The sequence below is a fragment of the Salminus brasiliensis genome, chromosome 17, assembly GCF_030463535.1.
Source record: "Salminus brasiliensis chromosome 17, fSalBra1.hap2, whole genome shotgun sequence".
Taxonomy (NCBI): domain Eukaryota; kingdom Metazoa; phylum Chordata; class Actinopteri; order Characiformes; family Bryconidae; genus Salminus; species Salminus brasiliensis.
This window is the reverse complement of record NC_132894.1, coordinates 13,547,326-13,767,750: the sequence shown is the minus strand read 5'-3', so window position 1 is coordinate 13,767,750 and position 220,425 is coordinate 13,547,326. Positions and strand designations below refer to the sequence as shown.

At 40.3% G+C, this 220,425-nt stretch overlaps 2 protein-coding genes across 3 annotated transcripts; one reads left to right on the top strand and one right to left on the bottom strand.

Moving 5' to 3' along the window:
- Positions 1-35,279: 35,279 nt before the first annotated feature.
- Positions 35,280-45,798, bottom strand: lims1 (LIM and senescent cell antigen-like domains 1). Of its 2 annotated transcripts, none has more exons than XM_072661188.1 (10): positions 45,626-45,798; positions 42,358-42,517; positions 41,408-41,474; positions 40,901-41,021; positions 40,572-40,721; positions 40,061-40,211; positions 39,597-39,689; positions 39,354-39,402; positions 38,179-38,254; positions 35,280-37,132 (listed from the first exon to the last, which is right to left on the bottom strand). In XM_072661188.1, the coding sequence occupies exons 1-10, from the start codon at positions 45,652-45,654 to the stop codon at positions 37,018-37,020; spliced, it is 1,011 nt and encodes a 336-aa protein (XP_072517289.1). In that variant the 5' UTR covers positions 45,655-45,798; the 3' UTR covers positions 35,280-37,017. The 2 variants fall into 2 exon arrangements, with proteins under 2 accessions (XP_072517289.1, XP_072517290.1); XM_072661189.1 differs by lacking the exon at positions 35,280-37,132 and adding an exon at positions 37,145-37,866.
- A 6,641-nt stretch (positions 45,799-52,439) lies between these two features.
- Positions 52,440-186,215, top strand: thsd7bb (thrombospondin, type I, domain containing 7Bb). The gene is made up of 28 exons (XM_072661187.1): positions 52,440-52,728; positions 85,806-85,962; positions 123,902-124,748; positions 132,972-133,220; positions 134,805-134,965; positions 138,261-138,416; positions 140,673-140,873; positions 147,808-147,999; positions 150,884-151,118; positions 154,323-154,438; positions 154,523-154,655; positions 155,931-156,034; positions 157,723-157,914; positions 160,143-160,442; positions 161,709-161,887; positions 164,643-164,797; positions 168,580-168,730; positions 168,851-168,989; positions 169,682-169,797; positions 170,113-170,227; positions 171,693-171,838; positions 175,583-175,757; positions 178,285-178,458; positions 178,815-178,910; positions 179,881-179,963; positions 180,344-180,536; positions 183,283-183,370; positions 185,434-186,215. Exons 2-28 carry the CDS (start codon positions 85,833-85,835, stop codon positions 185,513-185,515), a joined length of 4,908 nt encoding a protein of 1,635 aa, XP_072517288.1. The 5' UTR covers positions 52,440-52,728; positions 85,806-85,832; the 3' UTR covers positions 185,516-186,215.
- Positions 186,216-220,425: the final 34,210 nt, after the last annotated feature.

Here is a 220,425-nt window from a genome sequence, read left to right as displayed (position 1 = left end):
AAATGAATCTAAGCCGAATATGCAACCAGAATCTAAGAGCCGCGCAAGCCATGTTTCAGAAGCGCAGAGCAAAAGCTTATTCTTGTATTCCCTCTAAGCTCAGATAAAAAGGAAACGAGGGGAGTAAATGGAGTCCGAAGATTGAATTATTGACTGGTCCAAGATTCAATTAAGTCCAAATAGCCAAACGGCTCCGGAGAAGACTTGAACTCCAAATCCTGCATATGAAATATCCGCGCAGACACATGGAAGTGGGTTTGGGGGTGGAGTTTTAGTCCACGGCTTGATATAAGCCCACTTTTGAGGCCTGGATGCAAACAGAAAGAGAGAGAGAGAGAGAAAATGTGATGAAAGAGAAGAAAAAGCCAGAGATTTATCATCTCGGTGCAGTCAGCCAGCCTTATACGCAAGGCTTGGAAATGGAGAACCTAAACGAGACTAACACACAGGCTGCTGTATATACAAATACATTCCGTTACTCATCTTTTTCACATTTACTACATGAGCACAGCCAAGAGTAGGCTGGAAGATGACCAAATCTCATATCAATAAGCAAGTTAGATTTCTCATATTACCTCAAATGCACATGCAAACTCATTACCTTTGCTTATGCAAAAATCAATTGCAACCAACCTGGGATTCCGTGGGGGGAGGACTGGATATGTAGGGTGGGCAACATGAGACGTGAACAGTGGCTTTATGCAGCCGTATGTAATTACAAGGACTTCACAAAGACTTTAGCTGTTTGTGTTTATACCTGATGGTTGGAGTCCAGTTTAGTATGTTGTTTGTGTGATAAGGGTCCAATTTACTCATTTTTATGACTTATGACTTACTGGCAACCTCACACTCTCACATGCAGAAATGAAGAACGACGAGCACGCTAAAGTTGGCAGAAATTCTTTTTCAAGTATCAAGTTCTTAGTAATCAATTACGAGAGTTTATATGAAACATTAAATTATGAATATTATGATTTCTGATTCATCTTGGCCTCACATTTTGCACCAGTCCGGCAACCTCGGGAAAAAGGGGGGAGGGGGGTCCTTATTTATGTAGTATAATAAAAGTCTTCTCTTTGAATATCCCAACTTACAAAGCCAGTGTCAGAGCCATGTTATGGTGGCCCCGAAGGAGAGAGAGTTAGGGGCCTTGTTCAAGGTCCTAAGAGTGGCAGTTTAGCGGACCTGGGTATTGAACCCACCCACAACCCTGTGATTGAGAGATTGTTCAGCAATAAAACTTTTGAAATATTCTTGAGAGTTTTGCTCTGTCTCTCTAACTGCTGTACCTTCCTCTTCCTTCCCCACTGTTTTTTTCCGTTGGGATGTTGACGGTATTGGAGTACAACTGCAGATAAATTAGTATAGATAAACAAAAATAATAACAGGAAACTTTTTTGGTCCCCAGCACGGGTGATGGTGATAATGGTAGTGTGGTCTCTACTAGTTCTGCACTAAAGCTACGCTGTTAATATTGCTAACAAATAATGGACACTTTTGTAGCCACCAACTTGCATTTGTTAAATCCTCTCAAACTGCATTGTGGTGGTAAAGGGGACAAAAATCCCAATCTACAGGAAATTCTTCTCGGAATTGTGGCCAAAACACACCAGACACCCGCACAGATTTTTGCCACTGCTGGTAGACCAGTATGACCATATGCTTTGACACACCTGCAAATTCAGTTACTTCCTGTGGGCTTTGGCACACCCAAATGCAATCACTCATTTTTGCCAATCATTAACATCTTTGTGATTCATTTTCCACACATCAAATGAGACATTCTTCACTGCACTGTACCACCTCTTCTGAATCTATGAATCCCGTCACACACCCTGCAGGTATTTATAACCTGATCATCCTCATATAATAGCCCAATTATCCTTGTGCAATCTGCAGGAGCCAGAAGTTAGTACCACTTTAATTACACATGTTGTTTTTTGTTTTTTGTTTTTTGCTCATATATCAATTATAGTACATATATGTACATATATTTTGTAATATATGCCAGTAGATCTTGGTATGGGAGGTGGCTGTAATGACTTATTGCCAAACAGTTGCATAATATTGTAGCAAAAAAAGGTACAGGTAAGATTTGCTTTGTTTACTAATAGATTAATTGGTTTTAAATTAACTGATCACTGATCTTTACAACTAGATATTGTGACAAACACTACAAAACACACCAGATGTTTTATTTTTTTTCTTCAGTGAAACAGAAATAGAAACCATTCTCATCCCTACATGCAGCTTCCTTCTCAGTGGACGTGCTGGTGTTCTAGCACCTTTAGAATAAACCATACAGATTGACTCACTGCTTTCGAAAGCCAGCTGACACCTTTACAGCTACACAGGTTTGATGATGTTTCCAGTCCCCGAGCACCCCTAGAGTGCTACAAGCCAATTTCAGCCCACATTGCAGTACATTAATAGATTATTAGCGAACAAAACCAATTACTGCGAAATACAGTTACACTCTACTTTAATAGGTCATACAGTGGACAGTCAACCCCCCGGAAGGGACAATAAATCAACAGCGGTGACAAAGTCCTTTTTACCTCAGCACTTCTTTAATACTTTGATTAAATCCATTGCGCTCTTCACTTAACGGAAAACAAAACAATTATGCGCATGTCGATCAGTCCCTGGGAAGGCCAAGAAAGCTAATTAACCTCAGCTGCCATTTGCTTTGGGAAGAGATTTAAATGAAGCCTGACCGGAGTGCCACAGACCTCGTAGTATGTGGTGTCACCGTGAAAAAATGGGATAATTAGTCACGGGTTTGGACACCTGTGGCACCTGAGTAACTGCTCTGCGTTGGGAGCAGAGGTTTGTTTTACAGTATTTTACGCCATTTTCTGAAATGGTCATGTAGCAATGAATTAGGACCGATTTGGGTTTGTGAGTTGACACAAATATCATAAACAGATCTAGAAAATACAAGAAAAATGGAAAAATGGTGTATATGTTGGATATAAAGTAATAAAAAGTTATTTTTCTTATATATATTTTCTTCATATTTTTATTAGTTATTAGGTGGAACACATTTTGCGGAACAAAATGCTAAAATGATATTGCCTTTGTATATTAGATATAAGATGTGTACTGTGAGCATCTACTTGCAAAATGTTGTGAAATATTTCTGTTATGTTAACCCTGTGGACCGCCAGCAGACTGAAAGTGTTGTTACAAGCTTACATTGCCAAAGAATAGCCCGACTAGTTTGTCCTGAAGTCTGTACAGTTACTGAGTAATACACCTTGGTGTGTAATAAGCCTTGGGGCCCTATTTTAGCTATATTTCGGCGAGCTGTTAACCGCGCACTGCACAGCTTGATTTAGGGCATGTCAGTGTGTCTTTGCTATAGTAACGACAGGAAAAGTACGCCTTGTACTCTTAGGGTATCTCTTAATTATTCATGGGTGTGTCTCGGGCATAACATGCAACAAACCTATCAAACCTATTTCAATCGCAACACGCTTTGCGCAGGGTGTAAGTTAGGGCCCTTGGAGTGTTAAGGGGTAATGAATCTGAAAGAAAATCGGAATTTTTTGTATCTAAAACTCACTGATAGTAACTCTTAAAACCAGTGATTCTCGGACCAAGGACTCCCGGGCTGCCCACATTTTTGCTCTTGTGTTTAAATTGTGCTCTGTCCAGGCACCGAAGTGGTGGAACAAACATTCCCCAGGGTGTCTGAACAGCTTGCTGTCTTGAAACGCCGACTGAAGACCCACCTCTTCCAAGAGTACTTAAGCGAAGTGTAGTGCTGAGTAATGTGGTCTCCATACTTGACCATTGTATTTAGTAGTATCTAAGCTTAGAGGTATTTTTTGGATCCTAGCCAATACAAACTAGCTAAGAGTATTCTTCTGAGTAAACAGTGAAGGTCTTTTTTCCAGAAGGTCTGGATAAGAGCATCTGTTAAATGCCGGAAATGTAAACTGAACTGTTTTGAGGTCCCTGAGGACCAGTTTGAGAACAATTGCTTTCATTCTACAAACAAGTTACATATTAGTTTCATAGTAGATGTTAGATCATTTGTAGTTGTTACTGAATCATGGGGTTTTTGAAAGGCCAAAAGCATTATTACAAACTTCTATTACCATAGTATAGCCAAACCAGTTTGTTAAGGAGAGTTAAGGAGTTAATGCCATGATATGTAATAAAACAAAACCCTGGTAATGAAGTATATATTTAGATATTTCCTGTTTCAATGTAAGTACTGTTAAACTGATAAAGTGCTGCAGAGTGGAATCCAAAGTTGTGAAAGTCAGGCCTGACAGGCCAGAGTGGGAATGTAAAATATGTTTTTTTTTTTTTTTTACTACAGGCCTTGACAACTTTATCTGCTTCACATCTAATAAAGCTCCTGCTACAGTGCCCCCAGTGGCACTTATTGATTTAATTACATCAGAGTACCTGCACTTGACAGAAGGCCATATGTTTGTCCAGCTTGTTTGCCCATTTTGAATGTCCATATCAGTGATATTTTGCTGTGGGCACTGTGCCCATCTGGCAAAACATTAGCTAACACTGACATACATACACACACACACACACACACACACACACGCACACATACACACACACACACACTCATATACTCAAAACTATGCCTGTTTGTATTCTAATCTTTGTAGTTTTTACAGTGTTTTTTTTTACTGTACTACTGAGTTACATTAAACCCCAGACATTCACCTCAGAAACCAATGTTTTACTTCAAGATTAAGAAGAACTTTTTGGCAACGTTCTTCCAGAGCCTCAGTTAATTTAACACAGAGTGACTACAGTCACTCTGGGGAGTCACTATGGGGAACTAAAAAGGCAGGGAACACCTGAGGACATGACTCCATATTGTACATTTTCTTGTATTTAATTTAGGTATTTAGGCAGCGTTCACACAGATCTGATGTTTGCACCCAATCTGATGCTTTTAGGCTGTTTGCACTATGTTTTTGATGTGACCTATATCTGACAGTCGTCTGAACAGTTCTTGCTCCTAAACTGATGCACATGAGCATCACCAGCATCACAGGAGCTATCAAGGAGTTCCAGTGGCTGACAGCTGGGTATATCCCGATGTAAAAAGGGTTCGCTATTCGGCCACAGTCACTTTCTGATTGACTTTTATTTGCGTCTTTGGTTTCTTTAAACTTCACTTTTAAGCTTTTTATTTTCCATTTTCTTTGCAGCTTTGTGTAATTTGTATTATATACATTTAATTCATAATGTAATTCGTAATGTAATGTAATTTGTGCCTTGTGATTTTAGGACTGACATGTAAATAACTTCTGCCTTGATTTGGCTGTCCAATACTGTGCCTTCCAGCTTAAAACACTCCTTATAACTTAAGTGTGAGTGGGCAGGACTAAACCACTGTGGTTTTATATATATATATACATTTACATTTATGGCATTTAGCAGACGCTCTTCCAGAGCGACTTACAAAAGTGCCCAAGAAAACCTTAGCTAGTTAGAATAGACTAATAGTTCAAAGATACCTCTAAGCTTTAGACATTACTAAACACAAGTCAGTAAGGTGACCATAGTACTCTATTCATCCAAGTATTCTCTGAAGAGGTGGGTCTTCTGTCTGCATTTGAAGACAGCGAGCGACTCTGCTGTTCGGACACCCAGGGGAAGTTCGTTTCACCACTTTGGTGCCAGGACAGAAAAAAGCCTGGACGCTTGTCTTCCGCGGATTTTGAGGGATGGCGGGTCGTGCCGAGCCGTACTTGAAGCTCGAAGGGCTCTTGGTGCAGATCGGCTTTGACCATTGCCATCAAGTATGGAAGGGCTGGTCCGTTCTTGGCTTTGTAGGCCAGCATCAGGGTTTTGGATCTGATGCGGGCAGCAGCTACAGGAAGCCAGTGAAGAGAATGCAGCAGTGGAGTGACATGTGATTCCTCTCACCAGTTTACATGTGATTCCTCTCACCAATTGTCTGCATTAATTTTGAATATTTCTTAAATTTCAATTTCATAAATTAAATTGTTAAGATTTGATGCCAAAAGCTCTGTGAAAGCTGCAACAGGATAGAAACCAGACATCAGTAATGTTGAATGCCTCTACTGCTCAGAGAGTTATTACTCAAAGCGGTTCTGGAGACACTGCCTGATGCCCGCAATACTGTTTTGCGATTGTTATATATATATATAAACTTCTTAAAATGCTTTCAGGGTATTGTAAGGCAAAGTAGTTCTTAAAGAAGATTGATTTATCAGCATTTTATTTGAATCAACATTACATGTAAAACCCAGGACACATGTGTAGGTGCAGTGGTTGTTTTTGGATTGTACATAAATTGGCTATTTTTGCACTGTAGACAATGCCACCCCTGGTGCCTATCAGTACTACTGGGATGAAATTTGAGTCAGTAGGTTTCTCCAGAATGAAATTCCTAAAACACACAACCACTCTAAATGACTTTGAATTTGTTAGATTTAAACTTTAAATAAACCGGATCTTTTTTTTTTTTTTTGGAATCAAAATTTATTTTTGGGTGGAATCAAAACAAATAATTCTCACATTACAAGAATGGAGATGCTTGGTCTCCACAAATTCATAAATACACGCACACACAAACACACTCACTCTACCACTGTCTTCCATTCTTTCCACCATTTCTTCTGAAGTTGGATCCACCTGTGAGCTCAGCGGGGGCTCCACACTGTGAGAGTGTGTGCAGATGACAGTATCAGAAACACAGCCACGTTTCTGTAATGAGCGCACTGCTCTGTTTTGCATGTTTCGAGGTTACTGGGAGTTCTCTCTGTGCATGATCGCTTCTCCATTTCGCCTGAGGCACATTCGCTGCTTCGTCTTCCATAGCTCAGAGGTGCTCATCGCTTTTGCATTACCTGGGCTTCTACGCGCTTCAATTTTGCAAACCTGGCAGGACATGAGGAGAAGCTGGAGCCCACCCACAGCACAGAGGGGCCACAATCATTCCAGCTTTCACTCACACACACTCGTGCAGGCTCCGTCCAGCTATACAGCTTTCACTCGTTTCCAGCGTCTGTTTACAGCTCGGAGAGGCATTGATTACCCAAGCGGGATAATTGCTCAAATTTAGTGCAAAATTGGCTCTCTCCCGCGCCGCTGCATTTCGAAGGCCCAGACGATTTAATTCCTCTGCTCACCATGCTTCTGCTGCGGCTGGATGTAGAGAGAGAGAGAGAGAAACGTCTTTCCTCGTCGGCCTCTACTGCGGATGTTCCTCTGAGAGAAGTGGTTAGACTGTTAGCACATCGCGTAGGCCATGGTGCTCTTTAAAAGTTGGAGGACACCTTGCTTTATGCTAAATTGTGAATATTATTGCTTTCCCTTTTCATATATAGTAATGTTTCAAAAGTATGACACCCCATAAAAACATAAAAAAGACAATTGTTTTAATGAGGTGTCTCAGAGACTCAGTTAAGAATTCTGAATATATTCTGAGGGTTCTGCTGGGTGGGAAGTTCTCTAGGGTGGGAAGGTTGTGGAGCTTGGGGTCTGCTGTAAAGCTCTCTAGGGTGGGAAGGTTGTGGAGCTGGGCTTCTGCTGCAAAGTTCTCTAGGGTGGGAAGGTTGTGGAGCTGGGGTTCTGCTGCAAAGCTCTCTAGGGTGGGAAGGTTGTGGAGCTGGGCTTCTGCTGCAAAGTTCTCTAGGGTGAGAAGGTTGTGGAGCTGGGGTTCTGCTGCAAAGTTCTCTAGGGTGAGAAGGTTGTGGAGCTGGGCTTCTGCTGCAAAGTTCTCTAGGGTGGGAAGGTTGTGGAGCTGGGGGTCTGCTGCAAAGCTCTATGGGGTGGGAAGGTTGTGGAGCTGGGGGTCTGCTGTAAAGCTCTCTAGGGTGGGAAAGTTGTGGAACTGGAGTTCTGCTGTAAAGCTCTATGGGGTGGGAAGATTGTGGAGCTGGGGTTTAGCCTCTAGGGTGGGAAGATTGTGGAGCAGGGGTTTAGCTCTCTGGGGTAGGAAGGTTGTGGAGCTGGGGGTCTGCTGTAAAGCTCTTTAGGGTAGGGAGATTGTGGAGCAGGGGTTTAGCTCTCTAGGGTAGGAAGTTTGTGAAACTGGGGTTCTCATGAAACTGGTGGGGAGCTGTTGGTTGATAATGTACGCCAGCCTTTCACAGGGACTGGTGTATAGGCCCTTAGAGGCTGGTGGCCTTTGCAATCAGCTACATGCCAGTATTCTAGGTGCAATAACTCAGGATCAGATTAACCTACAGACATCATACACATATCAAAGAGAGCAGCAAGAACACGTCTATCAACTGACCTTTCACCAGCTTTGGGGGATAACAGATTTGGGGAACAGATTAGTCCCATGAGCAGAAGACACAGATTTCTGAGCACTGTATGAAGTGGCACCTTCCTCTGCTGTGCAATGATCTTCAAGTTCATCTTTGATCATATCTTGGTAACATTCTAACATATACACAAATAGGAGCTAAGTGGTCAAAAGACTGAACACATCCCAACACTATTCACAACTACTACTCAAAGTCACAGTAGAAATGAAAAAACACAAAATTTACCATGTCTTTAATGAGCTCCTCACAGGACTCTCTCAGGAAATGAATGAAGCAGAGGATCACAGCATCTTGCCAACATTCTGCTGCTATGAAAAACAAAACAAAAAATGTTAACTAGATTTGCATTTTCTAAAGAAAATACATAGAAAAGAGCTGAAGAACAAGATATGTTACAGATGGTTGCTTGGTTGTATCTAGCCATTACTGTTGGTTGTTAAGTGGTTGGAGTTATTGAGGAAGAGACGAGCGGGCCGTGAATGTGTTAACTTATAGGTGAGGGGTGTCTAAACTTTTGACTTGTGTGTACGGACAATTTTGGGAAGAATACATTTGAGGAGTAATAGAGAGAGGGGGACTGTCTGTGTATGTGTGTGTGTAGCAGGTGTGTCTGAAAACGTGTGGGTCCAAAAATAAGTGCAAGTAGTGAGTGAGAGTGCTGTGAGTGATTCTCAATCCTTGCACAGTACCTGAAAGTCAGTCATGTTGAAAAATGTGGGTGTGAAAAAGGTTTCTTAGTCAAGTGGAGCATCAAATGCAAGCATATAATCATCCAGCTCCTGCTAAAACAATGCACACATAGTATACTAATGCAATAGAATCATATGTAGAAAATAGTGCATTTAGCATTTACTCGCTGTAAAGAACTCTACATTCATTGGTAGATGAAATGGTAGATTAAGAAGCTAATTGTTTGCTAAATGTAATTAGAATCCAGCAGCAAGTTAGTGTGATGTTAAGTTAACCATCATGAGATCAAAGAACTATCTGACATCTTGATTAGTCCATTAGTAAAGCTACCTACGCAAAATAACTGGCACTAGCTAAAACAGCAAAGGCTTTCAATGACACAATGGAACCTGAGCTCAGATAAATGCAAGCCCAAAAACCCTCCTTGCTCATGTTTTATTGGCCAGGTAACAAAACCAACCCTGTTTTGCATCTTTAATGCATCCAATATAAATCGCTAACCCCATTTAAAAGGAAGTTATGTGCTATAGTTAAGCTAACCGGTTGGCTCAGTTACTTAACTAGATTAACGGCAATATTTTAAAAGTAACGTAAATGAATAAAAAGCTAGCTACCTATAACATTAATTCATAGCTAGTAACCGCTAGCCAAGTCAGCAGTCACCACTAACGCTAGCGACTGCTAACTTGTCACCAAGAGTGCAGCATTTAAAAAATTAATAATTGCCATTACAGTAATTTTATTTCTCTGACTTGCTACAAAAAGTGACCTCATTATGCAGGTATAGCAACATTTTACTGGCAGTTTCGCTTCGCATCAACTGATAAGATGACAAAAACACTGTACTTTTTACTTTGGGCTGGTCCATTCTTGGCTTTGTAGGCTTTGCAGGCCAGCGTCAGGGTTTTGAATCTGATGTGGGCAGCAGCTACGGGAAGCCCGTGAAGAGAACGCAGCAGAGGAGGGACGTGGCTGAATTTAGAAACATTAAAGACAACCCGCGCCACTGCGTTCTGGATCAATTGCAGGGGCCTGATGGAGTGCATTGAAAGACCAGCCAGAAGGGAGTCTGAGTTACGTTGTCTGTTTAGAGAAGTGTTAAGTAATTTTGGGCCTCATGAAAAGATATTACAAAAATACAAAAATACTAAAATACTAATATCCAAAATACTCTGCAGTCACAGGCCCTTAGAACCATTCTAGAGACAGTTAAGGGCCTTGTTTGAGGGCCCAACAATGGCAGCTTAGCAAACCCAGGTGTCAAACTTACAACCCTGTCAGCAATAACCCAGTGCTTTACCCATCGAGCCACCACGGCCCTCGTAGCAGATAAGAAGATGGATGGGTCGATATTCCATCTGCATCTTCTTCTTTTCTTTGAGCGAAAGCTGAGGGAAGTTTCCCTCAGTAAAATTCCCACTCTCTGATAGTACTACCCACAAAGCACAGTCACACAGTCAGAGCAGAGGGGTGCACTATAAAAGGGTTTATAATTAGGAGAGGCCCTTCCAAGGTTTTTTGCGTCATCCGATATTGCTTTTAAAAGAGTAAATGGGGAGCCAGGAACACACGTCCATTAGGGCATGGATGACTGAAGGAGCAGTATGAAGCTAGATAAGATTATGGGTGTTCAAACCCACATACATTTACACAAACACACACACACACACAAAAGTGCACATTTATCCATCCACATGCACACACAGGCTTGAATCAATACTGCAATTACTATAAAAAGAACTCATCCTCCACAATAACAAAGTAGAGTACAGGGTGTTTCAGTTCAACGTGGCCCATTATAACCAATTTCTCCACCTGTGGTCTTCATACCTGTCCATCCTTTGTAACAAAGGTCAACCTGCCCTCAGGAGACATGAATGTCTTGTCCTCTAAGGCTGGAATTAAGTCTATTACCCAAGTATATTTTTACCTAAACTCTTGAAACAGATGGTGTTCTTTAGGGTGATGCCATAGAAGAACCTCCTTGGGTTCCCCAAAGAAAGTTTCAAAGGAGAGTTCTTCATCAAAACATGTTCCTTTCCATTCCTCTACCCCAGGTCTCTGCTGACTCAGGTTGCAAATTTGACGACATGGCGGACAATTTTGGCTTCATATCTAATGAGAACAACAAAAGAGAATGGAACCATGGCATCTATGTTTTCTACAGTGTCTATAGTAGAGATTAGCTACTACAAATATGAGCCCCCCCCCCCCCCCCCCCCCATTCCTTTTCATGATTTTCAATGTTTGGTGATCTCTCCACCTTTGAAACACCTCACCAAAGTCAACTCTGCTGGTCACCCTTGCGACATCTAAGACCTCTATATCCTTTAGACCTCCTCTTTGATTGTTTCTCAGCCATCTCTCCATCTTGACAGTGCGTGGAGTTCACCACATAACACAGCCCAAATAGGTACTGTGTCCGTCCTATTCACTATCCCCTACACGTGAAAATCCAGGTCACTATATAAAGCGCTATGAAAGGGAACAGAATACCGATGGCTTAAATAAATATGTATATTAGAGTGCTATCGCATAAACAATATAACTGTCAATCTTCCTCAAAGAAGCTGCGTACCAATATTTAAACCAAACCACACAATGGATTACTGTTATCTCATGTCTGTTTGGTGTGTATCGTTTGTAGACTGTATATTAGGGTGCATTGTGGGATTGTAACAGCGCACTGAAAAATTGCAAAACCCCAAAGTAGTAAATAGGGCATATTTTCAGATACAGTCAACAAATCTCTCAAGGATCCAAAAGTCCACAAACATCTCATCAGTCTTCTGAACAGTGAGCTTCAGGTTATCGTGACTATAACAGGACACTGGTGATTTGTGATTTCCTTGCTGAAACACATCTGCTTGAACATCTGTTAATTAGCAGGTTCAGAAGGTGTGATTCAGCAGGAAAATCACTCATTTGTGCTGGACACCAACCTTACGGGGGGTTAAACGCAATGCCTTAGATGCTAGCATTGGTACAGAGAGATAATAGAAGAGGCCAGAAGACACCCATGTGCAACTCCAGCACTAAGCTTCAGTGGATCCCATCATATGTGCTCATCCTCACATCTCGCATACTTTATCCGGTTTGTGAGAAAGGAGCTATTCCACCTACTCAGAGTGTCGGCACAGATTGATGAGAAGACTATTCCCTCCACAAAGCAGTCCTTTCCCTCAAGCAACTCAAATAGCTGCAGAATGAGCCAAGGTGAGATTTCAGTGCCTTTCTCCAGTTTCCAACTTCCGACTAGAGTACCACATGTCCACAGAGGTCTGTTTCTAATGTGAGGTAAAGGTAAGGTTTGTTAGGTGATCATTAAAATGACATACATTTACCATCTACATTGCTACTCAGTCTACTCATTGACCACTGTGTGAGGTCCACCCACCTTATATGTCCACAGTTTAGGTAGAATTACAGACTACAGCCCATCTCTTTTAACATACATCATTTGTCAGTCGCCCTATAGACCATATATCATTAGTTGACTGAACAGCTGACCAGGATTCCTTCCGACCATATATCGTGAAGACAATGTGGATACTTCTCGATATAGTAGCAATACTGACCTAATAGTGGTAGGGCACTGTGTGTACTACAGAGACTGTTCTGCAGAGAGGAGTTCTGTGGTAGAAAATGACCACTCTTGTAGGGCTAGAGGATGGCCAACACCAATTGTGCATCCACAGATGGTCTACAGACTGTACTGACGAATGGCAAATGTTTCTAATAAAGCATCTGGTGAGTGTAAACATTTTTGACAAATCCTTTATGGCATATGAAATAAGCCTACCTGAACTTACCTGCCAATGCATATATGATAAGCATTTTCCTGTGATTCTGGCCAGACATTCTTCATTTTGGTCACAGAATGCATTGGCTTGGTGGCCTGGATGAAGAAAGCACATTTTAATACCTGCTTATACACTAGTCGAAGTTTCCCACTAATACTGTGTAATTACACATTAATAATCCATTCAATAACAACGTAACTACTGGTGATGAATTCCCTGTTCCAGATAGATTACAGTAGCACAGCTTGTGTAATTATCTGTACTTACACAAGTGTATCTGTGTAACAGCTGTAACTTAAAAAAGCATAAAACATAATAATTTTTTTGTTATTACACATGTATAACTGCATATGATCAGGGAATACACTGTTGTAGCTATTTAACATGCTTCCGTCTGAACTGAAGTTAAGAGACATGTATTTGCCCATGTTATATTACAGTAATCCATTTGTAACAGTGAAGGCATAACCAGTAGTTACACTGTTGTTGCCTGATTATTGATGTGTAATTATACAGTTATTACAGACACGTAAGCTAAAGTGGGATCAGAATGAACTGACTAGGGAGGCAGCATTACTGGCCGATAACTAGGTTAAAAATAGCAGCCCATCTGCCTCTGTGGACTGGAGGTAAGAGAAGAGAAAGATGTTGGGAAGACAAGGCCAAACTTAAGACTTTGATAGTGTTAAGACAGTTTGATCGGACATGCTCGCGGAATGAAAATGCAGTCTGAAACTCGTTCATTCTGTTCCCTTGATCTGAGGAGAACTGTCTGCAGTCAGATACTTCTCCGAGTTGCGGTGCACTTGTTATTTGGCAAGGAGCGTTTCAACTCCTGTAGGATGCTGACGCAGGAGAATGATGTTGCCTGCTATGTGTGTGTGGATGAGAGAAGAGAGAAACAGACAGACAGTCAGACAGACAGAGTCTGCTTTTCTGTGAGAACTATTGCTGCATGCGCATGCTGGTGAAATGCAATCTCACTCGTCTACCCATCCACAAAAACAGGATGTTCCTAAAAGTACATAAGAGAAATGGATTCGGGGAGAGAAAAAAAAAAAAAAAAAAAAAAACAGGCCGAATATGATAGCACATAATTACAAGAGCGCCCAGTGCCCCTAAAATGCATGCCAAATCAGATTCTTAATGTGTTGCTAGGACAGCAGACTCTATGAATTGCTAACTCTATCTCTAGGGCCTGAATTTTACATAATGGCTTGGTGGGAATTCAAGTTATTTTAAAAGCCTGGTTACGCTTTTGGAGAAATGAAATGAATGTGCAATTAAAGAGCTATTACAGAAAGGAAGCGCTATTAGAGTGTGCTTTGAACGTTAAACAGCACAGAGGAAATTTCAACATGTCTTGTTTGGCCTGTCTTGCGCTCCTGAAATGAAAGCACCATGTTTGTTCATACCATGAGCTTGTCCTGTAGTTACATTTTGCACAATTAGCCCTTAGGAATCCAGAGTTATTACTGTCAATTTACATTAGACATTTATTTATATTGAGTTACATACAGTACTGTGTAAAAGACCACCCTTTATTTCTGTAATTAAAAATAGAATGAAAAACTGCACTTATCTTGGCAATACTTGAATAAAATGAAAGTTGGTAGATGGAAGTGATGTACCTGAAACGCTCCTGTGCCATCTATCAACAGCAAAACCACATAAGTGAAAACAGGTCAATTCCAAACCTACAAAACTGTTAACTCATTATATTTACGGCTCTAAACTGTACACACACCCAGACCACTAGTGAAGGCCTTTCAAGACTAAACGCTAGCCAACCAAGTGAGAAAGGGTCTAGCGGAGGTATTCATGTAACAGTCCGGTGAAAGGGCACAAAGAGAGCTTCTAAGGCCGTAGGGAAACCCAGTAAGGCAAGCGGGCGCTAGCTGGGTGATAGGCTAAAAATGATACCTATTAGATCCTACTACAGTGCCAAGTATTCATCAAAAGGACCCAGAGAGGACAGCAACAGTATGCAGAAAGACTCAGGAATTGTTACAGGTCTCAAAGCAATGCTAGGCTACGCTAGCCTACAAAATAGTCCTTCAAATAATCACTTAAAGAATCTTTAGGGCAAGGTTTCTCATATTTTTATAGTATCTGGTGCTTTAATGATTGCAGGAATGTGGAATGTGTCTATAGCTTGGTCCGCTTACTTGCCACTGTTGGGTCTTTGAGCAAGGTCATAAACCCTCCAGAGGTTCAGTAGAATGAAAATGAACATACTTAAACTTAATTAAAAGTTCTTTCTTCTCTCTCTAATGTTTTGGCCAAACTGTATTTCTGTTTCCCGTGATTTAAAAGGATTTGCAGCTTCCTTTGAAAACCACTTTGAGAACCATGGCTTTAGGGAACCAAACATGCTTCATCAAGAGCATCTTTACTTTTAACAGTACAGTGGCTTTAAAGTGACAGTTTATAGTTCTTACATTTATGTGCACAGTTCTCAGTGTTTTAGAACATCTGAACTGGAGACCAGGTGTTTACATGTTCTCACTGCTCCTTAAAAATCATACTGTACAAACCCATACTGGTCTTTATGAATATTATTGCTACTGTTCAAAAACGGAAACTATTGATGCCTTGGAAATCACTTTTGACAACTGCTCTTGGGGTTGGTGGGGTGCGGGCAGCGGGACTCCGCAGTACCTTTAGGATTGAATAAAAGTATTTTCAATGTTCACTTTGCAACCAAAGTTAGAAGCAGAGGGACATCTTTTTTATACGTCTTTTTCTAGACATCATTTTCTAAACGTCCTTACAATAACCTGAAAGGCTAATTTTCTTATAAACTAAATATCAACATTGTTAAGACATCATGCAAAGCCGTGTAGCATGAAGAATAACGACTTAGTTTTTCAAACTAGTTTTTCTTAACCTTTTGATTAACAGTCTGACACAAGTTATCAGTCAGTATTATTATCTTTAAGAAAATCATAGTTAATAGTCAATAATAAAATAATAGCTTCATAATAAACAAATTTGCACTTGGTGATTGAGATGTGTTTTCAGGAGCTTCAAAATCCGCACTTACACTTCTGTTTGCCACACACAAGGCAGTAACTAAAAAAAACATGCCTTACAGAGAAGGTCGAAGCTGAAAAATCAATTCGCTCATGATTGTGAATTGATTCACCTGACAGAACTGAAAGAATCATCCACAAAGAGGGATTAGCAAGGAGGGTCTGCAAATTGTGTCACTGGATGCAAGTAAAAGTGTAAGAAAGTAATGTGCTAAAATGTGACTTGTACGTAACAAAAGATAAAAAAAAACACAAAACAAACAAAAGATCGAGCTGTTAGCCATGCAGTCTGCCTTTACATTTAGTAAAAGAATGTGGGTGAGTGGTTCCACACTGGTTCTGACTTACTCTGTCAGTAAGTTTGTGAAATTTCTTCCCTCCTATTTATTCCACCATCAGAGTGGCATTATTGAAAAGTGGAACCACAGCCTCAAAGTGTCGGACCGCGTAAACCTACTTAGTGATTCAATAACTGCAAAGTTCCGGACCTGTGGTTAGAGCTGCAAAGGGGGACCAACTCCATATTAATGCCTATAGATTTAGAACAGGATGTCATAAAAGCTCCTGTAGGTGTATTGTGTAGGTGTCCCACTACTTTTGTCCATGTAGTGTATCTGTGATCATTGTAGCCAAACTACTCAGTCTCATTTAACCATAGGTTCTAAGGTCTCGATTTGAAGGTCCTTGTTGTGGATAGCCTTTCTCCGGAGGAGGACTTTGTTTAAAAGGAGACTCGTGACCACTGTCTTTCAGTTGTAACAATGAAACATTTTATTCCAATCAAAAGTACAGTGTGGAGAGAGTCTCTTCTCTTTCAATACCTTATACTTTATACCCTACTATACGTCATATGTTGTTGGACTGTTCCCATATGCAGGATGTCTGCATTTATAAGGAATATTCATTAGCCCCCACCATTACTTACGTGGCCTACGTGCTGAAGACACAGCTGGATCTCAGTTACGTACACCCAAAAGTATGTCCAATCTACACATCTTATGGTCATTCAGTTCATGTACAGTTTCTCACATTAGGTCTGGGAACAGATCCCACTCCAAGTCTATCCCATGGGCCTCACCATATTATTCCTCAACTCCATACCATTCCTTCAGGCCTATGAACAGTTGCATAGCCAATAAATATACTACATATTAAAGGGGCTTCTTTACTGGGTGGCAGCCTCTTAGTCCATGACAATGCTTCTTGTAGATCATAGCAAACTGGCTTTATCTCCCAAAAACTTCACTCTTAAGGACAAATGTGCTTAAAAGACGTCTTTGAGTGTTGCCATAGAATAATCACTTCTGGTTTATGGGACAAACCATGTTTGAAATAGAGATGTATGAGCTCGAAGAACCTTTTAAAGGTCTTAAGAACCTTTACTAGGTGTAAATGTGCACCAATATCCACCAGGCTCTTTTACAAACATGGAACCAAATCTTTGTGGAACCGAAAGCGGTTCTTCTATGGCATTTCTCAAATGGATTTCAATGGTCTTGGAATCTGAAGTTGTTCAGAAATGGCTCCAAGAGACATTGCTGACTTGTGTAAATCTATAATCATCCTTCAGATCTGCTCTGAGCTCCCTGAACCGTCTCATTGTACAGCAGTATCAGTCAATCCTGTGTGTGCTGTCAAATGAAGCTTTTGAATTTTTTATGTGAGCACAGAGAAGCTACCAGCTGTAGTTAATCATGATCACTAACAGGAATTTAGGAGGCATTAACTTTGGCCATTTAAAAGTCTTTTAAGAACTGTTCACCCAATCTTGTGTATTGTTCTTTAAAAGAACCCAATATTGCCATGATATTCATGCCCATGATGAGCGTATGTAAACCTCCGACCACAACTGTACATGCTAAATATCCTACCCAAATCACCTATAACATCGGCTACAAGAATTGACTGTTTTCTTACTGCCTAATATATCTGAGACCTTGATATGTGCCATTGTTATGAGATAATCAATGTTCTTTGCTTCGCCTGAGAGTGGTCATAATGTTTGGGCTTATTGGTATGTATGTAAACATGCTGGTTTTTAAACATTAACACTGAATTTAAAACAGGCTGTTTGTTGCAGTCCTTATAAGGGCTGCACTGACTGAGGGAGCGAAGAGTACGTTTTCCATAATACGCACCCTTTGACCTTACTCATTGTTTTGTTTCACACCTAATGGAATGGGGTACAGAACCTTGCTTCTCAGTGATGAATGCAGTGCACTGTATGCGGGGGTGGTAAAAAAATACACTTGGGCTTGCATGCATTCATTTTCCCAGCATCTATTCACAGGTCAGAATTGATTAACACTCTAGTTAAATGACTCTAGACCCATAACAAAGTGCATTAGGCCTTCTCACCTAGTCTCTAGACTTACTCTTCAGTCATGTAACACATTTGAATCCACAGTTTCAAATGAGGTTCATGTTCCAGTAGAGTGTAATTAAAACCAAACCTGCAGGGTAAGAGTAGAAAAAATAGAAGAAATGAAAAACGGTGAGAAACGTGATACTTTTCAATTTTAGCATAATGCCTAGCCTTTTAAATAAGCAAATAGATGTTTGTTGAGCATTTTGGCTCATTAAGGCTGGAGAATGCATAATTAGTCCACACATTAAAAAGCACGCTGGTTCTTTCAAAAGTAAACGAGAAAGTGCTTCGTTTTAAGACAAAGCAATTATGAAGAAATGAATATGATCGTAGGACGCCCTGCTGTGTGTGAGGAAACAATTTCAGAAAGAAAAGGAAAACAGCATGACTGGTAAAAAAAAAAAAAAAAATATATATATATATATATATATATATATATATATATATATATATATATATATATATATATAATGTTTAGAAAGTGAATAACAAATGTAGCATAGTGATCCCTGTTGTAGCATGGTGATCCCTTTTTTAAATGTTTATATTAAAAAAGCACTTTTTACTCCCCTCAAGGTCCTACATTTATTTTCCCTGGAAAAAGGTGCATATTTGTATTTGTTGCCTTTCACATAGAAAAAATGAAAAAGCTTGGACAGGATATATGAAGGCAAATCGTAAATAACAACTGCTATGAAATAAAAAACAACTGCAATGCAATATGGTTATGTTCTCTAATTACAGGCACTAAAGACATACCTTGCAGAAGGAGTAACTTAGTGACTCTTGCATGCTTAATGACTTCAGACAAAGTATAGAGGATTCTGTTTTTATGACTTTTTCTCTTTAATAATGTTGAAGCATAGAATGTATTTCATTACATTTGTGATTTTTAAACCATACTGAAAACTTATTAACAACATTAAGTATTAACTATAAGCAATTTCTTATGTTTAAATGTTGTGTTTTGTTGTGGTACTTGTACATATTGCACAGAAAAGCTGCAATTGTGGGTTGTTTTATCTCAGCATGGATCACATCATTGAGCCATAAGTGCCCTTTACCCTGTCACCGGTTCACAGATTGTCCTTTCTTGGACCACATTTGGAATGTACTGATATCTGCATACTGGGAACACTCCACCAGACCTGTCTGATGTTTTGAAGATGCTCTGACCCAGCCATCTAGCCGTCACATCCTGCACATCCTGACCGTTCACGTGTTGCCTAATATATCCACTATATCCAATATATCCATGCCTTACTTCACTTTTTCTCTGGGTTCGGCTGTGTTCTTAACTTTGATGCACCGGCTCATTTTAAGCCGGTGCATTGACTCAAACGTGGTCGAGAACTGATGAGGTTTAGTGGACTGGTTTGTGGTTAGATTCAGTGAGCGAGTCTCAGCTGAGTAAGTCAGGCCATCTGTCTGTGTGCTGAAGCTGAAGTACAGTTGGGCCATGCAACAAGACTATGATCCAAAGCACAAGGGCAAGTCTACCTCACAATGGTTAAAAAGTAAGAAATGTAAACTTTGACTTAGTCAATGTCTTGCCATAAACCCTTGCAATGTTGTGGGAAACTCACATTGTACTCTCTAAGGCATACAAATGTCACAGAGCTAAAGCAGTTTTGCATTGAATGGCACTAATTAACAACTATAGCGTTTAGTTGCAGATAAACAGGTGTCAATAAGGGAGATTTATTAAAAAGAAAAGTGTCGATCACTTTTTCATACAATGAGATTGGGTGTTGAATATCTGTTCATAATAAATACATAAGTGTACATTTACATTTATGGCATTTACCTGATGCTCTGAGTCTACCCTATGGTGTGGTAGCTACACCCATGTAATGTCTATTACCTATACCATTGTTAATTTTTATTTTTTGTATACCCGTCTTATACCAGTAAGCCAATAAATACATCCACATGTGGATCTCATATCAGTGCTTTAAAGCTCACATTCTGCACTTATAATGTATAAACATTACCTTTATGGGCAAAAGAAGACCCATTTCGATGAATACTTGAGTACATAAATTTGATACAGGGATTGTACCATCCTGACAAATATGAACAGTAACTTGTCAGTGTCTGAAAATGTGCACTAAAAAGCAAACACACACCAACACACACATCCATTTCTACTGTATCATGTCAACACGGAATGATACATTTATTAAATAAGCTAAATAAGCCACAGGATGGAAAAAAAACATCAGTGTGAGACACTGCTTATTAGTGTCTAGTTTAAATATACCATTCCTTCACACCTGGGCTTGGTGGGAATTGCACTGAATTGAGAGAGAGCCAGGAGAGAACACACTCTAATTTGGTATTCTCGCTAGATTTGTCTGGAATAATCGGGTGATTACACCCGGGGCGTTGGAAGTAAAATCAATGGCCTGCCTTTCACTGTTGTCTCCCACTCTCTCATCAAGAAGGACAGAACGTGTTAAGGTGGACCACCAGGCCAATAATGCATTACATCAAAGGTTAACTGACCAGCAAGGTTACTGCAAATCAGGTATGTCACTGTTGTCAACAAACATCACAAGCCCTTGTTGCTGAAATATTGGAGCAACACTCACAGCACTACTGACAATGTACTGGACTGTGAATACCAAAAACAGCTCAATAATTATGTAATATGCAGCATGTAAACCTAAATATACTGTCATGTGAAAAAATAGGACATCCCATGAAAACATATCGCTGCTGCTGTCCAATGAAAAACATGTATCTCCACTTTTGTTCATTTTCCTTTTTTCTGTTGTTTGAAGCCTGTAGCTGCTTTGTACACTGTGTAAATAATTCTGGATGAATAGGCCTATAGAAAAGTAGAAATGACTCAATAATAAATGAACTTAGTCTTAGTTTACATTCAAAGTTAAGAACATTTTTGCCTTTTCCTGTAAAGTCTTCATTGTGGAGATATGTGTTTTTCATTGGAAGGTGACTATATGGACATTTGTTCTTTATTTTAACTATGCTGAGAGATGGTGGTAATGTAATTAAACATATACAATAATCTTTTGCTAATCATTTGTACAATGCAATTTAGTTAGGACGCCCCTCATTTATTAGTACCTAGAATATGTAAAATTAGAATCAGGTGCAGCACATCAACTGCAGGTGATTAGAACGTTTTTAATGTGGATTCTGGAGGAGTCTTTTTCAACACCAAGCCTTTAGTTTAGTTGGCCCTAGATTGTTGAAGTGGGTGGTATCACCATGGTGCGATCCAAAGAGCTCTCTGAGACCTTCAGAAAGGAGGTTGCAGATGCACATGAGTCTGTTTCACTGTCTGAAAATATAGTATTTACAAGTGTAACTGCCAAAATGGCCAGGTGAGGCCTCCATTGCAAGTTCTGCCCAAAACCAGACCACAAGATGCGTAAGGAAGTCTCCAACAAGCCTAAAAGGTCTTCACAGAACTTGTAGGTAGCTCTTGCCATAGATGATGTTAAACTGTATAGATTTACCCTCAGAAAAAGAAAACTGCACAAGTATGATTTTCATCAGGTGGTGTGCAAATTGAGGTGTGACCCTTATTGCCAAAAAAAACCCAAAAAACATGAGGGCAAGGCTAAAGTAAAGACCAGGACTTCTGGAACAATGTGCTTCAAAAAAGATAGATGGTTGTGAGACTTGTTTTTTTTAGATATCCTAACTTTTTCACATGACTGTAGCATTAAATCCCTTTCTTCCTGAAAAGTATCTTATCCTATATGATGATCAGTACAATATACATATTTTTAAGTTACATTTTACATATACATTTTTAATCATAATATGAGCCCTTTCACACAGTATCAGTCAACTGTCTGGATCTTGTCCAAACAGTTCCAGGTATGTGTATCTGTTGTTTTTTTAATAATCACACAAGACATTAAAGGCCAGGAATCCAAGACAGCATAATTGGCCTAATTACAGAGTCGTGAAACAGTGTCATTACCAGTAGTTTTCATGAGGCATACTAAAATGTTTGATATCACTTTAATATAGCATGTTGGCGCTCCTGTATATCGCTCCATTTTTTTGACAACATGTGAACCTGGGGTTATCCTTTCCTGTAGTTATCCTATCCTATGAACAGTGGACCAGTAGAAATGCTCCAAAATGACTTGCAATAAAATCTTTTTACATTGACTTCCAATTCACTTAATTCTCCAGCAAAGTTGCCATTTTGGAAATATGAGACTTTTGCATGACAGCACTAATATGACACACACTACCATTTTTGCCTGGAAGCAGGCAAAATTGTCATACCGAGGTCCAACAAGGCAGCACTCCACTCCACTCCAGGGTTCCACCTGTGTTTTAGACCAGGGAGGACTCTTGGCCCCTTAGACGGGGCCAAGAATTGCTCACAGCTGGCACAACATGAGTACCTCCAGCTGCACATACTCACCCAGTGACCCATGGCAGCCATATAAATGTTGTTCATTGTCTGGATGGGTGAGTCTTTGGAAGTTCCACACAGAATTGCTGCTAATGTGCTGTACTCTTTCACTCTCAGCAGACACTTGACAGAACCGTCCCTGTATGAGACTCACTACGGACAGAGAGGTTCTGAGATCCTCCCATTGACACTTATGCCCCCCTCTCACTCTCGCCTGGGCCATGAAATTCCATCTATTTTCCTTCCTATTCACTGCCAACCCCATTCAACCCATTGGTCCTCAATAAACCCCTGGCTGTGCGATTTCTGCACTGGCCTTTGAAAACCCTTGAACCCTAGGTGTAATGTTCAGTTGTTATTATTTATGCAGAAACTATTGTGCATTATTTGGGAACCATTAAATTTAGCATATCCCCAATAATAGTCCCAAAGGGTTATATTTTGGGCCTTATGAAACTGATGCTAATAATAATGATCTCATACAATTTCCCTTGAAATAGAGGTATGTGAATATATGTGAATGTTTAATTTAGTTAAAAACTTTTACATCAAGTGATGGTTCTTAAGGCATCTTGACTTACTCACACTTTCTATCAGAAATATGATTCTTTTTTGACATCAGCATCGCTCAAAGAACTATTTGTAGCATTTTTATTGTAAAGATTAAAGATTGTAGGGACAGCAGGTATCGTAATTGCAATAGTATGATGGCACTAAAATTATGTTATTATATTATATTATATTATATTATATTATATTATATTATATTATATTATATTATATATTTTTTTCTTTCAATATCATTTTCTCCTATTCTACTTCCAAAAGGTGTCTTTAATTCAAATGCTTCAAAGCTGTTCTTGGTAAAAAAAAAAAAAAAAAAAAGCAATTAAGAATCATCAGTTCCTGATAGTCCAATATGCTACCTAATATAGATTACAGAATTGCAAACTTAATGAAAAATGGCGTAAATGTCATGACATGACTGACAGACTTCCTGGGTTGGCAGCAGTGCTGGATAGTTGGGATTCAGTGCAAAGTTATTAGTACGTACTCTGTAGGCTCTCTATAATCCATGGATAATGTCAGTGTCTATGGAGATACTGAAAAAGGTGCATGATGGCCCATTGCCAAGCCTTAATAACTTCACTTTAAATAGTGAGGCGGGGGAAGCTTTCATCAGGGGATGCCGGCGATGACATTTAAACTGACATCTGAGCAAATGAAGAGAGCAGAAGGTTAAGCTCTGCTAAAGCTATCACAGTGTCACCAAAAACCTGAACAAAGTAACCTCACACTTCCTCTCTTCTAGTGCCTGCTTTGCCTCATATAGACTTATCCTACATTAGAGCTAGCCAATAAGAACCAATAAAAACAAGAGAGGCTACAGTATACATTCCATCACTGGCAAAGTGGAGAAAATGTACAGGCTTAGATGGCAATTTTTCCAGTTTTCCAAACTGCACATACGTAGATTTTGATCACATTTGTGAGGAAGCATACTTTGGAACTATACTATACTATGTTTCTTAACAAGTTTGGAAATGATTGAGATGGCCGAAATAGTGCTGCAAGCTCTTTTTTTCCCCCTATTGGGCTAATTATGCTAGCTGATGTGGCCAGATGTTAACTGTTCTAGCTTATTCTGGCTAGGGGCAGAACCACTGAACATGTATTTCTCAATGAACTAATATACTGGCCCACATTTCGGTAACGTTATACAATTTCAGTTTGTTGGTAATAGGTAACTATGCAGGGACTAAGCAGGCACTGATGAACAATGCTGCATTAACACCTAAATCCCTACTATTAACTAGCAAGGTGTACAGGTTATTACTAAGTAAGTAATAGTGAACCAATGACTATGGTAGTTCCCTCTCAGCTAAACAAGAACTACTGAGTCTAACTACTTACTAATTTTAATAACTCCTTCACAATACTGTGTTCTTCTTTAGGCGTTAATTGTGGTAATGGTAAAGTTAGTTGAATGGCAGGTGCACATCTATGAAGCTATGAATCTATAATAGACAATTCAAGTAATACCAAGTACAAAAATGTGTAGTATTTTAGCACATTTAGCTGATATTGAGGATTGCTGGTGTGGTGTAAGCCTCAATAGTTCTTGTTCAGTTATTTAGATATTTAATTAGAGTTTTGAAAGTGCACTGGTTCCCAGAATTTCTTTAGGTTTTTAGGCTGTGGCTAATATATATATATATATATATATATATATATATATATATATATATATATATATATATATATATATATATACAAGCTCAACATTTTATTTGCCATGTACATACAACTAGCAGTAAAATGCTTTGATCACTGTCTGCAAATGCAAAGTGGATATGCAACATAATGTTGTGCAACTGAGCAGGAGATAGTAATTATTGTAATAATTATAATAATAATAAGCAGAAGCATAAGGATGGCAATAGAGGATTTTAATCAGTGCAGACATTTCAATTCTAGTTGAAACACAACGCTGAAACCTGGGAAATGAAACGTCAGGTTTCCCTAAGAACTGTTACATCTAACTAAATGTATCAATGGCCAGGCACAGCTATCATGGCTGATCAAAAATGAGCGATGCAGAATCAAATGAATAGGCTATTTTAATTGGCCAAAAAAAAAATCAGTGGGTAAAGATACATTTTTTTTGGCATAAGAAAATTCAGTAGGTATGGATAGATTTTTTAATTGGCCAAAAATATTCAGTAGGTATGAACACATTTTTTAATTGGCAAAAGAAAATTCAGTAGATAAGGATACATCTTTAATTGGCCAAAACATTCAGTGGGTAATAATACATATTTTGATTCGCAAAGAAAAATTCAGTAGGTATGGATGCATTTTTAATTGGCCAAAAATTCTATTTCAGTATGTGTGGATACATTTTTGAATGTATACATTTATTTACCAATTTCTTTAATTAGCAAAAAACCTAAGGCAACAATAGGTAAGAATACAGTTGCAGTGCTTTGCTGGCAAATACCTGATATAAATGGAGAGGAAGTCTTTTGACACATCAGTGAACTGAGGTCAGAATTTCATTTTAATCTGGAATAAAACATGTCCTTATGACACGCTGCCTGGCAGTCATTTCCGCTTTGGGACATACAAAGAGAAAGAGCAGTGGCTGCAAATAGTTTCTGCACAAACAAGTCCTTGCTTTACTCCCTCGCACGCTCTCTCACTCTGTTTTTCATATATAATTACAGGGATTATGAGAGCAGGTAATAACAGGCCTATTTCCTCTGTAGGTCAGCACTGCAGTGAAAGACTCTGCTTCAACAGTTATGCTCATGAGCGATAAGGGTCAGCATGGCGGATAAATTGACAGTGACGGTGGCCACGCTACTAGAATAAAGCAGATGGCAGCTTTTTTTATTACCTGCTACAGCTTTAGTCTCTAGCATGTTTACGGTTTTCAGAAAAAGAAAGTCATTTATTCACTTTAGCTTTTGATTTGTCTGTCTTTCCGTTCTAAATGATTAATTTTTACATTTTTCTCACTCAGTGATTGTATAGTCATGCTGTATAAGGTATTAATTTCTTGCTTTCCTTTTAAAATGTTTTTTTGTTAAAGAATGCTTGTAACAGACGTTAGTGTAAATTGTAATTTAGTGGAAATTCTGATGAGACACATTCTGTTTGGGTGATGGATTAAGATTAAGCACACTTTACTGCCATTGTACAGCAAAAATCCATAATTCAGCCTATGCATTTAACCTGTGGCACTGAACACACACGTGAGAATAGGGCACTGAGAACATACAACTGTAGCAGTGGGCAGTCATTTGGGATCAATTGGGGGTTAGGTGCCTCGCTCAAGAGCACCTCGGCCATGGATGCCAGTCCTGAGGCTCCCAGCTGCCCCCAACGTTACCATGTGACTTAATTCTCTTTATTCTACCATCTTAGAAAGCCAGGGTCAGAGCGCAGGGTCAGCCATGCTGCAGCGCCCCTGGAGAGCCAGGTATCAAAACCCACAACCCTGTGATCAATAACCCAGTGCTCTAACCACTGAGCCACAACTGCCCAGTACTGCCCACAAAAGTGATGGGTCAAATGCTGTCTCTCTGTGGGAGCTAAGCTCTTCCTGGTTTGGACATTTAATAAAAGACAGAGTTTGTGTCTGATGCTTCTTTATTTTTTTTTTTTAATCATTTTTTTTATTATTACACATAATAAATCATTATTTTATTGCACATATATTTTATTGTGTTGTGCTGAATGGTGTGCACAGCTATTCACTAGACCCAACACTGTTTGGGTGCTGCATCTGGAATACAGAGCCATGCTCGTTGTGCAGGCTGTGCTTTCTGAAGGCCCTGGTATACTTCTTGCCTTCGTGGACAAAATGATGTAATGGCAGAGAAAACGAACACTGTAGACATTGTGCAGAGGCTTTATTTGTCATGCCACACACATAGCAGCTGAACAAACCTGCCATGCGAACACACCTCTTGACAAAGCATGTGATTGGTCAGGGTTGAAGAGGGCGTACTTTACAGAATGTGAGCTTGTAAGTTTCTGAAGGTGTGTTTGAAATTATACCTAGGCCTTAAAGCAGCATTATGCAAGAATCGGCATTTCTTGCCCCTAAGCTCCCCCTTCAGTCAGAAAGTGGAATTAACACTTTGGGCCAGCTTTAAAAGACACACTTTACACATGCATTTCAGGACAAGCATTTCTCAAGTTATATTACAGGATTTTACATAAATATGACTTTTGGTTTATGCAGCATTATGCAGTTTTCTCAAGCATTGTCTGGCCCTCTTTTCACCGAAGTTACATAGTGAGCCATATCTAGATTAGCCATGATAGGGACGCTGTTCTCCTTATTACAGGTCAGTGAAGCATCAACTGACATCAACTGGTGATGATTTTCAAGCTGCTATTTTAAGGTAAAATGCTACACACTGTTGCTTTAATGCAACGTCATTGACGCGTCTGAGACATACTGATGAGATGCTTGTTTAGTTAGTGTAAAGGATCTAACTGGTTCTAGCCTGTCTTGTCCAGAATGCAGCGGCATGAGTTGTCTTCAACGCTTCTAAGTTCAGCCTGTGCTGCGTTCTCATCACTGGCTTCCTGTAGCTGCCGGCCTACGAAGCCAAGAATGTACCAGCCCCCCAGTACTTGTTGCCAATGGTCAAAAGCCGGTCAGTACCAAGAGCCCTCGAACTTCAGGTATGGCTCGACGTAACCCGCCATCCCTTAAGATCCACAGAAGACAAGTATCCAGGCTTTCTTCTAACCTGGCACCAAAGTGGTGGAACGAACTTCCCCTGGGTGTCTGAACAGCAGAGTCGCTCACTGTCTTTAAACGCAGACTGAAGACCCACCTCTTCCAAGAGTACTTGGAGCACAAAGTGTAGTGTCGAGTACTGTGGTCTTTAGGAGGTGTTTAGTAGTGTCTTAGAGGTATAAGTAGAAGCTTAGAGGCATCTTTTGGATCCTAGCCTATACAAACTAGCAGAGGGTATTTTCTGAATAAATAGTGAAGCATTTTTGTAAGTTGATCTGGAGAAGAGCGTCTGCTAAATGCTTTCAATGTAAATGTAAATGTAGCCAGGATAGGATGTCTCCTCCACAAACAGTGGCTTCTATGTCAAGTCAAGTCAAGTCAGATTTATTTGTATAGCACTTTTTACAACTGTTGTCATCACAAAGCAGCTTTACATAATTAGTAATTAATAAAAGACAGAGACAAAAAGAAGAAATAACGTAAGACATGAAGGATCAAAGACCCCCAGTGAGCAAGCCAATGGCGACAGTGGCAAAGAAAAACTTCCTCAGAGCTGGAGGAAGAAACCATGGCCCAAGACTCACAAGGGGGACCAGACCCATCCTCCTCTGGTCAGAGCTATTAAAACATTATTGATAATGTTCTATGGTCAAAAACAGTACAGTAACAAAAGTGTTGTAATGAGAGGTTGGATCATGGTCATGTAATAATGTAATAATAAGTGTTTTTGGTAAACATGACCAAACTATCTTCATGAGACACAATGTAGACATATTTTACATGGAAAAGCAGCCATCAGCTTAAAGATTAAAGATTAAAGTCAGAGGAAATGTCATGCATGCATATGTCCATCTTTACACCACGATAAATTCATTTTAATAGGAAAGCAGATTACCTGCAGTAATCAATAGAAAAGTCGTGATTACACTGAACACCTGGGCTGCTGTCATTTCCCCTCACAGGCTGATAACATTCATCAAAAAAAAAAATGAACTGAGCTGTGTTTGGACAGCCAGAAACCTGATAAGCACAGTAGCACCTGCGCGCACTCCATACGTGCCAGTGGTGCCTCTGCGCTTGCTGCTTTCCTTTATCCACCCACAGGCTTTTCAGTGTGTGACACATATCGACGTTCCCCATGCATACCGTCGCCGTGATAGATTTTCAGTCGCTCACTATTAGTCCCCACTGTCCCGAACCCCACCGTCTCTCCAAACCTCCTTCCCTTACACACACACGATTGATCCAACATGTTCAGAGTAGCGAATGTCTAACACAGTCAATCAATTTGTCTTTACCTTTGAATAACAAAGTCAGGCAAGGGTGGCTATTCTTACATAGCATGAATTATTTAGCACGCCTGCCGAAGTCCCAGATAAGCATGAACTTGCACTCATCCCTTTCTATTATTACAACACATCATTAAAAAAGAGCCACAGCCTGAGGCGGGACAGCCTACTGGACACATTGTGACCCTCCTGTCCCAATAACAATGGGCCTGGGGCTTAGCATGCAGCTAGACTGTTAACAATGAGTGACTTCCAAGCGTGATGAGAACTGATGATCTGAGTTTTATTCTGTAAGTGCTCTAACAGACTATCTGAATGGGGTATTAAAGGGCCAGAAGCACTGAGAAATGTGATATAGTGGACAAAAATTCTTTTCAAAACATGCCATTCACTCACATGCCAAACCATACGATGCATATCATCGCTGTCCAATGAAAAACATGTATCTCCAAAATGGTTACGTCCTTAACTTTGAATGGAAGTTAATTTAAAAAATAAGAATTTAGTCCAAGTCATTTAGAGCATTTCTATTGTTCTATTCATCCAGAGATGAATAGGTCAGGGTTGAAGAGGGCGTACTTTACAGAATGCGAGCTTGTACGTTTCTGAAGGTGTGTTTGAATTTATACAACCCTCACAGGCTTTGTATCACTAAAATTAGACCTAGGCACTAAAGCAGCATTATGCAAGAATTTGCATTTCTTGCCCCTAAGCTCCCACTTCAGTCAGAAAGTGGAATTCGCACTTTGAGCCAGCCTTAAAAGACACGCTTTACACATGCATTTCTGGACAAGCATTTCTGAAGTAATATTACAGGATTTTACAAAATTATTTTCAAAACATGCCATTCACTCATCAAACCATATGATGCATATCATCGCTGTCCAATGCAAAACATGTATCTCCAAAATGGTTACGAAACATCCTTAACTTTGAATGGAAGTTAATGTAAAAAATAAGAGTTTAGTCCAAGTCATTTAGAGCATTTCTATTGATCAGTTCATCCAGACAAATGACATGGAGAAAACTAAAAACAGACAGAAATTGAGATGCATGGTTTTCATTGGACAGCAGCGATACGCAGCAACAGAGCTGTACATTTTCAAATTCACTGTTTTGGGGACATAACTAAAACCAGCACATTTACACTAGGGATGCATTGAATCTGAATGTTTTTGTCCAATTAAACTTTTTTAACAAATGACTGTCCGATTCAGATTTTCTAAGAATTATAAATGCCAGCCTGCACTGCTATTTTAAGGCACAATTGCTACACAATGTTGATTTAATGCAACATCATTGATGCGTCTGAGATGTATTGCTGAGATGCTTGCACAACTGGTGTTAAGGACCTAACTGAGGCATATATAGCAGTGTTAAGCGGCATCCAGTCATGTTGTAAACAATTGCTGAGGCTACTATGTGTTTCTAAATGCACCAATAATTCAACCAAACACATCTACCACAGTTTACACTCCAACATGTTTAAAAATGTTCAACTTCAGCTGAAAAGCTCCGCTCATGTGTCATTTTTAAGACAGAGACCATTATAATAAGAGTCAAACTGAACTAGAATGAACACAGGGCTGAATGGTGGGACAGATTTACTATTGTGAATAAAAGCTATGCTAACCAAACAGTGAAGGGTCACACAAATACACTTCCAGACATGCCCTCCTGTTGGCTGTGCCGAAGCCCAATAAAGATTTTTTGAGGAACGCTGAAGACAAGCGCTCTGTTAAACGGTGCAGGTGGCTGACACAGTGACTGAAGAAAGGTCTATAGGAAGCCATTTTGGTTGCAGCGATGCACAAGTGTAAATGGCACTGGTACAGAATCAGATACATGAGAAATGCTGTAAAAGGGTGGGCAAACCGCTTATACTGAGGGTGAATGTACGCCTTAAATGTGTCCCAATGCAAATCAGAGATCATTCAGATAAACATACAAAATACAAAATGATAAAATACAAAAGTATTGAGACACCTGCTCATTCCTTCGTTTCCCTCGAATTCAAGGGTAACTGTGGAGTTACTGTCTCAACTGTCCAGGGAAGGCTTTCTACCATCATTCCAGAGAACACAGTTCCACTGCTCCACAGCTCAATGCTGGGGGGCTTTATACCCCTCTAGCCCACACCTGACATTAGGCATGGTGCCAATAGGTTTATGTTTATGTGCTCCAGAATCTTGTATCTTCTATTGGTAATACTTCTCTACAGACGAGCTGTGTGTATGCATCTGCACACCTGTGTCAGCAATGGATGTAACTGAAAGTAGCTGAATGCATTTATTAGAAGGGGTGTCCACAAACATTTGGACGTATCGTGTATGAGCCTCAGCATCACATTTCATATGTTAGGTGCAATGACATTCTGTTTAGATGAAAATTAATTGCTTTTAAAATGCCTGAGGGCCTGAATACTACATTTTACAGTAAAATCAGTAAATCTGAAACACATAACGTGCAACTGATGAATTTTGGCGTAAAGCGTGGTCCTCAGGTCACACTTGTGTCTCCACGGTTTTCTTGGCGAAAAAAAAGCTTGTAAGTATTGACGAAATCCATGTCTGTAAACTGCAACCGGATGAAACAATCGCCAATAAACCATGCCAGCATTAGATACACTTTGTTGACAAAAGTTTTGGGACACCTGCTCATTGTTTCTCAGTAACTGTCTTAACTGTCCAGGTAGGGCGTTCTACTAGATTCAGTAGCACTGCTGTGAGGATTTAATTGCATTCAACAATAAGAGCTTTAGTGAGGTCAGGCTGTTGGATGATCACCACCCCACCTTGTGCCCTAAAAAGCTTGTAAGTATTGACGAAATCCATGTCTGTAAAACGCAACCGGATGAAACAATCGCCAATAAACCATGCCAGCATTAGATACACTTTGTTGACAAAAGTATTGGGACATCTGCTCATTCATTGTTTCTCAGTAACTGTCTTAACTGTCCAGGTAGGGCCTTCTACTAGATTCAGTAGCACTGCTGTGAGGATTTAATTGCATTCAACAATAAGAGCTTTAGTGAGGTCAGGCTGTTGGATGATCACCACCCCACCTCGTCCCCTAAAAAGCTTGTAAGTATTGACGAAATCCATGTCTGTAAAACGCAACTGGATGAAACAATTGCCAGCAAATATCGGTGGTTGCTGTATACATAAACATTCCTTATATGCCTCATATGATCATTACATGCCTGTGTTTAAACTACAATTTGCATTAAATGTGATTACGGAAAATCGCTAGCCTGGCGCGATCAACACTGCAAATTTCCACAGGCATGCCAGCTGAAATTAGCCCTACACTACAGCAGCTAATTGTGCGATGAAAAGCAAATTACAAGGTTGCTGTGCCTTAAATATTGCTATGCAATGACATACACAACTGGCAGATCTTCCTGATTTAATGAATGCATCTGGTTGTCAGAGAAAGAAAATGAAGAAGCTCCTGAAACAGCTGCAATATCCCACGCTTTATTTTACATTCTGTTTAAGCCATGCTATCCCATTAGCTGCTGCACTTTGCACTCCATAGGCGGTGAAGCAAAGGCTCGAGCTGAAATGAGCTCTCTCCCGCTGTTCCAGAGCAGGAGGAACAGGTGGGGGGAAATCTCCCACACTACTGTGACTGTCACCATCCTTGTCTCTACATGCGGTAGCCGTTTCTCCAGGTTTTAGGACACCCCCACATTACGGACTGTGTTTTTAAAGGCAAGTTTCATTTCACACTCTTAAAAATAAAGGTGCTACAAAGGGTTCTTTCGAGGGATACCATAGAAGTACCACTTTTGGTTAATTCATTCATCTTATTATCCGCTTCTTCCTGGTCAGCGGTCACCGTGAGGGTCTGGAGCCTATCCAGAATCATTGCAGGCAAGGCAGGACCATCCCCCTTGGCTTCCAAACGTCCCCAAAGGCTTTAATGGATCACTTTATGTAACCTTTACTAATTTGAAGGTTCTTCACGCTCACAAAATTGTTTGGGGAACCAAAAGTGGTACCCATTAGGGCCCCGTTCACACCTGCGGCCTGGGTGATTTGATCCTGTCCACATTCAGGATGGTCAGAGATGCGTCCCTAACAAAGCACCGCCCACAAATCAACCGCATCACTGACCCAGCTGCAAAATATGCTACAACCACAAGACCAGACAACACACCCCCCCTTCACTGTAGCTTAAACCAACACCTTAAGAAATAGGACATGCCAGTGCCAGTGAAAAATGCTGCATTAAGCGTGTGAGAGGTGATTTACATTTACACATCATTTTCTAATAACATTTACAATTTTTTTGAGGATATTAAGCAATTGCCTAGTATCCTGACATCATACTATTTACTAAGAAGATTACCATGAAACACTGATAACACTCCTAAAAACCAACACCAGTGTAATATAAGAGTAAAAGGTAAGGGGCCCCAGGTTGTCCAGCGAACCAAGGCACTGTCACTATAATCACCGGTTCGAATCCTGGTCATGCTGCTAGTCGTCGACAGCCGAGGCCCCGAGAAGGCACAACTGGCCTTGCTCTCGCCAGGGTGGGTAGATGGCGCTCTCTCCTCACATCGCTTCGCTGCGGTGCTGGCCGTCATTGGCCTCTGCAGGCTGGTGAGTTGGAGCCGGGGACAGGCGGGCGTGTGCTAGTCCGCCCTCACTGGTGTCAAGGGCAGCATGTTTTTACAAATGGAATAATGGTTAATATAATTTGGTTTTTAATGTAAAAATTATTTCTACAAAGTGGGGGGGGTACAAAAAAGTCCCAGTCATGAACTTTAACTCCCTTGGAGTTCAGTTAAATCCATCATTAAGACATGGCAGGAATATGGCATGTGTATAAATCTGTCTAGAGCAGGCCGTCTGTGTGTGTGTGTCCATGCAAGAAGGAAAGGAAGGCCACCTAGAGAAAAAAGGGTTCTTCTGGCTGCATGGTTTGTTAGTAGCCAGGAATACTGATCAACCGGAGACTAGACCTTTCTGACAGGTGTCTTTATACTACAATCACTTGAGACACGTTGATCGGTGATCTCCGTTTCACTGATTGTGAGACTATTAGCACCCACTGTCTGGACCTCTGTTGAATTAGATCATTCACTTTAAAGGGGGTAAATATTTATGCCCTCACTTATTTTACATTATATATTTTTATTGAATTGGCATCCAAGAGAAGGTGACATTTAATGAAAACATCAAAGAAGGTAAAATGTGTTTTATAGCTTTTATCCCTTTGTAGCTTTTTTTTTTTTTTTTAGAACTGTATAATGCCTGAACTACGAAAAGGAACTTATTGGTTAAACAGTGTTAATTGCTGCTTGTTTTTCCCCAGCACTGGAAGTGTTATCCAGAGAGCCATAGGCAGGCATCAGCTTCTCTATAAATAAACCCACAAGAGTGATTAAAAATCCAGAGTTGCAAGTGCTGATTCCCTTTCACCAGCATGACACGCCCAGACCTTCTGAATGTCTCGCCGCTCTGTGACTCACCCCCCCCCCAAATCTCCCCTTCATTTCATATTCCTCTGAGGAGGATGCTCTTAAGGTGAATGGGGAATTAATGTGGCTCTTAACAGAGCAGAAATTAGGCCCTGTGAATACAAATTACTGCCATTGTAACAAGTGAAAGACGGACAAAAGCTGCATCCAGGCATTTTTTATTTTCTTCTTAGCCCACTTCCTTCTCCGTTCACTTATAAGAGCGTGGAACATGCAGCATTGTCAAGTGTTCGGCCCTTGAAGCTGATGCCTGGAAGAACGAGACAAAAGGCTCATCCTCAATTCATTCGAGTCTCTTTCTTTTTTTCAGGCCTCTCAAAAGTGTAATAGTGCCACTTTTTGAATTCTTCAGGATCAAATCATTGATAGTGGTCCTTTAAACATTCAAGGAATCATCCCCAAAAGAGGCCAGGAAGCTGAGGCTGAGGCAAAAGTACAAAATAGATATAAGAAAAAAATAATAATACTAAAGGCAAGAGGAAAGAGTAAAGAAAGAAAAAGCAGGGGAGAGGACAAGATGTGCCCAGTGCCCGAAGTTCCACTTCATCTGTAAATGAAAGTAACACAACATTGTGATTTTAGTACAAGGCACTACCGCCATCAAGTGGTGAGCTTTGGAACTTATGTCAACACTACACACCTGAAAGTTATAGTGAGACGGTGCTCATTTTATTTGCATATTGTTTCAAAGCACTGGACAGCATAATCAGTGTTGTAGTTGAATCAGACACAGCAAAACACTTAATGTTTAAATGCTGCCATCATGCAAACCAAAACTACAGAGTTTTTGATCCCATCTGAAAACACTGAAAAACTTTGCAACAAAGATATTGGCATTGCTTGGTACGATTTAAAGCATTGTGTGAGAAAGCATGAGGGCCTCATTTATAAAACACACTTAAATATCTTTCTATGGTTGCTATAAAGCCATTTGTGTACATTTCATTTTTAAAACAGCATAATAAGCATAACATGGAAAATAATGTACTATAAAGCCTGTAGCACACTGGTACTGCCACCATGTGTCAGGTCAGAAACACATGGTCATCAAATTCATATTTTATAATTCACTACCTGAAGTCGATTTTAAGGTAAAGTGTTATGTTTTATAAGTAAGGTCCCAGATCCTTGGTCAATTTTGGCCCAATATGTAAAAAAGGTTGTGATCTCAGACACTCCTCCAAACTCCTCACATACGTCAAAATCATCTTATTTTCAGTCTGGCAAAACAAGAACCATCGTAAGTACACAGATCAACAGAACTAAAACCAATCAAAGCCAACGACAAAAAACAGTGACATATTATAAACTGGCACATTTAAACTCCATAATCCCATCTGCTGCAAGTCATGTTCACACGAATATCCAAACCACAGTGATGTGTGTCTGCATTTAAAACACTTTGAGTGGCAAAGTTAATACTAGTCTATTATCATACTATAACAGCAGTGTTACATTTGGCAGTAAAAAACAGGCTTTTAAAAAAAGCATAGCAAATGCATATATATATATATATATATTTTCTCCTTTTACACACAGTAAGCCTTAAGCAAGCTTAAAGATTAAAAAGGATCAGTAATGTTTAGAATACAGTCAAAAGAGGTGATTAGAGTCATGCAGTAAGGCTTCAATTATTCTCAGGAATTTCTGAAGAGCATAAATTCTTACTACTACAGTTCAATAAAATACTTTAATATTGAATAAGGCAAGATTTAAGTAATACAGGGTTAGTTTATAAGATGGTGGATCATAGCAGGAGTTTGAATTAGAAGCTGATGTGATGTTTCCACGTCTTTTTTTGTCTTTACAGCACCATGACCAATTGCTCACAATAATCTGCACATCAAATATACTGTTTAAGAATACAATAAAATAGTATGTTAAAGCAAACACCTTTAGATATACAATAACATGTATGCTGATAGAAGGGCACTTCAAACTATCATGGCGCTCTAGGAAGGAAATTGCATATAACAATACAAGACACCTACTGAGTACTGAGAGCCCTATAAATGTAGGTTTTTTATTTTTCATATAGTGAATATATGAACTGAATAAAGTGAAGAGGCACAAGAATGCACTGATTAAGGCCCTTGTACGAAACTGCAAACGGTCGGCCAATAAGTGGAACCCATCTCACCACCCAACCCTTATTTCAGTCACATAAAGCTGTTCCACATCTGACAGAGGAGACTAGTCAATTTAAGACAACATTAAATATTAACCAAAAAGCAGTGAGTCACAGAGAAGTAATGCATAAGGGAATTAAGGCTCGAGTGTGTATGGCCTCCATCATAGAAATGTATGGACTCTAAATGTATTCGCTTAAGCACCATGAATTTCACTGTGGGCCTCCGGTCACTCCATGGCTGTGGACATTTACTTGCGGCCCAAGGTCTCAGCTAGCTTCTTCAGTCTCTTCTTCAGCTCCAGGGGAAATTTCTCATAGCACTTCTTGCACACAGGCTTCATGTCAAACTCCACAAACTTGTTTCTGCAAAAAACATGTTTGTTTAGTAACATGTACAGTCATTCCATTTTCATGTAATATAAATGTGTCTAATTCAGGGCTACCTCCTCTATTACAAAGGAAAGGTGTGGCTGTGGCATTTTTTTCTACTCTCCTGTAGACCAAAGGTGAGACACCGATAGAACAGCATCAAATCAGATCACAACTTCCCAGCTTTAACCACACATGATAGGTGGCCCTTTATAATTTGTTGGTCAATATTGCCTCCTTTCTGCTTCTAACATAACAGCCTATTCTGGATAAGACTGGACATTCCAGTTAATCCCTTAAATGGTCTTATATTATACAATTACGCATAAACCTCATAACATGAACAGAGCAAGAACAGAGAACACAACAATAAACTGGAAATGGCTGACAAATTTTGCTTAAAAAAGGAAAAATGCACATCACTTTTAAAAACATAAAAAAAAAACAGAATGACACTAAACATAAGCCATCTAATCAAACACCAACAGCACAGATGAAAGTGAAGAGTGAAAAGAACTGATGAGGAGACTGACCCAAACAAAAAGTGAAGAAGGATGAACATGAAGAAAGAAAGGAGACAGAAGTGTTACAGACAGACAGCAGCCGCCTTCTTCTTCCGCTCGCGAGAGTCACGTTCGCGTTTAGCGAGCCGGCGTTTCAGCTCCTCAGGCAGCCGATCATAGCAGTGCTTACAAACCGGCTTCAGGTCAACCTCCACAAATTTGTCCCTAAGAAGCCACGGTTGCAGCCCAGCGAGGAAGGTAAAGGAGGAAGACAGAATGAGGTGAGAGTACAGAGAACAGTTGGGTGAACAGAGAAAGACAAGACATTGGCAGCACATAAATATGTCAAGAGTATAGAACTGAAAGACACACCCGGAGGGAAACAGCATGAAAGTAAATCCTACAGGGATAGCCATACTTTAACACAGAGCATGAGAGGAAGCAACAGAAGAAACGGGAGGAGAAAAGAAAGGGATACTGCATGTGTGTGTGTCGGTGTGTGTGTGTGTGTGTGTGTGCACGCGCACACAGACTCACTTCAGGGTGAGCTTGGTGTTGCAGGTGGAACAGGAGAAGCAGTTGACGCACCAGGCCTTGTTCAGAGCGGACACAACTACAACAAATGTCAGAACTGTTAGCAACCATCAAAAACCTAGCAACATACGTAGAATTCAGTCAAAAGCCCCATTTGGATTAGGTTAACATATCAGGATGAAGTCTCACACTCAGTTTGGTCACATGATCAACTCTTCACAACACTGAATTAACTTTTTTGTTCCTCCTCCAGTTAATGCTGCTGGTTAAAGTAATACCACCCAGACCTAGTTAATTAGTTGAGTAATGTGTATAATATTTAGCAGAGGAAATATGATGGATATTCTCGATCCGAGACCAAATGTAGTAGGTGGCAGCGGCCAAAACCCCCAACATGAGGCAATATCTGCCAGGAAATTCACAGAGATCTGTATCTGGAGGCGGAGACTAAAATCATCAGACCACTACTGAGTGCAGTGGAATTTGTTGTCCAAATTACTGGTCACTCATTGCTTGGGGACATTTCTGAACTCAAGATAATCTTTGGGCCATTTTTACTGATGCCAGGCAAATGCCTTGATCAAACCTTCTATGGCTACTTGCTACAAAGCATGTACAAAATCAAACGGACCACCAACATTTCATCATGGGCATAACTATTCAATTTGGGGAACTTTGACATCATAGCAGTCAGTTTCTCTTCCATCTTTAGAAGGATAAAAACCTAGTAGTCTACAGATAAACTCTGCCCAACATTGTTGGAGCACTGGCTTTCCTGCCAGAAATTTTCAGCCCTCATTGTAAGCGAATTACTTGGTCAATTTGTCCATCATGTCACTACTAACATGAATGCAGGGTAAGGTCACACCAATGGACTTTCATTAATCAGTCATGACCATAAAGAGGCTGACTCAACAATAACAGATTCAGGTGCCACCTCCAAAAATAAGTCAGGATGATCTAAAATGACATTCAGTTACATACATTGCAGACTTCTGACACAGTATTTAACACAGGATTACACACATTAAGTAGTAGTTAAATGCCGGATTACAAATAACAAGGTTGTAACATTGAAGACTGTTTAACAAGCGTGACCACTAAACCAAGACGTCCATGGCAAAATGAATAATACCGTAGAGACTGTGAGAAATGTAGAAAAAGAAGCCAATAATTACCATCGCCTTCAATGACACGGTTGCAGTGGTAGCAGACATCACCAAAAAGCTACAAAGTAGATGGGCAGAAGTTCAGTTCACTTGGATACAGTGTTTAACCATCATTATTTCAATCAAAAGACAGAAGATATACTATATATTCAAAATTCATGCCTACATCAGAAAATTATTTCATCATTCCATCACAAACAGGCAGCTCTATCTACAACCAATTTACACTACATAGTAAAGACAGGGTCTTACCTGGTTGTAGTGAGTCTCGCAGTATGCCAAACCTTTCCTCTCATAATGGCGATGACCCAGGAATGGTTTCTCACACTTAGCACACACAAAGTGCTGCAAACACACACAAACAGGGGCAATTTAAGCTCTCTCAACATACGGTTGCATTAACCAGGATATATGCAAGAATCAATCCATTTATTATAGGCATGTGAAGAGACCTCCTTACACTTAAACTCAAAACTATTAGGGCACAAACAAGCTGAAAGCAACAGAAAAGGAAGATCCTAAATGCTCCCAGAGGATTTTTTTAGGATATCTAGTGCAGCACAGAGGACATAAAATTGTATGGTGTGTATAAGGGGAATAGTATCAATATCAACATGTGCTAAACATAGGGCAAATATAAATGATGAGCTTCATAAGTGTTAAAGACAAAAATACATTTTGCTAAATGTGCTCTTTCCACCCACACCCATACTTACTTCCACATGCCACTGCTTGCCCATGGCATTGACCACACGGCCTTCGATAGGCCTTCTGCATGCTCCACAAATGGGCACGCCCATTTTATCATGGCATGGAAGACAGTAAAGCTCTCCTTTCAGCTCTCGAGCATCAGCAGTCAACTCCTTACTGTAAGATAATGACAACTCGCTTCAAACACTTTTGTACACATACCGTTTATACTTATACTATTAAGACATCATGACGATTTAACATCATTCAAATCTCTTGGGAAATGATGCATTCCAAAATCTCCAATTTCACCATTTGATTTGAATCGTTTTTTTTTTTGCAATGATTCAAAATCACCAATATATATCAAAATATATAACATTCAACTGCAATATTTAAAAATATATGCAGCTAAATCCCCACATTCAGACAGGATGGTGATGCACGAAGCATTTATTTTTATAACCACATGCACACACGCGCGCACACACACCTTAGTTGAAGGCAGATTTTTTTTTGTGCTCAGGGCCCACTCACCCACAGTTGCTGCAGTTGAAGTGGTCCGGATGGTAGGGATCATTTTTAAAGATGAGAGGCTGCTCCTCAATAATGGCATGGCACTTCTGACAGATGTACTTCCCTAGACCACGAGCCTTTTCCCGATTATGACATGGACGGCACAGATGACTGGGAAAAAACAAAAAAACAGTACATCCTTAAACTCTGCAACCTAAAGAACTAAAGAAATAAAACTGAATTCAGTTCTTCACTATAAGACATGAAACACCACATGCAGGCAGAAAGCATATGATACAAAGTCTGATTTCAAAGGAAACTATAGTAAACAGAACCGCCTAGGCACTTACCGGCCAGCATTTTTGACAAATCCAACGTCCGCAAGCACTGCCTGACAAATGTCGCAGCAGAAACAGTCAGGGTGCCAACTGTTGTTCATGGCTTTTATCACACGACCAATGATGAACTCTCCTGTAGGCATGAAAAAGATTTACAGTGAGCCATTTATTCTGTCAATACTAATTTAATGTACAAGTGCGTGTTCAGCCATCCAGAAGGAAGTCTGTAGATGAAAATACGCATCACCATTCTGATGGATATTTTAGAAAGCAGGCCATCTTTCATATGACTCAGCAAAGCCAAATGTCAGTATAAACTAAAATTAAGTTCAAATAGAAAATAAGCACAAACTCAGTAAACAGTACCAGTAATGAGGTCGTCATTGAATTATTACTATACAGACTCATTTGAGAATGCACTCAAACAGTTAATAGTTTATGAAGCAAACGTCTGAATGGTGTTTATGCAATATTTGACAGCCCTAGCAAGTGGGAGTGCTTGATAATATATTATCTTACCACACTGGTGACAGCAGGGGGCAAACAACATTTGGAAATCATGCTCGCAGTACTTCCTCCCTTCAAACTACAGTGAAACAGAGAAACGAATTTTAAAAAGATGAGAAAACAGTGGTCCGATACTGGGATCTTAAGAGGAAAGTCGAAAAGAGTAATGTTTTAACTTTAAGATTTTAGGCTACAGCAGAGCTTTTCAGACTAAATCAGAAAAATATGACATTACCATCGTCATGGCAGTCACAATGCACTTCTCTGAGTAGGAAGCATCATAGACTGGTTCTTGTATTTTAAATAACTGGTGCTGCACAGTAGGCGCCGGCAATGCACCACAAAGTGGTCTGCAAAACCACATTGGCCCAAACAAAGAAGCAGCGGTGCACCTGGTTTTGTTTTTTATTTATAATAAGGCGAGAAATTGGTAATAAAGTTGTCAAATATTTGTATACATTTATTTAATACAAACAATAACTGTTTATTCTGTTATGTTGTGAGGTGTGTATACCCTCCTGTGGTAGCCTTAGTTAAGCTGGTTAGCTTGGATACTAGTACCTAACATCTAGGCTGACTAAATTAACATCTGGGCTCATTCACATCAATATATACCTGCATTTCATGACAGACAGTCTATAGCCAACCAGTGTAAATTAACTGGATAACTTCCACTAAAACAAGTAGTTATTTTTTACTGTAAGCGTCATCTTTCTAAACTTCATTGGTGACACCTGATTTGAATTCTGAAAAATCGCTAAACTATCTAAATGCTAAATTTGTCATATTGCCTCATTTCAGACCATTTCTAGCTCTTTACATGGTCCATGTAGCACAATACCTACACAAGATTGTCCAGAATGGTTTTCCAATCCCACTCAAGATAAGAGGATGTGATTCAGAATGTGAAGTAAAGTAGGTGGTCTACCACCAGGTCATTTGGACTGGAAGACATACTCTACCTCATAGAAGAGCCCTTCTGGAAATTGCTGGAAGCACTGGGCGCACACAAAGCACTGCTCATGGTACAACTCGCCATTGCTGTTGACGATCTTCTCTGCCGGGGCAAAGCCGCTTTTGCAACGTTCGCATGCGGCGTTTGCCAGGGCATTGGCCATGTTGCTGTTGGGGGAAAACCATAACAAAATGTTAATATAACGCCTCACTGGATCAACATGCGATGAGACTCAAACAAATCACAAATGACGCGAAGTAACTTTGAATCAGATCTCCATGGTTAGATCTCCAAACTGCAATATGCAGGTCTTGTGAACCCTCCATTACATAGTAGTTATACAGCACAGTACCAGTGCGCCGGGCCCAGGGTGCCAATAATTGAGATGCCATTCTCCCTATTATGTAGATCAGTGCACAATCAAAAAAGCTTTTTCAGGCATTTTAAGCTGAAATTGCTGCATAACGCTTTGAACTACCAATTTTACAAAGTGATGCTAACAAGCTATAATTTCCATTTATAAACCATGCTCATAAATTTACATTTTGCCTATGTCTAGGAAAACACAGACTAATTTTTTAACTGATTCATGGCCAGAGACAGCTCTTAAATGTATATTACAACAGCTGAGAAAATAGCATCATAGCTTTTAGTTACTTTCATAAGCAGTTTGACTGCATGACAGTTTGAGTGCATGGACAGTTGCATTATAATTAGCAAGGTAGAGCTGGTTCCATTACGAAGCTTGCTGAAATGCATTTCAAAACATAGGAAAATGTTCAGCATTCCCCTGAGGGACTAAGCTAAAGTAAATACATCACTGCGCAATGGGTGGAAAAAGGAAAGATGCTTTTGCACATTACAGCACCGTTCAGCTGAAAGAAAAAACACCATCCATGTATAAAAAAACAAAAAAACAAACAAAAAACCCAACTGGAACTACAGTGGTTTTCTGCAAACAGTGAAGACGTAGAAAACCTCTGGATAATGCTGTACCTTTACATCCAACTCTAACCAATCATTAGCGTAATTGTAACACAGGGTTTTCATGATTACTCAAGTTGGAAACTTAACCCAAAAATATTAAATGATTCACCTTTAACAAAAAAGACAACAGGTACTACAATCATTAAGAGATGTCTGCCGTCAATACATCTTCAGGAAGGATCTACAGTGCATTCACAACCTACTCACACCTCCAGTCAGCCTGGCCTGTAACAGGTCAACGCCTGCATGGATATAGACGTTAAGTGACTCAGTGATTCCCTCTACAGATATTTCTACTGTATGACTTCAGAGGAAGTACACTAAGCAGCGGACAGGCTAGCATTACAACTTCGGCCCTGTTCCCATGGCAGCAAAGCAGCAAGATGAGTCCAGGGATAAGGTCCCTTGTAGTAACCCTTTCCCTAATATGGTAATCTGCTAACTGGGACTGGCTCCTCAAATCCCAAAGCCAGACTAAGCATACAACACATGACTTGTTCATACTGTTTCAAACAAAAACATGGACTAAGGTATGTGAGGGACATCTCTAAGTCAGATGTTTAAGGCAGGAGCCAGCCTATAGTTTCAAATCTGGCCTTGTGCTAGTATTTTTGGCACACTGAAGAGATCAGCTGCAGTCATGGGATACGGTTTGTTGAAGGGTTGAAACATCTGTGTGACTGTGAATGTCTATATTGAACCTCAAGACTCCAAAAGTAAAAGTTGAATTATTAAAGGAAACCCAATACACTTTATGGCTGATTGTGTCTAAAGGAGAACATATCAGAATTGTGATAAAGACATTTAAGGGATTTGAAAGATCGTTCTTCTGGGACGCAAACAGAGTCATTTCGAGTGGTCTGATATGATTCATTCCAGAGAAGACCGCCAAAGTTACCAAGTTGCTAAGTTTAGCTTAGTGGTTTTGGTGGCAGTCATCAAGACTATCAATTTTAACAGACTTTTTTATAGGAGTGGGTGATATAAAGAAGAAAAATTGAATGAATGAATATGATTGCGGACAAAATGCATCAGTAGATGCATCAGATTCTGACTATTTAAAAATACATCACCAATTACACTCTCTGTAATGAAACGTGCAGTGAATCAGTGTGCTTTAAGCACTGAGGACATTCTCGATGTGCTCCAAAAAGTATGTGGTGTCTCATGATAACAACATTTATCACAATACAATAAAATACCATCATATTGCCCACTCCTACTTCTTTACAGTGGTGGTGATGGGAAGCAGGGGTTGTGATTTGCACGGCACAAATAAAGGCATTTTATTTACCATCCAAAAAACCCACTAACCTGATGATCATACACGTGTTTTATAGGTAATGTTGATAGTTTTGAAATGACTTCTAACCATTAACTGCTAGATTTTTTTAATTTCTCATCAGCACTGCCCTTAACGATTCTCAAATGGTTCAAGAACAGTTGGTGGACTTTCCCTTCACTGTATGAGAACCGTTGCTTGACTAGCTAGATAGTTAAACAAGCTAAATACAGGTTTAATAAATAAATAAATGTTTTCACTGCCAGTCCTGACTAGTAAAAGTTGCACATTGAGGTCAAAGACCCTGGAACAGCGGAAAATATCTAGAAAATCAACAGAAAATCTAGCTATAAGCAGTGATTCAGTACAGCAGCTAATTAGCTAGCTAGCTGAACTGCCTCGGAAATAGACGTTATGCTAGCTAGCGACCTACGCTGTGCTACTTTTCTACATTAGATAGCTAGATAAAATGATTAATGTTTTCCAGAAAAAGCCTATTTAAACACATATCCCTTTAAAAAAAAACCTTAGCTATATCTATATTTCTCAGAAAGTACGTCAATCTACTTAGCTAGCTAGCTAACCTACTAGCTAAATTAAACAAGAGGTAACCACAGCTGGCCAAGTTAAGCCTCCTTCAGAAGAAAGTTAGCTAGCTAGCTAGTGCTAGCCAAGTTAGGGTAACACTACTGCTGCTAACAGCTGGAATTGGGGACCGGCTAGTTGGAAAGTTGCCTGGAAAAAAATGTAGCCTAAAGGCAAACTAGATGGCAACCCACTGCTGCTCGTTTAATAGAGAAAGTAACACGTTTAAAGTTGTGAATTCAGTCAGAACTCCCACGTCTGTATTAAAGTTACTCAGCCCGCATCAGCTAGCGCTAGAACTCGACATTAGCTACGGTCGGTAGCGCAAACGTTGAGGTTTTGTCGCTAGCTAGCTAGATAGCATCGGTGGCTAATAACGTCTCCCTAGCAAGAAATTGTTGAAGTCCGGGCTCAGCCTTACCTGCCCGTCATTTCTGCCACACCCAGCATCCCCTACAAGCCCGCTAATCCAGAAAGTGTATGGAGAGTGGACCGCGTTAAGCTGCTTTAACGTTAAATAGCTCGTTAAAGAAGAGGAGAGCTGCGCTAGCTCCACTTTCCTCCCCTCTCGGACTCGTAGTGAAGACGCCCTTCCTGCGGCGAGGGGAGTGTCGACAAATTCCGCCGAGATCTTCAACACGGACTTTTATGGTAAGGACTCGGATGCTCGTTAAACCAAACACTATCCAGCAAAAGCGCGTTTGCCTTGCTCAAGTTAGTCAGAGTAGATTTTCTGTTTCCTCTAGTTGGTTTTATGGGCTGTTTTGTTTTGTTTTGGGTTTTTTTTTTTGTCCCATTTTTCTCATATTTGAACAAGACCTCGAAACAAGAAGTAGCTAAAGCGACCACATATTTCTGTCAGGCTTCAGCTGTAAACACTGGGTGGCGGTATTGAATGTGGAATGCAGTATTTAAAGACATGGCTCACCAAAAATAAACTGTGGACAGTTGTCCCCTTATCTAAAGTCTGGTGTCTGGAATTTGCTGCTTTACTCTCTACTCTACAGCTCTCAACTGAAGGGCTGGTTTCACACTGGGGGTTGCCATTTGTGTCCCACTAGACAAGACAAGATCAGACAACCATATTCGCCCTTTGCGTTGGACAGATGAAATTTGGCCTCCGCCTTTAACCCCCACACACATAAACACTAGTGATCAAACACACACAGTGAGCACACATGCAGCACTGGCTCCGGGGGAGCAGAGAGGATGAAGGGCCTTGCTCTTGTGGCAGCTTGCCGAGCCCGGGTATCGAACCCACAACCCTGTCACCGATAGCCCTAACCGCTGAGCCGCCACTGCCCGATAAAGAAATGGCCGTAAAGTCATAAAGTAGCCTTGGATGCATTTATAAAGTGCTTTACTAGTACCTTCACTACATCCTAGGTGCACATTTCAGATAAATATTATAAAAGATCAATAAAACTGATCTTAGAAAATGTTATTTAACCTTCTGAGCCCACAATGGTTACACACTGAAATATCTATTCATCTTATTATCTGCTTCATCCTGGTCAGGGTCGCAGTGGGTCCGGAGCACACCCGGAATCATTGGTGGCAGGGCAGGAATACCCCCTGGAAAGGGTGCTAGTCTATTGTAGGGTACCAGACACAAGCATTTATTCATACACATTAAAAATTATAACCAATGTAATTTCAATATATATATATATATATATATATATATATATATATATATGGAATTTTACACTAGTCATCCATCATAGGTTATAAAAACTTTACATTTTATGTATGTGCCAACACATTCATTTAGCCCTGTTACCATCAAACAGTAAAGTCTAAAATCTTTGGAATATTCCACAAATCACATCATATTTTCAATCACATTGTGATATTGATGAACAATGTCACTTTGAAAGTACAACTTTATTGGCCAAATTATACATTTTAAGGAATTCATTAGAATATCTTGATGTCCTATTTCCAAATTCTCTCAATCATATCCATTTATGACATTTTCAGAAAGTACTTTGCTCTAAATGATGTAGTCTCAGATATTAGATGACTCAAGAGTGTTCAGCAAATTATCCTTCTGCATAATTCTAGGTTTTAGCACACATTTAAATGTTAATTTTGTGTTGTATGTTAATAAAAGTATATACCTAACATTTTTACATTAGATATACACTGACCCGCCACTCTCTGTCCATTTTATCAACTCCACTTACCATATAGGAGCAGTTTGTAGTTTCATCTGTCTGAACGGTACAAATGGAGCAGACACAGCAGTGCTGCTGGATTTCTTAAACACTTAAACACAGTGTCGCTGCTGGACTGAGAATAGTCCACCAACCAGAAATATCCAGACAGCAGCATCCTGTGGGCAGCATCCTGTGACCACTGATGAAGGACTAGAGGATGACCAACACAAGCTGTGCAGCAACAGATGAGCTTCTGTCTCTGACTTTACATCTACAAGGTGGACCAACTAGGTAGGAGCGTCTAACACAGTGGACAGTGAGTGGACAGACACAGTGTTTAAACACTCCATCAGCTCTGCTGTGTCTGATCCACTAATACCAACGCAACACACACTACTAACACACCACCACCATGTCAGTGTCACTGCAGTGCTGAGAATGACCCACCACCCAAATAATAGCTGCTCTGTGGTGGTCCTGTGGGGTCTTCAACAGTGAAGAACAGGGAGAAAGGAGGCTAAGAAAATATGCAGAGAAACAGATGGACTAAAATCTGTAATTATAGAACTACAAAGGGCTCCTATATGGTAAGTGGAGCTGATATAATGGACAGTGAGTGTAGAAACAAGGGGGTGGTTTTAATGAAGCCACCAGTGGGTGTATATACAGTGTTCATTCCTCGATCAAAGTGAAGTATGCATGTCAAAACACATTACTAATAAGTATTGAACAAACAGTAAACATTTTACAATGTACTTTTTTCCTCTTAGATTTTGTAGACGATTGCACAGCATCAGAGAGGATAAGGCTGGGCTAGATTGCCTTGAGAAGACTCCATTACTGAGGTCTGGAGAGTTGTGAGAGAAAAATAAGCTGCTTAAATATACACAAAATATGTTGGTAATTAAGCCAAAAATAGTTGAATTATGCTGATTATTAAGAGGATGACAGGGTATCGCTGCAGGTAGTCTATGTGTTGCACAGCTTCAGGGCCTGGCGTTGTGGGTTTGAACCTCACTCCGGTGTACTCTGGTTTCATCCCACCTCCTAAAAAACACCTGGTGGGTGTATCGACCATGTAGTCCTCAGCAGTTAACTGGTGCCCTCTCCAGGGGGTAGTCCTGTCTTGCGCTCAGTGATTCCAGGTAGGCTCTGGACCCATCATGACCCTGAACCATGAGTTAAGAAGATGAACGAACGAATGACCTCCAGTTTCTTTTCTTTTGGTGTCCCTGTATGTACTGTCGGGATGGTTGTTGCTTTTTGCGAATTTCGAGAGTCTCTTTCACGCCAGCCACGGTGCGCTGATCTCCATAGCCTCTGACGTTATTCTCATGAGCAGCCTGTTTTCCACCTTGATCCATGCAAAGTTGTGGATCACGTCCTCATGTGAGTGACAGAAATGTCTGGCCCCCTAATTAATATTCATGGCCACATAAAATAGGCAAATTACTGTCTGCCCTGGGGGTGCTAAAGTGAAATGAAAAGATAATGTCAAATAAAAAGGAGCCACACACCGCCATCGTTCACTTCAAGGTCATCGCTGCTTTGTGAGGGTTGAGCCCATATTATGTATTGTTGAAACCAAGATGATAATTCATCATCAAAGACTTTTAGACTGAAGATAAATGAACACCACCCACCCTACCCGGCACTTTTACATGCGCGCAAACGCTCACGCGCAGCCTGCGGCGTCCACAGGTGCAGATAGAGCGCCTGGTCGTAACTCTTCATAAAAGGGGAAAATGACCACCGGCCAAACGGCCATTATTTCCCAATTTATCATTAAGTTCAATCAGCGGTAGTGTTGTTCAAATTTAACTTTTTAATTTCCAAAAAAAAGGTATTAAAAGACCATGACTTCTCCAATACCGGCCCAGTAATGCATTATGATTGTCATAGACATCTATGAAAGGCACATGGTTTTTAAATCTCTAGGAGTTAGATGGAAAAAATGGATTTTTTTATATCTACTGCAGGACATGTGTCCACTGATTGAGTCATTTATTATTTTTGTAGTGACAGTAATGTCCCATGAGGGGCAAAAAAACCCTGCACCTCATCTCTTTTTCCTGTGAACGTTCCTCTTGCCTGCATTACTTCTGTGTGCTAATAGCATTGCTAATGCTGTGTGTATGACGAATACAGATCCATATCAATACAGGCTAGAGCCACTGAGTACCTGAGCGCCAGTAAAACACAATTAAAGCTTCAGCCCACGAGCTGCTCAATAGCAAGTGAGAAAGGAGCCCACTAGGGTCTTCCTGCAGGCCTTAATAATGCAGCTCTATATGTCTCTGAAGAGTGTTAATGTGGGCCGTGCTGCTTGATAATGGCCATTGAAGAACGCGCGGTAGTCTGGGGGGCCTTAAAGATGGACATTATGGCTCATAAGAGGCATTCTCCTCTGGAGATGGGTAGTTAGATTTTGTAATATAGGTTAAAATGAAAAGCATGAAAGGAAGTTCATTGACAAATGCGCACACACACTAACTTGCGTGTGCACACACACCAGGCCGACCATTAAGAACACAAAGGTGGCCTGTCAAGTGCCAAATGATCATTGTAAAGAAATAGGAGAGAATGAGGGGAAGATAATAAATGACAGTAATCTGTATATTACAAAATAAATGCATAATATATTAATATGACAACATATGTTTAATGTGCTGTATCATGTGCAATAAGATTAGTTTGCATTGTTCTGTGAGAAATATTGTTAGTGTGCTTTTCTGTCATCGATATAGACACACTTGATTAAATGGTACCACAAAACAGAAAGATACGTTTCAGTGAAATAACCTGTATATTGTATACTGTATATTGGAATAGAAGATGCTGATAGATTATTTTTTGTTTGTTTATTATTATTATAGAAAGGAACTTGCAAAATGCAACAGCAAAAAGGTCAAAAGCTTTTCTCAAGCCTAGGAAATGCACTGATCATGAATCTCTATAGCAAATTCGCACGATCCTTTTTTAGCCTAAAGCTCACACTGTGTGGGATAAACACATGAAACACACCAGCACACCTTCTATTAGTTGCATCACAAATAACATGACATGCTCTTTAATACTTACACACACTAATGTTATTTTATCATCACAATTGCAACACAAATATGCCAAAATAAGAAAAGAAAAAATTGTCTGCCAATTGTGTGGTTAAAGCAAAATATTTTGATATTAGGACATGTTAAACTATTGTTAAATAACATTAAGGACATTTGTGTTATAGATTTTTGTGCAGCAGCTTTTATGGGTCTTAAACTTCTCAGATGTCTTGTTACAGTCATGACCACTGTGAAAGATTCAGTAACGCGACAGGATTCTCTACAACGTGACATTTCACACTAAACCTGTCTGATAAATTCATCTCAACTTTATATCGCAACAGTTAGAAAATAGAAAATGTGCAAAGTTGGAATTCCTCTTCAACTTACAACAGAGTTAGAAACTCTGTTAATTGTCAGGCTGGGCTCCATCCAGGGGCACTAATAAAGGTCTGATAATCATGTACCCTGCTTTGTCTTTGCTTCATTAGAAAGCACATAACGAAGAAAATGAGAAATGTGTTAAGTCACATTTGGTGAATTAGTGCACCCAGAATCCTCACTCAGTTTCCCACTTCTAATTAAGGCTGTTTAAGTGCTTAACTTGTGTTGCATAAGGAACGGGTTTCTGACGCCATTCGAACTCGGCACAATGCACAGAATTCCACTCATGAAGATCTTGTGGTGGTTAAGCTGATAAGTTCAATCAAGTGTAGTCAATGAAGAAGACTGCTACACTCTGCAGAACTGTGGTCTAACACACCTGTTCAAAGCCTTAAATCAGTGAAACCGACCTGGTTTATAGCAACAAAAAAAAACATTCCATCAATTTATTATTCCCATTTGGAAAGTAGTGTGAGCTCCTTTTCAACACTGAAGTTGCATTAATGTGGGTGGCGTGGTGGTGTCCTCTTAGCAAGGTGTGCAGATAGCTAGCTGAAGAGACTGTAGCCGGGTTAGCTTTTAGCCTAGTCAGCGGAGGCAGTTTGTTTTCAAGGCAGCATGCCTTGGGGAGATAAGATGGTAAAAGCACAAGGGCTAGTGTTAGCTTTTAGCCTAGCCTCGAGCATGCATATTTGGAGTGTTTTTTGGAACACTGGCACAGGAAATTTGCAAGGCTCTAGCTAGCTAGCACAGCAGCCTGTCTTCGTTGGACTAGCAGAGTCTGTTGGCGATGTTCTGGTGTCTGGGGGCATGAGAACACCACCGCCACCGTATTGTTGTGTTAGAACATTTGACCCCTTTCGCATCTTAAGTTGTGGAAAGGCCGTCCCTACAGGCGTTTGTGCATGTAAAGGGGGTGCAAATAAAATGACCCATGTCACAGTTTTGGGGTTTTGGAATTAACCTGTTTTACAGCCTTTTTTTGCATATGCTAGATTTTCTTTTTCCATTTTGGATTTTCCCAGTTTTCTGCTTTAGGGCTCCTTAAAAGTAATATATCAGCATGTGTGACAAGCAGTTGTTCCCATAGACTATAATTTGGGATGTGTATTTCTGTTCTTCCTGCTGCTCGACTCCTGTTCTAAATGTATTTCAGGTAAACATGTTTTCAATTATTTTCTAATAATGTGGGGAAATTATTGTCTGTGGTGAACGATCGCATGCTACAGTTAGGTGGAGACAGAGATTAGGTTGAAAATGCTTAAGCATCTTTCTAAGCCCTTAAACCTCATTGACACCCAGTTACTACTGATTAACTTCACAGAGGAAAAAAACGGAAGCTATGAGAGTGAGGCATGGAAGTCGACAGGTCCTCGGATGTTAAGAACTTAATCTAATAAGGAGACAGTAATGGGTAGAGATTTCATGAAAAGGCCGATTTTAACACTATTTAAAGATTTACAAAGCCTCAGGTTAAAGCCAAAGCCCTTGAGTTCCCACTGTGCACTGACTGAATGGAGCTAAATTACTTGAAATGGTGCTGGAGTGGGGAAGCTGGGCAGGACACACAGAGAGAGAGAGAGAGAGGGTGAGAGAGAGAGGGAGAGAGGAGGGGTCTGAAGGAGGGAGGAAGGAAGAGAGAGAGAGAGAAAGCGTGTAGTGGTGAAGCTGCCTCTGCACTCTGTCCGCTCACTCGCTGACACACACACACTTACACACACACCCGCACACACCCACACAGCCTCTCGCTTCAATTACCTGCCCACTGTGCCCAGATCCTCATCTGCCTTATCCATCTCTCTCTCTCTTTCTCTTACTCTCTTTCTATGTCTCTCCACCATTCTTCCCACCCTTCTACTCACTCTCCCTCACTCAGTCACACTATCTCAAAGCAGCGGAACACACCAGAAGAAGCTACAGGACAGGTAAGAACAAGATGTGTGTGTTTTAGTGTGTGTGTAAAATGTCATTTTAGGAGACAGTTTGCTGTGCTGTTCTCAGACCATTTGTGTGCATCTCTGTGTGTGTGTGTGTGTGTGTATGTTTGTTTATCTGCCTTTATACAGTACCTCTGCCTCTTGTGTGTGCTTGTGTGTGCTTGTATGGTCAAGTTGCTGAGTGGAGTTTGTAAGTAGAACAATAGTTGAGAAGTGTTATTGCATTCTTGGTTCCTAAAGGTTTCTAAATGGTTCTGATAAAATCTAGTAAAATCAATAGATAGCCAATAATTTATACTTATCTAGAGCCCATTTAGGCTTGTTTTATCCAAGAGAAGACTAGGTCTATACATAGAATGGTTTAAAACAAGCGTTAAAACACTTAGACAATAAGTACTAAAATAAGTAGTAAAATAAAGGTTCCTGCATGGTTCTTGGCTTGGTCTTCATTGGCTTGGCACTTTTGTCAACATTACAACCTCAGAATGTTTATTTCAACTGTATTCATATAGCGCTTTTCTTAACACAGCTTTATAGAGATGTCTATGCCGCTATGCCGTCTATGCCGCGTGTCTGTGCCGCTTTTGAGCAAGCCAGAGTTAACAGTGGCAAGGGAAAACTTGAAGAGGAATCAAGATTCAAAGGGAAACACATCCTCCTCTGGTTGACTCTAGAAAGTCGAGTTTACAGTAAAAAAATCTGAGGTAGAATACTGATCAGACAAAGTGAAACAATGGACAACTATGACTAATGTGAAAGCAAGCCGTGCGTTATGAGAACGGGATGCCCAGTATTGCTGTAGAGGGAAAGGGGATGAAACAGGTGTCTATGAAAGCTAAACAGTCACATGCATAATTTTACAGCATCGTTCTACTGTGAACAGATCGACTCAGGCATCCCCACAGGACAGAATGGAAGCGGGCAACTGGGAAGTGGATAGTCGGGTCGGGCAGCACTGAGTCAGGCAGCAGGATCAGGTCACCTCAAAGCATTGTGGAGAGACAGAAAGAGAAACAGAAAGGGAGGGAGACAGCGGAGAGGTTAAGAGGGCTATGCCGATAACAGGCATATGCGCACAGCAGAAGAAGACAGGAGAAAAATGTCTTGACAAGAAAAGGGTCTTAAAGCAACATTATGTAGCAATTTTACAGCTTCAAAGTCATCGTAATGCTCCACTGACTTGTAAAAGAAAGAACAGTGTCTCTATCATTGACTTCAGGCTCGGGACACGATGATTGTTCTTGTCTTTGTCTGAAATCTTGTGATATAACTCTACTGCCTCACTCCACCTTCTTCTTTTACTTCAGATGCAGGTTCTGCATCCATCTCTGAGCTTGTCCAGAAATGCATGTGTAACACATGTCCTCTAGGGGTGGTATAAAGCATGAATTACAGTTCCTGACTGTAGGGGGAGTCCAGAAGCAAGAAATGCCAATTCTCACATAATGTTGCTATTACAACTTCAGAATCGTTTTGATGGTACACTGACTTGTAATAGGGAGAATGGCATCTCTGTCATTGCCACTGCGGGCCAGGAACACTGTTACTGCACTGTGTAGCCTAAGTCATATAAAAAAAAAAAAAATAATAAATAAAAATAAAATAAAATAACAAAACTCACATAGTATTTTTCAGCCTTGTTAGTCAGCATGGTTCTTTGACTTCAGCTGTTGGTTCAGTTCCTCTCAGCTTGTCAACGAAGGCACGTGTACGTTGAGACAGGGGCTATTTACAACAGTGGAGTAGCTGCGTTTTTACACTAGTGTTTTTTTCTTGGCCCTGTGGAGTGCTATCTTTGTGAGTTCAGTATGTTTGGTCAAGTGTGAAATCAGTGGTCTGGGGTCTGGTGTGGTCAGCTGCAGGTGTGGAAGCTCCTCTCCCAGCACAGCGTGTGGGCTTGTGTGATTGGTTCATTTTGTCACGTGACTGTTTCAGCTTATGGCCTGTTGTTCATTACTGCTTGAGTGTTTGCATCCAAGGAAATTCATGAAAAGCAATAAACGGATAAACCTAGGTCCTACCATTTTGTAAACATGTGAAAGCAAACAATAACAATGCGCCCCTCCCCCAAATGAGCCTAGAATTGGCCCTGTGTCGGACTTGTGTTCGGGACAAGTGTGAAAACGCCCTAAAAGTGAATTTCACTTCACAACTGTAGGGGGAGGTGTACAAACTGTACAAACTGGTGGGGCTATTTCTTGGACATTCCTTGGTTTGTAATAACACTTTCACCCCACCGGTGGGCCATAGACTGTTAAATCTAGGATTGGGTTAAATCTAGAAGATATTTATATATGTACTGTTCTTTAAAAATTAAAGTGGTTCTTCTGTGACCTTGCTCCAAAGACATGCAGGCACCTTTATTTTTAAGAGCACGCACTCACCTAACACACATCAATATACCTATACCACTGAGCTCTTGGGGCTGGACAGCATAACTCACCACTCAGTATTCCGGGCGGGCTAGTTCAGATGTTTGCAGTTCCGGTATGAGTTTAGGAAAGTCCCCCAAATCAGAGGCATATGGCTTGTGTCTGTTTCCTCTAGAGTCTTAATTGAATTTTCCACCAAGGTTAACTGAGGCGTAGATTTACCTGTGGTTTCAGCAGATGGGCAATTAACGCTTCCACAGCTTTTCTTTCCTCTCCTTCCCCAATCTTACTTTCAGTGTTTCAGTTCGTCCCGTCTTCCTGTCTAGCTCAGTGATTTTTTTTGTCTCTCTCCTGCGCCTCTTTAGCTCCTTTCTTTCTCTGCCTGCAGTATTGTTGGCTCTTTGTCATTGCTCGTATTGTTGAGAAGTGCTTATGCTCATGTGGTATATACTGATAAAGTCGTGGCAAGGGGAATCATCTAAAATCTAGTTTAGTATTGCTAATTTGTGGATGGTTATAAGAATATTCCAAGATTATAGACTGAAATATATAGAATACTGTTTTATTAGATTAGATTAGATTCAACTTTATTGTCATTACATATGTACAAGTACAAGGCAAAGGAATGTAGTTTAGCACCTAACTAGAAGTGCAATAAGCAACAAGTGCAGAATGTACAATAAATACAATATATACAGAATACAGGTCTTATTATGTGTCTTATTTTACTAATAGAATAGGCTGGTTTCTACCCACCTCCCAAAAACACATGGAGTGTGTCAGTGAATGGGTGTGACTGGTGCCCTGTCCAGGGGGTATTACTGCCTGGTGGTCAATGACTCTGGGTTGGCTCTGGATCCTCTGTGATGAGAATGAATGAATGAGGGAATGAACGTGTAAAATTAGCAGAATGATCTGCCAATGGAAGTTTCAGTAGATGTAAATGTGTTAAAATATGTAGATTTGTGCCAAACAAGTACTGAATATGCTTACAACCATCTCGCAATGAGAAACACTAGTTATTTAGACTAGTTTCAGCGGATTTCACTTGCTGAGGTTTCCGTTTTTGCAATGTGTTTGATTAATTTAAGGAAATTGTGTCTAATTCATTTCTGGAATGGTGGTAAATGTACTTCATAGATGCATGGCCCATTGAAACACAGCTGGTGTATTTTGTAGGCTTTTTGCAGAAGTTTGCTACAAGCTTATTCTTTCACAAGGCTTGGATGTTGAATGCACTGATATCGGATTTGTGTGCATTTATTTAATGGTTGAATGAATGAGTGAGTCTGTGGCTTTGACAGGATTAGAGGACAAAAGAGTGTTTAAAGTATTTATGGGCTTGGTCATAATTAATGCGGCCTTGTCCCGTGTCCTGGCCTTGTAGCTCCACCCGCCAGGGTACAGTTAGAGACTATAGCCCATCTGTTGATGCTCGGTATGTGTAAGGCCTTCTCTAGCCTTTCTTTGGTGGTCAGAAACCAAAACCATGTTTGACTGGATGTGGATGTTTTTGTTTTTTTTCAGTATGCACAGAAATACCCCAGCAGCACCTGCTGTGCCTGATACACTCATACCAGCACACCACACACAGTACCACTCGACTACTATGCCAGCGCTGAGAAATAGCCAGTCAACAGTGATGAATGGGGTAGAGTATCATTGACAAATTGTGGATGACAACAGATGTGCTATGGCCTGTCGCAGCCTGTGTGTAACACGGATGTGTGTAAAGAAATCCAGCAAGACTGCTAGGCGTGAGACACTTGCACCAATGCCATACCCATTACCTGCCACACTACGATGGTCAATCACCCCCAAAACTGTATCATAACAGTCGTGCACTCACAAACTGAACATACACCCAGCCCACTAACAACAGCCTGAAGATATGTTCAGTGCTAGGCTAGACTAACCTAAGCTGTGGGTCATCTTAGTGACCAGCCACAGCTTTTTCCCTCAAGCCCACCATAAAAGCAAAATTTGCATTTCATTTTATCTTAAAATAATAATACATTTAAAGCAGAAGTAACATTGGCCAAAAGTCATTTCTCCTTTCCATAGATACATGCTGAAATCTTTGGCAAGAAGATTCAGTATCAAATGCAAATTGAGCTGGAGATGGACTACATGGACAAAGTATTGGGACTCACCTCTTAATCATTTAATTGAGGTGTTTCATTCAGTCCATATTAACATAAGTGTATAAAATCAAGCACCTAGCCATGTAGTCTGCCTTTACACACATTAGTGAAAGAATGGATGGTTCTAAATTCCAGCGTGGTACTGTAATAGGATGCCACCATTGCAGCGTCAGTTGGTAAAATTTCTTCTCTCCTAGATATTTCACTGTAGCTCTGACTGGTATTGTTGAAAAGAGTTTCAGAAGTGAAACTCAGTTTTAATGCCTGTAGGTGTAATGTGTTGGTGTCCCAATACGTTTGCCCATGTAGTGTAATTACACTGGGTGAAAAATAATTATGCATAAAACATACAGCCATTCAGGGGGAGTTTATTACCCAGATTATATATATATATATATATATATATATATATATATATATATATATATATATATATATATATATATATACGATTTGCCTGCTGTCCATGTATGTTCATCACCTTTAAAATGTACTGATATTCACAAAGCAGTCCTGAGTGATGGGACTGATCTCAGAGCTGATTCCTTTGACTGGAATAATGTTGGTGGAATAAAAATGATTGTATGTTAGCAATCCTACTCCTAAGGTGGTTTGTGAATATAGACCTACATTTCCGGCATTTTGCAGCCACTCCCTTCCACTGAGGCCACACTTTCATGAGGGAAGCGATTAGTGAAGAGTTAGTCTGCAGTTTATGCAGCTGTGCTCTCGATGTGCTTTCAGGCGCCGGTGCATTGACTCTGACAGGCTGGAGTTTTGTATAATGGAATATTTAGTCTTTTAATCTGTATATAAAATAACAGTTATTGGTGTGGATATGCCAAACAGCACAGCTGGCACACTGCCCTAGAGTTGCTGCAGTGTGATCCCTGTCTAATGGCAAGCACAGATCATACATATACACCCATCAGCCACAACATTAAAACTACTGTCAGTTGAAGTGGATTATATAGACACATTAACTATATAGACACATACCAGGCAGCAAGTGAGCAGTCAGTCTTTGAGGTTGGTGTGTTGGAAACAGGAAATATGGACAAGCATAAAGATCTGAGCTACTTTGATAAGATCCATTGTGAGGACTAGACGACTGGGTCAAACCCTGCACTTTTGGCAGGTACTGACCACCGCGTATAAGGATACCTCACAAGACCTGCGGTTTTCAGTACCTACCAAAAGTGCTCCAAGGACAGACAACCAGTAAACCAGTGGCAGGGTCATGGGCGTCCAAGGCTCATTGATCCAATCCATGAAGGTCCTCCCTTTACAAGTTGCAGGATTCGAAGTTGAAGGATCTGCTCTTTTAGGTGTACACTAATGAGCCAAAATATTATGACCACTTGCCTAATAAACTGTTGGTCCTACACATGTCGCAAAACAACTCAGAGAGGCGCAGAAACTTTGATGTTACAAGATCTTAGAAGGCGCCCATGGCACCAAGATGTTATCAGCAGATCCAAGTCCGTTAAGGTATGAGGTGCAGCCGCAGCTGATAGAATTGTAATTGGATTGAAATTTAAGGAATTCGGAGGTCATAATGATCCGCAAACCATTCTCAGCGATGTGTACTGTGTGGCAGGCTATACTATCCTACTGAAAGAAGCCACTGCCATCCCAGAAAACCATTGCTTTGAAGGTATCTACATCATCCACACAATAATGTTTAGGAAGGTGGCACATGTCAAATTGATGTTCACATGAAAGCCTGGACCTAGAGATTCACATACATCAGCTTATCTTCTTCCCACAGTGCATCCTGGTGACACTGCTTGCCCAGGTAAACGGTGCACATGTCGAATGACAGATGACATTCTTTCAAGGCCCAGTTCAGCTCTTGTGCCCATTGTAAGCTCTTTTTGTGGTGAATAGGGAATAGCATGGGCACTCTGACCGGTCTCTGGCTGCGGCACTTTATACACACCCAACAATCTGTCTGTTTGCTTCCTGTCTTACACATCTCAAACCTTGACATGAACCATGGTTACTAGATAACCAAATTTATTTGCTTAATCTAAATAGTCATATTGTGGAGTGTCAACTTTCTCACTGGAAATGGTATTACACAGTTTTGGACACAGCCATAGTCTCAGTGGACCACAAGTACCATGATATTGTCAGCTCAGAAGCTGAGCCCAGGCCTTAAATTTAGAGGAGTAAGCTTGGGACCAGACAGTCACTGGTTTAATCCCCTGGACTGGTAGGAAGTGGGCCCGGGGGAGTTAAGAAACAGTGCTTTTTCATCCCTCAACATTTACAGTGGAGGAGCCCTTGAACAAAGCACCCCCAGTTGCTCCCTGGGTGCTGCGGTGACTGCTGACTGTTTCAGGTGTGTGTTCTCATGACTTTATTTACTAATGTGAGTGTGTGTTCCCTGCCATGGATGGGTCAAATCTCTTCTGTTTTACTGCTGTGCTTTCCTTCCTTCATCTGCACATCATTGCATGTTTGTTTTGATGGAAACTTTCCAAGCTACATTTAAAATAGGTTAAATATTCGTAAGAATCTTCAATGTTTCTACAATAAAAGTGCTACTTATAAATATTGCTGCCAGTTTTGAGAAATACCACTGCAAAATATCTTGAGAATATCAAATCATGAACTCATGAACAGCATCGTAAATAGAATCATGGGCTGTTGGTACACCTCTAACATACACAAGTCCAGACATCTGCATTCTCAAGAAAAGAAAGAACCTGTACGTACTGTAAGTGTGCACATGCACATGTTTCTCTCTATACCAGCCTAAAGAATAATGAGGATCATTATGATTCGTTTCATAATTGTGGCTCCACTTCATCGCTTTAATTAAAATCTTATAAAAATGAAGGCAATTGAGCCTTAAAAGTCATTTGAATTGATTTCCAGCTATTTGAACAAACGAGGGGCAATCTTCCGAGTTACTGAGTGGAATTCATAACAAAATCTCAGCTCCGAAAAATCGCTCTCATCTTCTTATGAGCACTCACAGTCTAAACAAGACTTAGGCCGCATCACAGGGACTGTTGGAAGCAACAGAACTACACAAGGTGTTTATCTGAAATCGCGATGTCATGGCATACATGGCCCCCTGTGGTTTTTTGCCTTTTTCTAAGTTTTAACAAGGGAAAGGGCATCAGCTGAGCAGTGTTTCAACTCCTTAGTTGCTTAGTCTTCTCGATGTCTTCTTCTCCTGTTGGGTAAAAACACTTGGGTCAAATAAACAGTTTTGATAGCCTGTAGAGTGAGAGAGTGAGCAAGAGGAAGGGTGTGTGTGTGCATTTCTTTGTATTAGAAATCACTCTAGTGAGGCCTAGCTCTCATTGCTATTCATATGCGCCTGTCTGGAGCATATCTTTTAATCTGCTAATTAGCCTCATTACGAAGCACTGCCTGCAGGGATCAAGTGTAAACCAAAACACACACACACACGCACACCCTTCCACATTGCCACGCACTCAAACAAAGTGCCAGTGCTACTTTTAATTATGCAAGATGTGCATCTGCATTTCGTAATACCGGTTCTCCGAATGGACCAAGAGTTCAAATGGCCATTGTGGTCTGCACACCTCCTAATAAATGCTGTAGCACATAGACGCTCCATCTACAAACTGAATAGAAATGATGCCCCTCACATTTATCAGATGCAGAGATAGTAAAAGCGTCCAAACACAACACTGAATATGCATTTATTAGAAACCAAGCTATCTTGTAAGTCCACATTGTTGCTGTACGGTCAGACAGCACTCCAGCTGTTGTTATGTCCAGTTTGTTTCGCTGTGCGAAGTATTCAGGCCACTCTTGGCAGCACAATGACCAGGCCATTACCATTTCGGTATCACTGCTATGTCGAAAATAGCCCACACTGAAATAATATCTGGTCATCTGCACAAAAGGTATTCACAAACTGACCAGTGATGAATGTATGTATGTGAATGTGCTAGAGGGCAGCTGACAGATGCATGGCAACAGATGGCCAGCAATCTGTAATTGTACACGTTTGTCATGAACGTCCAAGTTTAGTGGAGCTTATAAATGGCCTGTTAAATTGTAAAAAGGAGGTTTGCGAACGTAATGAACCTTCAGAAACAACACAGATACCTGTTTCGAATCCCGGTCATGCTGCTAGCCATCGGCAGCTGGAGACCAGGAAAAAAAAGCACAATTGGCCTTGTTCTATCCAGGGTGGGTGGATGGCATGTGTGGATTGGGTAATTGGCGATAAACATTATTTGGTATACTACATCTATACACCCGTTACCACTACCACTCATATACAGATATCAGGCGGTGCAGGAACGGAAAAGCCTTGTTTTCAGTAAAAATGAAAGCCCTTTTATGTTATATAATACCACAAGGCAACGTATTGTTCATTTATTAATCTTAGATTTATTATACCACTATTACAGTATAACTACTGTAAATGATTAGAACCCTAACCCTAAAGCTACGGGGAAGCTATATGTGAATTATGTAGCTATAAGAGTGAGGAACTGAGGTGTGTCCCTGACAGTTCGAGGAGTAAATCTAAACCCCACCATGTTCTGTCAGACAACCAAAGCCGACCCAAGGGCATTAGATTGATCCTTCAGATTTCGCATTTGATCATTTTATTTGACCATATTTTGTCACCCATAGCTTGGAAGATCAGACTGGCACAGATCAGAGGCTCACCATGGCCCTCCGCCCCCACTGTGTACATAAAGACTGTTTGCTGAGATAAAAGGTGTGTGTGATTTACAGTGCTGAACAAGCGAACGTCTTTGACCCCCTGTCATAATGGGGACGCCGCTTTATGGGCTCGTTTTCCTCAAAGATCCAGCAGAGCAAGGGGCTCTCTCTATCTTTTTTAGTTCCTTCTCTCCCCCTTGTCCTGTTTCTCTCTCTTCTATAACTTAGATAGCTCTTATAAATGAAGTTATTGCCAGTAATAGCAAAAGCGTAGCGGGATTCCATAAGAATTATTGATCATTCATAGCTTATTGAAAGACGCAGATAAACCCTGTCAAAAGCGTAGATTCTAAGCTTTCAGGAGATGCTACTTTTTGTTTGTGAGGAGAACACATGTTTTGTTTATGATATGGATCAGTGTTATGTGTTATGTGTAATTAAGTAATTACATTTGAAAAAATGTTTCAGTTGGAGTTGCAGTTGTCACTTTTTGACATAATGTGAATCTGGCAGTTGTTCTTTACATTGTATCCAAATTTCGTAATAAATGGACCAATAAAAATGCTCCAAAATAACTTGGAATCCCCATTCTTTGAGTTGGAGACAATAGATAATTTTCTGTGTGAACATTATTAATCTGGGACTCCTAACTGTTAAGGAGGCATATTAAAAGCTTGGGAAAATTCTGCCAAAAAGTTTGCTAATTTGCTTTGAACTTCTGTACTGTATTCACTTTATTTTATTTTTTGCTTTTGTATATAGTATTTTGTGATGTTCTGGCCATTAAGGGTGGGTGCCATAGGGTGGGGGGTCATGGGTGATATGCACCCATCCTTTTTCTTGAGTGATCTTGTTGATTGTTTTATCTAAACTGAAAATAAACACAAATTGATCACAAAATGACTTCAAATAAAATCTTTTTTATATTGTCTTCCACTGAACGTTAAGATGGTTTTGAACTCCAGTCTGTGAGCATACAGCGACACCTGTCTTGTAGGAAAAGAGTTCAGTGTGCACAGTGACCAATAGATCAATAATGGCACCTTCATACACTCAGAGCAGACTGCGACAGGTAGTGTAACGCCTGGTCACCTCCGCATAGTTTGGCACTCATATGAACTGCGGATTAACTGCCAAAGCTTAATCATAGTAGTGTGGAATACAATTTATCTGCCACAGTAGTCTTTAACACGTTTATTTAAACAAACATTTGTATCTTGTATACCAACTGAAACTGAAACTGCCTTGCATCATGGAAAGGTACTGGGCCATCATGTGTACTGTGCCTGACCTCTTGGCTACAAAAATCGCAGTGTTGTATTTCGCTGCACGTTCCAAAAGAAAATACGTCATCAGTCTATCAGTTTTTTGTTTTTTTACCATGTCTGACTCAAACTTAGTCAAAGCTACGGTGAGATGTGTAAATCTAACGAGCCTCTTGGGGGAAGCAGAGTAAAGGCTTAACACCACTAACCAGATCCGTCTGAGTCGCAAGTTTTGTGATCCGTTACATCCCTAGTGACAGTGGAAGACGTGTTACCCGAAGCTAAAAGCTGTTTTTCCCCCAAAGGCTGCATAATGCATTAATGGACTTGGTTTCAAAGTCACATTCCACAGCGCCAGTGTGGGAACTTTTTGTATTTAAGCAAAATAAGCGAGCAAAGCTATGAACATGAACAAGATGGTTTGTTGACTTTTTTTTAAACAAACAATAGTTTTATTTATTCATAATATTTCATTCCTGTGTCTGAATATTCTTAATGTACAAAAGTTGTATTGTAAAAATAAATGCTCTTTAAAAGGGTGTCATTGCATTATTATGCATAATAGTATCATTATAATTACATAAAATGATCTTAAAATGGTAATAACATTGTTTATTGCCATTTTTTCTGGTACAGTTTATTGTCTAAAAAATAGTTATCATGACAGAACATCATAATAGAACATCGAAAAAAGCAAACATTCATAATTTAAAAAAAAACTAAGATATTTTGTCTATACAGTTATACTGAATTTAGTCATCATTTGACTATCTGTGACCCTGCCTCTCCATTTCCCTTTCCTTTCCTGTCTGAGATACTGAGATACATGCTCAAATTGTTTCTGTCACCTGATACAATAACACACTATGCAGCCATATGAACAGAGAGCATTCATGGATTTGTTGAATTTTATTATCACCATTATTGTTTACTTTAGCAACTAAGATTTATTTTCTTGGACTTGATATTCCATTTTCTGGTTGCCATCTTGACTGAGCCAGTCAACTGTCCTTACCAAATCTGTACAGATTTTTGTGCACATAAGTGTTGGATGGTGTCTCTCACTATGTTAGTTGACAGAGCTTTGGTGCTTCTTTATTTATGGTACAACCACAGGCCCTCAAGAAAAAAACAATTCTATTTGTGGATTAGGGAGGCGATACTTATAATAGAGAACGAGATCTGTTAATTATTTGTGTACCAAACACATTGACTAGAAACTGATGGACCTTTGTATTGAAAACAAATATATATTTTTATTATTGCTACAATTCAGTACATTTACATTTACATTTAAGGCATTTAGCAGATGTTAAGTAGTTGCTGGATATAGGTAGGGACATGTCCCTACTGTCCCTGCCCAGTTCTACGCCCTTGTTTGTAGTAGTCACAGTTTAGACCTGCTATATTTAAATAACACGTCTAAATTAAACTAATAACTAAAGTCTACAGCGTCTGTTTAAGTGCTCATATCATGCATTTGAAATCCTGGAGGTGGAAAATGCCTGTACGCATAGTTCAGGTTTTCATTTTGCTGTTCTCATACAATGGCTGTCCAAAGCCTGTCAGCTTAATAAAAGAAATCAAACAAAGGGAAATTAGTAGGGACAGTGCAATGACAACTAACCTTGACTGGCTCCTAACACTGAGTTTTATTCATTATCTGATGTCGGGCGGAGAACATTTTCCATGGATGCAGAAAGTACCACTACTTTTATTGGCTCCTTCTTGTAATGAAGTTTGTAGGTTTGAAGTTTGAAGTTTTCAGGTAGTAAATGGTGGTTTTATGGTATGGTATGTTTTGGATCATTATCCTGTTGAAGAAGCCATTCACTTTTTAGCTATTTTTAGGTATTTTTGTGGAATCCATTCTTTCTTCCCTCCACCCCTGCAAAACCACTGTATAGCAAATGCCACTGGCAGCAATACAACTCCAAAGCATGACAGAGCCGCCCCCATGCTTCACAGTTAACAAGGTTTTTATTTCATGAAATATACTTTCTTTTTCTTCTCAAAACAGATATTTGCTGATTGTGACCTGAATTCTATTTTGACTTCCACAGCACTTGGGTCGTAGAACTCAGTTTCATTTAATCTAATTAATCTAATCTAATCATTTTTGCTGTTGACATTAAAAAACACATAGGTTCCCTAGAGAGCTTTAAAATTGATGGTTCTTTAAAGAACCACTTTTGAAAAAGAGATCTGTAAGTGTGAAGAACCTTTTTAAATAAAGTATTTTTATATGAATGTATTGAATGTATTTTTTTATCATACAATTGTAAAAATAAAGATGCGTCAAATGGTTCTTTGAGTGAACCATTTGAATAGCAGTACTTTTGGCTTCATAAATAACCATGTTTATAAAGAGATGTGACTGTAAAGAACCCTTTAGAGGTTTAAAAAACATCTTTACAAATCTGAAGGTGCTTCACACTCACACAATCTCAGTACCTTAACTTCAATAATTCCCATCTGTCTCTGCAAAGCAAACACCAGGCCATTCTTTATTTATTCTGCCCTGACTGCAAATCTCCTTCTTCTTTCTCTTCTTCTTTTTTCCTAAATATATCATATTCCTAAGCAAGGTGAAAAGTTCATCTCCAGTCTATTAGCTTCTCTAGAGCCAGATGAAAGACAAAAACACTGGCTGAACTTTTGAGTTTTCTGGCCTTCAGCTATGGATGAAAGAAAACACAATCAAAAACCAATTCAAAAACACACTGAGTTGTTTGGAACTCTTTAAAAAGGCTTTGAAAGCTGCCATCCCATGTCTTCTGTGTCCTTTATGTGAAAATTAGTTTCTAAATGAATTCTCAAAAATTAAATGTTTTTCATTTACAAGATAAAGCACTTCTCCTGCTTCGTGAGCATGTGTGATCATATCAAATGAAAGACAGAGCTAGTTATGCATTAGGCTGTTTAATGTTTTCAAATTTAAATTTATACAGACTAGTTGTTCTGGATGCCAACCTTTAAGAAGACTCATATGCTTTAAAGGGCTCATATCGCGGAAGAGCAAATTTCCTGCCTTTTTTTTTTAGAATAATAAATAGTGTTTAATGTAGCCTGTAAGCACTGTTAAAGGTCTAGGGACTATACAGTCTTTTGCACAAATTTGCAAGACCACACAAGACCAAATCACACATTTTGTTATTGTCATATTTAAGAAGTAGTAAAGCCAGATTCTAATCATAATTAGCAAATCAGCAAATCCTAAAGCACAGTAGCTCTGTCTTTTCCTAACATAAAAAAAATCATACATTTAATTTTAATTCGAAATCATCAGTGTGGTCTGTGCACAAACCTTTTGGACATCAGGACACCCCCACTTTTGAAAGAAATTGTAAAAGCTTCTCTAGTCAGCTAAAAGTCTCTTGTAGTTGGGATTTCCCCCCACTCTTTTTGTGGAAGGCCTCTAGTTCTGAGATATTCTTTCTATGATGTTTAGATCAACAGACTTTGAAGACCATTCCAAAAGCTTCAGTTTGTCTCTTCAGGTGGTAAATGGTGGTTTTACGGTATGTTTTGGATCATTATCCTGTTGAAGAAGCCATTCATTTTTCAGCTATTTTTAGGTATTTTTGTGGAATCCATTCTTTCTTCCCTCCACCCTGCAAAACCACTGTGTAGCAAATGCCACTAACAGCAACTCAACCCCAAAGCATGACAGAGCCGCCCCCATGCTTCACAGTTGACAAGGTCTTCTTCCCATGAAATGTATTTTTTTTTTCTTCTCCAAACAGATATTTGCTGATTGTGGCCTAAGAGTTCTATTTTGACTTCCACAGCACTTGGGTCACTTGGGACACTTTTTTAAATTTAATATACATTTTATTTCATCTAATTAATCTAATCTAATCATTTTAGCTGTCAACAGCAATGGAGGACACTGAACATTGAATATTCCAGGTATATCCACTCATCCAGTACAACAAACCGACCCTTAAAGTAATTCTCACAATTAGAAAGCAATAGCATGTGTTTAAAATCCACACACAGGCAGCCTCATTCCAGCTGTTTCAATAATGCCACCACTGGTTTATGCTTAAAAACATCATTTAATCTTACTAAAAACTGTCAAAAAAAGGTCTGAATAGCCTCAGTAATAATGAATGTTTTAATGAAGGTACAGTCAATTTACGATAACTTGAGTGTCTGAGTGCACATTAAAGAACTGCGGGACACTGTAGTGCGAGGCTTTAGCGTGGTAAGTGCAGTGTGTGCAGCTGCCATGTGCACCACGCTCCTGCTCCGAGACCCTTACCAGTGCCCTGTGTCTTAATTGAACAGTAATTGACTCAACAGCAGAGGAGGTCAGCTCAGGTTGTCACTGACCGCCATGATTCATCACCCTGCCCACCATTGCGTCATAGCACAGACACGAGGCAGCGCACACAGACACGCATATAAGAGCAAAGCTTACCAAAACAAGCTCATATCAAATGGTCACAGGAAAGTGATATTAATAATGTGTAACATGTTTGTTCCTGGTCTCTGTGTGTGTTTTGCTCTGCATAATAGCACATGGTTCCGTTTGTGTGTTGTCCTCCCTTGTCTCCGCCCTAGTTCTGGCCTATCATTAGTTTTCCCACCTGTTCCTCCTTTGTAGCCCTGCCCTCTCGTTATCCTTTCACATGTCCTTGCTGTCTTCTGTGTTCTTTAACCCCTGTGTTTGCAGTGTGTTTTTGGGTTGCAGAAATGGTATGGCTGATGCTATGGGCTTTGTGGTCTACGGTCTATGGATTGTGATCTATTCTGTCTTGAGCACAATTAAAATGTTAAATAAAATAAACTCCCACTTGCATCCTGCCTCAATTTAATCTTGATTTTGAATTATTATTTTTATGTTTTCTGTTTGTCTTTGACAATGATATGTCTTCCTCATTGATAGAGAAAGAAAAGGAAGCATTTCACATCATCTGTCAAACATGATGGAGGCACTGTTAAGGCATTGGCGTGTATGGTTGCTAATAGAACACAATAGTCACTGATGTTTACTGAAGATGTGACTTCTGACAGAAGTACCAGGATAAATCTTGAAGTTTGCAGAGCTTTACTTTCTTCTCAGATTCAATGAAATGCTGCATAATGTATAGGCTCACACTTCACTGTACAGATGAAGTGACAAAACCTACCATGAAAGAAACCTAAGAGCTTCTTACAGCAAAGAAATGTGATGTTCTGAAATGGTCAAGTCAGTCACCTGACCTAAACCTCACTGAACATGCTTCTCACTTACTGAAGACAAAACCGAAGGCAGAAAGATCCTCAAACAAGTAGCAACTGAAGAAAGGCAGCTGCAGAAAAGGCCTGGCAAATCATGGGTTTCAGACTCGAAAGAAATTCAGATTAGAAATTACACTTTCTAATGATAATTTTAGTTAGTTAGTTTGTCTAATTACGTCACCTGCGACTGAACAGAGGGCAAATAAAATAATCTGGCATTTGGCAAAAAGTGGGTTTGTTGTGCAAGACCTCATAATTTTACACGTGTTTGAATTAATTTTTTAACATTTGGACAGATCACGCTGAGTGTGCCAAGGCCTTTAAGAGATCAGGTTTCCTTTACCTGATCTAACAGCCATGTGGATCATCATACTAGTCAGTTCTGCCTGTACTTAGTGAGGACTCAGGACAGAGATCAGCAAAAGCAAGGAAAGCCAAGATTAGATCTAGCACAAACAGCCTGGATTATGAAAAGGGCCATCCTGCTCTTTTACTAGTTTACTATTTTGTTACTGTGTCTTTAGGTCTGTATCTTCATGTGTGCATAATATCTGTTCTGGTTGGCTGCTGTGTATTCTGCATCATTCGAAATTTCTGAATGAGTTTTTGTGAGGTCACTGGGCTAGAATAGAATGTCAAAGCTAAATTATAAGACTACAGTTTAATAGGCTTTCCTATCCAAACAAAAACATCTGAGGCATATGGATATGTCCTTGTTCTCCATGATTTATGAGAAGACGTAAAAATACACCTACAGGAGGGCAAATGTGAACGCGTATGTGCGTTTGCATTAGTGGTCAGCCAAGATATGCAAAAAATGTCTGCACCAGAATAAAGTATGGTGTTTTATGCAAATGAAACCAGCATATATAGTGTACCTTTAAAATGGGGCATGTATAAACATACAACATATAGTTATTCACACTAATTAACAGATTTGTGCGCTCTGTTTTGGAATAGTTGGGCATATTTCTGATAAACAATAATGCTATATATTAAAAATAAAGGTTGCTACAAATGGCTTTTTTAGCAATGCCATAGAAGAACCACGTTTGGTTCCAGAAACATGTTCTTGTGAGACTAACCTTTGTGTGAATGAGCTGACAGTGGCAGTGGTTTGCCTTAATCGCGATGCTGAGTTGCAATGAAAATATGCACAAATATGAACATTGTTTGTCATATGAAAGAAGCACATGGACACAGCTTTTCTGGTATGCAAACACTGTGCCGCGATAAAGCCATTTTACAAGATATGGAAGTATCGATCAGCTATGTATCAGTCAGAGCATGTGGACATGTTTTCTCTAAGTAAAGCCCTATTTGGACAGAATTAGCATCACATGGGCAAGTGGAGTAATGTAATGTATTCTCGGCATAAATGGCTATGAGTGACTACTTGATTAGAGTATTAGAGGATGATAACCAGTCTTACAACCCACTTATAGTAATAATGACGTTTTAGTTTGAAAATTAGCTACATGTTCATAACACCTATACAGTGACAGGCCTTAAACTGCCAGAAGCGACACACCTTTGAGGAGTCCTTCTGGCATATCTTCTAGATATAAGTAAGGTACGCCATACAACACTGGAGGTTTACCAAAGACTTGAAGGAACCGGGGTGTCTCCCAGCACCTTCATATTTGCAAAAATCATAAAAAACTAATTTCCTACAAGATATGACAAAATATTTAGACAGTGGATTCTAACTGGATTAATATAACCTGAGGTCATTTTTATTTTTAGTTTACGCTCTGGAGTGGTCTGTAGTTTGTTGTGAGAATGTGATCTCACCTTGATCCGACTCAACCATCAGGTGTAGTCTGTAAGGTTGAGCTAAACAGCTCCAGTAACCTGGTATATTGTCCGTATAACTACTACAGCTATGAAGAAATGCCATTGCTCTGTGCCATGGCTCTGTGTTAAATCGAACAGAAATATGCTCCAGTCTGGAACACAGGACATTTTTCCTGAATTTACTTTCTTGCTCCGGCCCAGACAGGTCTGACTGATAAGTGGAGAGAACTTTTTCACATGGTTCGTTGTGATGCGTTTTGTTGCGATTAATTTTTTTAATATTTTCCTCATATTAATACAAACCAAACCAAGTGGGAAAACGCTCACTAAGTGTAAACTGATACTGACTAGAACAAGCCTAGGCTGTTACCCTTGGTCTTTTCTTTGGCACCATATTAGTATTATCAGGAGAATTTTGGGCATATTTATATTAAGCATCACTGCTTTCACCTGGACTAACCAGTGAAACTCTGAAACTCATTCCTCGTCCTTGGTTTTTGTTGGAGATGGAGTTTATTTGCAAATAGAAACTGGGTTGCCAGATTTACATTTTTCTCCCCAAATTTTGGTCATTTAAAAATGAAGATTTCAAAGAGTACCTTGGCAGCCAAAAAGGTTTTATACTTTGACTGCAGACAGTAGAAGAATGAAAAGGAACCATCTTATGAATACATATTGATACTGATGTTGTTGCAGTAGTGGATGAATAGTAAGTAGAATGGAACTAGTAAAGCAAATCATTATGATTCCGATTTCATGAACACTTAAAGTGCAGCATCTTGTCACAGGCTGAGCTTGGAGGTCTTTGCACAGTCTAAGCACGCCCCTGCCACATAGCCACTGAAACGTAGATAGAGATGAGCCTGTGCGTATGTGTGTTTTGTGCTTGATTTTAATTTGATTCTGATTGCAGACAGTATTCATCTAGTTGCATGCTGTATAACCAGCGAACTGCCTTCGTTATACATTATAATGTTATCAAGGTCTCTTTTTGTTCTTTTTCCTGACAACATGATTTGCCGTCACCGATACAACTCTTGTGTCTTGCTAAATCGCCAGCATCCTGGTGATATATGGCAGAATAGTGGACAGGAAGTGAATACATCAGTTAAATGTGTGCAATACACATTGGCAGAGGCCTCCTCTGAACTGATGAAAGAAGTAAATTACCTTAATTTTCTTATTGGATACCTTGGTTGGTTGTCACCGGTCATAAAATCCAGATATCACATTTTTAAAGGGTGCCCAAGAATAAAAACTTTTACACCATATGGACAATAGTATTGAGACACCATGCTCATTCATTGTTTCTTCTAAAATTAGGTGTATTAAAAAAAAGTTTATCCTGCTTTTGTCAGAGTAACTGGCTGGCTTTCAACTAAATTCTGGAGCACTGCTGTGAGGATTTGGATTTGATTGCATTCAGCGTCAAGCGCATTAGTTAGTTCAGGATGTTGGATGATTGCCACCCCACCTCATCCCCAACTCCTCAGCTCATCCCAAAATATTGAAGGAAGCACCATGTCTCCACAGCTCAATGATTGGGGGGGGGGGGGTTTGTATACCCCTCCAGTAAGTCATCTCAATTGGTAGCACAGTGTGTGCTGTGTGTGCATTTGCACATCGGTGTCAGCAAAGGTAGCTGAATGGATTCATTAGAATGGGTGTCTCAAACATTTGGACATATCATGTATTTAGCTTGGCATAGCTGAAGAATGAGTCTGGTAAATGGAACTGTAGTCTTAAGTCTTGACCCATTATATTTACACCCACACCCTTCCAAAATTTACAAAAACTCAGCTCACTAGCAAAAGTCTTTCAGCAACTTCGGGAGAATGTGGTGTTGTGTATTTTTGTGACACTGGACTCAGGATACTGGAATTCAGGTTGATACGTATACCAAGCCTAGTCACAAAAAACGAACCCTCTAGCCGAGTCTGATAAGACTCAGGAATACTTACAAAAAGTAATTACAATGTCCTTGATAAAAACAAGTGTTTCAAACTATGTTGTGCTATGCTATGCTTTGCTATGAAACATGGCCGACTGTGAGCCGTCACATTGGAATAAACCAACCAATAAAAGCAGATCCCACAATTTTCCATGATCACACCATTAAAGAAAAATCAGCCTCTTTCATTCTAATAGAGTTTTGCATCAGAACTGCATCTTGGCATTTTTTCATTTGAACTAAAGTTGCATACTTATTAATTAATATAGTTCAATAAAGCCATAAATTCCTAGTTGCCGCAAATGGAAATTGAGAACACTTTTGACTGGGGTTGGAAATTATTGTTTGTTTACCCAATATTTATATTTATTGTTTCCATTGTTTATTTGTTGTTGTGTTTTTCCAAACAGAACCTCTGCTTCCTTCGGCTTAGAATCTGAGATTTGTGGTCCGTTTTTAGTACCCAGAGGCAGATGGTTGGTCATTAACATGAATGAGCTCATTGATGTGTCAATTTTTACTGGGTCAATCTGAGGTCACCTGTAAAGTTCTGTGGCTGTAAAAACACAGTATCTTCTGGTGGGCCACCACTGGAACTTTATGAATGGGCTTTGATTACTGTGTGTGCCGTAGCGTTGTGACCATCACGTTTTATGAATCTGGCTCAGTATTTGTTACAGTAAGAGCCTTTGCGCTTCTAGGAAGGCAAAAATACAATAACCTTAATGTAAATGAATGCTGCATGTAGCTCTTCATTTTAGAAAGTGTTGCTGGACACTGTGTCTAGCATGTCACCTGCAATTAACACTATTGCCAGTTACGGTAATCACACTGTGGAATGTACTGCAATACATGTGCATTAATTAATCAAAAAAAAAAAAAAAGAGAGAATACTGTAGAATAGCATGCCTTGTTTTGCTTGAATGTAAGTGCTCCTCACCTGCCAGAGTGTGGCTGAGGACTGTGCACATTGCTTGAAGCCTAGCAGATCAGTGCAGCTTCAGCACTATGCTAGGCATCAGAGCAGTACATATTACAAAACCTTGTCAGTGCACAAGATATGTCACAGACTGGGTTGCCTGAATGAATTTCCTGTATTTTGTACACAAACCAATTTAACCATCATTATACTGGGCGGTTAGCGGGTGTCGCTGCAAGTAGATTGCATATCACACATGCTCCCTAGACCTGGGGTGTTGGGTTCGGTATTTGCTCCAGTCACTGTCTGTGAGAAGTTCATTGTGCCCTAACCCTGTATCCGTGCGGGTTTCCTCCATGTACTCTGGTTTCCTCTCACCTCCCAAAAATGCATATGGTAGGTGAACTGACTAGGCTAAATAGGCCCTAATTGTGAGTATGTGAATGAATGAGTGTATGTGCTAACCTGTGATGGCCTGGCACCCTGTCCAATAGAAGATTCATGGCCCATCACGACCCCGACTGTTTATGCTGAGCTAACATTTAGCATCCAATTAACTGGGCTACTCAACTGAGTGTTCACACACAACTACACATGTTAGGTAAACTGGCTATGCTAAATTGACCCTAATCATGAGTATGTGAGTGAATGAGCGTGTGTGGTACCCTGTGATAGCCTGGGGACCTGTCCAATAGCAAATTCCTGGCTTCTGGGTATGCTCCAGACCCACCGCGACCCCGACTGTTTATTGATGTTGAGCTGACATTTGCATCTAACAAACTAGACGACTCACAAACAACTTTTGGGGTAACACACAGATCACGTTTATTTTTTTCTGTGCAGCTTGAAGTAAATGTCCGAAGAGCCATGTCATGCCAAGTACACTTCCGTTTTTTTTTTTTTTAACAGCTTTCAGATAATAATATATTTATTATTACTATACTATACATTTTATACACTGCCACCAAGTCAATATAATCAGCATTACACACTCTATTCAATAAGGGGAATAAGGTCAAACTTATTACCTACTTTAAATGACGGCAATTTGATCACAAATAAAGGTCTACCGTGCGGTTACAATGCCTGTTAAAGGGTTAATGTTCAAGTATTACAGGATTAGTGTTCAAGTATTAAAGAGTTTCATATTCAAAGTGCGATGAGCATGTAGTCCCATGAGCTAGTGGAGCTCATTGTGTGGATATAATGAGCAAGCTGAGAGGATCAGGGTTTATATTAGCAACAGTTGTGTGTGTGTGTGTGTGTGTGTGTATTTGTGTTGTTGTGGTAAAGCTGGTGTGACCAGTTTAAACAGCTCGCGGGTAAAAACTGTTCTTGAGACTGTCCTTGAGACTAGAGGTTCTGGCTCAGACATTCCAGTCATCCCACAGTTTTCAAGATATCCACAAAATGAATATTTCATGCTTTGTTTTATGCTGCTTCGGTGCCCATTGTTTGAATTGCAGATGAACCACAACCTGAGACTTCTCCTTTTCTACTAAATTAATTAAAATACAAATAGATAACAGTGATGACCATATACGCTACAGCACAAACAACAAACAGCATCATTTAGGCTCCTACTGCTGAAACACTTTGGCAGATTGTTATGAAGCCTGGCATGTACTTGTACCTTTTTTGGTGCCACTGTAATTCTGGACAGCAAACACTTGTCCAGTCAAGCCATGTCATAGCCATGCTGCCTAATTCCTCACGCTTAAAGTGTTGGACCAATTGGACCAATATGTCTAATATGGACGCCACTGGTCAACCAACTTTCAGCAGCCATTCGACAGGTATGGATTTGTATAGGTCACCATGTCACTTGAAATGTACACTCTATGGACAAAAGTATTGGGACACTTAATTGGGAACTCAAGAGAAGACATTTTACTGTGTTTTGCTGTGAGGATATGTTTGCATTCAGCAACAACAGTGTCCGTGAGGTCAAGATGTTGGATGATCACCTCCTTACCTCATTCCCAACTCCACAACTCATCCCAAAAGTATTGGTTGGAGCACTCACCATCATTCCAGAGAACACAGTTCCGCTGCTCCACAGCTCAATGCTGGGGGGAATGTGTACCCCTCTAGCCCACGCCTGGCTTTAGGCATGGTGTCAATAGGTTCATGTTGATCTGCTCCAGAGAGTCTATTGTAGCCTGTTCTATTGGCAGTACTTCTCCACAGGTTTATGTGCAACAAGATCTCAGAATTCGTATATAAAAATTATTAATGTGCACCCCAATAAATTAGGAACATTGCTCAAACATATTCCTACATATTTTATGATTCACAAGGTCTTGAGACCAGGCTGCTGATAGTACTGCTTACATGAGCTTTTAATTAAGCAGACCCTTCAGTTTATGCACAAAGATGAGAAAAAATATTGTCAATTTATCAAAATATACTGACAATTTATCTGTTATTGGAATGCTATTCATGGGCCCTAATTTTTCTTGCAACTCTAAAGACAGTTTGGACTGTGCTGATATTTTAACACTGTTTAGATTAAAAAAATAAACATGACATAGACCCTTAGTCTAAAATTGGGCCATTTTCAAATGGTGCAAAAAGTTAAACTATATTTGGATGACCTATGTATTGCAATCAGTCTGAAGCGGAGTCTGGAGTTCCCAATAGAACATCATGTTTCGTTGAGAACTGTCTGTGTCCTATTCAGAGCCGTCCTCAACTGAAAAGATTTCACACCAAATGCACCAAAAGTGTCACAAACTGCAAAGGAGAGTAGAAGACAAGAAGAGACATGGAGACTTGCCTTGATCTTTTTACCTTGGCCAGATTTTTCAGAAGAGAACGGAGAGAGAGAGAGAGAGAGAGAGAGAGAGAGAGAGAGAGAGAGTGTGTGAGAGAGAGATAGACTCAGATAAGATCAGTGAAATTCACTGCTCAGTTTATTCCTCCTAGTGTTTAATCCATTTTGCTGACTCTGCATCCTCTCTCCACCCTATTCACAGCCCTGAAGGGATTTTCTCGTCCCAGGTTTTGTATGAGGCAAATGTTTTGCGCTGTAGAGGTTCTGATCAATATTTGATCTGTGTGATTCAACAGCGTGTCAAACAGGAATCTTACAACAGGAAAATGGCCTTTGTGCTGCAAAAAGTAAAGGAAATTAATTGATAAAAAGGTTTTTTATATTAATATAGTTTTAATACTAAAAGTTACTCTTTTTATAGTTTTATAGGAGTTTGTAGGAGTACACATATAGTACATATTGCTAGTGACTGTGTGTATATATATATATATATATATATATAAAATATGTGTGTGTGTACATACATACAGTCATATCAATATTATGCCCAGCCATGGTTTACAGTGAACCTGGCCTATTAAATCAACTCCACTCACAATATAGGAGCACTCTGTAGATCCATCATTCCAGACTGTGGTTTCTCTGCATATCTTGTTAGCCTCCTTTCACCCTGTTCTTCAATGGTCAGAACCCCACAGGACCGTCCTTGAGTGACAATTTTTGTTAGATGAAATTGGTCTCATCCTTTGTGCATCAAAACGGGACTGATTTGATTCTTTTGTCAGTTCTCGTGTTGGTGTATTTATCATCAGGCCTTCAGTTCTACCAGTGAAGACCTAACCAATGAGAGTACTTATTTAATTGTATCTACTTAAAACTACTGAGAGGAAAATCCTTATTGGACAAGTGTCATTTTATCATTTCCCAAATGTAGACTTTTTTGTCAAGTTTCTCCAGGGACTTTTAACAATGGTATTTCCAATTTGACTCTGTGAATGTATTCAGTGGCCCATCAGATGACCTACAAAAAAAGGCTGCTTTATTTGGAACATTGTGAATGGACGCGCTTTCATACACTAGGAACGTTTGCTACGGTATTTCACAATGTGCATTTTTCACCCACATGACTGCCGCTCAGTTCAGCTGGAATGATGGCAGACACTTCGGTGGAAGTGAATTATCTTGATAAAGTGAGAGGGCTGGGCTTTTCATAAGGAGGCAACATCTGTGCAGGGGAGAGATGCAATAATGTGAGATTAATTCAGGTCTCTCGCAGGTTAATTACAACAACGGCGTTAATGATGAGGTTAGATAAAGGTTGCCTGTCCTCCTATTTAGAAGTGCGGAACACGAGTGGCAAAGGGAGGCTCTTTTTCTTCTTGGAGTTTAGCCATGACGTTCAGCAGCGGAGTTTAGTTGAGCAGATTAAATTAAGCAAATGAGGAGACACTGTAGCACGTAGATGCATGGCAGCTTTGGATACGCTCTAATGGTCCTTGGAAAATAGGAGCCTTCACGTTGTGTTCAGGTCTCGTTTTTAAAAACTATTCTTTAAAGAAGCATCAATTTGAGAATTGGTCATTTTTTACGTGTTTTGCACAGACCCTTCACCCCTAATCAAATTTTGAGCCAGGAGTTTGAGTCTTTGGGTCACTTAAACATTTACATTTTTGGCATTTGGCTGATGTTGCTATCTGGAACAACTTTTGAATCATGTTGCACAGATAGTTAAATGTAGCGTTATGAGTCTTGCCCAAGGACTTGCCCATTGCTGTCCACTGCCCTGCGCCAAACCACATCTACATTCTCAACCAAAGTAACGTCAAACATTCACACACACCCCTTTATTTCCATTATAATCATCTACTTCTCGGTGGATACTGATTGGCAGAGTGGTGTGTGAGTGCGGCTGTCTGGTAAATATCGTCGTTGTCCAGTGACAGAGCATTATGGTTAGGTTAGGGTTATGTTAGCAGTATAGTTAAGGTTATGTTAGCATCATGGTTAGGGTTAGGTTAGGGTTATGTTAGCATCATGGTAAGGGTTAGGTTAGGGTTATGTTAGCATCATGGTAAGGGTTAGGTTAGGGTTATGTTAGCAGTATGGTAAGGGTTAGGGTTAGGTTGTGATTAGGTTTACAATTCAGTCTCAGTCCTCAAATTAGTGATCAGGGCTGACTTTCACAAAGACATCTTAACCCAAACATGATTTCTAAATGGTAGAGCAAACATAACACTAAACACTCTCTCTGCCAGTTACCATGATTGCAAGACTGTTGGGGAAATGAGCCCAGGTTTGCTCCTGATGTGTTGAAGCACATACTCCAGTGCAGTATGATTGCATAATTAATATGTGCATTGCCAAACTACCTTTTCAACTGTGTCCAGGATGAATATATATGTGTGTGTGTGTGTGTGTGTGTGTGTGTGTGTGTGTGTGTGTGTTGATCAAATTGCTTCTTAAAAACGAAGACAAAATAAAGTGTTATTCATTTCGTTGCCCCACCCTTTCCCCCACAGCCCGCGAGACATTTATTTAGAGTCTCTGTGTAATGAAAAGAATGCATGCCTTTAATTGACCAGACAAACTATTTAATTAAACTTTCTGATACTTCCGCTCTGTAACCTTCAGAAATCAATTTCATTAAAAAAAAAAAAAGATAGAAAGTTTTAATCAGGAAATATTTTGGAGAAGCCCAGTATGTGTGTGTCTCTCTCTCTCTCTTTCTGTCTCTCTCTCTGTATGGGAATGGCTCCTTGTCTGAACTGATTAGCTTTGTAATTACTCAGCCTTGGCTGGGAATCTTGTGAGTGTGTAGTCTCGAGGCATTGCGCTAACAGGCGCACTTTAAAGCTATGTGTCAATCCGCAGTCTCTGAGTGATGCGCAGGCGGGCCGAGATAAGGCGGAAGGCCTGAGAGAGCCGGAGAGAGCTATTACCCTCGTGCCTTGTGCTTACAGTTCTGCTTGCACTCTGAAGAACTTCAGTAATTGTGAAGCACGCGCCCATGAACGGTCCATTAGACACAAGTGAACATTTGCTTTCGTGTTTTGGGTTTTGGAGAGGATGTCGTAGAAGGACCACTTCTGGTTCCCCAAGTAACCATTCAGTGGACGGTTCCTTAGAGAACGGTTGTTGTGAATGAACCATGGAAGACCAAATATCTAATCCCTGTTCATGTGAACTTCCCCTATCACTAGCAATGCCCCCAACACTAGGAGAGTGAAGACTACCACATCTCCTCTGACACATGTTGTCAGATGCAGCATTGCTAGGTGGTCAGCATGCTCTGAGGAAAGCAAGGCTGATAAAACAGCTAACAGATACCTGTGCTGACCAACATCACAGTTTTCATGGCACTGTTCCAACTCCAGATTGATCAATCAGATTGTAAGATTTGGGTTAATGTGGGGTGAATGAGGTGCAAAGGTTTGTGCACCCTTCTTGTGTGCAGATGATACAAATACACTAGTAACACTTAATCAACCATGAGGTACCACTGCACCTAATTAGCAACACCTAAGCAACCGCCTGGGACGCTATAGCAGTTAGGCCAGTAGTGGCTTAGCAGTCAGAGCTGCCACTGCCACTGTTGAGCTGCCACTGCCACCCTTAATGTGCCTCCCCAGGTGGCACAGTGATGACTGCCCACCCCCCTGGGCACATGTGCTCACTGTCTCACTAGTGTGTGTGTGTGTTTTCACAGCGTGGCTGGTTTAAGGAGGTCTAATTCCATTACTAATTACTAATTACAGTTGTCCAACACTAATGGTGAATATGGTAGTCTTGTCTTGTCTAGCAACCACTGAGCAACTCCATAGCAACCACCACTGCCTAAAAGTGTAAAGGATGTCCATTATGCTTTTCTTTCAGGAAATACACTTCTTGTTGGACTTACTGTTGTTATTTAACATTGTTTAAAGTTTTAAAATGTAATTTTGTCCTTTTTTACTAATAAAATTCCGATTAATATTTGATGTGTACAAAATTAAAGCAAATATTCTTGTTAAAATTTGTTATAGTCTGGATCTTCCAGAGGCAGATTATATTTGCCCAATATCGTTTATTTTGCTCCAATATGGAATACACAGAGGGCATTAGTAATAATATATGTTGCATCACTGATTTCTGGAGAAATCTGGTGAAAATCCCTGTATTTTTTTTATATTGCAATATATTATCGCAGAACAACAAAATATCGCAATGTAAATTTTTTTTCAATATCATCCAGCCCGAGTCTAGTGTAGTGTTAACCGTCATTGTCTGATAAGATGCAGAGTGGCAAATTACATTTCAAGGATTGCCATGGCCACGTCAGGAGATCTGTGTAATCCGCCCCTGTGCGTTAGCCATGCTTTTATAAATCAATAGCTTCATTTCACTTTGGGTAGTCATAGAACAGCATACCAATACCCAGCCACAGAGAGCCAGCAAGTGAGTGTGTGAGAGACAGCAGCCGAGAGAGAGTCACACAAGCAGAACACTCATGCAGTCATCTAACTGTAAACGTCTCATTGGATTCAGAAACAGTCCTAAAGGCCATATTTTGACTGCGGCCTTCATAGCTGATTTCAGCACTTAGCAAGACATTTTTTAAGACACCTACACAAGTTTCACATCAGCACAGGCTACAGAAAGTGCTGGTAATGTATAAACATTTAGACTGACTTACAGAAAAGCACAGACTACTGCTTAAGATTTGTATATTAGGCAGCTTTTATTTTAGCTGAATGTTGCCATGTTATTGGCCTTACTTAATTTACTTTAATTTAGTTTTTTACTTGTTCTTTTTGAAAGGAACTAGAACTGAATGATTTACTGAATGACTGAATAATTCTTTGTACATTTACATTTATATTTAAGACATTTAGCAGACGCTCTTATTCAGAGCGACTTACAAAAGTGCTTTGGTATTTACCCAAGAAAAACCTCAGCTAGTTTGAATAGGCTAAAGATTCAAAGATACCTCTAAGTTAAGATACTACTAAACACAAGTCAATAAGCTGACCACTCTGCTATTCGCCCAAGTATTCTCGAAAGAGGAGGTTCAGTCTGCGTTTGAAGACAGCGAGCAACTCTGCTGTTCGGACACCCAGGGGAAGCTTGTTTCACCACTTTGGTGCCAGGACAGAAAAAAGCCTGGACGCTTGTCTTCCGTGGATTTTGAGGGATGGCGGGTCGAGCCGAGCCGTACTTGAAGCTGGAAGGGCTCTTGGTGCAGATCGGCTTTTGACCATTGCCATCAAGTATGGAGGGGCTGGTCCGTTCTTGGCTTTGTAGACCAGAGTCATGGTTTTAAATTTGATGTGTGAAGCAGCTACAGGAAGCCAGTGAAGAGAATGCAGCAGTGGAGTGACATGGCTGAATTTAGAAGCGTTGGAGACGACCCGTGCCACTGAATTCTGGATAAGTTGCAGGGGCCTGATGGTGCGTAGAGGGAGAACAGCCAGAAGAGAGTTGCAGTAGTCAAGTCCGGAAGTGACGAGAGACTGAACGAGCACCTGGGCAGCCTCTTTAGAGAGGAAGACTCGAATTCTCTGGATGTTGTACAGGAGAAATCTACATAAGAACGATAACTGATCATCCATGACTACACTAAGGCTTCCAGTAGATTCTTCTGTAGATGGAGTGACCATTAAGTTCTCAAAGAAGAACTAGCCTTTGTGCTAAGGAATTGTTTATAGACAGGGATGTCCCGATCTGATGAGGTGACTCTGGATCACAAACTGTTTAAGGCATTTTTAATGGTAGCTGTGCAACGAGCTATGCAACAGACTATGTGTGTGTAAAGGCAATGGGAGCTGAATGGTTAGGTAGGTTGGTCAGACTGGACTGTAAGATATTAAACACTATAGAGTACCTGTAATGGTTTCGGGCACCACATGGCATGCTGTTATCAACAGAATAGAAATCCAGACAAAGTACAGACAAAATTCAGGCTAATTCATGAGAATGGTCCACTGTTAGCTACAAGATACACACATTTCCAACACGAAACATACAACATGTCCAAATGTTTGTGGACGCCCCTTCTAATGAATGCATTCAGCCACTTTAAGTTGCAGCCATTGCTGGCACATGTGCAAATGCACACACACAGTAGTCAGTCCCTTTACCAGTACTGCCAGTACTCCTCTAAAGCAGATAAATATGAACCTACTGGCATCATGCCTAATGCCAGCATAGGCTAGAGGGGTATAAACCCCCCACTATTGAGCCGTGGAGCAGTGGAACTGTGTTCTCTGGAATGATGGTGCCTCCATCCAATACCTTTGGGATGACTTGGAATGATCTCACAAATGCTCTTGTTGCTAAATGCAAACAAATCCAAATCCTCACAACATTTATCCTTTAGCTTTATATTGAAATACCCTTGATTTGGGAAGAAGCAACGAATTAACAGGTCTCCTTATACTTTTGCCCATATAGTGTATCTTAAATGTGGTTGAATCTGATTTCTTTTCAGAGAAGTCATGTTAGCAATAGGCTAGTTAGCCATATTCTGCAGTTAATTTAAGACCACTGGCGCTCAGTAAACTTTGCTTAGCCTGGCAGAACCAGCTCCCATTTCTAACACATTTGGCAGAACTTGCCTGCTGCTAGCCCTAAAAAAGGTTTTCTAGAGGAGATCTTTTTAATGATACCATCAGTACTTTAGTCTGTTTGTTCAGCGGCCCTGCTGACAAGAGCCTCATCATTATGTGGCAGCATGTTGTCTCTCTCACTCCTTTTCTCTCTCTCTTTCTCTCTCTCTCCATCCTGCATATTGTACATAGTGTGAATGTGACTCATGTATTTTGCTGAATGAAATTCAGCGTACCTCTCCGTGCTGCCTCCTCTCACACAGAGCTTCCTTTTCAGCTTCTAAATATCACCTCTCCAGCCGAGAATGCCTTTTCTGCAGCCGGGCCCGAACAGTTCCGGAGACTGCATGCAGATTGTTTTTCCCCTGAACCGTGCCCGTGTGTGGCTTGTCCGTAATGAATCAGCCAGTTGTTTTTCATCTCTTTCCCTAAAGAAGGAGTGACGGGCAGAATCAGTCAATACTCTGCAGTCTGAGCTGCAGGTTTAGCTTTGCTTTCTTTCGAGAACATTTCTGGTGTTCTTCATCGATTGACTTCCTTCATTTGCAACCCTTTATTTAATTCAACTGAAAATTGTCTCACAAGGGGTATTACAAGCTGGTGAAGATCGGATTCCAAGATCCAAATCTAATTTGGGCCTCATTTGCAGGCCCACTCACTGAATTCTCTTTAACAAGTCAGTTACTGTAGGGCATGATGGCTTTTTTTCTGTTATATTATATATATTTTTTCTGTTTCTTGTTCAGTTAAGAAAAAAATGGGGCCACATAATTGGAAACGTGTGGTTTTTATGTCCACCCTGCTGGTGTACAGTTGTACATGTGGCCAGTCTGTTGCCATGTAAATTCATATTGAAAAAGAAATGCTAGCTGCTGTATTGCTACACTTTGTCTCATTTTTCCCTTTTTCTCCCAAAATGGTGCTGCCAATGAACTCACCCATTTGTAGTTCCCCCTAGCACTAGCAATGCTCCCAACACTCGGAGGGTAAGGACCTAATGCATGTCTCCTTCGATACATGCAAAGCCAGCCACCTTCTGTTTTCGAACTGCTGCATCACCCCCAGCTTCACCGCTCCAGCTAACAGAGGCCTGTACCGGCCAACATCGCTTTAAGACTGATGAGGGGAAAGAGCGCCATCTATCCACCCAAACAGACAGAGCGCGGCCAATTGATGGCAAAGCGGCATGGCTTGGTATTCGAACTCACAACCCCTGGGCCATAGTGGCAACGCATTAGACCACTGAGCCACTCTGAGCCTACAGAGCCTCTCTAGCCCGGATATTTTTTCTCAACATTGGGCCAACCATTCACCAATGTTTTCTTTTATTTAAGATTTCTTCAATTTATGAAAGCAATAGCAGTGAACAGTTCTGTGGTTAATCTGACATTGTTAATCTGACATTTCAGGACTTTTCTCAAGAACAAATCGAAGTAAATTCCTAAGAAGACACTATCATGCTACCATGTCAGTGTCCCTGCTGGGCTGAGAATGGTCTACAACCCAAAAAATACCTGTTAAACACCAGTCCTGTGTTCAGAAACTGATGACTAATGACAAATAAGTCACCACTGGATATTGGAGTGGTGGCACTGGAGGGTGTCTGAGTAACTGTGCATTACATCACTTCTTTGGCGTGATCTCATTGATCAGAGATATTTAGTTGTGGTCCTGGAAGGCCAGTGTCCAGCACTGTTTGGTGATGTCCCTGCCCAAACAAATGTGATTGAACTTGTCTGTTAATTATCAGATTACCAGATGCCAGGTGTGTTTGAGCAGGGAAATCACCAGCCTGTGCTGGACACCAGCCCTGTGAGCCCAGGAGTGAATGACCCTTATGCCATAGAGGAACCACTTTTGGTTCTATAAAAATCTTTCAGTGGATGGTTCTTTGAACAAACCACTTTATAAATGTAGATGCGTGAGTGTGGGGAACCATTTAAAATATAATATAAAGGCTCAATATGGAATGAAGAAATGATTCCCGACCCTGGTCCCGAAGGACCCCCTGTCCTGCCCATTTTAGTAGTTTTCTTCTGTAACACATACTCTCAACTCAGAAGGGGTTGCTAGTTAGCTAATTAGCTAAGATTAACTGGATCAGGTGTGTTGAAGTATTAGATATTTAAGCGGAGAAACTTCAATGCATGAAGTACAAGGTCAAGGTCAAGTTTAAATTTAATACAATATTGTAAATAATGTGTTTATTAATCTAAAATGTTAACACAGAAGGCCTATTACACACTAAGGTGTATTACTCAGTAACTACAGGGACAAACTTGTAGGGCTATTCTCTGGTAATAGACCTTTGTAATAACACCTTTTTTTCCGAACTGCCGCTGAAACAACGTCACCAGGCAACCAACCTGCTGGAGGAAAGCACTGTGTACCCTGCTCTGATGATACGGCCAGCAGACACCAGTGCCGGCCAGCACCACACTGGAGTGATGTGAAGAGAAAGTGCCATCTACCCACCATGGAGAGAGCAAGGCCAAAAGCACTCTTTCAGGGCCCCTGCTGCCGATGGCTAGCAGCATAACTAGGATTCTAACTAGCGACCCTCTGGTCATAGTGACAGCCATTTTGAGCATTTCTATTGGTCCATTCATTGTTACATTGTACCATTTTGGTTTACATCTAAAGTTTTAAAATTATGTGAGAAAATAAAAAGATGATAGAAATTGGATTTACAAAGTTTTGTGAAATGCCTGCAAGTGGATGTATTGCTTAACATCAATGTCATTATAAAAGATGCCTAGCAGTATGTGGGCAGTGATACTAACAACATTTGCAAACAGACGTATGAATTCTCGCATGTAAAGGGAGTATAAATTAACCAGTAGTCATGGCCCAGACTTGAGAATGTGTCCCAGTCAAGAATATTAGACCAAAATAACAACAATATAAAGTAATGTAAACCCAGTATGGTGGCAGGTAAATGTATTAAAGGGTTCTGCTGTACTGTGCAAATCCATGAGTGTAAATAATAAACAAAGGAACACATTTTAGATGTGCCTCAAAAGATGAACATAGAACCAGCTTGAAAAAAAAAAATCATGTGAATAAATAACTACAGTGCATTATTTTCCCTTGAGTAACTTATTGTTGCCACAATCGTTGAAATATTCAACACAGCATCCATAAGTAGTCTTTTGTGTGGAGCCAAAATTTCAATGTGAAAATTTCAAGCTTCTGAATGGTGCTGTAAGTATTTATAATATTGATTGATGATGCATGTAATGTTCATATCAACACTTGGTGGACATGGTGGTAAAAAGTGTAAAAGCAAAATTGCGTGGTGAAGAAGAAAGAGAGTACACTGAAATCTTGGTGTTGCGTGTGTTTCTCTGTGTCGCTCAGGTGTGAGGAAGGAGAGAGCCAGTGAGGATGTGGTTTCTGAAGCATGGCCTGGCCTTTGTCTCCTCCATCCACAGTGCTCTGCTCTGCCTTTCACTAATAGCTGCCGCAGTGGGCAGAGCGCACGTGCTGAAAAGGAGCCCGTTCTCGTGGAAAACAGGTGAGACTTCAATCCCTCATCTCCGCCTCCACTCTCAAACATCTCATACGCTGCCAGTGAAACGGTGTCAGTCATCGCACAAGTCGAGTGTGGAATGATTCAAAACCCTCAGCCTCTCCTTCAGGTACTGGAGATCTGTGGCAATTTTGGTTGAATGCGACACTTACTCGAGTTCTAAGGCTCAGATCTGAATCTGGCCGTAGTCAGTAGATTTGCTGCTTCTCTGTCTAGTTCAGTAGGAAGCATTTGTACACCTTGAAATGTGATATTTGAAATGTTTTTTTCATCTTTCCCAATTCATGAATTGTTAAAGCAAGCAAAGCTATTCTGTCTGAAGTGCATGTTCTAAACTTTTAACCCCTACCGCATTGGGTTTATAAGTAAAGGAGGGTATAGGAGTTTTCTCCCACACAGTGATTGACTGATTCCCACACACTGATGCTGCCAGTCATAGGAGGGTAAGAGTTAGCACATGCTTCCTCCAAGTCATATGAAGTACACTCCCATCTTTTATCACTGCCACTAAAGTAACTTCATAAGCCTCTGAGGTGTATCATTCTGCGGTACTGCGGACTGCATTGTGTCAAGTGTAAAGTTTGGTGGAGGGGGGATAATGATGTGGGGTTGTATGTCAGGAGTTGAGTCGGCCAGTGAAAGGAACTCTTAATGCCTCAGCATACAGCAGACATTTTGGTCAATTTCATGCTCCCAATGATGCAGGAACAGTTTGGGCCCCTTCCTGTTCCAACATGACTGCGCACCAGTCTTGATTCCTGACCTCAACCCGATAGAACACCTTTGGGATGAATTAGAGAGGAGACTGCAAGCCAGGCTTTCTCATCCAACATCAGTGTCTGACCACACAAATCCGCAAATGAGTGGCAGCTAGGGTCTCACATGCTTCATACAAAAGCAGTGAAGGCGAGCCACATGGGTGCAGATCTGGCTGAGCTGTTAAAGAGTGTAGCAGAAGAACGGCACTAACTGCTGCTGAACTGGATAAATTCTTCATGGGAAATGCTATGTCCATGTGCTAAACTTGTTGCCCACTGTATCATGGCTACTAGGGAGGGTAAGAAGTATTACTGAATTTAGAGAAAAGGAATCCTGTATTGATCAAGATACATGAATAATCATTTTCTAATCACATTGCAGCCCTCTGAATTGTAACTGAATCATGAGGTGCCAAGAGATTCCCACCCCAGTGTATGTTTTTTCTCCTAGTTGTCATTAGATCTTCTGTTTTATGAGGTTGTTAGCAAGTTGTCATGCCTGCCCCTGTAGTCATGTTGACACAAGTTGAATTTTGAATAGGCATGCTGACACTTGTGCAGTGAAATTACATCACACAACTCCAAGTCAACTACTAAATTCAACTACTTATTTTGCAGAACAGTCATGTTGGATTTTGATAGAAAACATGCTGGCAGTTTGTCATTTTTTACCATATCTGACTCAAATTCAGCTACAACTACTGTAAAATGTGTAAAACTAACCAGTCATGGGAAGTGCTCAGCCCAGTATAGTGAGTATCAGAACACAGCAGCACAAAGGTGATTGGTTCATCCCTACATGACAGTGGTAATACACTGAGCATGGCCACACATCTGAAGTGACACACTCTGGAGATAAAAAAAAAAAAGATTGGTTAGAGCACTGTAAAAAAGAAAAGAAAAAGAAAAGTGGGTACCGATACCGATACCATTGAAAATTGCTAAATGTGATAAAATAGTTCTGTTTATTTATTTTGTTTTTTTCATCTCATACAATATTAAATAGCGCACAAAAAATGTAGCATATACAATAAAGTATAAATAATATAAATAAGTCGACGTTAAGTCAAATTCATATGCAAGTGGTGATATGTCTGTAATACTGTAAAAACACATGTAACAACCTTACTTATAATACTGTTTAATAAGAAATATTGAATTGAAGATATTGGCTATGGACTACATTTAAGATTATATAGATTTTATATTATTTGAAGTGCATTTGAATGGTATAGCTTAAGACTGAATCATGTATTTTGTTAGACAGACTCTCTGATGATTTTAGAGACATCTTACCCACTCCTTCTGCATTCAGAGAACAGTGCCACATGTTGGAATTGCATAATTGTACTGTGTGTAAAATTCACAAGTTCCATTTTCAGAGGAGTCACTCTGTTCGGGTGTTGAGACAGGAGGCATGAGATTTTTTTTCTTTTCTGATCCAGACTAGACTCTAGTCTAGTACGGCCACACATGTCATCCTTTATTAGAAACACCTACCTTGTACTTCTATTTGCTGACAACTTTATGTGGTGCAGCTTCCATACAGATCCACTTTATATTAAGTGTCCAATGTGTTTGTCACCCTCCTCTCCATTCATCCAGGTGAATTTCTGACCGGATATAATGGATATAGTTGGTGAACCATTCTCAACCCAGCATACATAAGATGTGTGGTGCTGATATGAGTGTATCGTGCACAGTGTTCCTCCTGGGGTTATTGGACATCAGTTGAGAGTGGTCTACAACCCAAAAATATCATGCATAGGCCAGTTCTGTGGTTGTAAACTGTTCATTGATGGGCTACAGTCCTTATATGTGACACAGTAAGGTGGACCTATAAGGATTTGGCCAGTGGAAATGGCACATAATTGTAAACATTCCTATATAAGTCAAGTCAAGTGGGTTTTATTGTCATTTCAACTACATACGAGTACACAGTGAAACGAAACAACGTTCCTCCAGGACCATGGTGCAACATAGACAGTGCATACAAAACTCAGCCTGCCTCACAATGCATTGGAGGGTCTTGCGGTCAGAGGCTGTGCAGGTCCCAAACCAGGCAGTGATGAAGCTGCTTAGGATGCTCTCTATGGTTCCTCTATAGAAGAGGGTGAGGATGGGTGGAGGGAGACGGGCCTTATAAATAAATGGTTTCAGTGTAACTATTCATTTAGGGTGGTTTGGTGTAAAGTGCTCTGTTCTGGAGAAACCTACAGAATTGTTCACAGTGCTGATGATGGAGTTTAAAAAGTAAAAGCTTTATATTTGAAGGTCATTTTAATAAGCATTTGTGGTGGAAGGGTACATTTTAATGTGTTGTGATGCAAAGTGGTCCCCAAAATGTTTTTTTTTTTCTTTTCTTTTAGATTAGTTTTACCATCAACATTGGTGGTTTTAGATAGTAAATAAAATGGTTATATTTTTGCAGACAATGTATCCCCTGCTTCCTACAACCAACACTGTATGGAAATCCAAAAAAATGGGTAGGTTTAGTAAGAACTAGGGATGCACTGAACTGAAAATATTCAGTTGAATTTGAAAGATCAAAATATCAAATGCAAATTTTCACTAATTTACAATTTCTTTCACCATTGCATAAATTAAACAGCCTAAATGAATTTTGTCTTGCTTTCCAAAGAAAATAAAAGAAAAACAATGACAAAACTACAATTTAGAAAAATAGGACTTTAAATAAATTAAAATAAATGAAACTTGAAGAAATATCTAAATTATTTATTAAAATAAATTTGCCAAGTACTCTGCATACTGCATGGGGTGTTTTGATTTCAAGTACATTAAACGTGTAACTCTTTGCAGATGCAGATGTACCCCCTCTTGACAATTCAGTAGAGCAATGTCTACAAACTGACCTTCTTGAGTCATTCACTGGGTCTGACACTTTAAGATTCTTCCACTCATTCATTTACAAACAGCACCTTGATCACATCATCAAAAACATCATGTGTTTGGTATAAATTATTTGGTCTTTTTACTTACAAACGCTGAGTGTGTTTTTTTGTTTGTTTGTTTGTTTGTTTTTTTGCCATTTGTGGCCAAATAATTTCAGTTGCTTAATATTCACTGCCTCCCTAGTGAGAACCATTTCACATCAAACCAAACTCTGACTGGCTTTGTTTGTGTTTCAACCACTGAGTTCTTCAGAAATCCCGAAAAGTCTTTGGAATTCCCCTTTTAACAGTAAATCTTCTTTTTCTAAGCTTCTTTTTCCAGACGCTCAAGAATTATAGTGAGCTTCCCTCAGGATTGTGTCCACAGTCTGAAATCTCACTAGACTAACTAAATCTCATCAATATGTAACTATTTTAGTTAAGAGACCCGTTCAGATGCAACACTGGCTCTTAAGTTTAATTCCCGTGCACGCTTTAGTTCTTGCTGGCTCTCACAGACTCCTCACAGTTGGTACAAAGGAGCAGCCGATCTGGCCTGCTAGGATATTGATTGCTGTCATCACACATTCTGGACTGGGATAAATGTATGGCAGTCGTAGAATTGTGGTTTGGAGTCTTGGTCCATCTGTGTGTGTAATATGAGGAGCCTGCCAGCCTGCGACCCAGCTGGAGCTTCACTGAGCATGCTCCACTCAGCTCCTTGGCACCATGGAAACTAATGTGTCGTTCAAGAGTGACAGCTGTGAAAGAATGAACCATTCTGGGCCAATTAGTGTCTTTAGCTTGTGTTCCAAACGGCCATGGTCTCGCAGAAACATCTTGGGAGGTTTTGGCGCTCCCAAACAATGCCCCCTCCGCAATTCTTCAGGACTTACCGGGATTGTTTTTGCTTCACGCTCGCTATCTTCTTTCACAAGTAAACACATGGTAAATACCACAGAATGAAGGTGGCTTTTTCAGGCTGTTGCACTATCCAATAATGAAGACTCCAAAAAGTCCCTTGCCCTCTTGGTGCAATTCTAGGAGAAACCTTAAAGCTTTGATTGGTTTTACATTAAATCTTTACATTATATTTAAAACTTAAACTCGTGATTCAGTCATAGCATGATTTTCAACAGTGACTGCAGACATACTGTTTCAAATAGCCAGCAATGTGAATGTGATCAATGGTGTGGCTATGTCATCGTCATCAACTGGAGCTTCCGGATATAAGTTCTCCATTCCCTCGTCATTCCACCCTGCGTTCAGCTTACCTGATATTCTACTGTATGTTTTTCATTTAGTTTGGTTGATTTCACACTGTAATGGATAAAGTGCACTAAATGACAGATATGGGTGCTATTTGATTGGTCAGGAATTTATATTACTTTCATAATCGCATCCAATTGTGCTGAAAAACATTCTTTTTTATGTAGTCTATTGTAGTACCAGATCTATAATCCTACCCGATATTGAAAATATGTAGTGTGTACGCTCACAAGCACTTTTATTAGCACTGTAGCAGTAATGCACTGCGTAACATCATGCAGATATGTGCTAGGAGGTTCAGGTGCTAGCCCATTACAATTTTGAGCATGCTATGAGGTGGCCGATATTTAAAAAATGGTAAAACCGTGTTATTTAAAATCTTTTTTCACAATATAAATACACACAATATTTATTACGATATATGTGATTGCAGACAAAATGCATGACTAGTGAAAGATCCTTAAAAACCCATACTGAGTACAGTGGTTTCTAAGTAAAATGTGCAGCACTTCATCCAATTTAACCAGACTAATTACACTGTTTGTAATGAAATGTGCAGTTGAACAGTGTTCTTTAAGCCCTGACAATTTCCTCAATATGCTTAATATGAAAGTATATTGTGTGTCACGATAACAAAATTGATCACGATACAATAATCATATTGTCGCCATATTGCCCAACCTTAGCGTGGCATGATGTTGATGCCAGAAGGGCTGATTGGTAGCTAATCCTAGGATTTTCAGATTCAACAGCCTATAGAATTAACTTAAAATTGTGCAGTAATGAAAAAAAAAAACATCAAGTGATAGTTAAGTGAACATCAAGTAGCAGTTGAATTGTGAACAGAAATGCATTGTTGATGATAGAGGTCAGTGGAGAATTGCCAGGCTGCTTTGAGCAGTAAGAAAGGCTACAGTTGCTCAGATAACCACGCTGTTCAATTGTGGTGAGCCTAAAAGCATCTCCGCATGCAGAACATGGAACCTTAAGGCTGACGGACTACCACAGCAGAAAACCATGTTGGGTTCCCCTTATGTCAGTCAAGAACACAAAGCTGAGGCTGCAGGGGGCACTGGCTCACCATAACTGGACAGGTGAAGACTGCCAGAAGGAAGCTCTGATGAACCTCGATTGCTGCTGAGGCCCAGAGATCGTGCCAGCAGCATAAATCCATGGGCCAAAAAGCCTGCCTTGTGTCAACAGTCCAGGCTTGGCGCACTTGGCACACTTACCAATTAACCATTGCTTAAATGCCACAGTCTTGCCACCATGTTCATCCCTTCACAATCACAACTTACACATCTTCTAATGCCTTCTTCCAGCATGCACCATGTCACAAAGCTAAAGTCATGTAAAAGTGGTTTCATTACAATGACAATGAGTTCAGTGATACACAGGTACTGGATCAGAATTCAATAGCATACCTTTGGGGTGTGCTAGAATGGGACAGGACTTGCTGAATTAAAGTGTTCCCGAAAAATCTTCAGGATCTGTGCAAAGCAGTCACTTCATCATGGACCAGAATCTTAAAGGAATGTTTCCCACGTCTTGTGGAATCCATGGAATGAAGCTGTTGTTAGAGCAAAGTCTTGCCCAGTATTAGTGTAGTGTTTCAAAGTAAGTGCTTGGTTTGCAATCAGTTTATGTATAATGCCAAATATATAGGCCTTAATTCATATGCTCCTCTTTATGATCAGCTGTTTAATTATCTTCACAACAGGTTTTTGCTGCTATTATTAGCAGCAGCTTGTGCTACAAGAACACAGTTAGCGTCAGTCAGGAGGCAAGTGATGAAACAATGCAGTGTAGTGATTATGTGGACAGTGCAGTGCTACCATGCTGCTAGAAGAAGAGAAAAGCACACGGCATTCCCACCAGCAGCGAACTGAGCCAACTTACCTTAGGAGGCAAACAGCGACCTGTAATTTTCAGTGAACCATGGGTCAGTTTACACTGCATGAGCGGAGTGTTCAGTTTTTCAATATGAACCCACCCTTTGCGTGGCATGATTGTTGATGCCATAAGGGCCGATTGGTAGCTAATTGGTAGCTAATCCTAGGATTTTCAGATACAGATTTTCAGATATAGCCTATAGAGTTAACTTAAATAGTGCAGTAATAAAATAAAAACATCAAGTAGCAGTTGAATTGTGAACAGAAATGCATTGTTGATGATAGAGGTCAGTGGAAAATTGCCAGGCTGCTTTGAGCAGTAAGAAAGGCTACAGTATCTTTGAACTATTAGTCTATTCTAACTAGCTGAGGTTTTCTTGAGTAAATAGCAAAGCACTTTGTAATGCCATAAATGTAAATGTAAATGTACAGTAGCTCAGATAACCACTCTGTTCAACTGTGGTGAGACTAAAAGCAGATGTTTGAGTTGTTATTCTGAGCATGCTATGGGGTTGCCGATATTTAAAAAATGGTAAAATGGCAATATTTAAAGACTTTTTTCACAATATAAATACACACAATATTTATTACGATATATGTGGTTGCAGACAAAATGCATGAGTAGTGACAGATCCTTAAAAACCCATACTGAGTACAGTGGTTTCTAAGTAAAATGTGCAGCACTTCATCCAATTTAATCAGACTAATTACACTGTTTGTAATGAAATGTGCAGTTGATCAGTGTTCTTTAAGCCCTGACAATTTCCTCAATATGCTTAATATGAAAGTATATTGTGTACCACGATAACAAAATTGATTTTGTTATTATTATAAAGTGGTGTCTCTTATTGCCATGTTGACCGATCATGTGATTTTTGTCTATGTGTGTGTTTATCCACCAAAAAAAGAGGTAGATCCATTCAAGCCTATCCAAAACTGCAGCTAAGCATTATTTTATGATCTATACCGATTAGCCATAACTTTAACACCACTGACAGGTGAAGCAAAAAATCTAGATTATCTTCATCTACAGTGGCATCTGTCAAGGGGTGGTAATATTAGGCAGGACATGAACAGTCAGTCCTTGAAGGTGATGTGTTAACAGCTGCCAAAAAGCGCAAGAATCTGAGCCACTTTGACAAGAACCAAATCGTGATGGCTAGACGACAGATGCCACAGGACACCTTCAGAGGTCTTGCAGAGTCCGAGGGGGACCTACTCAATATTAGGTAGCTGGTATTAATGTTATGGCTGATTAGTGTACATATATATGCAATTCTTTTTTTACTGCTAGTGTAGCTCATTCTTATCCATCACTGTCTTAGAATTACTCTAATCACAGATGTATAGCTTTAATCATCTAAACAATTGTTCGCTAGTTCAGGAGGAGACTGTAAGAGAGGGAGGGAGGATTCTGAGAACTTTGGGCTGGAGTTTGGGTGGCTTTTGCTTGGTGGTAGGAAACTAGTCCCCTCTCTGATAAGTGGAGCCAGGAAAGAGAGACATGGCCGAGTTAAAAAGGTGGAGGATGGTTGTGAAGACTTGTCATAGACATGTAAACAAGACAGGGATAGAATTTATAGGATGTTAAATTGGAAGGAGGGGCTTCAGGCATATCTTCCTCCCAGATTTGAATTTCATAACATCACTTAATAGTTTGATTATTGAAAGGAAGCAACCAGAGTTTTTTAAGGTTTTCCTTAAAAAGCCTGTTCTTTAAGGGATTGTCGGTAAAGGTAATGATTGTACCATGACTTAAAGAACCATTTGAATGTTCGTGTGGTTAAATGGTTCTCCTCTGTGATGGAAAACTATGCATAGCCCTTTTTCCTTGAGTGTTGTGAAAGCTCGTTCTTTTTACAGACCTTGGTAACAGCCAGTACTTGATTGATATTAAAACAGACAACCGGATGAAGGTAAGCATGAAACATATCCGTTGATGCTGGCACCTGTTGACCCACATGGGCAACTAAACAGCATTTGGATGAATCCCATGTGCAGAAGGACCGACGAACAAAGAGCCAGGCAGGTAAACAAGCCTGCCCTGTGAACTGACAGACCGCTGTGTTTAAAGACGTTAAAGATCACAGATATCAGGATTGCACATTACAAGCCATGTCCAGCCTGCAGCTCACCCCTCCATATGGCTAGGGAAAGTGTGAGAGACTTTCCTGGTGTGTTTTCCTCGGATCTACGCGCAGCACTGCAGGCTGGCAGAGAGGTGGTGTTTCCTGGAATGCGAAATCGATATTGGGTTTCATCATGAAAGAGCTGGTTTCTCCCGGCTCTCGGGTCACAGGGCTGTCAGGAAACGTCCAGCCTCTCTCTCCCAGACATGCGCTTTATCTTCTGCTTCCTTTATCTCACTCTCGGTCTTACTTTTTCTTTTTTTCCCTTTTTTTTTTATTTTTTTTTGCCTCACACACTTCTTATTCACTCCTACAGAAAGTGCTCAAACTCCACAAAGTGCCTCTGACTTTTTCCAGTCTTTTCTTCAAACTTCTTCTGGGAAAAAGTTGGTGAAGATTATGAAAGAAATGCCAGCAGTGGGAGTCAGGGATTCTGGAAAAAGATTGATGATATTTGATTGATTGATAAAACCACACTGAATCACAGAAATCTGACATATCCGGTTCTGATTTGGGCCACTTTCATGTGCGGTATCCTAAACATATCCGATGCCTGGCAATGCGACTCGGCCTGACCAACCAGATTCAGAATTTACTTTTATGCCAATCCAACTCAACATTCGCCATAAACACACTGAAGAACCCAGGTGACGATGGGCAACATTGTTGGATGCAAGGGTCAAGTGAGAGTGGAAGTATAGGGCTGAGGAGAAGGTGTTGGGGCATGGTCTTTAGCCCAAAGGTTATATCATGACTCCACTATGAATAATTATCACAGTTATAGATACTGGTTGCTTGCTCTCGCTCTCTTGCTCTCTACATGCTCATGCTTATTTACTGGTAGATGATCGGCCACAGCTGGCAGTGTTACAGTGTTCCCTTGTGGTTAAAAACGTTCTTCACATTTTCTTCAAGAACTGTTACAGGACTGCAAGGACCACCCATTGTTCCACTGCATTGTGAAACCCTTTCAGTTCCTCAAGACCAATCATAATATTTCCATTATATTTCTATGTGTTGATGGGGTTTATACATGGGAAAGTAAAATCGCATCTCATCTGGTCACACTGTAGAGTCATTTTAAAGACAAGTGTAAATGGAATCCAGATTCGGAATCGGATATAAATCAGACATTAATGCCAGGTGTAAACAGGCTCTACTTGAGACAGAAGTGCATTCATTCCGATTGCAGTCCACTGTAGAAATAATTGGCTGTGATTATGGCTTTTGGTTGTTTTATTGCACTGTAAAAAGGAAAAGTCACTTGTCGGACATACAGAACGAGCAATAAGATTTATCAAATGAATACAATTTGGTACATTTATATACCAGTAATGGAACTCTTTAGTTGCCCTACTTAGATTGACATTCTTCCTCTGTACCTGACTTTATTGCGTTTAAGTTCCTGCTCTTGTCAGCTTTGTCAGGCAGCACCGGCTGTGAGGCAGTGGGATAAAAGGACGAGGAAAGATCGCAGATGAAAGTATAAATGCTCATGCCATTACCAGGAATTGTTCGACCACTGGAGGACCTTATTTTAGATCATTTCCTCTAGCTCTCCGCTCGGGCTGATGTCATTAGCAGGACACCGCAAATGGCCCTGTCTGTCAAAACAAAAGGGAGCCAGGGGCAGTGGGCAGGGGCTTTAAATGGGAAAGCACTAGACAAGTACCAGACAGTACCACTTCTTATCGATCTGCATGTAAAAGCAAAGAAATGACCAGAACAAGGGCTCTTTAAGATACTTTCACAAATTTTGACGTTCCTTATAAAAACAAACACAGTCAACAAACAAAAGCATGTTGGTGTCACGGCATGGTTAAAGCTTTGGCCCACCATCGTGTTACAACGTCTATTACCAAAGAATAGCCCCACCAGTTTGTACCCTAGTGTGTAAGAGGCCTTGCTGCGTTAACTGACTTTAAAAACCTAATGCTTACTTAATAACCCTTACTGATACTGCTGTTATAATATAGTAACTAGTATATACATTAACTGTTTACACAGTTTCCCACTTACCGCATAAGCTATAGGCTATGAGAGCTATGAGCATGCTGGTCCACCATGGTAATTCTGGTCGACCAGCTGGTCATGTTGGCCATACTGGTTGACCAGCTAAACCATCAAAATTATACAAAAACGATACTGATCATGAGCTAAGCTGGTTAACTATCTTAAGCAGCTTTTCAGGAGGGTTGTTACTGCATTACCATTTTCTTTGTGTATGCTTCTATTCTAAACATCACAATTCATGGTTTTAATCAGTTTTATCAGTTTTAGTAGGAACGTGTATAAAATGGTAATACCATGCCAGTTCATAGATTTCGAATTCATGCTGCACTTTAGATGTGTCTGGAATGATGAAAGGAGCTGTGGATGATTAAATCATATGTATGAAAGCTGTATAACATGAAGTTAAATGAATAACAGGAATTAATCAAATAAATATCCTGAAAGCTTTATATTAAAAAAGAGGAGATCAAATCTCCAGAAGGTTAATGTGACATTTAACTTCTAGAGATTTAAATAGAGAGGTAAATGTGACATACAAAAAATGTTATGAATAGATTTGAATAGTAAATGACACCATAATTTATTACCATAATTAATTCTTGTTTAAATAATTTGTACAGTATAACAAAAAAATCCATGTTCTAACCATAGAAGTTCTAACCATTGTGTACCCATTTAACTCATTGAGTCCTAGGTGTTTATTCAGTTATTAATCTTAATGCAGAAACTGTTGTGGATTATTTGGCAACACTTTGCTTTAGCATAGCTTATGGAGTCCCACAGGGTTCTGTTTCAGGGCTTATGAAACTGTCTGTAATTTCGACCATAGTGTCTTTATAAGATGAAAGAACTGATGTGTGGGCTTACATGCAGGGTCTAAAGGCTTAAGGGTTGAAAGCCGACTGTTGACCGGCGGCTCTGTTTATGTGGTCCGACCAAGGGAGAAGACGACACTTGTTGATTAAGACACACCATTCCAGCTCACTTCCTCTATCCCATGAGGCTTTGAGCTCCTACTTTTCATTATCAGGCTCTCCGCCTCGCTACTTACAAGATATCTCCATCACCATGACAACTTTAGACGGACAGCACCGGCCTGTCTCATTTGACGTTAAAAAGCAAGTGGTGGGTTTGATGGGTTTGACAGGCTGGCAGGCAGACTTGCATAAAGTGGACCTGTGCTGGTGTCACAAAGCTGTACATTTTATTCCATCTCTCTCTCTCTCTCTCTCTCTCTCTCCCTCTGTCTTTATCTGTCTCTCTCTCTCACTCTCTCTCTCTCTCCCTCCTTCACTATCTTTCTCTCTCTCTCTCTCTCTCTCTCTCTCGCACACTTCTGAATGCTTCTTTTTCTTTGATTCGTTTTTTTGTTTTTATTTTCTCCCCGTCAATTCTCATTACCCTTTCTTCCATCTCCCTTTGTTTAAGTGTGTGACTGAGACAGAAAGAGAGAGAGAGAGAGAGAGAGAGAGAGAGAGAGAGAGAGAAAGAGTGAGAGATAACCTCCCTTCAGAGGCGAACAGCAGCAACTTCAAAATGAGGCCTGATACAAGCCACATATCGCACAGTGCAATTATCTCTGTCCGTCTTTTGTTTTGCTTTTGATTCATTAATTATGCACACCCCTTCCTTTCATTTTCTTGGATGCATTAATTACTATGCTGGGAATAAGAAGTAATCAGCACCACCTACACACACACATACACACACTTTCACATGGCTCTGGGTTTCTGGGTTGTTAGTGATGTTCCATTGTCTTTGCTTTCCAAATTGGGCTGGTTCCGAGGAAATTCTTAATGGACACTGTGGGGGAAAAAAAGATTCTTCTTAAATTGGTCGGATCTCTCCCACTCTGTATGATCCTGTTTTACAAAAACGGCTGGAGAAAGGAAATGAGGTTGAGATTGAAAATCCTCTGCATTCCCTGGAGTTTCCTTGCTACAATCTTGGTGTTTATCCATGCTTCAACTCTCCAGCTTTTTAGGGGAACCCGATGCCGTTTTAAATTCCATTTTGCCTTTTGTTTCTACTGTTGGCTGTTCTAGTAAAAAATAGATTGTACAGAATATCGTTTTAGCAGCGGAATCGCAATGTGCACATGTGCAATAGTTACAGGACAGTGTCGCAGGACAGTAATATCATAGATCATTGACTTCTGGTGAAATCTGGTGCCTGTATTTGTAAATATTGCAATATATATTGCATAAAATAAAAAATGATTGCACTTAAGTTGCACCCATTGCTGACACAGATGTGCAAATGCATATACACCGCTTGTCTAGATCCAGTAGAGGAGGATTACCAATAAAATAGATTTTCTCTCTCTAGAGCAGCAGATAAACATGGACGTACTGGCTCCATGCCTAATGCAAGGCATAGGCTAGAGGAGTATAAAGCCCCCAGCATTGTTTTGGAGCAGTGGAACGGTGATCTCTGGAATGATGGTGCTCCATCCAATACTTCTGGGATGAGCTGGGGAGTTGGGGATGAGCTGGGGTGGGGTGGTGATCATTTAACATCCTGATCTCACTAACACTCTGCAATCAAATCCTCCCAGCAGTTACTCCAACAAAAGCAGGATAAAGTCTGTTTAAATACCCTGGGAAGAAACAATGAATGGGTAGGTGTCTCAATACTTTTGTCTATATAGTGTAGCTTAATGCTATTAAAGTTTTTAGCTTGCAAAAAAGTAGCTTCACTTCAGAGTTTTGTTTGCTGCTGTCAAAAAAAAAAATATCTGGGACACTGTAGACACATCCGCCAAGTTCCCCTTATATTATCTTTATGATGTCAGAGAAAACTTGCCAAATACAACTGTGGTGCCAAATCCAGACAGAACTGAGAGTTGAAAGTGTGGCTGTTTATTAGGGAGGATAACATTTGGATGTGAGACTGGGCTTCACACCATTTGAAGCCTTGGTAAATGGAAACTGAAGTGTGTTGAAGCTTTAACTTTTTTTAACTTCCAGTTGATCACAAAATCCTGGAGGTATATACTGTATTTGTGTCCTTATGAATCTTTAGAAGTTGGAGCCATGCTCAGAACTGGAGACTCAGTGGCCATGTGCAGGGCTGGAGACAGTGGCCATGGGCATTGCTGGACAATGACTTAAAATGCATGGGAGAGTTTGCCCCTTAGAAAGTACCCTTATTTTACATTTATGTTGTTGATGGAAATGTTAAAACTATGGTGCCAAATCCTGAGGGAACAGAGTTGATAGTGTGGCTGTTTATGAGGAAGGATAACTTTAGGTTGCACCTCTAAGAACGTTTCTTGAGGAAACCTAGAAGTTCTGCAAGGAACTACTCATTTTTACAGAGTGCTTTGTATCCCTGTCAAATCCTGGATATATTCCTGATACTCATGCCATTCCTGTTACCAAACATTGGTAAAATCTTCTACCATTAGAAAACCAGCTTGGTCTCATGAGGAATTCATACATATGCAACTAAAAGACCCTTTCAGGATTTGTACTGTGTGTACTAAATATAGTTTGACCCTTGTGCAGATGCCCAAATTTACACTACACCTCAGCCTAAACTTGACCGAACCCTAACCTTTACCACAACATAAACCTAACCATAGTAAAATGCATAATTCTTACTATTTTTGAATATTGAGCATGAACATCCTACCATTTCCATCCATTAATTCGTTAATTAATCCATCGTGGCAGGCTGGGTTGTGTGTATTTCACAAAACAGCGCCACCAGTGAACTGGAGCTCCAAGTTTTACAGATATGAGGTTATGTAACAAAAGCAGTGATCTACCAATGTAAGCAATATTCACACTGCGCTTCTCAAACACCTATAAAATCCCTCACTCTGGCGTCAAGACTCTTCACCAGTCAGACATCAAATTCGGACCCTCCCTCTACCCGTGACAAGATAAAAGTATCTTCATCTTCTCTGCCAAGTAGCACTGTAATTGCTTCTATGGCCATTACTGGGTAATTAATCTGTCCTTCACCCTATTGTTGCATCCGGCAAGTGCTGAGACATCCTATTCTTCAAAGAATCCAGGGTGTGTATGTGTCTGTGTGGGAGACAGAGAGAATGAGAGAGACAGAAAGGGGGAGAATTATCCAAAGATCCTGAAGCCACAGTGACGTGGAAGGGACCTGTTGATCTTCTAAAAGGTATAATTTATTCCTCCTGTTTTCCACCTGCTGCAGAGGGTCCTTGTAATAGTCGCTGTGCGTTTAAGACGTCGTTTACGTTCCCCATCTCGGAATTCAGAGAGCCCGTCATTATGTTTCCGTGCTCTCCAAGGAATCTCATCAGCAGACAATCAGACGTTTTTTCTGTGCAGTGAAATAAAGTCCTTTAGTCTTGATTAGAAAGCCCACACTGAATTGAGTGTTATTCAACCTATACAAATTCTGAATGGGGGCAATAAAGCTGCTGTTTTCCACTTCCCTTGTGCGGTGCTTGATTGGTAATTTGGTTCACACTTCACTGCACTACGTTTTTAAAAACACCACTATTCATCTTCTCCGCAGTATTTGTAAGGCAGTAACTCAGTTGCTCTCAGTTATTCAACATGTTATGTGACACTTTTTTGGAGATATTAGGTTTTTGCACAACGGCAATGATGACATTTTGATACAACATGAACAACAGCTGCCAGACTAACATTTGCCAGAGAATGGCTAGACAAAGACCAGGACTTCTGGAGTAATGTGGTTTTAACAGATAATTATTAAGTTCCATCTTCCTTCCATCACACCTACTTTCGGATGTTAGATGTTGTACTTTGATATCAAGTGTGGTAAGAACTGCCTGAAGGTCCTGTGAAGAAATTTTAGGATTGTTGGAGACTTCTTCACGCATCTTATGGTCTGATTTGGGCTGAGCTTGCTAGGATGGCCTGACCTGGCCATGTTTTGCAGACAGTGGGATAGCTGATTTCTCATTGTTCTAAGATCTTCTTAAAATGTCTTCCACCGATTCATAAGCACATACAACCTTTTTTCTGAAGACCTCAGAGAGCTTTGTGGATCTGGCCATGGTGATTAATTAAGAGCGAACCAAATAAATGAATAAGACAGGCTCCTCCAAAATCCCCTCTGCACAATGCTCAGTGTTCTGCTGCTGATCTGAATTTTAAGTAGTAAAAAAATGTAGGGGTGTCCTAACTATTACTATGGCCGATTCCAATCTTCCTACTTTCTAAGAATTATAATATATCATTTTTGTTTAACTTTTCATTACAACTATTAAATAAATACATGTAAATAAATACAAATAAATATATGTAACCATGCATAAGAACATTTTAGCCATTGAAGATTAGGCACAGACATATGAAGCTTGTAAAAGACTTACTCCATATGTTTTATCTAAAGCATATACTGAACATTAATGCTGAAAACAGTGGCTGACACTACTGCCCGTTCTTAAGTACACCAATAGTTAAACCAAACACACTTACTCACTTTTCTCTGAAAAGCTCTGCTCATCATGTGTTAAGCAACCAGTAAAATGAGGGTTAAACTGAACCAGAGATGCAGAGCTAAATATCTGATATGAGATTTGCTCATATCTGGATTAAAATGCTAAACTCGCTAATGTTGCTAGCTTAAGTTTACACGGACATGGTGGGAAGACTTACACCTGACCGATTTCTTCTCGCCAAAATAAGGCACGGAAATTGCGAGATGGTCTGTACATTCAGAGATTGAAGGGACTTCCAGACATATTAACTGCCTTCCTCTTGGCTGTGTTTGAAGTCCAATGGAGATTTTCGAGGGAGATTGAAAACCGGCGGAAGTTCAATAGCGCTGCTATTTAGAGCTGAACGTGACAGTGCAGTGATCATGAGAAAGGTCTTTAGTAGTGGCATGTGTGTGTGGCTGTGTTTGTACCGCTGGCACTCTAGTGCAGTGTACAAGTGTAAATCGGTTAAGATGATGAGGCTGAAAACCTACAGATTCAAATTACCGTACAAGCGATCGGTACATCTCCAATCACAGACACCTGCTACTGGTAGCGTTCCCAAGGAATCTTAACCCATTCCTCATGGGCAGTGGCCTCCAGTTCACTAATATTCTTGGGGTTTTGTGTTACAACAGCCGCCTTCAAATCCCAGCAAAGATTTTCAATTCAAGTCAGGCGGCTGTAACGGCCACTCCAGAATCTTCCAGGAATTCTTCTGAATCATAGCCTTGGTGGAGTTTGAGGTATGTATGGGATCTTTGTCCTGTTAAAAGATCCAATGACACCCAAGCTTCAGCTTCCTCACAGAAGGCATGTTTTCCACACTACCTAGAATTTCCTGAATCCATCTTGTTCTAAACACACTGCAGGTTTCCAGTGCCAGAGGAAGCAAATCAGCCCCATAAAATCACTGAGCCACCACCATGTATTACTGTAGGCAGGGGGTTCTTTTCAATGTATGCATAATACTTCCTTCTCCAGACGTATCGCTAATTCAGAGGCCTGAAAAGTTCCAGTTTTGTTTCGTCACTCCACAAAAGTTGTGATTGTGTTGTATTTAAATTATTTTTGTTTGATTGGTTTATTGCAAACAGCTGCCAGTTTGTATGTAAATACTGCTTTAAACATTATTGGTTCTATATTAATGTAATTATATATATAATTATTATATTAATATATATATATATATATATTGAAATATTTTCAGCTTGTAGCTGCTACAGGCTAATAGTTAGATATGTGTGCATAGTGATGCCTCACCACTTTTTCATTGATTATACAAGCTACTTTTGTCAATTTTAGAAAACATCCACTCAGCAAGCCAAGAGCTGACCTATAGACACAAACAAATTCAGCAATTCATCATTGTCTAAGGATCAGTACAGCCCATTAGTCACAACACCTTACACAATGCATCATACACCACCAAATGAAGAAAACTCCTTATTTATTTATTACATTTCCATTTAAGAACATTTCCACTCTGCTTTTAGATACCTGAGTGTGTTTAACATCAATCCTTTTTTTACTTTCACTTAAGTATACATTTGGCCTGGCCTCATACTTCCACTTTTACTGCAGCATATGTTACAATTACACTGTACACTGTCTTTTTATAATTCAAAGAAAAAAGGGTCCTGTTTCATGCTGAAAAATGGTATTTTGACTTATAACAATAGTGAAATCATATATAAAAAGCCCTTCTTGTAAAAGAAGAACAGTTTAGTCATGCATGTTATGTGTTTATGCAGGCAAAGGGTTCTTTACGTTGACAATTCTATAAGTATAAGCATTGACTTATACAAAGAAGCACTGAAGAACACACTGAAGAGTGAAATGACAAGCATATGTAAACTCGTTACCTGTGATAATGTACAACATTGCCAGCTTGTTGGGAGAGGGTATTTGTACCCCACTATATACACTACTGGTCAAAAGTTTTAGAACACCTTCCATTTTTCCAGTAGTCCACTGTAAGTGTTTCATAGCCCACGCAAGCCTGCTTTGCTTGTTTTGCATCTTAGCATTAACTTTCTCACTGCCACTCCACCTGTCAAGCCTGCAGCTCCAAGTCTTCTCTTCACAGCTGAAACTGAGACTTGGTCCAGTGTTAAGATGTGCTGCCAGGTGTTGTCATGTGAGCTGCCCATCACACAAGCTGTTGAGTCTCCGAAACTTGTCTTCTGCTGATGTTGTGAGTGTGAGTCTGTCAGACCTCTTCCTGTACCAAACCTCTTTAGTTTTCTCTAGTTTTAATCTATAATTTCTCAAAGGACAGAGCAACACTTTTAGGAGGTCAATATGCCTACTAAATGGCATAATATGCGAGACTTTATAATAGGAATCTGAATGTGCAATGACCTTGAAATGTTGCGGTGCAGAATGTTGTAACAAAGCTCCCACACTGATTTTATGTAGATAAAGGAATTGTAAATTATACATTATTTACATTTGTTTTCAAAGCCTAATTTACTTATATAGTAACAGACTAGCTCTAAACTGTTAGCCAATGACTTCCTACAAGCTATATAATTTTTCAGTTTTTAGTTTCATTTTATTCAAACTGCCCCTGCAGTTTGCTGCCTACCTTTGTACTATTTGAGGTCACAGGACTTTTTACCATTGCAAGTTATTAAATGGACCAAGGAAAATTGGGAGTGTTACAAAGTGTATATGTGTAAATAGTTGTGTGTGTGTATATATATATATATATAAGACAACTTTGGGATGGACACACAGTTCATGCCACACAAGCCACCATATGTTTAGTGTTTATATGTTACACAGGAATGTACATACAGTTATTCCATATAGAAAATCTTCTTCAGCCCATTTCACGCAAGACATGTCATGGGCCATCGCTGGACACACTGGAACCAGTATTTCACACTGGATGTGATGTGCATGCCGCAAAGCACAAGTGGTTTTCTGTTTCTTCAGTAAAGCTACAAATGTATTGTCTATGCATTGCTTAAACCTTAAAACTAAAGATGAGCATGCTTTTTAATTACTGCTGTTACTTCTCATTTTGGTTTCATTTTGTAATCTAGCTTATTTGTGCACAATATCCGGTGGCAAAGAGCTTATTATTGTGGAACGTAAATAAATACATGCTTTTGGCTCCAGTACCTTCAGATGTGGGTGTTTTTGGAGACATTTATTTGCTTAGATTGTACATTTAGCAAAGATGCAGCATTTGGAATACTGCAAATATTGCATTTTGTACTGTTTCTGCCTAGACACCACTAGAATGCTGTACACAGTACATGTCAAAAATAATCCCAAAGCGGCGGACAGTGTAAAAGACTTCATTGAGTAATATACCCAGTGCGTTTACCACGCCTGGTGTGAAACAGGCTTTATCTTTGTACACCTTGAATTGCTATAATTTTAATTTAAGCTGACACTGCATCAGCAGACCTATTCCTATAATTATAATGCAGCATCCTAATTACATTATTATCTTATTCAATATGAGCTTTTTTGTGGTTCAACATTCTCAGCAGTGGAAAATTGCTTGCATGTATGCACTTCACCAAGGCTTCTATTTATTTAGTGCAATATACATCTAATACATTTTTTCCCCATATGGGACCTCATTAATAAAGAGAGATGCAAGTATCAGAATGAAAATGTTTATCCATCAACTCCCAAGGGGGTAAAAGCCTGCTGGCTAAAATGGCTGGATATCTGGAATGAATATATGTGACACACATTTATTATGTAAATGCATGTAAAACAGTTAGGACACCCCATTTTGTCATTCAGTCTTCATTTGAACAATATTAAGTGATAGAGGTATAGAAAACACATACAACTGATTTTTAATAAATGTAATTAACAGAAATGCAATTTGCTTGTGAGGAAAAACACCCTTTGCCCTAAAAGCTGGTATTTCCCTCTTGGCTGAAATAATTTCAGTTAGACATTTCCTGTATGATCTACCTGTCTCTGACATCAACTAGGTGAACATCTTTCCCACTCCTCTATGCAGAATTCTTTCAGCTGTCTGACATTTTAGCTTTATTCTTTAGGCAGAGGGTCTCACATTTTCTTCAAGCGCCTCTGATAAAATAAAGAATTCCCAGTGGAGTCTATGTTGGAGAGCTTTCCAGGTCCTATTGCAGAAAAGCAGCCCAAAACCATGACATTCACAGTTGCTTCATGCTTCACAGTTATTATGGGTTCTTGTGCTCAAAAGATTCTGTACCAAGACTTTAGCTGTGGCAAGAGCTATCTGTAGATCCTGTGATGACATTTTAGGGCACTTCTTATCTTGTGGTCTGCCGTTGGACTTGCTAGGACGACCTGACCTGGCCATGTTGGCAGTTGTTGCAGTGGAATGGCTGATTTCTATGTGATCTGTTTAAATCCCTTCCCAGACTCACTTGCATCTACAACCTTTCAGAGAGCTTGTTGGAGCTCACCATTGGTCATAACACTCCTTTTACCAATCAAGAGCAAACCAAACTAAATGTCTGAGGTGTAAATATAATATGCTCCCCCATAATCCCCTCTAATGATGTTGTAATCACCTGCAGCTAATCCTCCTCACAAGAAAAGAGTATCTCAATTACATTTTTACAAATGATTTTAAAGATATTTCTTTAGTTGTATGGGTTTAGTTATGCTACCTCAATCTCTCAGTATTGTTCAAATGAGGCTCAAATGCCCAGATGTTTAAATATAATAGAAAAGACAAAGGTTTTCATGGGGTCTCCTAAATTTCTTCATTGACATTTAATCAAAAAGACAGGGACAGCACAATACCTCCAAAAGCAATGAGGAAAATTTTCAAGTGGGCGGCAAACTGACTGACAAAGACAACGTGGCGTTAACAGCATATGTTCTTGCATATTAAATAACCATCTGTACGATCCTGAGTAGCATTTACCATAAAACACTAATCATACAATGGCTCTGGCAATAGGATTAGTGTGTCGCTCCTAAACCTAAAATAAAATCTTCACCACTGCATTTAAATGATACCCCAAAAGAAATCATATTTACCATTCTCTGGCGGTATCTTAGCAAAATAAAATTTCATGCTCTCTTTTAGAAATGGGCTCAAAAAGGATTTTGCTGACAAAATGCCAAATTGATTAAGCATGGAAAAACAGTCCTGCTCTAGCATTCCTTGAGTTTCTTTGCCAACCAGATATGGCCTATTTTGGCCATCATCTGAATGGTCATGCCAATAAGGTGAGGAACACAGTAGAATACAAAGAACTCTGGATACAGTAAGATATCTCAAAGTCCACGACTGCAGATTAACCTGCCTTTATATGTAAATGAAACAGTAAGAAAGACAAATAAATGGCGGTAATGATGAAGAAGAAGATAAAGGTGTCAGTCTGGAGAATGACTCTGTATGTGTATTTTAGTGTTGCAGTCAAGGCCGCAAGATCCAAGCCAAGACCAAGACTGGGGCACATCATGTCCAAGTCCAAGACCAAGACTTTTGAGTTGGTTGAGTCGGAGTCAAGAAATCCCAGTCTACAGGAAATTCTCATCATTCTTGAGCAGATGTCAGCTTAATCCTTTGCCACAATCCTGACAAGAATTTCCTGTAGACTGGGATTTTTGCCACTGCTGGTAGACCTGTATGATCATATGGTTTGATATAACTGCACTTTAAATAGTTGAATCCGAGTCAAGACTGAGACTGGGAGTGGCTGAGACAGAGACAAGACCAAGGCCAGATTATGTTTATTTTTCATCAAATAAAAATGTTTTATTTCCCTTCCCAGACTCAGTTGCATCAAAAACGTTTCAGAGAGCTCTTTTGATCTCACCATGGTAAAAACACTCACTTTACCAATCAAGTCTCTTAAGTGAGTTTAGTTGGTAAACCAGAAACAGTGAAGCCTCTGCCTGATGTTCTGCATGACAAAACACCTTCTAACTCCCTCAATTTGCCTTAGATGCCAAAAAAGCCCTAATATCAGGCTTCCATTTCTTCACTGACATTTAATCAAAAAGACAGGGACAGCACAATACCTCCAAATGTATTGAGGCAAAACTTCAAGTAGGCGGCAAACTGACTGACGGGGTGTTAACAGCATATGTTCTTGCATATTAAATAACCATCTGTACGATCCTGTGTAGCATTTACCATAAACATAATCATGTAGACCCGTATGATTATATGCTTTGAAACTCCTGCATGTTCATCTACTTCTTTCTTCAAGGCCAGATTAAGATTTTTTTATTATATAAAAATGGATAAAGTTGAATTAGTGTGTATTTATTGTAAATTCAGTATAATTCATTACACATGATAAATACTATTCAGTAATATATTTCATCATATACATATTTTAATACTACTTTAAATAATATAGAGCCTAAAATTATTGTTAATGATGGTTAGTGATGACTGTGTCTCCCTTCTTCTTCTCTCATACCTCATCACCACATAAAGTCACCTGAATATAACCAACAGTATCCATTGGTATTATTGTTATACTTACGTGTCCTTCCTCTGCCTTTGTCGAGTCCAAACACTATAACTCCCATGATCCTTCACTCTCAGACACCACAGTCACAGGTCATCAGCCCACCAATCAGAGACAGCTTCCTAAATCTTCATCACAGGGCTACATACACCCATATACAATCTAATATGAACTGTATAAAGCTTTGTTGACCTGTTTGTTACTCTCGTTGCCAAGTATTGCTCATGGCTGTGCAAGCAGTTCTTTGTTTTTCACCTACCTTGTTGCTGGTCTGTGTTTTTCTCTTTTTTTAATACTTTATTATAATAAACTCAACTCCAATTAAGCTCTCATGGACAAGTGCTACAATTTAGCAGTGCATATAAATACTACATTATATGAATGTAAATATGAAGATAATAGCAAAGAAAAATCTGAAGGTAAAGGTAAAGATGAACACGAGCATGAAGAAAAACGTAATTGTCCTTATCAGTATGAATGGAGAAGAGCATTGCACAACTGTGTCTATGAGGGAGAATATTCAGCAATATTCTGAACACTGTCATTCAGCTGGACGGGGCTTACCGTATTCCATGCAGATTTGTGAGGAAAAAGGTGGTAAGACTTGAGGAGGAGACCTGTCTTACGTACAACACCACTGAGTGGTAACTAGTGGTGCTGTATTAGCCTCTAGTTACTGCTCACAGCTGGTGAGAAATGTTAAGTGTAGACCATTTTATTTACCAGGCGAAGTTCCCACCATGCTCAAGGTAGCAGTGTACCTCTCCTTAGCATAAATGCTAAAAACACATAAATGCATAAATGCATTTTGTGTACAATTTCAATGAATGATAGCCTGCTGGACCACATTTGCTGTTAATGGGGGAAAAGAACAGCTCACTCTCAAAAATGCATAGAATACCATTCAAAGCAGTTTTTAAAAAAACCTTCCCTCCTGCTTCCACCACAGTGATTTAAAATCAAAAGTGCTATCCCTGTACCATCAGTGAGGGCAGTCAATAGGTGGTAATCAGTGGTTGTTAAGCATTTCCCTTCATTTGTTAACAGCTATTTTTAAGCTACAGCCAGAAAAATTACTGTAAAGAGATGGACATGCTTGTATTTTAGGGGCATGTTCACAAGGCTAAACTATAAGGAAAGTAATTTTATTAAAATGATATCCTGCTGACTGCACAGTTGGTGTTGCAGTGACCCCTGGAGACCGACAAATGAGTGCAGGCTATGGCACTATATATACACTTGTAGACTTTGAACTGACTCACAGTGGCAGCAGCCACCTGAACCCTTCTTAGTTTCAGGGCTCTAGGAAGGCAAAAGACAGTACTCCGTATTTGAGTGACTAACCAAGAATCATATACATTTGAAGTGATCTTAAAGGTCCTTGGACACAAATTAGTCACCTTGCTTGTTAAAGTAGTAACACCAGGTTATACAGTGCAGTGAATGTCTCGTTCGATGTGTGGAAAATGGGTCGCAAAGCAGATGTTAATGATAGGCAAAAAGGTGTGATTGCATTTGCCAAAGGCCACAGTGTGAAAGAAGTAGCTGATTTTGCAGGTGTATCAATGCATATGGTCATACAGGTCTACCAGCAGTGGCAGAAATCCCCCAAATACAGGATATTAGCAGGATTTTTAAGCAGAAGTGAGCAAAGGCCTCTTTGAGCCACTCTGCTCCATATGTTCATGGTATGCAGTTTCCTGAGGAGTGCTCTGTTAACCGGAGTGCCCCTTTAAAGCATGAAAATTGTGGTAGCTTACATAAAGGTATAATGTATTCCTGTGTCAAATGATCACAGCAAAAGACAACAGAAGCAACAGAAAAAGGCCCATAATAGAGTTTTAGTGGCGATCAGCATGATACAGTGTGTAGAGAGCATCTTTACCAAATCACATTTGGCACCATTTCAGAGCTGCTTGATGCAAACTTCTCAACAGTTTATTCAGAGAGAGAGAGAGAGAGAGAGAGAGAGAGAGAGAGAGAGAAAGACAGAGAAAGAAAGCAAGAAAGAAAGACAGAGAGAGAGAGGGAAAGAGAGAGAGAGAGAGAGAGAGAGAGAGAGAGAGAAAGAAAGTGAGACAGCTTGAAAGAGCGAGAGAGAAAATGAAAGAGAGAGAGAGAGAAAATGAGAGAGAGAGATCAAGTGAGAGAGAAAGTGAGAGAGAGAGAGAGAGAGAGAAAGAGAGACAACATAAAATATCGAGAGAGAAAATGAGAAAGTGATCAAATGAGAGAGAAAGTGTGTGAGAGAGAGAGAAAGAGCGAGAGAGAGAAAGTGTGCGTGAGAGAGAGAGAAATAGCGAGAGAGAGAGAGTGAGAGCAAGCAAATGAGAAAGAGATCAAGTGAGAAAGTGCGTGTGTGTGTGTGTGTGTGAGAGTGAGAGAGAGAGAGAGAGAGAGAGAGAGAGAAAGTGAGAGAGAAAGTGAGATGTGCACACGTGCATATTTCTCTGGCCGCCTTAGAAAAGGCTTTCTTGGTTGGAGGGCTGATACTTAGGGGCTGAATAGTAGAAGTCGGTGAGAGCCGCGCAGCACTGTGAGCCGTTCTGATTTCATTCCACAAAATAAATGAGTCACATTCACAGCATGTCAAATCTGTAAAAGACAGTGAGAGCAAGAGAAAGAGAGAGAGAGAGAGAGAGAGAGAGAGAGAGAGAGAGTTACACACTACCACATCTATGCATCCGCCTAGCAGTAATGGTGAACATGCAGCTTGCTCTTTTCAGCAGGAACACTTAAACAGGGGTGAAATTACCTGCTCTCATTAAAAAGTTCTCCTCTGAAAGGGCTGTTTCAGACCAGCAGCACAGAAGCTCTGGGGCTCTGCTCACAGAAGTGAGGGGAAAAACAGACCTGACCTTAAAGGGCCCATATCTTACATTTTTCTTGGACTTTATATTTTTCCTCACCAGGTCCACTTTACCTTTTGTATGGTAACACAACATTTGTGTGGCTTTAATTCTGCCCTCTCTTTCTCCCTCAGAATGTAACAGGCTAGTTTTGTTAATGCACCTTTAAAGCAGCATTATGTAACCTTTTGAGCTTAAAAGAAATACTTAAAAAATCATTGTGATGCTTCACTGACCTAGAGACGAAAGAATAGCATCTCTTTTGTAGCTGTTCCAGGCTTAGTGCACCAGAAACTGCAATCTGTAACTTTGGTGAACAGGCAGGATAACTAGCGTGAACGCTGTGTGTAAAATTTGTGTAAAATTCTGGATTATTACTCGACTCGGTCATGTCAGTCCACATGATTGTTTCACTTTCAGCTCATTAAGAAATACATGATGAGCTAAGATGTAAACCGTGTTCTCTCGGGGTATATTAAAGTGTGAATTACCCTCTCTGACTGTAGGGGGAACCCAGGTGCAAGAAATGCCAATTTTCACATAATGCTGCTTTAAGACTGAAACACAATAAATGAGCTACTCTGTACATCATTCAGAAAGCTCATTGCTGAAACCCTCCTGATAACTGGAGTATGAATAAGCTGGGTTAAATTGTGGTCAGCTGAATAGGCGGGCATATGCACATTTGGAGGTGGTCAAAGATACGTACGACTATTTTATTCATGTAGTGTGATCGGCAAAGTGCCTCAATGTGTCCCCGACAGCAAAGCACCGTGAGATAATAATCGTGAGACCACACCGTCCACCATCCACACGGGTTACCTGAGCATGTTACAACAACAAGCTAATAAACTAATAACTGCTAGCAAAACAAAAGCAGCTGGAGAGTGACAGCTTTAATGTGCACCATGTCCCTCCTCCAGCGGATATGATATGAGAAATCTGACAATATGTGGTCATATTTCAAACACCCATTAGAAATGGGGTACATTTACATTTTTTTTTTCTAGCTAGCGAGTGCCATGGCTAGTGTTTCTGCTAGGAAGCTAGAAAACACATCTCAGGGGCCTCACTGTCAAGCTAAAGGTGCCCAGCGGAGCAATGGGCTCTCAGTTCGAGTAGCGTTTCCCTCAGTTTTAAATTCCAGCTATGTATTTCAGTATGCTTTCATTGGAATTACATATGTTGTCTAGATGAGTAAGCATGTTTAGATCTAGCTTAGCTTACATTGCATGATACGGAGATATAGTCCTGGCCTGTTTTTCTCAGTTCTGGTTAATAAATGGCTTCTGTCTGGTTTGCATTATTACGTATGATATCAGCAACTTGCACCCCACTCCTCATTCACAGAGCAGGAACTAATATTAATATGTGATGTTTTTAAACAGCTTCACTGTCCAGAGCACTTTTCCAAACCTCCATTTTCAGTGAGCTGTGACTCTGTGTTTCTGTGTGGACGGGACACAAAACGACAATCCAGAGCAAGTCTTTGTGAGTTTTAGTGCTCAAGCAACCCTGATAGAGGATCATTTAGCCCTGTGGTTTATCTAGCTGCAGCCAGCACTGCTCATATTGTTTGCCATACTGAAGCACAGTTAGTTGAAAGCAGACAATGGTGTGGTGTTTTTCAGTATCTCACTCCCTCAACATGTTATCATGTCGATTATTTTTGCAGCACTACAGCGACATGGTGTACGTGTTTAGCATGTTTTTTTTATTATTATTCATATGCTGCATCATAAACCACACACTTCTATACCCTGCACATCTCCCACATATAGATAGCAACTTCCTGATCCCCACAAAATATATATGCAATATCCCTTAAAAAAAAAAAAAAAAAGGAATGTTGTATATCCTGATTACTTGCTCACTTTTTAGGCCTGTTTAGATCTGGCATTTACGTGCATTTTATATCCGGATGGAACCCGGCTGGATCTACTCTGACCAGATTCTGTTTACACTTGTGCACATTAAAATGCATGGGGTGTCCAGATGAGATCCCTCATAAAAAAGCACATCAACTTGTTCTTCATTCCTGCTTTACTTCCTCAGAATTGTGATCCTGATCCGGGAGACTGTAAACAGTGTAAACAGTGTAGAGGAAGGGTGGGGGTTCTACAGTGCGGTGGAACAAAAGATAATTCTCACATTCCCGTAACGGCTCTATCAGAAAATGTGCCGGACTATCTAAACAGCAAGGGAATAAACTCTGCAATACTGCTCTCATCTAGCGGTAATAAGCATGAGTATGCACACACACACACACACACACACTGTGAGAGAGTGAGGGAGATGGAGCAAGAGGGAGAGAGAAGCCAAGATTCACAGTAATAATTACTTGTATATAATCGCTTTTTTCGACAGCCGTATCTCGGCTTGTCTGACTGAATCCGATCACAGAAAACCGCATTCCATTTACGCTTGTATTAAATTATAATAAATGATAATAAATGATAATTTGATCATAATACAATGATGGTGCTTCTTAAGGGTTTTTACACCAAAAATGCAACGCCAGGCCCTTTGACTTGGTGAGCAAGTGTCTGCTTTTCCTAAACTGTTGCCTCCTTACGAACACCTGCTACAGAGTGACACTCCATATGAAGCTGTGAAGGGTGCTTCCAATTAAGGGGAAGAGAATAAATTCAGGGGTGAGCTTTGGGACACCCTCTTTGCTTTCAGGCAGAGGAAGGAACGCAGGAATTAATAGGAGTCATTCGTTTTCCACTCTCAGCCTAACCAGCCTCCTGGTCTTATGAGCATAACCAAAAATATATTTCACTGAATATTATATTAGAACCTACATTTGTAAGAAGTCTCCTCCATCCTGTGCTTTCTGTGCTGCACTTCCATGGACTGTTGTGGTTTAGTGTGCTCTGGTGCTCACTCACTGTTTCAGAAAAGGTGGGTTTCAGAGCCCACTCGCCCTCCACATTAATTACTTTAGGAAGGCCCTTAATGTGGCGAGCCCCTCAACGTGAAAGCGGTTAGGCGGAGTGAGTAGGGAGTGGGTTTGACTGGCAGACGTGGCAGCTAGACAGTGACACTGAACACTGACTGATTTCTTTTGTGCTAAGTAGACCTATCCGTTTTCTTTGTGGGATTTACAGTAGACTACTTTGAGTGTCTGTCAGTTGAGTTTAGTTTCCTGTTGTAAACGAACAAAAAAACTTTCTAATGTAATATATAATAAGTACATGTTTTATTATTTTATTATTTATTATTTTCATTTTCATGTATATACCCAGCTGGGTTTATAGAGCACACAAAATCCATTAACAAAGTATTACATTAGACAATATAATAATTAATTAAATATAAAATTATATATATATATGGAATATATATTTGATTTCTTTAGGAAGCTCAAGTATGTCCCTGCTGTCCAATGAAAAACATGTATCTCCGTTTTTGTCAGTTCCTTCAGTTCTCTCCATCTCCATCACCAACCCCTATAGCTGCCCTGTCCTCTGTGTAAATAATTATTGATGAATAGACCAATAGAAATACTCAAAATTGTCTAAATTTACATCTTTCTGCATTGACATTCATAAAGGTTTTTCCTCCTCATGTAGATTTACTGTTTTGGAGATACCTGTTTTTTTTTTATTGGACAGTGATGATTTAGTTCTATCATTCAATCAGCATCATCACCAATTCCTCATTCATTGAGGCTGCCAACAAAATAACCAACAAGGTACTACCTCAATGGAATTCGTTTTTTTTTAGGAATTAGTAGAATGGGATGTCTGTATACTATTTAGTGTGGTATGTTAAAGGTCTAAGTTCCTTAAGGACCTTTTAGGAACTTTTTGAGGTGCTTTGAGGATCCTTCAAGGACCTTTTTCTTCTAAAAAAACTTTTATTGGAGGTTCTTCACAGCACATTTAGAGGTTCCTCCACAGTTTTAAGTTGAAGAATCTCTAAAAGTTCCTTTGTTTACCTACAGTGTAGAAGTTGGTTTATGATGCAGCGTTTGTTTACACTTGGCGCACTACAATCGAAATAGTCAGGTACTGGATACCCTCATATCATTGTACAGTCTCAATTATCCTAATGGCAAGGCTAATCTGCCCAGAGTGTCCCTAAAGAAGCAACCTTCAAAAACGTCTTGGCTAGGCTCACTAGATTGTGAAATAAAAGAATTGACTAAATGACCTGTTATCATGTAGTTGGATTTCTTGCATGAAAAAACTCATAGTCCAGTGATTATGTTCAGTGATCTAAAACTGGAGACATCACAAGTCAGCCCTTGTTTTTTTTTATCTTTTTTTTTCTTCTTTTCTTTCCTGTCCCTGCCCCCCATTGAAACCCAATGACCCAACCAACCCCTTTAACTGGCATTACGCACCCCCCCCCCTGTGTTCTTCTCCATAACCCCATCAGCGCACACTGCTTTAACCCTCAGTGACACCAACTGTGGCGGGGGAACGCTTCTCTTACCCTCTCCCTCTCACTCCATCTGTCTGCTCGCTGTTACCATGACAACTGGCTGATTGACGGTGCAAAGATGGAATATCTTCCCCCTCCTGCGCAAGTTAGTCGCTGTGTTAGAACAGGGCCTCTCCAGCATGTGAGGCTGACTTCCAGCAAAGGCTGGCCACTAGCACAATAACGATTTTCTATAAGAGACGCTAATGGCCGTTATTCGCTTTGTGGTTATTGCGCTTCTTCCATTGTTGCAGCAGAGTCCACTTCATTTTGCTATTGTTTTGAAACGCCTGTTTCTCTCGCTTTTCACGCCTGCGGCAATTGACCTTGCTGCAGTCATTAATTTTATCCCATTGTTTGCTTATAAATGCATAATAATGGAGGCTTTTAAAGTAGTTGTGTAAAATGCAGACATTACAAAGTTAAACATTGTTTTTGCTGGGATAAGTGCTATGAGTGCAAAGAGTGGAACAAGTTTGCAAGAGCCTGAAGGCATGCTGAGAATGAAAAGCTTGCTTCTTCCAATGAGATTTGCAGAGAAAAGGAACTGATTAAACTCCTGTAAGTAGTACGTAGGCTAAGGCTGCAGTTTGCGAGACACTTCTTGGCAAACTGTTTAGTGATCATTCAGTATAAAATAGATTAAGGGCAATTTGGGGGCCCAGAGTTTGAATCCTGGTCATGCTGCTAGCCATTGGCAGTTGTGGCTCTGAGAGAGCTTTGAGAGAGCTTTCTCCTCACATCACTCGAGTGCAATGCTGGCTGGTATTGGCGTTTTCTGGTGCTCTGGGCGTCAGTCCTCACCCTCCCAGTGCCGGGAGCAATCCAAACTGGGGAGAAGATGGGTAATAACAAAATAAGATGGGTAAGAAGATGGGTAATAACAAAATAAAATAAATAATATATATATATATATATATATATATATATATATATTTTTTTTTTTTTTACTATACCTGTAATCAGTCATCTGCCTTGAGATTTGATCACTTCAAATATTAGCCACTTATTTTATTTGTAATGATCAGTAATTTCCAATATTATACACATGAAACTTAATGATCAACAAACAAATTTGGACTTTTGGAGGCAAGATATATTGGATATTAATTAATTGATGCTTATTTAGTACATAGAGGTTTTGATCTCTCGGTTATTTGATCTGCTCCATTTGAGTTAGTCTCAAACCTTTTGCTGTTGATTTTGCTTGTTTGAAAATTGCATGCTTATTTGCACAAAAATAATAATGAATGTAGAAATATTCATGAAAAAGCAATAGAATGTAGCATTTTTACCATAAAAAACAGCTTCAACATTATGTTGATGCTCCACTGACTTGTAATAGTGTGAGTACTGCCTCCAATGTTGCTACTCTGGTCTTGGCATGCCAGAAATTGTCTGTATCTCTCAGTTTGTCCAGAAATGTGTGTGTAAAGCATGTGCTTTAGATGTACCTCACAAATTCCTCTTATTAGGGGGTAGGAAGAGCTCAGGAGCAAGAAATGCCAATTCTTGCATTATGCTGCTTTAATACTAAAAAGCCTGTAACTCAGTAAGTCCTAGAATGGTGATAGTGGTCATTTTAACTGTTTGAAATTTGCATGCTTATATGAGAAGACAGAAGTAAAAGTGTTGTTTTTATTCATTTATTAACTAATAAAATGATCTAGGCAACCTCTAGCTGACTTGCAGCTAGGCTACATGCAGTCAACACATTATTTGGATCTTTGATCACACACTGGCGTGCGTCATCTGTTCCAAATATCTTGAGTTTTGTTTTGTTTGCAGTGTCTATTCACTTGGCACTACTTCTCTTGTTTGTGATCTGCTGCTGTGCTAGCCTGGGACAACAGAGTGTCAGTCTGCTCACATGCTTTCAGTTTGCCTTTGCTTTCATATAATTCACACAAAGTTCCATTGATCATTTTGGAATAAAGTTTCTTTGCAAGATCTTTTGATTGCTGCACGCCTAGAGTATTATCAGCTGTCTGAGTCTGACACTCCTTCACCTCATAGCCTCTTCAAACCTCTATAGCATCACTTTCTGGTCTGTCTGTAAGCTTATTCTGAGTGTGTGGTTTCAGTCTGATGAAGCTGGTAAACCAGAATCTATTTGTCAGGGCTTTCTTTTTTTTCTGGGTATTTTCCAAGGGAAACCAAAGGCAGCTGCATTGCCATGGTAACGACAGATGTTCTGGAATAGCGGGAACAAATAAGCAGGTTTATGAAAAGAAGATGTGTATGATGTATAAAAGGTGTAAAAACACTCAACAAACCTACTTTTTAAACATTGTAATATTAATCTAATAACAATGTCAGATTGAAATATGTCCTAATACAGGAGTTCTAATATTATTAATAAGTATTAATTAACTAATGCACTAATATGCCATCTCACCTAGCTCTATATCAAAGAAAATGAAAGACAATTCAAGTGGATAATTGCAGAAAGACCCCTTGATAATAGCCAGTCAAGTTAAAAACACTCTTGTGAAGGTAGGTGTATCATTATCAAAGTATGCCCTTTTGTGGACACTGGCACAGGCGTTTATGCGGCCTGGTCCATGTAGACCCACCTGTATTCCCATAACTAACAGTCTTAGGAGTCTTGAGGTGATTTTCTGCTCTCCAGTATCAGCAACATTTAATTCAGTTTTGTTCAAATGTATTTATAAAGCGCTTTTCACAACACAGCTTTACAGAGATCTCGGTCCAAGCTTACTCTGAGCAAGCCAAGGGCAAATTGGCAAGGAAAAACTCTCTCAGATCAATAGGGCAAAACCTTGAGAGAAACCAAGATTCAAATGAAGAAGCCATTCTCCTCTGGTAGACACGGGATAGCAGAGCAAAAAACTAAAAAAATGAAAATGTGAAATGTGAATATGAAATGCATGCAGGTGAACAGTCATATGCACAGCTATGCACAGCTATCCAGAGCAGGACAGCATTGAAGAGGGCAGCAGGGTAGTGGAGCGCCAGGTCTGGCAGTACTGGGACAGAACAGTCAGAACAGGGCATCTCAGTACATGGAAAAGAAGAAAGAATGAAAAACAAAAGGATTGCAGCAAAATGTGGGATTTATAGAGCGGGAAAAGAATGATCCAGAGGGTAGACAGGCACCAGCAACATCATATTCTCCCTATGCAGTCATGTTTTACCGTTTTGACAACTTTCACTAGAGCTTTCGCTTGTGGTCGCTGAGTGTATGTAAATAACAGCTTTGGGGTTTTGCAATTGGCCTGTTTTCCAGACCTGTTTTTGGTTATGCTGAATTTTCTTTAGAAGGAGAACACAGCAGTGTTTGAAATTACTGTGTAATATCACAAATTTTACTGTGCATTACTATATATTACACCTAATACTGCGTAAAATGTATAATATTACTCTCATGTGTCAGTTTACATGCTTCTTTTACTCAGTGCCTGTTCTGTATCTCTCAGCCTGTCCAGAAATGTATGTGTAAAGCCTGTCCTATAATGGCTTAAAGTGTGAATTACACTTTCCTGTAGAGCCCTGCTTTGGTTATATTGGATTTCTTTTGAAGGAGAACACAACAATGTTTGAGCTTCATGGTCAGTTTAAAAGCAAAAAAACCCTTTAAGTTCAGACTACTATCTACAGGTAGAAAACTCTGTTGGTCACTGGTAGGCAATCATATATACACATACAGTTTTATATTTTCTTATTTGGGAACTGAATTCAGCCCTGGACGTTTGTCTAGATCAGTCCACTGCAATCTCAGTGCCTCAACAGCATGTCTTCCTTTTTTTTACCATGTACTTCACCTCTCTTATGCTTATTGCATTTTTTCTTCCATCTGTCTCTCTCTAGCTAGCATTCACAGATTACCTTTCCCAGTTGTTGTCATGTACACTTTGTCCTGGGGGTTGTGCAGCACCTGCGTAACTGGCAGATACTGAAAATACAGTGAGCCACTAACATGTTGAATGACCCGTCCCAAAGTCCACATGTGTGGTTTGGGTCTCTGTCGTGCGCATTCATGTGCTTTCCAGTCAGTATTCAAGTGAGTCCCATTTCTCAAATTAATTTAAATTACAGTGAGCAACACACACCAAATGCACCCTTGGCTGAATACCACTCTGAAGCAGTATTAGGCTAAATATACACTTACCAAGCACTGGTGTACACCTACTCATTCATGCAATTACCTAATCAGCCAATCGTGTGGTGGCAGTGCAGTGCCTAACATTATGCAGATACAGGCCAGCAGCTTTAGGTAATGTTCAAAGCAACCATGAGAATGTAGTAAAAATGTGAACTCTGTGATTTTGACTGTGGCATGATTGTTGGTGACAGACGGGATAGTTTGAGTATTTCTGGAACTGCTGATCTCCTGGGATTTTCATGAAACCAGTCTCTAGAGATTACTCTGAAGGGTGCAATAAAGGTAACATCTGCACTTTTTAAGCTGGAAGGAAGACGAATATGAAGCTTTGTGTATGTTTGCTGGCTAACTCAGGGTGTATCCTTTGGTTTTAGGTGATGGAGCTTTAGACGTACATTATTATCATTAGCTAGACTTCCTGATGGTATCTATCCAGACGTAATATTCCATTTCAGAGCCACTGACAGCACATGACAAATTCTGCTGTTACCAATTCTTTCCTTAGCTTACTGTTTTGCACTCAAAGCCCCTCAGGTTTTATGTGCTCGAGGGTAGCTTTTTTATGATGCTCTAACCACACTAACCAGTTTAGCTCAAAGTCTCCATCTTTAGCAGATGCATCTGAAAGCGGGGTTGCAGCGACAGTATGTAAACATGGATGAAAGAGTAGCTACAGGCTCTTTGATTCCGCACATCAAAATTACCACAACATATCCATCCGTCATAGTTACCCAGCTATGATGGAAAACGTTGATCAGCTGTGTTTTTAACATCCTGAAAGGGAGTACAGCTGCAACACTGTTGCTACTTTGCATTAAGGAAGAGTTCAGAGAGCCAGCAGCCTTCAAAACATGCAGTGTGTAGTACTACAGAAAATGGTTATGTGCTTTTTATTGTATACTGCTCCTAAAAGGTTAAACCGATATTCCTGTTCCCTTTATTTTTATCATTTTACTTTCTTGAAATTGAATACATCTTTATTCAACATTAGTTAAAGATGCATTATGTAAAAATTGGCATCACTTTCTCCTTGGCTCTGCCTACAGTTAGGAAGAGGAATTTGCACTTTCAGCTACCACTAAAGGACATGCTTTACACATGTGTTTCTGGGCAAGCCATTACTGAAAGTAACAGAAACATGCTGTTGTAAAGGTGCACAGCACACATACCAGCAGGAAGAACCCGATGCTAAACCTGAACTGACTCACTGTTCGGTCAGCTGTTCCTTATCCATATGCAATGTAACAGGTGAACACGAACAATATGAATGGCTGTCTGCAGTGGCCATTCCAGATGTACACTACCACGCCATCTCTCAAACCTGCAGCTCCCAGTCTTCTCTTCACAGTTGAAACTGAGACCTGGACCTAGTGTTGACCTATCAGCTGTTTCGCTGCAATTTTCACATTTATTTATATTGCGCTTTTCACAATGAATGTTGTCACACAGCAGCTTTACAGAGATCTGAATCTGAAGCCAAGGGTGACAGTGGCAAGGAAAACACCCTCAGATCGAGAGGAAGAAACCTTGAAAGGAACTTGAAAGGGGAACCCATCCTCCTCTAACCGACAGTTGTTGACTCTCAGAAACCTGTCTTGAAACTTGTTGATGAATTTGTGGATTTGAGTCTGTCAGTCCTCTTCCTGAGTTTTCTCGTTTTCAAGAGGTTTGATGATGTAAGAAACTGTAGTCACTTTCTGGCTGCTTTAATTACTATCTGTAATTTCCCTACAGGACCTACACTTAAATCTGTCTTTCCATAAGTGTCTTTTTCTAGAAATTAAGATTGTTTGCATCAATTTCCAGAGCTGAGTTGACCAGCTGTAAATTGTGAACCAATGATGTATTCCCTAAATAGAAATATCATTTTTTTTCACAATATTTTTCAGTTTTCAGTTCATATTTTTCCTCAAAAGCTCAGGCTTTGACCTGTACTGTAAAATGGAATGGAAAAAAAAAATCTATTTTAATTCTACGACAGCGGAGAAGCTAAAAACTAAAAGCAATTTTTACATTACGCAATAACTGGAACAAAGAGATGCTACCGAGATGGAACATGCATACACTGCCTATTGGATATTTCAACCACGCCCAGTGCAGCAATCAGCCTTTAGAGCCATTAGAGCAAGGAAATGGACCTCAGTTGTGAAGACCAACATGCCGTTGTGTGCTTTCTTTGGGCAGAGGGAGTGAAACCTGTGGAAACCCTCAGTTGGATGTTGGCTCAGGATGGACATAGCAACAAAATATTTAGGAGAGGATGGAAAGGTTAGAAGCAGAAAGGAGAGGTGTAACCAACGAAGGTTATCAACATCGCACACACGGGCACATCAACAGGGCGGATGCCTTGATTATAGAAGGTCTCAAATGGCTGCACATTTGAATATCATGGAGCTATGGATCCGCATTTGCCATAATGCATGATGACTGATCTGCACAAACAGCTTACTGATCTACACAAGCAACAAGCATGCAGAGGTTTGAGACCCAAAACCTTTCGGTGATTCATAGTGCAATCTCATAATGGAGTGTGCATGTTTCTCTCGACTAAAGGCCCAGTGCTGCACAGGGCATGGTCAAACTATCCGACAGGCAATGGACATATGTTGCATTTCACTAGCTTATCTTCCAGTTACCACGTAGGTTTAGTTTAAAAATTGCCTTTATATTTTCCTCCTTCCTCCTTCATTTTGTGTGATACTGTATTGCTGAGTATTACATTACACTGTGCTGTGGTATCATGCCTAGCATGCCTAGTTAGTGGCTAGTGTCTTTTAACTTGGTGCTAGCATTAGCTCTATAAACATAGAGTTTATAGACATAGTTTATAGACACTATAAACCTTTTATAATGTTGAATGCTACAGTTAACAGAAAATGGACACACAGTTGGGAAGAAAGCACCTCCATATTGTGCTTTTATACATTAAATTCTACATTTGGTGAATCATTACATATTTGACCCATAGTTCAAAGTTCATAGTACCCAAGTTCTGGTGTAACATATGAGTAAAATCATTGAGGACAGCCCGTCTCCATTTTTCCTTCAAGCCAGTTTCCATTCCCAGCACTCCATTCCACTAGGCCTGGCCTATACAGATTATAGCACAGACATACGGTACCACAAGTGTAGCTTTAGAAGAGAAAGGAGGATGACACTCACTGTAGAATATCACTGTCAAACATGTAGGAGTGGTGCTCGTTTGAAAGGTAAGACCAATCTCATTACTGCATGACAGGCCAAGAAAGTAGGGCTCAAATAGCGCGTGATAAGATGGGAATCTTTCTGTCACTATAGGGACAGGGAAGTGACATCATCACAGAATAATACATCAGAGTGACACTGACTAATATATCAATGTCACAGCAATAAGACAAGGAGGGGAGGAGGAAGAGAAGGAGGAGGTGGAGATGGAAACTGTATGCCTCACATAGAATTAGAAAGTATGACATCACCCCTTTTTGGACCATATGGGCAGGCAAAGGTCCACGCCTTGATGAGTCCCAATTCCCTAAACACAGAGCTGTTCATGAGGTCATTAAAAAACCGCCTGGTCTATGTGGTACCACACATCATTTATAACTACGAAAAATAACCTTTGCATCTCTCTCTCTTTCTCTCTCTCTTTCTCTCTCTCCCTCTTTCTCCCTCACCACCCCCCATAGGTGTATGGGGTTCATGTGTAGCTCAGCAGTGTGGCTCTCCTGGCCTCCAGGTTCGATCAGTGTGGTGTATACACTCTGAAGGCTGGAGCACGCACCGGTCCAACTGTCACCTCTCCCAGCGTCCGGCACAGCAGCGCACATGCGTGAAGGTGTGCGAGTGGCAGCGGCAGCTGTTCGAGTGGCAGCCATCTCCATGGGGTCCCTGCAGCCCAATCCCCCCACTACAGGCCAACCGGTGTGTGACGGCACAGCGCGGGCTGCAGCAACGCAGCGTGAAGTGTGTGCATCGCTCCAACAGCACGGCCGTGAGCGTGCGTGTATGCGAGGCCTTTTCTCCCTCACCAGAGCTGGAGCAGGCGTGCTTGTTGCCGTGCCCGCTGGACTGCGTGGTCTCCGCCTTCTCCCATTGGTCGCCTTGCAGCCGCACCTGTGGCCCCGCCCTGCAGCAGCGAACACGCCAGGTGCTGGCCCCTCCTCTTTATGGCGGCGCTGACTGCCCCAGCCTTACTCAGACCCGGCCTTGTAGCCGTGACAACAACGACGACCACCTTGTCCACTGTCCCTCCGACCAGCAAGAGCACAGCTACAGCTTGTGGGCGGGGCCATGGAGTGCTTGTAGACACAAAGGGACACCGCCCAGTGGAAGGACCACGGTGGACTTCAGTAACAGCCCAAGCGGACACAAAGCGGTCAAGCTTTTGCGTATGGGCAGACACCATTCAGAGAACTTTCAGCATCATCACCATGAGCATCACAGGGGCCTCAGTGGGTCATGGGACGTTCAAGTCGGCTACCAAACGCGCCAGCTTCGTTGTACAAGGAGCGACGGCAAGAACGCCATGCTGAGGTGAGCGGGCTGACTATCAGTTGATTGGTCTAAACATGCTCCGCCCACAAGACTAGCTAATGCTGCTATGCTAATGCTGCTAAATTCTATTTGAGACGTTGTACTGCACAACACAGTGTTCTGCCAATATGTACAGAGGGGGATCTTCCCAAATTTTCATAATTGCCTATTTCTACTCTTTACCTAGAACTTAACCCAGATGTATTTGATCAGCCAGATAGGTTAGGTGTCCACACTCTAAACGTTCTCCTGGTTGGCCCAGACCATGTCCAGATTTTCATTTAGGCTGACTTAAGTGACTGCCCCTGCTACACAGTGAGCTATAAGTTTTGTAGTTTACAGCAAGAGTTTATTTGTGCACCCAAGATCGATTCTAGGCTGATTTGTGGGAGGAGCTCATTATACTAGGTTTGTTTCCACAGAGACAAACAGTGGATCGATTGTACAATTTTGATTTATCTGTTCATACTTTTTGTGCAAATTGGTAGACCCCTGCGGTCACTGTTTCATCCGTTGCTGTTTTTGACATTAAAGGGATGGTACATTACCAAAAGGTTCATAACTTTGCTCTTATCTTATTACCTTTCTAGATTATTGACGCTCAAATTGTGATAAACACCAGTTATTGGATATGTGGCCTATCCTACTGCAGAAAGCCGCAAACTAGGAGCCGCTCTCACTTTTCAGCCGTGTTGGATGGCAGCTGCTTTCAGTTTCCTCCCCCAGCCCCCCCACCACTATAAAATGTAAAACCTATAGAGAGAAAATCACATTACTCAGAGCCTTCACACAGGTCACAGAATGCACCAGGATTTGCTTGGAGTGAACCCCAGACAGCCATTTTCAGGAGGACCATGGATAAGTCCTCAAAAACAGCTTTCACACTTAGTCACATATACCAAGCACACCAAGCAGGGTCTGTCAAAAAGCTGAAGGCCTTTGCAACCCTCTATGAAAAGTATTTAAGATTTGGGTGACAATGATTTCTAGGGTTTGTTTGGGAGGTCTTGGCTGATCCCCTGCAGCTGGGATAATAATAGAGATAATAATAGATTTCCAGTTTTTAGTGCTAACTGAAGACTCACCCGTCTTGTCTTAGCTCAAAGATGATTCTTAAATACTCAAGCAAGCATCACACTGAGCACTCTCTACCAGTTAAGATTACCTTACCAGTAAGAGGCTTTTGAGAACCTAGACCCTGGTCTACACTATATGTCCAAATATTTGGGGACACCCCTTCTAACAAATGCATTTAACTACTTTAAGAGCATTGCACCTATTGCCCATTAAGAGGATGCATCCATTGCTGACAGAGCTGTGCAAATGCTCTTGGACAGTAGTGACAGTTGCTCCAACAAAAGCAGGACAAACTTTTAATACCCTTGATTCCTGAAGAAACAATAAATGAGCAGGTGTCCCAATACTTTTACTGTCCATATAGTGTAGCTATGTGTGTAGCTAATCAGGCTGTAAATAACAATTTTCACATTATTCTCCATGCAGAACCTACGTCTGATCTGTCCTTAAAATGTGAGTTTTCACATTCAAATGTATATTTAGATACTTTGACTGATTGAATGGGATGCTAGTATTGCGTGAAGCTTTTCCAACTCCAGATCAGTAACTTCAAAAGAACTCACTGTGGGCGGAGCATGGATAGGTCAATTACTGTATATACTCCTGTCTAGGTCAGTCCAGGCTGCACTGTATCTGAACAGGTCAGATATATGAGCTGTCTCATCATTTACCATTACATCTTTCAATTACATCTAGTCTCATACCTGCCTACTCAGACTCTAGTCTGACGAGAGTTTTCAGTTTATGGCATGCTGTGCAGTTACGAGGGCCGGCCTTCTCCACCGAATGTGTGAAGGTATGAATAAATCATTCAGGCCCCTTTGGCACGCATGGTTAATGCCAGCCGCTGCTTTTGCTTGTTTTATAAAATGCCATCTGGCTGCAAGGATATTAGTGTCTACCTTGTTTACAGTTCCCTGTCTCCCTGCAGGCCCAGGATGCAATATGCGTGCATGTGGATGGGCGTGTGTCTTTGTGTGTGTGTGTGTGTGTGTATGCACGTTTTTATGTGTGTTATGATCACAGCCATATGATTTTTTCTATATTCCCCAAAGACTTTTTTCCCCCTCACAAACACATTTTCAACAGAGGTATTATTTATAACGTCATAAATAGACTTGACACCTTATGACAAGTATTATGAAATATTAAAGTTGTACGGTGGGTATGGTACGGTACGGTATGGGAATAACCCAATATTTCAGTTTTCCAGCACCTGCTTCTGTTGTTGATGATATAAGCTGAGTTTCTTATTCTATTCTTATATTTGAGCCATCTGAAATATAGAAATAATAGTTTTCCGTCTGATCAGTGATGCTGAACATTTGTAACATTACACTGTAGGGCTTCTACAATACCACAATGTTGGTTGTGTTGTAGCACAGAGCTCAAAATCCAATACTGTGACAAATAGAAAAAACAGTAATCTGCAAAACACCAAATCTGATTTTTTTATTGGATTGAACACATATTCTAAAATATTCTAATATTTGAACATGATTCTTCTGTCTCAACATTTGTTTTATTCATGTTCTGAAGTGAAGATTAATAACAGTGACAGTACATACAAAATAGAGTAGCTAACAAAGTATAATACAAACTAAACTGACAAAAGTATTGGGACAAATGCTCATTCATTGTTTTGATCCAAAATTAAGGGCATTAAAAAAGACTTTGCCCTGCTTTTGTTGGAGTAGCTATCTCTACTGTTCTACTTACTCGACTTTGGAGCATTGCTGTGAGGATTTGATCGTGTTCAGCAACAAGAGCATACCTCATTGCCAACGCAATTCCAAAAGTATTGAATAAAGCATCAATCATCATTCCAGAGAACACAGATCCACCGCTCCACAGCTCAGTGCTGATGGGCTTTATACCCATCTAGTCCATGCCTGGCATTAGGCATGGTGCTAGTAGGTTCATGTTTATCTGCTCCAGAGAGTCCCATTCTAGTGGCAAAACTAGTGGCAAGATTAGAAAAGCTATGTGTGTCAAATTCTCCAGTTCAGCTTGGGACGGGTGTTTAAATAAGTGGCAGAAGCAATTGAAGGTTCCCTGTCAGTTGATGGGAGGTAGAAATTAACTACAGAGCCAATCTGAGTCTCCATTTTAGCTGGACATTGGTCAAAATCAGCGACAGAGCTCATTCAAATCTGTATTTTTTCATTCGGACCTTGCCTTCAGCTGGCAATGATTTGGGAGAAAACTGTAACAGGATGAGAACACTGGGCTGGAGTTCAGATGGCTTCTCCTTTGTGGTAGGAGTCAGTCCCCCCTCTGATAAGTGGAGCCAGGAATGATGGATGACAGAGTTGAAAGGGAGGAGACAGGGTGGTGGAGGGTTACGGAGACTTGTCGTAGATAGTGAACAAGGTAGAGATGGTATTTATAATCTGTTAGATTATGAAAGTGAAGCTTCAGGCATGTTACTCCTCCCACAATTTATTTATTTAGTTATTTAGCCAATTATAGACTTTATTTCCGCTGAATCTTGCTGTTCAATACAATACTTTCATTAATACTACTCATAATTTGGTAAAATTACATTAAACATGTGAAAAGATGCAACAGTCAATTTATTAATAGATTTTGCAGAAATAACGGAAATTCCCCCCAAGTTTTCCTGTGTATCTGGTATGTGGTTGGTGTAGCATACTGGGTAAGACATGGCAGACTGGGATTGGATTTCCTGGCTGGACAAACCGAACACATTACACCAATAAGAGTTAATGAGCCAAAAATGTAGAGTCCTAACTCTACATTTACCGACATCTCTAGGTACCATTGCTACCGATATCGATGTGAAAGTGTGATGACAGTGGGTCTCTGGAAGGGGTCTGATATTTAGGGTTAAGAGACTGTATGTAGTGTTGGACGTTAGTTGTAGTCAGTTGCCCAGTTGTCTTATGCATGTCAGATTTTTTTTATATTTATTCTTCTTATTATTATTATTATATTTTATTTTTTAAAGGAACAATGCATTTCGCCATACCACTTTTAGATGTGTGAATGGGCGTCACTCTGAAGCTTTTGCCAATTTATCATTTAAACAAATCCCTTAAACAAAGAATCTAAAGTATTGAAAAGTATTTAAAATATTGAGTTGTACATAAAATTTGCATAAAAAATACAATATAAAAACATTCATAGAGTTATCATGAAACTCCTATGTTGCATCATTTCATCTGGAAAGAAAACACACAGCAGGCTGTAATGAGCTTCAGTCAGAATAATGCTACCGCATTTCATCTTGCAGTGTTTGGTTCTATATACACCATAAACGTACCTTTTGATCCATTATTCATTTAATCCGTGTGTTTTAGTGAACAGATTCTCCATTCAGAACCAACAAGTAAGATGTTGATCAAAAGACTAAGCCAACTTTTTGTAAATACATTTTGTGATATTTCTGCTTCTTTCTGTGTTTTAAGTATGACTCATTTTATACAAACTCTGATCTGTGAACAACTGGAAGACACCTTGAATATGGATTAGGACCCTTAAGCCTCCTTCATAATCCCTAAAGCAAACTCTTTTGGAGTAATTAGCGTTAGGCCTAGTTATTAAGATGAACAAACAGGAATCCTATTCCAGCGCTTCTAAATTTTAAATATAAGAGTTCTTAGTTCTTTAATTATGAGTTAATTACCAAGTGAAATGGCTCAGAACTTATTATAGTCACAAAACCAATTAATTATCATGATTAATTATTATTTGATTATGTTCATGAACTGTATTAGAGCATTTGTAATAATAGCACATACGAATATGTGATATGAATAACTTAAATGTTGGCTCTGGATTAAATTAACAATGATGTATTTATGTTTTGCTCTTAATTTTGCTCTAAATTATGTTTCTATTTAATGCCTCAATACAATAACAGTACACCTGTCACAGTGTTTGATCTATTGCTCATAACATTCATAATTTGTGAATTTGGATCCTGCAGGTTTGGTCCACTATGATAATATGAATGTTTTAGAGTTTTTCCGATGTGCCAACTTTATAGGATTGTTGTTGGTTGACTAAAACATCCAGATAATTTCTAAGCATTTGAACTTTGCATGGCTGTAATTGCTGGACCTTGTTCGCTGATTTTTAAACCACATTGTAAACTAACTTTTACATTATTTTCTACATTGACTTCTTGGCCACTTTGCAAGCTGACTTGTAGGCCACTCTGTAATGTGACTGACTTTCAGCACACATTGTAAGCTGACTTGTAGGCCACTTTGTAAACTGATGTGTTGTCTACTTTATGAACTGATTTGTAGCCCACTTTATAAACTGACTTGTGGGGCACTTTGTAAACTGACATGTAGGCTACTTTCTGCCTTGACTTCCTGGCCACTTTGCAAGCTGATTTGTAGGCAGTTTTGTAAGTTGACTTACACTTCATATAATGACTTGCAAGTCACTTTAAAAGCTAACTTGTTGAGCATTGTATAGAGTACATATGTTGACTTGCACCACACAATGTAAGCTGACTTGTAGGCCACATTGTCAATTGACTTGTTGCCTACTTCCTAAACTTGTAGACCACTTTATATGCTGTCATCTAAGTTTTTTCATATAGTGACTTGCAGGCCACTTTTTAAGCTCACTAAAGTAAAGTTTTAGCTACTTTATACCTTGATTTGCAGGACACTTTGTAATCTGAAATGTGAGTGCTTTCGAAGTTGACTTGTAGGCCACTTTGTAAACTGACTTACAAGCATCTTCATAATGTAACTTACACTTCAAGAGCTGACTTGTAGGCCATTATTTAAACTGACTTGTAGGAAGCCATCAAAAATAATTGGAAGGCCACTTTGCAAGGTAATTTGTAAACACTTGTAAACTCACTTATAGGTCACTTTGTAAGCTAACTCGTGGTCCACTTTTAAACTTGCCTGTAGGCCAATTTAAAAGGTCTTGAAAGGTCATGTGAAAGATGTCGTTTGGGCACTTTATAATTCTAAAGTTTTACTTACAGTGGGGGTAAAAAGTATTTAGTCAGTCACCAATTGTGCAAGTTCTCCCACTTAAAAAAAATGAGAGAGGCCTGTAATTGACATCATAGGTAGACCTCAACTATGAAAGACAAAATGAGAAAAAAATAATTAAGTATAAAATAAGTATTTGGTCAACTACAAACAAGCAAGATTTCTGGCTGTCACAGACCTGTAACTTCCTCCTTAAAAGGCTTCTCTGTCCTCCACTCATTACCTGTATTAATGGCACCTGTTTGAACTCGTTAACAGTATAAAAGACACCTGCCCACAACCTCAAACATTCACACTCCAAACTCCACTATGGTGAAGACCAAAGAGCTGTCGAAGGACACCAGAAACAAAATTGTAGACCTGCACCAGGCTGGGAAGACTAAATCTGCAATAGGCAAGCAGCTTGGTGTGAAGAAATCTACTGTGGGAGCAATAATCAGAAAATGGGAGACCTACAAGACCACTGCTAATCTCTCTCGATCGGGGACTCTCAGCCTGTGGGGTCAAAATGATCACAAGAACGGTGAGCAAAAAGTCCCAGAACCACACGGGGGGACCTAGTGAATTACCTGCAGAAAGCTGGGACCAACGTTACAAAGGCTACCGTCAGTAACACACTACGCCGGACTCAGATCTTGCAGTGCCAGACGTGTTCCCCTGCTTAAGCCAGTACATATCCGGGATAGAGAGCATTTGGATGTTCTGGAAGAATATTGGGAGAATGTCTTATGGTCAGATGAAACCAAAGTAGAACTGTTTGGTAGAAACACAACTTGTGAATGCTGAGTTGCATCCAAAGAACACCATACCAACTGTGAAGCATGGGGTGGCAACATCATGCTTTGGGGCTGTTTCTCTGCAAAGGGACTAGGACGACTGGTACGTGTACATGAAAGAATGAATGGGGCCATGTATTGTGAGATTTTGAGTGCATACCTCCTTCTATCAGCAAGGGCATTGAAAATGAAACGTGGCTGGATCTTTCAGCATGACAATGATCCCAAGCACACTGCCAGGGCAACAAAGGAGTGGCTTAGAAGAAGCATTTCAAGGTCCTGGAGTGGCCTAGCCAGTCTCCAGATCTCAACCCCATAGAAAACCTTTGGAGGGAGTTGAAAGTCCGTGTTGTCATGGTGTGTGCCAACCTTGTGAAGACTTGTGAAATGGGGCAGTGGTGGCTCAGCGGTTAGAGCGCCAGGATATCGATAACAGGGTTGTGGGTTCGATTCCCGGGCTCGGCAAGCTGCCACTGTTGGGCCCTTTACCCTCTTTGCTCCCTGGGTGCTGGAGTTGGCTGCCCACCGCTCTGTGTGTGTGTGTGTACTCACTGCCAGATGGGTTAAATGCGGAGGACACATTTCACTGTACAGTGTTCAATGTACAGTGACAAATACATGCACATTTACCTTACTTACAGAAACAAATGATATATAACAAAGTATTGAGATGAACTTTTGTTATTGACCAAATACTTATTTTCCACCATTATTTGCAAATAAATTCTTTAAAAATCAGACAATGTGATTTTCTGAATTTCTTTTTTCTCATTTTGTCTCTCATAGTTGAAGTCAATGATGTCAATTACAGGCCTCTCTCATTTTTTTAAGTGGAAGAACTTGCACAATTGGTGACTGACTAAATACTTTTTTTCCCCACTGTAAGTTCACTGAATTGTGGAATTGTGATAATGTTTGACCTTGGTAGTCAATTTCACACACTGAAAATGAAAATGAAAATGTTGACTTCACATATCTCACAGTTTTTGACCACAGTGCTTGAAGGCTGACAAAAATAATGCCTTGTCTTCTGAATATACCTTTTTTTTTTTTGCTTGTTGTGCCTTTGTCTTGAATGCCACACTCTGATATGAGGTTTTACGCACACACCTGCCTGTGATTTCACAGCCAGGCTCACTTTTGGAGAAGAATGTCAGCATATTCATATTTGTTTTGACTTGTTTATTGAAAAATTAAGTTGGATGTCCTTCTTACTGAATGATATTGAGTGCAGTCTGGATATAAAGTAGTCCAAATTTAAAGATATCAATTAGCATTTTATTATGCTCTATATTTAAGTAAGCAGACACAAATATAAGTATATGTAAAAAAACTGTACTACTCTAAATAATCAAGATGATGTGTTTTCTCTCTGTCCCCAGTCTTTGTGACCATGACAATGCCCCTGTAAACTTTCGATCTTGTGTGATGCCAAGAGACTGTGAAGTGACTGACTGGTCGGCATGGAGTCCGTGCTCTAAAACCTGCAGAACAGCTGACCAGTTACCAGGCTTTAGAAGTAGAAAGCGCAGCATTGCAAGCTTTCCCAGTGGTGGGGGAGAGGAATGCCCTGTTTTAGAAGAAGTTCAGACGTGTAATGCTCTCGGAGAGTTTCTCCCACTCTGCCCCAGGTAAGCAGCAAAATATCAGAGTGGTGTTCAGAGGCAAACATATATAAATTGACAAGTGTATGTGGGTATGTGTATGTATGGGAAGTGGGCTAGAAGGTCTCATGCCACATTCTAAAGAGATTCAAATACAAATACGAAACAAAGTCATGAAATCTACCAGTTTGGAAATGGTTACAAAGCCAAGCTAAAGCACTGGGATCCAGCAAACCTGTAACACTTCATAGGACCGGTCAGGCTACCGATATTTCACCAAGAGTGCATTGATGACTTATCCTGGAGGTCGCAAAAGAGCCCAGATGAATCTAAACTCCAGGCTCAGTTAATGCCATTGAACACGGTTCCACAATAAAAAAGTCACTGGGCAAAATTGCATTAATGGGAGTGCTGCAAGTCGCAAACCAGTGCTGACCAAAAATAGCACAAAGGGTTGTTTAGCTGTTGCCAAAAAACATGCTGATGACCCCCAAGAATTTTGTGCTGATTTGAGGTGGAAATATCATTTAAACTTCTAACTAAACTGTTAAATAATAATCCATAAACAAAATCATACAAATTTACACTCAACAATCAAACAAAATGTTTGCGGTCATTTCCTAATTTTCAAAGCTATCAAAGAGTTTAGGGTCAGTTCTAGCCACTAGTGATAATGGCTGCGTCTTTAGAGGTTGTACAGAGATATTAGCTGAGAGTGATGCCTCACCCTGGTTTCAGGTCACTTTTGACTACTGAGATCCATGCTTTTGTATCACAGGGGCCAGCTCTGAGAAGGGAGTACCACAGATCCCATCCTATTCCCTTACCTGTACATGTGCTGTCTATGCTTTAGTCCTTGGATAATGGAATATTCCAACTGGAGATTGCTGACAGATCAGAAATGTCTCATCCCTTAATTATCTGAGCTTCATCCTCAGAGTTTTAAGCTCTGTTTAGGCTTGACACACTGCAACTGGCACGGAGATCTGTTTGCCAAAAATGACTCAATCACGGTGCCTGCACCCCACGCTTTGGCTCCATGCGCTGTCACTGTGCATGGTCATGTACCTCTAAATTTGTGTAACTTGGCGCATACAGTGCACTCCCTGCGCTTCAGGCAAAATTAACTAATTTGACAGCACTTTTGCAGAGCCTACAGGCATTTGTGATCGTCAAATATATGTATGTAAACGCCTATAGCGTTTTGTAGAGATATTGAAGCATTTTGCTGTGAGCCCCCTGTACTAGAGCTTCTTTATATGGTGGTTATTTGTAATTCATTCGCATGGTTTATAGTGAAGGTATAATGATTGGCAAGAAACACACAGAGGGTTCATTTTACTCGTAATTGACTCGCAGTGTGCTCGTGTTTGTACCAAGGTTTCACGAATGAGGGCCATTGCCTTTATCTTAAATTAAAATTAGTTCGATGATCTGAAACATTTCCTGAGTAGGGTCTCCCTTTTCTCTTTAAACAGCTTTAGTTCTTCATATGACAGCCGGTAAAGTCAAAGCGTCACTTTTCTGAGATGAAGTAATTGAAATGGACTGCTTGAAGTGATTTGAAATGAATTGCTGCATTAATGCAAGGTCCAATGTGCTGAATCACAGGTATGATTGGAAGGTGACGAACTGGGGTTCATGCCAGGTGAGCCCCCTTCTCAGTCAGCAGGATCATCGCCATGGCAACAGCAGCTTCCTGTGCGGAGGTGGAATCCAGACCCGGGAGGCCTACTGTGTCTGGATCTCTGACAATATGACCACATCCCATAGTAAGAGCATAGCTACTAAAAGCAGTGAGCTTTACGAGTATTATGTTCATCAGGCTGTCACAACATAAGTACCGAGCTCGAGATGCCGCTGGTAGTGGCAAGGGCGCAGGGGCAATGGTCAGTAGAAATATCCAGATGGAATTGATCTGGTGAAATAGAAATTATACTAGGCAGATGAATATAGAGACAGATTGGTCTCTACAGTAACAGCCCCTTCTCTACAGTGACACCCCCTCTTCTGCGGAGTTGTACACTAGATGTTGGAGCATTGATGTAAGACTTTAATTGCACTGAAACACAACAGTATTAGTGAGGGCAGATTTGTAGCTGGCTGCAAAAAGCATCTACAAGCTGTGATTCGTGGAAAAGGGGGATGTATAGTAACGAGGTAGAACTACTTCCCCACTGTACTTTTTAAAATAATATAAACAATGATATTCAGACTTTTGACTACTTTCTGTAATACATAACACAATACTTTTTACTTATACATTTTACTTTCAGTACTTAAGTAGTACATTTTAGAATAAACTACTTGCAGTACAAAAAATGTTAAATACTTTAGTATTTCCACTTAAGTATGGTGCTTAAAGAACACTTCTACTTTTAATCAAGTCACTTTTTTGAGAAAGCAATTGTACTTTTACTCAAATCTGGGTTTCTAGTACTTTATACATGTCTGGTTACTAAGTAGTAACCATTCAAGGTGCCCAAACGTAGGTCATCTTTTATTCATTCAACTAATCACTATAAGGCAATTTAGACCAGAGGTGCCCAAGCTTTTACATGCCACATAAAAAAGAAATTGTCAGCACAGTGTCAGCTGGAGCAGTGGGGGCCTAAATACCTCACCCAATGGTAAAACCAGGAGTACCTAGTTAGTCCTGGGATATAAATCCATAAGCTTCTGCTTGCTGGCTTATAGCATTAGTGAGATCAGGTCAGGTTCTGAACCACAAGCTTCACTCCAAGACCTCCCAAAGGCATTGGATGAAGCTTCATCACTCCAGAGAATGCAGTTGCACTGCTCCACAGCCCAGTGCTAGGGGGTTTATACCCCTGCAGCCAAGGCTTGGGCATTGGGCATAATGACCTTAAGCTCATGTGCAGCTGCTCCGGACCGTTCAGCTCTGGACGATGGACAGATAGACAGGCAGATATTATTGATCCCAGAAGGCCAACATTTCCATTTTAACAGGCCTTGAAGGAATATGAAGAAAATCATTTTCTCCTTTACATCTAGGAGGAAGTCTGAGGACAGAAAAAGGAAAAAATTGTCTCCAACAAGATTGGCAGTAGTATGAAGAATGAAAAAAATAGAGAAAGCATAACTCAATATTCCAGAATGAGGGAGAGTGTAAAGTCTGTAGGCCTGCGGGGACTACAGGCTATACTGTCAAAATCCAATACACCTGAACACAACACCACCTCTAATTCAATCTAACTCAAAAGTTCTACATATTCTATTACACCAAGCCAGGAGCACGTTTCAGGCCCATTTGCTTTCCCACAGTGGCTTGCAAAATTTGGGCACCCTGGTCACATTTTTTGTTGTTGGGCATACCCAAGTGAGAAGAAGATGCTCTGAGCTATAAAGAGTATAATGTTAATAATAAAACATAGCTTTTAATATTAGTGTATTATGTTTGCAGCATGCAAAAGTTCGGTCAGCCTAAGAGATTCGAGCTCTCAGATACCTTTTGCCAAGGTCTTAGATTTTCATTACCTTTTTAGGCCTACAATTTGTTTACGTCAATGTGAGAAGGTGAGGTGATGCCAAAACTTTATAAAAACAATCAGCAGCCTTTGGCTCCTCTAAAAAGCTGCCTAACACTCTACAATTAATTGATACATGTAAAGTGGGAGAAGGGTACAAGAACATAGCATAGAGTTTTCAGCTGGCTGTTTCCTAAGTTTATAATGTAAGTAGCAGTTACCAGGAATGATTGGAGACCATAAAAGCTAAGCATAGGTCTGTTAGAAAAGTAAGTCAAAGCCCCCCTTTTAACTGCATACACCTGCATAAACACCACCTTCATGGCCTTCAGAAGATTTTCAGAAGAGACATTTCTGTGCCCTTATCCACAAATTTTAGCATCAGATGTTTTGTGGACTGGTGAAGTTAAGATAAAGGTTATTTGGTTGCAGTGAGCCGTGAGATATGTTCAGAAATAAAGGCTTAAGAATTTAGGGAAAAAAACACCTTTCCAACTGTTAAGCACAGGGGTGGATCTATCGGGTCAATCTATCTATTGGGCTTGTGTTGCAGTCAGTGCCATTGGGAACATTTTACTTGTTAGGAGAAAAATAGATTCAATTAATACCAGACAATTATGGAAACAGCCATCATAAAAAAGCTGATGTAAAGAGGTTGGCTTCTACAGCGAGACAATGATCATACACACACCTCACATTCACGTTCCCTGACCTAAGCATCATCATCATGCCTAAAATATCACAGAACTTGAAGCCTTTTTGAAAAGAAGAATGCACAAAACCTTCAAAGTTGTGGCCATGGCAATACATTTACAAGCTGTGACTCTTGCCAAAAGCAGTGTTACTAAGTACTGACCTCGCAGGGTGCCCAAACTTTCGCCTCAGGTGTTTTTTTCATCTGTAGTTATTTTGAAACTATAAGTTACATTCGAAAAAAAATGTGTAATCTTTAACTTTAGGTCTGCAGAACAGTGAAGAACAGTGTTCAGTATAGGAGCAGCACAGTGTCACCTTGGGCAGTGGGGGGCTAAGTGCCTCGTCCAATGGTCCAAAACCAGGAGTCCCTAGTTAGTCCCTAGTGAGTTTCTGATTGCTGGCTCACTTCTCTTACCACTTAGACTACTGTTCACCCCAACCCGAAGCTTCATCACTCAAGCCAAACGGTTTGCTTCTGGCATGGTTTGTAAGGTTTCTATGAGTAGAGATGGTATTGCAGCACTAGCATGCGTTTCGATGAACTGCAATTCCTCCCAGGCTAACTTACGCCCACTTTGAGCATGTGTGTTGAAATTTGAGTGCCTGAAGTAAGAGAATTTGACTTGTTCTTTCATCCTATATGGGCTTTTAAGACTTTAAGCAGAATGCTTTGAGGGGATTTAGTGTTCTGTACTTGGCTGTGCTGTAATTAAAATGGTAATCTGAAGCCTCTGGTCTGTGAAGAGACAAATTTAAATTACATTTTTAGCAAGTTTCTATTAAATCTGTCATATGGATATTTGAGAGTATAACTCGCATGCCGAACTGTTGTAGAGTCAGTCTCTCTCTCTCTCTTTCTCTCTCTTTTTCTCACTTGCTTTAGTGCCAAGGCCAGTTGGGATGAGTCTGTGCTCTTCTTCTCTTCCTTCATTGATCCAGCCTTGCTCTGTCCCGTGCTCCAAACCCTGCCGTCTCTCACCTTGGTCACCTTGGGGACCTTGTGCCCATGACAACAGCCCCGAAAATCTTGGGAAGAAAGGTCAGAGATGAAACATCTAAGATATGATGTTGTTAAAATGATCTTACTATAATAGCATATTGCTGCTGTGACGCAAATCTTCTATATTCAAAACGGCAACTTTACAGGAGAAGGGAAAAACCTTCTTAACATTCAATGGAAGTCAATGTAAAAAGATTTTATTCTAGGTCATTTTGGAGCATTTCTATTGACCTGTTCTCCATTACATTTTAACACAACATAAGGAACAACTGCTGGCCTCAGATTATGTCAAAAAGTGAAAAACATGTTTGTGTAGATTATAATGTACTGCATAATTTTTAATGGATTAATACAGTCTGTCAGTTTTCAGACCATTATAGCAGTTTCATCGCCATGATTTCTTGTCATATGGAATTATGGTGTTGCCCCTTCTTCTTTGGTTTTGGAGTTGCCGTCTAAGCACACCCACACATACACCCACACATACTCTATTTTCAATCTTGTCTGATAATCTCAGTGTTCCTGACCCTCAGCAGTAGCCCTGACCCTTTCCTGGGGCAGCAGTGACACGACTGCAGAAACCCCTCCATCATTCACTCTACTCCACATAGTCCACACATTCTCTCTCCCTCTCCCTCTCCCTCTCCTCCTTTGTCTCTGAATGTCACTCTTCTCTTTTCACCCTCTTGCTGCCGCAGTACCTGCTGTATTCCTTTACTGTCGTTTATATGGGTCTGATCAGTCAGATCATTGATGTTGATGTTAAGGAACGTTCACTCTTCAAGCTTTCAATTACTTTGCTCATGTATGCATGTGTGTGTGTGTGTATGTGTGTGTATGTGTATGTATGTGTGTTATTCCTCAGTCATTAGCTGAGTGCGATCTCCCCTGCAGTGTTTGTCCTTCTTTTTAAATGGCTCTAATTTGAATTTAATAGTGTGGGTTTAATGAAAAGAGCACTGGTGGTTCTAGACGTCAATAACCTGACGCACATGCTTTGTCAGACACCGCACTCACACACACACACACACCAGCGATGTAAAGTCTAAATATGAAGTCTTCAGTGTATATCACAATACATAGTATAGTAGAGTTTGCTGACATTTGGCAAGAAGTGTATTAATATGCTTTTAACAGACATATAACAGGGGTTAGAGGGCTGTCTCTCTCTCTCTCTCTCTCTCTCTCTCTCTCTCTCTCTCTCTCTCTCTCTGCTCACATCACTTCAGTGTGATGCTGGCTGGAAAGGGTGTCTACCAGCCCATGCATCAGAGCTGGGTACCTGGAGCATTTCTCTGAGCACATTAGTTGCTTGTGCCATCAGCAGCCAGAGCCTGTGAGAGCACAATTTGCCTTCCTATCTCCAGGTGTCTCTCTCTCTCTCTTTCTGCACACATCACTTCAGCTCCCAGATTCGGGAGCGTTAAATGTAATGAGGGGGAATGTTCAAGGTAATTGGATATCTAAAATTAGGGATGAACATTAAAACAAATAATAATATAATAAAAAATAATGCTTGAATCTACATTTTATTCTGTTTTTTACTTTATGTTTACAGTATTTGCATCTGGCAACTGTTGTGTTTAGACTGTTCTTTACATGTCATGATGAATGAACCAATAGAAATTCTCAAAAAATGAAATGAATTTAGTCATTTTACATTGACTTCCATTAAAAATTAGTTTCTTCTTCTGTAAAGTTACTGCTTTGAAGCCATAGGGGTTTTGAGTAACAGCACCAATATGCATCTTGCGTTTTGTGTTTGTGTTTTGAGTGTTTTGGCTTGAAATTCACCGGTTTATCCTTTATTGCTGTCCTTTCTTAGATGACTAATAGCATGTTCCTCAGTGACACGCCTGTATATATATTTTTAAAAAATGATGTGTAATAATTAATGCACATTTCCCCCTCCAGTGTATTAATATTATTGATTCTAGATTTTAAATTAAATTTTTTAGTTGTGTTTCTGTACAGCAAGATTTAAAATTACTTTGTAATTTGGATGTTTATATAAGTATTTTGCAGCTTTTGAATCATAAATCTAAAAATATTTTTTTCTTCTTTCTGCAAATTATTCAAAATGTGTACATTTCTGGATTGGCATATTAGTCTATTAGAATCATTAGATTAAAACCACTGATCCCAAACATTTGATTAGTAGTGTACATCTCTCAAGTACTCAAAGTTGGCATGGTTTTATATAAACCATTACCTTTACTGACCCTTTAAGAAACCCCTTTTAAAGAGTATTACACACCCACACACACACATTCTGATGGAGTTTCTTCTTCTCAGGTGTCATGTTGAGGATGCGCTTTATAGCTGAGGAAGCATGGGGTCAGTCTGAGAGCTGCCCTCACATTACTGAAGCCATGACATGTGATGACCTCATAAGTTTCCAGTGGCGGGTGATGGCACAGGGACCCTGTGTGCCTCAGGATGGAGCCTGTGGTCGGGGGACCCAAGAGCAGATCGTGGAGTGTGTTACAGTGACAGGTAGAATACACACTTCACTTTCTTTCAATCAGTCTTGTATAATTAGAAGATATTTCATATGTTACATTAAAAAAATATATTAAATTATTAAAGACCAATTTATTCTTCTGCGTTGAATCTCCCCAGAAATATAAATATGCATCATGGCTATGGAGATCACAACAACTCTGATAGGTCTGCTTGGTAGCATCATATTGTGCGCACAAATCTACCTGCATTTTCTCATCCATGTCTCTCAGTGGCCAGACAAGCACATTCACCCTCTTTCTCAAATCGGTTCAACGTCCTCTGACGTCTTCTCTCTCTTTTATTGCAGAAAGTTAGAACAGCTATTAACTCCAACTGCAGCCTTATGCGCTCAGTTTCAGAGGCCATTGTTTGTAATACACACCAACGTACATGTATAAATGCTCAGAATGCCGTAGACCACTTGTGCCAGCTCCAGTGTAGACTCCTCCATCTGCCAGTTTTTGTCAGGTAGCAACTCCAACAGTAGACAAATGTCTGTCAACTTCTAAAGTACTTCATTGTTGTCAGCTTCTAAATTGAAGCCTTAAATGCATACACCACCCACTTCACTTTGTCCATTTTCTTCATTTGATGACTAACAAAATATAATTATTCTTTCACGCCTTTTTTTGTTATTGTCATGTGGAGGTTGTTTTGACACACTAAAAAATATGCAATCAATGCATTGAATTTACTAGGTTTACATATGTATATAATGTCTATATTATAAATATATTATTACATCAACACCATTACCACCAAAATGAAGGAACCCAATGATAAAATTAGGCAACAGTGTAGAGCAACAGTTTTAAGTGCCCATTTAAATACTTTATTAACCCTTTAAACTAGGGATGCACCGATCCGACGTTTTCTGTTCCTATACCAATACATAAACTTGGCATAAAATTGGCATAACGGCCAATTTCATAAACCATATTCCTAACTATGTGGACTATTTGCATACAGATTTTAAAGGGTTTAAAAGAATAACATTAATTGGAATTCTGGTCCATGTTGACACAACATGCATCATGCCACGTCCCATGTTCTACTGGATTCAGATCTGCTGCCAGAGAAGGCACCTGAAGAACCAATGATTTATTGGTATTAACAGGCCCAATGTGTGTTGAGAAAACGTTCACTTTCTTTCAATCAGTCTTGTATAATTAGAAGATATTTCATATGTTACATTAAAAAAATATATTAAATTATTAAAGACCAATTTATTCTTCTGCGTTGAATCTCCCCAGAAATATAAATATGCATCATGGCTATGGAGATCACAACAACTCTGATAGGTCTGCTTGGTAGCATCATATTGTGCGCACAAATCTACCTGCATTTTCTCATCCATGTCTCTCAGTGGCCAGACAAGCACATTCACCCTCTTTCTCAAATCGGTTCAACGTCCTCTGATGTCTTCTCTCTCTTTTATTGCAGAAAGTTAGAACAGCTATTAACTCCAACTGCAGCCTTATGCGCTCAGTTTCAGAGGCCATTGTTTGTAATACACACCAACGTACATGTATAAATGCTCAGAATGCCGTAGACCACTTGTGCCAGCTCCAGTGTAGACTCCTCCATCTGCCAGTTTTTGTCAGGTAGCAACTCCAACAGTAGACAAATGTCTGTCAACTTCTAAAGTACTTCATTGTTGTCAGCTTCTAAATTGAAGCCTTAAATGCATACACCACCCACTTCACTTTGTCCATTTTCTTCATTTGATGACTAACAAAATATAATTATTCTTTCACGCCTTTTTTTGTTATTGTCATGTGGAGGTTGTTTTGACACACTAAAAAATATGCAATCAATGCATTGAATTTACTAGGTTTACATATGTATATAATGTCTATATTATAAATATATTATTACATCAACACCATTACCACCAAAATGAAGGAACCCAATGATAAAATTAGGCAACAGTGTAGAGCAACAGTTTTAAGTGCCCATTTAAATACTTTATTAACCCTTTAAACTAGGGATGCACCGATCCGACGTTTTCTGTTCCTATACCAATACATAAACTTGGCATAAAATTGGCATAACGGCCAATTTCATAAACCATATTCCTAACTATGTGGACTATTTGCATACAGATTTTAAAGGGTTTAAAAGAATAACATTAATTGGAATTCTGGTCCATGTTGACACAACATGCATCATGCCACGTCCCATGTTCTACTGGATTCAGATCTGCTGCCAGAGAAGGCACCTGAAGAACCAATGATTTATTGGTATTAACAGGCCCAATGTGTGTTGAGAAAACGTTCCCTGCACCAACTACACCACCTCCACCAGCCTGGACTGTTGACAGACACCAGGTTGGAACCTTGCTTTCATGCTGTTGGTGCCTAATTCTGATTCCACCATCTGTGTGCCTCAGCAGAAACCGAGAGCAAGTAAAATCCGGCTACATTTTTCCAGTTCTGATGAGCCTGTGACCACTGCAGCTTCAGTTTTCTTTTATTGGCTGACTGAGGTGGAACTTGATGAGATCTTCTGCTTTTCTACTACAGAGAAGTCCCTGTTGACCTCTCTCACTGACGTTCACTGGATGTTGGTTTTCTGGATGCTGTAGAGCCTGATGTCTATCTCTGTTACAAACATGGTTCTTTATTGAACCAAAAGTGGTTCTTCTATTGGTCCATTTTCACCCCTGCATAATCAGCAAAAGCAAAACATATTACGAGTTAGACAGACTAGTTGTGCGCTATGGCTGCAGAAATCTACAACCCTCAAACCGTTTGGTTCTATGTTAATAAGAACATCACTTTCCTTCATCTCTTGAAATACCTTTATTTTGTTTGTACAAAGTTAGTGATCCAAACATTTGACCTGCGGTCTACCCTCCTTCACATGCCTCTCGATTAAAAGCAACACACACTGCACACAAAGTAGCACCTGCAATATTAACCTGTGTGGGCAAGCACAGCCAGCCTTTCCAGTCTTTCCTCCTCTTCGTTTTTCTCTGGTCTAGACTGACTTCGTCCCCACAGAGATAAATGTGGCTCATCTATCAGAGCGCACGCTGGTTTTGAGAGTGCAGGACGTCGTGGGACACGCTGCTAATGACTGTCATTATACACGTACCTGCAGACACACACACGCACACAGTCCCAGTAGCAGCATGGGCTCCAGTTTCAGGCCTTGTTCTCTGAGCTGTGTATGCTGGCCTTGAGATGATAGCTGAAGGCAGCCAGGTGTTGAAGGTGTTCTTTTGGGTTTTAGTTCAGGGGTAGATGTCTCATAACTGTCTCCAGGGCCTTGAAATGAGACGACGTTGAAGCTGGTGCAGACAGCGTCACGGGGCGACGGGTCTATGTTAGCTGTGTCCCTTGCTATACACACACGCTCTGTGCAGGAATCTAAGACACTCTGGAGTCATGTCGTTGTGTGAATCCTGTCATAAAGCTGCCCAAATGTCACTCATCCATGGCTGTTCCTGCGAATCTGGATAATCACGGCTAGGAGCTGGGTGATAGGAGCTTAAAGGCTCTTGTGGACTCAGAAGCAGGTTGTTCCTGTTTGTGTGGCTGCTGTCTGTATCAGTGTAGTGCAGTCCATCACCAGCTGTGACTGTCCAGAGCATTGACCAAAAATCAGCTAGTATATAGTGTGAGGTCCATTCTAAGAAACCAACTAATTAAACTAAACTCTACATATTCTAAGATGTATGTTGTATGACTGTTAAACTTGCTGGTGGTAGCATCTAGGGCTGGATGGAATGGGATGGAACAATGAAAATGTATGTTGTACATTCATTCAGCCCCAGAAAAAGAACAGATCATTGAAAGCCCAATACACCTATATCAACATATAATAAATATTGTCAAAATATATTTAATTTCCTATATGCCAAACATGCATTAAAAAATAATATAAAAAAATAATAAAAGATAATATAAAAATAATATAAAAAGATATTTAAAATATATATTTAACAGATACATTTTTTGTCCGTTTTCATACCTTGAATACATTTTTGAGTATATATTTTTCAGGCAATGCACTAGAGAAGCAATTGTTTGTATCTTCTGGACTGTCACAGAACATATGTATAAGCTAATATTGTCATTGCACTTGAGTGCCAGATCTGCCTTAGGAAGTGTGGGATGAAGCACTCATGCTGTGTGCTGATGACACTGTTTTTATGTGAATAAACAAAGAGTTTTGATATTGTAACTTTGAAATGGAATCCTGCCAAATTCCAATCAATATGCATTCTTCTGCCTATGATGAAAATTGTGTGAAGTGTAATTGGCCGCTATTCAGGATTCTGCCAGAACAACCTACTGCATGCTGGGATGGGATGTGAAACGTACAAAATTATCAAGCGTGTTTAGAGTGCATTCAAGCACACTAGACGTGTTAGGTTATGGTGGGTCATTTTTATGTTTTAAAAGATCTATTTACCATGGAATGTATATTAGAATCCCCTATTTCCAGGTTTTGAGTGGCTCAGTAGACTCTGACACAGTGGCTCAAGGATCACGACTTTGAATGCCAGGACATGCTGCTTTGCCATCAGCAGTCGGAGCTTGAGAGAGCACAATGTGCTTGTCCTCACCCTCCTAGTGTTGGTAGCATTGCAAGTAATAGGGCGAGCCCTAGTGAGTTAATTGGCTCAACTAATTTGAGTAGAAAATCAGGGACGTCCTGTTTCGGTTATTTAAAAAAACTTTACTTTGCGTCGTTCCTCACTAAACCCCCGATGATGTGCTGGGCTGTGCGCACCACCCTTTGCAGAGCTTTCTGCTCATGAGCGGTGCAGTTCCCTTACCAGGTGGTAAAAAGTGAAAAAAATTACTACTTCCTACAGGTGAGTCTCTTCCTGACCACCCAAAAACCAGTGGTCTTGTGGCCAGAATCAGTCCAGTGTCTTTCATTGTCTTTCTTATTGAGGAATCTAGCACACAGACCTCAGGCACGTGAGGCCTGCAGTTCTTTAGATGTTCCTCTGAACTTTTCTAACCCTTTTCCAGACTGGTAGATTTTAATACCTTTGTTCGGGATCTGCATTTGAATCTGTGGCATCGTGCTGCTTTTTAAACCTTCTAGTCCGTTTCACATGGGCGGACAGGTTCTATTTAAGTGATGCTTGGGTTTAACAGGCAGGAATTATTCCTGAGTATGGAAAGTGAAATTAAACCCAACTGTTAGTTGAATTTGGCTAACTGGTTGATTTAGTAGCTAAGGGGAAATTACTCCTACTTTTTTAATAGCATTGTGGAATAATTGGCCATACAAGTGAGCATGCGTATAGGCATGTGTGCACAGTAAACGCTGAAACCAAGCCAAGATAGCATCTCTCCTCTGTCAGCTTCACCTATCTTCCGTCCCGGTTGTTTTGAAATGTCAGACTGATGTCTACCCGAAGCAGCTCATTGTGCTGACTTTTTCTGACTGTAAGCAGTTCTCCAACCCTATTCCCCTGCTCCTCCTTGATATGCGGCAGATATCCCTCCACTTAATCAGGCAGGAGAATGGTCCTCTACCCCACTGCAAATAGATTTTTTAAAAATCCAGGGGTTGTACACGATCACAGGGAAGGAATAAATTACACTCTTGTAAAATAACAGGCTCAATGAAAATTTCACGGGTCATAAAATGTACTTTTGAGTGTGGCACAGCTTTAAATTGCTCTTCAGCTTCCAGAAAGGCTTCCATTTGCGTATGGATTTATTAAGCTCAGAGAAGGGATGGCTCTGAGGGGTGCAGATCAGTTGGAGAGATGCGAGTTTCCCTGGGTTTCTAGCGACAAATGGAACAGCAGATGTGAATAAGAGGCTTATCACTCTTCACTTCATCTGTTTCTGTTCAGAGAATCTGTCAACATGTGTGAAATCGATTTCTCCTCTTCACTTGTGAGATGGGGTAAAGTGTGTATGTGTGAGCCGGGTATGTGTGGCTGAGACGGAGATTAGACTGTATGTTACATGGTAACTGAGCAGCCGGTTCTCGTAGTTGAGGTGTTGGATGCAGGAGAAATGGGCAGGCGTGAAGACCTAAGTGATGGCAAGCCTTGCGGGATGACAGCAACACTGTTGGTGGTCACCCAAGCCTCTTAGATAGGTACATCTACATTGGGCTCTCGAGTGTTGTAACTACGGTAGGGTTGACATCAGAACAGGACTGGGAAGGCCATTCCAAAAGCTTAATGTTTCTTAGCCTGCATCATCCATTTGACGTGTGATTGGGGTCATTATTCTGTTGGAACACTGGGGGCCCTATAATACACTCTGAGCAAGGCGCATCACGATGCTCATTGCTATCTCACACCCCGGCAACAATTCACGCCTTCTATCGCTTTGCTGTCATGGCAATAGAAAACAGGTGCGCCACTGACTGTAAACAACCTAAGCAGACGTCAACATTCAGACGTTCATTGTTATCGTGGCAGTGAATTGTTAACACAGGTGCGTGCCCAACGCATGTACAACCCCCTCTTTAAGTCAGACCGCACCTGGCTCTTAAAAGGAATGGCAAGTGACACGCTGATTGGTTTATTACACGTTACACCCAAAACACACCCATGAATAATTAAGTTCGCAAGGCGTACATTTCCCGTCGTTACAATATCATGGTTGACTCTGAGATTAGGATCAGATGTAGGTGCGAAATAATCAGATCGGGGCGTTCGTAGTATCTTCAGAACTTAAGTACATTTTTCATGCTTGTTTTTGGAGAATTTTTTAATCTTTCTCAGATATTTTGTTACCAAAAAGCAGATTAAATCAATCTAAATAAATCAAAGCTCAATCAATACCAGTCAGATATCTAAGGATAGCACTAAAGATCTCATTGTTTGAACATTGTTTGCATATGGATTAGCGTCCAAGTAAAATGGAGGCTGGCAGTTTTCTAGTTTGTTATTGTTAAGTCAGACCCAAATATGTCTAATGTTAATGTCCTGCAGGAGAGACTGTACCCAGCACAAGGTGTCCGGGGGAGCCTCCTCTGAGCCAGCAGCAGTGCGAGAGGCCCTGTCCTTCAGACTGCGTGCTGTCAGAGTGGAGCGCCTGGTCAGCCTGCTCTCACTCCTGCTTCGACAAACATGCAGAGGGCAAACAGAGCCGCACTCGCTCCATCCTTGCACCTCCAGCAGAGCGTAAGACACTGTCACCTTCCTTCTCTATCTCTCTATCTCTGCCTCTCTGTCTCTCTTTCTCACTCCAAACACATCACGCATGCCACAGGGAGGAAAGTAAAGCTTGCTTATAATTTATGGCAATTTACTGACACTTGCAGTACTGGATGTGTAACCCCAAGTGAGAAAATTGCTTTGAATTATTGATTTGTTTGAGTGCTCAAATTAATATGCAATGCTGGCCATTGCCGTGGCTAAATAATGGATGGGAAAACAGAAAACCAGTGGGTGGATCTTATGCAAATGATGTCATTTGCAAGTCTTATGTGACTTATTAAGGCCGCAAGCAATTATTAGCTTGGTTATATTTTTAAATGTCCAGGAAGCAGTTGTGACATAACACAAACGAACAGTAACTGCTGTCAGCTATTAGATACTAGCATTAATTTGGGATATCATTTTTTTTTTTGAATGATTTTCATTTTTAGCCAAAATCTTCCAATGTATGACCACCGCGACCAATGGAAGGGCTAGAGCGAGTAAAAAAAGGACAGAATACAATGCTGTCAATGTGTTACATGAGACCACCACTGAACAGCATAATAGGGAGAAAATGAGTCTATTTGTAAGGCTGTCAAATTAGGCTAACTATACCCATGTACATTACAAGCTTTTGTCAGAGTCTTTCCAAAGGGTTATTCACAGCTTGGCTTTTTAAGAAAGCAGTACAATGGACCTAACACTGAGTGAGCCCTCATCGCCAACTCTAATGTTTCGTCTACCTATTCACTGTGATGCTCCCTCAAAACAGCTTGCGGTTATGAATTATGCATGTTCCCCTTATGACACGCTCATGCACAGTGTCTGACCCTATACCATCACTGGTTCTGTTTGTCTGTAAACTTGCTTGCATACACAGGGGCATGTCCATGTGAATGCGAAGGTAGAGAGAATTACTGTCCGTGTCTTTGATTTAGCTGTTTGTCATGTTAATGGAAAAAGTTAATAATAGGAAGCTGCAGAATAGCAACGTTAGTATAGCAAGTAGGGTATTGTCGCTGGCACACAAAAACCTTGTATCTCCAAATCGGCAACTTTACAGGCAAAGGAAAAGTTCCAAACTCATATTAGTAATATGAGTTTTGAGTAATATATATACCTCAAAATCTTTTAAGTATTTATGATATATTGACAGTGAAAACAACAACTGTCAAAAAGAGAAAAACAGCCTATGGAGATTTAAGATTTTTGCATGACAGTGACAAGATATCATATATTCGCTATACATTGAATACTTTTGTGTCTGAAATCAAAACATGAATATGAGACAAGAAATCAGAATTTCAGGTTCTATTTCCTGTTATTTAGATCTGGATGTGTTCCCTTACTTGGCACATATCACCTGTTGTTTATACCCACACATTTTTCAATACATACAAATTTATTAGAAAATGTCACTGATAGAGGTTTCTTGCTGCCAGGCGGACACTGTCAAGAATAAACAATAGTATTAGTTAATAGTTCTGACTGTCTTTTCCTGGTCAGAGCCCTGGGGGCAGCCTGTGAAGGCTTCTTTTGTTGTTTAAAAAGAATAAACCACAAAACAACCATTTGGAATCACGTAGAAGAAACAACCACTGGTGTACTAACAACCGGACATCTGATAGTCTGGCCAGAAAAACCAACACAGACAGTTAATGGCAGAAACATGATGAGATCTGTGAAGAAAAACCCAAAGACAACAGTCAGTGACATCACCAATAACCTTCCCAGGCAGGCTTATAGAGGTAGGAATATAGAGGCCATACCACTGTAGAGGCAAACCACTCAACATCAAGTTTTATGAACTGATGAGACCAAGATTAAGCTCTGCGAAAGTGATGGAAAGGTCAAGGTGTGGAGAAAGTAAGAATCTGCTCTTGATCCAGAACTTACAATAGCAGCTTAAAGAACCGGCAGTAAAAGCCTCACAAAAGCATTGCAACAGTTCACAGTTTGATCTCAAACCTAAATCTCCTCAGAGTGTAAAAAAAATGACTACATGTGCATGTGGGAGAACTGACCTGAGTGACATTGGCGAGGTCCAAGACACAGAATTCTGTATTTATTATATATATTTATGCTGTTGTGATCAACCTGCTTAGTTGCATTTCACAATGCTGCGAGGAAAGACAAACAGTAGCATAGGATGTTGGGTTTACACACAAGCCAAAAACAAAACAAAAGCCCTATTGGACAGGATTAGCTTTACATGGGGAGGTGGAGTAATGTAATTTTACTACAGGAAGTCTGTAAAATGTATGACTGATGCGCACAGGATAAGACATCTCCACATAAATGAGATGGGAGTGGCTAGTCGACTTACGCACTGCTGTCATCTTCAAAAAGCTTGTTGTGACCACTGCTAATGTATTACAGGATGATAACCAGTCTCATAACCCACTTTATGATGACATTTTAGTTTGAATGTTAGCAGCTATATGTTTATAACAGGTTTGTAGGCTATATGCTACACTACACAATGAGGTAACTAAAGCTGATGGAAGCATTGCACCTCTGAGGAGTCCTTTGGCTCATCTTCTGGGTTTTATTGTTGAACTTTTGTTGAATGTTTGCCATAGACTTGATCGATTTAAAGTAAGTGCCAGTGCCTTCTGGAGCAGCATATTTTAAAAAAGCATGAAAAAATTTGACAATATATTTACCCACAGGTTGATTGCCACTGGTCTGATATAACCTGAGGTTATTATTACGGCTCAGTTTACAGAAGGTAAAAAATAACTGACATGGCACACTCGGATGGGGCTAAAATCACTAAGAAACTCTGGTAATAATTTACATTAACCCCCATGTAAAACTCATCCTGTCTGAATAGGGAGTAAATCAGACTACTGTCTACACACAGATGGGAAGGGATGCCTGCCAGCTTCTGTGCTGGAGCAGTGGAGACCCTGTGGCACCCACTCTTGCATGGTGTACTACTGGGACACTTCTCCATGGGGACCCTGCACTCCAGACCCCAGCCTGGAGGGGAACAGCACAGCTCAGAAAGCAACAGTGGAGCAAGGATGCGGTACTGGTATACAAACTCACCAGGTCTACTGCAGAAGATCCAGCGGTGAACAGGTGGTGCCAAAAAGGTAAACACAATAGGGGAAAATGAACACATAAAAGACTGCACTGAACACACTAGGGGAGGTATTGGACTGTACCTGTACCTGTACTTTACTGTCATTTATTAGCATTCAAATCATAGTCATATTTTAATATACTGTTTATATAATGTTTTTGCTATGTCTTGTTGCTGCCACTGGAAAAATCCTGTATCTCCATTTTTGCTGGTTTTCAATTTTTGACATAATGTGAATCTGACCATTGTTCTTTAAATTGTGTCAAAAGTTAATTATGAATGGGCCAATAGAAATTCTTCACAATGGTTTGGAATACAATCTTTTTACATTGACTTCAGTTTTTTTCAAGTTAAGCAGTTTTTTTCTTTTGCCTAATTTGGAGATACATGGTTTATGCGTAGCAGCAAGACCTACAGTAATACTGGACATGATTTTGCAGCTTAAAACCCCTGAGATTCTAAATCTGAATTCTTTCTAATTAAGTCATTCTGGCTCCTCAGGGCCCCCTGGTGTAAATGTACAGTATGTTTTATGAATATCTTCTCAAATTCCAACAAATATCTCCTGTATTTCGCCAGTTACTGTTCTTCTCTCCATGTGGAATAGGCAATCCCAAAAGGGGTCAGGCATACGGCAGCATAACCCTGACCAATTACAAGGCTTACATGGCTCTGCCCTGTCTTTGAGTCTGCACAACCTAGACTTAGAAAGCATCTTGGAAATCTGACTAGCTATGCCGCTATCTGTGTGTTTGGTACACCTCGAGGTTTATTCACCCAGTTATGCCAGCATTCCGTGTGTGAGTGTTTGTGCATTCCCTGGATGCCCATCCAACAGGAAAGTAGATAAAAGCCTGACCTTCTCTGAGGTATCATTACATTAAAAACTGTATAAGTATTCATTTTTTTGTTCAGTTCATCATGGACACAACAGCATTGTCTACGTCAGCTTCAGTAGCTTCACTCAGAAGACAAGTTGCGTGGATCTACCACTCTTCTACTCCATGAGGAGAAGTCTAAAGGCTAAAACCCAGGCTTTGAGGGGCTCTGAGAGAGAGCCAAGGGTTTAGCCGAGCTGGTCCTCACCGTGTGGGCAGAGCGTGAGTCTGCGTAGTGATGCGAGAAAGAGAGATGGGGCTTAGCTGCGGGAAATGCGTCTCAGGTGGGCTGAGCACAAGGCTTGTAGCACTGCAAGGTAGAGCTAGGGGTTAACCGGGCTGCTCCCCTGCGAAGGGCAGAGCTAGGTCTGTGAAGCCATTATATCGCTCAAGGCTGTGAGCATTGCCATGGTAATGTAAATAACATTTTTGTTAAGTTAAGACCACACCCAGACCGTTCTCAGAGAGGTCAGATGAGTGCATTTATGAGGAGTGTTTTATCATATCTGTGTTTTGTGTTTTCCATTTAAACTTTGCTGAACGCTTCATTTAACACCTGCATTTAGGGTTATACAAAAATTCAGTTAGGACACTTTATTTGGAATAGATTTTTTAGACAATAAGCACTCATCAAACTCTCCATAACACAACATCACAACAGAGTAGAAGCATCTGAACATTCAGTAGAAGACTTCTACTGAATTCTGCTGTCTTTCACTTTATTTGGAGAGTCCAAGTTTAGATCTGTAGATTTCCACCTGAGGAACCACTGAGCATGTAACAGGTCTAATACAGGCCATCTCAACATCTCACAGGTTTTGGGTTTAGGTATAGATTAGGATTAGGGCCAGGGCCAGGGTTAGGATTAGGTTTAGGGTTAAGGTTAGGATTAGGGCCAGAATAGTATTTAGGGTTAGGTTTTGAGTTTAGTTTATGATTAGGATTAATGCCAGGGTTAGGGTTAGGATTAGGTTTAGGGTTTAGGTTAAGGTTAGGATTAGGGACATGGTTAGGGTTAGGGTTAGGATTAGGTTTAGGGTTTAGGTTAAGGTTAGGATTAATGTGAGGGTTAGGGTTAAGATTAGATTTAGGGTTTAGTGTAAGGTTAGGATTAGGGCCAGGCTGGTATTTAGGGTTAGGTTTTGAGTTTAGGTTACGGTTAGGATTAATGCCAGGGTTAGGATTAGGTTTAGGGTTTAGGTTAAGGTTAGGATTAGGGCCAGGATGGTGGTTAGTGTTAGGTTTAGGCTTTAGGTTAAGATTGAGATTAGGATTAGGACCAAGTAATGCATCAACAAGATATTTACCTCAGTGTATTCAGATGATGTACTGCTGCTACTGCACTGATATGTTGTGGATGTGTTACTGATAATCTGTTTTGAATTTATTGTTGGAAAATGTGTTTCCAGGGGCTTTAATATCATATCATGTGCTAAACTATAGTACACTGCAGTTTTAATTGAAATGACAATGAATTCCATAAATGGCTTGAAGTTGATTCAGCTACCAGTACTTCACTACACACAACTAGAGATGACATCTACAGATGGCCCGGAGCAGCCATAGTGCAACTAATACACTTGCATCAGGGCCCCTTGCCCAGGGAGCTTGGCAACACGGATTCTAGTTCTTGAGGTATCCATAAGTACCTGATTAGGTGACCAAGCAGGGAACAGGGAGACTGGCCAGGCAGGGAGCTAGGAGCTTAACCAAGCGAAAGACTGCACTGCAGCAGCACTGATGTCTTCAGGTGCAGGCGGGGCAGCAGACAGAGCAGCACTGATGCTTACAGGTGTAGGCAGGGCAGCAGGCAGAGCAGCACCAACATCTATTCGTACAGTATCAGCCTGTTCCATTCAAACATGGACCTCAATAAACCTCCCAACTCATAAACACATGCTGCCTCCTCGTCTGCTATGATATAGAAGAAAACTGTATGAAAGAAGAAAGAATCAGAGGAAGGCTGTATGTATGAATAAAAAGAACTTCTTGAAAGAGAGAAGTTAATTTTCAGTCTAGGAATGAAACTCCATGAGGTAATGAGGTCAGGGGTCATTCAGAGAGAAGTAATTAATAGATAAGAGTCTGAGAGAAGTGTCTCCTTTTAAAACCTTTGCACAAAAAGGTCCTCAAGAAACATTTGGCTCCATGTTGCTCTCCCACCCAAGGAGGTCACTGAAGTGTCTAACTAAGCTCTAGTGGTCATGAATACTGTTTCCACATGAATGCATCGGTTGAAGTACTAAGGGTGTCAGGTACTTAAAGGAGTCAGACTGAAAAAGCAAGATTGTATGATAGATCTCAGTGTGTTTTAGTCACTGTTTGCCTTTCTGTAGGTGTCCTGAGTCCACTCGTCCAGACCAGGTTCGATCCTGTACTCTTTCATGCAAAGTGGACTGCATTGTTACACCCTTCAGTGAATGGAGCCTGTGTCCAACGTCCTGCTCACCAGGTAATCCTACACATTTGTTAAGACATACACACACACTATAAATCAGTTTGTTTCTTGGAATTTTATTCAAATGTATTTTCGCAGTGAATGCCACCACCAGCACCCAGTCACGGCAACGAATCGTTATCCAGAGACCAGCCAATGGCGGTCAGGAATGTCCAGCCACGCTCTTTGAGGAGAGAGAGTGTAACCCACCACCACTTTGTCCAACATATAGGTGAGCCAATGCAGGGAAACAAGATCATGTTTCATCAAAATTATCTCATGAGTCTACAAACCATGCACACATCCCACTGCCCACACTACCTGTGCTGAATTTGTACACTCATTGCTGACACAGATGTGCAAATGCACACACACACATTGCCTTGTCTCTCTGGAGCAGATCCAGAAGTCTAATGTGAGGCTTGGGATTGAGGGGTATAACACATTGAGCATTGAGCTGTGAAACAGTGAAACTGTGTTTCTGGACTGAATGATAGTACTCCATCAAGTGCTTTTGGGATGAGTTGGGGAGTTCAGGATGAGGTGGGGTGGGAATCATTCAACATCCTGACCTCACTAACACTCTGGTCGCTGAAAGCCATCTAATCCTTACAGCAGTAGTCCAAAATCTAGAAGAAAGTCTTCCTTGAACAAAAGAGACAGTGACTCCAACAAAAGCAGGATAAACTCTTTTTATTATTTTTTTTTAATACCCTTGGTTTTGGAAGAAACAATGAGCAAGCAGGCATCCCAATACTTTTGTCCATGTAGTGTAGCTCTTAAAGGACCATTACCATTAATTTGGTAGTACTCACATTATCATCCAACTTCTGTTATTAAATACATAAATATTCAGTGCAGTGAAAATGTTTCTTATCTGAATTCCTAAATCTGTGCACTTTTCAACACTGAATGACATTACGTCTTAAACCAAAGCCTAATAAAATAAAGCCCATGAAATGGACCCTGAGGGAACAAAAACACAATGTAATACTGCTTTGGGCCCATTTCCCAGACAGGGATTACGCCTAGTATTGGACTACAGAGCATTCTGAATGGTGATTCTCCACTGAAAGTAAAATTTATTCTAGAAATAGGCTCAATCTTTTTCTGGGAAACCAGTCCTTTATGTATTTGGTAGAAGTAATGTATACCTACAAAGGAAAGTCCTACTGTTTTAAGAATTCGTTGTCACATATATGTACACACAATATAGTCTCCTTAAATTGAACCGGGTCCCGATTAGACCTAGCTACGAAAATAAACACCATATATCTCCATTTTTAAACCCTGTAGGTTCTCTGTAGGTATACTGTATATTATCCTGGATAAATAGACCAATATAAATGCTCTAAATTACTTATAAAATTTTGGCAAAAATTTTTTTATTGGACAGCGACAATATTATTGGTATATTGATAGATGAAGTATTTCATGAGTAGATGCACATACTGTAGGCGTTTGTTACGTACAAGCTCTGATTTTCTTACTGCTGGTTGGCTGGCAGATGGCAGACGCACCGCTGGCATCCTTGCATTCTGGTCCCTGACTCAGTGAGGCAGGCTGTGGGTGGCCATACTGAAGCTTGTGGACTTGGTCTGGAAACCAGAGGTGAGTGGCATCTACTGAATTAAATTGTAGTTGTTTGTTCGATTAAAAGTAGACACTTTCATAAAGCAGCGGGTATTTTACAGAACTACAGGCCAAGACCTCTAAAGCGGCCCCTAAAAGCCTGAGTAAGAAACAGTGAGCGGAGCCAATACTTAAAAGAGGAGCCCATTCTCTTTTGTTCTGGGTATCAAGCAATCTACTGATTCTGAAACAGACAATAAGGGATAAAGTTTCAGCAAATGTTGATGCTTCTACATTTTAATGCAGTCATCACTTGCTCAGTTTTCCTGCATACTTTTTCCCTGTTCTTCATTAGTCAGGACTCCACAGGACCACCACAGAGCAGGTATTATTCTGAAGGCAGGGAAATTAACAACTCCTCATACACTCGTACCAGCGCCACACACTCAGCCATCACATCAGGGAACAGAACAGGGTGAAAGGAGGTTAACAAAGTTAACAAAAGGGATATTATTTATTTATATTATTGTTTTTGATGTCACCCATTAATGTCCACACACTACAATACCCAGCATGCATTGCTGCATTACAACCATTGGGCACCCCTCCCCATCATGGGAGCTTCTTAACAGCAACCTCTGGGCTCTGCTCTCATGTATCTGTCCCAAGGCCATTGTCATTTTTCAACAGCTCCTCCCACCTTCGTGATGCATGGACAGAAAGGGGTTTCCTAGTCTTTATATTAGGAAATCTCACTCTGTAGACTGCAGTACCTGTCTAAGAGGCAAGTAGAGACGTTTTTAACAGGTGTAGGCAGGGATTGACTGTGATCTTATAATGCTTTTTGAGCCCCACTTCCGCATTACTAACCTATAGTGTATGAATTGACTTCCAACTGAGTTGCAAAAACAGAACACACATGTAAGGTTAAACATGAACACTACTACACTTGCCTAAGATGGCAACAATAGAACGTTTTGAGCCAATAAAAATATGTTGTTGTTTTTTTACACAATTTTTACACAATTATCTTCCCAGTGTAGCTGAGCCAATTAACCCACCTACTCACTAGGACCTCCCCTAATACTTGCAATGCTCCTGATACAAGCACATGCCACCCCCTCTTTTCAAACTTCCACCAATGCAGCATCACTTGGCAGCCAACACACTCCGATAGAACAGCCAACACCTCAATGGGAGCAATGAGGGAAGAAAGCGCCATCTACCCACCCAGAAAGAGCATAATCAATTGTGCTCTCTCCAGCACCAGCTGCTGATGGCGAAGCAGCATGACCCAGCATTTGCACTCTGGCCAGAATGCTCTGGCCATACTGTCCATAATAAGTTAGTCCATACTTTTAGTCCATACTTTTAACATTGTATGGACTAACTTTTTCTTTATTCAATTAATTTTGATACCTGCCGTGTAGTTTTGAGTTACCCTGGGCCTTATCATTCGAAATCACTGAAGCCTTTGGCAGAGGGTACTGCCCCTGAGCACTGCCCCTACTGACACAGTCAGTAATCTATCCTTGGTTATTGGGATGGTTAAATCTTTGCCATAGTGCCAGTTTAATATTAATTTTTTTGCTTTATGTTTTGCTTATGAAAAATGATTGTATCTTTGAATCGTGAGCAGCTCCTCATTCCTCCCACATTTCCCTTGTCATAATCTTTGTTTTCTTTGCCTCTTACTTACTCTGTGTATCTTTCTCTCTCTCTTGCAGCTGTGACGTGTGTTGGCGTGGACGATATCCCTGCAGACGTGGCAGAGTGTATGAGGTGGGCGGGTGTGAAGCCCGCTGCTGTGCGGCATTGCCGTGTAGCATGCAGAGACGACTGCACCTTCAGCTCCTGGAGCAAATTCTCCCAGTGCCAAGGCTGCGGAGGCTGGCGTGTTCGCACTCGCTCACTCATAGGTAACACAGACACAGATACACATAAGCTCGAATGGGCATTCACATGTACCACACGGCCAGTCTGACTTAAAGGCAGCACACATGGTCGTTCCTAAGTACCACACACTCATATCATGTTGTGCCCAAGAAACGGATAGAACCTTGATGATTTATGAATGTGCATGAATATGCAAATTGTAGACTCCTCCTGCTTTCCAAACCCCGCCCCTTCCCATATTCAGACTATATAATAATGGAGGTGGGGTTAATGTAATTATTACCGCTGTACCTCAGTGATATTAGTCTTGATCCAGTCTGCCTAAATTGGCATAAGATAATCCTTAAAATAATCCTTTATTAGTCCCACAGTGGGGAAACTTTGGTAATTATGCTGTTATGTCCTGAGGAACAGGACATTTTTGCAGGTTTTCTTAAGTATAGAGGCGTTCAGGCAGACATTTAGTGGTTTCATGTATGTATGTAAAAGTAAAACCATGAAACAATGAAAGTAAAACCAAATGAAGCAGGTTGTAGATCTCTGTGGAAAGCATTGAAAAACCTCCAATGATGTGCGGCGCATCATTCCAATCTTCCAAATGAGAGTTTTAGCCCTCTTTTCGCATGTTTTTGGTGCTGCAGTAATGTGTAAATTAAAAAGCCACTCCCATATCTTCTATTATACCAAGATTTCTCATCCTGTGTGTCATTGTGGTGGTCTGGCTGAAAAGGCATATGGGAATGCTTCTGGATAGGTGGGATAGAAGGCTATTTTAGTGCTTATCCAGTCAATACAAAAAAAATCCATTCCAATTTCCAGTGTTTTAAGGCTCCAACAGCTCTTAATCACTTAATCATAGCCTTACAAAACTTTGTTTCACTTTCCTTGAACTTGGCTTATAGAACACCAAACAGGAAGTGCAATCACATCACTTCCAGTTATTTTGACAGAAAAGCTATCCATTAAAGACCACCAAACAAAACCAATGGTTTCCCCACTAAATAATTACATGGGTGGTCTCAATATAGAAATTACAGGCAATTACATTATTATTTGCTAATTATTTAACAAACAGTAGTTTGTTAAAGCATTAGAAAACATTTCAAGCCTGAAATAAAAATCTGAATCTGAAACTTTTTTTTCCCTGTAGATTTTTTTTCCTCTCCTCCTGTCAGCAGTTCAGTTTTTAAGTTGCAACAGACAGATTGACAATATATTAATAAAGGCTATTTTATTTTAATTTATTTGGATTTTTAAATATTGTTTAAATCTGACCTTAAATCTGACTTACTAATTTAATTTTTTTCTTTTTATTATGTAGAAATGTAATGATGACCAATTAAAATGCTCCAAAAATGATTTAGAATGATGTTTCATTCACTGCCTTTAAAAGTGAAAGAGGTTTTGCCATCTTGGAGATACAAGGTTTTTGTGTGACAGCGATAATGTATAGTGGCAGAGAGTAGCTCTGTCACGATCATTAACATTACAAATGACCTGTGGTAAAATGACATTAGCCCACCTTCCTGTGTGACACTAAGTTTGGAAAGAATGAGCAAGAGAAAGCAATTTACATTTACGATTATTACATTTAGCAAAGACTCTTATCCAGGGCAGCTTACAAAAGTGCTTTGCCATTCACTTAGAAAATATCCATAGCTAATGTGAGCTGACTAAGATACATGAGTCCAAAGATACCTCTACGCTTAGATACTGCCAAACACAAAAGTATGGACAGTATATATATGTAGATACAAGCGATGCACAATACTCTACTACTGCATATATATACTACACTTTAAGACATGACTGCAATCACAAAACTAAACTGTAGTGCTAATTTAAGTGCTCTTGCTTGTAAGATTTTTACTGCCAGTCTGTGTTAAACCATGGATTCAGCAACTGCTAAATGTTGAATAGTGTTATAGAGTTTAATGAAGTTTAGTATGCTTGCATTAATAACTTAGCTTCACCACAGAACAGGCTAAATTCAGCCTTTCTCTCATTCCACCACCAGTCACTCGATTTCACTTGCTCACGTTTGAGTCATTAGACATTAAACTTGTGTCTGGAAAGCAGCAGAAATATGGATTTGAGCATGTGCTGTGGTTCAAAGCTCCAAAACCCTGTTTGCTATGCTAACACTAGCCCTTAGAGCACAGGTGTACAGGCACCAGAATGAACATGACGTGTACAATGCGTTTTAATAGACCATTTCATTTACACTGCTTATTCCCCTGTTTCCCTCCAGGCCGCAGCAAGAAGCGATGGCGCTGTCAGCAGGAGGCGCTAGTGGAAAGAGAGGCCTGTCCTTGCTCTAAATACCACATGCGACCTCACGGGCCATGGTCACCCTGCCTGCTGCTTATGCAACACCACCAGGCAGGGTTTACACTCACGCGTAGAAGCTACCATCTGGGTCAGGGGGCGACCCAGGGCTGGCGGGCTCAGAGAGAGGGGAAGGAGTGTGGGCAAGGGTGGCGCTACCGAGCCCTAGCATGTCTGGATCATCAAGGACATCTGGCTGAGGCAGCTTACTGCAATAGCAGCGGTAAAGTCATACCTGAGTACACACACACCACATGAGACAGTTATACATGAAGTATTGATATTTTATTCATCAGTATATCGCAATACAGAGGCATGCAAAAGTTTGGGCACTCAAAAGGTCTGTTACTGATGAGCTGATTTTGAATGAAGTTAAGAATGAAATGCCAGGATTAGTGTGGAAAAGAAAAGAAGCACCATGCAAAAGTTTGGGGACACAGAGATTTGAGCTCTCAGGTAACATAGGCTTAATTAATTAGCCTGTTAGGGTTATGGCTTCACAACCATTGTTTGGAAAGCCCAGGTGATGCACATTTCAAAGCTTTATAAACACTCTGCCCCAACATTTAGCAGCCATGGGTCCCTCTAATTAGCTGCTTAGCACTCTATACATTTAAAATAGCTGAGGCCCACAAAGCAGATAAAGGCTATCAAAGGTAATGGCAAAGGTAGCTGATTTCTCAGTTTATAATGTAATTTAGAAATGTCAACTTGAGGCCTGAAGACCAAGCAAACCTGTTACAGTACTGCTAGAAAGCCCTTGTTTGACTGCAAGAGACCTTAAGAAAGATTAGCAGACTTTGACTGATTTAGCTGATACAGTACATACACTGATATGCCAAAAGTCATGGGACAGAAATAGAATAATTGTGTCCCATGACTTTTGCCACGTCCCATGAAGGCTAAAGAATGCTGCACTGGCCTGCAGGATATGCATATGGGGCCTCCTGCATTGAATGTGGATGTGCTTCCTGCTAGAGGCACTTGTCTGTTCGCATGGACAATTCGTCCGGACGCTGCCGGTCACGATCATTACCACCCACTGCGCTGTGGGTGGTAATGCCTACTGTGACACATCCCTGGTACACACATGACACTGTGGATCAAGGAAATGCCCACTCAACTTCAGAAATGGAAGTTCACACAAGATAACACCACACACCTTTTACAGGTGTGGGCATTCCCAACGCTAGTCTTTCATGATCAATTTACATACTGGTATCCCATGAATTTTGGCACGTCAGTGTAAAGCACAATTTATATCAACTGCCCTAAAAAAGGAACAAATCCTATGAATTCTTTCATTGACGAGAAGTTTTCCAATTAGGTACGATATAGTAAATATACGCTAAAATATTAGCGCAACCAATTTCCAGACCTCACCTCTAGGAAGCCTAGTATTTGTAGTTGTCCTCCCACTCGTGCCTGACAAGACTTACAGATTATATTTTATTATGTTTTTTTATTTGTTTTTTTAATCACATTGCAGGTATTGAAGAGGAACTGTGTCTTGTGCCCTGTCCTCTGGACTGCAGGCTGAGTGAGTGGTCCACTTGGTCCTCCTGCAGTGCCTCCTGTGGTGGGGGAGTGAAAGTACGCTCTCAGTGGTTACGAGAGAAACCATTCAACGGAGGTCGACCATGTCCAAAACTTGACTTCAAAAATCAGGTGAGAGTAGCATGGCTTCAGGCAAAGTTCTGACTATTTTGGGTAAAGTGTTGGTTGGGGTACAGATGAGCATGTGTTTATGCTTCACTGTTTATATGATCTCTGACTACAATGTTCTGCTGACTAATGAAGATGGGACATTTAACACTGGCATCGCTGCTGTGTATTTTCATTTATCACACTGATTATGAGTATAAATAATGGTAATTATCAGACCCGCTGCAGGGGTTGGATCAGCTGCCAGGTACCGTTGTTCAACGAGTTGTTCATACCAAACTGGGAAAATCTGCTTTTAGTTATGGGCACAGAACTGAAACTCACTACAGAATGTAACAGATCACAAAACACATGGTTTGGATTGGATCACGCAGATTGGATCATTTTTCAGATCAGCAACGGATGTTTTTGGATTTTTTAGATCACACTCAACCCACAGTTTAGCAAAAATAATTTAGACCAAGGCTATATACGGGGTGTTGTAAGGCTAAAAAAACACATTGAATACCATGTAACAACTGAGGAACACATTAGCAACTCCATAGCATCCACTAAGCAACACCCTAGTAACAATTTAGGAAACTACAGCAATCACCTGGAACACAGTAACAAAACCATATCAACCACCTGGGACATCTAGCCAACCACCTGGAAAAACATAGCAACTGCAACTCCCTGGGACATCTTAGCAATCACCTGAAACACCATAGCAGCCACCTGATACACCTTAACAAACACCTTAGCAACCACCTGAAATACCATAGCAACCATATGGGATATAGCTACAACCACATGGGATGTCATGTGATAGCAAGGAGGATCATATTAGCAACACCATAGCATTTACTAAGCAACACCTTAGCAACCACCTGAAATACCATAGCAGCCACATGATCCTCCTTTGCAACCGCAAATAAACACCTTGGCACCCACCTTTTTGTTCAGTCGCAGATTGGATAATTTTTTGGATCAGCAAAAATTACAAAAGAGAGAGAAATGTGAGAAAGTCATTTTAGCTTTGGGTTTGACGTAAAAAAAGACGTTTGTGTTTGTGACTTTTATTTTGACATGGTCTGTTTGTGATGTCTCGCTTGCATTCTGTTTTTGTTGTCTAATTCCATTCCACATTAAAAGATAGTTGTGGAGTTTGTCATTCTGAGGTTGACTTACTTGATGATTTCTCAGTGACATGTCCAGTTCCACACCTCACACTAACATAACCCTGCTCTCCACTCACACACCAGAGTGATGTCACTGCAGATGTTGGGCCATGTGTTACCTTACAGCTTTCTTGGCACAATGTTTTGAAACTGTACCAGTTAATCCACACAGTCTGTTCACGTGACAGATAGCTAGCTCAGTCCGTGTGTTTTTACTTCAGCTCTGCGTCAAGATTTTGGAAATGATTACTGTAAAAAGTTACATACACAGTAAAACTGTCTTCCACATTATGGTTAAACTTTTGCAATTAATCTGCAGATCATGTACAATTCATACAGATTATCTTTAATCTGTTTTTTCACTACAGGAAACTCTAAAGCTCAGCTCGCTGGTGTCATGCCTTTTAATTAGACTTTTAATTTCTAACCACCTCCACTTTGCCTGTAACTGTTTTACTTGATTTTCATTCTTAAATTTTTATTTATTGATTTATTTTATTATTTATGTATTATGTTTCTCTTTTATTAATATAATTACTTTAGTTACTTATTTTGACTTTTATTAATTTAGTTATTTCAGTTTAGCTTTGTTTTAGTACCTTATTTTGTTTTGTACTTTTCTTCTGATTTTAATTTTTTTTTTTAAATGGCTTTAAAATGTTACTTTACTATTTATTTTAAATTTAGATTTTATTTGTAAAGTTGAATTTTTTTCTCCAAACTTTTTTTGTATTATTTCATTATGGTTTATTATTTTTTCTCCCTGAATCTTCTATTTATTGTTTGTTCTCCTTTTAATGTTTCTTAATTTGTTAATTTATACTTTTTTTAATTCTTGGTTGATTGATCTTTCTATGAATCTACTTGAGTAATAAACCAAATTCACACAGTAATACTTATTGAATACTGTATCTACATGTGTGTACACAGCACGTATCAGAAAATAGACCTTTCTTTGTCTGAAGACTCTCATTCTGATACCACCAGATAGTTTCTGTGTTCATGAGCGTGACTGTAAGTGCATTTGTGTGAGTGAGTGAGAGAGGGAGAGACAGACACACAGGAGACAGTGGTGTGTGAAAGCCTCATGCATAATTGATGTGTTAGGACTAGACTGGTCCCCCGGCTGCCCACTTTTATCTGACGCTTATCTGAAGTTTCCGCACCCTCACGCTTGTGTGGTAAAACAGGACTTAAGAAGCTATTGTCCCATCGGAGCTCACACCCCCACGTCCTCGCATCCTTTCCTTTCCTTGCTTTTTATTTCCCGTGCCCTGTAGCCCACTGTGCTATGTTCCATCAGGCAGATTAAACAGCATGAATGCTTTATTGGAAGCAGGCAGACATTTTCTTCAGCTCACTTTCACTCATAAATAAATCCTTGAACCACCTGACCCTGGGTCATCCACTGGGGGGGGAAAGGGCTTAAAATAGACATTAATGGAAAACTCTTCTTTTCTTTTCTCTTCTCACCCTGCTTACATGGGCATCTACAAAGGCTCAGGTTAGTGAATATATCCCGTTCTCTCCAAATGTCATAGTGTATATCCATTTCTTTGTCCAGCTGGTCTGTGGCTGACCGTATGCTTGTCTCCCAGGTGTCTGAGGTAGTGCCTTGCTACTCGGAGTGCAATCAGTATGTTTGGGAGGCAGAGCCCTGGTCTGTGTGTGTCGTCAACCCACCCAACACCCTGAACGGCTCTACCGCACCTCAGCTGCTGTGTGGAGAGGGTGTCCAGACACGCAAAATCTGGTGAGTTCACTTTATCACTTGGCTCCACTTGTTTAGAATTGTGCCATCTTCTCTAACTCATTTCTAATGCCATCAACCAGCTTTAATCAGCTCTAATATTTCAACGAACTAAACTAGAATATAGCCGGAGGATGTTCTTCCCAGCACACACTCAACCCACAGTTTAGCAAAATAATTTGGGCCAAGGCTACATACAGGGTGTTGTAAGGCTAAAAAGTTAGCACCCACTTAGCATCCACCCATAGTAATTACCCTCCATCCACATGGGGCACCATAGTAACAACTAAGGAACACTTAAGCAACTCCATAGCATCCACTAAGCAACACTCTAGTAACAATTTGAAACACCACAGCAACCACCTGGCACACTTTAGCAACCACCTGGAAAACCATTGCAACTGCAATAGCAAGTGCCTGGAACATCTTAGCAATCACCTGAAATACCAGAGCAGCCACCTGGTACACCTTAACAAACACTTTAGCAGCCACCTGAATATACATGAATGTATATATAAACATTGGAGATGTTGATACTGGTGTAAGTAAGTGTCTTTAGAGTGTGAAATTTCACATTAAATTCCTCTGTTTACGTTTTAGCTACTGAATTATGCAGAATTATAAGTTTTTAGGATAAATGAATTCTCCTATAAAAAAGTTGATCATTAACATTAGGGTGGAAGAATAAAGTAGAGAGAGATCGCAGGCCAAAATCTGTTACTGTAACATCGGTGAGTCACTGGCAGGATGTGAGCGTAGAGTAGGCTTTTATTAAAGGCAGCCCTAAAATGTTGGTCATTCCAGTCCAAGGTCAAAAAACAAGCAGCCAGCAGGCGGATCTTATTTGAATACATAAATACATAAACCATGCAGAATACAAAAAGAAAGGGAGGATAAACCTAATGAAAGAGTAGAGCAGCGTGCCTCGCGAACAAGACAGACAGAGAGACTTCAGATCGAGTGTGTTAAAGGAGTGGTAGTCATTGTGTTCAAACTACTTTTTATAAGCTCTAATATGTCCCAGCACTTTTGAGCTAATTCAGCACACATCAGTGAGGGCTCCATCGTGTCCCTTGCCTTTCAGAGGGGCTGTAAAGTCTTAGCCGCAGCTTTAACTGATTGAAATTCAGCACTGTTGAAGAAAGATTGGAGACATCCTCCTTGCGTCACAATAATAGATGGGCTCATAAGTCTGTGTTCAAAAAGGAGAACAGGTCATAATGCTGACAAATAGATTGATGAGGTCATAAGCCCGCTCTACAAAGAGGAGTGAGGTCATAACTCTGGACTGCTGGCTGAAGTGAGGTCATCTAACATTGCGGCTAAATGTTTGTGCACCCACTTCCTGTTCGTCTACCTGTTGTTGTTGGAATGTTTTTTCATAAAAAATATCTCTAAATGCTTTAACATGCAGATTTTAAATATCATTTTAAAAAAAGGTTGCATTGTTCAACACAAAAATTACTATTTCTTCCTTTCGGAATTTGGGCCGCCACTACAGGATGTGCTTTACACATATATTTTACAAGTTGAGAGATACACAACTGACAAGATTCACTCCCTTATTCCTACCGGTACTAATTTCTCAGACAGGACCCAAGACAGGACACAGGTTTTAGTAAAACATCAGCTTAATTTTTTGGTAGAATATTGCACTTAAAATAACTTAAAAAAAATAAATCAATAAAGCATTTGAGGCAAAATTATTTTTTTTTCAATTTATTGAAGGCTCAGTCCCCTTACATTCCACCTTATTAACATCATACACTGCTCAAAAAAATAAAGGGAACACTTAAACAACACAATATAACTCCAAGTAAATCAAACTTCTGTGAAATCAAACTGTCCACTTTTAATTGTCAAGCAACACTGATTGACAATCAATTTCACATGCTGTTGTGCAAATGGAATAGACAACAGGTGGAAATTATTGGCAATTAGCAAAACACACTCAAGGAGTGGTTCTGCAGGTGGGGACCACAGACCACTTCTCAGTACCTATGCTTTCTGGCTGATGTTTTAATTACTTTTGAATTTTGGTGGTGCTTTCACACTCGTGGTAGCATGAGATGGACTCTACAACCCACACAAGTGGCTCAGGTAGTGCAGCTCATCCAGGATGGCACATCAATGCGAGCTGTGGCAAGAAGGTTTGCTATGTCTGTCAGTACCCCAGGAGACGTGGAGAAGGCCAAAGGAGGGCAACAACCCAGCAGCAGGACCGCTACCTCTGCCTTTGTGCAAGGAGGACCAGGAGGAGCACTGCCAGAGCCCTGTAAAAAGACCTCTAGCAGGCCACAAATGTGCATGTGTCTGCACAAACGTTTAGAAACCGACTCCATGAGGATGGTATGAGGGCCCGACGTCCACAGATGGAGGTTGTGCTCACAGCCCAACACCGTGCAGGGCGCTTGGCATTTGCCAGAGAATGCCAGGATTGGCTATTTCACCACTGGCGCCCGGTGCTCTTCACAGATGAAAGCAGGTTCACACTGAGCATGTGACAGACGTGACAGAGTCTGGAGACACCATGGAGAGCGATCTGCTGCCTGCGACATCCTTCAGCATGACCGGTTTGGCAGTCTGTCAGTAATGGTGTGGGGTGGCATTTCTTCGGAGGGCTGCTGGTGCGTTTGGCCCTGGGTTCCTCCTAATGCAGGACAATGCTAGAACTCATGTGGCTGGAGTGTGTCAGCAGTTTCTGCAAGATGAAGGCATAGACTGGCCCACCTGTTCCCCAGACCTGAATCTGATTGAGCACATCTGGGACATCATGTCTCGCTCCATCCACCAACTACATTTAACCTCTTAACACAACAAGGCTTTCTACACACTAAAGTGTACTACTCAGTAACTACAGGGACTTCTGTACAAACTGGTGGGGCTATTCTCTGGTAATAGAAGCCTGTAATAACACTTTTGGCCTGCTGGCAGTCCATAGGCTCTTTAAATGGTTAACTTTATGAACACAGCATGCACACCTTTATTCCTTTTTTTGATGTGTTTTGTCTCGTTTTATGTTGTTTTGTCTGCAGGTTTGTTGGTGGACCTGCACCACTAGAAAGATAGACCATGTAATGTTATATAGAGTTATTGTCCATGCAAAGCAGGGTCGTGGTTCAGTTTTTAGTGTGGACCCAGGCTTAAAAAAATGAAGTGAAAGAATCACACTAGAGGAATGTTACAGACTTTAACAAGGATATGGAGATGATGTTCACTTCACCAAAGTTATGTAGTGTAGTTTCAGCTGTGCTAAACCCAGAGTAGCATTAATAGCAGCACTGATTTTGTAATTTCACACTTGGGGAAAGGCAACAGCTTCGACAGTCCATGCTAACGAGAACACCCGTTTAGACTGATTAACTCAGCTAAGACATTTTGCATGTGGGAGGGGTTTTGAATGTGGGATGTGGCTCAGGCCACCTGCTGATGTGGTTTGAGAGATCGAATTTGTATCTGGTTTAAAAGCATCTTGGGAGAGTTCACATTTGCATTTTTATTGACCGTGGTATTTTTGACCCCATTTACACCTGGTGACCTTATCCCACTTGAGTATCAGGATATCTGGATAAGGTCACCAGGTGTAAATGGGGTCAAAAATACCACGCTCTGTATGAAGTGCCTGTTGCATTTTACCGCATTGCAGCTTTACTTGTACGATTTGACACATACGATTTGAACAAAACACCGTATTGTTCTTAATATCATTCTGTATATATTGCATGGACCCAGCTGTGTGACCATGCTGTGAATAATGTCTGCCCATTGTGTAATGGGATTTGCAGGTGTGTGAGGAAGGAAGAGGAGAAGCACAGCATTGTGGATGACTCTCTGTGTGCCTCAGAGGACCAGCCGGTCACTGCCCGAGCCTGCCTTCTGCCTTGCCCTGGTCACTGTGTTACATCAGAATGGAGCCACTGGAGTGAATGCCCTGTGGTCAGTGACTGACTAACTGGCTGACTGATTGATTTTCAATAAATAAACTGCACAGCTAAAATGAACTGCAGCTGCAGAAAGTTTGAGCAGTTTGTGTGTGTTTGTGTGTATGTTCTCCAGGGCTGTAATGAGAGAGAATTGCGATGGAGGAATAGGAGTGTACTGAGGATGCCAGAAAGTGGACACACCTGCCCCGAGCTAAATCAAACTCAGTCTTGTGCCAACACCACCTGCCTTTCATATTCCTATGCATATTCAGGTAGTTACACAAGCATACATCATACCCCAGTAGTGGCACTGACATGTGTAAGAACCTGTGCTGTGTTGCAAATGACACACCACCCAAACAATATCTGTGGCTGACCAGGGACTAGTTCGGTGGTCCTTATATAGTGGCCATTGAGTTAAGGGGTTTTCTAATAAAGTGAAATAGTGAGTGCATACTCAGACATGCATGCACAAAGGCACAAATAGTGCCCTCCATAATGTTCGGGACAAGCCCACAGTAGGTGAGCTTATTAATCGCAAAGGGACTGGTAGGCCAAAGAAGACCTCCACTGTGGATGGCAAAGGAGTCCTCACTAATGTTCAGAACAATCCTCAATTGTTTGTTTGACAGATCAGAAACTGCCTTCGGGAGATTCCTACCTGGAATTTGATCATTCCTATGCAGATTTTAATCAGAGGTGAAATTCAACATAGGAAATTGACCTCCACCTTTACTCCAACCATGCAGTTAGAACGCAGGGGCTGCCCTATCTGCAGGGTCAGATGGCCTGTCAGTTGATAGGTCACAACGGTGCTTCTCTAACCTTCAGACCACGGCTGCCCCACATACCAGGTGTGATGGTCAGGTGTCCACATACATTTATTCATATGGGGTAAAATGTTTTGCACATTGTGAGCATTGTAAGTAAATGCTGTAATTGTGTGTGTATGTCTGAATTCTAGACTGGAGCAGTTGTCAGCTCAGTGAAAATGCAGTATGTGGCCAAGGAACTAAGACGCGCCTGCTAAACTGCATCCGCAGCGATGGAAAGCTGGTGGAACTGGGCATGTGCAAAGAAGTGAGACTCATATACTTCCCAGGCTGTTATTTCCAGTTATTTCTGAATATTCTCTCTATGGTAACGTTTGACAAACCTATTAGAAAGCTCTGGTTAAAACTGACAAAAGTAGCAGCAATAGTTTAAGCAGCATGTGAACAGTGTAGAATATGCATTTATATACATCCACTGATGCTTAGTAGCTGTTATAAGGTGTTTTTGTTATGAGGTGCTGAACATCAGTGTATGACTTACTGTACATGTGAGCAATTATTTGAAACTAACAGTGTATAAATCTTACCAATAATGTAATACTTTTTCTTCTCTTTCTAACAGTGGGGTCCTTCACGAGGAAAGCTCTCTGCTCCATGTGAAGTGAGCTGTCCAGTCGACTGTCTGCTGTCTGACTGGTCACTCTGGTCAGAATGCTCACACACCTGTGGAGCCCAGAGTAAGACTTTTTTATTACATTTGTCATCCCAAAGTGATAAACAAGATGTCCACATTCTGTAGGTTCACCTGTTTAAACTACTAAACAACATGTAATGTCAATTAAATAAAAACGAAATGAAAAATAAGGTAAGGTAGCCACAATATCAGATTTTGAGTGCATATATACACACTAATTGTCTTAACATGAAATGTTTTTGAAATGTGACAGGTGTTTAGAGCTTAAAGTCAACCTGGTACAATATATGTAAATATATATATTTAAAGTATTAAATGTTAGAATATTGATTTTTTTATTTTTTATTTTAACAAATTGCAGTATTGAAAAAGTATGTAAACCAACCTAAACCAACCAAAGTATGTAAACCATCAACCAACCTAAAGTGTAGTACTGCAAGCTTTATTTGGATTGTACACTTTAAATGCTTTATAGGTACTTTACTTACATTAAACATTTTACTTTAATTTCTCCTAAACCTAAACCTTATTTAAACCTCAAGCCAAAACCTAACCCTTACTGGTTCTAGAATGAGCCTGTTTGTAATCCTAACACTAATCCTAATACTTCCGAAAGTTTAGTCTATAACAGACTATCTACATAAAGTAAGATCAGATCAACAAATGGGATGGAAAAATTATATATATATATATATATATATTCTGCCCACTTTTATATTATTCTCTTTTTATAAGATGTGAATTGGATATATTTGTTGTATTGTCAAACAATACAACTTGTGATCTATTGAAATATTTACACAGTGAAAGTGTAACAGAAGTTTTTTGTAACTGTGTAAAAAGTAAACGACTGCATATCTTATACTGCACTTACATTTGTAATTAAACATGCACATCCATCCTTCCATCTACAAATGAGCCCATTTTCTGCTTTCAGCCAAACGTTGCTCAAGCAGTTACTAAAAGCTTTCATTCAAATAAGAAGTAACATGGTCCAACAAGTCGAGAGTAGTCAGCTGACCCTCATTCCCGGCTCTATATTTGCAAGCATCAAGTGCATAATTGCTCACTTTGCAATCAAAGCTTCCGAAAAGGCACTGAGTGCTCCATTTGACAACTGTGGAAGCAATCTTGGGCTAAAATCATTACATTAGGGTGTAAATTATTTGTCGCTAATAATCTATTAATTTAATGGGGTGCGTCTCATGTGGGGGGGGGGTTGTCAGAGGGCTTACGAGAGCAGAAAATGTGACTTAGTAATTAAGAAACAACGCAGCCTTTCAGATCCCACAGAGGCCCTCTCCTCTGAAGTATTGACTCGTTAGTGGGTTAATTAAAAACTCTAATCTGGCTCATTTATCTCCATTCAAGCCTCCCTGAAACCCACTGAGAAAACTCTGCCCCAGGTGCTTATTACAGCTAACTACATAAACACTGCTCCCACTAGGAATTGGACTCTGTTAACATCTGTGTATGTGTGTGTGTGTGCCGCTGTGTGTTTTTTCCAGGTCAGATGGCACGCTCCAGATTAGTTCTGCAACAGGCTGGAGAAGGTGGCCGCCCCTGCCCTTCTCAGCTCTCTCAAACCAAACCCTGTGCAATCAGACCCTGCTACAGCTGGAGGCTGGGAGAGTGGAGCTCCTGCAGGGTTGAGGTACTAGCTCTGCTTTACAAACCACAAAAACAGATATGGCATAGTATGTTGCACCTAGGGCAAAAACACTAGTGAAACACAGGTGGCATCGATTACAAGAGCTGGCCAACAGATGACCAGTACACAAATTCGCCCCTTGGAAAAAAAAGGTAGAAATGGTGGTATAATAATCCTAGGTCTTATTTTTGTTTAATAATCTGACACTAATATTTAGGGCACTCTAATACTGGGATGTGTCCCAATTATGTACCTATTAGCAATACTAGCTAGTTTTTGAGTATGTAGTATGGATATAAAGTGTCAAAGTTGAGTATATTCAAATATGCATGACACATACCTAGAACCTAAGTAAGGGAGGAGCTATTCACATCTCTAAAATTGCATGACGCATGTTGGCATTGCAACACTTCATCACTTCCTGTTAGTACAAAACAGGTTAGTATGTTAATATTTTGTGTACTAATCTGCCAAACCTGCACTATGTAGTATGCAATTGGGACACAGCCGAGGAGAAGATTTTTTTTTCCAGCATATTCAAAATGTTAAGCAAAGTCGGTCAGAGTGGTTTCAAGTGAAATTATTTACTGTGATCATTTATTAATTTAATTTAAATCATTAGTTGTACATCAAACATTAAAGTTTGCTAAACAACACAGTTTGTTAAACTTATATATAAAGTATGATTCATAACTTTTTATGACAGCACATTAACATACACTCAATGACAGCACATTAACTAACCTTCTTAAAGGTTACATTGTATGACATGGTTACAGACATTTTTACTAGTACAGCTAGTTTTTGGACTATGAGCTTTTGGACTAAAGCCATTTTTTCATATATTCATAGTGGATTTACAGGGTGGTAAGGAATAATAGTACACATATCTCTTGACTTGGTCCCTGATTTATCATAATCAATATTAAAAAAGAAAAACTAGTTTCACTTGACTGTAAATAAAATAGCGGTGTAGCTTGTAAAGACTTGCTAGGATTCTCTACAATACATTTCAAAACCATGCTACTCTGAATTACTTTGTTTATTATCATTTATCGTAAATGAAGCTATATAGAAAGCGGTTAAAGGTTCTATTAGGAACTTTGAGAGGTTTACCATTGGAAGCACTAGTTTACCAGTACAACAAATAGTTCTTTGAGTTCTTTAAGTTCTCTTGGTTCTATATAAAGCCATTGCCAAGAAACCTTAAATAACCTTTTTTTTCTTCAGCAAACTCTGAATAATCAGCATTCAGAAAAAAACACCAAATAGAATAAAAGTAACTGTTATTTTTTTATCTGTAACATATATTATACAGTGTATGCAATGTGTCCTTAGCTTTGAAGCTAAATTATCCCGGAAATCACAGAACATTCCAAACAATTACACAATGGCCTGAGGATCGAGAGTTTGAATCCATGCTGCTTCGCTATCAGAGCATGTTGGCTGCCTTGTGTTGCTGCATTGGCGGCAGTTTAAAAAGAGGACGTGGCTGACTTCATATGTAAGGGAGGAGACATGTGCTTGTCGCTCAGCTAAAATTGGCAAGAAATTAGGTAAAAACAAAAAAGCTTACACCTGTTTTTGCGGCTGAAATTCTACTCAACCCTTCAGTATGTATTTAAATCATTAAGGACTGCCCAAAGTAAAATGTTAGATAAGTATAAGGGTGGGTAATATAGAAAATATTGAAATGTCATTATCGTGGAATAAATGTTAATGAAATGTCATGATATTTAATTTTTACCTAAATGCACTTCAGCATTTTGACGTAAGGTCAATATTTCACATACTGTACTGCACTAAATCAGTTAAAACAGGACTAATTACAACATGCTTGCTTTTAACTAATAATACATGCTGTTGTTCAGTGTTCCAGTAAGAGATATATTATGTACTCAGAAAAGCATGGTATGGTGTCATTTATCTCAACAAAGAAGAAATATCTTATTGCTCTCAAAGAACAGGCAAGAATAGTGGAGCTGAAAGTAGCATAAATCCTTTCTGAGCAAAATATCCAAATTTACAAAAGTGTACATGAGCAAGTACAAATATTCAGATGTTCTAATGGCATATACCTCATCCTTCCCTGTGCCTGAATCCTTAACATGCATCTTATCCATACCGTACAATATCGCTGCAACCATAAAACTCCCAGAATGGAAAGCAGGCAAGGCAGTTCAATGCGTCAATAGATGCCATAATAACTCAGACAGAAAACTGGCGAGCTGGCATATGAGCTGACTGCCAATAATAAAATCTTTTAAATGTCTGATCAATAAAGAGCTACAGATGTACAACATCGCCTCCGACACCTCTCTCTCAGCCTTTTCTCACAGGAGAATCTGGCTGCAGCTTTCCATTTTCCCTCACTGTTGTTAAATAGACGGTAAGATTCTTTAAAAATGCCAAAATCTGGCCTTTTTAGTGACAGACTTGAACTTTATTTCAGACCTGATTCAGCGGCTTGCTCTTTGCAACTGTACTGTGCTGTGTCTCTGGTAGTACGTCCGTGATTCCATTTACTAACCTTTATTAGTGAAAGTAATGTGTTCACACTGAAAAATGAACCAGGATGTAGCATATAATTACGAGATGATTTGCTAGAACTCCCAAGAAGAGAAGTGTGGAACGTTGTATACTCTTAGCTAAAAGAACTCTTTAACAATAGTGGAAGAACCCATAAAGAACCCAAGTTCTATTAAAAACCATCTGCAAGAGGTTTTCCTTGTATTTGAAGTAGCATTTTACCAGCAAACATAACCATTTACACATTGGTTCTTAACGCAGACTGAGCGAAATGTCTCTGAAATGTAACTTTTTAAAACAAGCTCATTTTGCCATATTTGATTCCATACCCACCCAGAGAGAGCAAGACCAATTGGTAATGCTTTCTTTAAGTGGGTATGGGGAGGATAACCCTCTTTACCCCCTTATTACATACATAATGTCACAGTCATGCAAAAAAACATAGTGTTTCGTCATTTGACATAATGTGAATGTGGATTTTTTTTCCTTCTGCTGTTAAATTGCCTTGCGGATCTTGTCATATGTAGTTGTAGCAAATCCAATTAACTTTAGGTTCCACAATTTTAATGGTAAGGTGTGGGGTAATGCAAATAAATATATTTGTTTATGACCAGATTTTGCAAATATGACATATCATAGGCACCAAAATGCCTGTGCGTATGTACTAGCTCCCAACACACCAATTGGTCTTGCTCTGTCTGGATGGGTATACGGAATAAATTTATCCTACATCACTTACATTACTTCACTGTCACATAAAAAAAACTTTTGATATAATGTGAATGTGGCAGCTGTTCTTTGCATTATGCCACAATTTCATGAGGGATGGACCAATAGAAATGCTCTAAAATAACCTGCAACATATTTTTACAGGTTAGGAGGGTTATTTCCTTCTACTGTAAAGTTGCTTTTTTGGAGATACAAGAATTATGTCTGGCAGAGATGATATACATGCACACATACATGGTTGTAGCACATCCGATTAATTATTGGTTCCACAATAAGTACGTTTTGTATGTGTAACCTAAATAAATATAACTTTTTCTGACCAGGTTTTTATAATGGGTGTATATACTAGAGCAGCTCTGGTGTAGTGTATGAATAGTAGTGCCCAAATTGAGACACAGAATGTTTCTCTAGGTTTATGATGAACACACTGTAAATATGTATATGTGTGTGTGTGTGTGTGTGTGTGTGTGTGTGTGTGTGTGTGTGTAGGGTGCAGAGTGTGGTGAGGGGGTTAGGGAGAGGGACCTGTCATGTGCGGTGCACTGGGGGTCTCTCTCTGGGCCTCCACTTCCCAAAGCAGTGCAAGAGGAACGCTGTATAGAGAGCAGACTGAGCAAAGCCATCGGTACAGAGGTCCGGCAGGCCTGCTCTATACCCTGCCCAGGTCAGTCACGAACACACACTTTACTCACGCTGATTGCACATATAAAATATTCAACATCAATACAACTGCTTTAGATTTGATGCATTGTAGTCCACCATTAAGTATCGGCTCAGCGCAGCTTGTCCAAGAGAAGAGAAGGACTAAAGAAAGAGCGCCAGAGTAACCACAGATGCTTGTGAGCTGTGAACATCTATTAATACATCTATAAGTATTTAGGAGTATTGGCTCTGTGATCTGTGATCATCTGTGGGTATTTGTTTGCCAAGTATTGTTCTTAAATTCATTTGCCTTTCACCTTCGCACCACAAAGTCACCCTTGGTCTACAAAGGCAAGTACGTATTTACATTTTGTTTAAAAAAAATAGCAATAGCCCATATGTGGGTCCAACCTTCAACTGCACGCTTCACTTAGGACTGTATTACTGAGAGTTGATTTGCTGGGGAATTCCACTGGCTCAGTGGTTGAGATGTAAACAAAACCATTCAGAGTGGTTTGCTGTGAAATGGTTCGTTGTAGAGAAAGAGACCTGAATTTTGTCACAATTTTGGTGACAGTGCTGGGAAACAGGGGTTGTGATGTTTACCAATGCAAAAAAGGCCATTATTTTGCCCCACAACACCACAAATGCACTAAATAAATTGTGACTTTTAAAAACCTTCTTAGAAAAACAGTAAAACAATTTATCAAATATTCTAAATATTCTAATATTCAATCAACCGTTTGTTCAGGTATTAGCTTCCTGTGATGGAGATTTGATGTTCATTTTGGTACATGTTTTAGTCCTGGTCTATCTATAAAATGTATATTAGTTTTAGTCACATTTAAGTAGTTTAGACATTGTTAGTTTTAGTCGACCAAAACTGTATTTTTGTCAAGTTTTTGTCAATTAAATCTCTAAATTCTTGAATCCAATTTTAGTAATGTATTTTTAAAGTTTAACTATTTTCCAGGTACATATTTATTGCTAACTTTCCTAAACAACAGCTTAAAAATTCTGTTCTATTTAATAACATGTTAACATCCGGAATTATGGAAGAAATATGTGTTTTACATTTCAAACAGTGTCCGTTCTTTTAAAGATGGTCCTTTACCGCCTTCTGCGCCTGCTGTGATTCCGGCTATTTTGATTAAATGTATACAGCGAAATGGAAACATCAAGAACTCTACAATGATAATGATTGTATTCCCTGATTCATCATGATTTAGAGAATGTCAGAGATTTTAGGGTGTTGTTTGTGAGCAAGAGGACTGGCAAACGCAAATATCCAGTCTTAATATGTTAATATGTACTGATCACTGGACAGATAGATGAACGGATTAAAAATTATTTGTTAGCTTGTCAGTTTTATTTATTGAAGTGTAGTACGTGTCATCATAGATCTTGTTTTTAAATGTTTTTGAATACTTTTTGTTTAGTTCTCAACTCATTTTCATCATGAAAGATAGGTCGTTAACAAATATTTTTTGTCATATTTATCACCACTATGAATTATTCTGTAGTTTTTCTTAAATAGATCATTTGACATGGCTCTGAATGGCTTTATTGGCATTTAAACCATTTAATTATATTAAATTATATTTAATTATTAAAATAAAAAAATCATAAATGCATAAGAAAATGCATCCAGATTGTTTAGATGTTCTTATGAGAACTTCTGATGCTGAATTGTTTGGATGCAGGAAATGGTTTTGTTGGTTGGTTTATTTTGTGCTGTTGTCGTTGCACAGTAGAACAGTGCAGCTTTACTCTAATCTGCTAAATCTGCTAAAGGGTTTTACTTTGCCTTTCTCGCAGTGCTATGAGCAATTTTTTGGTCTTTTAAACCTTCCAGACTTCCATCATTCCTGTAAAATGCTACTTTCTAATTATATTACAACCTGAGAATAGAGCTACACTTAAAATACTGCTATCTTCATATAGCCTTCTCCTGTTTCATGGGCATGGGAAATATTCATTTTAAGGAATCTATTCCAGGATTCTTGTGACACAGTTTAACCCCTTAACACACCCCTAATACTCAGGGACCTCTGGACAAACTGGAGTGGCTATTCTCTGGTGAAAGAGGTTTGCAATAACACTTCCGGCCTATCGGTGGTCCATAGGCCATTTAAGGAGTCAGACTATTTATGAAGATGTGAAAAGTACATCACCTAGGTATTTCTAACAAAATCCTAAATGATTGTGAACACGCATAGCCCTAACAAACTAATAAAAGTCTGAGAACTTAAAAAAAAAAAGTTATGAGAACATAAATATTCTGTTATTCCAAAACCTTTGTATGGTGCTTTTTTCCTGTCCTTTATGAACTGAAAAATATGCTAATCTTTTTTACAATGTTGAAAAGAAAGTTTCACCACTTTGAGAGAAATAAAATAAAAAATAAAAAAATAAATAAAAAATGTTGTGTAAGTAAAATACATGGAATACCAATTATCTAGAAGACTGCTAAGAAATATTATCTTTTCCTTCATTTGCTCCCAACTTCAGCCTTTTCCCAGCTCTATCTTTGCCACCTGTCCCATTAGGTGACTGTCACCTGACTGAGTGGTCGGAGTGGAGCGCATGCCAGCTGCTTTGTCTGGACGGCCGGAGCTTTGAGACATCGGGCCGACAGGCGCGATCCAGAGCTGTGGTGATGCAAGTTCCCGAGAGCAGGGATTCATGTCCCAGCCAAGTCTATGAGACGCGGCCATGCCAAGGTACATGGTTGCGGTGTCAGCTGCAATAAAGGCATGAGCCATGAGTGTGCCCTTACCCTGGAGCTACATTGCTGACACGACATTGTGTAAGATAGCCGACAAATATGGCATATCCTTGAAACAAAGACCCCTAGCTTTTTAAGTGTATAATAAATGAGTAATGTGGGGTCCAACAGACTGAGGCCACATTGAATATTTCATTTAAACCTGAAAATAAACAAGGTTTTACCATTTTAAATGTTAATATAAATGTAAGATAGTAGTAAATACAGTAGCTGTGTTTTGTGGGCATAACCTTGCTGGTATTGTAAATTATAAATGTATGAAACTGAAAAGTATATTGTGTTCATGTGCAGGAGGAACCTGTCTCAGTTATGAGTGGGTCACTGGTGGATGGAGAGATAATCAAAGAGTGGTGTGGTGCCAGCGGTCCGATGGGGTTAACGTCACAGGTGCTAATGCTATTAACACTTTTTTTGTGATGGTGTTGTTGCACTCATTGTGCTGTTGTAGTCCACTGCAATTTATGAAGGCCCAGTACAGTATGTGCCTTAGATCATTATTTGCTATTATTAGTAGCCAGACCTCTAGACAGTCCAACTTTCAGTTTTATCTCATTGTTATGTTTATTTTTGTTTGGTTCAGGTTTAGCTTAGCTAAAACACATCCAATTGCACATCTAAATTTGAGGGGGTATGCTTAATGCTGTGTAATAATGCACAATGTACTTTACATGCAAAGTCACAGATAGGCTGTTAAAATCTAAAGCTTGGGCTTGTTAAGTTCCTGTTGTGTTTCATCGCTCAACAGAACTGAATTCCAAAACTTGCTGTGGAACAATGAAACAAATCTGGCTTATGAATCAGTGGTATGTCTAGAGGAGGAAGAATGAAGCACTAAAAAGAACACACTGCCTACAGTGAAGCATGGCGTTGACTTGGTGATGCTCGAGTGCTGCTTCGCTTCTTCTGGCACTGGACGTTTATGAAGGGCAAGATAGATTCAATCAAGCGACAGGAAATCCTAGGAGAAAACGTTCTTTCTGTGAGGGAAGTCCAAAAAGGTTTGCTTTCAGAAGAAGTCCTGGAAGATTCTGGAGCGGTTGTCACAGTCGACTAACATGAACCTTACAGAAAATCTTTGCTGGCATTTGGAGAAGGCAAACCCAGCTCACAAACCCAAGAATGTTAGTGATCTGGAGGCCACTGCCCATGAGGAATGGACTTAGATTGCTCAGTAATTCTGCCAGAAGCTGGTGTATGACTATGCATGGTGTTTGCAGCAGGTCATAACAGCAGATGGGAGCTTTACTAAGTACTAAATACACTTCTTATGAAGGGATTGAATCATTCTGAGACTGCAGTCGTCCATAACTAAGGAGAAATCACATTTACGTGGCTTGTATTTGTGTCTTTCCTTTAGGAGGCTGTTTTCCTCAGAACAAACCTTCTGCCGTCCGTCACTGCCACCCACCCTGTGCCAAGCCCTTTTCCTTCTGCACGCAGGTAACTTGCACAAAACAGTTGAATCATTAATTAATATTGTGACTGTTGTCATGATTTATGCCATAATGTTGTGAGAGTTATTGTGGATTGTTGCCTTTTGGCTGTTTTTCTCCTGCAGGAATTTATCTTAAAATGTATCTAGTAGGATTCAAACAATGGCCAAACAAGACAATATGGAGATGCGAGATTTCTGCAGGTGGCTGATAACTTACCATGTAGGAAAACAATGCAGTGCTGAAGTGACATGAAACCATTAAGCTAAAATAATTAGCTCAAATACACAAGTTCCTGATTCCTGTGAGCTTCATATTCCACATGTGTAGAATTATTATTTACACACAACTGTCTTTCTCCTTTCATCTTTTTTATGTCTGTGTCAGAGTGGGGTGTGCGGATGTGAGAGGGGTTTCACAGAGGTCATGACCTCTCTTGGGTTCCTGGACTACTGTATGAGAACTCCGGGGCCTGACCATAAGAAAGCGGATGTGAAGACCAGCGCAGGACGCCCGAGGACCAGCCATGTTCAGAACCACAACCGACCTAGAGAGTGGGCACTGCAACCCCTCGGCCCAGGTGCAATAATCTGCATTCATTAAACACTGCTGTAGCAATTGTGTTTCTGTGTTTCTGGATGGATGTGTCTAAATGGATGTGTCAACAGCTTTTCTCACAAAAAGGCAACAAGTGACTCGGTTGCGATTTTGCTAATTTTTTGGAAAGCTTTTTCCAAAAAGCAAAAAAAATATACGTTGTTGGATTTTAGACCTGGTTTGCTTGGCATTCCTACTGACAAACTGCAATAAAAGAAGGCTGCCAGTAGAGATTTGCACAAGCCAGGTGTGTCCAGGGGTCCTGTGTGATCCATGCAGTAACTAGCAGGCGGGATTTAATTTGCAGCACCGCTGTCATAGCAGGCAAACATCCAGCACGTTGTGGGTTGAAGCGGTGGTTACTATTGCTCATTGGGAAAAGCAGAGCTCGGGCTGATAGAACACTTGCTGCTTTTGGAAGCTAGCAGGAATAATATGCTGCAAGTGAGCTGCAGAGCAAAAACTTCAAATCTAACCCCTAGACCCTTAAACCTGGCTTATTAAATCACATTGTCTTAATGTCAGTATTAAACCACAATTTTGATCATGCACTCCTGTTAATGCTTTATTAATAAAGAACAATGTTAAAGCTGTAAAGTTACTGTAGATGCATCCCAACTCGCACACGTCTTTACTGAAGCAACTACTCTAATGATTGCAGTTCTAACGGTGGCTAGTTTTGAAACACTGTGTAGTAGTGTGGTAGTGTGTTGTTTGGGACACAGCCCGCTAAGCTAAAGCTTCAGACAGAAGAGGTTAAAGCACAAAAATGTGAGCAGGTCTACACAGAGACTCACCCGTGATAAAGCGGATGGATGTGGATGGCATGGCGTTGGTGGAGTGGGTGGGCAGGGTTCTTTAGCTCGTTTAGTCTTCGGTTTGTCTCATGTTCATACTTCAAACGAACCATCTGAGTTAGTTGATGGGCCGAGACCCACCTGCTCAGGCGATCTCGACTCGCTTGTTTGGTGCAGAAGGCAGTGAACCGCACTAACAGAGCAATCACAAGTATAAACACACACATATATATAATGTAATGATAATGGGAATTACAGACAGAGGGTAAAGAGACACTCCATTCAGGCATTCCACAGTTTGTAAATAAATGTATGACAATTTAAATGAAATATTAATCAATTAGTGTTTATAAAAACTACTATTATGCACTATAATTACTGACGATGTCATGCTGTTTGATGCCATCTCATTCACTGTGTGTGGCACCATGAATGGAGGGGCTTTTATTAGCTATTATTAGAGCAGTTTTCACAGCCCTAACAGCCCTCTATCAAATGTAAATGGCTGTAGATAAGAAACGGCGGGTGGTGCCAGCAGTGACCCAATTAATAAGGCTCTCTGAGGTCTGGGCTGAAGGATGCCATAGAAGAAACACTTTTGGTTCCACAAAGACCCATTTTTGTGAAGGAGCTCTGAGTGTAAGCAACCTTTACATTGAATTGTAGGAATATCCTAATCTAATCCAGTGACTCGGGATCAGGGGACGATCCAGGCATTTTTGGTGGATCGGGTATCGGCTTCCGATTTTTAGATTTGCTTTAGCAAAGTGCCATCTGGCATCTTCTAGGCACCATTAAAAAAACACTACACTACACTATTTTAGTGAGCCAAACTGAAATGATAAGGCTGGCTTCTAATTCTAACTCTCCATTCAACCTTAAATATTACCACAGTTACAGTGTGTACATTTCACTTCAGTTAATATGTCAGAATAGGAGGATTTGGTTGTAGCTGCACAATGACAAGATATATCCCAGTATCTCCATTTGGGAGGATATAGCGTTCCTCCCATCCCATGTTTACTCTCGAATTACACCTGGAAAGAAACAAAGTTATCATGTAAATGCTCTGTTCTACCAGCGAGAGAACCACACGTCTTTATTTGGTTCTAAACCAGCTCTGAACACCCTGAGTGGTTTGAAAAGAGTGGTTTGGGTAAAACACTTTGATCGGGACATGCCTATTGACCTCTTTAACCTCTTATGCTCTATGACTTTTATTACATCCCACAATTACTAACTGGTAACTACAATGCTGTGCAAACTGGCTAAGTTGTTCCTATGTTATAACAGTGTAACGTAACAGTTATAACAGGAATCACTCGGCAGTTCCTAGGAGTTTAAGAGGATCTTCACACAAAATGGGTCTTCTATAGCATTGCTCAAAGCACCTTTATTTTTAGGAATTTATGGCCACACATCATGATGTTCTGGCTGCATCATCACTGTTTAGATTGAACTCATCATCATAAATAAGAGGCAAATGAATAAATGAATCTATTGTGGTGTCAGAGAGGAAGAAGACTCGAGTATACTTGACTGGAAAACAAGGAGCTCTTTTATTACAATGCATGCAGAACTCCACCCCAAGGACCCTTACTGAAGTGGCAGACATTATGGCAGACGTTATGGCAGACGCAATACGCACACGATAAAAGGAAAAATACTTTGTTTTGTAATTGCTTTTTAGACCATGTACATCTTAATTGTCAGTCTGTGATAATTACCTGATTTTGGATCTTTTATGTTGGTGCAAAAAAAAAAGAAAAATATGCATTGACTTAAAACCACTGAGCTTCTGTAGTGCTGTTCAAACTCAAACTCTTTGCTAAAGACTGGATTTCTCTAAGGTAAACTGTTTCAGATGCAAGACTAGTCACAGATCAGCAAGGGTAATTTCTGTACAGCTGCTTTCTCTGTGTTAATTACCAGATGGACGGGTCAGGCTGTGGGTGTACGGGTTGATGGCTGCGGGCTTTATCATGATCCTCCTCATCATCACAATGTCCTTTCTGCTGTGGTGAGTGGATCATCAGTTATGTAACTACACTGTAACTACATCCTGCTTTAAACATTCCAAGTGAAAAGATTCTCTATTATTGTTTCATGTTTAAAACAATAATAATTTTAATAATAATAGTAGGTTATTTTATTAGTGTATGATGGAGCTTTAATTGGAGCTAACATTTGGAACACAAACACAGTCTAAGAACCACATCATGTTTTTTTTGTTTGTTTTCTTCATTATAAATGTATCCCAGTTTATTAAAATCTCAATACCAGTGGTGAAAGAGTGAAAGTTAACATGTGCTTCATGTACCATGCCTAATGCCAGGCATGGACTAGATGGACATGAAGCCACCTCTGCACTAGAATCTAGTGGAAAACCTTCCCTGGACAGTAGAGACAACAAAAGCAGCATAAATTCTTTTTAATATCCTAATAGAAAAAATGAGCAGGTGTCCCAAAACACACATTTGTCCATATAGTGTGTGTGTGGGCATTAAGTAAATGAATTGGGGTTTCTTTAACTAACTGGTTTACCTACAACTAAGCAAAGTATACTTACTTTGAAACACCATTCTAATACGGTTCTACATTTACATTTATGGCATTTGGCGGACGCTCTTATCCAGAGCAAGGTTACTCGTATCACAGAGGTGGGCCAACGTAGTGTTAGGAGTCTTGCCCAAGGACTCTTATTGGTGTAGCACAGCACAGTCACCCAGACATGGAGTTGAACCCCAGTCTCCCACATGGTGTGGCAACTCAGTAGAAGGTAGTGGTGTTACCTGTTGCGCCACACCAACCACTCTAGGTTCTAGGTAGGGTCTCTCTTGGCCTCTGTTCCCCATGGCATGGATTCCACAAGCTCATGAAAGATTGTGCTCCATGTTGGAATGATTGCATCCCTCAATTCCTGCAGATTTTTTTAGGGATACTCCTGCTGCGAATCTCTTTTTCTACCACATCCCAAAGGTTCTGCTGGACTCAGATCTGGTGACTGGGAAGGCCTCTGAGGAACACTTAACTTATAATCATCATGCTGGATGTGGCTGTTAGAAGATGAGTAAATTGTGGTCATGAACAGACACACAAAGTCAGCAACAATACTCAAGCAGACTGTGACATTTAAGTGATAATCGATTGGTATTAACGGGCCAAAAGTGTACATTCCCCTCACCATTACACCACCTCCACCAGCCTGGACCGTTGACACAAGCCAGGTCAGGGCCAGGGATTCATTCTGTTGGCGCCAAATTCTGACCCTACCATCTGTGAGCCTTAGCGGCAATCAAGATTCATCAGCCTTTGCTTTTCTCATCTTCAACTGCCCAGTTTTAGTGAGCCTGGGCTTCAGCACTGCAGCTTCAGCTTTCTGTTCTTGGCTGATGGGTGCAGAATGTGACGTGTTCTGCTTCTGCTGCTGAAGGGCATCTGGGGCATCCTCAAGGTTGGGCGTATTGGGCTTTGTAAGATGCTTTTCTTCTGGCCACAGTTGATCAGAACCTTTCTGGCCATTCTCTGTTGACCTGTTTCATCCACAAATCAATGAAATCACTATTTCCCATATTAGCTGCTACACGGTTTGGCTGATTAAATAAGTGCATCATTGAGCAGGTGTGCTAGTGTTCCAAATAAAGTGCTCAGTGCATGTATTTATTTTGATCCCAATGAAAATTCAGCTCCAATGAAGGACAAATACATTACATGTCCAAATGTTTGTGGACACTGCTTTTAATGATTGCGTTCATCTACTTTAGGTTGCACTCACTGCTGACACAGATGTGTGAATGCAGCACACACACACAGCTTGTTTAGTCCTGGGTAGAGGAGTATTGCCAAAAGAATAGGACTCTCTGTCACAACTCAAAACTGAAATCTGACTCGTATTTAGGAAATGACGTCTCATCCCATTTGAGCCCAACATGACCCATCAAGTCCCTTTCGGACGAAAATTTCAAGCCTTACTTTACAGTAATATGCTGCCCTCTAGTGGTGTACACAGTAAGTGCAAGAAATACCATGTACCGCTCTGCTCTGATGCACTGTGTGCTTTGTACCATGTGTGTTTTCTCCTAGTAAAAACCCAAAGGACAATCCAAACACCAGCAGCACCCAAAAGGCTCTGGCGCTGGCCTACGATGGAGATGCAGACATGTGACCATTCCGTCACTGGACCACAACTCCAGCATATGCAACTCCTCCTGAGACCTCCTGAGCAGGTCTTTCCAGCTGCTGTAAAAAAGATTCAGTCAACACAAAAGACAAACGACGCCATGCTGTTTTGAACCAAGCCTTGTGCCTCTACATGTACTACGTGTTTTTTGTGGGCTAATCTTTTAAAGCAGTTTTGGACTAGTGTGTTCAGATGTGGTGATCACAGAACAGATGTTCGAGAAATTGCAGAGAACGTGCATCAAATGTCATTCAGTACCTGCGAACATCGTAACGTGAAGTGTGAGGAATCCGTTTTTGTCCCAGCAGGCTCCTTTTATGCACTATGTTAGTGCAGTATTAAGTGTAACACTCTATATTAGTGCATCGTCTCTCTACCTTTACATTGTACACTTACATTTCACTGTTCTTGTTTTTTATGATGTCTTACAGACTGGTTGTTCTTGGGCCATTTTAAGCTGATTGTGAGTGAACTGTGTATTGCATTGAATACTGAAATGTCATTGGCTGCTGCCGTGGCCTCATTCCCCGACGCCAAAACTGAATCAGAAATCCTTTGAAAAGAAAAACTGGCCCATGAGGATCAGCAGTAGTTATATAACAACTCTTTTGTGATAATGTATGTCGTAACTCTGTCTTAACTGGTTTCTAAATAAATCAGAGTATTCTGAGAATAGACTGATGAAGAGGCTGAAGTCGCATTTGTTTAAGCCGTACACCATGTGTTTGCCAAGTCATTTCAGATCATCATTTTTATGGTAACTCATTCTATTAATCTTGCTGTCATGCAAAAGCCTTGTATCCCCAAAATGACAACTTTACAAGAGAAGGAAAATACATTTTTACAGTGTTAAAAGACATTTTGCATGAATGCCACTTTTAAAATATGTGCAAAAGTGAAGAAATGCAAAAATGGAGATACAAGCTTTTTGATATACAGAAGATATAAAGTGATGTGCAATGGTCTTAGGGCGTTTTACACTAGTATAATTAAATCAGACTCTAAATCAGAGGTTTTCCCCCCCTTTGGTGAGATATGTTTGGGCAGGTGTGAATACAGTGATCACACTCGGACCCCCAAAACAACCACCAGAGGCCCTTGAGAAGAGGTGGTCACGGTCTGGTCCCATACGAGCTGTTTGTTGGTGGTGAGAACATGATCCGATCTCAATCCGATTCAACTAACAGGTACTGGGTGCAAGGCAGAAATAGTCCCAGAACAGGGCAACAGTCCATCACAGACGCGAGTTTGAGCCAAACAGCTCTGATAGCAAGGTGTTAACCTGGTACACTGCCCAGATAATTATCTACTACAGCTATGATCAAATTCCACCTCTGCCATAACTCCATGTTAAATTTCCCAGAAATACGCACTAGTCCGGACCACAGGGCCGTTTTCCTGTATTTACTTTCTTTCCCCTTTCTGACAAATAAGCAAGGATTTGAATAGGAAACAAGTAAAACCAAGGGAAAACGCTGTTTAAACCTGGTTATCTTGGCAGTAAGTGTGTTTTTGCTTGTATAACACTGAAGAGAACTCATGCAGATAAAGGTAAATACAGTGAAAAGTAACCATTTCTTGTTAGTTAGAAAACACACAGTTAGAGGAACCCAGGGTTGGTTGCTGACTTTTCTGTGACCTCCAGACACTGTATGGATTTGTTCAGCTCCACCGGCAGCTCACCTGATAAACTATATATTGGATACTAGACTTTCTCACGAACCGGTTCATACATGGGTAACATACTCATACTTATATCAAATCAATAATGTTTGGCCTGGATTAACATCATACAGATTCAAGAGCCTGTCAAATGTTCAGTATAGTTAAACGGTTAACATGTAAGCAAAGTGGGCAGCATGGTGGCACAGCAGCTTGTTTTGTATGCTTAGCTCCAGAGGTCTGTAGGTTGTAGGTTTGATCCTCGCTCCTGTGAAGGGTGTGATATGTTCTCTCCCTGTCAAGGTGGGTTTCCTCAGGGTGTCCTGGTTTCCTTCCACCTCCTAGACACACATGGTAGGTGTATTGGCCATGCAAAATTGCTCCCTAGGCGTGAAGGAATGAGTGAATGGGTGCCATGTGATGTTCTGTGATGGACTGTTGCCCTGTTCTGGGACTATTTCTGCCTTGCACCCAGAGATTCCAATCACAACCAGGGAAAAAAAATAGATGATGAATGAATGGATACAAAGTCAGGTAGCTAGTGGTGTAACCTTCCCACAGTTTGGCACGTATGTGAACCGTGGATTTACCGCCAATAGTAAACTATAACAATGTGGAATACAGTTTTACTGCTGCTGTAGTCACTCACATGTTTATTCAAGCCACACACTGTCAGAAACTGCCTTTGCATCCATGGTCGCAGAAGGTTCCTGCAGAAACACTGTGTTGGAAGTCGCTGCACACTACCTTAGAAAATATGTTGTAGGTCTGTCAGCTAATAGCTGTTTTTCCCCAAAGACTGCACAATTCCAGCAAGAAAGTTTGGAAGAGTAAGTCTAAATGGACTTGGTTTGGGAGCATTTTGGCTTTAGGTCATATTAGGTATATTCCAGTTCCGGTGTCTGAATCTTCAGAATAATTAAATGTCCATTTTAAAAAAGTGTAATTGAATTATTATGCTGTTATATTATCATTATATTGGACAATCTATTGTCCAAATTGTCACGACAGGCCTATTTAGCAGGTGTGTTTGAGCAGAGAGGCCACCAAACTGAGCTGGCCATTAATCCCTCCAGGACCAGAGCTGAAGAGTCCTGCTCTGCTGCATGTGTGACCAGCCAGAGTGAAGAGAGAGTCCTTGTGTTTTTTACATGTTGTGTCAATTTGGCTGCAGTAAGTAATGCCTTTAACACAGACTTACTACATATCCGAGCAGAGATGCTCAGATCACTCAGAGGCAGCAATGTAGGCCAGCCAAAACAGCCCACACCCAGCTGCATCTTTCTGCTAATTCAATTTTGTGATTTACTCTGTCAGATTCTCTTCTGTCTGGCGTGAAATTAAGTGAAGGCGTCACTGACGACTGCACGAGCCGCCCTGCGGCCGCTCTCTTCTGTCATCTTCCATCAGTCACACACAGCTGAACTGGGCCGAGCTCAGCGGTCGAGCTGAGAAGAAGCGGCATCTTGCAATTAGTAGGTTCGTTAATTGTGTGTGTGTGTGTGTGTGTGAGAGAGATCAGTAACATGCAGGTGGGGAACTGCTGTGCAAGCAAGCGAGTGCCACTAGGTGGCAACACAATGCAAGTTGAAAACATCTTGGCTCCAAGTCAACAAAAAAAGTCTCAAGTTGGACCCCTTCACACTCATCATCCACTTTATTCACTGGCCACTTAATGAGGCCCACCTCCGTACTTTACAGGTGTGCAATTTAGCCTTGAGGTATTACTTGATATTACATGATGTGCAAATTTAAATTAGAGCCAATATTATGCAAATGATCATGATCTAATTTTCTTCCAGGAGCAGCAAGATTTTCACTGCATCATTTTATTTAACCATTCCCTTTGTGCAATCATTCTAAGCTATGGTCAGTTCAAAATGGACACAATAGAAAAGATTGGGCTTAATCACGTACTATACAAATAGAAAATGACCAGCTAATTAACTACCCACTTACATACTCTCAACACTACCTGCAAAATCTATCAAAGAATGGCCATTAAGAGGTACAGGCAAATTAAATGACTGTATGTAAGTTATACTCTCTTATAACTTAAGTAAGTTATACAAGCTGGTAAAATGGACCAGCTTGTCCAGACAGAGGGTGCCAACATGGCGGTTTGGCCATGTTTCTGGTTCAGAAACAAACACAGTCATCTACTGGGTGCTAACAGTGTGTTAATAGTTAGCATTGGTAACTGTTAACTAGTTAGCATTGAACAATGGAACGTGACCCATCTTCAAGTATCCATCTAGTGAATAGGGCAGTGAGAACACACACCTGGAGCTGTGGGCATCCAGTGCCCATGGAGCAGCTGGGGATTAGATGCCTTGTTCACAGCACTGCTCCTTCACTCCCACCAACCCCACTTTCTGCCAATCAACCTTTAACCCACAGCTGCCCCATTATAAATAAATCTTAGTTTTTGTCAACCACCTATATTCACTATTTGTCACTGTGGGTCTGACCATTGATAGCTTGGGATGGCTACCACAAATTATGCCTGGCAACATAGTCTCTGACTGTTCACTCCCAAGGTGTAATGTTTCTAATAAAGTGGCCAGTGATGGCATTGTATAAGAGAAGATCAAGAAATGTGACCTGGATTGAAGGTCTAGGACGACACTTCAGTCAGGCCACATTCATTAACACTTGTCCTCATCTGTGGAAAGATTATATATATACAGAATATAAGAGAGAATATGGCTGAAAATTCCCTCCGTAAACAAGCTTCCCTCGTCCTCCGTTGACATCTGTATTCCGCGCAGCACTCACAATTGACAAGAGCAAATAGAATTCACACATTTGAAGCCAAGTTTTAGACTGGGTGCAGCACTCGCCCGAGGTGGTTTGAAGCTCCAGCCGTGTAAATGCACCGATGGAGGCCTGTGATAAGCCTCCCCCCAAACACAGATATGAAATTGGGTACATTGATTTATGAGGCAAGGTAAAAGGGACCTATTATCCTCTAAAAAGTTAATATTGAAGGCCATTTGGTCATGGAATTATTTTATCGCTAGCCCAAGCCAGTGCAAGATTCATAAATCATCATTTATTTACAAATGCAGGAGTAAAGTTTGGACTTTCTGGGACCTTTACTTATCTTTTAAGCTCATTCTGCAGCGCTGTTTATCACGTAGAGTGCCTGTCAAAACTTTGGGGTCAACCTTCTGTCAATCCCTCTTTGATGCAATGTCAACATAAAACAGTCAGTTACTAATCATTTGAATATTTATTCAAAGCATCTTCCTTTGTATCTTCTCAAAGTATCCTCCTACAATATCCTTGGCCCGGAGGCAATGTTCAGAAAAAAGTTGCTGTGTAAATCATTGTGCTAATCAGTTATTAATCTCAGTGTTACTGAGCTCCACTAAAGCCTGAGTAGACTGATAAATCACTGTGCTGATCAGTTAGTATCTCAGTGTTACTGAGCTCTGCTAAAGCCTGAGTAGACTGATAAATCACTGTGCTGATCAGATAGTATCTCAGTGTTACTGAGCTCTGCTAAAGCCTGAGTAGACTGATAAATCACTGTGCTGATCAGTTATTTATCTCAGTGTTACTGAGCTCTACTAAAGCCTGAGTTGACTGATAAATCACTGTGCTGATCAGTTATTTATCTCAGTGTTACTGAGCTCCGCTAAACCCTGAGTAGACTGATAAATCACTGTGCTGATCAGTTATTTATCTCAGTGTTACTGAGCTCTACTAAAGCCTGAGTTGACTGATAAATCACTGTGCTGATCAGTTATTTATCTCAGTGTTACTGAGCTCTGCTAAACCCTGAGTAGACTGATAAATCACTGTGCTGATCAGTTATTTATCTCAGTGTTACTGAGCTCCGCTAAAGCATGAGTAGACTAATAAATCACTGTGCTGATCAGTTATTTATCTCAGTGTTACTGAGCTCCGCTAAAGCATGAGTAGACTGATAAATCACTGTGCTCATCAGTTATTTATCTCAGTGTTACTGAGCTCTGCTAAAGCCTGAGTAGACTGATAAATCACTGTGCTGATCAGTTATTTATCTCAGGGTTACTGAGCTCTGCTAAAGCCTGCGTAGACTGATAAATCACTGTGCTGATCAGTTATTTATCTCAGGGTTACTGAGCTCTACTAAAGCCTGAGTAGACTGATAAATCACTGTGCTGATCAGTTATTTATCTCAGGGTTACTGAGCTCTGCTAAAGCCTGAGTCGACTGATAAATCACTGTGCTGATCAGTTATTTATCTCAGTGTTACTGAACTCTACTAAAGCATGCGTAGACTTGTAAATCACTGTGCTGATCAATTATTTATCTCAGTGTTACTGAGCTCTGCTAAGGCCTGAGTAGACTGATAAATCACTGTGCTGATCAATTATTTATCTCACCTACATTTACACTTTAACACACTTGCACTTTTCATTATCAAAAGTCCTACTATTTAGGGAACATTAGGTAGTTCTTCTACGGTATCACTCCAGAGAACTGCTGTGGACCCTTTAATGGTACAGAGTTGCCACTCCATAGGCCTGGATATCGACTCTTCTAACATACATGTCCAGAATAAACACACCCCTATCTTTAAGCCCCCTCCTCCTTCTCTCCTTCGCCTGCCCCTGTCTTCCAGGACACCACACTCTTCCCTTCTCCTCGTCTCTCCTCTATCTCGCTACTCCTCCCATTCTCTCCTCCTCTCCCTCTGTCTGGAGAGCACTGCATTAGTGTGAGAGAGCGAGAGAGAGAGAGAAGGAGGAGGAAGCACTCTCTCGCTCAGTGTCTCTGCAAGGCTTATCAGATGAGATAAGGCAGCGAGCGCCGGTCCTAATAGCATCTCGCCACTGCTGGATTCTCCTCACGCACGCCAGGGAACAAACAAACACATTGTCCAGCTGCAGGCCCATACATCACTGCCCCCCAGAGTACAGCGCAGCACTCCCTGCAGCACACAGCACCTGCCCACAGGGCCGCTTTCATTACTCCCAGCACTCTGCGCTCATGGCGGGAGCTCAAGGATGATCATAGCGTGCAACTAGAGAGACTAACACTGCTGGGAATTTGCTTTCAGTAGAAGTCTTCCTACTAATAAAACAACTGCTTGTTTTATAAGTAGTAGGGCTATGAATATCGGGTATTTCTTTGTCAACTATTATTCAGTTAATCAGCTTCCTCTGGCTCTGACTATCACGTCCCCACCATCATTTAGCCTCTTAAAGTCAACTTGAATCTAAATCTTTTTATTGGTGTTTTCCGTGCTCACTGCCCCTAGTACACTTGTGTGTGTGTGTGTGTGTGTGTGTGTGTGTGTGTTCACTACCACATATGGGATAAATAGAGAAAAGTGCTTGCTATGTGGTTGTTTATGTGTTGGTATTTCAGGTGGTTTCCATGGTCCTGCTAACTGGTTGTTATGGTATCCAAAGTTGTTGCAATGGTGCTGCTAGATAGTTGTTTGGTAATTTCTATGGTATTCCATGTGGTTGCTATGGTGTTTCTAATGCTTGCTAGATGGGTGCTACAGTGTTGCAAATTGATTGCTATGGTATTTCAGGAGGTCTTGCTGAGTGGTTGGTAGGGTGTAACTAGCATATTTGTATCATCGGAATATAAAGGGAGTTCACAAACAGATGTACAAATGCACACACACAGCTTGTCTAGTCCCTGTCCACTTAGAAGTGTTGCAAATAGAATGGGACTCTCTGGAGCAGATAAACATGAACCTATTGGGACCATGTCTAATGCCAGGCGAGAGTTAGAGGGGTATAGAGTCCCCCGGCTTTAGCTGTGGAACAGTGGAACAGAACAGTGGAGTGATGGTGAGAGCTCCAGGTGGGGTGGTGATCATTCAACATCCTGACCTCACTAGTGCTCTTGTTGCTAAATGCAATCAATCCTATAAATATGGTTCCTTTTTGAACCAAAAATGGCTCTGCTATGGCATCACTCAACTAAAAGCAAAGGAACAAGTGTTGATTATTCTACAAAGATATTCTAAAATGGCCTGGATAGATTAGTTGGCATCCCTAGAAATGAGAGAAAATAAGAAATAATTGGCTTATGATGATATTTTAAATTGTTTTCTTTAATTAGCATAACATATTCAATCTTATAAGCATTGTCTATTTAAATGGACAACAGTAGTTACTCTGCTTTTTTGGAATCACAGTGTGCACCACAGCTGAACATGGACCAGATAAACCAAAGAAAGGAGTGATCTGAGGAGATCTGAAAGAAAATTATAGACAAGCATGTTAAAGCTAAAGGCTATAAGACCACCTCCAAGGAAATATTAAGAGGTTTGAGGTTCTTGGGGCTGTTGCTAACCACCCTGGAAGTGGTAGAAAGAAGAAAATTGAAGATTAAAGAATCCTTCAAAAGAGAAAGGAATACTGCCAAAGAGATACACCTGAACTCCAAGGTCAAGGTATATCTGTGTCTGACTGATCGGCTTCTGTTTGAGCAACAGTGGGTTCCATGGAAGAAGAGGTATGCTGAAAGAAAAACATAAAAAGCCAGACTGCAATTTGCTAAAATGCATATTGACAAGCCCAGTGCTTCTGGGAGAGTGTGCTTTGGAGTTTTTTGCCAGGTGACATCAGCTCTATGTTCCAGATGGGGGGGGGGGTAGCTTTTAAAGAAAACAACACCATATCTACTATAAAACATGGAGGAGGCTCGGTTCTGTTGTGGGGCTGCTTTGTTGTGTCTGGCACAAGGTTAAATCTGTGCAGGGTGCACAATAAAATCTCAAGACTATCAAGGTACTTTCAAGGAATCCAAAAGCTTTGTCTACATCATAGATAATGGGTACTCCAACAGGATAATGACCCAAAACACACAGCTAAAAGAGCCCAAGAATAGCTTAAAAACAAAACACTGGGCCATTCTGAAGTGGCCTTGTATGATCCCTGATCTGAATAATTTCCAAAATCCGTGGAACATGCAGTCTAAAGAAGTCACCCTTCAAACCTGAGACAACTAGAGCAGTTTTCTCAGAGAAGAGTAGGACAAACCACCCATTGACACTCTTTGAGCAGAAATTGCTTGTTTCATAAACTACTTCATACAAAATGACCTGAAATTCTACACAAAAGTGGAAGAAGCAAACAAACAAAAGCATTGAAAGCATTGCAAAATTACGTGGATAGGGAGTGTTTCAGCCAGGGCTGCTTTTTGAATGAGGTGCCATACAAGCCGGCCTACCAGAATGGAAGCCATTTACATATAAGATCCCTAGATCTTATGGACAGAGACCTGAGGACAGATAATATTTCTTTGTTCAGTTATTTTGAGTAGTGTGAGTTTCTCACACCCAGCACAGTTTACTCTGTCCTCTAAAACATAACAAAAGCATGTAGATTTATATATATTTCTTACTGCTCATTAAAACAAGTAGAGGCATTAAGTCAGAAGTGTAAATTCTAGAAATTAGTGTTACATTTGTGTTGTGCATCATTGTGCGTACAGTTCTCTCCCCAAAAAGAAATTCTGGGTTGAGCCTGTTAAATTACTTAATGGCTCACAGAAATTGGTAAGTGCATTTACATTACTTAGCTGACAATCTTATCCAGAGAAACTTACAAGGTTACTCATATTACAAAGGCCATCTTGCCCAATGACTCTTATTGGTGTAGTGCAGCATAGTCATCCAGACTGGGAATTGAACCCCAGTCTCCCACATGTTGTGGTGGCTCACTGTCACGTAGTGGTGTTATCTGTTGCGCCAGACCAACCACACATAAACCTCTAAGTAAACCTCTATAAACTATAGAGGGTACGCACCAATGCCACGTCCCCGCTGGAAAATGACACCTTTAGTTGGAACGAGTGGCAACACATTCTGCAACTTGGCTGCATTTGTTAGGGAAAGCTGCCAAACCGGGAATGCAACGAGCCATTATCTGCTCAAGTTAAACGCAGTTGGACTCGACAGCAATCCATCCAAATTACCAAAGAACCAATGGTCCATGGACATTGATGTGTAGCCAGGAACATCCAGCTAACTGAGGGTCAAATCTCACACTTATAGAGGATAAAGCCTCATATCTGAGATCACAGTCGAGTGAATGGTCATGCGAGTGTTTTCATCCAGGTTTGCTAGCTTTCTCTTTTAGTTGAACTTAATATGTCCCTAAATTCACAACTACTGTGGGCTTTTCTTCCCCACCTGTTTTCAGAGCGTGACTCATGGCTTCGAGAAGTGATGGAGGATGTGATGTTTTAAACTCTCCTCAGTACAATATGATGATGGAGCTCAGATGATCTTGTGCTCATCTGGCTGCTGAATAAAATCTGCAATTCCTCTCCACCTCTTCTCTCTCTCTACTCTCTTGTGGTACAGTCGGTAGATACATTAAAAAGGCATGGGTGCTCCTGCCAAAGTTCAACAAACCTTATGTCCATGTCTTGGCCCCAGGTGGGCTTGCAAAGTAGTGCATAAAAGCCACCCACACCCTGTTGATTCAATAACTACAGATTTCCAAACCTGCTGTTAGCGCTGGCTTAAAAGGTGGGGGAACAACTCCATATTAATGCCTATGGATTTAGAATGGGAGATCATAAAGTCTCCTGTAGGTGTGATGTGTGGGTGTCCCAATACTTATGTCCATATTGTGTATTTTTCATTTTCTAGCTGAATACTATAGCATTTTAGGTAGACCTTAATATTAGGTGTGTTGGGTTTGATGGAATGGTTTTTAACCCAGGATTTGTTTGTGATGATTTTATTTTCATTTATTTTTTATTTAATAAAAAAAACAAATGCAGTTGCATCTGTCAATGGGCAACAGAACATACATTGACTTGTAAATGTGTGTAAATTAATATGTAAACAGTTATACCACCTGTAATTATATGATTACATTTTAATAGTTGTTTATAACTAGATGACGCCACTGATTCCTATGCAGGGCAAGGGACCGGAACTAAAGACCCGTTAAGCATGACTATGAGCACCACACAGCAAAGGCAGACAAAAGAGTGGAGAGGAGAAAGGCGGGGAGGGCAAAGTCAGGAAAAGGAAGTTACTTTCCTAACTCCATCCTTTATTTCATTAAAAGCCTTTTCCAGCTCCTCCACTCTCGCCTGATGGCTCCAGAGAGAGAGTGTAATTGTGCATGGGAAATTAAGTCTGCCACTTGCTACACTATTTAAAGTATTCACCCCACAGGGATAAGGAGTGTTCCTCTTCACCTAATAACAACTTAGTATTTTTACACACACGCACGCACACTCACACATACACACATACACTGAACACACACTCACAAGCAACATGCTGCTTTTCACATCCGCATCACTAGGCTCCATTTTCATGCAAATAAGTATAAAGCACCTAAAAGCTGCAGACACTGCTGGTGATAGCAGAAACCATGGTGCGATTTTATATGAATTTTATATGAATTTCTCACACATGCTATAGCTCTCTGAAATTTGGCGATTCAAAGGGGATTCTAATTGGTCATTCAATGCTGCGTTTGAATTCATGTTTTGCAGAAAAAAATCATCAACTAATATCATTGCAATGCCATTTGGTCATATTGGAGAAACAAGTACATTTACATGTAAAGATGACTGCAAAACATAGACTTACTTACTTCAGATGTGTTTACAGATGAAGGTTTACATGAACTATTTGCCACTAATATTATTGCCAAATTATTATTGCCAATATTAACCATCATTACTCTCATTATTCTTACCATTTCTAATTTGATTATATTAATGATCTTTTCTTATGATTATTTTAGCACACCTGAGCAGTAGAATAGTCTTATGTGACTTTTATCAATAATATATAAGTAGTTCTGACCAAAGAAGGATGGGTCCCCTTGTGAGTCTTGGTTCCTCTACTCTGATGAGGTCACAGGTAGGTTTTCTCTCTTTAATGTGATAGATAATGTATGTGCAGGCAAGTAGAATAGTGCCCCATCACTTCTGTGTCACTTTACCCTTCTGCATGTCCATTCTTTCAGCATGCCAGCAGTTCTTAGTCAGCTGTTTTGGTCTTTCACATTTAGCCTTGACATCCACACTTCCCCTTAACTGCTATTTCTTGATTATCCCCAGCCAGCTACTTAGAGAAGTCTGTGGTTTCTGAGTGTTAGTGCAAAGTTTGGAGAGTCTGAGAGTTTATTATGGCTTGTGGCTTATGGTTTATCATCAGCTGACAGTTCCTAATAACAATATGTAAACCAATATAAGTTTATTGATAATATGATTATATTAAGCTTTTATATTAAGTATATTAAGTTATATAAAGTTATACCATACCATGATTATTGTGATTATCATATTATAATATAATGTTTATGTTGCACACCTGGGTCCCCCTTGAGAGTCTTGGTTCCTCCCAAGGTTTCTTCCTCCAGCTCTGAGGGAGTGGCCGCTGTGGCCTTTAGCTTGCTTGGTCTAATATTTCCATGTCCTTGATTTCTTGCCTTTTACAGATTACTGTTGTAAAAAGAACTATATAAATTTGATTTGATTTGATATTGTTAGTGTGAATGTGAGTGGGAAAAAAACTGAAATACAGAAATTAGCCTAAAACAAAGGCAAGCGTTCGATTTCCGGGTCATGCTGCTTGCCATCAGCCACTGGAGTCAGAGAGAGCACAATTGGCCTAGCTCAGGGATGGGCGAATGGCTCTTCCTTCCCACATCACTGCTAGCATTAGCTGTTGTATGGAAGCTCGAAAACTGTGTGTTGCTCAGAGCAAAAACTGCGTGTTGGCTTCAAATGTGTCAAAAAGGAAATATGTGCTAGTCTTCACCCTCCTAGTGTTGGGGGAATTGCTAGTGATAGGAGGAGTTCACATGAACAGGAATTGGGTAATTGGCCTTCCAAATTATAAAAAAAAATAAATTGTAAAAAAATCTAAATGTCAAACCTTTACATAATTAATGATCCAATTAATAGTGTAAATGTGCAATTACTGTGAACAGTATATTGTGAATTATACCGTAAAACAACAGTAATGAGAAAAAGTATAATTCTGAGAAACAACGCACAAGTTGGGCCTCTTGACTGAGGTTACTTGCACTTGCACTGTTTCCGTTGCAGAGCAAGCCTGTCCCCAAGTAACATCTCCAGCATCATAAGAAGCGCTTTGAAACACTCTTGCTCATGAAACATGAATAAGAGATATGTTATCTTGGCGACAGGCTGCTTTTAAAACCTTGGCGTTTTCTCCTCCGATCAAATCTCCCATTTGTTTTCAGCGGCAGTTTAATCAACTGGGGCGGTGCATGCACGGGCAAAAGCTTCCCCCACTCTGGATCAATAGAGGTAGACCTATTGATGAAAGTCCGATAGAGGCCGCTGGAGCGACCTGTCCGTGCATGACCTGATCGATTTCATTTTGCCTGATTCGTCTGCAACCAGCACCTTTGTATTTCACCCCGTTTCAGACAGCCATTATCAATCAGACCCGGGGAACAGCAGGGCCTATTATGAGTAGCCTTTCTCAGGAACTCCATCCGCTCTGAACAGGGTTCTAGAGTGATGGCACCCGCCTGGATATGTTTTACACATACGTCGACAGGTCGCAATGCAGCCCTTGTCCATCATCCTAAATGCGAAGTGTTGCTTTTTCACCTCAAGACACCTCAGTTTCACATCCTCGGTTTCACATCCACATCCTCATACCCTAGATCGGCTTCTTTCTGCTGGGATAGTTTGACTAAAATGTACACAGGTTTTCCTCTCTCTCACTTCAAATGAAGTGGATCAGTCGAGACATGTTTGATGCTTTTGCACTAGCCATTCAAGGATATGGAAGTAATTGATTATGCCATCAATAAGCATCATGCAGCTGCACCTTACATCCGCATGCATTTTTAGTGACCAGATCACATTCCATCATGCCTGACACTGTACACAAAGCAATAGTGGTGTATTGATAGCCTGGCACAATTTCTTTTCCATCACTTGACTTCTCTATGGTGTCCAAAAAGAGGACAGTGGTGGAGCTGACCACTGCAGAAATCACAGCAACTGCAAGACAAAACCTTTCCCTCCTTCAATACAGAAGATTCATTGCTTGTTGTGAATGGTTTCTTATGATACATAGACTAACAAACGTTGATGCTTCTTAATGTGGAAAAATAATATCAGATTATATATATTTGTATGTATTAAATTAAATATCAAATAATAGTAATTAAAAAATAATCCACAATTGCGGTTATAGATCGTCTCTCCCACGATATATGCAAAGCCAGCCACCGCCTCTTTTTGAACTCACTGGCAGGCAACCAACATGCTCAGTGGAAAATGACGGCTCCCAGATTAATGAGGGGAAAGAGCACAGTCTACCCACCATACCCACAGCCGATACCAAAGCGATAAGGCTCGGAATTCGAACTTGCAACCTCCAGGTATAGTGGCCACTCGAAGCCTCCATTACTAACAAACCATAAACATAGCCGTAAATGGTGACTGAAATATTATGAGGGCCTAAATTTTTATGGGATCTGCAGTCATCAAAAAAAAAGTTTATACTGCCACGTAATAAGTTTTAATGCCAAAAGTATTTAATGCTGCTTTTAGCCAGTTATTTCATAAATGTGGCCCAATTATATATCAGTATACAGCAGTGTTCACCGCAGAAATACGCACTCCGTAAGTAGCCTGAGTACTAGGATAATGTTAATCCTTTAGTAAGGCCTAGCTTAAAACAAGCATTCATGTAAATGAGCTCTGTTCTTATTGCCAGCTCTGCATTGTGTGTTATTCCTCATTTAAAAAGCAGTTCATAACTTTATTGTGAATGAGTGGGACTAAACTGTAAACTGTAGATTTTCTTTACTGGCATCACAGAAACTGTGAGTTCAAAGCAGGCAGTTCATGTAGTAGGACTGTAGGGACTGAAGAGTGATCAGCATCCTTTGATGAACAGTGTTGCCCTGCTACATCGACAAGGTGAGGGAATTTCTGATTTTGATGACATGGACCTCCGTAAGCAGCGTTACAGAGAATTGGTATTTCTTGCTCCTGGCCTCCCCCTACAGTCTGGAAGTGTAATTACAGAATACCCATTTCTGGCTGAGCTATGAGATACAGAACCATCACTGAAAGTGAAAGAAGCATGTGGACATACTGCCTTATGGAAAACTTCAAAGTATTTAATGGCTTTATGGGCCTTCTTATCATGACCTCCTCCACCGGCGCCATGTTTGTCATTGTCAAAAACATTTAACTCTAACTGCCCTCTAGTGGATGTATGTGGGCAGTGACGGTTCTGACATTTGAAACGGACATGTTTATTTTCGTAATATTACCCTAATATTACAGGATTCCAGCTTTACCAAAGTTACATGTGCAGTTTGTGACGTGCTGAGCCTGGAATAGCAACGACAGAAAAACAACTCTCCCTATTACTGGTCAGTGGAGCATTACAATGATTTTGTAGCTATGATTTCATAGTATTGCTGCTTTAAAGACATGAACATTTAAGGCACAATGTCTGATTAGAACATATGCTCATGCACTAAAATATGCTATTCTATCCTGTTCTGAAAGCAGCCATCAAATGGTCGCTAAAAAGTTTTTGTATTTTTTGTTTTGTTGATAGTTTAACTCACTCTGAAAATTATCAAAAAAAATAAATAAATAAAAAACAAAAGAGCTATAAGGCATTTTTGGCCTTTCTGATGAACATGTCTTTGGTGTTTGTAGCTTTCCTATTAAACAAGCCATGTTCCTTCTAATGATGACACCTTGCCAGCTTCTTCAAAGCTTCCAAGGTTCTTCAAAGCTTAAAGCAGCTCCTTAGAACACTTCTGCCTCTCTACGTCCACATCCCTCTAACTAGTGTGAGACATGAAGATAACTGTATTTTGTGTAAAAACGCATTCAGCTCAGCTTCTGAATGTATATAATTCACTGTTCATTCAAAGCAATGCCCCGGTGTTCACATTCATAAGCGTGATTTCCTCTAAACCCCTTATCATTTACTTTGAAACAAAGGGCTGTGACTGGGGAATATGATGAAGCTGTCTGTGAACGCTTGCTGAAGGAAGCTCGGCAGTAATTAAAGCCCCAGGCAGCACATCACATGCAGGTATTACATTCAATACATTGTCAAGTGGCTCACGAGTAACATTTATCGCTTGGACGCCTCTTTGTCAATTCCTGCCTGCCAATAGTGTTGTCAAAGCAGTAAGGTCGCCTTAGCACCACAGGGAGGTATTACTGTGGCTGACATTGACCAACCTGTGGAACGGTGTTAGCAGAGAATGACTCACCATTGAATGGTGCAAAGCTGAAGCTTGTAACGTGGAATAGACTGCGTAAGCCTTCTGGAAGACAGTATTCATCTTAGACTTCATTAAGGCTCTTGTCGGTGAAGACCTGACGAGGCTAGGTGAACTGAATGGCTGCTGTGATTACCAGTTGCATATGTTTGGAATTTGAAGAACGTTTAATTTACTGGATTATGGGTCTTACCCTGACGATTCCCTACCCTTATATGACAGTTCCAAATGGTTATTCATGAAAAAATATCGTAACACCTAACAGTCATATTCTGACTGTCCCAAACCACACCTTAATGGATACACTTCTAATGGCAATACACTACTGCCAGCAGGTTTATGGCTTGTGATTGAAAATGCAGCATCCTTTCAGAAATTGGTTGTTAAGGACCTGCGCTGACTTCTAGAAGCAATTCTTGTCTAAAAGTGAAGCAATTTTCATTCACAAGCCGTGAAACACATCGGCAGCCCCTGTCTGTCAGTTTTGTCTTTTGCCTGTAGACTGGGATTTTTGCCACTGCTGGTAGACCTGTATGACCATACGCTTCCACACACTTCCATGGTCTTTGGCATGGCCAAATGCAATCACTTCTTTTTGCCAATCATTAGGCAAAAGAGTGTTGTTTTGTAAAACTCAAGATCACATTGGGTACCAAAACATAAAACATAAATAAAATAAAATAAAATAAAATGAATAGTTGATATCATATGTGCTAGTTTGAAGAACAACGCTTGGTTCAAGATTTGCCACACCAGTTGCTGGAACTATAAACAATACTAGACACCCTTGAGAGAGCTTTGAAGAAACATTAATGATGTATGTAAAACCACTTCTCTTTGCATTAATGTTATTTTTATTAATGTATTTATTCTTATATCACTGCGAAACAACTGTTCCATCCTGGTTCCGTCTGGCCTGGCTCTCCACTACCCTCCTGCTTGCTGTCCTGCTCTGGGGCCTTGCATTGATTCATCCTCACCTCACTGCATGACTATGCTTCAGACTGTTTATCTGCATGGACTTTTTCATCTCACTCACATTTTTATCTTCTATGGCTTGATGCCACATTTACCATTTTATCTTTCTTAACTTCGTTTTGTTTTATTGTTGTTTTATTCCTGTTTTGAATTTTATTATGATCCAGTGTCGGTCAGAGGAGGATGGATTGCCCTTTTGACTCTTGGTTACTCCCATGGTTTCTTCCTCTTGACCCTAGGGAGTTTTCCTTGCCACTGTTGCCACTAGCTTGCTCAAAATGGGCTCGGACCTAGATGTAAAGCTGCTTTGTGACAACATTTGTTGTAAAAAGCCTATATAAATAAAAGTCAATTGGATTGAATTAAATACTGTGAGTAAAATAAACACTTACTGCCAGATAAGGAGCTTTTCCATTCTACTTTTCACAGGTGCCTAAAACCTTTTCACAGTACTGTATAACAGCAGTGGTGGTTAATCATAAAAGCCAATCAGGACAAATGCCATATCATCACTGTCAGATCAAAGCCTCCAACTGTCAAACTTTTTAAGAGAAGTCATGTACATTTTTAAATGAGTAAACATATACAAATTCTATTTGACACTGGACCATTTTATTGATCTTTTTGTCCTGAAATTTCCACATAATGAAAAGCATGGCTAGATCTTTACATTTCAGGTAAAACAATTCAAAACATTTAAGAAACATGCAGGATCTCAAACAATGAGTCAAAGATCTAAACACTTGCTCGACCTAGTGACAAAAGGCCATGCTAAGAAATTCGCCAAGAAAAAGGCCGTCCAACAAGGACAAAAAAAGCGAAACAGAAAGAGGGGGAGCAACACAATGGACTCCCAAATCCCGTGCCGGATTTGATCTTCCAGCTTGTGGCAATGGGAGTTCTGTAATTACGGCAAAGTGTTGGGCTGCGCGAGTCCTTGACCCACTTCTGACGTCTTATCGCCACAGCCAAGCACGCGCTTTCTCTCTTTCTCTCTCTCCCGCTCTATCTCCTCTTTCTTCTCAGGCTTGTTCATTCGATCTGTGAGAAAAGAAAAAAAAATCCTCCAAAAGAGGGACTTGTGGGTAAAAATTGAGTGTGTAAATGCTGTTTTGTGAGACGGACGGTGGCCGCGTGCCCGGGCTGTTCAGGCAGCAGCAGCTCGTTCCAGCAGGCGGAATTACTCTGGCCCTCTCTCTCGATATGCCACGTTTGGCGCTCGGGGCCTGGCCTGGCACAGCACCTCATCATCTCCCTAACCCAGACACAATTCAGCGCCGCGCACCGCAATCCGCTCTGTAATGCGAGGCTTTAACCGCGGCCAGCCTGGAGGGAGGCAGCAGCCATATTATATTTTGCTCGATCCATTTCTTTCCTGAGAGAGAGAGAGAGGGATAGAGTTGATGGTCTTGCTCTGGGCGATTTTCAATGCTTGAACATCTCTCTTTTAATGCCAAGCTGTAAAGGCGCCAGGAGCAAGAAGCGCATCCCGACACATCCTCTCTTCTAGCCTGGAACATACTTGGTCAATTTCTATGTCACGCTAAGGCATCTTTATGGCGACGCTTAGTTTATGATGCGGCATGATGCTGAGTGTTTTCTGAAAACTCCAATAACCTTTTTGAATCAAATGAACGTTTAAGTCATTGACCAGACTGAACCAAGCTGAAATCCACTTTTCAGAAACAACCACTCTTCTGGGTTCCCTGAACCATTGACACATACCCATAAAAGTCCTTCAGAGCAAGCAGGGCCTGCTACATATTCAACTAATCTCTACCATCATTCCAGGTCCCAGTGGTGTCTTTAGGATAGTTTTAAATTTTCTTAATTTTTCTCATCCCTCTTTAAATAACTGATATGTTGAAACACATTTTCTCAGTCTTTATTATTGAGCGGTACCATCCTGTCTCCAAATTCAAAATATGCAGAGACAGCAGGGTGCTGAGAATTGGGGAATGCACTGCCGCTGGTGCTTCTCTAATCCAGCCCTGCCTCGGCTGCTGAAAGAGACTGGAAAGACAGTTGGCAACCGCTGAAGCTGTGACAGGATATTGGCTAAAAGGTTACTGGGATAAACAGAAGGCTTTTTTCAGCGTACATCATATACAGAGTAAAACAGCAAGAAGTCATAGAGTTTGTTGCACAGTATAGGTGTCAAGTGTATACTCTGTTTTTGTATTTTTGAAGCCTACACTTGAAGCAAAGAGAGAGAGAGATAGATAGAGAGAGAGAGAAAGAGAGAGAGAGAGGTGTTTGTGTGTGTTGTTTGATAATTGGTATATTAGTCTTAATAAGACTAATAATTTATTTATTTTTATTGGTTTTCAGAGGCTCATGTCACATCTTGACCCCTGCTTTTTAGATTTTGTGCCACTTCTGGAATTTGTATGGGATTCAAGCAAAATGTTTTGCGTCACTCACATGAGACAATATGTGATAGTAGACCTAACACGTTTTCATGGCAATGCCAATTTATTGATGTGGCATCATCTTGAGCGTTCTCTAAAATACTGCAGTAATCTTATTGGTTCAAATCAATGCCTGAGCCTTTGAGCCAAGCTGGACCCATTTTGCAGGAACAGCCGCTTTTTTGGGTTTTCCAAAACCGCTGCGATCACTGGCAAGCGTCCATGAAAAGCCAAGAAACAGAAAGCGAAGCTCATGGATCTTCTCCTGCAGTGCCAGAGGAGAGCAGAGGATGCTCTTAAGGTTAATTAGAAAAACTATCAGTGTTTTCCTGGAGCAGATACAGCTGAGGAGTTCCGGCCCGCCGGTCGTCGTGGTAATCAACAGGCAAAGACAGTGCTGCAACAGCAGCCATACATCACTGTCACTCGGCTGCTCGTCTCCGCAACTTCCGCTTCAACCCGCCGTCGTCACGGCACCGTGACCTGGGTGCTAATCGCACCTAAGCCCAGCATTCCTAGACAGGAAGTGACTGATGTAAGTTTGAGTCCATTTGTAGTATCACATGGATCTGTGGAAAGCACCGGGAGTCATAACAAAAAAGCATCGCGAGGCAATTTGTCATTTGAAGAGATTCTCAACTGAATACTGAATTTCAGCTGTATCCAAATGTCAAGCATCTACAATGTTGCGTCTACCTGAAATGCAGTCAATCAGCCAAGACATGTTTGGTTTTAGCTTCTTTAGCTTTGCATGAGAAGTCATTTTACTAACATGTAATATGAAGAGATAAATAAAAGCTAAGAATTTAAATAGGCATAATGCAAGAATTGGCCATTTTTTCTCATGTTCTTCCCCTGCTGGTTGAGAGTTTAATTGACTTCACTGAAACTTGCTTGTGACACACATGCATTTTACAAGCTGAGAGGTACGGAACCAGCATTGAGAGAGAAAGAAGCATGTGGATTGACGCGGTAAGCATGTGAATATGACTCACGGTATGCAGTGTTATGCAGTTCTTGCAAGTGGTCTTGTGTAAACTTTCATACTGCAGTTCTGGCATGCAGAGCCTGAAGTAGCAATGATAGAGGTAATGGTAAAAGTGCACGTATTTGTCACTGTACAGTGTACAGTACAATGTGTCCTCCGCATTTAACCCATCTGTGGGTTATCGAACCCACAACCTTGTTATCAATAGCCTGGCGCTCTAACTGCTGAGCCACCACTGCCCCTAAAAGTCTTGTTCCCTGACCGGGAATCGAAAGAAACACCTTTCTTCCTGTTATATGTTAGACCAGTTATATGTTAGACCAGTTATATGTTAGACCAGTGGAGCATCACAATGATTCTGAATCAGTCATTTTAAGGTTAAAGTGTCAATAACAATACTTATACCTCACTCTTGTTATCTATGGAGTTTCTTCAAATTGAAAGCTTAGGCTAAAACAGTTAGCTTATTACCTATATAATGGTATTGTTATTTAGCTTATCCCATTTTCTTCACCTCATGTAAACCTAAGGGTAGCTAGCTAACAAGCTGGTAACAATATTAAGAGATGCAGCACATTAGCTGCAGATGATTAGAACATGGTTTGAGGGGATTTTGGAGGAGTCTGACTTATTTAAACCTGTGGCCTTCACAAAGATGTTATTAACAATTAGAAATCAGCCATTCCACTGTCAGCTAAATAATTTACAAGTGCAACAACTGCCATCATGGCCAGGACAGGCCGTCCTTGCAAGTTCAGTCCAACAGCAGACCACAAAATGCGCAATGTGTTCTTGCCACAGCTGAAGTCACCATACGTTAAATAAGCTCCATATAGTTACTATGTATTTGGAAAACAGAGAACTGTGCGTATCTGTACGTCCCTAATTTTTTCCAAAATGTTGTTTCATAATGCATATCTCGCTATTCTTAGGACACATGTCTATGTGCAAGAACACACATTCTGATTTTTTTCATAACTCTCATAATTCTCATGCACCTTCATAATCAAGATGCTAAAGAAGTAATGCATGTGTAAGCCCAGTTGCCTACATTCTGACATTATTTCACTGTAGGTAATTTCAACCTTCCCAGGCCCAAATTCTACAACCCTATGTCATCGCTTCGCAGAGCGAGTCAGGAGTTAATAAGCACTAGCTGTTTTTTTTCTTTACACTGGGTAAAAGTCCTTGTGTTCTTCTTGGCTGGAATTTGACAACACCATCTATTCTCTTCTGATTACACAGATAAGGAGCTAGCTATTTTTCCCGTTTGTCAGGCATTATGCTAAACTCTCTTTCTCTCAGTGAAAACACACCCTAGAGTAAAAGCGACTCAGTCAGCACAGCTTGATAGAGTGATACCCCGAGATCTACGTTCTAAACCTCTTTAACAGTAACACCTCTCATTTCACGTAAACATCTGGTAGGCTTCTCTCACATACACAGACTGCTTTCAGACCTTAACATAACATTTAACATAAAAACAAAACAATTGGACAATGTTCAACAGATGGTGGCTGTCATTCTTTGTTGTCAGTTGATGCAGTAAAGTACAGACATGAGTCTGTCTACAAAGTCTGGATAGACTCTTAATGAGCGTTTAGACTTGTGAGTGATGGTCTTGTCAGCTTATTGTACTTTTATGGAGCAGAGGAAAGTGATAGGTGTGTGTTTATTTGGGTTCTGAATCAATCACAGAGCATCACGCAAATGTCAATTAATTAATCTCTCTCCACTTCATTTGATTCTCAGATTGTAATTAAACGATTGTCAAATATGAACTTTACATTGAGGCATTGCTTCTTTGCACAGTGACAACGGTAATTGAATTATAATCGCTTCGATCATGGAGTGATTGAGAGTAAACATCTTGATGGTTCTTGAGATGACAATAGATGAATGAATCTGAGTGTGGCGTGTGTTTGTGTGTGTGTGTGTTGTCATATATTTTCAGGACAAAATGAATGTTTCACCATTGCAAAAACATTAAATATATCGTTGCTGTCCGATGAAAACTTCCATTTTTGTTCGTTTTTAGTTTTCTCCATGGTTTGAACCCTTTAGCTGCTCTGTACACTGTGTCACCGATTGTGGATGAATAGACCAATAGAAATGCTAGAATTGACATCTATTCAAAGGTAAGAGCATTTTTGCTTCCACCTGTAAAGTCATCATTTTGGAGCTACATGTTTCTCATTGGATAGCAAAGATATACTGTATTTTATAATGTGTACAGTACACATATATGTATATACACACATTGACTATAAAAATTTGTTGCTTTTATAAATGGAATCATTGTCAGTATCATTTGGCATTTATGTAAGTACAGAGAACATTCTTGCACATATTAATGCACAAGATGTATGTTGTTTTCTGGAGAGGATTTTTTTTTTTTTCCATTTAGACATTACATGGTGGGATATCCAAATATATAGTAAATTATAGGAGGGACCTTGCAGTATTGTACAGTTTACCCAGACAGAAAACACACTTCCAGAAAGATCAGGAAGGGCATTGGAAGAGCTCTGACATTTAATTGTTATAATGGACATAATGCATATTATGTATCCAATATCCTCCTTGATTTTATATATTGCCATGTATAAACAAAACCTTTTTCAACATGTACAGTACCTATAAAAAGCCTTTACCTCTTACATGTTTTATTTCACAAAATAAAAATGTCAAAGTGAAAACAGATTTCTACAAAGTAATATTGATGTAAAATATATATGTAAAATAAATATTCTTCCCTTTCGAGTCAGTATTTAATAAATGCACCGTTGGCCACCAGTCTGCCAGGGTCTCAGTCAGACTTGCACTTCTGGACAAGATTTTACTCCATTCCTGTTTGCAAAACTGCTCAAGCTCTGTCAGGTTGCACAGGGATCAGGTATGAACAGCCATTTTCGAGCCCAGCCATACATTTTCTATTGAACTGAGGTCTGGCATTGACTCTGCCACTTTACAACCTTGACCTTGTTGTCTTTTTGAACCATTTTTGTGTAGGTTTCGCTGTGTGCTTCAAGTCATTGTCTAGACAGAAAATAAATGTTCTCCCAAGTCGTAGTTCTCTTGCAGACTGAATCAGAGTGTCCTCTTGTATGTCCCTATTTTTTGCTGCACTCATTTTACACTCTACCTTCATGCTTCGTAGTGGCAATAGTGTATGTGGTGATGTGCAGTGTGACTTATCAGGGGATGGATACATCTTCAGGGATTTTTTCTCAGAGTTGCGTGGAGTGCTCTTTTGTCTTCATAGTGTATGTGTAGCCAGGAATACTGATTACCCAGTGACTGGACCTTCCAGACAGTTCTCTTTATACTGCAATCAGTTAAGGCACATTCACTGAACTCAGCTGACCTATAATTCACTAACGGTGAGAATATACCTAAGTATGGTATTTTGTAGAACTCTGTTTTCACTTTAATATTAAATTGTTTTTTTGTGAATTCTGAAATTATATTCAGCATGATTCTATTTACAAAAGCAACATCCAACATTTTCCTATGCCCTGTACATATTGGAAAAGGGTTTGTTTGGACAATGACAATATATAAAATTTGATACATAATGTGCATTATATCCATGATGTGATAACAATAAAATGGCCAATATATGTCACATACTGGCTGTTTCAAATTGTTGGAAAATAATAGTGCACTAAAATACTAAATAATTAATAAAAAAAATAAAAGTTCTCTCTCTGGAAGTGTGGTTTCTAACTGGGTAAACCGTACAATACTGTAAGGTCCCTCATATACTATACCATTTGTTTGGACATCCCATCATGATTACATGTGGAAAGAAAATTCAATATTTTTATATTTTAAAGTAAAAAAATAAATAGGAAATGTGCCCTAAACTTTTTTTCCTGTAAAGGTTTTGTTCATGTATTTTCACTTCTATTCATGAACAAAATGTGTAATTTAATTGGGGTGTCCAATCTTTTGCATTAGACAGGGTATATAATGGTTCAGATAGTAGTGTCAGTTCAATCTGAATAAATTACCTAATGTAGCAATAATCAAACTAACAGGGTTTATTCAACCCAGTACAACCTCATTCCATTTAATACAGTGTGCTTCTGAAAGGGTTGGTTGCAAAGCGTGTTAAAAGCCAATTTCATCCGTTTATTTTCAGTGTAATGAGGTGTTCGGAGTGGACTTTGCAGGATTTTAGTGCTACATGATGGAGATGATTAATTTTGCTGTTATCACAGGTTAACTTCATAGGAATCTTTTGATTCCTTCAAATCTATTTTATATAAGATATGATATAAGACACAGCCTAGAAAGCACTCTCCACATGACATTTGTCTTCTGGATAGCACCAGTCTGCAAAGAGGGCCAGGCAGAGTCACTGTTACTTGCTCAGATTTTCCTGTAGTGCTGCATGCACACCACAGAATGCCCCGCAGCCACACCGTCTTAATGTCAGTGGGAAATTAAAAGGCTTTTACCTTCACCGGGGGGCTGAATTTTAATGCAGACCCCCTACTAATGCCAACACACTAGAGATTCGGACAGGTGACAAGGTCAGTGAGTACTGATTAAACAGGAGTGCTGGAAGAGGTGGCCTTTGAGCAGAAAAAGGAACACAAAATACTGTTCCACTGTGTACCTTTAAACCTGTAAATGTTAAAAGCTTTTTCCTTTTCTATAAGCCTTGGCGCGTGCTGCTATCAGTCATGGCTGCAGAAAGCTCTATTACCATGGATGTGTTAATGGTTCTTGGAATAAAGAGTGGTTTTATTATTTGCGTGTACACGACTCATGCAGACTGCTGGCCAAAGCAATGCACTGTGTCTTCTAAATATTCAAGGATAACGTGGGTTTGTCTGGTTTTTGTGTTTGTTTGGGTTAAGCAGCATACGATCAAATAAAAAGCAAAAAGGGGCGAAAAACATCTTGCCCATCATTAGTATTGTGCATTTAATGTCATATAGTTTTTACCAATATGACCTACATCATTTTAAAATGAACATGCAAAAATTTTATTTATCAGTATGTTGAAATACATTAAATACATTCCTTTACATAGTGTAAAGGAATCTAGGTTCGAGCATGTTGCTATAAACTGATTACCAGTGTTACAATTTCTGTGCAGTCGTTTGCGCTCCCTTTGAAGGAGGTTGTGATAATGTACTTGCATCAAAAAAGACGAAACAGGCAGTGTTGTTCTTTGTCGTGTCCATATGGCAGTTGTCATGTTTCGCTTCAACTATTGGCTACACTGCCCCCACCATTTACAGTGGTACTGCTCAATTCCATCTGTATCTGATAGCTTTTAGAAAACATGCACAAATACTGACAAAGACAACGCAGTTGAGTCCGGACAGAAAGGTTTATTAGGATTTACATCCATATTTAACATCGATCATAAATGAGCCTTCAGGCATCAGATTCAAGGTTGTGTACCAAAGTATAACTTATACAGCGCCTTTTAAAAGCCTTTTACATTTGACGGAAGACAGGGTCTAACAGTGATGTAGAGTGGGAGGAAGAGAGTTCCATAGTTTGGAGGCAGCGACGCTGAAAGACCTGTCACCCAGAATATCTATGAATGTCTATGAATATCTACCAGAATGTCTAATTGAAGGAACAGTAAGAAGTCTGGAGTTACGAGAGGGACGATATAAAGAAATCAATTTGAACTTAATCCTATAGTCAAAGGGACGCCAGTGCAATTGTCGGATAGAACAGGAGTTACACAAGTCAATACGAGAAATGATAAAAGCTTTAATCAACATTTTAGCATCATTAAGCATTTGGCATGCTAACTGTACGTACCCTTCCCCCATCTAGTGAGGGCGCTCATTTTCCAAGCCGCTTATTTGCCAAAGAAACATCTACAGGCAACCAACACACATGGAGGAAAGGGCTGCAAATCCGGCTTTGACACACCATTCTGCAGATGCCAGTGACAGCCAGTTCCACAGCGAACATGTGCTCTCTCTCGAATGACTAGCAGTCAATTTGAACCTGTGGTCGTCTGAACATAGTGACAGCTCCTTAATCCACTGGACCACCCGGGGCCCCCACTTTAATAGCTTCTTATAGTCTTCCTCTGCTTTGTAGGCATCGATTATTCATGTTCAGATCCTCAGCCAGCTACTTAGTGTAGCCCACAGTTGCTGAGTGCTAAACTGTCTCATCAGCTGTCAATTCCTAATGACAATTCCTGACCTGCGTGACCAGTTGAAATGAGTCAGTTAAGACCTAAAAAGTAAGTTCTGAGACATTACAACCGTAAAAGTGTTTAAACTTTTGCACATGTCGCATTTTTTTTTAGGTTGATCAAAAAATTGCAATTTTTTGCAACTTATGTAAGCTGATTATTTGAAGAATTAGTGCATTGTTTGTGATAATGCACTTTACACAATTATAATGACAATATTATAATTATTATAATGACATTATTAATACATACATATATACAGACTGACAGACAGACAGAGAGACTGATATACATGTAGTTAGTTACCAAAAACAGCTGAGGAGGAAAAAAACACAATGCACATCTTTATTCCATCACTTGCAGAAAATCTGGCAGAAATCAGACACTAAACCCTTCTTGGGTGAGAAATAGCTACTTCTCAAGTTGTCAGCAGTCGCAGCAAAGCTCTTTGGTGTAATTCAGATCCGTAAAAGTCTGTAACAAATGGTCGCAACAGATGACAGGTGTTACCTCGTGGACAGCTTTGATATTATTCCTGACCGTATTTTTTAACACTGCTCAAATACAAATCAAAAGGGTGTATTTACAGACAGTTCGAGACAGTGTAAATTAGAGCCCAGCTTTTTTCCCCTTGTGAGAACAGAGATTTTGGAGGCATGTAGAGGACGACGAAAGGAAATGTGTCGACGTCCTTTTGTTTCTGTTCTTGTACTGCTGGACTTCTTCTAGCTATTTTTTTCCACTGACGTCAAGCATGGTCAGTTCCCACTGTGTGATGGACCACTAGTCTGCAGGAACAAAAGGTAGTACATGCCTTTCTTCAGAATTCAGCCACCTTCACTGCTGAGTATACAACACACATAAGTAACTGCCCGTTTCTTTCTACGTACAGTCATGGCCAAAAATATTGCCACCCCTGCATTTCTTCTAGAACATTGTTACAGTTACAAATGCTTTGGTAGTCACATTAATTTCTACTGTATGTATTGGAACAATGTAAAAACAGAGAAAAGAAGGCAAATTTGATATCATTCCACACAGATCTCCAGAAATGACCTGGACATATCTACTGGCACCCTCACTTTAATATTTGGTAGCACATCCTTTGAAAACAATAGCTGAAATTAGTCACTTCCTGTTACCATGAATGAGTGGTTACAGGAATAAGGGTCAACATTCTACTGGAATCTGCTCCAGGTCTCTCAGATTTAAAGGGTGCCTTCTCCCAGCTGCTGTTTTGAGATGTCTCTAGGGTGTATTAATGGATTTAGATCTACCTAGAAAACCTATGACCTCTGATTGAGACCTAGCTTTCTGACACTGGGCCCTACATTGCTCTCCAACATTCTTTTAAAGTCTCATTTAGTTGTCTGCAAATTGTACAATTGCTTCCATCTGTCCACAGACATTTGGCATTTGTATTACAGCAATCAGTCAATCTCCTCCTTCATCTCTTTCAAGTCAAATGTCTGTTCTGAGCCCCAAAGAAGTGCAACCAGCAAAATATTGTTTTCCAAATGATCAGTCGGTATAATTAGCTCCAGCTGATGGTTTGCATGTGCTTTAACTGGCCTGGTACTCTGCACTTGTACACATCCTACACATACGACAGTTACTCTACTACACAGCTAAAGCATGCACTGAGACAGCAGGTACATCTTTTGATTCCATTAAAAAGAAACAACTTAGTCAGCGAGAGCATCACATACCACAGACCACAAACATCCGACAAGTGTGCATCAGCAAACTTCAGGATGTCACCAAGAATGAAAGCAGTCTACCTTTGGTGCTCTAAAATGGCAATAGATAAGTACATAAAGTGCTAAAGTTTCTAGATGCTCCATATAATGCGTGTGGAAGTAGGTAAAGGATTTTAAATGAAACCTGAGAGTAATTCAACCCAGCTAGTCTTTATACTATGCAATATATTTATAGAATCTGTTTTGTCTTTAATTACTTAAAGATTTGTCTTTAATTACTTACTTAAACATTACTTAAAGCTACTAAAAGATTGTGTTTCAACCCCTTAAATGATCTTTTGTTATGTAGGCAGCTATTATGAGGAAAATTGTGCTATGAGGGAAATTGTGCTATGAGGGAAATCTGCTCCCTGTAGATATAGGACACTTTCAGTTGGCCTCGCTTTAACACAAAGCATTTCTGTGATTGTGTACTAGTAATGCCTATGCTGTGGTAGTAATGGAGATGACTTTGTTGTGTTACTGATGGTGATGGCTGAGTTGTATTGCTGATGACAATGTTGTGGTGGTAATGGTGGTGACTATGTTGTGGTTGTGAGGATGATGACTGTGTTGTGTTGGTGATGACCATGTTCTATTGGGGATGACCGTGTTGTGATAATGGTGTTGACCATGTTGTAATGGTGATGACTGTGTTGTAATGGTGATGACTGTGTTGTAATGGTAATGACTGTTGTGTTGGTGATGGCAATGTTGTACTGGTGATGACTGTGTTGTGGTGGTGATGACCATGTTGTGTTGGTGATGACTGTGTTGTGGTGGTAATGGTGTTGACCATGTTGTATCGGTGATGACCATGTTGTATTGGTGATGACTATGTTGTGGTGGTGATGACCATGTTATATTGGGGATGACTGTGTTGTGGTGTTGATGACCATGTTCAACTGGTGATGACTATGTTGTGGTGGTGATGACCATGTTCAACTGGTGATGACTGTCTGTTCAATTCCAAGTCTGGTTGACTATGCCACGCTACACCAATAAGAGTCATTGGGCAAGACTCCTAACACTACATTAGCCCACCTCTGTCCACCGCTCTGAATAAGAGAGTCAACTAAATGCCGTAAATGTAAATGTAATGGTGACTACTATGATGTGTTGGTGATGACCATGTTGTGTTGGTGATGGGCATCTTTTGTTGGTAATGCATGATAGCAGGTGATGCTATGTTGTGATTAAGAATATGTGTGTTGCTCAGAATACACATGTATGTGGTTACTGACCTTATATATACAGTACATATATAGCTGTTAAAAGTCTCACTACCATCATGCACTGTAGCAAGGACAGTATGCTATTCACTTTTCACTTGAGTTATACTCATGTCTAGCTTAAGACCAGTCAAGTTAAATGAAAGAAATCTGCGTTGTGATGAAACTACTTTCCCTCTTTCTTCATCCAGCTGCACCTCCACTGAACGTGACAACACAAAAACAGCTCTGCGCCTTTTCTTGCCGCCTTGCTCAACCCAAAACACAAATTCAGACATGAATAAAACAGAGGCTTTAAACCTTGCCGTCAGTTTCCGTGATGAAAGGCAGAAGCTAGCAGAGGCCTGTCAGGAGTGCTGCCTTATCGCCTCGTGTGCCTCTCTCTCTCTCTCTCTCTCTCTCTCTCTTTCTCTCTCTCTCTCTCTCTTCCCCGGGAGCTCCAAACCGTTGTCCTTTCTTCTGACGAGCAGCAGGAGAGAGGAGGAAGTGAGGGACGCTGAGTTTTTTTTTTTTTTTTACAGGGCGAATCTGAAGGTGCTGAAACTCAGATTGAGATGAAGGGTGTTTTCATGGGAGGCAGTCAGACAGACAGGCAGCGCGCTTCACTACAGCGCATGTATGTGTTTTCTCGGCCGCCTTATCGTTAATGGCTAAATGCTGATTAACTTCAAAAGAGAGCTCTCTTTGAATAGTACGTGGCTGGTGTTTTCCAATTAATTCTTCTTAATTAATCACACCAGCTGAGGATCTCCAAGCTTTGTGCTTGTGTTGATAATTGCTTGTTTTGAAATGGGGAGTCTGTCAAGAGTTCTGTCCTCAAGCATGAAGCAGGCACACTTCAAAGGGGTCTTTCTCTTTCTCTCTCTCGTTCTTTGTCTCTCACTCCCTCTCTCTCTTTCTCTTTCCCCTCTGGCCACTGTGTTGTCTCTGCTCTATGATGCATTAGGGCCGCAAAGAAAGTGCCCACGCAGCTAAATAGGCTAACTTTTGGGGAAGGGAGGGCAGGCTGTACAGGTCTAAGGTCAAGCTCCTTGAACTGTTATGTCATTACCCAGCTTCCTAGTACTTTGTATTGTTGTCCCTAATCCCTAAGGCCTGATAGAGGGAAAGGGCAACACAAACACCGGCGCAAATCCTCCTGTATTGTATGACACGGCCAGTGTGGGAGGCTTCTTTTAATAACGCCTGAACTTCGCGCTGACATTTATCCACTCAGGCACACATGAACATGCACAGGCCTGCCTGTCTCTGTGTCATAAATCCTTAATAACCCCGCTATTTACTAGGTTTTTAAAAATGCATCAATAGATTTAGATGCAGCAGTCCGCAAATGGTGCTTCATCTAGGCTACATTCATGGAATTCTGTAACGTATTAAACCAAATTATAATACAGTCTTATGTGAAGGGTTGTTGAACGCTGCTGGTTAATGTACATGTATAGTTGAAGAACACATAAATTAAATAAACACAGTTACTTGTATTAAATGTGCTATTTGCGATTGTTCTTATTATATTTTATTTCAATTCAGCAGGATTAGCTACAATTAGCAAAAAAAAAGCCATTTAAGTTTGTTTCCTGTAGAGGATTTGTGCTTGTTTGTCACATAAAGAAAATCAACGTGTACTTTGTCTAGGGTGTCCAGGTTAATGTATATGGGATATTCATAGCATATGTAACATGTAATGAATGAAAAAGGTAAAGGTGCAAGTATTTTTTTAATGTACTGTGTACAGCAAAAGTGTCCTCCGCATTTGACCCATCTGTGGTAGTGAACACACACACACACACACACACACACACACACTAGTGAACTAGGGGCAGTGAGCACACACACACCCAGAACGATGGGCAGCCAACTCCAGCGCCTGGGGAGCAGAGAGGGTGAAGGGCCTTGCTCAAGGGCCCAACAGTGGCAGCTTGCCAAGCCCTGGTATCGAACCCAAAACCCTGTCATCAATAGCCCGGAGCTCTAACCGCTGAGCATATGAATACATATGTAATTTGTATTCATTAATTCAAACAGAGATAGAGATAGTAGAAATAAAAGGGGAAAAAAGGAAAAAAAAGAGAGAAAGAGAGGGGGGGAGAGAGAGAGAGAATGTAGAAATAAAAAGATAACATGCAGAAATAATGGAGATAGAAAGAGGGACAAATGAACAAGACTAGACACACAGAGAGACAGACAGACAGAAAGACAGACAGACAGATAATGAAAGAATAATGAAAGAATGAAAGAAAAGAAAGAAAAGAAAGAAAGAGACCAATCAGACAAAATAAGAGAGATACAAAAAAAACTAAAGGTAGACAGAGAGAGAGAGAGAGAGAGAGAGAGAGAGAGAGAGAGAGAATGTGTACTGATAGACATTAGTCGAACAATTTGTCTGGGGGTGTCTAGACCTAAGCATGCAACTATGGATAATATTATAAAATGTAATATTCATTCATCAAGGCAGGGATTTCCCTTGGACAGAGTGCCAGTCAATCCCAGGGTACCACACACACACACACACATTCACACATAGGCTGCAATTTAGCATGGCCAGTTCACTTACCATGTGTTTTTGGAAAGTCGAAAGAAGCCAGAGTACCTGGAGGAAACCCATGCAGAACACAGAGTGAGAGTGACAATCAAACCCACAACCCCAGATCCCTGGCTATGTATGTCACACTATCTGCTGTGACGCTAGTAAAGTATACACACAGAATTCTCGTTTTTAATGCAAAAAAGTGATGTATTATGATGTGTCCCATTTGTGTGTTGAGTGTATTTCAGATTCAGAAATTAGAGACTTTAGTTCAACTCAAACGTAGCGAAAGTTCAAAGGCCACAGCATACATTCTGTGCCTCTCTATCTGTGCTGCTTTGCGCAGAGTTGGGTGTTTCCGCTCCGGCAGGGTCATCAGTGAAGCTGAGGTTTAGCGGTTTGTGGCAGAGAGACCTGCTCAGGGTGGGATTAATCAGTCAGCTCTTTAACTCTCACTTCCTCTGCTCTTCTGCTCATGCTGCACACACCCAGCGCCACGCTCTGTCTAATAAGATTACACATGCAAACACACACACACATTCAAAGACACACGCTCCGCCCGAGTCTAACACACACACACACACACACACACACACAGGGGATTATGCATGATCAAGTTTACTTATTCGGTTTATGCCACCAGTCTTAGTAAAGGAAGAGCAACACTGATGACCGAGAGAGAGAGAGAGAGAGAGAGAGAGAGAGAGAGAGAGAGAGAGAGAGAGAGAGAGAGAGAATACATATAGAAATAAACAGAAATTAAACAGAATGTTTAGGAAGAAACAGTATAAATAAAGAGAAAATAAAAAAGCAGGGATACAAAGTGAATGAAAACAAAACATGTAGAAATTCGAATGTGTAGAAATTAAGGAGAGATAGAGAAAGTTGGAATGAAAGAGACAGAAATGAAAGAAAGACTAAACGTGTAAAAAAGAAAAAGACATTTTAAGAGACAAAACTATTTTTTTTGTGTTTAAAAAAATGACAGCATGTAGTAATGAAGGATATTGTGTAGAAATGACATACAAAATGTGTAGAAATAAAAGAGACAGAATATGTAGAAATGAAATAGACAAACATGTAAAAATAAAAAAGACAGTGTAGAAATGAAAAGGGTAAAGTCAAGAAATAAGAGACATAATGTATAGAAATAAGACAGAATGTGTAGAAATAAAATAGAACGTATAGAAATTAGAAGGACAAAATGTGTAAAAATAAAAGAAATGTATAGAAATAAAAAAGATAATGTATAGAAATGAATAGACAAAAATATTGTAATGTATAGAAATAATATACAATATGTGTAGAAATTAAAGAGACAGAATCTGTAGAATGAAGAAGACAAACATGTAGAAATCAAAAAAGACAGTGTTGAAATGAAAGAAAGACAGAATGTGTAGAAATGAAAAGACAAAACTTTTATTGTATAGAAATGACATACCATATGTGTATCAAGGAAAGAGCCGGAATGCTTAGAAATGAAAAGGACAAACGTAGAAATCAAAACAGGACAGAAAGTGTAGAAATAAGAAACAGAAAATGTAGAAATAAAAGCGACAAAGAAAAACAGTAGAAATTAAAGAGAGAATAAAATGAAGACAGACGGAGAGAGAGATGTCTCCATAGACCTACATTCTCTCTCTTCATATGGCTTCTGCAGTTTGACTTTGTGGAATCTGTCAGTGATTCTGGGTGTTATTCATTGTTATCTCTCTCTTTCACACACATGCTCTCTCTCTCTCTCTCTCTCTCTCCCTCTCTCTCTCCCTCTCTCTCTCTCTCTCTGTCTCCCTCTCGCTTTCCTCACTCTCTCTCTCTCTCTCTCTCTCTCTCTCTCTCTCTCTCTCTCTCTCTCCGCCCTCTCGCTTTCTGTATGTCACCAAAGGTTTTAAAACTCATTACCATTTCCCGGATTAGACTCCAGAACTCAAACAATGAAGTTAATTAAGACTGATAATTATTACTGTTTGAGAGCTGTGCAGTGCTTAAGAGTCGAGGCACTGCGGGGCCAACGCTGACACACCAAGCTGGAGCTTTTTTGTTTCTGCCTGGTGCAAAAACACTCGCAGGAAAATGTTCCCCAGACTTGTGTGTTTCAGGGAAAAATAGAAAATGTTTGATTTGCTTAGACCCACACATACCAACTCAGGGAATAAACGTGATCCCAGAAAACTCACATGACCTCAGACCTCCTTTTACTGAGAGTAGATAAGCAGACGCAGCAGAGCAAGTGTCTTCCACAATGATCCAACTGGAGAGATTCTGTTCATGATCTGTTGATAAAAACTTATTAGCGCTGTGTTTTCATTACTGCCATGTGTGATGTCTTCACAATGTGAAGTCCTGCACTGACCTGTCCGTCTGTCCTGTCATAAATCCTTAATTCTACAGTTCCTACAGTTGCAGGAAAAGTAAGTGCACCCGTTGGAATGACCTGGTTTTCTGTTATGACTACTGAGGAAACATCCACAGTGCAGGCTACAAAAAGTAAGTGAACCCCTTCAGACATGAACTATATGTGGAGAGCAGGGAGAATACTAACTGCTATGCCGTCTGTCACTTGGCTAGCATCAAGCTGAGCAATGGGGAAGGGGTCCTGGGTCTATCCACTTAGAGAGAGAGAGAGAGGCCAATCATGCTGTCCTGGATGTTGCGGCTAGTCACAGGAAATAAATTTATGCTGCTGATAAGGCCAGCACTTAGACAGTTGCGCCACCTGGGATTTGAGATTTCAGACAATTTGTGTAAATCTGCAAGAAATGAATACCCCCCCCCCCGAAATGCTGAATAGAGCATTGTTACCTTTTTCCATGGCAGCTAGTGCATACTGTAACCGCCTGAAAGAGTCAGAAATGACAGTCAGAATTGATCCATTAATAAAACCTTCAAAATTGCATATTAGTGCTGTGTTTGCATCGCTGATGTCTTTTCATT

Excerpts from the sequence above, each read along its gene's own strand:
- lims1 (XM_072661189.1), bottom strand. The coding sequence starts at position 45,654 with ATGCTGGGTGTGGCAGAAATGACGGGCAG. Across the intron at positions 39,403-39,596 it reads GCGAGACTCACTACAACCAG|CTTTTTGGTGATGTCTGCTA; the intron begins GTAAGACCCTGT and ends TCTACTTTGTAG. Across the intron at positions 37,867-38,178 it reads AACACCAAGCTCACCCTGAA|GGACAAATTTGTGGAGGTTG; the intron begins GTGAGTCTGTGT and ends GTGGCTTCTTAG.
- thsd7bb (XM_072661187.1), top strand. The coding sequence starts at position 85,833 with ATGTGGTTTCTGAAGCATGGCCTGGCCTTTGTCTCCTCCATCCACAGT. Across the intron at positions 140,874-147,807 it reads GGAGTGTGTTACAGTGACAG|GAGAGACTGTACCCAGCACA; the intron begins GTAGAATACACA and ends AATGTCCTGCAG. Across the intron at positions 179,964-180,343 it reads CCTTTTCCTTCTGCACGCAG|AGTGGGGTGTGCGGATGTGA; the intron begins GTAACTTGCACA and ends TGTCTGTGTCAG.